This window comes from Odocoileus virginianus, chromosome 3 (assembly GCF_023699985.2).
Source record: "Odocoileus virginianus isolate 20LAN1187 ecotype Illinois chromosome 3, Ovbor_1.2, whole genome shotgun sequence".
Taxonomy (NCBI): Eukaryota; Metazoa; Chordata; class Mammalia; order Artiodactyla; family Cervidae; genus Odocoileus; species Odocoileus virginianus.
In genome coordinates this window covers 51150143-51438500 of record NC_069676.1, presented here as the reverse complement: position 1 = coordinate 51438500, position 288358 = coordinate 51150143, and the positions used below count along the sequence as shown (strand labels likewise).

The 288358-nt window shown below is 39.5% G+C and overlaps 1 long non-coding RNA gene across 1 annotated transcript; it reads left to right on the top strand.

Annotated features, from left to right (window-relative positions):
* The first annotated feature begins 69572 nt into the window (after positions 1–69572).
* Positions 69573–281366, top strand: LOC110149159 (uncharacterized). Its single transcript, XR_011484951.1, has 4 exons — positions 69573–69641; positions 135320–135471; positions 136234–136371; positions 281157–281366. It is a non-coding gene; the product is annotated as an uncharacterized lncRNA (long non-coding RNA).
* Positions 281367–288358: the final 6992 nt, after the last annotated feature.

The following is a 288358-nucleotide window of genomic DNA, read 5'->3' as shown; positions in this document are numbered from 1 at the left end:
GTATAGATTTGGGCCCTCTCCTTTTTTTTTTTCTTTATGAATCAGGTTAAAAATTTATCAATTTTGTTTATCTTTTCAAAGAACCAGCTTTTAGTTTTATTGATCTTTTCTGGTTCTTTCTTTTTTTTTTTGTCCCATTTATTTCTGCTTTGATCTTTATGATTTATTTCTTTCTACTAATTTGGGTTTTGTTTTTTCTTCTTTCTCCAGTTACTTTAGGTGTAAGGTTAGGTTGTTTATTTGAGAATTTTATTTGTTTTTATTTTTAGTTGGAAGATAATTGCTTTACAATGTATAATTTTCTGCTGCACAACATGAATCAGTTATAAGTATATCTAAATATATATATTTAAAATATTTAATATATATTATATATTTATACATACTTATAACTGAGGGGATACACACACACACACACACACACACACACACACATATATATATATATATATATATATATATATACCTTCCCTCTTGAGCCTCCCTTGTTCCTGACATAAGCTATTATCTCTGTAAACTTCCCTCTGAGAACTGATTTTGCCACATCCCATAGGTTTTGAATCATTATGTTTTCCTTTTCATTTGTTGGGAAAGGGGGAGGATGGGATTAACATATACATACTACTATATACAAAATAGGTAACCAACAAGGACTTACTGTATAGCACAGGGAACTATATTCAGTATTTTGTAATATCATATAAGGGAAAATAATCTGAAAAAGAATATATATATATATATATATATATGTACACACACACACACACACACACACATATATATACATAACTGAATCAGTTTACTATATACCTGAAACTAACATGACATTGTACATCAATTATACTTCAATTTAAAAAATTTTTTAAAGAATTTCTTGTGACTTCTCCTAAGATTTGCAGAGTTAGAAACCTAACCAATAACCAGCTACCTATTACCTTTCTCCAGAGTTCTGTACAGAGATCACACATCCTCAGTTAGAATGCCTCTAAGGACAAAGAGTCTCTGAGATGTCCATTTCCACTATTCTATGGCTATAGCAGTTAACTTGTTTCTTTCATACCGAAACAGACTCTGCCTCTTTCATACAGTCATCTGCCTCTTCATTGGGAAAGCAGTGGGCTCTTGCCCCAAAGGAAGCCTTGCAGACTTACTTCTCCGCTGTGGCCAATGAACAATTTAAAACAATGCAATATCCAAGAAGTAATAATATTTTAAAGGTAAATAACTTAAGCTATTCCATTACCAATCAACATCTGTGATGACACAGCAGGTAAAGTATAGACAGATTATTTCAGGTTTCGTCTAGCTCTGATTGTTTATTTAGCAAAGACTACTTCCTTGTTCATTATGTATTACTCAAGGATATGTTTAATAAGTAGGACACATCCTCACATTAAAGCTGAATTCCCAGACTTAAAAGGGAGTATGAATTTTAGAAGCTATTTCCTGTAAATTTGTCTTAGATTGTTTTCATTCTCTCCATTAGGATGATTTGGCAGTTATTAACATTGATTCTCGGCCTAGTGATTTTCCAGTGTGCCATGTTTCCTAGTTCTTATTGACCTCTGGGGCCCTAAAATAGGTCTATAAACAGAGAAAATAATTTATATATAATTTTAAGAAATCCTTCTTCTTGTATCACTTGGATTTGCTCTTGTAGTGACTCCTATGACAAAGCACTCCTGCATTAGTGTCTGCTTAGTGTCTGTTACATGGCAGCACCCTGCCCAGGACCTGGGATCTAGTGGTTAATAATCCCTGTTATCACAAGGGACAGACACCCGAATCAGTAGCCTCAGGGCCTGATTGACTCTCCTGGTCTTTATGTCCAGGTTGCAGGCACAGCTGCTTGCCCAGGGCTCACACCGTGTCCTCAGGTTTTGGTTTCACTCTTCATCTCTTGGCTGAACTTCCTCTGGGTTGGCTGTGTCCTCAGGTAGGTTTCCTTCATGGAAGCAAGGTGGTTACCAGAATCTCCAGCTCTACCTTATCCTCTCAGCAGTGCCAGAGGAGAGAAACCCTCCCCAAAAGTCCTGTAGTCAAATCCCATTGACCTAGTTGGGCCGTAGACCCATTTCAAATCCAGGTCCAGATTGTTCCAGGGAATAAAACAAGCTGATTGACCAATTCTGAGCCACAGGTCACCCTGGACCAGGAGTTGGGGGAGAAGTAGGGCAATCCTCTTGAGCCTACTAATCCCATGGAGAGAATGGGAGGAGGAATAGTTCTGGAAGAAAATTGGGCAGTTGAATGCTTGGCAGGCAAAAGCAGTAGATGTAAGGCAAAAACAGATATAGTAACTGAAAGGTTACTGTGGAGGGTTGCATAACTTTTGAGTCAGAAGAGAGGGTCTTTTAAGGAGGTAGATAAACGAACATTTAGATAGTTAGTGTCAGAACCTGGGAGAGAACCCAGGTCTTCTGGCTTCTATCCAGTTGATCTTTCATAAATGTTCATAAATGTTTTACCTCTGAAAGTCAGTTACACAATTTGTGGGGTCCAGTGAGAAGTGAAAATGTGAATCCTTTTGTTCAAAAATTTCAGATAGCCGCAATCAGGCATTAAACCAGGTGCATAGATCATACTCTCATGAAGTCAGTCTTGTTCAGCCAATACCACGTCTTATATACAGGCCACAGCATTTGTCACAACATAGGTGTGCAAGACTTAGAAGACATTACCTTCTATTCCAACCAGCTTTTAATGTAATTTGTAAATGGAAGAGTTATCCAGACTCCAACAAAGGTACTTTGTTGCTTCACTGACTACCTAAAGCCTTTGTCTGTGTGGATCACAACAAACTGTGGAAAATTCTTAAGGAGATGGGAATACCAGACCACCTTACCTGCCTCCTGCGAAACAAGTATTCAGGTCAAGAAACAACAGAACCAGAAATCGAACAGTGGACTGGTTCCAAATTGGGAAAGGAGTACATCAAGGCTGTATATTGTCACTCTGCTTGTTTAACTTGTATGCAGAGCACATCGTGCAAAATGTCAGGCTGGATGAAGCACAAGCTGGAATCAAGATTGTCAGGGAGAAATATCAACAACCTCAGATATGCAAATGACACCACCCTTTTGACAGAAAGTGAAGACCTAAAGAGCCTCTTGAAGGTGAAAAAGGAGAGTGACTTTATTGGGCTCAAAAATCACTGCAGATGGTGACTGTAGCCACAAAATTATAAGATGCTTACTCCCTGGAGAAAAAGCAATGACAAACCTAGACAGCATGTTCGAAAGCAGAAATATCACTTTGCCGACAAAGGTCTGTATAGTCAAAGCTATGGTTTTTTCAGTAGTCATGTATGGATGTGAGAGTTGGGCTATAAAGAAAGGTGAGTGCTGAAGAACTGATGCTTTTGAACTGTCGTGTTAGAGAAGACTCTTGAGAGTTCTCTTGGATTGCAAGGAGATCAAACCAGTCAATCTTAAAGGAAATCAGTCCTGAATATTCACTGGAATGATTGATGCTGCTTAAGCTGACTCTCCAATACTTTGGTCACCTGATGCAAAGAGTGGATTCATTGGAAAAAACCCTGATGGCTGGGAAAGATTGAAGGCGGGAGGAGAAGAGGACAACAGAGGATGAGATGGTTGGATGGTATCACTGACTCAATGGACAAGAGTTTGAGCATGCTCTGTGAGATGTTGAAGGACAGGGAAGCCTGATATGCTGCAGTCCATGGAATCTATTTATAGAGTCAGACACTACTGAGCCACTGAATAACAACAGCCAAGGTACAGTGATTGTAGAGAAATATGTGAAACTGGTGTTACTTTTTGTAAAAAAAAAAAAAAAATCCACAGATCACAAGAATGAATCTTATCTTGGGCCAAATAAATAGGAGCATAAATTCCAAAAAGAGAGAAGAGGTAGTCCCCCTCCATGTTATCAGGTTCTGTATCTACTATTGGATTATGTTCTAACTGCCATATCCCTTAAAGACATTTTAAAAGATTTGAAATCATGTCATCTGTCCATAGAACCAGAGATTTTTTTTCTGGTCTTTTGTGTAAGCATCTCCTATATATTGGATGGTGTTCCCTCCTAATTTAGATTTGAAGCCCTAACCCTCAATGTGACTGTATCTGATGATAAGGCCTTGAAGGAGGTAGCTAAGGTTAAATGAAGTCATAAAGACATGGCCTTAATCCAGTAGAATTGATGTCCTTGTAAGAAGAGGAAGAGACACAAGGAGCATGAACACACAAAGAAAGGCCATGTGAGAGCCTAGCAAGAAGGCAGCTATGTGTAAACCAGGAAGAGAAACCTCAGGAGAAACCAACCCTGCCAGCATCTTGAACTTGGACCTCCAGCCTCAGAATTGGGAAAAAATTAATTCTGTTGTTTGACAACAGAATTCTGTGATATTTGTTATGGTAGCCTTAGTAGACTAACGGAGAATCTGGTAGTGAATATTTAGTGAATAAGAGGATACTTAAAGAAACTAAGCATCCCAGAGAAGAGAAGATTTAGGAGAAATATTAGAATTAACTCTGGAAGAAGGAGTATGTTCTGTGTATCCATAGAAGGAAGATTTAACACTATGGATCAACATAAGGAAGACTATCAACAATCAGACTTTCTTATAATTCCTCCACGGAGGACATTATTACAGGCTCTGCTCCTAGAGTTTAATGGTACCTCAGAGGGAGTCCAGTTGCAGGAAAATATCTGTGAGGACAGACCAATTTGAGAAAAGCTCAAAGCATGAAACATTTTCAGAAAGGAAACTGGGTGGGGGGGGGGGGCAAGATTTGCTCATTTGAGGATGGTTTCTGCAACAAGTTCTAGAGAAAGGATACTTTATGAAATTCAGGGAGGAGAAATGAAGGTTGTATATTTCTTATTAGATTGGTGGGATTGCAGAGGAAATTATCAGAGATTAGACTGGGTTATTTAAAACTGTGGTTTAATGTAAACAAATCACAAGAGAAGTTTTTTAAAAAATATACCTCAAGTACTTGTCAAAATTTACTTTATACTTTGCACTGTATTTGGCACAGCTTCTTTCAGTTCAGTTCAGTTGTTCAGTCGTGTCCTACGCTTTGTGACCCCATGGACTGCAACATGCCAGGCTTCCCTGTCCATCACCAACTCCTGGGACTTGATCAAACTCATGTCCATTGAGTTGGTGATGCCATCCAACCATCTCATCCTCTGTCATCCCCTTCTCCTCCCGCCTTCAATCTTCCCCAGCATCAGGGTCTTTTATAATGAGTCAATTCTTCGCATCAGGTGGCCAAAGTATTCGAGTTTCAGCTTCAGCATCAGTCCTTCCAATGAATATTTGGGACTGATTTTCTTTTGGATGGACTGGTTGGATCTCCTTGCAGTCCAAGAGACTCTCAAGAGTCTTCTCCAACACCACAATTCAAAACCATCAATTCTTCAGTGCTCAGCTTTCTTTATGGTCCAGCTCTTGCATCCATACATCACTACTGGATTTAAAAACCATAGCTTTGACTAGACGGACATTTGTTGGCAAAGTAATGTCTCTGCTTTTTAATATGCTGTCTAGGTTGGTCATAGCTTTTCTTCCAAGGAGCAAGTGTCTTTTAATTTCATGGCTGCAGTCACCATCTGAACTGATTTTGGAGCCCCCAAAAATAAAGTCTCTCACTATTTCCATTGTTTCCCCATCTATTTGCCATGAAGTGAGGGGACAAGATGCCATGATCTTAGTTTTTTTAATGTTGAGTTTTAAGCCAATTTTTTCAATCTCCTCTTTCACGTTCATCAGGAGGATCTTTAGGTCTTCTTCACTTTCAACCATAAGGGTGGTGTCATCTGCATATCTGAGGTTATTAATATTTCTCCCCGCAATCTTGATTCCAACTTGAGCTACATCTGGCCCATCATTTAGCATGAAGAACTCTGCATATAAGTTAAATAAGCAGGGTTACAATCCATAGCCTTGACGTACTCCTTTCCCAATTTGGAACCAGTCTGTTGTTCCATGTCCAGTTCTAACTCTTGCTTCTTGACCAACGTACAAATTTCTCAGGAGGCAGGTAAAGTGGTCTGGTATTCCCATCTTTCAAGAATTTTCCAGTTTGTTGTGATACAATCAAAGGCTTTGACATAGTCAATAAAGCAGAAGTAGATGTTTTTTCTGGAACTCTCTTGCTTTGTTGATGATCCAACAGATGTTAATTTGATCTCTGGTTCCTCTGGCTTTTCTAAATCCAGCTTGAACCTCTGGAAGTTCATGGTTCATGTCCTGTTGAAGCCTGGCTTGGAGAATTTTGAGCATTACTTTGCTAGTGTGTGAGATGAGTGCAGTTGTACAGTAGTTTGAACACTCTTTGGCATTGTCTTTCTTTGGGATTGGAATGAAAACTGACCTTTTCCTGTCCTGTGGCCACTGCTGCGTTTTCCAAATTTGCTGGCACATTGAATCCAGCACTTTCACAGAATCATCTTTTAGGATTTGAAATAGCACAACTGGAATTCCATCGCCTCCACTAGCTTTGTTCGTAGTGATGCTTTTAAAGCCCACTTGACTTCACATTTCAGGATGTCTGGCTCTAGGCAAGTGATAACACCATTGTGGTTATCTGGGTCATCAAGATCTTTTTTGAATAGTTCTTTTTTGTATTCTTGCCACCTCTTCTTAATATCTTCTGCTTCTGTTAGGTCTATACCATTTCTGTTCTTTCTTGTGCCTATCTTTGCTTGAAATGTTCCCTTGGTATCTCCAATTTTCTTGAAGAGATCTCTAGTCTTTCCTATTCTATTGTTTTCTTCTATTTCTTTGCATTGATCACTGCGGAAGGCTTTCTTATCTCTCTCCTTGCTATTATTTGGAACTCTGCATTCAAATGGGGATATCTTTCTTTTTCTCTTTTGCCTTTTGCTTCTCTTCTTTTCTCAACTATTTGTAAGGCCTCCTCAGACAACCATTTTGCATTTTTGCATTTCTTTTTCTTGGGGATGGTCTTGATCACTGCCTCCTGTACAATGTCATGAACCTCCTTCCATAGTTCTTCAGGCACTCTATCAAATCTAAACCCTATCAGGCACTCTATCAGATCTGTTTGTCACTTCCACTGTATAATTGTAAGGGATTTGATTTAGGTCATACCTGAATGGTCTAGTGGTTTTCCCTACTTTCTTCAATTTAAGTCTGAATTTGGCAATAAGGAGTTCATGATCTGAGCCACAATCAGCTCCTGCTCTTGTTTTTGCTGACTGTATGGAGTGTCTCCATATTTGACTGCAGAGAATATAATCATTCTGATTTCGGTATTGACCATCTGGTCATGTCCGTGTGAGAGTCTTCTCTTGTTTTATTGGAAGAGGGTGTTTGCTATGACCAGTGCATTCTCTTGGCAGAACTCTGTTAGCCATTGACCCACTTCATTTTGTTTTCCAAAGCCAAATTTGCCTGTGACTCCAGGTATTTGTTGACTTCCTACTTTTGCATTCCAGTCCCCTATAATAAAAAGGACATCTTTTTTGGGTGTTATTTCTAGAAGGTCTTTTAGGTCTTCATAGAATCGTTTGACTTCAGCTTCTTCAGCATTACTTGTTGGGGCACAGACTTGGATTACTATGATATTGAATGGTTTGCCTTGGAAACAAACAGAGATCATTCTGTTGTTTCTGAGATTGCACCCAAGTTCTGCATTTTGGACTCTTTTGTTGACTATGATGGCATCTCCATTTCTTCTAAGGGATTCCTGCCCACAATAGTAGATATAATGGCCATTTGAGTTAAATTCACCCATTCCAGTCTATTTTAGCTCACTGATTACTAAAATGTCAATTTTCACCCTTGCCCTCTCTTGTTTTTCCACTTCTAGTTTGCCTTGATTCATGGACCTAACATTCCAGTTTCCTACACAATATTGCTCTTTACAACATTGGATTTTACTTCCATCGCCAGTGACATCCACAACTGGATGTTGTTTTTGTTTTGGCTCCATCTCTTCATTCTTTCCGGAGTTATTTCTCCACTGATCTCCAGTAGCATATTGGGCACCTACCAACCTGGGGAGTTCATCTTTCAGTGTCCTATCTTTTTGCCTTTTCATACTGTTTATGGGGTTCTCAAGGCAAGAATACTGAAGTGGTTTGCCATTCCCTTCTCCGGTGGACCACATTTTGTCAGAACTCTCCACCATGACCAATCCAACTTAGGTGACCCTACATGGTATAGCTCATAGTTTCATTGAGTTAGACAAGGCTGTGGTCCATGTGATCAGTTTGGTTAGTTTCCTGTGATTGTGGTTTTCATTCTGTCTTCCCTCTGATGGATAAGGATAAGAAGCTTATGGAAGCTTCCTGATGGGAGAAACTGTTTGAGGGGGAAACTGAATGGTGGGGCTATGCTCAGTAAATCTTTAATCCAACTTTCTGTTGATGGGCATGTCTGTTTTCCCTCCCTGTTGTGTGACCTGAGGCCAAACTATTTGTTAACAAAGTTATTTAACTATTATTAACTGTCATTAATAGTTAACAAAAGGACCTCACTATAGGCATTGATATGGGTACATTTCTATAAACACACACATGCAATTGGGATAAATAAATCCTTGACAGTACTTAGCTATGAATCCTAAAATCTAAGTCTAAACAGGTGTGTTATCAGAAGAAATACTGACAGTTCATCTCATGATGGCATACAGAGCACAGGGTACAGTCCAGAGGGGAAGTCAGTTCTTTCTTTAGACTCTTCTTCAATCATTAATCATATTAAAATATCACATTAACTACTACCGATAAGTGAAGGGGGAAAAAATAGCTGCAAGAGTATGAACCATAGCAAATTATTTTAGGTGAAGCCAGGATTTAACCTACAAAGTCACTTAGATTTATCTCATAGTTGCTTAGTGCAGAAAATACAGCTAACTGGTCTTCTGTTTTTTTCTAACACTCTGTCAAGAACTTAGGGTAGTGCTATCTGATAGATAATGTGAACTGCATGTGTAATTTTAATTTAAAAATAAAAAGAAATAGATGAAATTAATTTTGATAATACATTTTATTTTACCCAGTATATCCAAAATATTATCATTTTAATATCAATATAAAAAATCAAATAAGATTTTGTTTTTTGGCTGAACCTCAGAAATGTTGGACTAGCCTCATTTCAGGGGCTCAGTAGCAACATGGCTGGTGGCTATGCACAGCACAGAGAGCAGTGGCTTCCAACTTGTTCTCTATACATGCCTATAAGGAAAAAAGTGAACATGCATCTCAGCATAGGTATGTGTATTTCTTTAGAAGTTATAAACATGGGGTTATATTCTTAATACATAAAAGATGTCTTGTTTCATCTGTATCTCATTTGACTTATCTTTTTGTATATTTTAGAATGTATATAACATAACCCATGTGTGCAATTTCTAAAGAAAAAATTTGCATATGCTGGGATGTAATTTCTTTCCTCACAGGCATATCTTAAAATTTTTCACTTACTGGTAATTCTAAAATTTTACTCATTAATATGATTATTATTAGTAAATACAATATGGTAAAAATAAGCCTCATTATGTTGGAAAATCTTGATTTGACATTTGTAATACTTTTAATTCAGCAACTCGAAGATCTGTCACTATATTCAGTTTATTTTGATTCTTGGTTTTAATGGCTATCGAAGCTGAGAAAAATAATATCTTCCAAAGAGAAATAGATCTAATTTAAAGAAGTACATTAGTGGTTGTGCTTGAAATCATGATGCTAATATTTCATCCAATCCACTAATTATGCAGAAGTCTTTGCAGTAATTTAACATGCAAGTTTCCACTTCTTTGATGTCAGTCAGTGGTTTTTTAGTTGCTTTCTTGTATTTTTAAGAAATGGAGTCAAAGTGCACTGAAACTCTTTAATATGAAGATTTGCAAAGTGATTGGAAAATTCTGTGTGTCAGGCCCTAAGATGACCCTTCATGGTTTCTCCCTCCTGAAGTTCACACTTTGGTGGAATCACCCTCCCTTGAGTGTGGGCATGACATGTGACTGACTTGCAGCTGATAGAATATGACAACGGTGATTGGATATCACTCTCATGATTGTGTTTGGTTATATTAGACTCTATCTTAGCAGACTGAAATGAGAGACTCTTCTTGTGATCTGGAGAAAATCAGTGGACATGCTGGAGAAGCCCATATAGCCAAGAATGGTGGTGACCCTAAAGTCCTATGGGCAGCTTCTAGAACCTGTGAAGAGTCTCCAGCTAGCATCCAGCAAAAAAATTTGGGTCCTCAGTCATACAGAAATGAATTCTGCCAACAACCTGAATGAACTTGGAAGCAGTTTCTTCCCCAGTTGAGCCTCCAGATGAAAAAAGACAGTCCAACTGAGACCTTACCTGCAGCTTGTAAAAACCCTAGGCAGTAACCCCTAAACAGTGTCCAAACTCTGGACCCAGGACATAACGAACTGTGAGATAAAAGATGTGTGTATTGTTTTAAGCTGCCAAATTTCTGGTAATTTGTTGTACAGCAATAGAAAATATATGCTGATAATTTTTTAAGTATACAGATATAAAAGTTTTTTGTAGTTGGCACATAATCATATTTACAGAATCAGAGAATAATAAAAATATTTCCAAATATCTATTTTCTAAGTGCTCTATCCAAAATAAGAATTTCCTTTGTAAAAGTCCACTTTTACAAAAGTAGGCCTAGAGTCTACTGTAATTTAAAAGTTGATTTTTGAAGGTTTTTAAATTTAATTTTTAAAATTAATCACATCAATATAGCCATTTGTGCTTTTGACTTCTTGACTGTATTAGCTTACTTATGAACGAGGTGATGAATGAATTTCAACTTTAGTATTATCTATGTAACATTATCCCAGAAACTTAAAGAAATTTTCTAATCAGAGTATTGTGGGAAATGGGGCATGACAGGATGGTCATGTCCCAGTAAGTCCCTGGGATGCGCTGCTGAGTGAGGGTCTTTGACTTCAGGCAGGAAAGAAATTCAAAGTGAGCCATAGTAGAGTGAAAGCAGCTTTATTCTGAAAGATGCACACTGCAAAGACGGAACGCAGTCCATCTCAGAAGGCAACAGTGGGCTTCAAGATGTGGGGGTGGTTAGCTTTTTATAGGCTGGCTTATTTCATAGGCTAATGAGTAGGGAAAATATTCTAGCTGTCTTGGAGAAGGGTTAGATATTTCTAGGATTTGGGGCACCACTCACTTTTTGGCCTTTTATGGTTGGCCTCAGAACTGTCATGGCATCTGTGGGTGTGTCATCTCACATGCTCTTATATTATGATGAATATGTAATGAGGGTCAAGATCTACTGGAAGTTGAGCCATCTGCCATCTTGGACCTAGTAGATTCTAGGTATCCTGTTGTTCTTAATGACTGTGTGATTCTTTTAATGGCTGTGCCCTATCTCCTTCCTTCCTGTCTCAAGAGGAGCCACTCTATGAGTGAATACACTTAAATATTTTCTTCATAAAATGTTGTGTTAATTATAGAAGTCATCTACTCTCAAAAAAAATCTTCTTTAGTTATATTTAATTTAACAACATGCCAAAAAAAGCAATTCTTCATGTTGCTTATTATTGAAATCTTATCTAGCAGATAGCATGCTTCAAGACACCTAGAAACGTCTGTACTTTCATCTTGGCTGTAGGATAAAACTCCTTTCATATATCATCTGGTCTAGAAGTTATTTCCTCCAGTCTTTAGCAATATAGTGTATGCCTATTCTGAAAGTATTTTGCTACTGTGGTATAATAAAAACATAAGTACTTGGTAATTGTCCCTGGTCTCTGGCACAGAGCTCCTAAAACCCTTGGAATTTCCTAAGGGGAAGGAGTCTTTTGTTATTCATTACAACCTCCTTTCTGATCATACCTGAATTTGTGCTAATGAGGTGCTAAATGAGGTAACAAAATGGAAGTTACTGGAAACCTTAACAAGAGCAGTTTCAGTGGGTTAGCTGGGAAGAAGCCAGCTTGTTAATAAATAAGAGTGAGTTGAAGGTTAGAAAGTGGACTCGGTGTATGTAAACAACTCTTTCGGGAAGTTTAATATAGAAGGTAATGGAAAAATGGCGTTATGACTAGAAGATTATGTGGGGTTCAGGGAAAGTTTTGGTTCTGTGACGTGTTGGTTTTATGATGAGAGATCTTTGAGCACATTTGCTGAGGGAAATGAACCAGTACAAAGAAAAGAGAGAGAAATGGAAGGGAAGGGAATGAAATCTGGAGCACAGAGGAGGGGCTGGCTTTGTGAAGAAGGTATTGACCTTCATTGTGGTAGGAGAGAAGAGTAGGGGAGAATTTAAGATTGTAAATATAGATGAGTTCAGCCCTTTCGTTGCTGAAAGACAAGATTTCCCTGGTAACTTCAGATTTCTTGATGAGGAGGGGAGCTCATCATTAGTGGAGGAAAGGATGTAGGAAATATAAAGAGATAGAAGGTCTCCTAAGAAAAAGAGAAATCCAGCCTACTAGGGAAACAGTAGGTTTACTGGAATGCATTGAATACCTCAGGGAGATACAATAGGAATAAAAGTGAAAATAGCCCCCTTTGTGAATTTATCTGGTAACATTCATCTGCTCAACTGTGATCTTAAGGCAGATGATGTTCATCTGGTCTGATGTTTTTCCAGCAGAAGATGGAAAAGAGAATGATGGACAGTCAAGCTAAGTAGATTTGTAAGGGAGTTATTATAATGATGGATGATGGCATCAAGACTAAATAAGATGGTAAATGAAGCCAGACGGGACTTTGGGCAGGGGGTGGTGGCCAGCAACATGTTATGTCCTGTACATTTTCTCATATATGAAGGGACTGACCCTAATCAGTTGACAAGCCAAAAACTTAGACAACAAAATGGTAGGTTTGCCTTCTCCGTGCCATGCACCTGGTTTGGATTTTTCTTTTCTCTACAGTGACTGGCTTGAACACTTATTTATCTTCTTACTTAATCCTATCAGTACTTGTTTAACTAAGAATTTGGCATTGGTTTTCCCCAGTCACCTGGAGGTGAAGCCTTCATTTTTGCTATATTAGTAACGCCTCTGAAGTAAGACTCTTTTCTTTTTTCTTGCAAAAAGCATTTAACTCAAGATTATTTCAAAGTTAGTCATTTTCACCATTTCCTTTTATTGTTTAATATGCAGAATCAACAGAGCCAGGTGCAAGAAAGCAGACCAAGCACATTGAATCTTCACTGCCTCCTCTAGATATTGTGCTTCTTCAAGTTTTTACATGTCAACTAAGGCTCCAAGAGGTAAGTAATTCATCCAAATTTACCCAGCTAGTAAGTGGTGGAGCTAGAAGGAAACCCAGTTAAGTTTGGCTTTGAAGCCAGTGTTCTTTTTACCATAGTACTTTACTAAAGGTATGAAACTTTTATGTTAAGTCATGTTTCAGACAGCTTCATCTTCAACTTTTACAAAAGCTCATAAGTTCTTATAGTTGGGTCAAAGTCATGGTATTGATTTAGAAATTGCTGTACCAGCTAACAACTCTCTTTCCTTTCCCAAATATTGTAAATTCTAAGAAAAAGGAGGAACAGAGTTTTTCACACACAAGGGAAACCTTCTCCGGAGTGGAAATGGAGCCACTGTTTGACCCTACTCATTGATTTGTATGAACTTTTATTCACTCTTAATGTGAGTTATAGCTGGGAATTGAGATAGTTGAACCAAATTCTGAAACTTTAGGTATATTCCCAGTATCATTCTTTGTTTTTTTAAATTGAAGTATAGTTGATTTACAATCTTATGTTGGTTTCAGGCGTACAGCAAAATGATTCAGTTATTTTATATAAATAAAAAAGTATATATATTATTTTTCACGTTCTTTTCCTTTATAGTTTATTATAAAATACTGAGTATAGTTCCCTGTGCTATACAGTAGGTCCTCGTTGGTCACCTATTTTATATATGGTCATGTGTATATGTTAACCCTGAACTCCTAATTTATCCCTCCCCCTTTCCCCTTTGGTAACTGGAAGCTTGTTTTCTAGGTCTGTGGGTTTATTTCTATTTTGTACTATTTTGTAAATAAGTTTATCTGTATCATTTATAAGCGATATCACATAATATTTGTCTTTGTTTGACTTACTTCACTTAGTATGATAATCTCTAGGTCTATCCATGTTGCTGCAAATGGCATTATTTCATTCCTTTTCATGTATGAGTAATATTTCATTGTATATTATACCACATCTTCTTTATCCATTCATTTGCCAATGGACATGTAGGTTACTTCCTTGATGTCTTAGTTATTGTGAGTAATACTGCAGTGAACATTGGGGTGCATGCATCTTTTTGGATTATGGTTTTCTCCAAATATATGCCCAGTAGTAGAAGCTTTGTTATTAATTTAAAAAAATGCAATGCTGTTAATTGAAGTCTTAAGTATAAAGTCTTCCTCTGTGATGAGTGGGCTGCCTGACCCCTGTTTCAATGGATCAGGCTCCTCTGCTGAGGTTTCATGGCCACTAGAATTTTTCTCTTGCCAGTCTGTCCATTCTAGTCATACTTTTTGATGATCCGATAGTCCAGTTCCCACATCTGTATCTGCACTCATGTTGTTGCCTCTTTGTCTCTGCCCTGCTCACTTACTCAAATTTGCCTGCCAACTTGTCTAATGCCAACTGTGATTTCACCTCCTGCACAAACTCTAACCTGATTTGTGTGCTGACTAAGGGTACAAATTTTGGGGTTCAGAAGACCTGAGTTCAAATCTTTAGTCTCTACTTAGTGTTAGTCACTGAGTAAATTGTTTAACTTCTCTAATATTGTAACTGATCTGACCTACCTTAGAAGTTGTAAGAATAAGATTAAATCATACATATAGAACACTTACTTCAGGCTCTGCATGTAGCAAGTGATTATTAAATATTATCTACCTCTTATTGTTTCCAATAAGAGGCCTTTTTTCTAGGCTGTACTCTCAAAGCAAAGGGAAAGAGTCATAATATTTATTTGGGTGGGAGCTGATAACTTGGGGATGCTCTTAGGAGAGAGTCTATAACAACTTGCCTCCAAGAGAGACACAATCAGTATTTTGATTTTTTTATATAAAAATAAAAGAATTTTCTATATTCCTCTGTTCCATGCCATTCTATGGTCTAAAAGTGAAATTATTCTTCCCTCAACTCTTTGAATTTATTTGACCAGCAAAATGCAACAGAACTGACATTGTGGAACTAACAAGGTGAGGTTCAGTGAATTCTTGCAACTTCTTCGGGATCTCCTAGAACATTTGTTCTTGGAACAGTCTCTCTAGGAGAAGTTGATACAAGGTGATAAATCCATCTGTTCTAAAATTACTGTGTTGTGAGAGGACTAAGTGTCATATAGAGTTCCAGGACAATAAGAAAGCAAAATGAAACACGTGAAGAGAAGCAGAGACACCAAGGAGCATAGGAACTCCACCCATGTTAGTAAAGACCCATCTTGGAAGTGGCTCTTCCACACCTAACTACACTCAATGATACTCTGTAAAACCTGAAACCTTGAAATTCCTGGAAGAAAACAAAGAAAAGCCTTCTTGACAATAGATTTGGCAATAATTTTTTTCGATATGACACCAAAATCACAGACAACAAAAGCAAAAGTAAACAAATGCGACTACATCAAACTAAAAATTTTCTGTGCAGCAAAAGAAAGTCAACAGACTGAAATGGCACCCTATGGAGAAAATAATTGTAGATCATGTATCTGATAAGGGAACTCATACAACTCAATGGCAAAAAGTAACCCAATTTTAAAAATGGACAAAGAATCTGAATAGATTTTTTTTTCTAAAGAGGACATACAACTGGCCAATGGGTATGTGGAAAAGTGTTCAATATCATAATCAAGGAAATGCAAATCAAAGCCACAATTAGCTATTACCTCACACTGTTAGGATGGCTGTCATCAAAAAGACAAGAGATAACAACTGTTGATGAGGATGTAGAGAGAACAGAACACTTGTAGAATGTTGGTGGAAATACAAATTGGTGCGGTCACTATGGAAAACAATATGAAGGTTCTTTGAAAATATAACTAGTATATGATCCAGCAATACCATTTCTGAGTTATATCCAAAGCAAATGAAATCAGTGTTTTGAAGAGATATCTGCACCGCTGTATTCATTGCAGTATTATTCACAATAGCCAAGATATGGAAACAACTGTGTCTGACAATGAATAAATGGATAAAGAAAATAGGTGTGTGTGTGTGTCTTAAGTAACCATAGAAAAGATGTGCTAATATGTGTGACAACATGAAACAACTTGCAAGCATAATGCTTCCAAGTGAAATAAGGAAGACAAATACTATATAATATTACTGATATGTAGTATAAAAAAATTGAACTTACAGAGTAGATTAGTGGTTGCCTGGGGCTGGAGGAAATGAGGAGATGTTAGTCAAAGGGTACAAACTTTCAAGACCCATGTATAGTACATTGATTATAGTTAATAATACCATATTGTATATTTGCAACTTGCTAAGAGAATAAATTTTAAGTGGTCTCATTACACAAGAAAAATACTAATAATGTGAGATAATGGATGTGTTAGTTAGCTTGATTGTGGTAGTCATTTCACAGGTATACATATATGAAATTATCATGTTTTACTCTTTAAATATATATAATCATTTCCAATTATACCTCAATAAAGCTGGGAAAAATTTGAAAACATATTTAGAAAATAAAAAAACATTTTTCAACTTTATAAAAGAAGCCTCCCAACAAACTTCTCCCAAATTCCTGAGCCACAAAGGTATTAGCAAAATCAAATGGTTGTTTTAAGCATCTGTATTTGGGGAGTAGTTTATTATGCCATTACAGATGCCCATGGACGGAGGAGCCTAATGGGCTACAGTCCACAGGGTCACAAAGAGTTGGACACGACTGAGTGACTTCACTTTCGCTTTCACTTTCACAAATGATAGGGGGCTTCCCAGGTGGTGCTAGTGGTAAAGAACCTGTTTACCAATGCAGGAGACGTAAGGGATGCGAGTTTGATCCCTGGGTCAGGAAAATCCCCTGAAGGAAGAAATGGCAACCCACTCTAGTATTCTTGCCTGGGAAATCCCATGGACTGAGGAGCCTGGCTGGCTACAGTCCATGGGGTCGCAAAGAGTCTGAAACTACTGAAGTGACGTAGCATTCAGTTAATGACAGAGACTTCGCTGGTGATTCAGTGGTAAAGAATCCCCCTGCCAATGCAGGAGATACAGTTTGATCCCTGGGTCAGAAATATACCTTGGAGGAGGAAGGGGCAACCCACTCAAGTATTCTTGCCTGGGAAATCCCATGGACAAAGGAGCCCGACAGTGTATAGTCCATGGGGTCTCAAAAGAGTCGAACACAGCTTAGCAACTAAACAGCAACAATAACAGCAGGTGATAGAGCACGGTTTTAGATTCTTGAAGATAATAAAGTGGAAATGGATAGGGCAGTGTTGCAATGACATCTCCCTTGATGTCCAGTGTGGGAAACAAAACAAGATTAGGTACCCCCTTGAGACTGTCCCTTTCCTCCTGCTCTTAAGAGTGGCCTGGGAGTTATCTCTTTGTTATATAAAGAGATTTCAATATACTGCATGTTAGAATGTAAAATGATTAAGAGCAATAGGTCTACATAGGTTTACAATGGTTTATATAAACATAGGTTTATAATGTGGCTTTGCCACTTATTAGTTGTGTGACCTTGGACAAACTGCCTAACATTCCAAAACTCTGTTCCCTCATTTGTAAAGTGAGATAATTCTTACCTCTCAGGGTTTTGTACAACTTTAAGTGAGACAACAGAGGATAAGATGGTTGGATGGCATCACTGACTCAATGGACATGGGTTTGGGTGGACTCTGGGAGTTGGTGATGGACAGGGAGGCCTGGTGTGCTGCGGTTCATAGGGTCGCAAAGAGTCGGACACGACTGAGCAACTGAACTGAACTGAACTGAAGTGAGACAATGAACATAAAGCACTTAGCAGAGATCCAGGCACAGAGTGAATGTTTTATAGTAACCATGACTATTTAATATACATATACTGTATCACTTTAGTGATTCACCTTCTTTCCATTATTCCATAGCAGAAAATCTTGAACTTCATGTTTATCTTTAGAAAATCTAACTTATATCACAGCATTCAGGTAACATTTACATATATTGACAATATCTGTTCTCATGGACAATGATTTTTCCAAAGAAAGCAAGGGGAGCCAAGTCATTGGAAAATAATCCAATTGCTAATGCGTTGAAATCAGAGTATTCAATTTATCGAGGTCAGGCTGACATTTTAAGGGAAATATTGGGGTAAGAAATTTCTGCTTGTTATTCACACTTCATGCCAGATTTGGACTGCCTTTATTTGCACTCACATAGTAGATTCCTGTGATTATTACCTCATGGTATTAGCCAGTGATGACAAGAGTCAAAGAAGACACGATGCTGTATGAGAGTTCTTTGACTCTTATTGGCTCCTGGCACCCTGCAAGCACCAGTCTGCAGTACTTTCCAGATGTTTCCTGACTCCCTCAACCACAGCCACGGCCCAAGAGCCCCATAGACCTACTGGCCTCCCAGTTCACTCACATTATAAGGCCATTACAAGTTCATTTTAGCTCTTAGGCCCTACAAGGTTAAGGAGAAAGAAGCCTGCTTTTCAAAGACTGGAACAGTGTTATTTCTTAGCATATGGAGAATGTAGGTCCCAGAGCTGATATTTATTCATTCTAGAAACATTTGCTGAGGCTCAGCTAAATGCCAGGCATGATGCTAGGTGCTGAGGATACAGCAGTGAACAAACTCAAGTTTGCACAAACAACCACAAATAATTTTTAAGTGAGACAGAACCTTCAAAAAGCCACTCAAATAACTTTTAAATAAGTGCTATGAAAGAGAAGTATAGGGTGCTCACCATTAACCAGGGAATTAAGGGTGCAGTTCCAAAATGCCTCTCTGGGAAAAGAACATCTAAACAGTGGCTTAAAGACTGAGTAGGGATTAGCCAAGAGAGAGGAGTGACAAGCATGTGCGAAGGCCAGTGCAAGTGGAGGATTTGGGTCCGAATTTTACTCTCTCCATTTCTGCCTCCATCCTGTACCGTGAGGGGATTTAGGCTCCTGTGTGTGAACACCCACCCAAAACAGTCAAATTCTTAACCCATCACAAAGGAAGCAGCCACCCAGAGGTCTACACTTTGTGACATGGTGTACCTTAAATATGGCAAACTCTGAAAAGAGGCTCCTAACAGGCTCTAAAAGTTCGGTCCCCAGAGAGAGGCCTGGAAATGGATATACAACCTGGGCTTCAGGCAAACATCTTCTTGCTCTGTGAACTCCTCCTTATTTCAGTGTAGAAATAAAGAAGAAAAAGCCAGAATGGGTCTTTATAAAAGGCAGGCCTGGCAGGGCTCTCATTGCCAGACCTTTGGACAATACTAGCCCAAGCCCTGGGCAAGAGCTCTTTATGTGCAGACTCTGTAACTTAGAAGTCTGGACATGTATCAGTGAATTCTCCTGGAACCTGATTCAAAACTGTCTGAGCCTACACCTGTGTGCATGTTCCTCACAGCTTCCTTCAGCCTCATGAAGAAATTCCTAACACCCCAAGTGTAAACAATCACTGGAGCAGTTAGACATTGTCCAGCTGACTTTGAGATCTCTTCCAGTTCAGAGCTTCTGTGATTCCCAGACAACCTATACTCACCTGAGCCCAGCTGTAGAGAACCCTGGAGAAAGAAACTGGATAAGGAAATAATAGAACGTTAATTAACATTCCAACTGTATCTCCTTTATATTCATATATGGCTTCTAAGAAAGGCATATATGCCTTCCCAAAGAAAGGCAATGCCAAAGAATGCTCAAACTACCACACAATTGCACTCATCTCACACACTAGCAAAGTAATGCTCAAAGTTCTCCAAGCCTGGCTTCAACAGTAAGTGAACCATGAACTTCCAGATGTTCAAGCTGGATTTAGAAAAGGCAGAGGAACCAGAGATCAAATTGCCAACATCCGTTGGATCATTGAAAAAAACAATAGAGTTCCAGAAAAACATCTACTTCTGTTTTATTGACTATGCCAAAGCCTTTGACTGTGCGGATCACAACAAACTTGTGGAAAATTCTGAAAGAGATGGGACTATCAGACCATCTTACCTGCCTCTTGAGAAATTTTTATGCAGGTCAAGAAGCAAGAGTTAGAACTGGACATGGAACAACAGACTGGTTCCAAATCGGGAAAGGAGTATGTCAAGGCTGTATATTGTCACCCTGCTTATTTAACGTATATATAGGGTACATCATGAGGAATGTTGTATTGGTTGAAGCACAAACTGGAATCAAGATTGCTGGGAGAAATATCAATAACCTCAGATATGCAGATGACACCAACTTTATGGCAGAAAGCAAAGAACTAAAGAGCCTCTTGATGAAAGTGAAGGAGGAGAGTGGAAAAGATGGCTTAAAACTCAACATTCAGAAAACTAAGATCATGGCATCTAGTCCCATCACTTCATGGCAAATAGATGGAGAAACAGTGGAAACAGTGACAAACTTTGATTTCTTGGGCTCCAAAATCACTGCATATGGTGACTGCAGCCATGGAATTAAAAGACACTTGCTCCTTGGAAGAAAAGTTATGACCAACCTAGACAGCATATTAAAAAGCATAGACATTACTTGGCCAACAAAGGTCCGTCTAGTCAAGGCTATGGTTTTTCCAGTGGTCATGTATGGATATGAGAGTTGGACTATAAAGAAAGCTGAACGCTGAAGAATGGATGCTTTTGAACTGTGGTATTGGAGAAGACTTTTGAGAGTCCCTTTGACAGCAAGGAGATCCAACCAGTGCATCCTAAAGGAAATCAGTCCTGAATATTCATTGGAAGGACTGATGCTGAAACTGAAACTCCAATACTTTGGCCACCTGATGCAAAGAACTGACTCATTGGAAAAGACCCTGATGCTGTGAAAGATTGAAGGAGAGAGGAGAAAGGGACGACAGAGGATGAGATGGTTGAATGGCATCACTGACTCAATGGACATGAGTTTAAGTAAACTCCGGGAGTTGGTAATGGACAGGGAGGCCTGGTGAGCTTCAGTCCATGGGGTCGCAAAGAGTCGGATATGACTGAGCAACTGAACTGAACTGATGACTTCTAAATATTTTAAAACTGTCATATGTTCATCCATTGGAGAATGTGACTAGCCTTCTTCTAAAGCACTGAATACTCATCAGCTAGGAAACACTGTCACCAAAATTTTATTACTTCTCCCTCAGTCTAGAAAGAAACCATTTTAAGAGGGAAAAAAATGCCATTTTAAGGGCATTTTGGTAGGGACACATAAAAGGATTTGTGGAATCTAGTATCAGAGCATCTATTTCACTTAATTACTTTGCCAACAGAAAAAGTTTTGAAATATATTTTGAGTTTCTTTTGCTGGTGGTAAATAGTGTTTATCTCTATTCTTTCATTTTTTTTTTAACCTAGAGGAACCTCTTATAGTTGTTTTCCTCAGTTTTGGCTAAAAGTAAGAGTTAAAGTTATTTCACAAAGTTAAGAGATTATGAAATTGTTCCAAAGAACTCAAGTGGTTTTGGGATTTTAGATCTGGAGTATCTTACATGGATGCAATATCATGCAGTCATATATAAAGTTAGTGGGAGAGTGTTTCTCTGACAGTACCTTTTCCAGCTCAAAGAGGATCATTCTTATTACCATGTCTTTGCCCACCGTCGCTGTTTGTGAAGCAGGCTCTCAGGACAGAGCTAATGTTCACTGAGTGTTTATTATGTGTCAACCCTCTACTAAGCCCTTTACCTGTTAACTCTCTATTACCAATGAGAGAAGCAAAATTTAAAGTTAAAGACGTTAAGGGGTAGAGTGAGTGTTTGAACCCAGATCTGTTTGGCTCCAGTCATTGCTGTCTACCTCCATGGGGATATAAGGGATAAAGAGGGCCTCTTCTGAAAAGGCAGATTCATGTAAGGAATACCATGTGAGCATAAACATAGAGTACTCTCAGTGTTCACGAGCACTCCAGAGACGGGAAATGGGCTGATTAGTACCAGATGGGGCTCATAAGAAACAGTTTCAAGTGCAGTCCTTCATGAGATGGAAGGCAGAGTTTCTGCCTCAGTGCACACCCTTGCTTCTCACTGCTCTGCCCTGGAAACATTTGCCCAGAGAAGTCTTAAGGTAGGAATGAGGGTGGTGGGTTTTTTTCCTGCTCAGGCATAACAAGAAGCAATGACTTCTTGTGGTTTCACGAATATACTGTGATCTCCAGATGGGCCTAATGGATGATCTTTCTTAAGAAACATAAACTGGAAAATGATGGGTTGTAAGAATCCTACTCTGATAACATTCAACAACCTTTGACTTCATCAGTTTCAGAGAAAGGTGACTTTGGGGTAGTAGCCAATTATTACTGTAAGACATTTGTTGACCTTGGTGTCGAACTGTTTTAAGCACATTATGTGCATCCACTCAGGGAATCTGCAAAACAATCCCAGGAGGTGGCTTCTGGTATCCCTGTTTTACAGATTAGGGCAATGAAGCTAAAGAGATTAAGTGGCTGCTGTACACTTATATTGTACAGGAGGCAGTGACCAAGACCATCTCCAAGAAAAAGAAATGCAAAAAGGCAAAATGGTTGTCTGAGGAGGGCTTACAAATAGCTGAGAAAAGAAGAGAAGCTAAAAACAAAGGAGAAAAAGAAAGATATACCCAACTGAATGCAGAGTTCCAAACAATAGAAAGGAGAGATAAGAAAGCCTTCCTCGGTGATCAATGCAAAGAAATAGAGGAAAACAATAGAATGGGAAAGACTAGAAAGGCTTTTGAAACTCCCTCCCGTCTCCCTCCCATCCCACCCCTCTAGAAAAGATAAATACCATATTTTAACGCATATATACAGAATCTAGAAAAATGGTACTGAAGAATTTATTTACAGGGCAACAATGGAGAAACAGACATAGAAAAGAGATTTATGGACATGGGGAGAGGGGAGAAGAGGGTAAGATGTATGGAAAGAGTAACATGGAAACTTACATTACCATATGTAAAATAGATAGCCAGTGGGAATTTGCTGTATGGCTCAGGAAACTCAAACAGGGGCTCTGTATCACTATAGCCTTTTGAATTGCTATTGTGTGACCCTTTTTCAAGAGGAAGAAACTAAGGCTCAGAGAACTTAATTGATGAGTTTAGAGTGACAACATAGTAAGCAACATAACCTGAAAACAGAAACTCAGTTTGGGTAGCTTTAGCTGTCTGCATGCCTGCTAACTATACTTTGTGGCTTACTTTGTACCCTTCACACGTCTAAATGCATTTAGATATTGCTACTCCCTAAGATGTCACTCTAAGAGAGGTCAATGAACGATTGGACCTAACCCCAGATAGGTCTGACTTCAAAGCCTTTCTCACTCCTTATGGCTCCTAGCTGGGATGTTCATGGGTATCTCTGAGCTGCGCAATGGAAAGTGTGCCCTTTCCAACCAGTCTAGGTTTCTCCAGAAAATGTGGAGAGTCCTCAGTCTGCAGAGTGGCTCTTCACCTGAAGAGTATTTGAGCAGGGATGGTTCAAGTTTAATTTGACTTTAAAATCTGAGGATAAATGTGTTCATTCATCCTACTGCAAGTCTAATAACTACCAAGTTGGGTAGTAACTTCATCTCAGTTTTATACACGGCAAACATATCAACCATTTCAATACTCCAAGTAAACAACCAACCAAAGACAAACTTACTTGGATTTTTGCAACACAGAATCAAAAAAGCATTTGGAAAACTCCAGGGTTGACATTATACCATCAACTTTAAGCTCATTCAGGCAGAACTCATAACACTTTATTAGATGCTCCCAAACAGGAAGCTTGCCTGGCTTCAATCATGTTCAAAGTCAGACATAGTTTTTGTAACCAAATAGTATTTATTATCGTCCCTATTTTTTGTTTCTATTGACATCAATGTAATTATGTTTACACTGCAGACCTCCAACATCTTATAGAGCTGACTCCAAAGAAACAAAAGTTGTCACAAAGATACTCTTCAGTATATATCAGTGAAAACTGTATTTCTGAGACTTAATGAAAGGACCAAATGTTTCCCCTTACTTTTGACTATAGAACTGAATGATGTGCTTTAAGAGACATTGCAAAAGGGCTACTGTAAAGGGTTGGGCTGGATGTCCTCTAAAATTTCTTCCAAATCCTAGGGCCTTTACTTTATTTCTCATTTCACTTAAAATTTGTTTTCTGTTCATTGTGTCCCACATGACAATACTTTGTTGAAATGCCCCATGAACTAACCATAAAGTTGTTTGAGATCTCAACTTTTAAAATTAGATTTAAAAGTGCCATTTGTTTATAGGATATACTGTCATTTTTATATGATTGGAGCTAATTGGAGAAATGATGAGTTGGTGTGGCATTGTATTAGCCCAACAATGTATTCTGGTTCCTAGAAAATATATTATTAGAAAACTGACCCAATTTTCTTGAGTCCAGCAAAGCATTTGCCCTGCCCTAAGTAGATTCCAAATGTTTCTCATTAACATTTTCTAAATACCTACTCTTTAGCTTTTTAAAATTTATTTTTAATTGGAGGGTAATTGCTTTACAATATTGTGTTGGCCTCTGCCATATAACAATACAACAATATGAATCAGCCGTAAGTATACATACATCCCCTCCCTAGGGAACCTCCCTCCCTGCCTCACCCCTGAATCCCACCTCTCTAGGTTGTCAGTAGTACTGTGTTGAGCTCACTGTGTTATACAGCAACTTCCCATTATCTATCTGTTTTACATACGGTCATGTATATGTTCCAGTGCTTACTCTTTCGATTCATCCCACCCTTTCCTTCTCCACTGTGTACACAAGTCTGTTCTCTATGGCTGTGTCTCTATTCCTGCCCTGCAGATAGGTTCATCAGTACCATTGTTCTAGATTCCATATATATGCTTTAATATATGATATTTGTTTTTCTCTTTCTGACTTCACTCTGTATAACAGGCTGTAGGTTTATCCACCTCACCACAATTGACTCAAATGCATCTTTTTTACGGCCAAGTATGCAGGTCAGGAAGCAACAGTTAGACCTTGACATGGGATAACAGACTGGTTCCAAATCAGAAAAGGAGTACGTCAAGGCTGTATATTGTCACCCTGCTTATTTAACGTATATGCAGATTACATCATGAGAAACGCTGGGCTGGAAGAAGCACAAGCTGGAATCAAGATTGCCAGGAGAAATATCAATAACCTCAGATATGCAGATGACACCACCCTTATGGCAGAAAGTGAAGAACTAAACAGCTTCTTGATGAAAGTGAAGGAGGAGAGTGAAAAAGTTGGCTTAAAACTCAACATCCAGAAAACTAAGATCATGGCATCCAGTCCCATCACTTCATGGCAAATAGATGGAGAAACAGTGGAAACAGTGGCTGACTTTATTTTTTGGGGCTCCAAAATCACTGCAGATGGTGACTGCAGCCATGAAATTAAAAGATGCTTACTCCTTAGAAGGAAAGTGATGACCAACCTAGACAGCATATTAAAAAGCAGAGACATTACTTTGTCAACAAAGGTCTGTCTAGTCAAGGCTATGGTTTTTCCAGTGGTCATGTTGGATGTGAGAGTTGGACTGTGAAGAAAGCTGAGGGCTGAAGAATTGATGCTTTTGAACTGTGGTGTTGGAGAAGACTCTTGGGAGTCCCTTTGACAGCAAGGAGATCCAACCAGTCTGACCTAAAGGAGATCAGTCCTGGGTGTTCATTGGCAGGACTAATGGTGAAGCTGAGACTCCAATACTTTGGCCACCTGATGCGAAAAGCTGACTCATTGGAAAAGACCCTAACGCTGGGAAAGATTGAGGGCAGGAGGAGAAGGAGATGACAGAGGATGAGATGATTGGATAGTATCACCGACTCTATGGACATGGGTTTGGGTAAACTCCGGGAGTTGGTGATGGATAGGGAGGCCTGGCGTGCTGCGGTTCATGGGGTCACAAAGAGTCAAACACGACTGAGCAACTGAACTGAATTGCATATTCCTTTGTATATATTTTTGTACCACAACTTCTTTATCCATTCATCTGTCAGTGGACACCTAGGTTGCTTCCATGTTGTAAATGGTGCTACAGTGAACATTAGGGTTCATGTGTCTTTTTCAATTATGGTTTTCTCAGGGTATATCTACTCTTAAGTTAGGTAATATTTGCATCCTTTTTGTTATAGTTTCCATTTCTACTGTATGTTGAGCATTGGAGACCAATGAACATTATTTAAAGGGCAAAATGAAAAGAAATATTGATACTGCCCATTTGAAATAATCAAGTCTCATGGGTGAAACATTTGCTTGTAAGGCATGACATAATATGTGTATTCTTGCACCTATTATACTATTTTTGTAGTAACTTCCTAGAGAGTAGGTGTTCAGTTTCACTAATCCCAGATAGAATTTGTTATGTACACTATCGCACATTCATGGGCAATTAACCAGATTCTTACAGTGTCTGCCTATTCTCCAGGAAGAAGGAAAGAACCAAGCATAGTACTAGGCATGGAATAAACATTCCACAAATAGTCTCAATCTGGTTGCTTAATTGAACTGGAACCTGTTTCCATTCTTCCTGGAAATGAGAGTACCAACTAGCACAATGGGCCAGTGAATTACTAAACATTACTAATGCTGAAATTCACTTTATACAAGCTTCCAGGAAAGTGCACCTATCTGATAGAGATGAGCTTAGGCAAAGCACAATCTGCCTTAGTCAGAATTAAATTCCAAGTCTCAAGTCCTTCCGGTACAGGTTTGGGTGTATTCCTGTTTCTCTGTGTGTGTGTGTCATCATCACAAAGGCCCTAATTTTGTTATTTGAGGTCAGGACATCCAGAATGATTGTGAGGAGCCAAAAATGAGGAAGGGGAAAGGACCTTAGTTGGTTGAATTTGAGGCCGTTTGGCTTATTTCCCGTACTGTGCTTCTCTATGTGTTGCCTATCTGTCTTCACTATCTTGCCCTTTCTTTGCCAATCTTTACACACTGGAATTGCTAAGCTTCATCTGAAAACCTTTCACCTCAAGAAGATCTAACACCTACTAAGTGCTTCCTATGTACCAGGCCTTACATATTTTATTCTGTTTGATCTTCCAAATAGCCCTCAGTGGGTATGTACCAGCACCTGTATCACTGATGGGGACATGTGACATAAGAGGTGAAGATGACAAAGGTGAGTGATAGGGCAGTATTTGAACCCAAATAATTCCTAAACCTGTGCCCCTTGTTGTTGATTCTAAAGCTATGGAGCGTTTCAGAACCTGCCCTGTCCCACACGACCACATCATATACTGCATCCCTTTAGAACTAGTTTTAAACTACAAACCACAGTTCTGCACACATGACTCTGAAAATACTTTCTATTTGTCTTGTGCTAGTAAATGTTGGCTTCCCAGATCAGTGTTAAGGTCTTTTAGAACAGGAACTTGGTGTTCTGCCATTCCTGGAATATAGTTTGTGTGGTGGGCTGTAAAGTCATACAGCCCAAATTCAAACCTAGCTCCACTGCTCTCTAGTATTGTGACCTTAGGCCACTTACTTGCTATATTTCCTCATCTGCAAAATAGGTATCAAAAACATACCTATCTTTATAGGTGGGTATTTTACATGGGGATTAAATATAGTAATACATGGGAAGAATGAGATACAGTAAATACACATAATGAGTGTTAGCTACTATTTTCCTTTACCTATTACAGAAATACCGTGATACTGAATGGTTTGCCTTGGAAACGAACAGAGATCATTCTGTCGTTTTTGAGATTGTATCCTAGTACTGCATTTCAGACTCTTTTGTTGACTGTGATGGCTACTCCATTTCTTCTAAGGGATTCCTGCCCACAGTAGTAGATATAATGGTCATCTGAGTTAAATTCACCCATTCCAGTCCATTTTAGTTCGCAGATTCCTAGAATGTCGACATTCACTCTTGCCATCTCCTGTTTGACCCCTTCCAATTTGCCTTGATTCATGGACCTAAAATTCCAACTTCCTATGCAATATTGCTATTTACAGCATTGGACCTTGCTTCTATCACCAGTTACATCCACGACTGGGTATTGTTTTTGCTTTGGCTCCATCCCTTCGTTCTTTATGGAGTTATTTCTCCTCTGATCTCCGGCAGCATATTGGGCACCTACCAACCTGGGAGCTCCTCTTTCAGTATCCTATCATTTTGCCTTTTCATATGGTTCATTGGGGTTCTCAAGGCAAGAATACTGAAGTGGCTTGCCATTCCCTTCTCCAGTGGACCACATTCTGTCACCTAGAGCCAGACATCCTGGAATGTGAAGTCCAGTGGGGCCTTAGAAAGCATCACTACGAACAAAGCTAGTGGAAGTGATGGAATTCCAGTTGAGCTATTTCAAATCCTGAATGATGATGCTGTGAAAGTGCTGCACTCAATATGCCAGCAAATTTGGAAAATTCAGCAGTGGCCACAGGACTGGAAAAGGTCAGTTTTCATTCCAATCCCCAAAAAAGGCAATCCCAAAGAATGCTCAAACTACTGCACAATTGCACTCATCTCATACACTAGTAAAGTAATGCTCAAAATTCTCCAAGCCAGGCTTCAGTAATACATGAACCGTGAACTTCCAGTTGTTTAAGCAGGTTTTAGAAAAGGCAGAAGAACCAGAGAGCAAATTGCCAACATCTGCTGGATCATTGAAAAAGCAAGAGAATTCAGAAAAACATCTATTTCTGCTTTATTGACTATGCCAAAGCCTTTGACTGTGTGGATCACAGTAAGCTGTGGAAAATTCTGAAAGAGATGGGCATACCACAACTTGAGAAACCTGTATGCAGGTCAGGAAGCAACAGTTAGAACTGGACATGGAACAACAGACTGGTTCCAAATAGGGAAAGGAGTACGTCAAGGCCTTATATTGTCAGCCTGCTTATTTAACTCTTATGCAGAGTACATCATGAGAAATGCTGGGCTGGAAGAAGCACAAGCTGGAATCAAGATTGCCAGGAGAAATATCAATAACCTCAGATATGCAGATATGCAGACACCACCCTTATGGCAGAAAGTGAAGAGAAACTAAAAAGCCTCTTGATGAAAGTGAAAGAGGAGAGTGAAAAAATTGACTTAAAGCTCAACATTCAGAAAACTAAGATCATGGCATCCGGTCTCATCACTTCATGAGAAACAGATAGGGAGACAGTGGAAACAGTGTCAGACTTTATTTTTTGGGCTCCAAAATCACTGCAGATGGTGACTGCAGCCATGAAATTAAAAGACACTTACTCCTTGGAAGGACAGTGATGACCAACCTAGATAGCATATTAAAAAGCAGAGACATTACTTTGCCAACAAAGGTCTGTCTAGTCAAGGCTATGGTTTTTCCAGTGGTCATGTATGGATGTGAGAGTTGGACTGTGAAGAAAGCTGGGCACCAAAGAATGGATGCTTTTGAACTGTGGTGTTGGAGAAGACTTTTGAGAGTCCCTTGGACTGCTAGGAGATCCAACCAGTCCATCCTGAAGGAGATCAGTCCTGGGTGTTCATTGGAAGGACTGATGCTGAAGCTGAAAGTCCAATACTTTGGCCACCTCATGTGAAGAGTTGACTCATTGGAAAAGACCCTGATGCTGGGAGGGATTGTGGGCAGGAGAAGAAGCAGACAACAGAGGATGAGATGGCTGGATGGCATCACCGACTTGATGGACATGAGTTTGAGTAAACTCCAAGAGTTGGTGATGGACAGGAAGGCCTGGCATGCTGCAGTTCATGGGGTCGCAAAGAGTCGGACACGACTGAGCAACTGAACTGAACTGATAGCGAAATACAGTGCTGGGCACACAGCAGATGGTCAATTCTCTGCCAAATAATGGAGTTACCATAGAAGTGAGAGAGATTTTATCACAGGTATTTTGGGGTCACCCTTTCACTGCTTATCACATGCTAACATATGACTCAGTGCCTTGCATATTGTACTCAATAAGTAATTGTTAAATTAGTCATTTAATAAATTAACCAACCAACCAGCCAATTGGCTAGTTTTCTTACATACCAACCAATTATAGTGTTCATCGGTTTTGAAGGTAGCCTTCATCCTGAACAATATGGCTCTTCATGGTCTGCTAGTTAACTTATCTTTCAGCATTGTGACTATGCTCTGACTAATGTAAATTTCCTCACACCAAAGCAGATATTATCCATCATCTATGGCCAATGAAGAGTTCACCTGCTCTGATACAAATGAAAAAACCAATGCAATTTACATCCCAAACAATAGCCATTCAGAAGTATGGCTCAGTGTGAGGGAGGTTCAATTTATAATTTCTGTGTAAGTACTATTTAGCATTTAAAGTTAGGCTTTTCTCTGGGGTGATGTAAAGGAGATAAATGTTTACAAAACTGGTGGTATTATTCTGTAGATGTTCCTTGAATATTAGCACTGTGTTGCCAAGATTGCTGTGCTCCCAAAAAACTTCCCAAAACACATATAGTTTCTTGTCAGAATATCTAAATTATGTAAATTGTAACATCCATGATGATGACTAATTTTATTGAGTATGCTGATCCTAAAGATGATGAGACAGGCCAAATGTTTTGATTTGGTTTGATGTAGATCAGTCAGCTTGCTATGTTTATTGTAAGATTACAGCATCAGAGGGATATTCCACTGGAAAGATTTTATCACTGTAAAAAGAATTACATCTCAGAAGTGGATATTCAGGAAAAAAAGAAACCCAAAAACAGTTTATCTAAGCCTTTGCAGGAAATTGGTTTCAAAGACCATGGTTGCCTACGTGTAATGAGTTGGCTTTTCTGGAAAACTGTTTATTTTCAACAGACAACACAGTTTCTTAATTGTTTTGCTATTAATTAGCTAAGGATGTAGTTTAACTGGGATCAAAGTATTCAAGATACAAGGCGTATTCAAAAGAGGAAAATGCCTAATTAGCTTCCTCTAGTACATAACTCCATTGCTTCCAAGCCAGTGGGGACAACAGAAGGCAGAAATCAGATGTGCTCACTTGTTGCCTAATTCAGTCAGAAGGAGGGGACTGAAAAGCCTCTTTGGGTTATTAAATGACATTTACAAAAACTGAGGAATGTATACATGCAAATAAGGATGCAGACAGAGAAAAGTTTGTTTGATGCAGAATGAGAAAGGAGTTTTTTTTTTCATTTATTTTTATTAGTTGGAGGATAATTACTTTACAGTATTGTAGTGGGTTTTGTCATACATTGACATGAATCAGCCATGGATTTACATGTATTCCTCATCCCGATCCCCCCTCCCACCTCCCTTTCTACCCAGTCCCTCTGAGTTTTCCCAGTGCACCAGGTCCGAGCACTTGTCTCATTGATGCAGAATGAGAAAGGATTTTTAAATAAGGAGACTTCCTTATGTTACCCAAAGTTGGACTTAATAATTTTCCTTAGATGGTAAGAGAGTCACAGAATATTCTCTTTTTCTTCTCATTTTTGGTTGAGAGTAAAAGACAATAATAACAATCCTAATCATTAATTATGTTAAGGATGTATGATTGGTACTGATGTGTGTGTGAGAGAGAGAAAGAGAATTACTGAGTCACTTTGCATATTATACTGAAGTTGGGGAGAAAAACAGCAGTCACATACTGGCACTGAAAAAGCCCTGAAGGTTATTGTTTCTCCTTGGTCCCCTTAACAGGTCTTCCAGAATTAGCTCTTTTGTATTTCCCATATACTTGGAAATCACAAGCTAATTATTATAGCTATGAAAATTAGCACAGATCTACTGAACAACAGCCAAAAATCTTGTCAGAATCTTATAGGGTTTCTTTTTAAAAATAGATGAAGATGAGTTTTACTTTTGAAGCAAATGCATAACCCATGTGGAGTAAGGTGTTCACAGTGCATTAGGTTTCGACATGTGGAGTAATTGCTTTGAATGCCTATTCATATAATTTACTCTTGTGGGCATGCTCATGTCTGCTCTATTCTCTACTGTATCTTTGAAAGTGAAAGTGAAGTCGCTCAGTCGTGTCCAACTCTTTGCGACCCCATGGACTGCAGTCCATCAGGCTCCTCCATCCATGGGATTTTCCAGGCAAGAGTACTGGAGTGGGTTGCCATTTCCTTCTAGCTCCTAGCAAAATACAAAGGGTATACATCCTGTCAGATGGATAAGTATTTTATGAATGAATGAATAAAATAATTTGAGGTCAAATGAAATACTCAAATCTGTATTTTAATGATTAAAAATAGTAGTTAAAAAAAAATAGTTAAAGCTACCATTTGCTGTGCATGGGCCATATTTTGTATTCTGTGCTAAGAGCTTTACCTGTGTCATCTCCTTGGTGAGCATGTTAGGTTCTTGGCCTTATTTAATTTGGAATTCCTTGGTAGTCAGATCATAAGCTCCATAGAACATAAAGAAAAGATGACAAGGGGAAATCTTAGTCATTAAGGTTTATTTTTTTCTAATTCATTTGACAAAATAATTTATTCACTGCTTGTCATATGCCAGATACGGTATAGTGACTCAGTAGTAAATTAGAACTCAGATTCTGCATGCGTGCCTATCCTTGCTGAGCTTCTAGTCTGTAGGGGAGATTCACAAACCAAATAATGTTTGTAAATTGTTCAGTAATAGTGATGCCACCACAGTAGTCAAGATAGTGTGGTATTGGTGAAGGTACAGGCACATAGGTCAATGGAACAGAAAACACAGCCAACTGATTTTTTTAAATTAGTTTTTTTATTTGGAATAATTTTAGATTTATAGAAAATTATAAAGATACAACAGAATTCCCATATACCCCTCTTCCAGTTTCTTTTAATGTTAATATCTTACATTTCCATGGTATATTTTACAAGACTAAGAAATTTATGTTGGTATAATACTATTCACTATAGACTTTGACTTTACTAATTCTTTTCTATTAAGATCCTTTTGCTATCCCAGGATCTAACCCAGGATACAACATTGCAATTGGCCAGTTTATTTTTGCCCAAAAGTGCAAAAGCAGTTAAATGGAAAGAGAACAGTCTTTTCAACAAATGGTGCTGGAACAATTTTCATGTACATGTATAAAAGAATAAACCTTACACTCTTTATGAAATCTTAAAATATATCATAACTCCATTTACATAGATTTACATGTAAAATTTAGACCTACAACACTTTCAGAAGAAAACATTTGAGAGAATCCTCATGATCTGTGATTAGGCCAAGAGATTTTAGAAATAACACCAAAAAGTAGTATCCACAAAAGAAAACATTTAGAGTTCATCAAAGTTAGAAATTTTTATTTGCAAAAGATACTGTCAAATTTAAGACACAGACTGGGCAAAAATATTTGCAAATAGTATATTCAGAAAGAACTTATCCCAGAATACATAAAGAAATTTAAACATTTGACAGTAAGAAAACAACCTACCCAATTAAAGACTGAACAAAAAGATTTGATCAGCCACTTCAGCAAAGAGAATATTGGAATGGACAATTAGCACAAGAAAAGATACTGAACATTATTAGCCACTAGGGAAATTCAAATTACTGCCACTGTTAAATGCCACTGAGTACCTATCAGAATGACTAAAGTTGAAAACACTGACAATCCCAAGTGTTGAAAAGGATGTGAACAACTGGAACTATTATACATACTGATGGTAATGTGAAATAGTATGGCCACTCTGAGAAAAACAGCATGGCATCTTACCATGGTGTTAAAAATACACCTATAATATCACCTAGCATTCCCACTCCTGGGTATTTATAACAGAGCATGGATTGGCAAATTGTGACCAGTAGGTAAAGTCCAATACACTGCTTATTTCTGTAAATAAAGTTTTTCTGGAGCATAGCCGCCCTTATCCCTTTATATATTATCTATGGCTGCTTTACACTAATTTCAATAGAGACCACAAAGCTAAAATATTTGCTATCTGACTTTATACAGAAAGAGGTATACATCCCCTGCTCTAGAGAAATGAAAATCTATGTCCACCACAAAACTTGTACAAAATGTTTTTTTAGTGGATCTATTTATAATCACCAAACACTTGAACCAGCTCAATTGCTCTTCAGCAGATAAATAGCTAAACAAATTGTGTTATGGCCATATGATGGGAGTATTTGGAAGGAGCAGTATTTAAAAGAAACAAGCTATTAACATAAGCAATGACTTAGAGATTCTCAAAAGCATTATGCCAAGTGAAATTAACTAGTTTCAGAAGGCTACTAACTGTTTGATTCACTTATATAACATTTATGAAAAGACAAAATGTCCGGTAATGGAGAGCAGCTCTGTGTTCACCATGCATTATGGATGATAGAGGGGTATGGTTATAAAGGAAAAACGTGGAAATTTTATGGAGTGATAGAATTGTTCTACATCTTAATTGTAGTGGAGGCATCATAAATCTATGCATGAGTCAAAATTTGTAGAACTGTACCCCCTAAAATGTCCATTACACTGTATTTTTTTAAGTTTTAATCAAAAGTCAAAAGTGGAGCTACCTGTCCAAGGCCACACAACTAGCCAGAAGTAGACTTTTAACCCAGGGCACCCAGAAGGGTTAAGTCACTTGCTTGGTATCACATTCTGAACATTTTATTGTGACTGTGTTGAAACCTGGATGATGCTGTTCCCTTGGGCTTGGGTACCTACCAAGCATTAAACCTGGGGACAGAATCCCTTGCCTTTCTCCACTGCTTTGGGGTATATGGCTCCCTGAATACATTCCTTCGTGTGGTTTTGGACAGAGACCTAAGTATCCTGACCTCTAGATAGCCAAGCAGCTGCCAGGCCATAATCAGCAGCAGCATCACTGCACTCGTCAGAGCCTACAATTTTCAGTTCTTTATAGTTTCAAACGGCTTTCTTTTTTACTTGAACTTCACAATTACCAAGTAGAGAACTAGGTCATGCAAGAAAGTTATTTATCCATATCTTACAATAAAAAAAAAAAAAAAAACCTAGAGGCTTAGCCAGACTCAATTTCCTAAGTTACAAGGTAATACGAGATGGCAGAATGTTTAGACTCTTAAGAAATCTGACTCCCAGCACATGCTGCTTTTCTACTACTTAGCCTTTTATATAGATCATTCTTGACCTTTGCTGAAACTTCTTCTGGATCAGAATCTTAAACTGTGAGCTTAGGGCATTCACAAAGATATTGTGTGATTTGTAGCTTAGAATGAAACCAAGTTGTTGTTTTTTGAGTCTATTAACCCATCTGCCTATTTTCTGAGATCTGCTGAGGCCAGAGGTTCATGAGCTTTACCCATCAACTGAAGACATTCTAGAATTTTGTCATCTGAAACTGAATCTCCCCTTAGATCTTAGATTCTTCCCTTCAGCACACATAGAGCACAGCAAATAAACTTTCTGTGACCAGTCATGCTTGAGAAGGAAAGCTGGGTCATCTAGATAAACACCTATGGCCTACTTGATGTATCTTTTGATAAAAACCTTCTTTCACATTCTTAATTAGACTATGTTAGGTCATGGGATTATTTAACCTTGACTTTTCATTGTCTTTAGTCCCCTTCCTAAAGGTATCTTTGAAACAGGTTTTCCTAAAGCCCTCACATCTTTAATTAGAAAGCATTTATTTCTCCTTAGGAGTTTGGATTTAGCATATGCAAGCACATGTAATTACATATACATTAATATTTATAAAATAAATAACCAACAAGGACCTACCGTATAGCACAAGAAACACAGGGAACTATACCCAATATTTTGTAATAACCTATAAGGGAAAAGAACCTGAAAAAATATACAGTATGTATGTATTGATATAAACAAATCTCTGTGCAGTACACCTGAAACTAACATGATATTGTAAATCAACTATACTTCAATTTAAAAAATTTTTTTCAAGTAAAGCATGTATTTCTTACATATTGAATAGACATTTAAATGAAAAGGTAAAATTTATTTTGAGGCAAGAAAATTATTTGAAGATTAACCTTTGTAAATTAGATGAAGGCAGAAATGTGGTTTTATCATCACCTAAGCCAAGATAAATGCTTTTTACTCTAAATAGAAAGTAAGACCCAGGAAGTAAAACTCTAGTGTTATTGGTAGGCTAATAAGGTGAATTAAACAAATCTAGGAGACTGTCAACAGTTCCATTTTTTCCCCTCTCAACTTACCCTCTTTTCATGTTGCATATACCATAGAGAAGGATGTAAAGATACCAGGGAAGTGGAGAGTAAACTGTGGCCGACATGTGAGAAAGCATCTTCACTCTGAAGAGAAATGGCACAGCCAAGTGACCTGTGCTTAGTGAGCCAGACTGTAACCCTGTTATCTCACTGCTGTCCGTGAAAGTGCTCAATGTCTGCAGCTTCCCCCAGGCAGGTGATCCAGCACCTTCTACTTCAGGGGCCAGACCTGACTAAAATATCACTCTTGTGTAACCAGATTATTGTTACTGACTCAAAAGGAGACATAATGCTGTGTGTACATATCAATATGCTTCGCATACTCTCTATTGGAATGTCTATTTTTCACATGGGCATACTTTCCTACCCAGCCTATTTTCATACTGCCTCATTATTTCTGACTCTTATGACTTTAATTCATATTACTCTCCCTCAAGGACCTGTTTCCAGTCATTACTGTAGGTGAAACCAGAGAGGATAGCACACACAAACTGATTTCTGGTTTTACTTTTAAAGGCAACTACAGTCTGTTTCCCTAATCAGTTATTTTATTTTTCTTGGCTATAATACCTGAATGCCTAGTTTCAGAAAGAACTATCACCAAGCAAACATAATATCAAGTTTGTATTAATGTACTGGGATGGCATTTAGTGCTGCAAAATCTTGTTACTGTGACTTGCAGTGAAGAACGAGAAATACAAAGAACAAGGAATACAAATCCTCTAACTATTGTAAATTATATGGAGGCAGAAATGTGATTTGTGTAAATATGTAAAATTTAGTCTGTTCATGTATAAACACGCACACAAGGCATGCTATGGGGAAATGAAATCCCTTATACGTGCTCCTTCACTTAGCCTACATCAGAGCACAGTCTGATTAAGATGGCTCCAAGTGGCTGGACATGGCAGAGGAGCAGCTGCAAGTGGTGGAAAGTTAGCCAGTTTCACAAGATCTGAAGTGCTGTTTCTCCTCACAAGAAGCACCTTTTGAGCATCTGTTATGTACTAGACATTGAGAATACAGCAGTGTGAAAGCAAGAGCTCTACTCTTCTGGAAGTTATTTCTAACGGAGGATATTCACTAAGCAAAGAAACACAATAATTACAAATAGTGATTAGTGCCATGAAGGAAATTGAGAAACATGATCAAGAATAATGAGAGTGTAGAGGGAAGAGAGGCTACTTCCAATAGAGTGGTTATTGCAGACTTCTCTAAGAGATGAAGGACGAGGCAGAATTAGCTACAAGAGGAGGAAGAATATTCCAAGAAGAGAGAACAGTAAATACCAAAGCAAAGACTAGCCTTTTGGGAGGCAAGGAAGAGGGATCAGATTGGTTGGAATGTGGACAACTGAGAAGGAACAAGTGTGTTATGAGATTGAAGTCACATAGGGATGCGTAAAGCATGGTAGACAGTTGGTTTTTTTCAAATGCAATGAGAAAGGTTTTAACAGGACTGATCTGTGATCTGACAGCAGCTCATTCCAGTTCCTGAGAGGACAGAGAGTTATGAAAGAGATAGAAAAGGAAAGCAGAGGAAGTCATGAGGAGGACACTGTAGTCATCCAAACAAAAGAAATAGTGCATGGAGCTACTTGGAGCAGATGAGGTGGAGAATAGTGAACAGGTATATGATATGCGAAGCAAAGAGTCTGCCTATTTACTGGATGTGAAGCTTGAGGGAAAGGGAAGAAATGAAGATGGCTTCTGGTGTACAATGACCATTTAGATAAATTTCAGCTGAGACAATGCTAAAGCCTTCCTGTAGGAAATTTTATTTCATGCTGGGCACCTTGACTTTTCCTTACAAAAGGAAAATGGTCTGTCAGGTGGCTATTATATAGGACTGAAGAAGCCAATGTCATCATTTAGCTGTGTGATCTAAGGCTAGACACTGCCCCTCTCAGAGCCTCTGAACCACTTCCATGAGCTCCAAGATCTTATAACTCTTGAAGATACTGAGTTTTTCATTGGTGTAGACTACACATCCTGTTAGTAACCTGAGTAGTGTTGGTGTTAAGAGGGACTGAGGCAAATAGAACAGTTGGTGCAGTGCAGTCCCCCCAGCATTACCACCTTGTAGTCTTCAGGAGTCTCCTTATTGGTGTTCTTTCTGTAGTTTATCTTTGTACCTTTCTGTCAGCACAGCACTTAGAAAGTCTGATGCAGACAGGAGATGGCAAGAGTGAGCATCGACATTTTAGGAATCAGCGAACTAAAATGGACTAGAATGGGTGAATTTAACTCAGATGACCATTATATCTACTACTGTGGACAAGAATCCCTTAAAACAAAAGGAGTAGCCATCATAATCAACAAAAGAGCCCAAAATGCAGTCTTGGGTGAAATCTCAAAAACGACAGAATTATCTCTGTTCCTTTCCATGGCAAGCCATTCAGTATCACAGTAATCCAAGTCTAAGCCCCGACCAGTAATGCTGAGGAAGCTGAATGGTTCTATGAAGACCTACAAGACCTTCTAGAACTAACATCCAAAAAAGATGTCCTTTTCATTATAGGGGACTGGAATGCAAAAGTAGGAAGTCAAGAAATACCTTGATTAATGGGCAGATTTGGCCTTGGAGTACAGAATGAAGCAGGGCAAAAGTTCATAGAGATTTGCCAAGAGAATGCACTGGTCATAGCACACATCCTCTTCCAACAACACAAGAGAAGACTCTACACATGGACATCAACAGATGGTCAATACCAAAATCAGATTGATTATATTCTTTGCAGTCCAAGATGGAAAAAGCTCTATACAGTCAGCAAAAACAAGACCAGGCACTGACTGAGGCTCAGATCATGAACTCCTTATTGCCAAATTTAGACTGAAATTGAAGAAAGTAGGAAAAACCACTAGACCATTCAGGTATGACCTAAATCAAATCCCTTATGATTATACAGTGGAAGTGACGACTAGATTCAGGGGATTAGATCTGATAGACAGAATGCGTGAAGAACTATGGACAGAGGTTCATGACATTATATAGGAGGCAGGGATCAAGACCATCCCCAAGAAAAAGAAATGCAAAAGGCCAAATGTTTGTCTGAGGAGGCATTACAAATAGCTGTGAATAGAAGAGCAGTGAAAGGCAAAGGAGAAGAGGAAAGATATACCCATTTGAATGAAGAGTTCCAAAGAATAGCAAGGAGAGAGATAAGAAAGCCCCTCAGTGATCAATGCAAAGAAATAGAGGAAAACAATAGAATGAGAAAGACTAGAGTTCTCTTCAAGAATATTAGAGATACCAAGGGAACATTTTATGCAAAGATGGGCTCAATAAAGGACAGAAATGGTATGGACCTAACAGAAGCAGAAGATATTAAGAAGAGATGGCAAGAATACACAGAACTATACAAAAAAGATCTTCATGACCCAGATAACCACAATGATGTGATCACTCACCTAGAGCCAGGCATCCTGGAATGTGAAGTCAAGTGGGCCTTAGGAAGCATCACTATGAACAAAGCTAGTAGAGGTGATAGAATTTCAGTTGAGCTATTTCAAATCCTCAAAGATGATGCTGTGAAGGTGCTGCCCTCAATATGCCAGCAAATTTGGAAAACTCAGCAGTGGCCACAGGACTGGAAAAATTCAGTTTTCATTCCAATCCCAAAGAAAGGCAATGCCAAAGAGTGTTCAAACTACTGCACAATTGCACTCATCTCACACACTAACAAAGTAATGCTCAAAATTCTCCAACCCAGGTTCCCACTGGATATGAACCATGAACTTCCAGATGTTCAAGCTGGATTTAGAAAAGCCAGAGGGAACCAGAGATCAAATTGTTAACATCTGTTGGATCATTGACAAAGCAAGAGAGTTCCAGAAAAACATCTACTTTATTGACTATGCCAAAACCTTTGACTGTGTGGACCACAACAAACTGGAAAATTCTTGAAAGATGGGAATATCAGACCACCTGACCTGCCTCTTGAGAAATCTGTATGCAGGACAGGAAGCAACAGTTAGAACTGGAGTACGTCAAGGCTGTATATTGTCACCCTGCTTATTTAACTTATATTCAGAGTACATCATGAGAAATGCTGGGCTGGATGAAGCACAGGCTGGAATCAAGATTGCTGGGAGAAATATCAAGTGAAGTGAAGAAAGTGAAGAAAAACTAAAGAGCCTCTTGATGAAAGTGAAAGAGGAAAGTGAAAAAGTTGGTTAAAACTCAACATTCAGAAAACTAAGATCATGATATCTGGTCCCATCACTTCATGGCAAATAGATGGGGAACCAGTGGAAACAGTGACAAACTTTATTTTGGGGGGCTTCATTTTGTAGATGATGACTGCAGCCATGAAATTAAAAGACAATTGCTCCTTGGAAGAAAAGTTATGACCAACCTAGACAGCATATTAAAAAGCGGAGACATTACTTTGCCAACAAAGGTTCATCTAGTCAAAGCTATGGTTTTTCCAGTAGTCATGTATGGATGTGAGAGTTGGACTCTAAAGAAAGCTGAGTGCCAAAGAATTGATGCTTTTGAACTGTGGTGTTAGAGAAGACTCTTGAAAGTCCCTTGGACTGCAAGGAGATCCAACCAGTCCATCCTGGTTGGTCAGTCCTGAGTGTTCATTGGAAGGACTGATGCTGAAGCTGAAACTCCAATACTTTGGCCACCTGATGCAAAGAACTGACTCAATTGAAAAGACCCTGGTGCTGGGAATGATTGAAGGCAGGAGGAGAAGGGGACGACAGAGGATGAAATGGTTGGGTGGCATCACCGACTCAATGGACATGTTTGAGTAAACTCCAGGAGTTGGTGATGGACAGGGAGGCCTGGTGAGCTGCAGTCCATGGGGTCGAAAAGAGTCAGGTACGACTGAGACTGAGCTACTGAACTGAACTGAGACTAAACATCCTCATAGTAACCTGAGTAGAGATGGTGTTAAGAGGAACTGAGGCAAATAGAACAGCTTGTGCAGTGCACAGCAACCCCCACCCCGGCTCCCCCTCCCCCCATTACCACCCTGTAATCTTCAGGGAGTCTCCTTATTGGTGCTCTTTCTGTAGCTTATCTTTGTACCTTTCTGTCAGCACAGCCCTGAGAAAGTCCGATGCAGACTGGGGGCAGCCCAAAATGCCACCACCAGAGGGCAGCATGGAGCTGTGCACACCCAGATCAGCCCCTGAGGTCATGGGCACCACCCCCAGCCTCTGCCAGAGCAGGCAAACCAAACTGGTCCTGGGGAAGAGTGGTGCTGGGCTGGAATCACTGCTGCTAAGGCAAAGCAGGAAAGGAAATGTTCCTTTCAACCAAGGTACCAAGAGGAGCATGAGTGTATCATTGACGCAAACAATGACAAACCCTAAATGCATCCGCAGCTCCCACAGTCTAAACAACAGGTAAAAATTAATTTTATCTTTAGCTACCATGCATGGAATGCTATATACTTGGCACCAGTAAATGATTATATAGTTATCTCATTTAAGCGTTACATCAGCCCTGGGAGCCACAGCCTGGTTTTTATCCCTGTTTTGTTGACATAGAAACTGAGATGAAGACATAAAGATCACTGGTAGAAGCAGTTTTGTTTAAATACAGAAGTCTGTTTAACTGTAAAAACCTCCTCTCAAGGCTGCTGTGCATCTGCATACTATTTTCCTATCACTCTCTGGTTGCTCTGAGGATAGAAATGAAGTGCTATATAGAATTTGACTCTTGCCCTCAAGGACCGTGCATTTTCAGAGTAGAAAGAACGATTTAAATAACTAAATAATAATGCAAACAATTGTGTATAATCCAGAGTTTGATAAAATTAAATGGTATTAAAATTAAATGATAAAAATAAAATGGTATTAAAATTAAATGATAAAAATAAAATGGTAAAGTTATGTCTATACAATTCTCAAATATTTTCCACTCATGCCACATAACTTCTATAAATTTCAAATAGAAAAGGATGAATGAGAGTGAGGTACAGTCAGCAACCCTAACCCTTCAATTAATCGTTTACCCTCCAGATATCCAGTAAGTATCTCTGATTATGCTAGACACTAGATATCACACTTAAACATGCCTAGTCCTTGCCTTTGAGGGGACTATAAGCTAGTTGGGGTGGTAAAAAAGAAATAGACAACAGCAAATAAGTCAACAAATAAGTGTGGGATCGCAGTTATATGTACCATAAATAGAGTCTAGTGGTGAGCTGTTAGCCCTGGTGACAGGTCTCTGTCCAACAATTTCTTGACCTTGATTCTTTACAACCTTCTTCTCTACTGCAGCCACCTGGAGCAGGTCTTCTCTGCTGTGATCTTGACATTTCCTTCTCTGATTGCAGTCTTGTGAACATATCTCTCACACTCCCTTGGATCCTAGTCAGCCTGGGCTATGCTCTGAGGCTGTATCCACCTTTCTGACATCTGTCATCCAGAATGGACTCATGGAAGGTCAATTTAGCAATGGCCTTGTTCTTGCTCTAAACGCCTCCTGAGCTTCCCCAGAATCTTTCTCCACCTGTGCCCATTCGTCTTTTGCTCTCTAGGCAGAATTGGGAGTCTCTTGCCCAGTAGATGTAAGTGGTAAGGGTGAATGGTACTTGAGATGAATTTTGTTGACATCATTCATTCATTCGCTCACGCATGCATTCATACCTGCCTGCGTGTCCTACTTTATTCCATAGCTGTCTGTTAGCCACGTGGTATTTTCCCATCATCCCAACTGGCACAGAGACATTGCAGAGCAGTAAGGATCAGGAAGGAACAGCTCAGGGGCGTAGAAGCCTTATGAGCAAGAGAGGAACTGAGCATGCACACAGAAGGTCAGGGAGCTGGAACTTCTCCCCCGCAGGACCTCGAGCTTATGTTAACATTTGGAACTTAGAAACAAAGGAGAAATACGGAGCAGAAGTGTGGCATGACTTGATTTGCAGTCTCGAAACGACCACACTGATTGCTGTGTGGGGAATGGATTAGAGGGTACCAGAGTGGGAATGGAAAGAACAGTTAAATGCTAATACAGTAACCTGGATGAGAGGTGATGGCTTCGTGTGGATAAAAGCTTTATTAGATGAACACTAAGTTCCCGTCAGCCTCTGCGGCCCCTGGAATGTGCGATTCCTCACTAGTGCCTTGAGGTTCTGGCCCTGATCTCCCTCCCCTAATTTATCTCATGCAGGGAGCCTTGTCCCCTATCCTGCTTGCTATGCTCTAGATGAATTGAACTACTCTGTTCCCTGAACACTCTGGCACATTTTCCCCTCCAGGCCTTTGCTCAGTCTGTTCCCTCAGCCTGAATACCACCCACCCTCCACCCTGGGTCTGTTCCCACCATCTACTCTGATCTACGCATAGAGAATGATTATCCTCTTCACAATTTGGATTTATAACCCTGTTGTACCACTTGTACATTATGTCTTGCATTTCACTTACTTCACTTCCTGCTCTCTCTTCAGTTGTGAATCTGAGAAGAAGCATGTTTTATAGTGTTCTTATTCTCCTCTTCAAACCTATGCTACCTTGCTCAGTGCAACATTTTTATGGGTGTTAAATGTTTGTTGTATCAAATAAAAAAAATCCAATTCCACCCAATCTAGTCGAATTCAGTTCGATTCAGTTCAGTGCAATCCAATGCTTGTATACTTTATATTTCCTTTATAAAATATAAGCCTCTTAAGCTTAGACATTTGCGTTATGCTCCTTGGTATGTCCTATCTAACTCATACAGTAGGTGATGAATAAATGTTTACTGACTGGTTCACTTCACTTAAAGACACTCTTTGTCTTATAAGTGTACGTTGGCCTTGGACCCTCCTTTCTTTCTATCTTATAGATACTATGTAAGCTTGAAAGGTATAATTTCATACAATTAAATGGTCAGGACATTTAATATGGATTCTTAAGGAATTCCAATACAGATCTAATAAGATAAAATGAGGTTAGGCAACTGTGTACAAAGGTGTAACATATTACATTATTATTGGTAGGCTCATGTTTAAGAGAAAAAACAGTCATTACTAAAGTGGGGAAGGGGGTGGGGGTTGTGGTTATGATGATATACATAAGAAATATCTACTTTACCAAAGGGAACCCTCCTGTGATGCTGACAGTGGAAGGTGACTTTTATATTATCTTGGTTGCTCAAGGACATCATGTGTAACTCCAGGGACATATCTAATTCATTGGCATCAGCACACTTTACAAGTAGGTCCAAGCTAACTTACCTTAACTTACCTGAGAACCAGTGACTCATCTTTGAGGCCACCACTGCCTATTTCTTATATAAGTGCCCTTATAAAGGACACCATCTTTTTTCTTGTGGTAAAATATGCATAATATAAAATCTACTATTTTAACTATTTTTAAGTATCCATTTCAGTGGCATTCCCACATTCACATTGTTGTTGTACAACCATCAGTGCCTTTTATCTCCAGAACTCATGCATCATCCTAAACTGAAATTCTGTACCCTATCATATTTGTTTTCTAATTATAAAATAATGTCTTCTAATGGTAGGAAATTCAATAAGATCAAAGTGTACAGAGTAAAAAGTGTAAGTGCTTTTCCATTCATTATGGACCAAGTTTTTGCTGTTAGCAATTTGTTGTGTATCCTTTGGCTGTTTTGGTAGGTAAAAATTACATACATGAGTCCATAGTAATGTATTGTTTTATAAAAATTAAATCATAAATAGATGTGCTGTTTTGATTTTATCATTTAGCCAAATATTATGGACATTTTCCCATGTCCTTGTGTATGTCTGTACTATATTCCTTTTGCTGGCCACTTAGTATTCCATCATATGGATGTACCATAATTTATTTAACTGTTGCTCCAGTTATGGACACTTCACTTTGTTCTAGTGTTTTCTTCCTTTTAAAAACAGTGTCACAATAAAAACTCTGATATACTCAAGCAAACATTTCTTAGTACACATTTCTAAAGGTTTAATTCCTAAAAATAAAGGCTGACACAATAGAGAGAAAAAGGTGATGTATACTGACTGTCATATTATTCTGCACAAACAATTTAACTGCTCTTTTTCCCATTAGTTTGTTAGGAAGAGGCTCTGTGCTTACCTGCTGTTAGTATTTTAACTCCAACTTAGTGTGGTTTTGCTTAAAGTCACCGCCCTCTTTGATAAGACTCTAGATCTTCTCAGAACAAGGAGTCAACAGAAAGGACCGTAGAGCGTGGTTCAGTTCAGCTCAGTTCAGTCGTTCAGTTGTGTGTGACTCTTTACGACCCCATGACCTGCAGCACACCGGGCACCCTATCCATCACCAACTCCCAGAGTTTACTCAAACCCATGTCCATCGAGTTGGTGATGCCATCCAACCATCTCATTTTCTGTCGTCCCTTCTCCTCCTGCCCTCAATCTTTCCCAGCATCAGGGTCTTTTCAAATGAGTCGGCTCTTCTCATCAGGTGGCCAAAGTATTGGAGTTTCAGCTTCAACCTCAGTCCCTCCGATGAACACCCACGACTGATCTCCTTTAGGATGGACTGGTTGGGTCTCCTTGCAGTCCAAGGGACTCTCAAGAGTCTTCTCCAACACCACAGTTCAAAAGCATCAATTCTTCAGCATTCAGCCTTCTTTATAGTCCAACTCTCACATCCATACATGACCACTGGAAAAACCATGGCCTTGACTAGACAGACCTTTGTTGGCAAAGTAATGTCTCTGTTTTTTAAGATGCTATCTACGTTGGTCATAACTTTCCTTCCAAGGAGTAAGCGTCTTTTAATTTTCATGGCTGCAATCATTATCTGCAGTGATTTTGGAGCCCCCAAAAATAAAGTCAGTCACTGTGTCCACTGTTTCCCCATCTATTTGCCATGAAGTGATGGGACCAGATGTCATGATCTTAGTTTTCTGAATATTGAGTTTGAAGCCAACTTTTTCAGTCTCCTCTTCACTTTTATCAAGAGGCTCTTTAGTTCCTCTTCACTTTCTGCCATAAGGGTGGTGTCATCTGCATATCTGAGGTTATTGATATTTCTCCCGGCAATCTTGATTCCAGCTTATGCTTCTTCCAGCCCAGCGTTTCTCATGATGTACTCTGCGTAAAAGTTAAATAAGCAGGATGACAATCTACGGCCTTGATGTACTCCTTTTCCTTTTTGGAACCAGTCTGCTGTTCCACATACAGTTCTAACTGTTGCTTCCTGACCTGCATACAGGTTTCTCAAAAGGCAGGTCAGGTGGTCTGGTATTCCTGTCTCTTTCAGAATTTTCCACAGTTTATTGTGATCCACACAGTCAAAGGCTTTGGCATAGTCAGTAAAGCAGAAATAGATGTTTTTCTGGAACTCTCTTGCTTTTTCAATGATCCAGCAAATGTTGGAAATTTGATCTCTGGTTCTTCTTCCTTTTCTAAAATCAGCTTGAACATCTGGAAGTTCAGGGTTCATGTACTGCTGAAGCCTGGCTTGGAGAATTTTGAGCATTACTTTACTAGCATGTGAGATGAGTGCAATTGTGCAGTACTTTGAGCATTCTTTGGGATTGCCTTTTTTGGGATTGGAATGAAAACTGACTTTTTCCAGTCCTGTGGCCACTGCTGAGTTTTCCAAATTTGCTGGCATATTGAGTGCAGCACTTTCACCGCGTCATCTTTCAGGATTTGAAATAGCTCAACTGGAATTCCATCACCTCCACTAGCTTTGTTCATAGTGATGCTTTCTAAGGCCCACTTGACTTCACATTCCAGGATGTCTGGCTCTAGGTGAATGATCACACCATCATGATTATCTGGGTCATGAAGATCTTTTTTGTATAGTTCTTCAGTGTATTCTTGCCACCTCTTCTTAATATCTTCTGCTTCTGTTAGGTCCCTACCATTTCTGTCCTTTATTGAGCCCATCTTTGCATGAAACGTTCCCTTGGTATCTCTAATTTTCTTGAAGAGATCTCTAGTCTTTCCCATTCTATTGTTTTCCTCTATTTCTTTGCACTGATCACTGAGGAAGGCTTTCTTATCTCTCCTTGCTATTCTTTGGAACTCTGCTCTCAAATGGGTATATCTTTCCTTTTCTCCTTTACTTTTCGCTTCCCTTCTTTTCACAGCTGTTTGTAGGGCCTCCTCAGACAGCCATTTTGCTTTTTTGCATTTCTTTTTCTTGGGGATGGTCTTGATCCCTGCCTCCTGTACAATGTCATGAACCTCCACCCATAGTTCATCAGGCACTCTATCAGATCTAGTCCCTTAAATCTATCTCTCATTTCCATTGTATTGATTTAGGTCATACCTGAATGGTCTAGTGGTTTTCTCGACTTTCTTCAATTTCAGTCTGTATTTGGCAATAAGGAGTTCATGATCTGAGCCATAGTCAGCTCTAGGAATTCTCGGAATCAGTGAACTAAAATGGACTGGAATGGGTGAATTTAACTCAGATGACCATTATATCTACTACTGTGGGCAGGAATCCCTTAGAAGAAATAGAGCAGCCATCATAGTCAACAAAAGAGTCTGAAATGCAGTACTTGGATGCAGTCTCAAAAACGACAGAATGATCTCTGTTCGTTTCCAAGGCAAACCATTCAATATCACGGTAATCCAAGTCTATACCCCAACCAGTAACGCTGAAGAAGCTGAAGTTGAACAGTTCTATGAAGACCTACAAGACCTTCTAGAACTAACATCCAAAAAGATGTCCTTTTCATTATAGGGGACTGGAATGCAAAAGTAGGAAGTCAAGAAACACCTGGAGTAACAGGCAAATTTGGCCTTGGAGTACAGAATGAAGCAGGGCAAAGGCTAATAGAGTTCTGCCAAGAGAATGCACTGATCATAGCAAACACCCTCTCCCAACAACACAAGAGAAGACTCTACAGATGGACATCACCAGATGGTCGACACTGAAATCAGATTGATTATATTCTTTTCAGTCAAAGATAGAGAAGCTCTATATAGTCAGCAAAGCAAGACTGGGAGCTGACTATAGAGCATGGTGGGTTGATCCTATTTGGAAAAAAAGAGATACAGAAGCTCATACATGGACTTTTCACTCCACTCTACAGAGAAAAGGCAAGGGCATGTTTCCTGTTTCCTTGAATTAACTCCACTTCACAATCAGCTCATCATCCTCATGCATCCACATGAAAATTCTGGGCTTCCAGCTAGACTGCACTAATGTCAGCTTTCATAAGTGGGGGAATACCTGTGCCATGCATGCATTCTAAGTCATGTCTGACTCTGTGAACCTATGGACCATAGCCCGCCAGGCCCCTCTGTCCATGGGATTCTCCAGGCAAGAGTACTGGAGTGGGTTGCCATGCCCTACTCCAGGGGATCTTCCCAACCCAGGGATTGAACCTACATCTGTTTTGTCTCCTGCATTAGCAGGCACATTCTTTACCACTAGTGCCACCTGGGAAACCCTCATAATTTTCAATTTAAGCAATTTGGAACTAAACATGCAGAGACTATGGAAAGAATGGGCTGCTTCAGAATTGAGCGTGAAACTTCTGAGCAGTATTTTCTGCTTATTATTAGCAAAACTTCATATCAGAGCTGATGTTATCTGGGATAAAGAAGACTTGTGTTAAGGGTTTTCTTCTTGTTTGTTTGTCTTTTACTGGTGATAAACTGGGGCCATACTTGGAGCAATGCATGACTCTTGATATTTGCATAGGATAAGCTTACACCCATTAGAAAAGCAAGTTTTTCATTTAATTTTCCACTAAAATCAATGGTTTTAATAAGAAAATTATGAAACCTAAAACTTGAAGAGGCAATTGGTCTCGCCAATAACAGACCATGCCAGGTTTTACCAAAAAATTTTTTTTTCTATAGTTAGCTCACCTGTAATTCTTTCATTAGAAAGGCAGTTATGTATATAAACAGAAAACCAGACTGCTGAGCTGGAGAGTTTTAATAACTGGACTCTGGGAATAACTGATGAATAATGTTGAAAAACATTAAGCCAATATTTTTCCTGATACAGTATATTTCTTGGCAGCATTCCAAAGCAACTCCATGAAAGGGGCCTTTTGTTTTAGAGCCAAGCCTATCTAAAATAAGATGATTCTTTTAAGAACAGTTTTTCCATAGCCCAGGTTTTAAGAGTAGGAATATCCAGTCTCACCCTCCTCGTGATTGAGTTAAGGAAAGAGATTTGAGAAAATTTGTTCTGTGACCATGACTCTGGGTACTTAAAAAAATCAACAGGGAGCTTTGAAAATAGATAAAAATATAAACTGTCAACATACCCACACTGATAGACAAGGTATTACCATTATGGCAATACCTCTCTAAGCTATATGTTAAGCTGGAAACTTTCAAACGTGATGGGGACTCACCTCAGATTATCTACTAGCAAGTTGATAGCATATTATAGTAGATTTTTAAGTTGTCTCTACCTGGTTTGCAATGACTCCCTGTAACTGTTCATTTAAGCTTGAATGGCGGGTCCCTGGCAGGCAATTTATATTTTATGATTCTCCTAGCCCTCTCTGCCACTAGCCAGCCAGATTCTCTTTCCCAAAAGTTTAGGATTTAGACTAAAAAATATGGCTGAGTCTGGGCCAGTAAATGGAAGAAATCAGTCATTAATTCTGGAATTCCCATTTTCTATTATAATGTATTTCAAGAAGAAGAAAGAGCCTGACAGGAAAGCTAATGCAGAGAGAGAAGCAGAGAAGGGAGATGAAAGAGGGGTCTTTATGGTTTCTGGTTCTGGTGATTTCCTGAAGCCTGGCTGACTTCTTGACTTTGGGGTCTTTGTGATAATCCTCTCTATCCTTATAGCAGATATCCCATTTTTATTTACCTTAATCTTAATAGAATTCTGTTACTTGCAACAAAAGTTTTAACTAATGCCCATGTTAAGAGTATACATTTAAGGAGAGGTCAGCTTTGGGCTTCCCTGGTAGCTCAGTTGGTAAAGAATGTGCCTGCTTTGCAAGAGACCCCAGTTCAAATCCTGGGTCAGGAAGTTCCCCTGGAGAAGAGATTGGCTACCCACACCCACTCTAGTATTCATGGGATTCCCTGGTGACTCAGATGGTAAAGAATTCTTTACCACTGCAGGTAAAGAAACCTGCAATGTGGGAGACACAGATTCAGTCCCTGGGTTGGGAGGATCCCCTGGAGGAAGGTATGGCAACCCACTCCAATATTCTCCCCTGGAGAATCCTCATGGACAGAGGAGCCTCGTGGACTACGATCCATGGGGTTGCGAAGAGGCAGACACGACTGAGCGACTAAGTGCAACACAGCACACAACTAGGTGTAGAGGAGAGGGAGGAAAGAGGAAAGAAAAAAGTCATTGAGAACTCTTCGTGTCAAGCAATTTGCTAAACACTTTAAAAGTCATTATTACCCCTCAAAGTATCTCTAAAAAAGGGATGTTAGTTTCCCTCACTTTTTCAGGTAAGAGATCTGAATTTCAGACGTTCATTCTTGAGTCACATGGCTAGCTGGTGGCAGATCTGGGGATTTGTACTCAGATTTTGGTAGCTTGGGTTGGACTTTGGCCTAACTTTGATAAATAACGGTTATCTTGATATTTTTCAATCTTGAGCAAGCCACTTTACCCTATTTGAGCCTTTCTTTTCCTCTCTGAACATGAGCAGCTTGGGTAAATGTAATATTACCTAAGTTCCCTTCCAAGTCTAATAGCATAGTGTCATTTGATTGACTTATTTATAACAGTGCTTCTCAATATCATGGTGCTTAGCTGGGCGTGGGGAGGGGAGCAGGGAGAAGGCAGGGATGAGTTATATCCAGGCCTCCTTGGGTGTCTTCTTAAATTGTATGCATCCATCATCTCCTTTCCCTCCCCAGAAGCTATGCTGAGGGTGAGATAGTTGGAAGTAACAGAGCTGGGATTTGAATTCAGAGATATCTTATCATTTCATCATACCACTGCTCTCTCTTTACTATACTTATTGAAATGTAGAAGAAACTCATTTTTTTCAATTGAATTGCATTAATTTTGATCATAAATGACTAATGTGTCCTATTTTGAGTGTTTTGCACATTTTAAAATTAACTTGCCCATTGCTTTTAAAAGTCTCTCTGGTATTTTTATTGGAATTATACTGAATCTATAGATCAGTAGAAGGATATCGCTATCTTAATAATATTCAGTCTTCTAATCTATAAACATATGTACTTTTCAAAAATCTTTTTTTTTTTTCCCAAAAATCTTCTTGAATTTCTCTCAGCACTGTTTTTTAGTTTTCAGTGTAAAATTTTTGTATGTCATTTATTAATTTCAGTTCAGTCACTCAGTCATGTCTGACTCTTTGCAACCCCATGGACTGCAGCACAGCAGGCTTCCCTGTCCATTGTCAGTTCCCAGAGCTTGCTCAAACTCATGTCCATCGAGTTGGTGATGCCATCCAAATATCTCATCCTGTGTTGTCCCCTTCTCCTCCTGTCTTTAATCTTTCCCAGCATCAGGGTCTTTTCTAATGAGTCGACTCTTCACATCAGGTGGCAAAAGTATTGGAGCTTCAACCTCGGTTCTTCCAATGAATATCCTTTGCCTTTTCTAAATCCAGCTTTTATATCTGGAAGCTCTTGGTTCACATACTGTTGAAGCCTGGCTTGGAGAATTTTGAGCATTATTTTGCTAGCCTGTGAGATGAGTGCAGTTGTGCAGTAGTTTGAACATTCTTTGGCATTTACTTTCTTTGGCATTGGAATGAAAACTGACTTTTTCCATTCCTGTGGCCACTGCTGAGTTTTCCAAATTTGCTGGCACATGAGTGTAGCACTTTCACAGCATCATCTTTTAGGATTTGAAATAGCTCAGCTGGAATTCTATCACCTCCTCTAGCTTTGTCCCTAGTAATGCTTCCTAAGGCCCACTTGACTTCCCATTCCAGATGTCTGGCTTTAGGTGAATGATCACACCATTGTGGTTATCTGGGTCATGAAGATCTTTTTGTGTAGTTCTTCTTTGTATTCTTGCCACCTCTTCTTAATATCTTCTGCTTCTGTTAGGTCCCTACCATTTCTGTCCTTTATTGTGCCCATCTTTGCATAAAATGTTCTCTTGGTATCTCTAAATTTCTTGAAGAGATTTCTAGTCTTTCCCATTCTATTGTTTTCCTCTATTTCTCTGTGTTGATCACTGAGGAAGGCTTTCTTATCTCTCCTTGCTATTCTTTAGAACTCTGCATTCAAATGGGTATATCTTTCCTTTTCTCCTTTGCCTCTAGCTTCTCTTCTTTTCTCAGCTATTTCTTAGCCCTCCTCAGACAACCATTTGGTCTTTTTGCATTTCCTTTTCTTGGGGATGGTCTTAATCACCACCTCCTGTACAATGTCATGAACCTCCATCCATAGTTTTTCAGGCACTCTGTCACATCTAATCCCTTGAATTTATTTCTCATTTCACTGTATAATTGTAAGAGATTTGATTTAGGTCATATCTGAATGGTCTAGTGGTTTGGTTTTCCCTACTTTCTTCAATTTAAGTCTGAATTTTGCAATAAGGAGTTCATGATCTAAGTCACAGTCAGCTCTAGGTCTTATTTTTGCTGACTGCATAGAGCTTCTCCATCTTCAGCTGCAAAATATAATCACTCTGATTTTGGTGTTGACCATCTGGTGATGTCATGTGTAGAGTTGTCTCCTGTGTTTTTGGCAGAGGGTGTTTGCTATGACCAGTGCGTTCTCTTGGCAAAACTCTGTTATCTGTTTTTTTTTCTCTGTTATCCTTTGCCCTGCTTCATTCTGTACTCTAAGGCCTGAGTATTTTATGTTCCTAAAGGCTATTGCAAATAATATTATGCTAAGTTCATATTCTCCAATAGTGTCACTAATATATAGAGATATGATTGACTTTTATGTATTAAAATTTGTTTCCTTTGACCTTATCATACTAGAATTTTATTAATTAATGACACAAGAAAATTTGGATATGAAAAAAAACTCACTTTGGAGTCAAATTGACAAAGTATACTTGGTAGGCAAAATAATGCCTCCTCCCTCAAAGATATCCGTATCATAATCCTTAGGACCTATGTGACTATGTTAGGTTACATCTCGGAGGAGAATTGAGGTTGTAGATGTGATTAAGTTTATAAATCCAGTGATTTTGAGAGGGGGGTTATTTTGGACTGTTTGGGTGGACCTAATGTAATCAAGAGTTGTTAAAAGTGAATGAAGAGAGCTAGAAGGGAATGTAAGTACAGGAAAAAGATTAGCGAGATGAAATGTTGTTGTCTTTGAAGGTGGAGGATGGGGCTATGAACCAAGAAATGCCCAAAACATCTAGAATAGAAAAACTCCAAGAAAATGGAGTATTCTATAGACCTTCTAGGGAAAAAAATATATAATCCTGCCAACACTTGGATTTTGTCCCAGTGAGGCTCCTGTTGAACTTCTAACCTCCAGAACTGTAAGATGATAAATCATGTTGGTTTAAACCATTATGTTTGTGATAATTTACTCTATTAGTCATGGAAAACTAATACAGTATTGTTCCAAGTCACCCTCTGTTCATGAAACCTGCCCCATGCTGGCATCCTGCAAATACCCAGCTTTGGAATCAGGAGCAGACAGTTACAAGATTCATATTTTTGGCACCATCTATGTTGCAAAACTGAGGAATCTTCAGAAAAGTTTAAAAGCAGGTCATAAGCATCGATAAAATGGGTGCTAGATAAAGAGACTACTTGGTGGATGCCATATGTTAATGGCTAGCCAGAGGAATTTGTAGGAATAGAGGAAGCACCACTTGAGAGGATGTCTTTTAGTGAGGACAAATCCTATTTTGAGCAAGTCAGAGTCTGAAAGACATTGTAAGTTTTATATATATATATATATATATATATATATATATATATGATCCCATATATAGCCTCATGTAGGTGAGACCAAATGACTTGGGTTATACTAATAATAAAAGTTAAGTACACTAATATTTGTTAATATTTTAAGTGGTTTTAAGTGTAATTAGGAAAGATTAAAAGTTGGCCCTATAAGGAGATCATCCTTGAATATCTGTATTCCAATATCTTGAGCAGGGAAATGAGGTTAGACTCAGCCCTCAGCCTGTCCTCTCTCTGCTGCGTACATCATGGTGAGCTCCCACCATGGAGGATTCATTGAGAAGTATAGTGATTATAACTTATTGTCATGTGTCTAAGTTGTGATTTCAATATGCTTCCTGACATTTCCTTTTTGGCCCATGTCTATATTTTTAGTAAAAATTAAAGAAAGGATAGATGAAGAAAATATAGTGTATTTTAGTCTTCAGTATATGTCAGTGAGAATGATGCTATGAAGTTTCAATTAACAATAAAACAGAAGCTATAAAGGCCAAATCATAAATAAAGTGAATTTGCAATAATGTTACTCATAGTAACATGTAAAAATGTGTCAGTATCATGTGTCATATGATATTTGCCTCTAAAATGAGTTGTATCTATTGCTTATTCTTCAGTATTATGGTTGGTCATCTTATTTCTATTGCTTGTGAAATATAAGTCTGAAATAAAAGCTTAGAAGTTATGTGTGTGTGTGTGTGTGTGTGTGTGTGTATTCACATTTCCTCATGGCTCAGATGTTGACAGAATCTGCCTGCAATGTGGGAGACCAGGTTTCAATCCCTGGGTCAGGAAGATTCCCCTGAGAAGGGAATGGCAACCCACTCCAGTATTCTTGCTTGGGAAATCCTGTGGACAGAGGAGCCTGGCACAATACAATACATGGGGTCACAAAGAGTCGGACACAACAGAGCTAATAACACTGTACACATACACACACACAAACACACACTCATATATACTTGTTTTTTCCCTACGAATAACATTTGGAAATAACAAATGGTCAGTTTTACAACTCACATCTTTATAACATACTTTTATTAGTTATTCTCCCCAAAGAAATCCATATGCTATTTAACATTTTACCAATAGAGCAGATATGGATGACAATGTCTTCTTTCACATGAGTTTCTGAGTTAAGGAAGCAGAATTGGAAATGGCTGATTTATAATGGCACCAACAAATTCCATTTCCATTTTTTGCTTTCAGTCTACTCAAAATTTATTGACCGTTTCCACTATGCCAGGCACTGTGTGTGCAAGGTGCCAAGGATACAGAAATGATTAAAACACAGTTCTTTTCCTCAAGAAGTCCATGCTGTGATGAAGGAGGGAAACAAGTGCCTGAAACCAAAATGCAGGACTATGAGGGCACCAAGGAGGGAGTGATTTATTTTGCCTGGAGAGAAATGAAACCTTCACAGAAAGGGTGACATTTGAAAAAGCCTTAAAGGAAAAGGAGAAGGCTAGTAATTGTACATTTTAAACAATGATACAGCATAAAAACTCTAAAAGAGGGTTCAGTTTGTATCCTGTAAGTTGCCTATATAACTGGAACTGAACATTCATCCATGGCAGGGGCTATCTGGGGGGACCAGATGGGAGGTTGGAAGAGTGCAGGTTCATTTGGCCCCATCAGTCCTGTCTTCCCAGGCCAAGGGTCCTCCATCTGTGGAAAGGGAAAAAGTGCTGACACCTCTTGCAAAGTCTGTCCAACACTACATGTTAGATAGCAGGACCTTTCTGCCACTGCCTGGTTCTGAGATGGTGTCATGCAAGTTACTTAAGCCTAGTTTCTTTTATCTGCAAACCCAGAGAACTAATACCTGCCTCAAGTGTTTTTATGAGGATGAGAGACAACTGTACATAAAGTCTACACATATTGTCTGGCCCAGAGGAATGGTAGTACCATGACAGTGTTGAGTGATGGTAATGGTGAAGAATAGCCTGGTCTCTGGACTGCCTTGGGAAGACTCTGCATGCCCCGCGAGGTGGGTGAGAACAGTATGATCCTGGCGAGCCTGGCTCCGACCCAGGGCAACTTCCTGCCCATCTGTACTTCCTTTGCCGTTGTTCCTGGGGCACAGGTGGCTCAGGCAGCTGCTCCAGCTGCTGCCACTGGCGCCCTGACACCTGTGGTGAGCCAGGCAATGGTATATTAAGCCGAACCCTAACTGGAAACCATCAGCCCTGATAAATCCCAGCAACAAGGTCCTCTCCTCCTCCTCACTCCCTTCCCCTGCCTGCTCCTATTCTTTAATTCAGTGGTCCCCAATCTTTTTGGCACCAGGGACTGGCTTCATGGAAGACAGTTTTTCCACATACTAGGGTCAGAGAATCGTTCTGAGATGATTTGAGTACATTACATTTATTGTGTACTTTATTTCTATTATTGTTGCATCAGTTCCACCTCAGATCATCAAGCATTAGATCCTGGAGGCTGGGGACCCCTGCTTTAATTCACCCACTGTCATTTTCTTCTCTCCATCTTGATCATCTTCCATCTTGACCCTTTGCTGCCTCTTCCCCTCTCTTTTCTCCCTCATCATCACTCTCACTTTTCTTGCCCTTATCCTTCCCAATATGCTTGCTCCTCCATGCTCCTTCCATGCTAGTTTGGACAGCATGGTGTGTAGGAGTGCTGGGTTGGGGCCAGGAGGCTCAGAGACTGGTCATGCTTCTGAGATGATGATGTGATCACTTTACCCTCTTGGGATGTGATTTCCTCATCTGTAGAAAATAAGGGGTTGGACCAGAATGATCTCCATGTGATCATTCTACTGTAAATTCCCATTCTGTTACCTTTTGTTCTGTTCACCTTTATGCCTGATTTTCCTGTTTCAGCCAACTCATCTCTCCACCTGCCTCTCACCCACATCCCCACCACTTTGGTCCAAGCCACCATTACCTCCTCCCAAGGTCTACTGAGGTAGCCCCCTGATAGTAGAGTCTCCCTGCTTCTGTTCTTATCCCTTCCCAATACATTACCCAGACAAAAGCCAAAGCAACCTTCAAAAACGTGGATACATTTGTTCACTCCTCAACTTAAATTCCTCTGAAGTCCTTTACCATCACTGTCTATTTCATTACCCTCTGTATTCTCTTCAGAGCAATTAACACTGCTGAAATGATCTTTATGCCTCAATTCTTCCCTGCTGGGATGCAGGCTCCAAGAGAGAGGGAACTTGTTAGTGTGTTCACTCTGTATCCTCATTGCAAGTAGTATTCTTACAATAAATGCTGAACAAAGAACCTCCTTCTGCCATCAGACCCATCTTCCCTCTTCCTGAGATTATCTCCTAACTATACATTTTTTATGTAGAAATATCTCTACCAGCCAGAAATTCTACCTAATCAACCCCACATTTTTCATCCCACAGCAAAAATAAAGGGGGGACAGCAAAAATGCATCATTTAATATGGGCATTTTTTCATAGACATCTCCACATGCGGAACTTAGAATCACGGAACCCAACTATAAGTAGGCTGTAAAAGATTTACATTGCATAGAGGCAAGTATGCTGAGAATCACAATATTATGGACAATTCATCAACAGGATTGAAAGGAAAAATAGGACTCCATCAACTCTTTTCTAGCAGTCTAGGAAAAGTTCAATGTTATTCAAGACTAAAGGAGTGGTCACTGTGGACAGAAAGGATGCCCTGGGTTTGAGAGCTCTGTTTGGAAAAAGGGTGAAAGTACCACCCAAGCAAATTTGTTTTGTTTTTGTTTACTGTGGCTTTCAGAAACAGAGACTTGCTTGCATTAATAATAATCCTTGGTTTTTGGCATAACATCATCATAGATCCATGGGACCAGGCTCCTGCCTTGTTATATTGATTTATTCTCATTCACCTCCATTTTCCACTTCCATGCTGCTCTCCCCAGTCAGTCTAATTGAATGCGTTTGAAGTGTGTTGTTTTCTTTAGATGCAAAATGAATATAATTATATTTTGTGTGTGTGCTTTAGATTTATATAAATGATGCTGCATTTTAACTAATTCTATTTCTTCTTTCACAATCACTGTGATTTTTGGTCTCTCCATGTCACTGTATCTATGTCTAATTCTTTGCCTTTAACAGCCACATGGTCTCATCAATCACATGGTATATGCCTGCTTTCTCAACTGTGGCTAGCCAGATTGCTTCCAGCTTGTTGCCACCACAGATAAAATTACAATTCACATCCTCCTATGTAGCCCTCTAAGGATCTATGTGAAAATTTATTGTATATACACTTGGAACAGCATGGTTGGTCATAAAATTATACATAATTAGTTTGACAAAGGAGTGCCAAATTGCACCCCCAAAATGGTTCCCCAGTCAGCAACACCAGAACACCTAAGGATTTCTCAGTTCCACATGCTTGTTTCTGTTCAGTCCCTCAGTCATGTCTAACTCTCTGGGACCCTATGGCTTCCCTGTCCTTCACTATCTCCTGGAGCTTGCTCAAACTCATGTTCATTGAGTTGGTGGTGCCATCCAGCCATCTCATCCTCTGTCACCCCCTTCTCCCTGTGCCCTCAATTTTTCCCAGGGTCTTTTCCACTGAATCATCTTTTCGCATCAGGTGGCCAAAGTATTGGAGCTTCAGCTTCAGTATGGAGAAGGCAATGGTACCCCGCTCCAGTACTCTTGCCTGGAAAATCCCATGGACGGAAGAGCCTGGTAGGCTGCATGGGGTCGCTGAGTCAGCCACGACTGAGCAACTTCACTTTCACTTTTCACTTTCATGCATTGGAGATAGAAATGGCAACCCACTCCAATGTTCTCACTTGGAGAATCCCGGGGATGGGGGAGCCTGGTGGGCTGCCGTCTATGGGGTCACACAGAGTCGGACATGACTGAAGCAACTTAGCAGCAGCAGTAGCAGCTCCAGTATGTGTCCTTTCAATGAATATTCAGAGCTGATTTCCTTTAGGATTGACTGGTTTGAACCACTTGCAGCCCAGAGGAGTCTCAAGAGTCTTCTCCAGCACCACAGTTCAAAAGCATCAATTCTTTGGAGCTCAGCCTTCTTTATGGTCCAGCTCTCACATCCATACATGACTACTGGATAAACCATAGCTTTGACTGTACGAACCTTCGTCAGAAAGTGATATCTCTGCTTTTTAATATGCTCTCTAGGTTTGTCATAGGTTTTCTTCCAAGGAGCAAGCATCTTTTAACTTTATCCTTGCCAGATCCTAATATTGTCCCGCTGTCTAGTCTTTCCCAGTTAAATGATACGTTGTTATTATGTCAGCTTGCACTTACCTCTTTACAGACGATTTTGAGCACTTCCTGAGTGTTTGTGAGTCCCTGGCGAACTCTTCTACAGACGGTCTGTTATATTCACTGTTGACTCTTCTACTGGGTTTCTTTTGCTTTTAGGTGAATAATAGCTTCTTACATAATGTAAATAAAAATCACTTGTCAGTTTTAGATGTGACCAGTATCTTTCCCAATTTTGTCATCTTATCAACTTTGCCTTTCATTGAACAGAAATGATTACTTTTGAAGTAATCATAATATTTTTACTTTACACTTTTAGTGTTTTGTTCAATCAATCCTTTTCTATATTTTCTTCTGTTATATTTATCATTTTGTCTTTTACATTTAAACACGTCTGGAGTCCACATCTAAATATGGTGTTAGAAAGGAGTCCAGCTTTATTTTTCTCTAGAGATAATGAGAGCTTTGGACAATGTGCCTGAAAGAAGTAGAAGGTGCAGGGTAGGAGAGATGGAAGAGAGGAAGAAATAAGGGACACATAGAGCAAGGACAGAGAAGCAGGATCCAAAGATTCTTTCTAACCTGCCCTAGGAGGCATCCCTTCATCTGCTGTGTGTAGTGGAATACTGAAAATGCCAGCATTAAATGCTCTTGTCATACAAATAAAGCCACTTTTAGGAGGAATTCCCCAGCAACAGTGACATTCCGGTACAGAGCTTTAAAAATATACCCTGTACACAACAAGGACTTTCCCAACTGGGAGGGAGAGTTGGGTGCGTGGGGAGAGAGGAAACTGCAAGAGGGAGAAAAGCCAATATATTCAGAAGCAGAGTTGAGAACTGATTTTGCCGAAGATGGATGTTAGAAGAGTCTAACAATCATCTATTGCTGTCAGAAATGAAATTCATCTATTTAGGGAAGATAACTGGTTTCTGTCCTGTGTCTTGAATCTTGAGCATACTTTCATTTCCATTTTATGTATCAACTGTCTGTGGTTAATTCAAGTACCTATCAAACAAAGAAATTGGTTAGCTTGTGGAAAACCATCTAACCAAATTATAGGCAAATGGTTGATATTTTCAGGCTTATGATCTATATATATTGTTAAGAAACTCAATGCATACTTTTAAATTTTCTTTTAGGTCGGTGAACCCAGGGGTCAGGCTTTCATTCCTCTACAGGTTTACCACTACTGAGGCTTATCAACATAACCTGCTTGGAGATTGTAAAATTGTTCTAAGACCATAGTTTAAGAAGGAGAAGAAAAAGTTTTAAAATGGGAGAAGGAAAACCAGGCAGAAAAAAATGTCCATTTTCAAATCTATAAAAATGGCTCTAAGAGCTGGCATTTTGTTGTCCAGAAAAAAAGAAAAAAAATGATTACTCTGTGGGAGGAAAGAGCAGAATGGAAGTAAAGGTCACAGCGAGCTTTTTTTTTTTTTTCTTGTTTGTTATTCTTTTTGTTTTTGCTCTGAGTAATTTTTTTACTCAAGAGAAAATTCAAATCCCTGTCTTTAATCTGTCTGCTGGGCTGTCTCTTACCACCTTCCCAAAAGAAAAACTGTTTGTATAGAAGGCATCCTCAAGCTTCTTCTCAAAACTCACAATTATATGAAATATTCCCAACTTTGTAAAACATCAGCAAGTTGTAATAAAGGATCATAACTTGTGAACAAAAGCCACATGTGTAGACACACATCTGATTAAATACATTGCTTCTGACCCCAGTATGAAACGCTTTTAGAACTGTGGCATTAGACAGTCTGGGTTCAAATCTTATCTCTGATCCTCGTAAAATATGAGGCCTCCTATGATTTACTCAGTCTCTCTGAGCCTTGTTTTTTTAACCCATAAAACTGAGATAGTAACAGTACCTGGTGGTGGTGGTATAGTCGATAAATGGTGTCCAACTCTTGTGACTGCTTCCCGACCACCGCCCCTCCCAACCCCCGAATTGTAGCCCACCAGGCTCCTCTGTCCATGGGATTTCCCAGGCAAGAATACTGGAGTGGGTTGCCTTTTCTTTCTCCAGGGCATCTTTCCGAACCAGGGACTGAACTCACATCTCCTGCATTGCAGGCATATTCTTTATTTCTGAGTCATCAGGGAAGCCCAGTAGTACCTACTGTATGCCTATTAAATATCTAAAATTAAAAATACTGACAATGTCAAGGGCTGATGAGGGTGCGAAGCAACTAAAACTCTCATGGCCATGAATTTGAGTAAACTCCAGGATTTGGTGATGGACAGGGAGGCCTGGCGTGCTGCAGTCCACGGGGTCACAAAGAGTCGGACACGACTGAGTGACTGAACTGAACTGACTGAAAAGCATAACAATCTAAGACAGGGAATGAGAACCAAGAGAGAAAAAAGGATATGATAGAGGCTTCACAATCATGAATTAGGGAGAAAAGGTGCAAAGTAGCTAACAAACCCTTATCTTGACTCTCTTCGATATTGGATGTTATCTAGAGTCATGCATCATTTACAACTTTTCATATGAATCCACTCTACCAGTATCATTGATCCCTGATATGTTCTAAGCTCTGAATGAGCTGGGCATATGGAGCTGAACTTAAAAGTTTCCTGATTAAGGAGCTTTTAGTCTATTATGTAATTTATAATTTACTTTAAAAACACTTCATTGACAATACACTGTAGATAATACACATTCATCCACATCTTGATCAGAAATGTGCACTGCAGGATTGTCAGCCAGCATTTAACCATTAGGACCACCTGGAAGTGCTGCTGCAAGAGTTTCAGTTCACTTTAGTTTAGACAGTAGCTTTTGCTTATTAGCATAACGGATACTAGCTTCACAGACGGCTCTGTGGTAAAGAACCTGCCTGTCAATGCAGGAGAGGCAGGTTCAATCCCTGGGTTGAGAAGATCCCCTGGAGGAGAAAATGGCAATCTGCTCCAGTATTCTTGCCTGGGAAATCCCATGGACAGAAGAGCCTGGCAGGCTACAGTCCATGGGGTCATAAAAGAGTTGGACGCAACTTAGCGACTGAGTAATAGCAATAATGGATGCTAGAAAGGCATTAATTTGTGAAATTAAGGTGTTCAAGATGTTGACTGGCTAGAAATAGTCTAGGAACACATGAGAGAGTTTGAGCATCTTCTGACCTCAGTGGTCTTTGCATTTTGATTGAATGACAGAAGTTGGTTATAAAAACATATGGCAGTTCTAGATAATGTTATCTTCCACCAGAAAACCAAACCTTTCTTCTGCTGAGTGGGTAGCTTGGGGTGAAGGAAATACCTTCCCCAGGCCTGTGACTGGGCTGGGCTCTCTCTCAGGTTTGCTTTCTAATTTCCCCGGATATGACCTTTCTTTCAAATGAAAGCCTGAGCGACTTCACTTTCACTTTTCACTTTCATGCGTTGGAGAAGGAAATGGCAACCCACTCCAGTGTTCTTGCCTGGAGAATCCCAGGGATGGGGGAGCCTGGTGGGCTGCCGTCTATGGGGTTGCACAGGGTCGGACACGACTGAAGTGACTTAGCAGCAGCAGTCATGTTAACCAGGACTCCATTCCTGGTAGATCCTCAGTTCTCAGTACTAACAAAATGTTGAAAATTCTACTCTGTTTTCAGAGATTTTTGATTCCAATCTCCTGCTCCATGAAGCTTTAGAAGAAGCTTTAGAATTCTACACATTTCTTGAGGGGAAAAAGCTGTGTGGTTGAGGCGCCTCAGCTGTCCTTCCAGACTCCCATGGAAGCCAACATTTGAGGTTTCTTGTCCCTCGCAGTGGTCCTCGGCTAGACCAAGCTGGATTCTCAGCTCTGGCCACACCTGGAATTGCCCGGTGCTCCCAGACAGGCCAGCTCACCACTGCCTCCAGGGCTTTGTTAACCAGAGTTCCTCCTCTAGCAAGGCATGGTCTCCTCAGAACCATGAACTTCAGGAAATTCTTCTCTCCTTTTCAGAAATTTTTCAATCTATTTTCTAAGCCTTGTGCTGCTCAGCTTCAGAATTCAGCAAATGTTAGTGAATTCCCTGGTAGTCCAGTGGTTAGGACTCTGCACTTTCACTGCCAAGGGCCTGTGTTCAGTCCCTGGTCAGGGAACTGCTGAGTGGCATGACAAAAAAAAAAAAAATATATATATATATATATATATATATATATATATGAAAGAATTAAGCAAATTTCTTGCATTGGACAACAGCTCTGTGTGGAGGCCATTCGCATCACCAGTTCTGGTCATCTAAGGGCTGCGTAACTGCCACAGTCTGCTGTTTTCTCCCTTCCAGCAGGGGCCTTTGCTGGAGACCAGTTAGGCTGTATAGCCTCTTGGTCACACCCAGACCTGGCTAAACCTGCAATTTTAGTTTCATCTCGTCTTCATTATTTTTGCAGCTCTCTGATGCCTTGAAACAAGGTTTATTAAAGATAAGTTTTATCTAAATTTTTAATATTTCACTCAGGTGGGAGTGTTAAGCTGTCATAAACCACTCTATTCTAGGTGGAAATCCTTATCTATACCTTTTGAAATGGCAACCAGGGTCTCTTTAGGTCACTGAATTGGAGGACACTTTGTCCAATGCCAGCCAAGCATTAACTGTATCTTACTCCAGACATGAACTATATCATCAGTTTACATCCCGTGAGGCTTTAGTGTAAATTATGAAGCTAAAAGGATAGAACTGGGATTCAAGTGATGAATTCAAAACTATTCAGTGCCCACTTTCTAATACACTCTGTATGTGTGAAAGATTTTATTTTAAGACTTTTAAAAATTTAAGCCTCACAGCATGGTTGTAGATGAGAAGATCTTTAATTGTAAACTACCTCTGCATTTTTTAAGGCTACTAATTCTAAAAAGAACCTAATATTGTGAGTGACCAAGTTGATTTGGCTCCATTGTTCACATGGCTCATATATAGACTAATTTATCTTTTCCAACTTATATCACGTCTTGAAGAGCAAATGCTATAAATCAACAAAGCAGATTTAAAGCATTTAATGAAGAATATAAAGAATTATTTCCTGTTTCTTTTTGTTCTGAAGATAGCTTTCTGTCCAGTGAGCAGTTTAATTAACCTGGTGCTGGAGGTCCACACTGACTCCAAAACATGACTCAATGGACATGAGTCTGAACAAGCTCCGGTAGATGGGGAGGGACATGGAGAACTGGGAGGCTGCAGGCCATGGGGTCGCAGAGACTCAGACACAACTGAACGACTGAACAACAACAGAGAGATCCACAAGTTTGTAAATATATTTGTTTTTCACCTCTGGGCCCCTCAGTTGTTTTGAAAACATCAGTTCTAGATCTTCTCAGTCTTGCTCTTTCTTTACTGAGTGCTTATTTCTCACCTGTATATTTACCAAAATCCCTAATTATAGATCATATTAACTGAACTTTTCCAGTGACTTTTCTTCTCTAACTCTGTATTCCTTTATATATTCATTCAGAGATTTACTAAATATTACTTCATTACATCCACAGCTACAAACTTTATATAATACTGAATCTGGCCATTGGATACCAAATTAAATCTTGGAGACAAAATTTTAGGTGAAGTAGAAAAGAATATCTTCATTGCTTCGCCAGGCCAAGGGGGCCACAGTGGGTTAATGCCCTCAATACTGTGTGTCCCCATCTGGGGATTCCTGTGAGGAGTCTTACAGTCTAGTGGTAGAAGTTGTTGATAAGGATCAGGGTGCATAGGACCCATATTCCTTCTATCCAGAGATGATCTGGCATCAGGTGATGATAGGCAAACTGTGACCTCTGGAATAAAGAGTCCTTGGTGGAGGTTCATTTGGTGGAGGTTTTAGTTCTCCAGAAGACTCAAAGATAATGTTCTGTATATCCCTTGAAGGGGGAACCAGGACCCTTAGACTGTACTGTTAGGTCCTATTGTTTCTTGACTGCTCCTCTCTTCCCTCTGCATCCCCCCGCTTCCCTGAATTAGCTGCTGTTTGAACCTGTTGTTTGGAATTCAGAGAAGGGGACACAGAAAGGCTTTGGTGCCCAGGAGCCCCACAGGGTTCTGTTTGGTATCAATAGCCACATTGTGGTTTTGTAGCAGAGGAAAACAAAGATATCTGATTCCATGTATCTGAAGATAATCAGTATTTCATTGTACAGTCACTCTCTTCTGTTAAACAGAGAGTCTGATACAGTGTATACCTTTGTTCATCATTGTCACCAAACCTTAGCATACTGTCTTAAACAGAGTAGGCATTTAGTAAACATGTTACTTAAATAGATTAGTGGGTGAATAATGCATTAAATTCACCCAGGGAATAAGTACAATTTGTAATATTGTAATATGTACAATTTGTAATATGTTTTCCTGAATGGCCAGCACAGTTTCTAAATGTTGCCTTAAAAAAACCTGTTACAGAATTAGAGACCTGTTTGGTATTTCAGGACAAAGAAAGCAAGGAGTTATCAGGGGGGAAAAAAACATTTTATTAAAAAAAAAAATCAGCCTTTGATTTGAAAGAACAGAATAATGAGAATCCAAGGTTCATCAAAACAAGAGGCTTGCAAGCCACTCTTGAAAAGACAAACAAGTATAGGTGAAGGTTTACATTCAAACCAAGAATGATAAAGAACTGAAAAGGCAAGACTATGGAGGTTTTGAAAAGCTCATTTAGAGTCAGCAAGACAGGAAGTTGAATTGACTTTCTAGATAGAAACTGGAAGAAAAAATTATATTGAGGAAACCTGAAGCAAAATAGAAGCAAGCTCATTTTGTTGCAGAAAGGAAGACCCCTTCCAGGCCCTGAGAGTAAGGTCTTGTCTAACACTTGGGAATGAGTTGTCCAAGGAGACACATGTGCTGACAAAGCAAGAAACTTTATTGGGGAGGGGTGCCACAGTAGAGAGCAGCAGAGTAAGGGAACCCGGGAGAACTGCTATGCCACGTGGCTTGCAGTCCCTGGTTTTATGGTAACTGGGTTAGTTTCTGGCTTGTCCTCTGGTCAGTAATTCTGACTCAAGTTCCTTCCTGGTGGTGCGTGCATCACTCAGCAAAGGTTGATTCTGGTGAGAAGGATTCTGGGAGGTTGGTAAGACATATGGGCTGGCATCTCCTCTCTTCTTTTTGACCTTTCCTGAGTTGTTGTGGTTGGTGGTAGTTTATTTCTGTCAGTGTTTCCCCTAACAATTCTACTAATTTCTTCAGATTCTGGTGCTTCACCTATAGCATACCATCTGTATATTCTGAGTGTTCTAAACTCTGTGCTGGAAGGGGTAGTTGAGAAAGAGAGTGTGTGTATACATGTCAATATTTATGAAGATCTTTTGGAGGCCATCAGTACGCTGAAGAAATCATTTCTTTTGCCTGTGCATTTCTCTCTCACTTTATTCCTCTTAAATGGGAATAAAAGGAAGAAAGAAATGGTTTCTAGAAATCATTTCTCTTATCAAAGCATTCGTTTCTTAACTCATCTTCATTCAACTGCCCTGGGGAGAACTTCTGCCACATTGATATAATAAATGATCAGATATGTTGGGAACACATTTTACATATGGTAGAGTATGAAACACACCTGATGCAGGAAAATTAGTAACACTGGTGAGTTGAGGATAACTCCAAATTCATTTGGAAATAGATGCAGAGGATGAAGGCCAATGCCAAACACAAAGCATACATTTCATAAATGTAGTCAAATGAATGGATCAGTCAGTAAAAAAGAAAAATTAGTAAGTGGAATTGTGTGTATGTGGGAAACACCAAAAGGGTCCAAGCACTCTGCTAGGTCATCATTAACAGTTTATTGCATCAAGAAACAGAAAAATTGAATCCAGACTTGCATTGAATGTCTAAACAATTGCTTGCAGATAAATGTGTTTCCAATTCCAAGAAAAGGAGCCAGAACCTTTGAGTCTTATGTATATCAGTTTAGTTCAGTCACTCAGTCATGACAGACTCTTTGCAAGCCAATGGAGTGCAGCACGCCAGGCTTCCCTGCCCATCACCAACTCCTAGAGACTATTCAAACTCATGTCCATCGTGTCAGTAATGCCATCCAATCATCTTATCCTCTGTGGTCCCCTTCTCCTCCCACCTTCCATCTTTCCCAGCATCAGGGTCTTTTCCAGTGAGTCAGTTCTTCGCATCAGATGGCCAAGTATTGGAGTTTCAGCTTCAGCATCAGTCCTTCCAATGAATATTCAGGACTGATTTCCTTTAGAATTGATTAGTTTGATCTCCTTGCAGTCCAAGGGACTCTCAAGAGTCTCCCCCAATGCTGCAGTTCAAAAGCATCAATTCTTCGGCACTCAGCTTTCTTTTATTTTTTTTTCATTTATTTTTATTAGTTGGAGGCTAATTACTTTACAATATTGTAGTGGGTTTTGTCATACATTGACATGAATCAGCCATGGAGTTACATGTATTCCCCATCCCGATCCTCCCTCCCACCTCCCTCTCCACCCGATTCCTCTGGGTCTTCCCAGTGCACCAGGCCCAAGCACTTGTCTCATGCATCCAACCTGGGCTGGTGATCTGTTTCACTATAGATAATATACATGTTTCGATGCTGTTCTCTTGGAACATCCCACCCTCGCCTTCTCCCACAGAGTCCAAAAGTCTGTCCTGTACATCTGTGCCTCTTTTTCTGTTTTGCATATAGGGTTATCGTTACCATCTTTCTAAATTCCATATATATGTGTTAGTATACTGTAATGGTCTTTATCTTTCTGGCTTACTTCACTCTGTATAATGGGCTCCAGTTTCATCCATCTCATTAGAACTGATTCAAATGAATTCTTTTTAATGGCTGAGTAATATTCCATGGTGTATATGTACCACAGCTTCCTTATCCATTCATCTGCGGATGGGCATCTAGGTTCCTTCCATGTCCTGGCTATGATAAACAGTGCTGTGATGAACATTGGGGTAGGTGTCTCTTTCGGATCTACTCAGCTTTCTTTATGGGTCAACTTACACATCCATACATGACTACTGGAAAAACCATAGCTTTGACTAGAAGGACCTTTGTCAGCAAAGTAATGTCTCTGCTTTTTATATTCTATCTAGGTTAGTCATGGCTTTTCTTCCAAGGAGAAAGTGTCTTTTAATTTCATGGCTGCAGTCACCATCTGCAGTGATTTTGGAGCCCAAGAAAATAAAGTTTGTCACTGTTTCCATTGTTTCCCCACCTATTTGCCATGAAGTGATGGGACCAGATGCCATGATCTTAGTTTTTTGAATGTTGAGTTTTAAGCCAGATTTTTCACTCTCCTCTTTCACTTTCATCAAGAGGCTCTTTAGATCCTCTTCACTGTCTGCCATAACAGTGGGGTCATTTGCATATCTGAGGTTATTGATATTTCTCCTGGCAATCTTGATTCCAGCTTGTGCTTCATCCAGCCCTACATTTCGCATGATGTACTCTGCATTTAAGTTAAGTAAACAGGGTGACAATATATAGCCTTGATGTGCTCCTTTCCCAATTTGGAGTCAGTCCGTTGTTCCATGACCAGTTCTAGCTGTTGCTTCTTGACCTGCATATAGATTTCTCAGGAGGCAGGTAAGATGGTCTGGTATTCCCATCTCTTTAAGAATTTTCCACAGTTTGTTGTGATCCACACAGTCAAAGGCTTTGGTGTAGTCAATAAAGACGAAGTAGATGTTTTTCTGGAATGCTGTTGCTTTTTCTTTGATCCAATAGGTGTTGGCAATTTGATCTCTGGCTCCTCTGCCTTTTCTAAATCCAGCTTGGACATCTGGAAGTTCTCAGTTCATGTACTGTTGAGGCCTCACTTGGAGAATTTTGAGCAATACTTTGCTAGATGAGTGCAATTGTGTGGTAGTTTGAACATTCTTTGGCATTGCCTTTCTTTGGGATTGAAATGAAAACTGACCTTTTCCAGCCCTGTGGCCACTGCTGTGTTTTCCAAATTTGCTGGTGTATTGAGTGCAGCACTTTCACAGCATCATCTTTTAGGATTTGAAATAGTTCAACTGGAATTCCATTGCCTCCATTAGCTTTGTTCATAGTGATACTTCCTAAGGTCCACTTGGCTTCACACTCCAGGATGTATATAGATCTTGAATAAAAAACAAAAACACTATTCCATCCAATTGGCATATTGTGACAAATGAAAGATGTGTGATCTTAGTTTGGGCTATGGCTTCGTCTCTGCTAACTCTTTAACTGACTAGGGTGTTATTTCACTCTTTTGAACCTGTTTCTCTATCTGTGGAATGAGATCATTGCACTTACTCTTGCTAAAAGGGAACCCTGACTGTTTTATCTGGGCTTATCTTCTTCTAGCCTTATTTTAAGTCATATAAGGCTGTCTACCCCAAGAAAATAAAGAGGTGATAGACATGACTATATGGATCCATCAAGAGCATGGCAATTGCTGTATTTTAAATAGAACATAAAGGCTTCCTTGGTGACTCAGATGGTAAAGAATCCTCCTGCAATGCAGGAGACCAAGGTTCTATCCATAGGTCACAAAGATTCCCTGAAGAGTAGAATGGCAACCCACTCCAGTATTCTTGCCTGGAGAATTCCATGGACAGAGTAGTCTGGCAGGCTATAGTCCATGGGATCACGAAGAGTCAGACACCACTGAGCAAATATGTATGTATAAATATATAAATTTTATAAATATATATATAAACATATATTTTCTATATATTTATAAATGTATATTTTAGTTGAGGTATAGTTGCTTTACAATGTTGAGTTATTTTCTGCTGTATATCCTCATATATTTTTATTGTAGTTGTTTAATTCTCACTATTCTTTTAAATCACCTCCCCATTTTAGTCAATGATATTTAAAGGAAAAGTTTCATATTATTATTTTAATTATATAAAATTGCTGTAAAAAGAAGTGTTAAAAATTTAACAAGACAATGTCTGACTAAGGTTTTGAGCTTGTGACCTGCTCTTTTTAGTTAAGGATGAAAATTATGAAGTGTGAAAGATGTGTTAAAGATTTAACAACTCCAAACTTAGACTTTCTACTTGATGAGATCAGTGTTGGAAAAGAATTTAAAAAGTAATCACTTCCTCAATCTATGGGTCAGGGAGATTTAATGCTTTATCTTAGGACTATCAGTAACTAGGAAAAATATGTTACAAGTAGGGTGCTCAGTGCAACCCCATTTCTCTGGTTATAGGGACTGTCAACTCACTGGGGCCCAAGGAAAGTACGTGTGTTATGGCCAACATACAGAGTGAGAAGACACACCTTCTTGGTGAATAAGCTAACAAATAGTAGATGTTTAATAAATGCTGGTCCCTTGGAAGCCCTCCCACCTTCCCTTGCATCCTTCTGAGTTCTGTTTCATGTCTCACCTTAATAAAAGCAGTAACAAGTTCTTCCTGAGAGCTCTGTATATGCTAAGTTCCAGGTTTCATTTCAAAACACATTTATATATTTTTTTAACTTGAGGAAGCTTTTATAAAATATATATAAATATATCTACTTTTGAGAAAAATGTTATCATTGAGAATCAGAGAGGTGAAACAACTTGCCCTAAATCACCCAGGGCACAACTGTCTAATAGTTTGGGGTTCCACTCTTCCAGATATAATTAGAAATAAGGACATTAGACAGCTAATTAAGTCAAATAGACAAAACAAACCACAATTAGTCCAATTATCTGAATTTTGGCTTGACATTATGAAGTCTGGCTCAGAAATTACACTCTTCTTTTTTCTAGGAACAGTTTTGTTTTGATTTTGGCTTGGGTTAGCTGGCTTATTGCCTTGGTTCTCTCAGCAGTGACTACTATAATATTGTTCACATAAGCATTTCATAAATGTAGATTGAGGAAAGAAGGGAGAGAAAGGGAATAGGAGAATATAAGGAAACCCACTTGAAATACACACATGAGAGTTAAGGTCCAAGCCAAATAACTATAGATAAGTCTCACCACTTTCCATTACTTTCACCACTTTCCAAAGCTCCTCGAATTTTTTTATCCTCTAGCCCCAAAATGAAGCTCATGGCACTGGCCTCTGGGAATGTGTCCCCTTGGTCATTCCCAGATATAGTTATACACATAAACGCATTGCTGAACATGGGGTTTTGCTCTTCCTGGAGACCTAAGAGAAACTCGCCCTCCTGGCAAGCTGCCGCTCTGCAAGACTCTTTAGAACAGTGGTCACACCTGCCATGGCTTTAGGATCCAGGTAAATAAGGAAACCTCAGTCCTATGTAAATTCCCCATTTACACTTGTAGAAATTCAACAACACTATTTCCAGCTTCCATGTTGTATTAATAATATTCCTTCAGCCCCCAAACAATTCAGTCACTCTGAACAGATTTAAGATACCTTTGCTCAGTCACTCAAATTCAGACACAGCCTCCATGAAACTAAACTAAACAAGACACATTTCCAAAAATCAAAAGCAAATTTTACCTCAAGTATCTGATTTGACAGTTTGGAGGGTATTAAGTAGAAGAATGTCTCAATTGTCTACTTCATCTGGTATATGTGTAAGAGTACCCACACTGTAAGTATAAATCATGGAGATTTTTCTCCTTTATCTGATTTTTTTAAATCCTGAATTTCTGTAATACTTGCAAACAAGAATGTTTGGCCCTTAGCACTTTTCCATTGAGTTTAAAAATCTCAGGAGTAGCTTAATAAATATTAAGTCTATGTGGTTTTCATAAGTTTATGGGCAAGCTATCACAATAGAACTTTTACTTTCTATTTATGAAAAATCTCTTGAAATTGCCCTTTGAATCACCTCTCAGAGTTTATGGGATTGATGACAGTTTGTTTTTAATCTACCAACTGAAGCACTGAACCAAAAAAAGCCATGGGTTTACTGAATTTAGGTTTTCTTAGGTTTGGTTGTCAATGTCAAATCACATCCACCATTTTCCAAGGACCTTAGTGCTGCTGCCTGCTGGTTAATTATATGTAGAACCCTTGAAGGGCTTCCCTAGTGGCTCAGTGGTAAAGAATCCACCTGCCAATGCAGGAGACATTGGTTCAATCCCTGGGTAGGGAAGCTCCCTTAGAGAAGGAAATGGCCACCTACTCCAGTATTCTTGCCTGGAGAATCCTATGGACGGAGGAGCCTGGCAGGCTACAGCCCATGGGGTCACAAAAGACTTGGACTTGACTTAGCCACTCAACAAAAACTAGCCCTGAAACCCCTGGGGAATCTGATTATAAGAAATAGCATCTCTCAAGCTATCCCCACTAGGAGGACTGAAAACTAAAAGTGAAATTCGTAACACTTTGGATCTTAGAGACATAGGCTAAAGCAACTTTGAGTGAATATACATTTAAAGACTGTATTTTATCATATGAATCTATTGGAATTTTGCACATATAACTGGAATTGCATACAGAACTACTCATTTATACTTGAATCCATCCATTTGTCTCCATCTCCAGGGTTCCCACTCTGGTCCAAGCCCTCCTCTGGAGGACAGCAGTGGTCTCCCAATGGGTTTCTCACACCACTCTGCCCCCCTGCATTCGACAGTCCACACAGCAGCCAAACTGATCTTTGAACACTCAAATCTAATATGTCACTTTTCTAGATTAAGAAACAAACATTTGTTTCTCAAAACTTGTAGAAGTAAGGCCAAAGACCTCAGCATCGGCCTTCCCTGCCTCTGGGGTTTCATTACACAGCACTCTTCTGCTTTCTGTGCATCAGCCTCCAACTTCTGTGCAACTCTTACTTGCGCTCTCTGGAATGTTTCCCCCTCTTCTCTGACACAGAAAGCAGTAGTGTAGTGAGTAAGGATACAGGGTCTAGGAAATAATAGGTAGGGTTATATTGAGAAGTCAATGCATTATTACATGAAAAGTCTTAGAACAAAGCTCAGCACATAGTAAAGTCTCAGTAAGTGATAGCTCTTACTTTTTGGTTGTTACCCATCCCCCACCTCACAGAGCACTTCCCCAGTGGGGTCTTCTCAATTCCCTTAGACATGCCAGAACCACCCATTATTCACAACTTCCTGCCTTTCTTTATAGGACTCGTCTCAATTTGTAGTTACATGCATATGTGATTATTTGATTAATTTGTGTCTGTTGTCTCCTGCTAGACTGCAAGCTTGACAAGGGCAGGAACCATGTCTGTTTTGCTTATTACCTATTCTGAATACCTAATTCAGTGCCTAGAGGTTATGGGTGGTCAATATATATTTATCAAGGGATGTTGAAGGAGTTACAGGGTGCATGGATGGTTAAATTTATGTAGTAAAGTATGAAACCAATTAAGATAAAACTTCAGAAAGATTATTAGAGATCTAAATAGAAGACAGGTCCTATGGAAATAGAGGTGAATGTTGGATGAATTATTTAAAAGAAGGAGAGTTATCTGAGATTTGTTTGATAAATATTTCATTCCTGCAGAAGATAACACTCAGGTTGAACCTCATAGGGTGGGTAGGGCTGCAAGAAGAGGACAATTCTAGGGAAGCCTCAGGCAATAACTCTAAAGAACACAGACCTGGATTGAATTCCAGCCCCACCACTTCCTAATTGTTGACAGGGAGCTACTTTATATCCGTCAATTCCATTTTTGTTCTGTAAAGTGCAGTAATAATGTCTTGGGTGTTTTGAGGCTTATGTGATTTTTAAACATTGAATGTTCTGCTTGGTGCCTGTTTGTGGCCCTGCGGAAAATCTGCTTCTGCTCCTGCAAGATTGGACGCAGAGCGGTCATATCTTATAGGTACACGTGGCCCCATCTACCTAGTACTTAACTTCCAGTTCCCTGCATTCACCCCCTGATATAAACCCCAGGTCCTTTCAGTGTCAGCTGATATTTTCGCTGTTAACAAAACTGACTTCCTAATTACTTAAGTCATATGAATTACTGTAAGTTGATTTCTTTAAAATATGTATACTTCTACAGACACCACTAATTGTCTCTTTGTAAGACAAAATTCTAAAACAATCTCATTGTTCTCCCCCTAGGCCCTGCCAAAAAGAATGGGGAACATGTCCTTTTGAAATCACCTCATGTCTCCTTGATTTCCTCATTCACCAGACAGAATTTAATAATGAACCCAGCACCATTAACAGGGAGGGGAGAAAATTTCCCTTACCAGTCCTCAGGGGAAGATACAGAAGGCTGATTGCTGGGTGAAAATTTAATAGCTGCCTGACGTTCTAAGGAAAAGAGGGGCTGAACCGTTTGAGCAGTTGTGAGCTTAGGAAATGGGTGATTGTGTTAGCTCTGCTGAAACGGGACCTCTAGCCATCTTATTTTCAACATATTTGGGCTGCAAAGACCACACAGATGACAGATGACACAGAAGAGCCTGCTTCTCCATAAACAAAATAAATAAGATTTTGCTTGGTGATAATATGTGTTGGGTGATAACAACTGGTGGAAAGAATTAGGTTTAAGCTTGATAGCTGTGGGTAATGAGACTTCTGTAATATAGAGAGACTTTAAAATACACTTGAAATTATCTTAAATCCTATGAGAGTATCTTTACTTGTGAGTATTCCATTTCTTCCATAAAATTCAGATGATTTCAGATCCTTAGTAATTCTATGCATGAGAGACTAATGTTATTTGTGAAACTATTTTTCTCTGGCTAAGAACAGATAATCCCAATAACTGTGTAGCTTAACTCATTTATGTCTATTAATTTTGCAGTAATCCTTTTACTGATGAGTACCACCTCATTAGGAAGTAGTGAAGACAGGATTCAAACCCATGTCTTTTGGAGACCTGAACTTTTTCCTGCCACAGTATTGTCTTCCCAATATTCAGGGCATTTCAAAGAGTACAGTGGCCTTTGATATCCGAAAGTTTCTACCATTTTCCACAAGTCCATTTTAAAAATTAAAAAGACACACCTACGAATGTAATTTATACCTGGTATTTCCACAGTAAATTTTAGTTTAAAGAGTTACTCATTCATTATACTATTTAATCCTGAGAATAACCTGGGAGGTAAATATTATTTGTCTTATTTTACAGACAGAAAAACTGAGTCTGGGAGGGGCCAAAAACCCACCTTGGGTCCCATAATGAGTAAATGGTAATCAACCCCAGATTCAAACCCAGATTCTATATCTCCTCAGCCTTCTGTACCGTGGTCTTACCATTAGTTCTCAGACCTCGAAAGAAAGCTTCTTTATTTTCTTTGCCTTTCCTGTTTTGCCACCAGGCTTTGTGTTTCTCTGTTTCCTGATGAAAGATCCAAATACAAGTAGGCAAATACTTGATACTGCAAGCCTGAGATTCTGGACAATCTGATGCAATCTTCTTTCTGACTATATCCTAAAGGAATAAATCACAGGAGAGAGAGCTGCTGGGTTTTTTTGTTGTGTTTTAAACAATAATAGATGTTCAAGTTGCTATCAGTGTTTGAGATTTCTAATCAGCCAGAACTGTCTACTCTATAATATATGCTGACCTTCTAGGCTGATAAACCTGCATAATTATTGACTTCAGCAGAAGTTGGTATTGGCATATTATTTTGAAGACGTAGTTCTGACAACATCAGGAACAGCAAGTATGATAAATCATTACAGGGCAGGCTGGCTGTGAGAATGGTATTTGAATTGTACCAGACAAATGGCAAACAGATGAGTTTATATCAAGGCTAGAAGTAAATTTAGGTCTTCTCCACACACTCAGCCTCCCAATCAAACGAGAATGGCAATTTTTGTTTCCATCAATTAGAGGAACCAGTCTCTAAAGGGTCACAGCTGATTTATTTGCCAGGTCTGTGACAGCATTTGTGCCAACAAAAGCTGATGTATGTCACCCATTTAAATGAGTGTATAGTTCTGGTTTTATTTGATGAGACTTGTCATCATCCTACAAAGTTAAAAGTCAATCAACTGTTTCTTTTTGTGTATCTTGTTAAACCTGATAGCTCCCCACCTTTTTTAGAATTATTTAACCTATAAACTGACCATTACTTAGCATGGTACTTGATATTGCTTCACTTATTCCAGAATAGTCATTGAGCACATATTATATGGTAGGTCCTGTGCTAGCCCTGGGGTTACAGATAAGGATAGTAGAGGGGATGCCCCTGCCCTCATTGGGCTTACATTCTAGAGAGAAAAAGAGATAAATTAGCAAAACAGAACGAGTCCTCAAATGCACAGGGAAGGCCTCTCTGAAGAGGCAGTATTTGATAACACACTGAAGGATGGAGAGAAGCTGGCTATATGATGACCTGGGGAAGAGCCTGCCAGGCAGGGAGTAGAGCAAGTGGCCCAAAGCAGGAGGTGCTTGCCTGTTTGAGGAGGAGAGAGGAAGCTAAAATGGTTAGTAAGTGTATAAGGATGGCATGTGATAGGGGTGAGAGAGGATGGGAGAGGTGAGTTCAGAAAGGTAGACAGACACCAAACCATGTGGAGCCTTGCATGTTTCAACTCAGTCAGGTATGTGTACCTTTATTCACTTCTTCTACTTCCCCCCAAACTAAGGAGGCACTCCTGGCTCCTTCCTGTTTCCTCGGGTCTTCTCGGAAATGAATGCTGTTCTGTGGAGTAAAGCACAGGTAGTTCTGGTGTAGAAGGACTTTAGAGCATCAGGAGTGAACTCCACCTTAAATTTTGAAATGAATTTCAACTCTCATGGGGAAAATTACTCCAGAAATTTTCTTTTCCTATAAAATTTGACATAGAAAGGACCCTCTTTTTAAGAAATATATAAGCATAGAAATAACTCAGTTAAAGACACATATTATTTGGCTGGATACTACAGTAATGGTAGCCCTTCCAACATGAAAAAAATTTACAAGTAGAATATATTGGATTTGGCATTATTGAGTTTTATGGAATCTCTTTAGTTGCATAAGGGCTTCCCTGGTGGCTCAGATGCTAAAGAATCTGCCTGTAATGCAGGAGACCTGGCTTTGATCCCTGGGTTGGGAAGAGCCCCTAGAGAAGGGAAAGACTACCCACTCCATTATTCTTGCCTGGAGAATTCCATGGGCAGAAGAGCCTGAGAAGCTACAGAGCTACATGGGATCGCAAAAAGTCAGACATGCCTAAGTAACTAACACACACACACACACACACAATTGCATAAAATGGTAAAAATCCAAAAAACCCTGTGGAAGAGGTGAGCATTCACTCTGGGCCCCTTAACTCTTTTCCTGTTGTTATTGTTCAGTCGCCAAGTCATGTCCAACCCTTTGTGACCCCATGGGCTGCAGCATGCCCAGCTTCCCTGTCCCTCACCATCTCCCAGAGGTTGCCCAAGTTCATATCTGTTGAATCAGTGATGCCATCCAAACATCTCATCCTCTGTTGCCCTCTTCTCTTTCTGCCCTCAATCTTTCCCAGAATCAAGGTCTTTTCTAATGAGTCGGCTCTTTGTATCAGGTAGCCAAAGTATTGGAGCTTCAGCTTCAGCATCAGTCCTTCCAAAGAGTATTCAGGGTTGATTTCATTTTAGATTGATTGGTTTGATCTCCTTGCTGTCCAAGGGACTTTCCAGAGTCTTCTCCAGCACCACAGTTAGAAACCATCAATTCTTTGGCTCTCTGCCTTCTTTATTGTCAGTCTCTCACATCCATACTGGAAAGACAATAGCCTTGACAATATGGACCTTTGTCAGCAAAGTGATGTCTTTGCTTTTTAACACTCTTTCTAGGTTTGTCATAGCTTTCCTGCCAAGAAGCAGTTGTCTTCTAATTTCATGGCTATAATCACCATCCTCAGTGATTTTGGAGCCCAAGAGGAAATCTGTCACTGCTTCTACCTTTTCCCCTTCTGTTTGCCATAAAGTGATAGGACTGGACACCGTGATCTTAGTTTTTTAATATTGAGTCTTAAGCCGGCTTTTTCATTCTCCTCCTTCACCCTCATCAAGAGGCTCTTTAGTTCCTCTTCACTTTCTGCCATTAGAAGGGTATAATCCACGTATCAGAGGTTGTTGATATTTCTCCTGGCAATTGTGAATCTAGCTGGTAACTCATCCAGCCTGGCATTTCGCATGATGTGCTCTGCATATAAGTTAAATAAACAGGGTGACTATAAACAGCCTTGTCATACTCCTTTCTCAGTCCTGAATCAGTCATTTACTTGTTCCATATGGGGTTCTAACTGTTGCTTCTTGGCCCGCACATAGGTTTCTTAGGAGACAGGTAAGATGGTCTGATATTCCCATCTCTTTAAGTTTTCCACAATTTTTTATGATCCACACAGTCAGAGGCTTTAGCGTAGTCAGTGAAACAGAGGTAGATGTTTTTCTGGAATTCCCTAGCTTTCTCTATGATTGAGTGAATCAATTTGATTTGATCTCTGGTTCCTCTGCCTTTTATAAACCCAGCTTGAACATCTGTAAGTTCTTGGTTCATGTAATGGTGAAGTCTAACTTGGAGGATTTTGAACATAACCTTACTAGCATGGAAGAATTCTTCTCCTAGACAACTCCTATTCATCCTTCAGATCTTAGCTCGGATAGCAGCCTTTTCTCAGAGAGTGGAGAAGATGACCATGTTACCAGTGCAAAGATGAGCCATAGACAAAGGCAGGGTAGCAATAACTTAATAGATTTTTATTAACCTTATTAAGACAAAGAGCCACAACAGAGACAGGCTAGGCAATGTCTCCAACCTTCCTCCACTTTTTAACCAAAACGTAGAAAGGAAAAACAAAGAAACCTCCTTTCAGCCCAGTAGTATATAGCTCCTCCCAAATTCCACATTCTCTCTCAACACAATACCATAGCCTGCCCCACTACATGAGAGGGCAATGAGTTAACATCATTAAAAAAAGACAACATGTATCAGCTGGCCACTGAACATTTTCTCCTTTTATCCTGGAACGGCCCATGACATCCAGTCATCTTGTGAAATGAGGACATTTATGGTCCTTAGTACCACCCATAATCTCTAATGGATTTGAGTTTGATAGACTTCTGGGTTAAGATTTCTCAGCCAGGTCTTGATTAATAGGCTACAATGCCCAGTATTATTTATCTCTTACAGATAAGCTCAGGCCTTATTGTCCCAAATTTCCCTCATTTGTTTATCACCATCATATTTCTTGTCATATGTTTTTATCACTTTTGTTATTCACTAAATGTTTTTCTTCTTTTATAATAAATTTCTACAAACTTGTGAGAAAAAAAAGAAACTGCCTATTTAGTCCCTAGGGCAGCTATAACACATTATCACAAACTGGAGGCGGGAGGTAGGAGGGCAGTGCTTGAAACAGAAGTTCATTCTCTCACTCAGGCCAGAGGTCTGAAATCAAGGTGTCAACAAGGTTGGTTCCTTCTGAAGGCTCTGAAGGAGAATCTGTTCCATTCCAGTCTCCTGGTGGTTTCCAGCAATCCTTGCTATTCCTTGGATTAAAGCTTTATCACTCCAATTTCTACCTTCATTATCATGTGGGATTTTCTCCAGCATGGATCCTCTGTGTCTTCCTAAATATTTTTCTTAAAATTGACTCACTTTTTAACACTATAATCAACTTATTTTAAAAGGAAAATTAACTATAACAAACAAAAAATCATTATCAGTGATCATAAGTACAAGATAACCGTAGGAACCTAGACAGCATATTAAAAAGCAGAGACATTACTTTGCCAACAAAGGTCCATCTCATCAAAGCTATGGTTTTTCCAGTAGTCATGTAGGGATGTGAGCGTTTAACTGTAAAGAAGGCTGAGCACCAAAGAACTGATGCTTTTGAACTGTGGTGTTGGAGAAGACTCTTGAGAGTCCCTTGTACAGCAAGGAGATCCAACCAGTACATCAGAAAGGAGATCAGTCCTGAATATTCATTGGAAAGACAGATGCTGAAGCTGAAGCTCCAATACTTTGGCCTCCTGATGTGAAGAACTGACTAATTTGAAAAGCCCCTGATGCTGGGAAAGATTGAAGGCATGAGGAGAAGAGGGTGACAGAGGATGAGATGTTTGGATGGCATCACCAACTCAATGGACATGAATTTGAGCAAGATCCAGAAATTGGTGATGAACAGGGAAGCCTGGCACATTGTAGTCCATGCAGTTGCAAAGAGTTGGACATGACTGAGTGACTGAACTGAACTGAATCATAGGAAAAAATATAATACAACAAAATAATGTCATTAAACTTTTCAATGGAGATTCACCTGGTGGTCCAGTGGTTAAGAATCCATTTTGCAAAGCAGGGGATGTGAGTTCGATCCCTGGTCTGGGAACTAAGATCCCACATGCTGCAGGGCACCTAAGCCCACATGCTGCAACTAAGACCCAATGCAACCAAATTAAATTAAAAAGACATAACCCCTTAAAAGAAAACTTTTAGGTATATACTTCTACTTCTAGACAAAATGCAGTAATAGAGACTGTGTCTATCCTCAAACAACCAAAAAGTAGACAGTGAACATCAGACAACAAAAGACAGTGATCTCTGAGAGAAGGAAGCACGTGAAGTGAGTCCTACAATTCTTCCAGCTTACTGTCTATAGCTTCTAAGTGGTGGTACAGGAAGAAGAATCCAAATAAAACCCCTTAAAGTACTCATCACAAGACTGACCTGCACGTATATGGGGTCACTACCTGAGGATGGAGAAAGAATCACCCAAAAGGGTTAGAGGACTATCCTTTTGGACTCACACAAGGCCAAATATAGTACGTGTTCCTATCAGCTAGATTGGAAAACTCCTGATGCATCAGTTATTAGGTAGGACACTCAGAAGATCTTGCCTTAGAAATGGTGAATCTCTAGACTGATCTCATGTCATCTAACATATCCTGAAAGCAAAAAACTAAAAGGGTCAAACTGTTTCCACATTTGTGATTTAACAGTTTAGCCATATTTCAGTTCAGTTCAGTTCAGTCACTCAGTCATGTCCGACTCTTTGTGACCTCATGAACTGCAGCACACCAGGCCTCCCTGTTCATCACCAACTGCTGGAGTCTACCCAAATCCATGTCCGTTGAGTCAATGATGCCATCCAACCATCTCATCCTCTGTCATCCCCCTCTCCTTTTGCCCTCAATCTTTCCCAGCATCAAGGTCTTTTCAAATGAGTCAGTTCTTCATATTAGGTGGCCAAAGTATTGGAGTTTCAGCTTCAACATCAGTCCTTCCAATGAATATTCAGGACTGATCTCCTTTAGGATGTACTGGTTGGATCTCCTTGCTGTCCAAGAGACTCTCAAGAGTCTTCTCCAACACCACAGTTCAAAAGCATCAATTCTTTGGCACTCAGCTTTCTTTACAGTCCAACTCGCATATCCATATGCAATATGGAAAAACCATAGCTTTGATGAGATGGACCTTTGTTGGCAAAGTAATGTCTCTGCTTTTTAATATGCTGCCTAGGTTGGTCATAACTTTTTTCCCAAGAAGCAAGCATATTTTAATTTCATAGTTGTAGTCGCCACCTGCAGTGACTTTGGAGCCCCCCAAAATAAAATCTGTCACTGTTTCCACTGTTTCCCCATCTATTTGCCATGAAGTGATGGGACCAGATGTCATGATCTTAGTTTTCTGAATGTTGAATTTGAAGCCAACTTTTTCACTCTCCTCCTTCACTTTCATCAAGAGGCTCTTTAGTTCTTGGTTTCTGCTCTAAGGGTGGTATCATCTGCATATCTGAGGTTATTAATATTTCTCCTGGCAATCTTGATTCCAGATTGTGTGTCATCCAGTCCAACATTTCTCATGTTGTACTCTGCATATAAATTAAATAAGCAGGGTGACAATATACAGCCTTGCCATTATCCTTTCCCAATTTGGAACCAGTCTGTCGTTCCATGTCCAGTTCTAACTGTTGCTTCTTGACCTCCTTACAGATTTCTCAGGAGGCAGGTCAGGTGGTCTGATATTCCCATCTCTTTCAGAATTTTCCACAGTTTGTTGTGATCCACACAATCAAAGGCTTTGGTGTAGTCAATAAAGCAGAAGTAGATGTTTTTCTGGAACACTCTTGATTTCTCAATGATCCAACAGATGTTGGCAATCTGATCTCTGCTTCCTCTTCCTTTTCTAAATCCAGCTTGGACATCTGGAAGTTCTCAGTTCACATACTGTTGAAGCCTGGCTTGGAGAATTTTGTGTGTTACTTTGCTAGCATGTAAGATGAGTGCAATTTTGCAGTACTTTGAGCATTCTTTGGCATTGCCTTTCTTTGGGATTAGAATGAAAACTGACCTTTTCCAGTCCTGTGGCCACTACTGAGTTTTCCAAATTTGCTGCCATGTTGAGTGCAGCACTTTCACAGTATCATCTTTTAGGATTTGAAATAACTCAACTGGAATTCCATCACCTGTACTAGCTTTGTTCATAGTGATGCTTCCTAAGGCCCACTTGATTTCACATTCCAGGATGCCTGGCTCTAGGTGAGTGATCACACCATCATGGTTATCTGTGTCATGAAGATCTTTCTTGTATAGTTCTTCTGTGTTTTCTTGCCACCTCTTCTTAATATCTTCTGCTTCTCTTAGTTCCATACCATTTCTGTTCTTTATTGTGCCTAGAATTGATTCCACATAAAAGTGATATCGTATGATATTTGTCTTTCTCTGACTTACTTCACTTGGTTTGATAATCTCTAGGTCCAGCCATGTTGTTGCAAATGGCATTATTTCATTCTTTTTTATAGCAGAGTAATATTCCATTGTATGTATGTATACTACATCTTCTTTATCTGTTCATCTGTGGATAGACGTTTAGATTTCTTTCATGTCTTGGCTATTGTAAATAATGTTGCTATGAACATGGGGGTGTATGTATCTTTACAAATTAGTTTTCATCTTTTCTGGATATATGCCCAGGAGGGGGATTGCAGGATCATATGGCAGCTCTAGTTTTTGTTTTTTTTTAAGGAACCTCCATACTCTTCTCCATAGTGGCTGCACCAATTCACATTCCCACCAACAGTTAGGAGGGTTCACTTTTCTCCACTCCCTGTCCAGCATTTATTATTTATAGACTTTTGAGGATGGCCATTCTGACCTAGATCTGATAACTTATTAAGAGAACTGGACATCTAATTGTTTCATGTAAAAATCTCTTTATTTTAAAATTAAAATTTTAAACACCATTGAGAAACTAAATAAAGTGTATCTTTGAACCAGCTACAGTCTATGGGTCTGCCAGTAGGTAAACCCTTGCTTCCCTAGGCCTCTCTGGTAGGTACACTTCAGACCTATCAATTCCACATGGAAATGGTATAATTTAGGAATAGGGCCTTGAATTTTGGAGGAAAACATGAAGCTTCTGCCTGCCTAGTTCTAGACTGCTTCACCAGTCTAGGAGTAGTGAATAGAATCCATCCTTTGACCTAGCCTACCTGGGTTGATCAAGTTTAACATTAGGACTTGAGGCCAAAATCTCAGTATGGTTAAGAATATTTGTTTTCCAGACTAATTTTCTTGTTCTCTATTGGTGAATTTCCACCACAGTCCTCTGGGATAGTGGATCCAGAACCAGTAGTTTAAGATTCCATGCCCTGGCCATTTTTCTTTCCTTTAATTATCTGTAAGTAATCCTGTTAAACTTCCCCAAAGCCTCATTTGTGTGTGTGTGGATGAGGGAAGTAAGCAGAAGATGAGATACAACATATCCTGATAATCCCCATGAGTCAAATGAATAATATAGTCCACTTCAATGACTCTGTATAGACACATCAAAAATTTTGTAAGACCCCTCTGTTGCTTACTATTAATATTAAATGTGTAGTAATCTTATTTAACAAAAGAAAATTCTATTTATTTTCCACCTCTGGTATTTCAGGGATCAAGCATTCTTGTAACTAATTAGAATCCAATAGGACCAACTGTTCATTATAGAGAGGTCAAAATATTTTATATAGCGTTTGATTCCAAAGACTTCTTCATGTAATTAAAGAATGCTGTATTTTGGCATTTGGTCTATCTTACTATCTCAGTACTTGGTTAATAAGTTTTTAATTGAAAATCATCTTAATGAGTGAAACTACAATATGTTAGCTGAACCCACCAAATACTCCGATACCTATCATTAATAGTGGAAGAAATCAGAGACTCCATTGTATTATGTATTGAGTACATATGTGCAGTTCTATATACTAATATGGGTAAAAGACTAATTGATCCACTTCTTTGGAAAGTACTCAACAAACAGACCATCAAGAAAAATCTTTGAACAAGATCAGCTACATCAATGAAGTAAATGCAGTCATTCTTCCTATGTCTAGACCTTGTAATGGAAAGAGAGGGTTAGGCAGGTTCTTCTCCTAAAATAACTTTTCTCACTCTGTCAGACACTCAAGTAGTCTGGACTCTGGACTCCAGTGTCTGAGTGGGAGTCCTAGCTCTATGATTCACTGACTGAGTGCCATTGGATAAGCCCTTCTTTAGACATCAGTTTTCTTATCTGTTAAATGGAAATGATAATGTGACCAATCCCACTGTGAGTGTAAGAATTAAATAGGATAACATGTGCTTGGAACCATATTTGTTATGTAATAAGCAACCCCAAAATGTTAACTAATGATGTTCCAAAACTAAAGTAAACACAGATCCATATTAAGAGGCTACTGGCCCATTGAGAAGGAGCCCTATGTTTTCTTCCTAGCTCACAGCCAGCTAGCTCTGACCTTGAGTAAGTTGGTGAGGCCCCTGATTCTGCATCTGTAAGTAATGAGTGGGTTGGACTGGTATTGTTGATTCTCAACAACTACTAACTCATACCTTGCCAAAGGTAAGATTTGAGTGCTTCTGGCAATGCTGAAAAGTGTGAGTGAGTGAGTGAGTGAAGTTGCTCAGTTATGCCCAACTCTGCGGCTCCATGGACTGTAGCCTGCCAGGCTTCTCTGTCCATGGAATTCTCCAGGCAAGAATACTGGAGTGGGTTGCCATGCCCTTCTCCAGGGGATCCTCCCAACCCAGGGATCAAACCCAGGTCTCCTACATTTCAAGCAGATTCTTTACCATCTGAGCCACCAGGAAAGCTGAAGAGTGAAACTCTATTTAAATTAAACAAACTGTACCCCTAGGATGTGGATTAAAATGAGTGGATCCATCACATTGTCTAGGATGGAGAATCTAAAAGTCAAAAATTACAGATAATATAATACCTTTTGTGTTTCAATAGAGGGAAATATTTTGCTAGGTAGGAAAAGTGTGGGAGAAACACTTAGGCTATTCTCTCCCTTCTCCCCTTCTTCCTCCCCCTCCTCTTTCTCCCCACCTTCTTTCCCCCCCTCCCCCTGCCAGCAGTTAAGTTAGTGGGGGCCTGAGGCTCAGCATTTTCTCTATAGGGAGCAGCCTCACCTCCACATACATGTGCTGAGGGGTCTGCCTGACAAGAGGCTGGCAACTGTCCCCCTCCACCCTCACTGAGTGGAGGGCCTCTTTCATTCAGAGAAAAAAGTGTTAGTGGTTGCAGATCCATGCTCTGTTCCAGCTGAACTCCATCAGTAAAAACTGGCATTTTAACCTCGGACTATCTCATATCCAATGATATATTTCTCAGTGAGTTCCGAACTCCAAGAAGGAAGTGGACTATTAGTTATGTGGCCCCCAAAGTCCTAATAAATATCTTGGGATCTATTTGAATTACTTAAAAGAAAAATGTTCAAGCTCAATGTGCCTTATTTATACGACGATGCGATTCCCTAGCCAGGCCAGACCACAAGGATCCAAAATTTTCAAGGACCTATAAACAGGCTTTCCTGGTTAAAGGTACAAGCCTTCAGACTTCAGCTGCCCGGCCACTATCTTCAGAGCCAAACCTCCCTGGTTGAGGACTTTTTCCTTGGAATGTAACTGCCTCCACAGTTCCACCCTGCCTCTAAAAGGTTCTCTGTTCCAGCTCTGAAATCCTGAGGAACTATCCATCTTGTTCTTATTTAAACATTGTAGCCCAGAAATAATTTGCAGAATGAAAGGGAGTCTTATGTCAGCTCTGCTTAGGCAGTAGCACATGGCTACCAGCATACTCTCTGCTCTCTTTCCCATACTTCCTATACTTCACTAATCAGGAAAAAGTTCTCTCCTTGACTCCACATGCTAGAGTTTGTTTGAACATCCCAAAGTATTCCAGCAACTGAAGCAATTGCACACTTTATTGACAGAGTAACTGTATTTTGTATCCTTTCACTCTTTCTGTTTGTCCTTGCCAGTGAGTCATGATAGACTTGAAGTTTTCTGATAAGGAATCTATGAAGCTGTACAGATAACAAAAGTAAAACCAGCGTTTGTTTCCCTATTTAGACAAGTTAATGTCTAGCCTTCTATTGCATATACTAGCCATGCCTAATAAACCAGAGGGATGCATTTTACCTGGGATAATGCACTGGGCTGTGAAATTTAGGTTCCGTCTGGCTCAGGAATCTGGGAGCAATGAAGATATATATCTTTGAACCGCAGTTGATGGGCTCTGCCAGGCATCCATTGATTCCACAAATGGTTTCTTTCTGGATTGTAAAAAGACCCAATAAGCCATTTCCTCTAATTATCACAGCTCTTCAGGCAAAGCTGGGATTGCTCCTGTATTGATCCACTCTGCTCTCAGCCCTCACTCCAGCCCTAGGCAAGACAGTTTGCTTTAAAACATTTCAAAACATGCCAAATCATTCTGGTGAAATCCAGAGAAGTGCAGTTCTTTCCCCTGGATTTTTAGTTTTCATAACCCTCAGGCTTCTGCTTTAGCTATGCAAAAGGAGGATTGTTAGATGTGGAAAGTCAGAGAAATGGGTGTCTATCTCCCATGTCATTGAGTTTTAAAACAGGGAGATCACAATCTACTTTGGGAATTATGGACTCCTGAGAACACCAGATAAAGTGGCAGGTGAGACAAATAGGAATAATCTCTGAGTACATAAATATCTCACGTGTGTTGCTTTATATTTAAAGAGTATTCTGACACTTACCCTAAAATATACAAAATAATAAATTACTGAAGATGGATCCTAATTCTAAAATAGTTTCTCCTGCTAAAGCTGGATTGATATTGTCTTTTAAGGTATGTGCTGCTGAGCAGAATGTTGCCAAAACAGCCATGTGTAGACTGAATCAAGGTCTAATCAACAGTTTCCAAGGTACAGAGAGGAGAGGGAAGCCCCAGCCCATCTTCCAGGTGCTCTGGCACCCAAAGCCCCTCAAGGGATTTAGTGACAGAAGACCAGTGACCTGGAGGGTAAATTCCAGAATATTTTAAATCTTTTCTAAAAAATTAACATTTATAAAGGTTAAATACAACAAATACTGACACACCCACTACTCAAAATGAGCAATGTTTTTGCCATAGTTACTTCAAGACCATTTTTTTATTTAAGGAAATAAACACACACATGTTACAGAGAAAGTTGACACCTCCTCTGAAGATGCCAAACATATTTACCTTGTTCCAATCTCAGAAGCAACTCTCACCCTAAATATAGAGTCTGTCTAACCCATGCTTTTCAACTTTTACTGTGTATATGTCTTCGTATATCCAGAAATGATGTATAGCATTACCATGCTCACCATTTTTTTCATTTAAATGAATGGCATTGAAATGTAACTTGCTTCTTCTCATTCAGCAGTGTTTTTAAGATCTGTCCATGTTGACATATGAAGATATTCCTCATTTATTTTAGTTGTTGCACAACATTCCATCTTTATCGATATATCGAAATTTATTAATCCCCATCCTCTTACAGATGAACGTTTGAGTCAATTCCAACTTTTTGTTATTAAAAACATTACTGCAAAGAACATTCTTTGGCGTGTCTCCCTGTTGCACATGTGTAAAAGTTTCACTAGGATATAAACCCAGAAGTGGAATGGAGGGTAATAGGCTACAGGCATGTTAACTAAATATCACCAAATCACTCTCCAAAGTATTTATACCAGTTGGCACCCCTACCACTGATTATGAGTTCCCTTTTCCCCACTAACACTTGATGTTAGCAAATTTCTTATATTCTGCCAGTTTTATGATTATGAAATATCATCTGGTTATTTTCATTCCCTGAATACCAGTAAGTTTGGGCATCTCTTTATATGCCTGTTGGCCATTTGGATTTCTTCTGTGAAATTTCTGCTTATATCTTCTGCCTATTATTCTCTATGGTTGTTTGTCTTTATCCTAATGATTTGTAGCAGTTTCTTAACTAGGTTGCTGACTGATCCTTTTTGCATCCAGAAGCTCTGCCACACTTTGACAGTTAATTCAGAGTTGGAGATTCACATACTTGGGCCTTTTGTGGAGCATCAAAGGTTAATGTAAAGAATTTGTGTGATAGTTATCATAAGAAGTTTCTTGGTCTGGGCATGAGGTGCTCAGGTGAATCAATAAATGATGAGGCACAGAGTAGAATCTAGTTTGTTGAAAAGGCTTTGGGAGATAATTCTGTTATCATCTCAGGAGTATACAGTTATGACCTAACTAGAAGAAATTTCTCAGAAAATGATCAGAATTTTAATATCACCTCTCCAATCATTTCTAATGCTCTGAGAATTGTTCAAGCCTTGTAACCCAATATTCTATTTTTGACATTTATGTTGGTAGCTTTTCCTTTAAGGACACGGAGGCTATCTGTTGACCTGGCACAGTGACCACTGTACAAGGCGCTCTATTGAAATTTGCTGCTGCAGAATGACAATGCCAGATTTCTCTCAGCAATGTCTTCATTAAAGTTGTTTGATGCAGTATCAGAAATATCATTTTATAAAAGCTGTATTTTTAGGAATTCTCTATGATATTTTTTAACTGGCAGGAGGTATCTTTCTACTTAAAATTGTAGAAAACCACTCAACAGCAATTACACTTAACAGATACTTATTAAATAAATAGATAGGACCCACCCATACCCTTGAATATTGGAGGAAGGTTTTGAAGGTGAAAGTAGAAAGGAGAATGGGGAACTTCCGTTAGGAGCTGCTCCAGCACTATGGACAGAAAGCTTTCCAAGCAGGTTCGGGAGGAAGTTAAGGATAATTGCGACTCCACTGAAGGAAAAACCCAGATGACTGGCATCTACTGAAGGTGGTAGAGCCCTTTACAGTCACTGCACAGCAGTAAAGAGACCAGAAACAGACAGATAAAATAGAGGGAGTGACAACTGGGAAAAGTGGGAAAATAGAAAGATGACTGCTGGCTGCACTTTCTCACCCAAAACAGGGACGAAATGGTTCAAAATAAAGTGGGTTCCTTCAGATCTGCCTACAGCCCTAAATCTTTCCCAAGGATCTAGGGGAATCACTGTACTGCTCATGGAAACTTATACCAGCTGGGCCTCCAACTTAAATATTGCAGAGAATATACTTACATGGTTTAGGTAAATAACTAGGATACACACAGAACCTACTCACCTGGTTTGGATTTGATACTAGGCCTAAATCAATGTCTTCATATTCAGGAATGGATAAACAATATAGAATCTATTTTAAAAAAAGCATTCTGCAAATTCAATATCAGTGAACACTGAAATCAAGAAATAGAGAAAGAACACCCATCTGAAAAAAAAATACTACATCAAAGCAAAAATAAAGTCTACATAACATCTGCTTTGTACTCCACAATAAAATACAATAAAACATAGTCTCTGAGACAAAGAAGAAAAATTAGATGAAAGTCTCAAACTAAGGAACTAGGCAGGTAGTGAAAAAATATGAAGAAACTATTACCATAACTAAAATTTCTAGTTAAATCATAAGCAGTAAAGAATAGAATTACTTCTGTAGAAAACTGAATTAGTCATGTAAAAGAAAAGATTGAATCATTCTCCCAGATTTAAAAGACAAATGAAAAGGGGAGAGAAGTATATGAAAATTGAAATAAAAGTTAGACACAATAGAAAACTACTGAAGATCTGAATTTGCAGGTCAAAAGTGTTTGTCTTGTAGCAAGCAAAATTGTTAAAGTGAATTCAGCACTTAGAATTGTCCTCGTTAAATAACTGGATTTCAAAAGTAAAGATCATTTTTCCTACAAAGAATCAGAGAAGGCTGAGTTCTATGGAGGGAGAAGGATTACTTGTAAAGGAAAAAAAATCGGATTGCAATTGGAGACCTTCTATACAATATTAAAAAGGAAATAATAAGAAAAACCAAAATGAAGTAATATATGTAATAAATTAAAATAATAAACAAGTCCACAAGCTTCTGAAGAAAAAATTCCTAAGAACCAGAAAACATGAATCAAACTAAAGAGCTTAATAATGAGTAAGTTATGTTAATAAAGATTATTAATGAAAATTAATGCTGTTTCAGTACAGAACTGTTCATGAAATTATCTTAAATACTATTACAAAATAGCATGAGAATCTAATAATTCTTAAAGAGGAAAATACATACTAGGAAATTAATAATTAATAATAAATTTTGTGTCAAAAGTCCAGAATATACAAAGAATTTAAAGAAGGATGTTGAAATGGTTAGAGAAATGACTAGATTTCTGAATTTTTTTAAGAAATACAACACAATAAGATTTCATTCATAATGTTGATAACCACACTTTAAAACATTTTTAAAGAATAACAATACCATTTGCGCATCATGAATGGACCTAGAGATCATCATACTAAGTGAAGTAAGTCAGAGGAAGACAAACACCATATGATATCACTTGTACATGGAATCAAAAATATAACACAAATGAACCTATCTACAAAACAGACTCACAGACATAGAGAACAACCACGGGGGAAGGAAAGTGGGGAAGGGATAAACTAGGAGTTTGGGATTAGCATATTCATACTACTATATATAAAATGAATACCCAACAGGGACCTACTGTATAGCACAGGGAACTGTACTGAATATTTTTTAATAACCAAGTAAAGAATCTTAAAATAAATATATGTATGTGTATATGTGTGTGTATACATACATAGACACATAACTGAATCACTCTCCTATATACCTGAAACTTAACACAATATTGTAAATCAACTATACTTCAATTGGAAAAAAAAAAAAGAATAACAACCAGGAAAATTTAAATCAAGATGCATGCCGTTCAAGTTATAGAAAGGAAAAATAAGATACATCATACTTACTCTCCATCCTTATCATGGGCCAGTCCCAAAGCTTATTGTAGCTGAGTGTTAAGCCACACTTAATAGTAGTAGTTTGGGTTAATAACATTTTCATAAGATTTACAACAAATTAATGTCATGCTAGATACATGCCATACGAAGTCACTAGCAAGCTATAGTTTGGATTAAGAAAAACATTATGGTCTTGACAAGTGAACAAGTGAACACAATATAAGTAGTAAACTATTCCTAGTGTTCTTTTCTGAATTGAGATGAATTTTTAAGGCTTACAAATTTCCTTGGCTTTCACTAATGTTTCAATGAGTTTATATTCTGTCTTCTGTTAACCTGTCAAACTCCTGGCTTTGAATTTTATTTATCCAGAATTCTGTATTAATAAAACTACCTCATCAGTTTCATAGGCTTAAATTTCATTTAGGTATTAAGTCATAATAATTCCAGAAGGGATAATATATGAACACTCAATTTGAATGAAATTTAACATCCTAGATTAATGAAGACTCATATAAGGGGAAAATAATTTCATAAATAGAGAAAACATAAAACCTAAAGGCATGAGTAGATGGAAAGCTAGTTTTGGTATCACTGATAAATTTATAATCTATGTTGTCATTTCCATATAAGATCCTACAAAGATGGAGTCTACAGAGGCAGAGCTAAAGTTGAGACAGATCTAAACAGTATACACTTCTTGTATTGGAGAGTGTGAGGACCTCAAATTTCACCTCTTTACCAAAAACCTACATTGTCAGGCCAGTGTAGAGCAACAGTTTCCTTTTGCCACATAACAACACTATCTTTCTCTCCCCATATAGAACACAAAACATTTTTTTTTTGACATTTAGAGAATTAAGAAACTTACAAGGTAAACTCATGTTTTAAAGTCTATTTTTTGTTAACTTGTTCTAGGCATAAAAGAAGACATGCTTGATAAATAGTGTAGCTGAAAATGGTAATAATTTATTGATAATTATATAAAAGGAATGGATTTTAATTTTTGAATTAAGTTTAATGTAATGTTTTGCTCTTTCAACAATGATCGTATCTTTGACCTAAGACCTCATTGACTGTAGTAGTGATTTTAGCCTGATGAAATATGTCAGGCACTTGTAACCATTACTGGCCTTTTCTTTCTTACAGTTTATAATTTTCTGTAATTGCTACCATTAGTAAACATTACTCAAGTTAATGACTGTCTTTTACATTATAACTATAAATCTGCTAATCATTAATTTATTGGCTAATCATTATTTCTTGGACATTAACCCAGTTAGTCAAGAATCTTAAGTGTCAAGTCCGGGCGATGTTGCTTCTATTCTTTACATGTTAATGAAAGTGAAGAGGAGGGAATAATGAGTTGAAATCAGTTCCTGAGACATAGTAGAAGATAAACACTAGTTGAATGTCTGGGATTAGTGTTTATTGAGCATCTACTATGTGCCAAGCAGTGCTAATTACTTTACATCATTGTCACATTCAGTCTCCCCAGGCTTTGTGTGTGTATTCCTATCCTCAGTTTTCTAATAAAGAAGTGAAGTTTTGGAGAAATTAACACACTTGCCAACATCTTGGCTGCATTGCTAAAATATGATTCTGATTTGTTGAACTCTAAATCACAGCTCTTTCTACCATGTTCCTCACACCAAAATATATGTATTTAGGTAATACATACCTAAATATGTATCACTGAAAATTACAAACTATGTGATATACAGGTTTGAAAAAATTCTCATAATCTCAGTTCAGTCATGAGCAATAATGGAATATTCTACAGTTCACTCATTTCTTTAAAGTAAAATTATTTCTAGTGAAAAATAATGCAAGTTTATATTACAGTGGATGCAAGTCTGTATTACATCAACAGAATCATACAAACTGAGGGTCTGAAGGGACTTAAATTGTATCAGGTCTAATCAGTTCAGTTTAGTCACTCAGTTGTGCCCGACTCTCTGCAACCCCATGAATCACAGCACGCCAGGCCTCCCTGTCTATCATCAACTCCTGGAGTTTACTCAAACTCATGTCCATCGAGTCGGTGATGCCATCCAACCATCTCATCCTCTGTTGTCCCCTTCTCCTCCTGCCCCCAATCCCTCCCAGCATCAGGGTCTTTTCCAATGAGTCAACACTTCACACAAGGTGGCCAAAGTACTGGAGTTTCAGCTTCAGCATCAGTCCATCCAATGAATACACAGGACTAATCTCCTTTAGGATGGACTGGTTGGATCTCCTTGCAGTCCAAGGACTCTTGAGAAAGAGTCTTCCCCAACAGCACAGTTCAAAACATCAGTTCTTCGGCACTCAGCCCTCTTCACAGTCCAACTCTCACATCCATACATGACCACTGGAAAAACCATAGCCTTGACTAGATGGACCTTTATTGGCCAAGTAATGTCTCTGTTTTTTAATATGCTGTCTAGGTTGGTCATAACTTTCCTTCCAAGGAGTAAGCATCTTTTAATTTCATGGCTACAATCATCATCTGCAGTGATTTTTGAGCCCAAAAAAATAAAAGTCTGACACTGTTTCCACTGTTTCCCCATCTATTTTCCATGAAGTGATGGTACTAGATGCCATGATCTTAGTTTTCTGAATGTTGAGCTTCAAGCCAACTTTTTCACTCTCCTCTTTTACTTTCATCAAGAGGCTTTTTAGTTCCTCTTCACTTTGCCATAAGGGTGGTGTCATCTGCATATCTGAGGTTATTGTTATTTCTCCCGGAAATCTTGATTCCAGCCTGTGCTTCATTCAGCCCAGCATTTCTCATGGTGTACACTGCCTATAAGTTAAATAAGCAGGGTGACAATATACAGCCTTGACGTACTCCTTTTCCTTTTTGGAACCAGTCTGTTGTTCCATGTCCAGTTCTAACTGTTGCTTCCTGACCTGCATATAGGTTTCTCAAGAAGCAGGTCAGGTGGTCTGGTATTCCCATCTCTTTCAGAATTTTCCACAGTTTATTGTGATCCCCACAGTCAAAGGCTTTGAAATAGTCAATAAAGCAGAAATAGATGTTTTTCTGGAACTCTCTTGCTTTTTCGATGATACAGCGGATGTTGGCAATTTGACTCTGGTTCCTCTTCCTTTTCTAAAACCAGCTTGAACATCTGGAAGTTTGCAGTTCATGTATTGTTGAAGCCTGGCTTGAAGAATTTTGAGCATTACTTTACTAGCGTATGAAATGAGTGCAATTGTGCAGTAGTTTGAGCATTCTTTGGGATTGCCTTTCTTTGGACTGGAATGAAAACTGACCTTTTCCAGTCCTGTGGCCACTGCTGAGTTTTCCAAATTTGCTGGCATATTGAGTGCAGCACTTTCACAGCATCATCTTTCAGGATTTGAAATAGCTCAACTGGAATTCCATCACCTCTACTAGCTTTGTTCATAGTGATGCTTCCTAAGGCCCACTTGACTTCACATTCCAGGATGCCTGGCTCTAGGTGAGTGATCACACCATCGTGTTTATCTGGTTGTGAAGATCTTTTTTGTACATTTCTTCTGTGTATTCTTGCCACCTCTTCTTAATATCGTCTGCTTCTCTTAGGTCCATACCATTTCTGTCCTTTATCGAGCCCATCTTTGCATGAAATGTTCCCTTGGTATCTCTAATTTTCTTGAAGAGATCTCTAGTTTTTACCATTCTGTTGTTTGCCTCTATTTCTTTGCATTGACATAAATCATAGTTGGAGATTTATGTCTCTTTCTCTGATTAGGATGTTGAACACTTTTAACACATCAAGTTATAAATTCTCTAGGATTTCTCTTTGCTGAAGAAAGAGAAACTGTGGGTAGAGTAAGTTGCCAGGGAATCAGTGGCAAGGAAGGAAGACAAATTGAGTGAGAAATGGAGAAGTAAATTTGAGTACTTCAATTTTCATCTCCAGATCTGAAGACCGGTAGTAATAAATATACAGCTGATGCTGCACTGGATGAAATTTGATGTCCCTTTGGACCATGAATTTCTATGTTGATACTGAAGGCTTTTTCAGAATGTTGGTGATGATCTGTTGATGAAAAACAGACAACATAAAACCTCATGAAGCTGAGAGGGTAGGGGAAGTTACATTTAAAGTCTCACATTGATGGTGTATATTCAGCTGGGAGGGCAGTGGATTTGTACCCAATTGGATTTGGGGAGCCATGGTAGGCTGAGTAGTGGCCTCCCAAATATTTCCATGTCCTATTTGCAGAACCTGTGAATGTTACCTTATACAGCAAAAGGAACAATGCTTGTGTGAGTAAGTTTAGGATTTTGAGATAGGGAGCTATCCTGAATTAGCCTGGTGGGTCCAGCGTAAACTCAATGTCTGTGTAAGAGGGACACAATAGGAGTTGGTGTCAAAGAAGAAGATGGTGTGAGGAGGGATGCAAAGATTGAAGTGATATGTTTTGAAGACAGAGGTGGTGGTGGTTTAGTCACTAAATTGTGTCCAACTCTTGCAACCCCATGGATTGTAGCCTGCCAGGCTCCTCTGTCCATGGGATTCTCCAGGCAAGAATACTGGAGTGGGTTGCCATTTCCTTCTCCAGGGGATCTTCCCAACCCAGGAATTGAACCCAGGTCTCCTGCATTGAAGCCAGATTCCTTACTGACTGAGCTATAAGGGAGTACAAATAAGGAATCTAGGTAGCTCCTACAAGCTGAAGAAGGCAAGGAAACAGATTCTTCTCTTGAAGCCTCCAGAAGGAGCCAGCCCTGAAGCCACTTTGACTTGAGCCCAGAGAAACAGATTTTGAACTTCTAACCTCCAGAACTATAAGAAAACAAAGTGACATTGTTTTTAGACATTAGTTTTGTGGTACTTTGTTAGAGCAGCAATAGAAATATGACACAGTGACTCACTAGACAGGACTGAAATCTCCACCTGAGCACTTTTCTTCAAAAGGACACTTCAAAGAAAAACGATTTTAAAAGACAAGTCATACCATTAACATGAAACACTTGTACCTGCAGGATTCGTATTGTCAGCAAGTCACAGAAATGTTTTTCCTGACAATTTCCAGTAAGATGGTTGGCTCCAGTCTGTCTATGGCCTGTTGGTCCACTCATGTGGACCATAGGGCTGTTCTTTACACTTCACCTCTCCCCTGACACCTCAACTCATATTTGATTACCTGCTCAGCATCTTCCCTTGTCTGTCCTTCCATGACCCAGTGTCAACAAACCAATCATATCTCATCATCTTCCTGGGAAAGTATACAGTCAGTGTCCTAAGATTATTTCTGATTCTATGGAGTTTGCTTATAAAATCCATACCTCTGTCCTCTGGTGCTCTTTATTTCCCTTTTGATTAATAGCATACCATCACTCAGACCCAAAACAGAGTTTCACCTTTGGCAACTCCTTCTGGGTTCCTCTCTCATTTACTTAATTACCAAGAACTGTGGTATCTGTCCCCAGCCTTCCACTCCCACTGTTCCATTCAAGTCATTGTCTCTGCAACCTTACTGCAAACAGAATGGTTTCCTAATGATTTCAGATTTCAGTCTCTAGTGCTTAACTCCATATTTCCAGGTAAACATTTCTGAACTCTGCCATTCCAGACAAGTGTTTCTAATCCTGTCATTCCACTGTTTTTCTTTGCCCACCATTGCAAGTGAAAAAGCTCTTCAAGGTCTCCTCCCTCTTTTCATTTTGTTTTTCTTCTCTTCTTCTATCCTTACTCTCCATTGTAATGTAGGATACCTGCTGTTCTCCAAAAAATGTTTCCCTACCTGTGTGTCATACTCTGTTCTTTGCCTAAAATGTTCTCCTTTCTGGAGTCCCATGCCTGTGTGCTGAAATATTGCCCATGTAAGATAAGGTTGAAAGGTATGGTAGTTGTAAAATATGCCCACAGATTCTTTAATAGTTCTCTCTACAAGAGGGGGAGTCTAATACCCTTCCTCTTGAATGTGGGTTAAAACAAGTGACTTTCTTCTCATGAATAGAGTATGGTGGAAGTGACACTGTGTGACTTTTTATATGTAATAAAAAGCATTGCAGGCTCTTCTCTCTCTCTCTTACCCTCCCCCGCCCACACACTTTCAGTGGGGAAGCTAGCTGCCGTTTTGTGAGGACGCCCTATGAAGTACTTCTATATGAAGGCCAGGAACTGGGGCTTGCTACTCTCTGAGTAAGCCATCATCCTAGAAATGGATCATCCAGCCCCAGCAGATACCTTGACTGCAAATTTATGAAAGACGCTGAGCCAGAAGCATCCAGCTAAGCCTTAATTCTTTTTGTCGCATTCACTCTCTCAATCGTGTCCGACTCTTTGCATCCCCATGAACTGCAGTACTCCAGACTTCCCTGTCCTTCCCTATCTCCTGGATCTTGTTCAAACTCATGTCCACTGAGTCCGTGATACCATCCAATCATCTTGTCCTCTGTAGTCCCCTTCTCCTCCTGCCTTAAATCTTTCCCAGCATCAGGGTCTTTTCTAATGAGTTGGCTCTTCGCATCAGGTGGCCAAAGTATTGGAGCTTTAGCATCAGATCTTCTAATGAATATTTAGGATTTATTTCCTTTAGGATTGACTGGTTTGATTTCCTTGCAGTCCAAGGGACTCTCAAGAGTCTTCTCCAACATCACAGCTCAAAAGCATCAGTTCTTCAGCGTTCAGCCTTCTTTATGGTCCAACTCTCACATCCATACATGACTACTGGAAAAACCATAACTTTGACTAGACAGACCTTTGTCGGCAAAGTTAAGTTTCTGCTTTTCAATACATTGTCTAGGTTTGTCATAGCTTTTCTTCCAAGAAGCAAGCATCTTTTAATTTTGTGGCTGCCATCACCATCTACAATGCTTTTGGAGTCCAAGAAAATAAAGTTTGTCACTGTTTCCATTGTTTTCCCATCTATTTGCCATGAAGTGATGGGACTGGATGCCATGGTCTTAGTTTTTTGAATGTTCAGTTTTAAGCCAGCTTTTTCCCTCTTCTCTTTCACCTTCATCATCACCTTCATTATTTCCTCTCCACTTTCTGCCATAAGGGTGGTGTCATCTGCATATCTGAGGTTACTGATATTTCTACCAGCAATCTGGTTTCCAGCTTGTGCTTCATCCAGCTTTGCATTTCGCATGATGTACTCTGCGTTTGAGTTAAATAAGCAGGGTGACAATATATAGCTTTGACATACTCCTATCCCAATTTTGAACCAGTCTGTTGTTCCATTAATTACTATAGTCCTAACCCAAATAAACTGTGAAAGAAAAAGTATTTGTTATTTAAAGTCACTAAGGTTTAGGATAACTTGTTATGCAGCAAGATAAGTAATAAAATAGTCGATCATTCTTTATTTTTATTTCAACAAAAATTTCTTGAATGCCTTCAATGGTTGAATTTGGACCTAGAGACTGGGGATGCAGGGGTAAGCCTACAAATCTGGTCTCTGCTCTTATGCTCTTTATACTCTGTCAGGGGAAACACATTAAACAAGTAAGTCCTCTAGTATTTATCTAATTACCATTATGATAAGGTATATAAGTTTGAAGACAACTGGGCTATGATACAATTAACAGATCTGATCTGGCAGAATGAAGACGATTTCTAAGCACTAAGGAATTAAGAGTCTGCATTGATAGTCCCTCCTTCATGGATCACAGCCTTATCATGGGGAAGGGGCTTGCTTAACTCAATGAAACTGTGAGCCATGCCATGTAGTGCCACCCAAGACAGACGTGCCATAGTGAAGAGTTCTGACAAAACATGGTCCACTGGAAAAGGAAATGGCAACCCACTTTAGTATTTCGCCTGGAGAACCCCATGATCTATATGAAAGGGAAAAATAATATGACACTGGAAGACAAGCCTCCTAGGTCAGAAGGTATCCAGCTAATTGGGAGGAGCAGAGGGCAATTACTAACAACTCTAATAAGAATGAGGCAGCTGGATCAAAACAGGAATGATGCTCAGCTCTGGATGTGTCTGGTGGTGAAAGTAAAGCCCAATGCTGTAAAGAACAGTACTGCCTAGGAACCTGGAATGTTAGGTCCAAATTGGATGTAGTCAAATAGGAGATGGCAAGAGTGAACATCAAAATTTTCGGAATCAGTGAACTAAAATGGACTGGAATGGGTGAATTTAATTCTGGTGGCCATAATATCTACTATGGGGCAAGAATCCCTTAGAAGAAGTCAACAAAAGAGTCTGAAATGCAGTACTTGGGTGCCACCTTGAAAAAGACAGAATGATCTTCGTTCATTTTCAAGGCAAACCATTCAGCATCACAGTAATCAAAGTCTATGCCCTGACCTCTGATTCCACAGAAGTTGTCCTGTTCTATGAAAACCTACGGTACCTTCTAGAACTAACATCAAAAAAGATGTCCTTTAAATTATAAGAGATTGGAATTCAAAAATAGGAAATCAAGAGATACCCTGAATAACAGGCAAGTATGGCCTTGAGGTACGAAATGAAGCAAGGCAAAGGTTAACAGTTTTGTCAAGAGAACATGCTGATCATAGCAATACCCTTTTCCAACAACCCAAGAGACAATTCTACACATGGCCATCATCAGATGGTCAACACTGAAATCAGATTGATTATGTTCTTTGTGGCCAAAGATAGAGAAGCTCTATATAGTCAGTAAAAGCAAGACCTGGAGCTGACTGTGGCTCAGGTCGTGAGCTCATTATTGAAAAATTCAGGCTTAAATTGAAGAAAGGCCACTAGGCCATTCAGGTATGAGCTAAATCAAATCATTTATGATTATATACTAGAGGTAACAAATAGATACAAGGGATTAATCTTATAAACAGAGTGCCTGAAGAACTGGATGGAGGTTTATAACATTGTACAGTAGGCAGTGACCAAAATCATGCCAAAGAAAAAGAAATATAAGAAGGCAAAGCAGTTGCCTGAGGAGGCTTAACAAATACCTGAGGAAGGAAGAGAAGTGAAAGACAAGGGAGAAAGAGAACGGTATACCCAACTGAATGCAGAGTTCCAGAGAATAACAAGGAGAAATAAGAAGGCCTTCTTAAATAAACAATTCAAAGAAATAGAAGAAAACAATAGGATAGGAAAGACTAGAGATCCCTTCAATAAAATTGGAGATATCATGGGACTATTTCATGCAAGGATGGGTACGATAAAGGACAGAAATGATAAGGACCTAACAGAAGCAGAAGAAATGAAGAAGAGGTGGCAAGAATACACGGAAGAACTATACAAAAAAGTCTTAATGACCCAGATAACCATGATGATGTGGTCACTCATCTAGAGCGGGACATCCTGGAGTGTGAAGTCAAGTGAGCCTTAAGAAGCATTACTATGAACAAAGCTAGTAGAAGTAATGGAATTCCAGCTGCGATATTTAGAATCCTAAAAGATAATGTTTTTAAGTTCTGTACTCAATGTGTCAGCAAATTTGGAAAACTCAGCAGTGGCCACAGGACTGGAAAAGGTAAGTTTTCATTTCAATCCCAAAGAAGGGCCGTGCCAAAGAATGTTCAAACTATGGTACAATTGTGTTCATTTCACATGTTAACAAGGTTATGCTCAAAATCCTTCAAGCTATGCTTCAGCAGTACATGAACTGAGAACTTCTAGATATACAAGTTGGATTTAGAAAAGGCAGAGGAACCAGAGATCAAATTGCCAACATTTGTTGGATTATGGAGAAAACAAGAGAGTTCCAGAAAAGCATCTGCTTCTGCTTCATTGACTATGCTAAAGCCTTTAACTGTGTGAGTCACAACAGACTGTGGGAAAATTCTTAAAGAAATGGGAGTACCAGACTACCTCTCTTGTCTCCTGAGAAACCTGTATGTGGGTCAAAAAGCAACAGTTAGAACTGGACATGGAACAATAGGCTGCTTCAAAATTGGGGAAGGACTATGACAAGGCTGAATATTGTCACCCTGTTTAACGTACATGCCTGAAGAACTATGGACAGAGGTTCCTAACATTGTATAGGAAGCGGTGATCAAACATTCCCAAGAAAAAGAAATGCAAAAAGGCAAAATGGTTGTCTGAGGAGGCCTTACAAATAGCTGAGAAAAGAAGAGAAGTGAAAGGCAAAGGAGGAAAGGAAAGAAATACCCATCTGAATGCTGAGTTCCAAAGAATAGCAAGAAGAGATAAGACAGCCTTCCTAAGTCAAAAATATGCAGAGGTCGATCATGGGAAATGACAGGCTGCATGAAACACAAGCTGGAATCAAGATTGCAGGCAGAAATATCAATAATCTCAGATATGCAGATGATGCTACTCTAATGGCCAAAAGTGAAGAGGAACTGAAGAGCCTCTTGATGAGGGTCAAAGAGGAGAGTAAAAAAGCTGGCTTAAAACTCAACATTCAGCAAACTAAAATCACAGCATCTAGTCCCATCACTTCATGGCAAATAGAAGGATAAAAAGTGGAAGCAATGACAGATTTTCTTTTCTTGGGCTCCAAAATCACTGCTGATAGTGACTGCAGTCATTAGATTAAAAGTTGCTTGCCCCTTGGAAGGAAAGCTATGACAAACCTAGCCAGCATATTAAAAAGCAGAGCCACTGCAAAAAAAAAAAAAAAAGCAGAGACAGCACTTTGTCAACAAAGGGCCATATAATCAAAGCTATGATTTTTCTAATAGTCATGTGTGGATGTGAGAGTTGGACCATAAGTCTGAACACTAAAGAATTGATGCTTTTGAACTAAGGTGCCGGAGAAGACTCTTAAGAGTCCCTTGGACTGAAAGGATATCAAACCAGTCAGTCCTATAGGAAATCAACCCTAAATATTCATTGGAAGGACTGATGCTGAAACTGAAGCTCCAGTGCTTTGGCCACCTAATATGAAACGCCGACTCATTGGAAAAGATCCTAATGCTGGGAAAGATTGAAGGCAAAAGAAGGGACACCAGAAGATGAGATGATTCAATAGTGTCACACACTCAATGGACATGAATTTGAAAAAACTCCGGAGATAGTGGAGGACAGAGGAGGCTAGGGTGCCACAGTCCATGGGGTTGCAAAGAGTCCAGACACTACATAGTGACTGAACAGCAACAACAACAACAAATTGATAATCCAGAGCTTTGAAGAGGCCTTTGGGCAGCAGTTCCCTTGTGGCTCAGCTAGTAAAGAATCTCTCTGCAGTGCAGGAGACCTGGGTTTGATCCCTGGGTTGGGAAGATCCCCTGGAGAAGGGAAAGGCTACCCACTCCAGTATTCTGGCCTGGAGAATTCCATGGACTGTGTAGTCCATGGAATTGCAAAGAGTCGGACACAACTAAGTGACTTTCCCTTTCACTTCACTTGGGCAGCAGTAGAGTCCAAGGTTAGGACTTGATTTGAATACCCTGGTTCTTATTAATTACATAACTTTCTTACCTCTCTGACTTTCTTACTTTTCAGTGTCCTCATCTAAAGGTAGTCTAGTAATGGTACCCCTCATACTCTTTGAATGGAATAAATGAGCAAAGGCAGATGAAATAGCTATGGTAGTGCCTGGCATATTGTATATGATTAACAGAAATTAGCTGTTGATTTCTATTTTGAGTGTCTCTGTCTGGTCCATTATTTTTTTCTAAATTAATGGAATCAGCCCATAACTCTTAAGTCTTAGCTTTATCTCTCTATGAAGTAGAATTAAGAATCCTGCTTTATTAACCTTGAGCTCTAAGCAACCAACCTCTCAGGGCCTAAATGTAAACTTACAAACCAAATTGACACCTGAGTTTGAGGCTTTTAGGGTGGTAAAAACAGAAGGGGACCTATGAAGTCCTCAGGGAAACTCTGGTGTCACACAGGCTCAGGTTCAAACCTACATAATCAAACAACACAAATTATTTACATCTGGACTTTTACTATTTGCTCAATTTCTAGTCTTACGCAACTTAAACGTCTAACATGGCAGAAGCTTTCCATTAATATCCAACTAAAGGCTTTTTACTGTCATCATTACATTTTCCTCTAAGTACTTTTTTTTTTTCCTAAGTACTTTTTAAAATGCTTGTCATGCAGCCAAATGTAATAGGGCACAGAAAGATAAGGAACTGGTTGCAAACACTTTGGCTTATACAAACAAAGTAAGACTCTCCAGGATGTATCTTCAGGTAAGATTAAATCTCAGAACTGCCCAGATTTAAGGTTTGAGTCAGGACCATACACATAATATGGTGGTGAACTGTCTCCTAACATATGATCAAAATGTGCCTGTAAAATATTCTGAACTGATGGTAGGTCAATGTGACTGAGGCACAAAAGTGAAACATTCACACACAGAGCAATAAATGATGGTGAAAATATTGGTCATCATATCCTTGTGTCGATCAAGTGTTTGATTTCAGTTGAGCTTAAACCTCCTTTCCCACGTCTTCCCTCATCCCTCAACAATGCCTATGTTACAATTTAGACAAGTATATGGCATCACCAACTCAAAGGACATGAGTTTGAGTAAGCTCTGGGAGTTGGTAATGGACAGTGAGGTCTGGCGTGCTGCAGTCCATGGGGTCGCAAAGAGTTGGACATGACTGAGCTACTAAACTTATCAGAAAAGTATTAAGTGAAGGAGAATAGAATTCTAGCTAATACTCCTTTCTGCTAATGTGCTGATTTTTTTTAAACTCACTAATAGTGCTGGTTTCTCTTTCCATTATCTCTTTTATTGCCAAACAGATTTTGTGTTGAATAGTAAATGCTGCCTAATACATGATCCGAAATAATTATTCCAGATTAAATAGGGAAACACCAATATTTTTCTGTCAAAACAACTCCCAGATGAGCTTTCATGACTTATACTGCTACAGCATATACAACAGGCTTTTCTAGGCATTTTTGGCACCACAGAAGAGTTGATAATAATGATGCTGAGACTGTTAGATGCACCAAAGTGTTAGCTGAAATGAACCACATCATGAAACTTGACATGCAAAATGAACATATTTTGTTAGCTCACTCACTTTAAAGAGAGCTGACATTCTCTTTAAGAAATTAGTTATTTCCTTTATCAGAAGGAATTAGAGGTTGTGTGAGGCAGAACCTGAATGAGACAGAATTAGAGGTTGTCAATTAAAGGAGACCAGTTCACTGCAATCATACTGCATAGCTTTATATGCATGCGTACACTCAAAGAAGCAGTGAAAATGGTTCCAGAATTTTGGATTGTTGTACAGTCACTAAATCATGTCCAACTCTTTGTGACCCCATGGACTGCAGCACTTCACACTCTTCTGTCCTCACAGTCTCTCCAAGTTTGCTCAAATGCATAGCCATTGAGTCAGTGACACTATCCAACCATCTCATCCTCTGTCATGGCTCAATCTTCTCCTGCCTTCAGTCTTTCCCAGAATCAGGGTCTTTTCCAGTGAGTCAGCTCTTTGCATCAGGTGGCCAAATTATTGGAACTTCAGTTTCAGCATAAGTCCTTCCAATGAATATATCAAGTTGATTTCCTATAGGATTGACTGGTTTGATCTCCTTTCAGTCCAAGGGACTCTCAAGAGTCTTCTCTAATACCACAATAAAGCCTCAATTCTTTGGCACTCAGCCTTCTTTATGGTCCAACTCTCATATCCATTAATGACTATTGGAAAAACCATGGATTTGACTATGTGGCCCTTTGTCAGCAAAGTGCTGTCTCTGCTTTTTAATATGCTGTCTGGATTTACCATAGCTTTACTTCTAAGGAGCAAGCGTTTTTTAATTTAATGGCAGCAGTCACGATCAGCAGTGATTTGGGAGCCCAAGAAAAGAAAATCTGTCATTGCTTCCAGTTTTTACCCTTCTATTTGCCATGAAGTGATGAAACCAGATGCCATTATATTAGTTTTCTGAATGTTGAGTATTAAGCCAGCTATCTTACTCTCCTCTTTGACCCTCATCAAGAGGTTCTTTAGTTCCTCTTCTCTTGGCCATTAGAGCAGCAGCATCTGCATATCTGAGGTTGTTAATATTTCTTCCAGCAGTATTGATTCCAGCTTGTGATTCATCCAGCCTGGCATTTTGCATGATGTACTCTGCCTCTAAGTTAAATAAACAGAGTGGCAACATACAGCTTTGTTGTACTACTTTCCCTATTGGCTTTACAAATAGCTGAAGAAAGAAGAGAAAGGAAAAGCAATGGAGAAAGGGAAAGAATGCAGACTTCCAGAGAATAGCAAGGAGAAAATAAGAAGGCCTTCTTAAATAAACAATGCAAAGAAATAGAGGAAAACAGTATAATAGGAAAGACTAGAGAATTATGGATATGTATCAATAAATCCCAGTGAAATGTACAGACAGTATCTAGGGTCATGTCAGAATTTATACAAGCAAAGCTTTCTATGTAACCCTGTTCCCTGAGCTTAGTGCAACATTTAATGTAGATTTTTAAGATGCATGGTCATGTGGAGGTTGACGGTAGGACAAAAAGTACACTATATTCAAACAAAATGTTACTTTTTGTTTCTGATTCACTATGTTTTAGTTAAGACTTCTCCACCCCCCACCTCCCCACAAGTAATAGAGATTCTATTAAAGTCTTAAATAAGAATGGAGGATTTATGTTAAAGATATGGATAGGGTTGACTTGAAACTCAGGTCAAGATGCAGCCAATTCTTAAAAGAACCAGAATGAGGAATCTAGCCAGCATTCTCTTTCCTACCTCAGAAGTTGTGGTGCCTTCCAGTAGCAGCAGCTGAATCCAACGTGAGGCTCTTTGAACTTAACGTAGAATCAACTTCCTAGCACTCCATCAGTACATCAACCCCAGCCCCAGCCAGCCAATACCTCCTCCTCAGAATCTAACAGGAGCCCCATGGGTTTCTCTTCTGAGCTCAGAGAGGACTGAGAGCTGTTGTCTCCTCAGAGGTCTGAGTTTCAGCTCTAGGGACCCTCCTTCAAGCTTCTCAGTTGTAATAATCGCATTCTCTTCCTTTTGTTCCTCTAGCCTTGGGGTGATAGATGCTTCCTGCAATTGCCACCTTTAAGTTTATCTTATTGGTTACAGAGTTGACAGCCTTCTACCAGGTTAACAGTTCTTTGCGCTAAATTATTTTTGTTTAAATAACTGGTGGGATTTTTGTCTCTTCATTGGACCCTGACTCATATAGGTGTCTGTTTTTGAACTATGTGATTTCTGCAGTTCTACCAGCTTTAAAATTTCCTAACACACACATGCACCTTGATAAATCACAAGTATGACACAAATCTAAGTAGTTGACCATTAATGACAAATGCCAACACACTAAGCACCATGTAAGAGATTTCTTTGGTTATCTCACTTTGTCCTCATAGTAATCTTATAAGGCATGTGATAGGGTTATCCTGATTTTACAAAGGAGATAACTGAGTTCAGGAAAATTTCATAAACTGTGTAAGGCAGAAAGCTAGTAAGAGACAGAGCCCAAGATGCGAGTCTAGTTCTTCACTTTGCTTCTTTCAATCATCTATCACAGAACCAATGCATGTCCCCTTGGACTGCAAGTACAGAGTACAGGGTTCTCTTTAGCTTTATATGTCTAATGCAGTCACTGTCGCAGAATATACATGATAAATGACAACTGAAGTTTGAAACAAAGAAAATGATTCAGATCACTTGAAAAGACAGGAAATTTACGAAGAGAAGCTAAGTCTTAGAGTTTATTTGGGGCAGCCAGTTGAAATGGCTTTCATAGCAGATGTGGGACTTGGCATCTAAACAGTATGCTTGTATGCCTAGAAAAGGAGAATTCAGTGCAAGATATTCTGTATACAGAATCCAAGTGAGTGCTCAGAAATTGGTGTCACCTCAAGAAGCACAGACCTAAATTCAGAGAGAAAAGTCATTCCTCTGTGGCCATAAAGCTAAAAGGGATCTCTGATTTGAACTAAAACGCAGAGTATTTAATTGGTATTTAACTAATATTAAATTGAGGATACATAACATGCCTAATTCGAATATAAATTTTGTCCTAAGATATTCTCATGCTTTAAAACTGTTGGTCCACTTTTACGTTGCCATAAAAGGAATCCCAGTGGCTCTGACTTTATGGGGAAATAAACCCTAGTTTCTGGAAAGTAATAGCAGACTGTTATCTCATCTCTAATGACATTGGCAGAAACCCTTCTATTTAAAAGTACCCAGAGACTTAACCCACTTATGATGCATCATTTCCTCCTGAGAAAAATATAACAATCTTTCTATAATTTGGAAGACTTTACTTTTACCACGCTGGTGTGTTGGTATAGTAGCCAGAAATTTAAATATTTCAAATTCAAAACACCAAAATGACCTATAGAATCAATTAATTAGTCTTGCTTTTTGGTAAAAAGTGTCGTATAATTTTAGGCACACCAAAAATGCTTATTATTGACAAACAGAAAGAAAAGGAACCTCTTCAGAAAATTTTAGAGCCTTCCATAATGAAGCACTTGGGAAATTATTTTCCTTTTGCTAATGTACCCATTTGTTTGTTATTAACAAATGCTCAGGCACTCAGCTGCTCACATATTTTTTGCAGCTGTTTCCTAAGAGCTCTTGAGAATATTTCAAGGTTCAACTTAGTGTCAAGCTGTTGGAAGTCTCCAAATTCAATTTCTAGGCATAAAAGGTCACAGTCTCTCAAGCCTGGTGTTGTGGATTTTTTTGGTGATGTTTTAATGTAAGAAATTCACTTTTTATTTTGTTTCATGCTACAAGTATATTTTATTATCCATTAAACTGAGTAAGACGGGTTGGATGGCTGTGAAAATACAAATTCTTCAATTTGATTTACAATGAAAACTTTTCCCTATGGAAATAGAAGATTCAATAGCTTATAGTTTTGACTGCAAGTTAAATAATAGTTTATTCAATAATAAACATAAAAATTTAGACTACAGTAAGATATTAATATCCAGTTTTGCTCCAAATCCAGGTAAATTAAGACTCTTAATTAGTCTTTCTCAATAATCTGGGCCTTAGTTTACCCATGGATAGAAAGCACAAAACATGAAATTATAAAGCAAATTACTGTTTTGACGGCTGTCTCTCCAAATGCCAAGTGGTACAGTAATAGTCTTCTGAAGACTGAAAATCTGCACATGAGAATTTATAAACTGAGGTCCCACCAGCTGGCACAATTGATTTTAGCCTACATGACACTTTTTTCTTAATAATTTAAGACTTTAGTTAAATATTGTGATATTATAGTAAAAAATTTCAAGTACTTTATTTAATATTTAGAGCCTGCTAGCTATTTAAAAACACTTTGAGTTTTAGTTGGTTCCAAACAACATCTGTGATCCATATTCCTAAAGTGCACACAAACATTAAATATACACATTATTTGGTTTCATAACTGAATATTTTGATACTGGGCTATATTAATGAGCCCAGTTATTAAAATCATCTTACATTACTTTCCCAGGGAAGAAAATGCAATGTGTTAGCCAGATCTTCCTTTTTCTGCCAACTATCTTGAACACTAGCCTGCTATAAATTAGTATAGTTTGATTGTAGCATGGAGTTATCTGTAAACTTCCTTAATATAGCTACTTTATAAAAGCTGTCAATATACTCATTGACAAAAAGCATACACTTTGAGAGATTTCTGTTGCCAATTTCAGTTAATTAAAGGTGAAAGCTATGAAATTGCTGAAGGCAAATAAGATACTTTAAAATGCCTGTTCCCTCTTTTGTTCTTACTCATGCAATTAATAGCAAGGGGATATTTTAAGATATCAAAAATTCGATCCCTAGAGTCATCCAAATTATTAAAATAATAATTATATTATTATAATTAATTATAATTAATTATTATAATATTATAATTATAATAATTATTATAATTATTATAATTATTAATTATTATAATAATATTATACTTTACATAAAGTATAATATAAAGTAAAGTATAATAAAGCACATTAGGATATTTTGTGTGAGTATATGTATTTACCAAATAAGAAAAACAATATTAAGAGCTGGGGAAAAAATGACCTCTTGGGACTCTTCCAATTCTATTATTATATGATTATTCAATATCTTGCTATTATTGACCAAATTTCCAATATGTTCTGAAATTGTCAGCTAGAACCATCACAGTTAGGGAAGGAAATTATTTTCCAACAAGATGCTGGCTTACTAAACCACTTATTATTAAAAAAAAAATTCCCAAATTGCAGTTTCATAATATGATGATCACTGAGTTTCCCTTTCACAAGAAACAATTTGACTCTTCCATTAGATCAAACTGCCACATGAATGTTTCTCTTCCCCACCCCCAAGCACTCACTACACAGATCTACACACACACACACACACACATACACACAGACACATTGTGAATACTTCCTCCTCACTAGAGGATAGCCTCTTATTGGATGATGATAAGACAAATTTCAACCTGCTTAACAGACATGATTTTGGTTTGGTTCTTATTAGTGGCTGACTTAAAATAGAATTATTATTTGTTGTCGTTGTTGTTCACTTGCTAAGTTGTGTCTAAATCTTTGCAACCCCTGGAAAAGGAAATGGCAACCCACTCCAGTATTCTTGCCTGGGAAATCCCATGGAGAGAGGATCCTGGCAGGCTACAGTCTATGGGGTCACAAAAGAGTTGGACACAATTTAGCTACTACAACAACAAAATATAATTAATACAGAACAATATAAAAGAGAGGGAGTTTTCAGAAACAGTGCCAAAAAAAAGTTAGTGCACCTAATTCTCTCAATTAAACATACAGACTTCATTTATGTGGATTATGCTTATTAACCTTTTCTCTGTCTTCAAGTTTGATGTTCACAATAATCCACTCAAAAGTGTAATGTGCACCTGAAATGGTAGAAGAAAGAGAACTTAACATTTACTTAACGTAAACTTAACATTTACTAGGTACCCACTATGAGCAAGGCATTGAGGATGCTTTCATATACATTTTCAATTAATAAGCCCTCCAATAGTCCTTTGAGATTGGAATTTTTATAACATCTCCATTTTGCTGATAAGCAAACTGACATTCAGAGAAAGTAAATGCCTGCTTGATATTGAACATAGTGGCCTGGATCCAAGTTCTGTTTTGTTTTTTAAAAGAAAAATAAAATCAGATTCCTGGGTCAGTAATCTGTTGGGAAAATACAAAATGGTACTGAATGGGTAAAGTAGGCAGTGGGCACTTCATAGTAGCTAGTAGTTGATACATAATTGGTAATTATTTGGGTAAGTATTTCTTTAATATTTGCTTTTCTGTTTCCTTATAAGTTCTGTGAGAAAGATATTGTTTGTTTTGTCCACCACTGTATTTCCAGTGTTTAGCACTTAGTAGGTGTTCAGGAAATATTGTTGACTATCTAATATGCTCTGTCTCTCCTGCTAGCTTTCTCAGAGATATCTTCTAAGGAGATTTACACCAGGACAGAATAATCACTGATATGACCACCAGTACACTTCTCCATCAGTTTAATCCTAGGCTAACCAATGGTCATTTTCCTTTAAAAGCAGACTATACCCAGCTTTTAGCTAATTGATTTTGAATCAATTAGAAGGGTTTTCCAAGTAGGATAATAATATATTTAATGATTATTGAGCCTTTATTATGTGCCAAGTTCTGTAAGTGCTTTATATGCATCATCTTACTTAATTCCCATAGTAGATGTTGTTCTCCCTATTTTAAAGATTTTTTAAAATGTGATTTAGAGAGGTTAGGTTACCTTTTCTAGCGGGAAGAATTATGAAAAGTGGGGAGGTAAAAAGCAACAGAAAGGCAAACAGCTGCTCTGGGGATGAACAGCCGAGGAACAGGGAGACTCTCTTCTCTAAGACTCATAATCACAGCATCCTGACCTCCTTCCCTGCCTCCTACCACTGCCTCAGGGAGTCCACACTAAGGGAAACCCACTCGTGATCCTTCACTCTGGCCTGCTTTCCATTTCAACTTCACTGAGCATGATGCCTCAACTCTTCCTCCCTGAAGTGGCTCCTCCTCCCACTTCAGAGGAACATTCTGAAGCACAGAAAGTCATACAACCTTCAAGACATGTCAAGTATGGCCATATTCGTTCTGGTCCCCATTGCTCCACAGGTCTACACTAGGTCCCACCCAGATGTGAGGACTCAGACCTCTGCTGTAAGGCCTTAGAAAAAAGCACCGGGTTTCCTTCCCTTGATCCCTGAACTTACCAACATCCAAGCACATACACTTAATACTTGTTCTCTCTAGCTTTCTTTCTACCCATGAAACATATGTCTGGAAGGCACATACATTGATACCCTGAGACTCCTGTTTAAGTTTCAACATCCAGCTCCATGATCAACAAAGATCAAGATCACTCTTACTTGTGGAATGGAAGCCATTGTGCTTTGTTTATTTATTGCTACATGATGAATGCCCCCAAATTTAATGGGCTTACGACAATAAACACCTCAGTACTCATGATTCTGCAGGCTGACTTGGCTTTACCACTTTCCTATCATTCTTGTTTTGCTTCTCTTATGCAGCTGTAGGCAGCTGAGGGCTGGGCTAGAGCATCCAGGATGGTGTCACTCACTCCCTTCCTTCTTCCTTTCTCCTTTCATACCAACTTTCTATGTAACCTCCAAGTCTCAGCAGAGATGCTACTTTCTTCAAGCAGGTATCCTTGACTCTAGGAATAGGTCTCTTCCATTATAGCTGAACTTCTCCTTCACAACCCTCATCACACTTGTACTGTCCTGTTTGCTGTCTGTCCTCTCCATAGGTTGTGAGCATCATGGGGGTAGGATTGTACCCATTTTATTTATCAGTGTTTTCAATGTCACATATAGTATCTGCCTATAGTAAGTGTCCAATAAATATTTAACTGAATGACTAAATGAATGACCACTTGGAAGCCATTTTTTAGTTTTGAGAAGTTATCATTTCTCCTGAATCCTGAGCATATTTGACTGTTTTCTAGGTTCCGTAAAGTAGGTATACACATACTAAATGAAAAAGAAAGATGTACTACCCGAATTATGCCAACAATATAAAGCACTGCATTCTCAATTATTTATAAGTTGAAATTTATTTGTGAATATTATAAGATTATCTGAATAATTCCTTCAGTTTCTGTTCATTTGATTATATATAAATAGGAAAACAAAAATTCTTACAAAGTTTTTTAACATTTATTTCTCCTTTTTAGCAGACAAAGTTTTAGGGGAGTAAGAAAAGTCATGGTCAAATCTATGTTTTTATAAGCTGGAGGAGACATTTCTCAATTCTTAAAAAATAAGGTTTCCTAGTACATTGGCTTTGGCAGTTTCAGGCTGTGCCTCCAGAAATACACAGGAACTGTTTAATTTGATGTTTGTTGATACACATGCTATAATCAGCCTTGGGAAAACCAGCTGATAGAGAAACTTGACTTGTAAAACAGTTTTGCTTTGATGATCTCAGCCAATCTATCGATATTTTTTCCAAGAGTTTTATTCAGAAAAAAACCCAAATATAAAAGATAAAATCAAGTTGACCAAGAGTTACTCAAGACACATTAAAACCCAGGTTTGTCAAGTTTCTTTGCTTGAGCTATTCTGATAAGCAGGCACCATCTTTAATCTTTGTTTATGTCAGTAATAGCTTGTTTTCTGTCCTATTGTCTCTTAAAATTAAACTGTGATTATTACTTGGACATTTTTACTGATTTATGTATTCCAACAAAGATTTTGTTTAAACTCTGCCCAGGAAATACAGTTACTAATGCAGCTGCAGTGAACTACAGGTGCAACTTCACAAAAGTAGCCCTTTCTTTTTACCAGTTTTTAATGTATGAAATACAGAACTGAGAACCAGAGATACATAAATGAAGTCCCAAGAATCTCTTTACTACCTGGTCCTGAGAGTTGCCTGTGCTCACCTGCTTTCATATGTATCTTCCAATTTCATTATCTTCACTATTATCCTTTTTTCATTGTTCTTTCTTTCCTTCTCTGTGCTCATTTCCTCCTGTTCCCAGGATGGCTACAACTATTTCTTCTATCCTTTGAGAAGAGAGTAGTCTGTGATTTTAGGTTTGGTTTTGGGTAATACATATTTTATACTTCTGCTTGGAATATAGGCATTAGACGTGGCATCAACTTATTACTGCATATTTGATTTGTACTTACAGGAATGTAGGGGCCTTGTATGTTTCAACCTCTGCTGTATCCCCAGTATGTAGAATAGCCCCTACTACATTATAGGCATGCAGGTATATTTTTGCAAAAAGAAAGAAACAGAACACAAGCAAGTGTTCAAATGTGAAAACTGCCTTTTTTTAACAACTTTGTAAACATGTTGCCAAACAGTTTTGCTCTCAAGGAAATGAGTGAAACCATTCCATCATTAAGTGTTAGTCATTTGGTAACTGAACAGATTGATTTCACAGGTTCTGTTGGCCCAATGAAGCATGCAGTGTTGAAGATTCAGCACCTTATATACACTCCCAGAAGTGTAGATAAGGCAATGGGAAGAGGATGATTTTTAGTTGAGGATTCACTTTGAAAGGAGGAGTTTTATAGGTCCCTAAAATTGGCCCTTGAGTATTTGTTTCAATTTGTTCCAATCCAGTTTAATTTCTAACACAACTAGCCAGAAACATTAATAAAAGCAGGAAGAGATTTCTGGTTTCCAGAACTGAATTCTTGGACTGCAGCCAAAGCTATCACTTCGGATGAAAATAAAATGATTTACCACAAGAGAAGAGTTTCTGTCTCCTTTCATCCATGGTTAGGAATAGGGGGCCATGTGTGACAAGTTTGTTCAGGATGCTAATGACTGCCATCAGATGCTAAGTCACAGGATGCAAAGTGATGGTCCGAGGACCAAATCTGGCCCACATATGTATTTTATTTCATCTATGCTATTTTTTAAATTGAATTATCTGCCAATATGGAAAGGCAGGAGAATTTACATTAAACTCTGGTTTCTTCTTTTCCCCCTTGGGAAAAAAATAAAAACAAAAGCTGTAGCAGCACTGGGCCTACAATCCCAAACATGGCAACATTTAACTGGTGTGGATGTTCAAATTCCCATGGCTGCCTGTTTCCCCAGTATAGTCCCAGCCCTGCCTGTTTCCACTCTGAGACTGAAAACAGTTTGTTTACCATTCCCCATCTACCTGCATTGTTTTCTTTCTTACAGCTTGCTGTCTCATATGTTTATTTTATCTAATGGGGTACCTGTACACAACTAATGTTCTAAACTGTCCCACAAATGTTATTGTTAGATTTCCATCCTCTGGCTGAGAGTGAATGCACAAATGTTCCAATTTGTGGCCCTACCTTTGTTGTTCCAAACCAACTGACTGATTGTAATCATTTCTCCAAAAACCTCTGTGTACATGTGGTCACTGGAGAGTTGGGAATGGGATCTGCAAAGGACTAGTTGAGTGAAACAATCAGTCATTTCTGTGACTGTAGATACAGACAGGGTTTCTTAGCTGAGCGCCTCATAGTAACCCACTAGTGTCTATTTAACTTAGGTGGACTCAATATGCCTTTGGCAAAAGAGGAAAATAAGTAAAGTTGTCAAGAAAAGAGGAAGACCAATCTGAATATGTACAATGACCATCTTTATTACAGGATACACTATTTATTTACATATACATATATATGAATATAATCATACACACATTTATACTGTCCCTCAGGACTATATAAGGGCTATATAGTATATACATAGCTATATATAGTATATATATATATATATATAGTATAGCTTAGCTATAAAACTTTCCATTGATTTTATTAATTTTTTATTGGCTTGGATTACTTTTATTATAAAAAATAATCTCAAATATATACCTAGACATTATAAACATAAAATTAGACATTAATAGTAATTTAAACCCAAAGTATGTTGACAAATCGAACAAAAAAACACAAGCAAGTCAAGTGACTAACACCAGCTTAACATGATTGATGTTGCTTTGCTGAAACAAGCACTAACAATACTTACTACATGATACAGGTTCTTTTGATGAAATCATACTGTACAAGCTCATGAAATCTTATCTGAAATCCCTGAGGCAAGAGGTATTATACAATTTGGGAATTTCATGTGAAGTAGTACACAATAATCAAATGCACAAATATTTTTATTATGTAATATATGAATATTCATAGTAAATGGGATGATTAAAAACTATAAATTGATGCTTTTGAACTATGATGTTGGAGAAGACTCTTTAGAGTCCCTTGGACTGTGAGGAGATCCAACCAATCCATCCTAAAAGTCAGTCCTAGGTGTTCATTGGAAGGACTGATGTTGAAGCTGAAACTCCAATACTTTGGCCACCTGATGTGAAGAGCTGACTCATTTGAAAAGACCCTGATGGTGGGAAAGATTGGGGGCAGGAGGAGAAGAGGACAACAGAGGATGAGATGGTTGAATGTCATCACCGACTCAATGGACATGGATTTGGGTGAACTCCAGGAGTTGGTGATGGAACGGGAGGCCTGGCGTGCTGCGGTTCATGGGGTCACAAAGAGTCAGACATGACTGAGCAACTGAACTGAACTGAACTGAACTAAATGTCAGCACAGGTCAGTTGTTATCATTAAATGAGTTTGTCATGAACTTACTAATAAAATGGTTGGGCCATTTAACAAGTCCTACTACCTTGGAAAAATTATCTAAATGACCTTATCCATGACAGAATTTAATTACATGAGACTAACTAAGCCATAACCTGCATCCAGAAAGAAAACTAGAATATTTACTCATGGCCAGCAAAAGTTGAAGAATAATTACTGTACTTATGATGTGTGCTCCTTTATTAATTAGATACATACCAAACCATTACAGTGAGCCAAACTCTAGGTTAAAACAAAGACCCAGAGTTAAGTGAAGCCAGCATCTGGACTCAAGTGTCTCCTGTCAAGTAAAAAAGACAGACTTTCAAATGAACAAGGACAATTCAACATGATAAGCGTAAAATACCTGCAAGCAGAAAATGTAAACTAATTTTGTAAGCTGGGGGAGATTAGGGAATGCTTTCTTGGTTAGCAATATAGGTATCTAAGTGGGTTTTGCAGGATGAGTATGAATTCATAAGATAGCAGAAACACTGTTGAAACAGCTCTAACCTTTTGGAGACAAATTAATACTGTAGAGGGCACTTGAGGGGAAAGCAATTCTCCTTTGATGTTTACCAGCTTAATCATTTATCATCTCTTCTGAGATACTGACCAAGCCCATCTCAGTGCTTTCCTGCACCAGTCATGAAGTCTGAGCATGCATCACTTCGTAGAATCTTTCTTCTCCTATTAGGGAAGAACATACAGTTCTCGGACCCTGCTTTGGTCCTGTTTGCATTCTAATACTGAAAATGCTAAATGAACAAGATTCTTATCTATTTATTAAGACATTCACAGTGTTCTCTAAGAATGTGGCTTCTCCTCCCTCTTCCCTCCTTCCTCTCAAACCCTCAACCAGTTCCTGTTGGCAGGAACTTGAAAGTTATAAACCTAATTCTTTGAGGCTGTTCTAACTCAAACTTTTCATTGATTAGCCTCCCTCCAGAAGGATGAACTAATGATAGTAATCCTTTGTGGCATGAGAACCACTGCTTATAGCTGGCTAGCACACTGTAGGGCACCCCATATCATGAGCCAGATCCATGATGGCATCCAGACGTGTAGGCTCCACAGAAGAATTGATCACAGCGTACACTTAAATAGTCTCCAAGAGCAAGATGGCAGATGAGTAGGTGGGCGTGGAGTACATCTCTGTCCACAGACACATCAGGAATACATCTTCAGACATGGAAGTTCATGCAGAAAACCAGCTGAGAGTGGACAGGAGTACCTGACCAGAGGAAATGAATATATAGCCCAGGCAAAACTCAGTAGGATGAAGGAACTAGGGGAAAAAACAGGAGTGATAGTAGGACTGGACCTGCCTTCAGTGGGTGGGGGAACTGAAGCAGGGGTCTGATTCCCACATCAGGGCACTTGTCAGAGTCAGAGGAGAAACATTTGATGCTGAGTGAAATAGCTGGTCTGTGGCAGCCTAAATGAAATGAGAATCAGACAGTCCTTGCCCCAGTCATACATACCCCAAACAGGGATGCAGGTCCCCTGGAAGGCGCAGCAGCTGGGAGTTGGAGTTTGGGGACAAGGACTGCTGTTGACTGTGGAGAGATGGATCGAGAGGAGGTGAGAGAGGAGATTGTAGTGGGAAATGCCTGTGGATGAAAGCCAGGCAGCCATGGAAGAAAGGCGATACTGCTGAGTCATGCCTAGGGGGTGGAACCATCGCCATAGCCCCTCTCTCCCCACATGCCCTCATTGGCAGCTGAACAATAGATAGCCTGGCCCATTAAAGCATGATACACTAAACTACAGAGCAGAACCCCACCCGGGGTGCTCCTTTAAGTGACTGATGTGCCAATCTACAGAGTAGGACCCCAGCCAGGGGGGCCCCCTCTATGTGCCTGAACAGGCAGAGCTACGAAGAAAGACTGACCAAAGAAGCCTTCTGATCACCAGCTACAAGAGGTTCAAAAACAGACTCTAAGAGGGCCATAACTCCTGCGGCAGAGCCAGTCTGTGTCCCTAACCTTCGGTGCCTCCAGAGTCCCCGCAAGTGAAACAGCTGTGCCACCTTCTCTTTTTTAATTTTAATTTTTTAAACCTATTATTATTTTTGTAGAAAGGAAAATCCATGCCACATTGAGAGATGCAAAAACTCTGATATACTATCATCATTAGAACGCCTCACTATAAGTAAATGATATTAAGTGTCAATGTTCATTTTTGAATGCAAAAAAGAAAAGAATGCTTTTCTGTCACACAACTGCTGAGCTACATATTCATAGTTTGACACAGAACACTAGTTCATAACTCCCATGGTTACTTAATTCTTTGAACTAACCCTAAAGAAATGAGAAGAAAGTTTAGGAACTACCTGAAATAAGACATTAAATTTCTCGTTTGCTTTTCTTACTATTCTTTTCCCCTTGCAGTTAATATTTAATGTATATAAATCTTCTTTATCTACCTCTATTTGACTTTGTATATCTATTCTTTCTTTCTTTCCTTTCTTTGCTTTCCTCTCAACATTTTGTTAATTTTATTTTCATTGCTTTATTCCCAGTTGGCGCCTTGCTTTAGTTTTGTTTTTCAATTAGTGCTTTAGTTACTTTTGTCCCGGTAGGTATAATTTTTTATTTCCTTTGTTTGCTGGTTCAATCTATTGTACACTTTTTTGTTGTTGTTGGACTATTTTGATTTTGTTTATGGGTGTATATGGGTGTATATGTATATGTGTATATTCAGTCAAACTTTTTATTATTATTGTTATAAACCTCTGCCTCTCTATTGGGTTTTTGCAATTCTGTGGAGTTTTCCTTTTTTTCTCCTTTTTCCTTCTTCTTCCATTTTTTTCTTTTCCCTTTTTTAAAATTTTTATTTTTTAATACCTATTATATGTTTTCTACATTTATTCCTTTGTTTCCCTTTCCTATTGTTCTTTTCCCCTTGCAGTTAATCTTTAATGTATATAAAGCTTCTTCATCTACCTCTATTTAACTTTCCATATCAATTATTTCTTTCTTTTCCTTTCAACATATTTGTTAGTTTTGTTTTATTGCTTTATTCCCCACTTGGCACCTTGCTTTAGTTTTGTTTTCCAGTTTGTGCTTTAGTTAGTTAGTGCTTTAGTTAGTTTTGTTCTTAACTGGTAAATATAATTTTTTATTTACTTTGTTCGCCAGGTCAATCTACAGTACTTTATTTTGGCTGAATGTTTTCACTTTGCTCATGAGCGTATATGTATATGTGTATATTCCATTATTTTAATTAGTATTTGTCTGATTTTGTAACTGCCATTTGTCTGGGTTTCATCTTTGGTTTCTCATTTTTGGATATTTGTTTTAGTCTCACTTAATGCCATAACAAATCATGTGGAATCTTTGTTCCTGACCAGAGATCAAGCCCTGAGCCTTTGGAGTGGGAGCACTGACCTAGACACCAGAGAGCTGACCCTAGGGAGTATCAAATAGTGAGAACACACGAAGGAAACCACTTAAATACTAGACCCAGCACCACCCAACCACAAGTAGCACCCTGTGCAGGATGCCTCATTTAAACAACAAACAAAACAAAAATACAAACCCAATCATCAGCAGACTGGATTACCATCTCACTCAGCCTTGCCCATCAGAGGAAAAACAAACAAATAAACAAAAACTCAGCACAAATCTCGCCCTATATGAATCTTACACAAACTACTGGACCAACCTTAGAAGGGCAGAAACCAAAAGGAAGAAAGAATTCGACCTTAAAGGCTGGGAAAAGGAGACCTCAAACACAATAAGTTTTAAAAAAAAAATGAAAAGGCATAGAAATACTACTCAAATGAAGGAACAAACTAGAAACACAGAAGTCCAAATAAATGAAGAGGAAATAGGCAAACTACCTGAAAAATAATTCAGAATAATCATAGTAAAGATGATTAAAAACCTTGAAAACAAAATGGAGAAAATGCAAGATTCAATTAACAAAGACCTGCAAATATTAAGAATAAACATACAGAGACAAACAATACAACTACTGAAATTAAAAATACTCTGGAAGGAATCAATAGCAGAATATCTGAAGCAGAAGAACGAATCAGTGAGCTGGAAGATAAAATGGTGGCAGTAACTTCTGAAGATGAGAGTAAAGTAAAAAGAATGACTAGAACTGAAGTTAGTCTCAGAGACCTCTGTGACAATATCAAATGCACCAACATTCAAATTATAGAGGTCCCAGAAGAAAAAGAGAAAAAGAAAAAGTATGAGAAAATTTTTGAAGAGATTATAGTTGAAAATTTCCCCAACATGGAAAAGGAAATAGTCAATCAAGTCCAAGATGTTCAAAGAGTTCCGTACAGGATAAACCCAAGGAGAAACATGCCAAGACACACACTAATCTAACTAACAAAGACTAAACACAAAGAAAGACTATTAAAAACAGCAAGGGAAAAGCAACAAGTAACATATAAGGGAAACCCCATACACTTAACAGCTGATCTTTCAGCAGAAACTCTGCAGGCCAGAGGAAATGGCAGGATATATTTAAAGTATTGAAAGGGAAAAATTTACAATGAAGATTACAGTACCCAGCCAGGATCTCATTCAATATTGATGGAGAAATCAAAAGCTTTTCAGACAAGCAAAAGTTAAGAGAATTCAGTACCACCAAACCAGCTTTACAACAACTGTTAAAGTGACTTATATAGTTAAGAAATACAAGAGAAGAAAAAAGATCTACAAAATCAACCCCAAACAATTAAGAAAATGGCAATAGGGCCATATATATCTATAATTACTTTAAATGTAAATGGATTAAATGCTCCAACCAAAAGACACAGACTGGCTGAATGGATACAAAAACAAGACCCGTATATATGCTATCTACAAGAGACCCACTTCAGACCTAAAGACACATATAGACTGAAAGTGAGAGGATGGAAAAATATATTCCATGCAAATGGGAAGCAAAAGAAAGTTGGGGTAGCAATCCTCATATCAGACAAACTAGACCTTAAAAGAAAGATTACAAGAGATAAGGAAGGACACTACATAATGATCAAGGGATCAATCCAAGAGGAAGACATAACAATTGTAAATATCTATGCAGCCAACATAGGACTACCTCAATACCTAAGACAAACACTAACAGACATAAAAGGAGAAATTGACAGTAACACAATATTAGTAGGAGACTTTAACACTCCAATCACACCAATGGACAGATCATCAAAACAGAAAACTAATAAGGAAACACAAGTCTTAAATTATGCATTAGGAGAGATGAGCCTCACTGATATCTTCAGGACATTCCATCCAAACGCAGAAGAATACACCTTCTTCTCAAGTGCACACCGAACATTCTCCAGGATAGACCACATATTGGGCCACAAATCAAACCTCAGTAAATTTGAGAAAAATGAAATTGTATCAAGCATCTTCTCCGACCACAATGCTGTTTGTTAAGACTAGATATCAATTACAGAAAAAAAAAACTGTAGAAACACAAACACATGGAGATTAAACAACACATTTCTAAATAACCAATAGGTTACTAAAGAAATCAAAAGGGAAATCAAAAAATTTATAGAAACAAATGGCAAGAAAACATAACAACTCAAAACCTATGAGATGCAATGAAAACAGTTCTAAGAGGGAAGTTTATAACAATACAATCCTACCTCAAGAAACAAGAAAAGCATCAAATAGACAACCTAACTTTACACCTGAAACAACTGGAAAAAGAACCAAAAAAAAAAAAAAGTTAGTGGAAGGAAAGAAATCATAAAGATCTGAGCAGAAATAAATGAAAAAGAAATGAAAGAAACAAGAGTAAAGATTAATACAAATAAAAGCTGTTTCTTTGAGAAGATAAACAAAATTGACAAGACTTTTGCCAGACTCATCAAGGAAAAAAGAAAGAAGAATCAAATCAACAAAATTAGAAATGAAAGAGGAGAGGTTACAACAGACAATGCAGAAATACAAAGGATTATGAGACTATTATGAACAACTATCTGTCAATAAAACGGTTAGCCTGGAAGAAGTGGACAGATCCTTATAAAAGTTCAATCTTCCAAGACTGAACCAAGGAGAAATATAAATTATGAACAACCCAACTACAAGCACTGAAATTGAAGCTGTGATCAAACATTTCCCAAAAAACAAAAGCCCAGGACCAGATGGCTTCACAGGAGAATTCTATCAAACATTGAGAGAAAAGCTAATGCCTATGCTTCTAAAACTCTTTCAAAAAATGGCAAAGGAACACTTCCAAACTCATTCTATGATGCCACCATCACCCTGATATCAAAAGACAACCAAAAAAAGAAAACTACAGAACAATATCGCTGATGAACATAGATGCAAAAATCCTCAACAAAATTTTAGCAAACAGAATTGAGCAATACATCAAAAAGCTTATACACCATGATCAAGTTGGGTTTATTCCAGGAATGCAAGGATTCTTCAATATACACAAATCAATCAATGTGATACACTATATTAACAAATTGAAAGATAAAAATCATATGATGACAATTTGACATGACAAATTTGACAATTCATATCAAAACACAAAAGACCCCGAATAGCCAAAACAGTCTTGAGAAAGAAGAATGGAGCTGGAGGAATCAAACTTCCTGACTTCAGATTATACAACAAAGCTGTAGTCATCTGCACAAAAGCAGAACTATAGACCAATGGAACAAGATAGAAAGCCCAGAAATAAACCCATGCACCTATGGGTACCTCATTTCTGACAAAGGAGGCAAGAATATACAATGGGGCAAAGTCAGCCTGTTCAATAAATGGTGCTGGGAAAACTGGACAGCTACATGCAAAAGAATGAAATTAGAACACTTCCTAACACCATATACAAAGATAAACTCAAAATGGATTAAAGACCTAAATGTAAGATGAGAAACTATAAAACTCTTAGAGGAAAACATAGGCAGAACACTGGATGGCATAAATCAAAGCAAGATCCTCTATGACCCACCTCCTAGGGTAAGGGAAATATAAACAAAAGTAAACAAGTGGGACCTGATTAAACTTAAAAGCTTTTGCACAGCAAAGGAAACTGTTAGCAAGGTGAAAAGACAACCCTCAGAATGGAAGAAAATAATAGCAAATGAAACAACTGACAAAGGATTAATTTCCAAAATATACAAGCAGCTAGCTCATGCAACTCAATATGAGAAAAACAAGCAACCCAATAAAAGGTGGGAAGAAAAAACCTTAAACAAACATTTCTCCAAAGAAGACACACAGATGGCTAAAAAACACATGAAAAGATGCTCAAGATTGCTCATTATTAGAGAAATGCAAATCAAAACTACAATGAGATATCAGCTCACACCAGTCAGAATGGCCATCATCAAAAAGTCTACAAACAATAAATGCTGGAGAGGGTGTGGAGAAAAGGGAGTGCTCTTACACTATTGGTGGGAATGTAAATTGATACAGCCACTATGGAAGACAGTATGGAGATTCCTTTAAAAACTAGGAATAAAACCACAATATGACCCAGCAATCCCACTCCTAGGCATATACCCTGAGGAAACCAAAATTGAAAAAGACACATGTACCCCATTATTCTTTGCAGCACCATTTACAATAGCTAGAACATGGAGCAACCTAGATGTCCATTGACAGATGAATGGATATAAAGAAATTGTGGTATATATACACAATGGAATATTACTCAGCCATAAAAGGAACACATCTGAGTCAGTTCTGATGGGTCAGTGGATGAACCCAGAACCTATTATACAGAGTGAAGTGAGTCAGAAAGAGAAAAATAAATATCGTATTCTAATGCATATATAAGGAATCTAGAAAAATGGTACTGATGAATTTATTTACAGGGCAGCAATGGAAAAACAGACATAGAGAATAGACTTATGGACGTTGGGAGAGAGGAGATAAGGGTGAGATGTATGGAAAGAGTAACATGGAAACTCACATTACCATATGTAAAATAGATAGCCAAGGGGAATTTGCTGTATGGCTCAGGAAACTCAAACAGGGGCTCTGTATCAACCTAGAGGGGTGGGATGGGGAGGGAGATGGGAGGGAAGTTCAAAAGGGAGGGGATATACATGTTTCGATGCTGTTCTCTTGAAACATCCCACCCTCGCCTTCTCCCAGAGTCCACAAGTCTGTTCTATACATCTGAGTCTCTTTTTCTGTTTTGCATATAGGGTTATTGTTACCATCTTTCTAAATTCCATATATATGTGTTAGTATACTGTAATGGTCTTTATCTTTCTGGCTTACTTCGCTCTGTATAATGGGCTCCAGTTTCATTCATCTCATTAGAACTGATTCATGAAACAGATCACCAGCCCAGGTTGGGTGCGTGAGACAAGTGCTCGGGCCTGGCGCACTGGGAAGACCCAGAGGGATCGGGTGGAGAGGGAGGTGGGAGGGGAGACTGGGTTGGGGAATGCATGTAAATCCATGGCTAATTCATTTCAATGTATGACAAAAACCACTGCAATGATGTAAAGTAATTAGCCTCCAACAAATAAAAATAAATGGGAAAAAAAAAAAAGGGAGGGAATATATGTATACCTATGGCTGAATCATGTTGAGGTTTGACAGAAAACAACAAAATTCTATAAAGAAATTATCCTTCAATTAAAAAAAAAAATAAATTAAAAAAAAAAGAGTCTCCAAATAGTTGTTCCAGCCTTCCCTGGTGGGTCAGATGGTAAAGAATCCATCTGCAGTGAAGGAGATCTGGATCTGATTCCTTGGTCTGGAAGGGAGAAGGAAATGGCAACCCACTCCAGTATTCTTGCCTGGGAAGTCCCACGGACTGTGGAACTTGGTGGTCTACAGTCCATGGGGTTGCAAAGAGTTGGACAAGACTAAGTGACTAACACTTTAACTTTTTTTTTTCAAATAGCTCTTCCACATGTTTTCATCAGAGAGGCACGGAGACTGGGCAGGGAAAAACACCTTGGTGTCTACTAACATTATGAGCTGTTTAACTCTGGCCCCTCCACTTGCCCTCTTCCGGCCGAAAAAGTGAGGTCCTGCAGAGAAACAGGACTAACTTTTTGGAAGGCCTTTGGGTGATTATTTCATGTGACTGCCCATGTCCCTTGAAAGTCCTACCCACTTCTTCAAGTGGCTCATTAGAATATCCACTCAAATATATGCAGTGGACTAATAACTCTCAGTGAAGAATCCAGGAAAGTTTAATTGTCTTCCTATTGTTACACTGCATTGCCATTTAGGTAATCCAATTAGCTGGCATCATACTGACATTCCATGTGTAAAAATCAACCCTAATCTCTCCTAGAATCCTATGAAGAGGGCATCAGAATAAGTAAAGAACTCCACATTAACATTTCTATTCTGAAACAAAGTAGGCTCCTTTCCACAGCCCAGCAAATTCCTTCTGAAAAGGAATTGAGTTGGTGATCTGCTGATTGATTAACCTCTTTTAGGTTGAATACTTTGCTCAGTGCTAGTGACAGAAAGATGAAAACATCAGCATCTCTGACTCACATTCCAGATTTATCACTGGGTGTTGCAGTTTGACTGAATTCTCAATGTTAAAAATGACAGTAGTATAACTGTTTTTTTCCCCAAGATCACTTTAAGAAGTTCAACAGTGTGATGTGTCAAGTGTCAACCCTGCTCATGCAGCATGGTTTAGGGGCTCAAGCATTTATAAAAGGCAAGGGGAGGGTATTTGGTGATGTTTTCATGTTATAGCTCACAGGCGGTCTGGAGAGTTGGTGTGGCATCTGGGGCTTAGAGGGAGTCTGTATGTTAGCATCTCCATTAGTAATCTCCTCACTGCTCTCTTTACCGTTTGTAGTATGGCTTCCTTCACCACATTCATACTTGTCTGTGCAAAAAGCTTTCACAATGCAGAGTGTGGATTAAAATGTGTGCAGACTTCCTAATCCTCTGAGCGTGTCCATTTGTCTTTTATTTCGAAGTCAGTCAAGGAGAAAACCCATGTCTATTTCTAATTCTAGCTGGATATAAACTGTAGGCAGATCTATCATTATAGAATAAAGCTCAAGAAAAGAAGATATATCTTCTTCCAAGTACTTATTCTCAAACTTTTCCAATTTAAGGATGTTTTAGATCAAGAGTGGTGTAAAGAAAGGCAAACACAGGGTAAAATAATAAAAAAGTCTGAAGACTATTATTTATACCATTTGAGAAAATACATATAATTTGACTCTTCTGTGCCATGTTATTCCACATTTACCCTGAAATAATGTTAATGGGGAGGCAGATTTCTTTCTCAGAATTATGGAATTTTGCAGTGTGCCTGATGTGGGGAGGGCTGGTGGAAGAAAAATGGAAGGAGATGATATTGGAGATGTAGGTGGCAATGACAGGTAACAGTGAGCTTCATGAGCTTCATCTTGAAGGAGTTCAGTTTTATTCAGAAGATTGTGGGAAAATATTAAAGAGTTTTCATTAGAAAAGTGATACTTTCAAAGTACAGCTGTTTTCATATATATACAGTGATTATCTTTCCTTTCTTTCAAGTTTTCAAGTTTACATTTACAAATGTAATTTTTATTCTGTGAAGTGAAGTGAAGTGAAAGTCACTCAGTTATGTCTGACACTTTGCGACCCCATGGACTATATAGTCCATGGAATTCTCTAGACCAGAATACTGGAATGAGTGGCAGTTGCCTTCTCCAGAGGATCTTCCCAACCCAGGGATTGAACCCAGGTCTCCCTCATTGCAAGTGGATTCTTTACCAGGAATCCGGATTTACCTTGCCACAAGGAAAATCCAAGAGTACTGGAGTGGGCTGCCTCTCCCTTCTCCAGCAGATCTTCCTACCCAGGAATTGAACCAGGTTCTCCCACATTGCAGGCAGATTCTTTGCCAACTGAGCTATCATGCTAGTCCACTAAGGAAACTTTCCTTCACTGGCCAACGGCTAGAAGTTCATATTACATCATGTTTTTTACGTTGCTTGTTTGCTTTTTTGCTACACTGGGTCTTAGTTGCAGCATGTGGGATCTAGTTCCCTGATCAGGGATTGAACCCAAGCTCCCTGCATTGGGAGCACAGAGTCTTAACCATTGGACCACCAGGGAGGTCCCTTATCATGGATTTTTAATTATCCATATACCTCTCTGAATATCCCTCCAGACTCTGGAGTCAAGGACTGAATCTTCTTTCCACTTAACTCTTGTCATCTGTATAGAGCTTGATGTAAACAGAAACTAAACCAGGAATCTTCCCACCAATATCTTCCAAAGGTTTTGAGGATCCTCTTTCATATTTCAACCTTGGGAGGCAGTATTTCCTCTTTATTTCTCTAAAGAAGTGAGCTGCTGTGATATCCTCAGCCCTATAGATATTCAAGCAACCGTTAACCAGTTCAAATGAGCTCCAGGAATAGTTCTCACTTCCAATCAGGTGGTATGCATTGGTCCAAGTACTCAATACACAGAAATGAAAAGTTAGTCTCTCTTCTGCTCACACAGCACAAAAACTGAGTGCAGATATAAATCTTGTATATGTGTTGAAATTACAGGCTTGCCATCTGGTCACTCAATTCAGTTTTACCTGTCTGAATATATCAATCCAGCTTCACAAGGGAAAGACCTGACTTTCATTTTCCTCTGCCACCTGGGGCTGATGTAGCTAGCGAGTATAATTGTGTGAGGCTGAGATTAGGCTCTGTCCTCCTAAAAAACAGGAAGTTACCCTGGCTCCTCTAGCCTCGCCTTCCTTTTCCTCTGTTTAATTCCCAGCCCTTCCTCAATCTGGGCCGTTCCCAGTATGTCATGGGGCAACCCTGTCTGTAAGGATCAACCCTAATCTCTCCCAGAATCCTACCAGGAGGCTTCCAAAAGAAATAACGAACACCACATTTCTGTTTCTTTTCTTAATATTTTTATTGATGGATAGTTGATTTACAATGTTGTGTTAATTTCTTTTGTACAGCAAAGTGATTATATACATTCTTTTTTGAAATATCATTTTCCATTATAGTTTATCACAGGGTAATGAATATGGTTCCCTGTACTATATGACAGGACCTTGTTGTTTACCTATTCTCTATATAATAGTTTGTATCTGCTAACCCCAACCTCCTACTCCATCCTTCCTCCAACCCTACTCTTCGCAACCATAAGTCTAGAAAACAACACTTTTTAAATGTCCCTAAATTGTACAAAAATAATTTCAAAAATATTAATAAAATCTGTAGTATTTGTCTGTATTAGCTATTATATATTAAGTAACAAATATTGATTATTGTTGAATTGGAGTAGACTCACTCACGGGTACATTCATTCTGAAAAGAGAAAAGCTACACCAGGAGTATTACAATGTGCAGGAACTGAGGGGATAACTATTCAAAAAAATAAATAAATAAAACCTGTTGGAAGGACAAATGATGCCCATAAATTAACTTTACCTTGGCCGAGGAAAGGTGAAGCTAACAGAGGGAAGAGAATCTCAGAAAGGGAAATTAAAGTCAACATGCTTCTGGCTTCTTGAAGATGCCCCCTGAGTCGACTAATTACCTGCAAGGAGATTAGGAAGTGATTGTGAACTTCTCCTGCTTTATGGGGGGAAAATGGAGGAACCACCTCACTACTCTATTGGAAGGTTTAGAAACTGGCTTAGGAAAAAAATTGCTGAGATATTGGGAATGAAAAACAGGGCAAAACTCACCTGAGCAGCAATAAGCAGGGGGACAACTATCTTAGATCATAGCTTCTCAGCTGCCGAAAAAATCATGATCTGAATCCAGAACAAGTCTGGGGACTTCTTTCCTCTTCCACTTTTTCCTTTCTTCCTACCTCCCTCCCTCTGTTCTTCCCTCTCTCTCCCCTTTTTCATCCAACAGGTAAACATCTGTTATGCGATGGGTACTTCCCAGGCACTGGAAACATAGAATAAGACATCCCAGTGACAAATGACATTAACTCATACAGAGTAAGAGGGAGAAAACTTTTTCACCAAATTTCTCTTAGGAAAGAAGTTGTGTTACTTTGTAAAAGCCATTCTTAATGAGTGCATGTTATGGAAAGTGACAACCTGGCAGGTCTCTGTATGACTGAGGGCTACATATGAATGAAGCAAGGGGAGAAATGCTTTTGATGTGCCTCAGAAGAAGAGGGGGTGGTGGTGGAGGGACTGATCAAGACAGTGAGAAGTTGTGTTCAGCAAGGTGAGCCTTCACCAGAGACTCAAAGTGTTCAGTGTAGATTTCTTGTGAAAACCAGTAGAGGGGTTCAGTTTTATGTATGGGATGTCACAGAGCACAAGAGAAACAGTATGCAAAGGGGCCAGCAGCGACCAGAGAGAAATCAGAGAGAAAGATGAGAATGACACCATAGGCATTCATGGGAAAAGTCCTATCCCATCACAGGTCACATAACTGAAGTCCAGACTGCTTTTGCCAGATCGGCAAAATTCAGGGGGCTTCTGGGCTACACTGGGGTTTCATATTCAGTTGGTTGTAGGAGTACATTTGAAATCATCTGAGAATAGAGGGAAAATACATACTGTAAAGTCCAACCCATTGGATGGTGAATCAATAACACCATATACTTTATATCATATATAACTGTATAGCCCCAAGTATTCATATATTCATAAATAGGTTTCAAAAAAATACATGAACTCCCTGGTATTACATGCAAATTATAATTATATATACATGAAGTAGATATATGAAATATAAATATATGTGAAAATGTGTGTGTGTGTATGGGTGTTAGTCACTCAGTGGTGTCTGACTCTTTGTCACCCCAGGGAATGTAGCCCACCAGGCTCCTCTGTCCATGGAATTCTCCAGGCAAGAATACTAGAATGGGTAGCCATTCTCTTCTCAAGGGGGTTTTCCCAACCCAAGGATTGAACCCTGGTCTCTTGTACTGCAAGCAGATCCTTTATGATCTGAGCCACCAGGGAAAATAGTTAACAGTAAAAAATAACTAGCATCTATTCAGTGTTTACTATGTATTATTTTACTAAAAGCTTAATACACAATTGTTTCATATTTATAACTCTGTAGTTAAAAAAAAAAAAAACTTGGAAATTGAAGACTGTGAGTCACCCTACTACTGAGTAGCAGGCAAGGACTTGGACTCATGCCACAATTATTAGCCTGCCTTCTTAATGGCTTCCAACCATTTGCCCTCTGAACTTCAGTGAATCTCAAGTCAGACTTTGTGACTATTTCAAATGTTTTCCCCCAGAGAGAAAGATTAGAGAAATGGACTTAGGTGCCTAGTGGGGCTCAGATTCTGCTTATATTTTCTGAGGGTCTAAACCTTCCAAGCACTTGGAAAAAGATCCCATTCCATCCTCTTATCCTATTTCATTGAGGGCAATAGGTATAAATATCTCTGACATTTGTAATGCTGACTCAGAGTGGTCACATCACACTGCTTTAGGTAAGTGACACAGGAGGTCTGGCACCTAGGTCTTCAGCTCCACCAGCTGTTTCCCCAGCTGAAGTCAGGCTGGTAGATTCTTGACTTGGAGGGGAGTCATCCAGAAGGCCTGCTGAACTGCTGTTATGAGATCCATCAAATAAAACTGCAGTTTGAATCCTGCAAAAGAAGGGACCTCAGAGACATGGCTTTACTGCTGTACAATGTGCACAGAGCACCAAGAGAGAAGAGTCACTGGAGGCGCTTGACTCTGAGCTTGCCGGCTTAGGTGTCCTGAGAGAGTCACCATCACACCCTTTAGAGACTCCACAGGGTCATCTTACTTGCTTGACCCTGGCTGATATTCCCTCAGCTTGCTGTAGGGATAGTTTAGCGAGCCATACATGCAGTTCCTGGGGAAGAACAAAAGGGAATGCGGATGAAATGTACCCTCCTTACAAAGAAGTCTGTGCTCCTGCTTAGGATGAAGGCCCCAAATGTGAGTAAACCCCAGAAATTCCAAGGGAGAAGAAAACCACAGGGCCATCATAATAAAGGGAAGACCAAAGAGGAGAGTGAAAAAGTTGGCTTAAAACTCAGCATTCAGAAAACTAAGATCATGGCATCCAGTCCCATCACTTCATGGCAAATAGATGGAGAAACAGTGAGAGACTTTATTTTTCTGGCTCCAAAATCACTGCAGATGGTGACTGCAGCCATGAAATTAAAAGATGCTTACTCCTTGGAAGGAAAGTTATGACCAACCTAGATAGCATATTAAAAAGCAGAGACCTTATTTTGCCAACAAACGTCTGTCTAGTCAAGGCTATGGTTTTTCCAGTGGTCCTGTATGGATGCGAGAGTTGGACTATAAAGAAAGCCGAGCGCTGAAGAATTGATGCTTTTGAACCATGGTGTTGGAGAAGATTCTTGAGAGTCCCTTGGACTGCAAGGAGATCCAACCAGTCCATCCTAAAGGAGATCAGTCCTGAATATTCACTGGAAGGACTGATGCTGAAGCTGAAACTCCAATACTTTGGTCACCTGATGCGAAGAACTGACTCATTTGAAAAGATCCTGATGCTGGGAAAGATTGAAGGTGTGAGGAGAAGGGGGAAACAGGATGAGATGGTTGGATGGCATCACTGACTCAATGGACATGAGTTTGCGCAAGCTCCAGGAGTTGGTGATGGACAGGGAAGCCTGGCATGCTGCAGTCCCTGGCTGTGACCATGGGGTCACAAAGAGTCGGACAAAACTGAGCGACTGAACTGAACTGAACTGATCCAGATCCCAGTTGGAATTCCATCACCAAACTGAGGGAGGAAGAAGACATAGGAGTTGGATAATTTCTTTAGCACCTGGTTGGACAGAAGTGATTAGGATGGCATTTCACTGACCATTCCTGATGGCTCAGTGGGTAAAGAATCTACCTGCAATGCAGGAGACAGAGGAGACATGAGTTTGATCCCTGGGTCAGGAAGATTCCCTTGAGGAGGAAATGGCAACCCATTTCAGTATTCTTGCCTGGAAAATTCCATTGGCAAAGGAGCCTAGCAGCCTACAGTCCATGGGGTCGCAAAGAGTTGGCCACAACTGAGTGACTAAGCATACATGCATCACTCACCATTGCTTAGTTAGAATAGAAACACAGTTCAGCATTCTTTAAGCAAGAAATAAAAAAGCAGAAGACCTCTTGGGAAAGAGCCACCACCAAAGGACCATTGTTTTCTCTGCTTTAGGGGAGAGGGTGACATATTACAACAGAAGTAACACCTGAAGGCACTTAAGAACTGGCTTAACAGTGACTTTATTGGCCGTTTGTCATGTACTTATTGACTAAGCAACAGTGGAAGGAAAAAGAAAGCTTTCTGAATTGTCCTGGGTGAGTAGATAGGACTGCTAAAGAGACACAGCATCAGACTTATAGAGAAAGACCCCACAGCGAACTCTAGTGCTGTGGTTCTCAAAGTCCAACAGCAGCAGCTGGGAGCTTGTTAGAAATTCAGATTCTCAGGTCCCACACCAGACATACCGAATCATAAATTCTGAGCGCCCAGCAATCTGTTTTAATGGGCCCTCCAGGGGATTCTAACATAAGCTAAAGTGTGAGAAGCTCAGCAAAATATTTTTTTTTTGTAGTGCTCAATCACTCAGTCATGTCCAATTCTTTGTGACCCTTTGGACTATAACCTGCCAGGCTCCTCTGCCATGGCATTTTTTAGGCAATGATACTAGAATGGTCTGCCATTTCCTCCTCCAGTGGATCTTCCCAGACCCAGGGATCGATCCAGTGTCTCCTGTGTCTCCCCCTGCATTGCAAGTGGATTCTTCACCTGCTGAGCCAATAGGGAAGTCTTTTTTATAGTATTTTTATTTTTGGTCGTGCTGTGTCTTCGTTGCTGCTGGGGCTTTTCTCTAGTTGCAGCAAAGTGGGGGCTACTCTCTAGTTACAGTGCATGGACTTCTCATTGCAGTGGCTTCTCTTGTTGTGGAGCACAGCTCTAGGGTGCTCAGGCTTCAGGAGTTGTGGTTCCCAGGCTCTAGAGCACAGGCTTAATAGTTGCGGTGCCTGGGCTTAGTTGTTCTGCAGCATGTGGGATCTTCCTGGATCAGGGATCAAACCCATGTCTCCTGTATTGGTAGGAGGATGCTTTACCACTGAAGCTTAGCATCATAGAAAAGACTCTTAATTCAGGGTTGACAGACAAGAGTTGGGGGTCCACCTTGGACCCTAATTCATGGTAAAATTTTGGGTGAGGTTCTTAAGTGCTGAGCTATGACTTTATTCTACTCTGTGAGACAAAAAGTGGTAGTAACAGAGTGGTATAAAGGAAAATAAATAGGAATAGTCACTTGATCCCTGATCAGTCAGCAGATGGTAGCTTCTATTCACGAAAGTGAGAGTCACTCAGTCGTGTCCAACTCTTTGTGACCATGGACTGTCCATGGAATTCTCTAGGCCAGAATACTGGAGTGGGTATCCTTTCCCTTCTCCAGGGGATCTTCCAAACCCAGGTATCAAACCTAGGTCTCCCGCATTGCAGGCAGATTCTTTACCAGCTGAGCCACAAAGGGAGCCCAAGAATACTAGAGTGGGTAGCCTATCCCTTCTCCAGGGGATCTTCCTGACCCAAAAATCGAACTGGGGTCTCCTGCATTGCAGGCAGACTCTTTACCAACTGAACTATCAGGGAAGCCATATGGGGTCATTCAAAAGACCACAGTTGGATCACTGCATACTGAACAAGGTTTAGACAAGCTGTTCCTGTTAAACCAGCACATATCTAAGCATCATTACTCTTAATAAAGCTTTGTTTATCAGAGAATGGACCACCTGCTTCAGAATTACCTGGTGTGTCAGTTTGAAAACACAGCTATCCAGTATTCATTTCAGTCCTACTTAATCTGCATCTTGCGAAGTGTGGTCTGGGTAGCTAAAAGCTTCAAGATTGTTCCCTGAAGATGCTTCAGCATACTGAGGTGTAAGAATCATCAATTAAAATGAAGAGATAAGATAAGGCTAGGCTTAGCTGTTGTTTAACTATCATAGTCACTCTCCTACAGAAAGAGGCTGAAGGAGGCAGACATGTGGTCTCAATGTTACACTGGGAAGTAGAACCAAGAAGTGAATTTGACTCCCCTGTTTACCACCCTTACTTGTGGTGGGTGATGGGTGGCTTCCTGGATTTCTCTCAGCTGGTCAACCTGAAATTGAGGCAGTTTTACTGATTTCTGAGGGAAAATGCTCCTGGTGTAGCAGAAGAGAACTGGGTTTGTGGGAGCCTGTGATTGCAAAAGATACATTAAGTGGAAGTCTTAAGTTTGGTTTTCCAGAAAGATGTGGTACCTTTTTTAAGGAGTCTGTAATCTCTTAGCCTGGGCATAGCTCAAAAACTTTATGCTGTTTCTTTATCTCCTACTCCAAGACTGCCAGTTAATGAGCTATTCTTCAGAGACCTCTGGTTTTAGAGGAAGGAATGGCCATTTGGGCATGTTCAGGATGTGCTCAATGTAGAGAAGGGAAGAAGAAGGGCCTGGGGGAAAGAGGCTTGAAACTCAAGTGACCCAGACAAGCCCAAACCACCAAGACACCAGTATGCAACTCTATAAGTCCCCTTACTGAGGAATACATATAGCAAACAAAACTCAAAGCAGAATATCCCAAAATGTCAATACTTACTAACATTTGTTAAGCCTCCTTATATGCTAGGAGCTTTATATTTATTATCTCACTGATACATTACTACAGTCATAGGACTAAGTATTAATGGTGTGTTCTGAGTTTTGAACCCAGGCAATACAACTGACATGTCCAAGCCCTAAACTCTTGCTACTCAAAGAGTAGTTCTTGGACCACCATCCCCCAAGAGATTGTGAGAACACTCTCAGACACACCCCAGATCTACTTAAGCAGGTTCTGCATTTTAACAGAAATTTGTGGGTAAAGCTTGAGAAGGACTGCTGTAAAGCAGAAAGGTTTTCTGCAAGTGTTCTCTAGTACCCACAACATCAAAAACCCCCGTGGATGCTGGAGAGCTATGCAGATTCCAGACTTAACAGCAATCTCTGCAGCTAGGGTCAAAGATGCTGTAGCCTCAACAAGTTCCCCAGGTGATTGCTATATATACTTAATTTTGAGAATCACTGCCTTTGGTTCTCCTGCTTCTGTCCCTCTCTTGCCAATTAAAAGAATAAGAAGGTCAAACTGGAACAGGTGAATTCTCTCTCTGCAACGATGACAAAAAGAATCGGGAGAATAGCTCAGGCAGCCAAAGTAGGAAGGGCCAAGGAGAAACCTTCTCTCTCTTGATTTTCATGTTTTCCAATTCAGACTGTGCCGTGGACATTTGAAGCTCAATTTCTTTTTTGTTTTGTTTTTAAAGAATGCTTTTATGAAAACCTATACTTTTTCTAGTCACTGACTCCAAGGCCAGTGCTCAAGTTATTTCTTTACCTTGCACTAGTTTACATAATATTTTCCTCCTCCACAAACCTAAAAATGGAAAGTGGAGTCTCAGCCTGTTTCAAAACACTCCAGAAGAAGGTACCAAGTTGAGGAAGGTACCATGTTGATCAGGCTGACATGGCATACCTGAGAGATGGATATGATGACCGTGATATTTGTGTCCTTAAGCACAACTCATCAGGATCAGTAAACAACGCTGATTACGTTCTTGTCTAAGTTCTATGTTATCACTACAGAAACCCCAGAAGTGGCGGATGCAACAAAGCGCAAGAAAGGAACGTTGAGCCGTGAGTGTCATTCTGAGCACATGGCACAAGTTACTATGGTGCCTCTAGGAAAGTTGCTTAATTTATATTCAAGCCATGGTTTTCCCATTTGTTCAGGTGCTACAATTTCAGCCATTTCGTGAGACCGGGCAGGTCATGTAAATAAGCAGTCAGAAGCAATCAGCCAGAAGTGTGCTGTACAGGGCAGGCTTCTCCTGACGGTTCACCAGTGCAGGTCTCCCCAAGCACCATACCAGCCAAATGGAATGCAGCTATGACTGAATTTGACCCCAGATACGCTGTCTTTCAGAGGCTTTACAGCACATGGTAACGTTTAGGGTTTGTTGGCCACTGGGGGTCAACATGTTCACTGCCTGCAGGGAACTGGCCAGAATCAGAAGATGGAAACCCAATAGCCGTTGATAACCTCAGTCCTGTTACTTCAACTGAGAATGAGTGCTAAGCCGCTGAGCTTCCCAAGAACAAGCTGAGGACAGCAGGCCAAAGAGGAGCTGTTTTTTTTTTCCTGAAGGTAATAAGGCTGAAAAAAGATTGCAGTATTATTTTGGTAAAATGTGGAAGAAATTTTGATGCTAGTAAATGGGGATGGGTGGTCACTTTTTGTTTATTTTTTTGTTGGGAGAAAAGGTAAGGATTTTAAGTAATGTATCCCTAGATTTATTTTATTTTCCCCCCAAAAGGAGGGGGGAATTCATATTTATATAATTTAATGTTCATATTTATATAATTTACTTGATTTTTACTATCAGAAATATGTGTATTTAAAAGGTATTAAATAATCAGTTTCCCTTGATTTTAAATGTTATGTTGTGAACTCTTACAATTTACTGTTAATACCAGCATTTTATTCAAATTTTTGTTTTATACAATATATTTTTTTTTAAAGATTTTAATTGTAGATATGACAAACACTAATATGAAACTGTAATGGTTTGGGTGACACCTCTGGCTCTTTAAGGGCAAAAATCTAGTCTCCATTTCCAGGCATATGAGGGTCTTCAAATAGATGTTTATTGACTTAATATTGGTTCTCAAGGTGTGGCCCCTGGCCGATAGCATTAGCATCAGCTGGGAACTTGTTAGAAATGCAAATTCCCAGACTCTACCCCAGATCTACTAAATCAGGGTTTTAATAAACCATCCAGGTGATTCTGATGACCCCTACAGCTTGAGAGTCTCTGATTTAAACTTTCCTCTTAATTGGCGCCACTGCTTAGGGTCTGAGCAGTAATTCGGTCCTGATGTTCTTACATTATATTCCTCATATTTATAGGTATTAAACTAGTGCACTTCCAAGTACAGCAAGCTCTGCAACCAACAATGAGGAATACGGTGATACAGATGCTACAATCAGGGTGAAGATACAGTTGACTAAAGCTGTCACTGAATAAAATCCAGGTGCACTCCGCGGGTAAGTGGAGGACCATTCTGATTTTTTTATTTATTCATTCTGTGTTTTGGTGTCTGTTGATTGTATGTTTCATTCTGTACTAATAGTTTAAATGGTTCTGAAAAATCCTGTTTGAACAATGATTTGTTGCAGTATGACTTACCTATATAACCTTCATATAGTATCTGCAGTTAATATTATAATATCAAGGGAAAAAGCAGTACACTCCTAAATAAAAGGAATCTGCCACTTAGTTTTTCTTAGCATATGCATGTGTGATATCTTTATCTTGGAGCATAAAAAGGGGAATGATTTTATGAGTTTCTTTGGTGTACAGGAGCAATCCATCTCCACAGAATCCTGGTTTGATAGTGCCTATTACTTTAGCATAATTAATATTATTTGCTTGTTAACCTACAGTTCTCTTATGATCTTAAAAATGTAGCTTATTAGTCATCATCATGATCATATTGTGCCTGAAAGAATTAACCACATCTCCAGAACTTCTGCATCAGTGTTCCTTTCTCATAAGGAAGCAATGCTTAGAACAAAATGTGGACCACTGCTTAATGGTTGATTTGTGAGAGCTTATAAATTGTTGCTAGGTTTCCTGGGTGACATGCAATAATAAAGTGCTTCATGGAAAGCTCAAAATAGAATATTTTTCCCATTTATTTCAAAGTTCTGTGTACTAAGATACTGAATTAGGCTCTGTTAACTCATAGTAAGTGTTACATGTTCTCTCTTTGGTCTCGGAAGAGCCATATGAAACCAAAATTTTCTGTACATTTACACATGCAAGTAGCTTATATAACCATAAGTGTGTGTGTGTATCTGTCTGTGCATAATCTGATAATTTAGAAGGTTAACAAAAACTAAACAATTTTCTTTTTTTTTTTTTTTTTTTTTTTTTCTTTTCCCATTTATTTTTATTAGTTGGAGGCTAATTACTTTACATCATTACAGTAGTTTTTGTTATACATTGAAATGAATTAGCCATGGATTTACATGTATTCCCCATCACAGTCCCCCCTCCCACCTCCCTCTCCACCCGATCCCTCTGGGTCTTCCCAGTGCACCAGGCCCGAGCACTTATCTCATGTACCCAACCTGGGCTGGTTATCTGTTTCACCCTAGATAATATACATGTTTCAATGCTGTTCTCTTGAAACATCCCACCCTCGCCTTCTCCCAGAGTCCACAAGTCTGTTCTATACATCTGAGTCTCTTTTTCTGTTTTGCATATAGAGTTATCGTTACCCTCTTTCTAAAGTCCATATATATGTGTTAGTATACTGTAATGGTCTTTATCTTTCTGGCTTACTTCACTCTGTATAATGGGCTCCAGTTTCATCCATCTCATTAGAACTGATTCAAATGAATTCTTTTTAATGGCTGAGTAATATTCCATGGTGTATATGTACCACAGCTTCCTCATCCATTCGTCTGCTGATGGGCATCTGGGTTGCTTCCATGTCCTGGCTATTATAAACAGTGCTGCGATGAACATTGGGGTGCACGTGTCTCTTTCAGATCATGGCTGCTATCCAAAAGTCTACAAGCAATAAATGCTGGAGAGGGTGTGGAGAAAAGGGAACCCTCTTACACTGTTGGTGGGAATGCAAATTAGTACAGCCACTATGGAAAACAGTGTGGAGATTTCTTAAAAAGCTGGAAATAGAACTGCCATATGGCCCAGCAGTCCCACTTCTGGGCATACACACCAAGGAAACAATTTTCAAGTGAATTGCTATAAACTGTCCTTGATTTTTAAAATTCACAACCAAATGTTAGAAATTCATCAGCATTCATGGGATCTACTGAGTCTCCTCTTCTGTTTTAGTAGATTAAGTCTTACCTCTGAGGTTAAAGTCTTTGAATTTTTTGTAGGCCTAATTCTTTCTTTATTGTTCGTAAGATGCTTGCTTCCCATCCAGTGGGCTAGAGTTGACAAAACTCAATCATGTATGATGTACTATATTAAGCACAGATTTTTGCATGACAGGATTTAGCATGCCCTGCCTTCCTGGCTCTAACCATTTGATGGGATAATACAAACACTAACTGGTCACCAACATCCATTTCCTCTTCTTCCTGGCCAGGCATTTAGCAGCTTCCATTTGCTGCTACATGTGACTCATGGCTGAGTTCTACCAATGAGTGGTACAGGGAATGAGCAAAAATGAAGTGTGTCATTGCAGGCCTAGCCCCAAAACCCTCCCACGTACCTACCTCTGCATATAGTTTCATGTTCTTTACACTTCCTAATTGATATACTATTAACAAAAGTTACTGAAAGTGTTTTCAGTGAGAAGAAGTTAAACTATTGGACATGACCCTGTATGTGGGGAGCCTCAGGTCTCAGGAAAGTCCCCAGAGAAAGATGAGAAAAATATATATTTGTACTTGGTTTGGTCTTTTCTTAAGAGTTAGTAGTTTTACCTAAATTAGGGAAAACTCCAGAACTTCAGCTGGGTATAGCAGAGACAAAACTATCAAAAATTAAAGGAAAGTGTGAGATTTTAAAGACTCTAAGTGATGTATTTTATTTGTATTAACACAGAAGGAATAAACTACGCATTAAAGACCACACAAGTGTCTTTTGCAATTTTTGATCTACATAAGAATAACAGTAATTGCTTGTTGTACACAGTGCTTGGCTCCTTTTGGTATAGCCTTTGAAATCCTTGGTTTTTGGTTAAAAGCCAAAGGGTGTTCTTAAAGAGTTGCTTTGTTTTTGAATAGAAGTTGGTCATTTTGGACTTTCTTTGAACAGTTGTGTACATGGATGGGGTGGGAACACTCTGACAAAAGTGACACAGGATAAGGAAGTTCCTTGTCTAAATCTAGAGAATTTTAAAATAATATTAAAACTAATTAAAAATTGGTCTGCTTTTCACTATGGCCATATGCCATTAATTCTAAACAATGACAATAAAAAAAATACTTTCTCTACCAGAGCAGACTGCTCACATAACTGGCTCTCTTTATCCCTCAAACAAGTTTGTTAAACTACTAGGCACCTTAAGTATTTTTAAGGACAATTTTCAAGAGCTTTCAGTATCATAGGAGATGGGTCCTACTAGGAAATATAATCACAGAATGTTTGAGTGAAATATAGGCTATTATTTCTGTCCTGAAAAGTAGAACCAGTGATTCCAGGAAAGCTTTATGCAAGAGCTTGTTCTTAAGATTTGTAAAAGGTCCTGAGCAATACAATACAATTAAGAAGAAAACTATTTTATGCATTGTATAAAGAAGATGGCAAACCTCAAAACTAATTAGTGAACCAAGAATGGGAGATGACATTAGGTAGAATCTAGTAAACAGCATGTCAATTATATTGAGGTAGCTGGCATGAAACTCATTTGACAAGTGTCAGTTTTTCTCTTGTGTTTGGAAGGAAGTTATCAGGTCTCTATGAGGAGTATTCATACCACATGGTCAAAGCAGCACTTCTAGAAATACCACCACTCAGCTATGAGTAAGGAAGTGCTATGGTTTTGGATAGGGGAAAAATTGGAGGTACCTCATCATAATTCATGCACAAAATAACAGTTCACTGAGGACTCATGAAAAAATGTTCAGGGATGAGAAGTAGACTTCTGTTCTTGTTGAGATCTGATGACCATGGTTTATGCCATGGCAAATGAGGGTTCATTAGACATCAAAGTAGTTCCCATTATGTAAAGTGGTACTGACAGTGGGGAGCCTGTCTTTTAATGTTCAAATATTTATTTGTTTTTAATGGCAGATCGGGCTTCCCTGGTAGCTCAAATGGTAAAGCGTCTGCCTACAATGCGGGAGAACTGGCTTCGATCCCTGGGTCGGGAAGATCCCCTGGAGAAGGAAATGGCAACCCACTCCAGTATTCTTGCCTGGAAAATCCCATGGACTGAGGATTCTGGTAGGCTACAGTCCATGGGGTCACAAAGAGTCGGACACGACTGAGCGACTTCACTTCACTTCATCATAATTCATATGGAACAAGTGATTTGTGTTAAGGTTATGGGTTTTGTAGAGCCCTGCTACTTTGCACAGTGGTTGTTGCATACAACTGAAAGGTGGAAAACCAGCCTTATAGTCTTGACTGTGTTGACCTGCCAATAGCAATTCTGAGTCCAGAAATGCTTTCAGGCCTCACTGTAGGTCTCCAAATGCCAGATACTAAGTCTCAGTCAGTTTGACTTCTACATTTTACCAGAGATCCATGAACTTTAGATTTTCATCATCTCTCTTCCCGTTACTGAACCTCATTCAAATAAGGTATCACTTAAGACTGTCACTTCTCTTCTGTGCCAACCCAGGTCAAAGCATTAACCAAGAAGCACATGGGTATTTGAGAGGGAGTATGATTTTTTGGTTAAGACACACATAAAAAAGTTTAGGAGATAACCTTTGGGATTGAGAAAAATGAGCATTCAGTACCACTTTAAATAATGGGAACTACTTTAATATCTAATGAACCCTCATTTGCCATGGCATAAACCATGGTCATCAGATCTCAACAAGAACAGAAGTCTACTTCTCATCCCTGAACATTTGTTCATGAGTCCTAAGTGAGCTGTTATTTTGTGCATGATACTATCATGAATTAGCCACTTCATCATTATATTGGCCAGTTTCAAAATGGGATATGTCAATAATGAAAGTGACCTTGCTTCTGACGTGGTCCTTGCCCTGCTGCAAATAGATGGTGCAGTTCCTTAGAGACAATTTAGGATGGAAGGAATAGTCATCTAATCCATTGTTACCTTCCCCGATTTGAGACACAGAATTAGAACTTCCTTGGCAGGGAGCTAAGGAAAGCTTGCCCAACAAAGGCTTTGTGCAAATTCCCATCTCTCTGTGCCAACCAAACAGACCAATGTTTGTTGAAACCTTTTCTTTTTTCCCCTAAGTGTGGCTTCCAAAACCAAAAAGGGAGAGGAGAAACCACCCAGGAGAGACCCTTGGGGGAGTAATGAGGGACCCTATTTGTTAATAAGGGAAAGCTGGGTGGCAGATGGGCCCTACATTTGAGCCAGAATTGCAGTTCTGTCAAGATCCCAACTGGTAGGTCCAGGGCTCCCAGAATTCAAGTTCAAAGCTTTTTACGCTAAGAAATGACAAAGCCTTTCCCATTCAAGCTCTCTAGACAGACAAACTTGTAAGTGGAATTTTAAACAAGTTCTGGCAAGTTTCTAAAACTCTTAATTTTTAAAAAATCCATTAAATAAAATCCTTTCAGAAGATCAGCATTTCTTTTATTTTTTTATTTTATTTTATTTTTTTTTTAGCATTTCTTTTAGCATGGCTGAAATTTTTTAACGTGCCTCTCAGAGGCATAAACAATCAATGCAACCATTAATTTGGAGGCCTTCCTCTCTGGCAGTGATGCAAATTGAAAACTAATAGTTCGAAAGACGTTCTGACTAATCAGGTCAGGGGGAAAATGAATAGTGTTCCTCAGAGTCCAGTCAGCGGCTTTGTTTTGCTGTGATTTTTAATTTAAGGGGAAAAAACAGAAGGAGAAAGAACAGAAAATGTTAGCATTGCTTTTTCCAATGACACTTTGGTAAACTTTGCCAATAATGATATTTTTATTGGATTTAAATATCAGGGGCCCCATTCCATTTATTATAGCCCTATTTCCTTTTGTTTTCTTTTGTGTTACTCTCAATATATTCAATATATATTACATATGGGGGGGTAGAAAGTTGTCTAAATCTCCAATGCTTGAAATGTATTTATATAGGCGCTTTTCTCAATTTCTGAAGCTGTGTCATTGAGTTGTAGAGCTGGTGACCTTTCAGTTGCTGATTATCATTCAGGTTTTCTGCCTCTCAGTGAATCAAGTTATGGTCAAGGAATCCCTTTGTCCAGGGATTGACAAAGTTTCTATATTTTCAGCCAGTCTAAGACCTATCTTCCATCCCAGGTCAGAGTTTCTCTTTCTGGGTGGTGACCAATAGCCAACAGACAGAGGAAAGGGAGCCTCAATAACGTCTTAGAGGGGGCTAATAGATGAAACAAATCCCATAAGCATATATAGCATTTGAAACCTTAGGCTGCTTTCTTAAACATCAATTGGGCCGTAATATCACCTAGTCTTTGATTTTAAGGAAAGGTCTGGTGGAGTCATAACTAGTATTTTTTTCCCAATGAAAAAGTAAGGGTAGAGAGGAGGTCAAGAACTGCTGCAGTTTATAGATCAATGACTCATTGAAAGCTCAGATCAACAATTAAGAAGCATGGAAATTTATGTTGAGATTTCAAGACATTATTGAGATGTGAGGCCTTAAATTATCACTGATAAAATCGCTCTCTCTTTTTTTTTTGTCTTTTTAAATTAATTTATTTTAATTAGAGGACAATTATACAATATTGTGATCATTTTTGCCATACTAAGTTTGAAAATCTCTTCAAAGCCTTGAATCTGTAGATGTGTTAAAGAGAGATTTTGGTGATGGATCTCCATTCTTGCTCACAATCATTAAAATAATTTATTTATCATTTCACAGTGGCTAACTCTGAACTCTTTAACATAGCATGAGGTCAAGTCTTTAGTCTTGGTAGCTTCTGTGATGCACCATTACAGGCTGAGATGCCTTCATGGTCTCCTAGTACAGGTTCCTAGCCATGGAAGGCAAGTCCTTACAAAATGTAGGATGACCCATTTCATGTTCCTGCTGCCTTAGAGTGGTAATTTTGTCACTTAAACTCCTTAATGATGCCAAAGAGATTAAGTCAAATAATCCTCAATGATGGAAGTAGCCTGCAAGAGTGCCAGGGACCAGGGAGGGGGAACTTCTCAGCCCTACTGTCACTCGCAGTGACATCCAGCTCTGTAATATTTCGCTGACTGCCGTGACAGAGGCACCACCTTGTGTGACCCACTCTTTCTTTGTTCAAATAGTGCTTGTGTTCTTAAAAGCTAGAGTCTACTGGTACAGGCACCATTCAGCACTAGGCACTCACACTGGGCAGAGTTAATACCAGACAATTGTGGGGGCACCTACTTTCCCTAAGCACCTAGTGTGTGATCATGGAAAATTCACCATAAAGGGGGGAGAAACCCAGATTCTGACCTTAAGATCTCCCTTATCCAACCAGTTATCAAGTCTTGCTGATTCTATCTCCTGAAGAGCCCTCTCGTCCATCCCCATTTCTCCATCCCCATTACCCTCACTTTGGTTTGCTAGATTATGGCATTCTTCCCACTCCAGCCTTGCCCTCTTCCAATCAGTTCTCTGTATAAGACAGAGCAATTTTCCTGAAACCAAAATCAGGTATCATGCTAGGCACAGGGGATCTAGAAGTAAATGAGCAAATCAAGGCCATGCTTCCAATGGCTAACATTCAAGACAGATGATGAACAAGTAAATTGCTGTCTGCTAAGTCATTTCAGTCATGTCCAATTCTTTGTGACTCTATGGATTGTAGCCTGCCAGGCTCCTCTGTCCATGGTATTCTCGAGGCAAGAATACTGGAGTGAGTTACCATGTCTTCCTCCAGGGGATCTTCCCAACCCAGGGTTCGAACCTGCATCTCACATCTCCTGCATTGGCAGGCAAGTTCTTTATCACTAACACCACTTAAGTAAACTAAGAAATAATAATTTCAGACTTTGATAAGAGCCACAGAGGTGTGCAACAGAATGAGGTGATTGGGAGTAAGGGTGGCTGGGAGGAGGCTACTTAAATTAAGTTCGTCAGGGAAGCCCCTCTGGTGAGGTGATGCTGGGTTAGATTTGAAGGATGAGATGAGACAACCGTGTTGAGTGCCAGAGAAAGGGCATTCCAGGCAACAGAAAGAGGGACATTAGAAACCTGACAGTGAAATATGCTCAGTTGTTCTCAAGAAGCAGAACAGGAGACCTGTGTAACTGACACGCAGTGACAAGGGACAGAGTAATTTGCAAACAGGTCAAGAGGGTAGATGGGGCCAGGTCACTTACTGCTTTGTCAGCCAAGATAAAACAAGTTTACGTTGCTCTTAGAATAAAAACCCAAAGCCATTAAATTAAGCAGAGAAGGTAATGAAATGAATTACCTTTTTAGAATTTAAGTGGACTCATTTTTTAAATTTATTTTTAATTGAAGGCTAATTTCTTTACAATATTTTATTGGTTTCTTCCATACATCATATGAATTATCCATTGGTATACATATGTCCCCTCCCTCTTGAACCTCTGTCCCACCTCCCACCCCATCCTATCCCTCTAGGTTGTCACAGAGCACCCATTTGAGTTCCCTGAGTCATACATCAGATTTCCACTGGCTATCTATTTTACATATGGTAGTATATATGTTTCCATGCTCCTCTCTCCATTCATCCCATCTTCTCCTTCTCCCGCCTATGCTCACAAGTCTGTTCTCTATGTCTGCATCTCCACTGCTGCCCTGCAAATAGGTTCATCAGTACCGTCTTTCTAGATTACATATATATGTGTATATGGTATTTGTCTTTCTCTTTCTGACTTACTTCACTTTGGATAATAGGCTCTATGTTCATCCACCTCATTGAAACTGACTCAATGTGTTCCTTTTATGGCTGAGTAATATTCCATTGTATGTATGTACCACAGTTTCTTTATCCATTCATCTGTCAATGGACATTTAGGTTTCTTCCATGTCCTAGCTATTAATTTTGCTGTAATGAACCTTGGGGTACAAGTATCTTTTTCAATTATGGTTTCCTCAGGGTATGTACCTAGTAGTGGGATTGCTTGGTCATAGTGTTATTCCTAGTTTTTAAGGAATCTCCATACTGTCTTCCATAGTGGCTGTATCAATTTACTTTGCAACCAACAGCGCTAAAGGGTTCCCTTTTCTCCACATCCTCTCCAGTGTTTATTGTTTGTAGACTTTTTGATGATGGCCATTCTGACTGGTGTGAGGTGGTATCTCATCATAGTTTTGATTTGCATTTCTCTAATAGTGATGTTTAGCATCTTTTCATGTGTTTGTTAGCCATCTCTATGTCTTCTTTGGAGAAATAGTTGTTTGGATCTTCTGTCCACTTTTTGATTGGATTGTTTGTTTTTCTGGTATTGAGCTACATGAGCTGCTTATATATTTTGGAAATTAATCCTTTATCAGTTGTTTCATTTGCTCTTTTCTGCCATTCTGAGGGTTTTTCAACCTTGTTTATAGTTTTCTTTGCTGTGCAAAAAAAGTTTAATTAGATCTCACTTGTTTATTTTTGCTTTTATTTCCATTTATCTAGGAGGTGGGTCATAGAGGACCTTCCTGTGATAAGTGTCATAGAGTGTTCTGCCTATGTTTTCCTCCAAGAGTTTTATAGTTTCTAGTCTTAACATTTAGGTCTTTAATCCATTTTGAGTTTATCTTTGTGTATGGTGTTAGGAAGTATTCTAATTTCATTCTTTTCCATGTAGCTGTCCAGTTTTCCCAGCACCACTTATTGAAGAGACTTCTCTCCATTATATATTCTTGCCTCCTTTGTCAAAGATAAGGTGCCCAAAGGTGCGTGGGCTTATCTCTGGGCTCTCCTTCTTTCTTGTTCCACTGGTCTATATTTCTGTTTTTGTGCGAGTACCATACTGTTTTGATGACTGTATAAGTTGACTCATTTCTATGTGAAGAATACATTGTTGGTTAAAGGGACTCAGATTAAAAGCCTGTATCCCTATTCAGATGAAAGAGGATAGTGGCTGTTGGAAAGGAATGAAGCTTTTTGGCATGTTACCAAATTGGTGGCATTTGTGGCTACTCAGATAAACATTTAAAATGAAACATGTATCTTTCAAATGTGTCCCAGTCTCCTTTTATTATTCTCTTAAATTTATAATTCTCACCTTACTTTTATTTCATTTAGCATTTGTTAAAACTTTATTCTTTGAAAACTGAACGTTTGATTTCTGGTTTTGTTCATGTAACTTTGTATTTTTTTTTTTTCATTTTTTTTGCCACTATATTTTTAAAGAATATTTGCTTTACAGAAATTTGTGGTTTTCTGTCATACATAAACAAGAATCAGCCATAAGTACACCAATGTCCCCTCCCTCCCAAATCTACCTTCCATCTTCCTCCCCATCTGACCCTTCTAGATTGACACAGAGCCCCTGTTTGAGTTCCCTGAGTAATACAGCAAATTCCCATTAGCTATCTATTTTACATACGGTAATGTAAGTTTCCATGTTACTCTCTTCATACATCTCACCCTCTCCCTCCCCCCTCCCCGTGTCCATAGGTCTGTTCTCTATCTCTTTTTCTCCATTGCTCCCCTGGAAATAAATTCATCAGTACCATCTTTCTAGATTCTATATATGTGCATCAGTATACGATATTTATATTTCTCTTTCTGACTTACTTCACTCTGTAAGATAGGCACTAGGTTCATCCACCTCTGACTCAAGTGTGTCCTTTTATATGGCTGAGTAGTATTCCATTGCATATATGTACCACAGCTTCTTTATCCATTCTTCTGTTGATGAACATCTAGGTTGCTTCCATGTCCTAGCTATTATAAATAATGCTTCAATGAACATTGGGGTACGGGTCTTTTTCAGTTTTGATTTTCTCAGGGTAATACCTAGTAGTAGGATTACTGGGTCATATGGTGGTTTTATTCCTAGTTATTTAAGGAATCTCCATATCATCTTCCATAGTGGCTGTGTCAGTTTACATTCCCAGCAGCAATGCAAGAGGGTTCCTTCCCTTTTCTCCATACCCTCTCCAGCATTTATTGTTTATAGACTCTTTGATGATGGCCATTCTGACTGGTATGAGGTGGTATCTCATTGTAGTTTTGATTTGCATTTCTCTGATGATGAGTGATGTTGAGCTTCGTTTCATGTGTTTATTAGCCATCTATATGTCTTCTTTGGAGAAATGTCTGTTTAGGTCTTTTCCCCACTTTTTGATTGATTGTTTTTCTGATATTGAGTTGTATGAGCTGCTTGCGTATTTTGGAAATTAATTCTTTGTCAGTTGTTTCTTTTGCTATTATTTTCTCCCATTCTGAGCATTGTCTTTTCACCTTGTTTGTAGTTTCCTTTTCTGTGCTAAAACTTTTAAGTTTAATCAGGTCCCACTTGTTTACTTTTGTTTATATTTCTGTTACTCTAGGAGGTGGGTCATAGAAGATCTTGCTTTGATTTATGTCATCAAGTGTTCTGCCTATATTTTCCTCTAAGAGTTTTATAGTTTCTGGCCTTACATTTAGGTCTTTAATCCATTTTGAGTTTATCTTTCCCTGGTGGCTCAGACAGTAAAGCGTCTACCTACATTGCCAGAGACCCGGATTCAGTCCCTGGGTTGGGAAGATCTCCTGGAGAAGGAAATGGCAACCTACTCCAGTATTCTTGCCTGAAAAATCCCGTGGGCGGAGGAGCCTGGTAGGCTACAGTTCGTGGGGTCACAAAGAGTCGGACACGACTAGGTGACTTCACTTTCACTTTCATGGTGTTAGGAAGTGTTCTAATTCCGTTCTTTTGCAGGGAGCTGTCCAGTTTTCCCAGAACCATTTATTGAAGAGGCTATTTTTGCCCCATTGTATATTCTTGCCTCCTTTATCAATGTGTATATTTTTATACTAGGAAACCATAAGGTGGTTAATTTTAGAGAATAAAAATTGAAATTCTAGAAATACCCACAGAATCTTAGGAAATGGCTAGAAAAATCTATCCCAGTGAGTCTAAAACTTGGCTCCTGACACTGATTTTTTAATTTGGAAAATCCTAATTATTTAAACCCACTGCTTTCTAATGTTTACCTCCAATTGCAGTTGTTGTGGCTTTTTGATCATCAACATTTGTTGATTTGGGGGTAAATAATCTAATGCTGCAAAGTGAAGGTACTGTACTCTTCAACATCTGGTAAAGTGAGTTTTAATCATGTCTGGTGGATGGATGTAGATGGGGTTAAAGATGCAGATATCCGTATATCCATCAATTCATGTGTGTCCTCAAAGATACAAATCCACACCATGGAGAACAGTCTCTTGCTTTTATAGGCTGCCAGAGTGTCATGTTACCTGCCATTCTTTAAAAAGTTAGGATCTATATTCTTTGTATGTTTTTGTTCTCTCTAAGGAGCAAAGGCAGTTAATAATTGGCTGATTGAATCCTAGTTTGATCTTGTTCAGGAATTAGGCATTAACTTGTTTGCAGAGCAATAGCAATGCTTTTCTTAGTATCTTGATATGTCCTGTGCATGGAAGACACGTGCAGTACAGATGTGTCTGGGCCATTTTCAGCATGCTGGCTGTCGGAAGTCTGCAGGAGGAAATACCTTCTTGATTAAATTCTTGGATGCTGACATTTTTTGTTATTCAACCTGCTGAATGATTTCACATGTGCTTTTTGCAGAGTCAGAATACTTTAGTGATGTACAAGATAGTATTTCCTTAGCAGCATGAAGTTCTTTTGGACAGTAGGGTGGGGAAATCATCTTAACTGTATGAATAACAGGCAATTTCTGTTAGGCAGAAAGATGTGTTACCTCTTGGTCATATAATATTTATTTTTAGGTCAAATAATTATGACATGAGGAAAAGATTACACCATCATTTAATGAATTTAAGATTTTTACAAGATTTCTAACCCCCCACACATACCCCAAACTCCACTTTTCTCCCTAAAGAATAGCTCTAAGCAACCATCTTACCCAGTAACCCCTACCCTGAGATTCTGCCTTTTGTGGGCACATTACACTGACCTTACCTATAGATCATCTCCTTAGATTATGTTTTCTCTAGACATGCCCCTGGGGAAAAATACTGTCCAAAAAAGGTCCTGTCCTAGACCCACCCAGAATGACATAATAGTAAGTGTTTTCCGTATTCAACAATGATACTGTTTTGAAAACTCACAGCCTGTTTGAATTTGGTTAAGTCCAGTGTTTTCTATTGCTTTTTGGTTCTTTATTTCCCATGGGTCTGCAACCTTTGTGCTTAGCTTGAAATGTAGTATTCTCCAGCAGAGAATGCTCTCTGGTATATTTAAAGCAACTAGGGCCCTGAATGAGAAGTTCAGTTATAGATAAAGATAAAAGATTAAATTGTAATCAGCTTCAGAAATCTTGATTTTGTTAAAAGTAGTTATAAAGCAGGTTATTATAGGGTTATTTTATAAATTGAAAACAAGAAAAATAAAAACCTTTCATTGTATAGACTCCATCTGTATTTTGCTTTTACATCACCATTACCCTTAATTCTCTCAAACACTGAGTTGTACACTTCTATTTCTGTTAAGGTGTTTGCATAAGTTCTACAAAAGAGCTGAGGGGTTTCTTGGGATGTGGGACTGGGAGCTAAAAATGGGCAAGTCCCAGCTGAACTGGGACAAATTGGTCTCCCTGGAAACTACCCATCTGTTTAGTGGCCTAAAACAGAATGATCATTTCTCACAGTTCTGTGGGCTGAATGGATGGTAGTTCTGCTGTTTTTGCTGGAGCTCTGCTTGGCTGAGGCTGAATGGGGGTAAGATGCCTGGGTCCTCAGCAGAGATAGCTGAACCTCTTCCTCCGTGGGATCTTCCGTCTCAGCATGGGGGCCTCAGGGTTCCACAAGGCAAGAATGGAAGCTTCAGGGTCTCTTGAACTCATGCTCCGAAGTTAAATATTACCATTTACACCACATAGAGTAATGAAGAAAGACACAGGGCCAGCCCAATTCAAGGCATGGGAAAATAGACTTCTCTTAAAAATTTTTCTTATTAAAAGACAGTTGACATATAATGTTATGTTAGTATCAGGTATGCTACATAGAGATTTGATATATACATTATGAAATTATCACCGTGATAAATCTAGTAATCATCTGTCCACATACAAAGTTATTACAATATTATTGACCATGTTGTGCTATATATTCCATCCCTGGGGTTATTTATTTTATAACTGGAGGTTTCTACCCCTTAATCCTCTTCAACTATTTCACTCACCCTCCCCGCTGGCAACCATCTGTTTAGTCTTTGTATCTATGAGTCTGTTTTCTTTTGCTTTTTAGATTCTGCATATAAGTGAGATCATATATGGTATTTGTCTTTGTCTTTGACTTATTTAGTACAATGCCCTCTAGAGTCATCCATGTTGTTGCAAATGGCAAGATTTCTTTTTTTATGGCTGAGTAATACTCCATTGTATTATGTACTTTTGATGGGAGGAGTTGCAGTAAATATGTTCATTTTTAACCCATCACAGTCCCCATAATTAACATGAGATCCAGGAAATTTAAGAAATTTCCAAGACCATATAGCTTCTAAGTGGCAAATCCAGCATTTGCACCTAGGTCTCTGTGTTTAAAAAACCCAGTTTTTAATGGATTTAAGTTGCCATGCCTTGATGGGGTATAACTACTTCATTTGATAATCTGGGGAGCAACTGGGAATTTTCCTGCTGTTCTGGGTGGAGTAGAGGAGATACAGGTGGAGAGGGAAGAAAGACACAGAAGCAGTGATCTATGATGGCTGGATAATCAGCATCACAGAAATCTGTTCACTCTGCTTGTAGAATATAATGCATACTTTCCTGATTCTAAATATGTTCAGGCTCCTACTGTTCTCCTGCCTCCTACTTAAGTACAACCTTACTTCTGAAACTAGATTCTTCAGTGGACCTCAGATATACTATATTCTTTGTCTAGATGTTTCTCTTTCTCTTAGGCAGTGGTCTCATTCTTTTGCTATATAAACCTTTGTATCATCTTCTGCAATTGAGAAAGTTTTGAAAGACAGTTGCCTTAAACTCATTGTTTTCAAAGTGTGGGGATCCCTGAGACACTTTGATGGAATCCATGAGGTCAAAACTATTTTTATAATACCAAGATATTATGTGTTTTTTTCCTACTTTCATTCCCTCTTGGGTATAAAGTGAAGTTTTCCAGAAGTTATGTGATGTGTGATACTGCAACAGATTTTAGTTGAAGCATATATAATTCCATTACTTCCTATTAAGACATTAAAGAGACTTGAAAAATATATACAATAATGAAGTCTTATGTTTTTTCCCCATAGTTACAAGAACTTTTCATTAAAATTGGTTTTTGGCATATAAAGAGTGTGCTGTGATATTTAAATTAATAAACAAATAGTTTTAAGGTTTTTCATTTCATTTCTTATATTGATTTTAATTTATTTTTTTTCTTTTAAAATATTTGATTTATTGTACGTAATCTTCAAAGGTTAATAATGTTGTAATATATATCAGCAATTCATTTCTATAGATGAATAATATAATATTTTGATAAACCACAAAATATTTTTATTCATTTTTCAGCTTATTTATTGTTTATCAATTTATTCATTTACCAGCTGATGGACATTTGGGATAATTCCATTTTTGGCTATTACAAACAATGCTGTTATAAATATTCAAGTACACATTTTTAAATGGACATATATTTTCAATATGCCTGGCTGTGTAGCTAGGAGTGTGATTACTAGATAGTATGGTAATTCTATCTTTAATATTCTGAAGAACTGCCAAATGTATTTTTAAAGTGGTTGCACCATTTTATAATCCCATTAGTTATGCATAATTTTAAAAAATCCTCTCCAAACTTATTACTGTCTATATTTTTCTTTTTTTTAATTTATTTTTTTCCCATTTATTTTTATTAGTTGGAGGCTAATTACTTTACAATATTGTAGTGGTTTTTGCTATACATTGACATGAATCAGCCATGGATTTACATGTATTCCCCATCCCGATTCCCCCTCCCACCTCCCTCTCCACCCGATGGAACAGAATAGAAAGCCCAGAGATAAATCCACGAAACTATAGACACCTTATCTTCGACAAAGGAGACAAGGATATACAATGGAAAAAAGACAATCTCTTTAACAAGTGGTGCTGGGAAAACTTGTCAACCACTTGGAAAAGAATGAAACTAGAACACTTTCTAACACCATACACAAAAATAAACTCAACATGAATTAAAGATCTAAATGTAAGACCAGAAACTATAAAACTCCTAGAGGAGAACATAGGCAAAGCACTCTCCGACATAAATCACAGCAGGATCCTCTATGACCCACATCCCAGAATATTGGGAATAAAAGCAAAAATAAACAAATGAGACCTAATGAAACTTAAAAGCTTTTGCACAACAAAGGAAACTATAAGCAAGGTGAAAAGACAGCCCTCAGATTGGGAGAAAATAATAGCAAACGAAGCAACAGACAAAGGATTAATCTCAAAAATATACAAGCAACTCCTCCAGCTCAACTCCAGAAAAATAAATGACCCAATCAAAAAATGGGCCAAAGAACTAAAGACATTTCTCCAAAGAAGACATACAGATGGCTAACAAACACATGAAAAGATGCTCAACATCACTCATTATCAGAGAAATGCAAATCAAAACCACAATGAGGTACCATTACATGCCAGTCAAGATGGCTGCTATCCAAAAGTCTACAAGCAATAAATGCTGGAGAGGGTGTGGAGAAAAGGGAACCCTCTTACACTGTTGGTGGGAATGCAAACTAGTACAGCCACTATGGAGAACAGTGTGGAGATTTCTTAAAAAACTGGAAATAGAACTGCCATGTGACCCAGCAATCCCACTCCTGGCCATACACACTGAGGAAACCAGATCTGAAAGGGACACGTGCACCCCAATGTTCATCGCAGCACTGTTTATAATAGGGCATGGAAGCAACCTAGATGTCCATCAGCAGACGAATGGATAAGGAAGTTGTGATACATATACGCCATGGAATATTACTCAGCCATGAAAAAGAATTCATTTGAATCAGTTCTAATGAGATGGGTGAAACTGGAGCCCATTATACAGAGTGAAGTAAGCCAGAAAGATAAAGACCATTACAGTATACTAACACATATATATGGAATTTAGAAAGATGGTAATGATAACCCTATATGCAAAACAGAAAAAGAGACACAGATGTGCAGAACAGACTTGGACTCTGTGGGAGAAGGCGAGGGTGGGATGTTTAGAGAGAACAGCATCGAATCATGTATATTATCAAGGGTGAAACAGATCACCAGCACAGTTTGGATGCATGAGACAAGTGCTCGGGGCTGGTGCACTGAAATTTATTTTTAATTAAAGATTAATAATTGCAAACACTAGCTCTTTGGGGTCCTCAATTTAAAATAGAGTTCTGAGAGCAAAAAGTTCAAGATGGTGAACGTCTTATTAGTTGCCATTTGCAAAGCCTCCACCATTTTCTACACGTTTTCTTTTAATCCTCCCAATAAACCTATCAGGAAGGTGCACCATTAATCTTCAGCCCCCAAAGGCATAAACTAGGGCCCCAAATATTAGTTATACAGCTTGTATGCTGTGCAGCTAGAATTTTAAGCTAGTTCTGACTCCAAAATCAAACTTGGAAGGAATCAATAACCTCCTTGCATGCAACAACCTGTTGCTTTTCTGGACAGAGATTGAAGCAGAGGTCAAGAAGATTGGATAAATTACTTGACATCTCAGGCAACCAAAAGCCAAGACTTTCTGCTGTCTGTTCTATTCCTCATAGGGACTTGTCCTTTCTTATGGCAATTCCCACTCAACAAGGAGAAACATTTGTCTCATTGATTATTCTGTTCTAAACTGCAGAAAATACATGTGCGTTGTGTTGCATTTTCCAATTATGTTACAGGTCAGCTTGTGCATTTTATTTATTTCAATCTCTTTGTAAAACAGTTAACAATGGTAAAAAATTTACTGAGTACTTACTATGTGTCCATTACTGAGAGGAGGACTTGATACCAAGATCTCTCTGAATCCTCACAAGAATACTCCCAGGTGAGCAGTGGGATCTCCCACCAGCTTTACAGGTGAGAAAATGGACTTGCTGAGGGGAAGCTACTTGCCTGAGGTCACTCAGCTAGAAAGTGGGTGGTGAGTCAGGTCTGGATGGTTCCCAGGCTAAGATTATTAACCAGTGTGCATCGAAAAATCCTAAAAGGCAGTGTCTGTGTATGGAAAGGAGTTCCCCAAGGTAAGCTTGAAATTAGGGAAAGGTAGCAATTTTACCTTCAGAGATTTTAAGAAAAAACCAAGTGATACAACCTCTTCATTTATAAGAAAACAGATACAATTCTTTTAATTTTGCCCTTAGCTTAACCCTTCACTAACACCCAGCAGCTCAGAGTATACAGAGAAAGGCAGTAAATTCCTCATCTGTATCTGGTCCCACTCAGCATGCCAACTGTATTTTTTTTTTTCATTTATTAGTTGGAGGCTAATTACTTTACAATATTGTAGTGGTTTTTGCCATACATTGACATGAATCAGCCATGGATCTACATGTGTTCCTCATCCCGATCCCCTCTCCGGCCTCACTCCCTATCCAGTTTTAATCCTGTTTGGTGTGTTTTCCTTCTGCCTGGAGGTCCTGCCTTCAGTTTTAAAATATCATGGTCATACCAGGAGTGTGAGAAGTGATAAGAAAGCTGAGGTTTCTCATGTGTCAACAACAGATGTGCTCATCCCCTGGAGCACTAGAAAACAGTGATAGGATTTCCTATAGAGTTGTGATCCAGGTGCCCTGGGAGGGGATGAGGATGAAAGACTCATGATTTACATTGATGCTTTTAGCAAGCATCAGTTCCAGTTGCAAATTTGGGTTTTAACAACCTTGCCAACAATCTCTGATTCCTGCTAAAGGTTCAGGTTGGTGCTACTGTCATAAAAAGCTGAGAATGTTGTCCTAGTAAAGGATCATCTCTAGGCCAGCCTCTTACATAATTTGAATAGCATTTGTGAATTGTCTTTGAGCAATAATGCAGAGGAATTCAATATATTGTGAAGACCTATCTGACTAGACAGCTTGTTGTTGCTTAGAAACCTAATATTAGAAACACAAAGACAACTTTTATCATTCTAAATCCATGCACTTAATTATCTCCACCCTAAATTAACTCAAGAAATACAGCAAGTGCTTGTGTACCAACCTGGATTACATAGGAAGATAACCAGAAGGTAGAGAAAGAGTTGTGCACATAAACTTCTCCTTTCTGCCACCACCTGCCCTCTTGTTGATCCCCTGACCCAGGAATGCAGTGAATCCATCTGAGCATTCTATGTCCAGGATTGCTGCCTGGCCTTAAAACAACAATGCATGTGCATATCTCTTTGGCACTGTTCCTTTGAGCAACTTTATTGAATCCTGTAATTCTTGATAACTTAAGGTACTCAAAACTGCAATCAAAGACAGGATGAGAGCACTTCTCTTAACTCTTTCACTCAATTAAAAGATGAGAGCTGCATTCTCGTCTCTGTCACCTTAATGTCCTCCCCCCAGTGCCTTGCAAATGGCGAACAAGTAAATAATATTACAAATAATACCAGTAACAGCTAGGGGGCTCTATGTTTCAGATAGTACACCAAGGGCTTTCTCCAACTCCCCTAAGAAGTAAATACTAGTCATATCCCCATGTTATCCATCTTTTACAGACTGAGGAGGACAGGGCAAAGCCCAGACTCCCAGTCAGCAGGCAGTGGAGCCCAGGCATTCAACTGTTGGTATTCTACTGCTTCCAAATACTTGTTGACTGAATGAGCATCTTTGTAATTCATGTTTTCTTTCTGCCTCTCCTCCATCCTTTCCCCTGGCTGTCTCTGTCTCCTTCACAAGTCTCAGCTGTTTGTCTTCCTTTTTCCTCTGAATTCACTGGCTGGCTTGGAAGACTACAGGGAAATCATCTTTTTGTTTGCCTCAGAGTTTTTACTTACTTTCAAATTTTTCAGTCAATGTAGAATCATCATTTCATGCCCAGCAATTCATCTGTGTCCTAAAGTATGCCCATCATTTCTGTACCAACAGCATGTCCAAGTCCATTTACACAGGGGACACCTCAGTGCTCTGTTCCTTTTTGTTGGTTTTTCCCTCTGTGCCCGAAGTCCAGACAAAGTGGCTTTGTTTGTTCATCTTCCTGTACCCCTTCCCAGATGAAATGAGCCTGGAGAAAACCAGGATTTTTTTAAGTTTAGTTTTGTTTTTGCTTTGGAGCCACAGGTAACATTTTTCAAATTCTGTTTGCTGAATTCAGGACTAGTTAAATTCTTAAGCACTGACCAGATAAACATTTTTTGGGTCCAAATGATGACTTTGGGAAGGGGCTTGGGGACCGTCAGGACAGGAAGGTGAAGAAGCTGAGGCCTGGAATACTGGAAAGCAGGTAGTGTGGTGGACACACAAAACTATAAACTGTTACATTTCAAGGGGGGCTGTAGGGCCGAGCTTGTTATTCTCCAGAAACTAAAAGGAAACTTCCATCTGGACCCATGTACCCTGTTTGGTTGCCCCATGGTACACAGGTGTGTGGATACCAGGAGCATAACTCAAGGGCATCCCTCACCCTGGAAACCTCATTTGGGAAGAGTGTAGGAATCCCTCCTGATAGTGACAGCCACATGACTTGACCTGTCATACCTCAGTTGTTTCACCTATAGAAAGTAGTGAGAGTTCTACCGCAAAGATTTATTGTGGGGATTAAATTAGAACAGACGTGCAAAACACTTACTCTGTTACCTGGTCCACAGTACGCAAAGGAAGATGGGAACTCTTTCTCCTACAGGCCTGCCCTACCATTTGACATTCCAGCATTAGAGGACCACTTCTCTGCGGTAGAACTTCCCTGGTGGCTCAGCTGGCAAAGAATCCACCTGCAATGTGGAAGACCTGGGTTCGATATCTGGGTTAGGAAGATACCTTGGAGAAGGGAACCCAATCCAGTATTCTGGCCTAGAGAATTCCATGGACTGTATAGTCCATGGGGTTGCAAAGAGTCGGACATGACTGAGCTGCTTTTGCTCACTTTCTATGGTTTTAAGCATTTAAAAATGCTCCTCCTAAGGGTGTTGATAAAATATTCCTTTAACATGTTATTGCATATGATTTGTCAGCATTAGCTAATGAACAGCTATAGCCCTCCAGGAGCAGAAAATATTATTAATGACTATCATTGATTGAGGGCACACTGTCTCCTAGGCAACAAGCTCAACAGGCTTTAAACAACCTTATGCTCTTAAAAAGGTGGGACAATTTACCCAAGGTCATTGGACTTGAAGTGGTAGAAATGAACTGTTAAGCCAAGACTGATGCCAGGCCCCATACCCTTGTTACTATGCTTTGTGACCCCCAATACGTTTCAATGCAATAGAATTGGTTCAGATATTGACAGGCCAGGACAGGCCTTTTTGGAGTGCCAAGGCAAAGGGCATGGGGTCACTTGGCAAAAGCAAAATATGAAGTTTCCAGCAATACAGTAGCAGTGAGAAGTACAAAACAGTAAGTCAGGGGAGCTGTTTACAAATTTTACTTCTTCAGACATCCTTGCCTTGACTTCCAAGCTCTGCCTGTTCTCTCCTCCCCTGCCTCTCTCAGAGCCTAGTCCTAGTCCTACAGCTCACCATATTGCTTGGGGTCTTTGCATATGCTGTTCTTAAACCTTTTCAAGCAGGGACCATGTCTGTCTTGTATACCATTGATCCCCAACACGAAGTCTCATTCCTGGCAAGTAATAGTTGACCTACATAATGGACAAATGATTAATGTACAAATGAGTGGGACTTTTTGAAGCTTTATCTGGTGCTAGATCAAACCATCTTCTGGAGCCAAGACCTACAACTTGCAATTGCTCTTTTTCTTGTGTCTTATAACCTCATTTAAACACCCACACTTGTATGTTTCTGCCATTTAAGCATCTGTTCCTGCCTAGTCAACTAGACAAAGGGAAGACACCCAAACAGGCTCTATTGTCATCCGCCTCCCACCAGTGCAAGTTGAAGAGACAGTAAGAACTGGGCCACCTTATCATGAGGCCTCCTACTCCTCGATCAGCTGCTGCCCCCATTTCCCAAGGTAGAATTTGCCACCTAATGAGATAGGTCAGGGGTCTTCAGGGGTCATGAGATTAGATGCAGTAAAACTTGGTGCAGAAAGTACTCTGTAAACAGAAAGTCCAACCACTTCTGGGTTCCGTGCCCTACTTTCAGAAGATGACTCTATCAGCCCAAGTGCATATTAGATAGCACTAGATAAAGCATTTAGATATTTTATTCTAACATAATTTGATATAAGGAAATAAAAAGAAAATTGTAAGGGCACTCACACTGCTATGATGATTCTCCCATTTTAAAACATAAAATTGATATATGTCAGGTTAATAACTTATTCTGTTTTTTTGACTGAAAGAAAGAAAGTGACAGTGAAAGTTGCTCAGTCATGTCCGACTCTGCAACCCCATGGACTGTAAAGTCCATGGAATTCTTTAGGCCAGAATACTGGAGTGGGTAGCCTTTCCCGTCTCCAGGGGATCTTCCCAACCCAGGGATCAAACCCAGGTCTCCCGCATTGCAGGCATATTCTTTACCAGCTGAGCCACAAGGGAAGCCAAGGAATACTGGAATGGGTAACCTATCCCTTCTCCAGGGGATCTTCCCAACCCAGGAGTAGAACCAGGGTCTCCTGCATTGCATGCAGATTCTTTACCAACTGAGCTATGAGGTAAGCCCTAAAACTTACATTTTCAGAACTATGTGGTATCATACAAGAATATAGTTTTGTCTGGAGAAATTGCAGTTAATTTGACTGATTATTGTTATTAATCAAAGGGCAGAGTAGGGCTTTCCGGGATGGAGAGGCAGATCACTTGCATCTGTATAACACTGGTGAATATCATATGGAACAGTCTGGTTTCTCGTAAACATAGATTATAGATTTGCTGCTAAATGTTGTACTGGTTTATTTTTTTCCCCAGAGCTATGAGTGATTTACTATCTAGAATTAGTTAAGAGTATTAGTTATCTATTGTTTAGCAATACTTCCACCAGTTTTGCAGTGTAAAACAATCCATATTTACTATTTCATGGTTTCTGTGAATAAGGGATAAGACAGAAACAGGAAGAAAGACCAATGCAAAGAAGCTTTGTCAAGTTGGCACCTGCTATGAACTTTGGGTGCTCAAGTCCATTAGACCTCTTGAGATGCATTTCCTAAGGAAGAAGGGCAGAAGTATGTAGCCATATCCTCCATTGACCAGTGTTCAACAGTGGTTCCACAGGCATTAACTCCCCTACAATTTGGGCTTGTTGCATTTGTGAGTGCGGAGTGGTTTCCCATGGACACCCCATGCCACAACATTAGAAAAGACTTGAGGCTGAAGTGAGGTTCAGCTGGGGAAGGATCAAACTGTCACCATAAGGACCTCAATTTTCTGCTGGCTGTCAGCTGGAGGCTTTCCTCAGTTTCTTACATGGCCCTCTCCATAGGCAGCTCACAACATAGAGCAACTTGCTTCTTCAAAGCCAGCAACAGGGAGAGCTCTTTGCAAGACAGACATTAGACTCTAAGTAATATAATCACTTATATACTGAAACTTTGTGATATTTTATTGTTTAGAAGTAAGTCAAAGTTTCTGTGCATGCTAAGTGGGAAAGGATTACAGTGTGACATGAGCACTAGGAGTCAAGTGTCTTGGGACCCACCTTAGTGTCTGTCTGACATGGTGGTAAAGGGGATGCAAAGGTATAAGGTCATCACCAGTGCACAGTTAGTTGCTTTATGAAAAGCATTAGTGGCTAACATAAACCAGCATAAATTCAGTTTTACGCAAGCATCTACATCTCTAAGAAAGCATTTGTTTAAAAAAAAAAAAAAAAAAACCAAACTGCTATACTGTTATCTTATCAGATACCCATATCCTCCTCTTAACAAAATTTGTGGGTTTTTTTTTTTCATCTGAAAACATTCTTTCCATATCTCATTACTTCTAGCATTTAGGCTCCCTAAGGATGAAAATTAAGTCACTTTTAATTAAGCTACTCTTCTCCATATAAAATTGTTCTGTGGCATTTTCCTTGACACTTCAGTGTTTGGCTATTTAGCATAACTTTAATTAGAGTATTAACAAAATTATACAAATATACTAATCTGGTCAAATCACTGAAACCTAAAAATGCATTTTCCTGTCCTTGTTTTTCCCCTTTAATTAGAACTAGGCAAGCTGCTGTCATGTACTTATTTTTAATAATGTAGTTTGCAGGAATATGCTTATTTTCCTTTGTTATGCTTAATGTGGCACATCTTGCAGATGTTGAGAATAGTTCAGGCTGTCTTGAAGGGACAATGAAAGACTGTGGTTTGACAACAAAGCCTCTCATAGCACTGAGGCCCGTTGGTCACATTTGGCTTATTGAAGTGTAAGATCCTCATTTAGTCTTCAGAAGGAATGTGTTCCTGGCGGGGCAGAGTCACATATGTTTGTATGCACTCTGGTGTCCTTTATGGTTAGTTTCCCCAAAGGCTTATTGTACTTATTGCATCATTTGTTTTTATTTGTAAGAGTATTTTGGAAGCTTCAAAGCAGTTGTAGAGTCATTACCATTTCTAGCTGTCATTGGTTATGACTGCCTGTGGAAATTGTGTTGAAGGCAAACAAAAGTAAATGAAAGTCCCTCTTCTGTACCTTCTTTATCTGCATTTCCAACTACTCAGCACTGGGGACCCAACTCTGTGGGATGACAAAGAGCCAAGCTCCTTGTGATTTATGACATTTGTCTCCTGAGGAGGGCTACATGGAATTTTGGATGTAGGTGAATCATTTGCATGAAAAATTAAAGCTGGCATATTTATTTGGAAAGGCAGAGTGAAGTTAATGACCCTACAAAATTCCTGACAAATGAATTTATTTTTCCTATCCTTCAAGTGAGGTAACAAAGCAACTCTGTATCCAGTCCTGGGTAGCTTGATACTTCTGAGTAAAGGTCTATGAAATGGGTAACCTGCCAGGGCACTGGAAAAGCAATCCATCTTAGGAAAATGGAATTAGCTTTAACTACACTATTAAGTACTATAAATTACTCTCCTGGGTCCAACCAGTTAAGCACCCAAATTATTTTTCAACATGCTGATGTTTCCTTTTCCAATATCAAATAGAACTTGAAAGAGAGGAGTCTTATTATTCAAAATGTATTTTTCATAATATATAAAAATATGAATGGTATCTCCTCTATGTATGTATATGTAGTTTTGTATGTGTAGCATGGTAAAGCTGTTACTAGTGTACGTCTGTTTATATTTTGTGTAGTTTGTCATTTATTGTTGATTAAACATCTATTTAGTATGTGTTAGAGCAGGCACTGAGAGAAAAGAGAGGAAATACTTTCCCTCTAAAAGGTTTCAATCTGGACAAACTCATGACCTTCTTAACTCCTCCAGTGAATTCCATTGCCTGGGAGTGAGATTGACCTCCTAGCCAGATCTCAGATTCTAGATGATCTGATCACCAGCAGCTTCTACATTAAGATCCTTCAACAATTCAACCAGACAGGTACTATTATTCCTACCTCATGGATGCACAAACTGAGGCTCAAGGAACATAAGTAAACGTGAATTTTTCCCAAGTAGCAAAGGGAAAGCAAGGCCAGAGATATTATCCGCTAAATCCCTGACCTGCTTTCATTCTCCTAATCTGCAATTATATAATAATACAGCAAGTCCATTTAGTGAGATGAGGAGAAATCACTCTAATACATATGTTATTTAACTAGGATTACATAGCAGTCTCAATTGAAAAATACTGGATTCAAAATGAAAATGCTAAGTCCTGCTTCTGGTTATGCCAATAATTAGCTTTGTTATCTTGGATAAATCACTTTACCTCATTTTCTTCATTTATAAAGTGATGGAAGTTGCCTGATAATTTCTAGGGAATATTTCCCAAATCTGGTCCAAATAGTCAGGGAAACCTGCACGTTATGGATCCACACTTGGAGATTCTCCATGTATACTAACATGTTAAAGGCACCGTGACACTTTTTAAACTTATTTGACCCCAGAACACTTAGTCATATCTTAAAGAGCTTTGCTCCTTAGAAAATAATTTGGAAAATGGTTTTCCACATTCTCTTTAAGCTATAAAATTTGATAGCTGACATTTTCGCTTGTGAAATGTTCCCTGTCTACAACCCATGTGTTCTCTCTTATTTGTGACTTTCCACTATCCACCCCCGCCCCCCTTAGGACTGAACACAGTGGGCAACAAATAAATGCTGTTGACTGGTTCATTTAACTCTTAAGGTTAATGTATTCTAAACAGTGCTTATTTTACATTTGGCAAAATTTAGTCTAACAGAGATTTCTGGGATGGGAAGTACTATGCTCTGAGAGCTGGGTGAAAACCACCAACTCTCCCTAGAGCCATCCAGAGAGATGCCAGATGGCACTTCATTATCATTGGGCTATGACAGTTTCATTCAAATGCAAAAACTAAAGACAAATTCTGTCTCTGGTTAGCAGACTTGTAATCTAACTGTTCTGCCTGAATTTAGTCTGTAGAAAGTCAAAGCATTTGGTGTTGGGTGTCACTGAGCAATCACTCTGATGTGACAGCCATTTTTTATTTCATCTTCCCTCCAGTAGTTTGTAAGATGTGCTGTCTCAGCCAGATTCTCCCAGTAAGAGAACCCTCCTTTTCACCCCTTTTCACCCCTAGAATGCCACTTGGTATCTACTTCAACAATAAATTACCAAACAACCCTCCTGTTTTGAAAAAGCTTATTCACTGTAAAAATGCTAAGAGTTTCCCAGGAATTAACTTGACTATGTGACATTTCTTAATTTGTGGGTGCCAATAAAACAAAGTAATTTTAATAGTCAATATAATAAATACACAGAAACAACAGACTTTTAAAAAGGGTAATTGTTTTTAATAAACTTTTAAAATAGCATTCTTTTTCATCTTTGGAAAGCATGTGTGTCCAAGTGATTTAACACAGTAATAAAATGTTTTACAGCCTACCAAAAAACATAAAGATGCATAATACTTTAAGAGTTATATAGCTCCACCTGCACCTATTAATATAATAAAAACTTCTTTTGTGTTTAAAAACCAAACAAAAATAAAGATCCTATGTGATGAGAAAATAATTTTAATATTGTAGGCTCATAAGTAAGAACACTGAGAAAAATGTTTTGGTTTCTTGCATCTTTTATAAGCACAAATTATCAAAAAAGGGATTCACCTTTTGAGCACTTTATGTAGTATCACATATAATGCCATTGTACAGATTTGAAAGCTGCAATATAGAATAGTGACTAAGAGTAGAAAATCAACTTTGGAGTAGAACCAGAGTGTGGATCATAGGTCTGCTGCTTACAGGCTGTAAGCTTATTTTTAAAAAATCCTTTTGCCTCATTTTCCTTAGATGTAAGTGGAAGTATACCTTCTTCACAGGTTGTTTTAAAGATGAGATAAAGTCTATAAAATAATTACCCAGTGACTGCCACATAAGCAAGTAATAAATAGTTATTCTTTTATGAAGACCTGTTAGTTCATTTGGCAGGAGGTTGCCTCATCCAGGGAGCACCATTTTCCTGTGATCTTCTTAGCTTCAATCCCCTCTTGTTGGCTTCATCCACAGTGATTCAGGGCCTCTCATTCATGCACAATGATTCCATCTGAAAGCTCTTGCTCAGAAGCCTGTTAAAAAACTTCCCCATATATCACTTGCCCAAGTTGGTCACTGGGCACATTGGGGCACACAGATCATGGCATTGAACTGTAGTCAGTAACTGTGAATTCTGCATTTGTGTGCTCAGTCGCTAAGTCGTATCTGACTTCTTTGCAACCCCATGGACTAGTAGCCCACCAGGCTTCTCTGTCCATGGAATTTTCCAAGCAAGAATACTGGAGTAGGTTCCCATTTCCTACTCTAGAGGATCTTCCCTATCCAGGGGTCAAACCTGCATCTCTTGCATCTCCCACATTGGCAGGTGGATTCTATACCACTGAGCCACCAGGGAAGTCTGACTATGAATTCTGGATAATTAAACTCAACAAATATTTATTTCAACCTAATGCTCATGTCAGATGTTGTTTTAAGTTTTGAACTTAAAATATTTTAAACCAGTGGTACAATAAACTTTTTCTTCAAGGGTCAAAAAGTAAATTTTTAGGCTTTGCAGGCCAAGAAGTAAAATCATGGATATTACAAAGAACTTATATATCCATTTAAAATTGAAGCCATCCTTAGCATGCAGGCAGGTCATACAAAAATAGATGACTGTTCCCATGGGCCCAGTTTGCCAGTCCTCAATATGCACAGCTTTGGTCTGGGTTTTGTCATTTATCAAAACTGTGATGTGATGTATTGTGGTTTTTTCCAAGCCTTCTCTCCCAATTCCCTTTGTCATTTGAGTGAAGTTGAGAATATCATTAAAATTATTTGTGCAGAGCTACTTACTCATCTACCCAACTCTCAGAATCATTGGTCAGGGGGTCAGCCCCAAAGATGATGATGATCTTCAGTTGTTTAGGTTAAGGTGATGGTATGAAAACACAGTAGCCCCAGATCAGAGATTCTTAAAACCTCAGTATTATGAGAGAGAATATGAACTAGAGAATTGTCCTCTTCAAAGACTTACCTTTAAAAGATTATTGTGTTGGCAGAAATACAAAGGATCATAAGAGACTACTTTCAGCAACTATATGCCAATAAATTGGACACCTTGGAAGAAATGGACAAATTCTTAGAAAAGTATCACTTTCCAAAACTGAACCAGGAAGAAATAGAAAATCTTAACAGACCCATCACAAGCACAGAAATCGAAACTGTAGTCAGAAATCTTCCAACAAACAAATGCCCAGGAGCAGATGGCTTCACAGCTGAATTCTACCAAAAATTTAGAGAAGAGCTAACACCTATCCTACTCAAACTCTTCCAGAAAATAGCAGAGGAAGGTAAACTTCCAAACTCATTCTGTGAGGTCACCATCACCCTAATACCAAAACCAGACAAAGATGCCACAAAAAAAGAGAACTACAGGCCAATATCACTGATGAACATAGATGCAAAAATCCTTAACAAACTTTTATCAAACAGAATCCAACAATATATTTAAAAGATCATACATCATGACCAAGTGGGCTTTATCCCAGGGATGCAAGAATTCTTCAATATTTGCAAATCAATCAGTGTGATATACCACATTAACAAATTGAAAGATAAAAACCATATGATTATCTCAATAGATGCAGAGAAAGCCTTTGACAAAATTCATCATCCATTTATGATGAAAACCCTCCAGAAAGTAGGCATAGAAGGAGTATATCTCAGCATAATAAAAGCCACATATGATAAACCCACTGCAAACATTATCCTCAATGGTGAAAAACTGAAAGCATTCCCCCTAAAGTCAGGAACAAGACAAGGGTGCCCACTCTCACCACTACTATTCAACATAGTTTTGGAAGTTTTAGCCACAGCAATCAGAGCAGAAAAATAAATAAAAGGAATCCAGATTGGAAAAGAAGAAGTAAAACTCTCACTGTTTGCAGATGGCATGATCCTCTACATAGAAAACCCTAAAGACTCCACCAGAAAATTACTAGAGCTAATCAATGAATATAATAAAGTTGCAGGATATAAAATTAACACACAGAAATCCCTTGCATTCCTATATACTAACAATGAGAAAACAAAGAGAAATTAAGGAAACAATTCCATTCACTATTGCAATGAAAAGAATAAAATACTTAGGAATAAATCTACCTAAAGAAACAAAAGACCTATATATAGAAAACTATAAAACACTGATGAAAGAAATCAAAGATGACAAAAATAGATGAAGAAATATACCATGTTCATGGATTGAAAGAATCAATATAGTGAAAATGAGTATACTACCCAAAGCAATCTATAGATTCAATGCAATCCCTATCAAACTATCAATGGTATTTTTCAGAGAACTGGAAAAAATAATTTCACAATTTATAGGGAAATACAAAAAATCTTGAATAGTCAAAGCAATCTTGAGAAAGAAGAATGGAACTGGAGGAATCAACCTGCCTGACTTCAGACTATACTACAAAGCCACAGTCATCAAGACTGTGGTACTAGCACAAAGACAGAAATATATATCAATGAAACAAAATAGAAAGCCCAGAGATAAATCCACGCACCTATGGACACCTTATCTTTGACAAAGAAGGCAAGAATATACAATGGAGAAAAGACAATGTCTTTAACAAGTGGTGCTGGGAAAACTGGTCAACTACTTGTAAAAGAATGAAACACTTTCTAACACCATACACAAAAACAAACTCAAAATGGATTGAAGATCTACATGTAAGACCAGAAACTATAAAACTCCTAGAGGAAAACAGGCAAAACACTCTCTAACATAAATCACAGCAGGATCCTCTATGACCCACCTCCCAGAGTAATGGAAATAAAAGGAAAAATAAATGAGACCTAATTAAACTTAAAAGCTTTTGCACAATGAAGGAAACTATAAGCAAGGTGAAAAGACAGCCTTCAGAATGGGAGAAAATAATAGCAAACAAAGCAATTGACAAAGAATTAATCTCAGAAATATACAAGTAGCTCCTGCAGCTCAATTCTGGAAAAATAAACAACCCAATCAAAAAATGGGCCAAAGAACTAAACAGACATTTCTTCAGAGAAGACATATAGATGGCTTACAAACCCATGAAAAGATGCTCAACATCACTCATTATCAGAGAAATGGAAATCAAAACCACAATGAGGTACCATCTTACGCCAGTCAGAATGGCTGCTATCAAAAAGTCTACAAACCATAAATGCTGGAGATGGTGTGGAGAAAAGGGAACCCTCTTACACTGTTGGTGGGAATGCAAACTAATACAGCCACTATGGGGAACAGTGCCGAGATTCCTTAAAAAACTGGAAATAGAATTGCCATATGACCCAGCAATTCCACTGCTGGGCATACACACTGAGGGAACCAGAATCGAAAGAGACACATGTACCCCAATGTTCATTGTGGCACTGTTTACAATAGCCAGGACATGGAAGCAACCTAGATGTCCATCAGCAGATGAATGGATAAGAAAGCAGTGGTACATACACACAATAGAATATTACTCAGCTATTAAAAAGAATGCATTTGAATCAGTTCTAATGAGGTGGATGAAACTGGAGCCTATTATACAGAGTGAAGTATGTCAGAAAGAAAAACACCAATACAGTATGTTAATGCATATATATGGAATTTAGAAAGATGGCAATGATGACCCTATATGTGAAGACAGCAAAAGAGACACAGATGTAAAGAACAGACTTTTGGACTCTGTGGGAGAAGGCAAGGGTGGGATGATTTGAAAGCCTAGCATTGAAACATGTATATTACCATATGTGAGATAGATCACCAGTCCAGGTTCGATGCATGAGACAGGGTGCTCAGGGCTGGTGCACTGGGATGACCCTGAGGGATGGGATGGGGAGGGAGGTGGGAGGGGGGTTCAGGATGGGGAACACATGTACACCCATGGCTGATTCATGTTAATGTATGGCAAAAATCACTACAGTATTGTAAAGTAATTAGCCTCCAATTAAAATAAATTAATTAATTAAAGATTATCGTGTTGGGTGCATGATACATCTATAATCAAGTCATTACACCTACGCAAAGACGAATTCCTACACACAAAAAGCAAACATTGCTCAGCCCCAGATGCTTTCCCAAGAGGTCATGCCACTTAAACCACATTCCACAACTTGGACCACAATGTAAACTTCTCCCATACTCTAAATTTTGGTTGAAAGTAAAGCTGCTCCTCAACAGGTAGATGGACCAGAACACATAGGGCAGTCCACTAGCACTTCTCATGTCTCATTTAAAAGATGTGCACACTGAGTCACGGAGGAAGTGGGAGCTTGTCCCCAGCACAGGGCTTAGCCATCCACTTCCCAGAAATGCTGTGACTTCCCCTCAGAGAAGGAGGTGAAGCCATGGACTAACTGTACCCACTCCATGTTGTTTGCTTTTGCAGCTTTACTTCACTGCCTTCAATTTTTTGGTGCCTGATGGCCTTTTCTGTGTTAACACTGTCATTTGGGGACTGTAATCTGAAAAAGACACATTTACTACCATGTGTAAAGTCAAAGGGGGGATGATAGTGACAGGGCCAGTACTGCTAATCAGATTTAGCAAGTTGTATCCCCTTTTCAGAGCTTCCCAGGTGGCTCAGTGGTACAGAATCCATCTGATAGTCCAGGAGATGCAGATTTGATTCCTGGGTTGGGAAGATCCCCTGAAAAAGGAAACGGCAACCCATTCCAGTATTCTTGCCTGGAAAATTCCATGGGGAGAGGAGCCTGGTGGGCTATAGTCCATAGGGTCACAAAGAGTCAGACATGACTGAGCACACACAAACACATCCCCTTTTTGAAGTAACACATGATCATTAAACCAAATTGTTTTTCTGCTAATATTTTCTGTCCTAAAACCAGTATTCAAAATGCATGAGCTGCTCTTATTAATTCTCAGCTGACTGATTAAAGTGTATCCCAGGGATCTTCGTGCTTAGAGACATGGCGAAAAAGAACTCAGAATCTTGAACTCAATATCTGCTTGGTCTTGTAACTGTCTCTCTTTCAGATAGTCAGCCACCTTTCAGATCCATTACTTCATAGTTGCATGTTATTGTCTCAGTGAAGCCAAATGGTATTTGTTTGTGTATATTAGGCTGTACAAGCTCCTAACAAGGCCTGCAGAAAGCAAAATAAGTAGTTATGTCTTTTTTTAGTTAGCTTTCAAGGACTGGAGAAATTTCAAAAATCCAGAGTGGTCTAAGCATCCAAAACCCCCAATATCTTCCACAGCATATCCAGAGCTGCCCCATCAGCAAAGCTCTCTTTTCTAATATTCTACAGCTTTTCAGAATGTAGGTTAAAAAAAAAAAATGTAGATTGTTTTGTCATTTTTCTAGTTGAGTCTTGAATCTTAAGCATCCCCCTAGAATGTACATTTTAATCCGGGTAGGGAATTGAGGTTTATATAAGTCTTGTGTTTGCTAGTATTATGCTAACAAAATCATGGTCATCTTCATTTGTCTTCTATAAGGGCTTCCCTGGTGGCTGCCAATGCTGGAGATGCAGGTTTGATCCCTGGGTTAGGAAGATCCCCTGGAGACCCCAGATTCTTGCCTGAGAAATCCAATGGACAGAGGAGCCTGGAGAACTACAGTCAATAAGACTGTAGCAAAAGAGTTGGACACAACATAGCAACTAAACAACAACAAGGGTACATATCAAGAAGTTAGGATCACCTTTAAGAGCTTTGAATCAAAGCTGTGACTCTCAAAAGATAATAGCTGTTATCTGGTCATCAGATAACAGATAATAATCATCCCTGGGCTCAGTTTCACATGTATACAGTGGGGTTGATAATCACACCTCCCCCAGTTCTAAGGACTTTGCAGGTTAATACATATACCTGATGTGATATACTTGACAGAAGCCAAGCGCTAAGTGAACTGCTTTGTTCATAGCTGCTACTGGTCTTATTGTTGCTGTTCCTTCCTCACCCTCAAACAAAATACCGTTAAAAATTGAGTAACAGCCTGAGGTTAAGACAACTTGGAATAAATAGCACAATAAAACCTGATACCAATCCTAGAAACAAACCTACAGCCAGCCAGTGTTTTCTCATTTTCAGAAAACCCGATAGAAAATAATAGCCCAGTGTGGCCTCAAGAATAAAAATTAAGGATAATTGTTTATTTTTCAAAGAAAGTCAAAATATGGTTCTTGAAAACAATTTGCTTTCTGGGTAAAAAGTCTTATTCACAGATTATTTTCCAGGGACAGGCTCTTACCCAAGTCAACCCCTGGATTGCCTTTTTCTCTGAATCGTCCCTCGAAGGGCTGCTGTGAGTATACTCCAACTGATGATGGTAGAAATAGGGACACAAAAACTAGCTGTTGCCTACCTCAGGTCCAGGCTTTTAATTGATAGCAGAGTATTTGCTAATGCTGCTTTTATATTCTCCCCTTGAGCTGCCAAAGTGGTTTTGGACTTTTTTTGCTATATTCTACAAGGTTTAGCCAGGTAAGAAGTATAATCTATGGTACCTCGACTGCGTGCATCTCACCAGTTTCCTTGTGCAAGACTTAAACGCTGGTCTTGAGGACGTTAGAATTCTTCTGGTTGCAGGAGACAGAAAACAAAACATAATACCAGCTTAAATAGAAAAGTGAACTTATAGGTGCATGTAAATGACAAGTCCAGGGTTTGGGAGGTTTTTGGAGCTTAAATAATGTCCCTATGCTTTGCTTCTCTTCTCTCTCCTCTGCTTGCATGGCATCTGTTGCATTCTTAGGTAAGCTGTGGTTCTTCCTGAAAGATGCAGGTCTGTGTTCTTCTGGGATAAAGTATGACCTAGAAGAAAGGACCAGAATCCTCAGTTTGAATACTGTTGGCCTGAATTGAGTCTGTGTCCCTTTCTAAACCAAGGCTGGCTGAAGGGAATTATCCAGTGGGCTTAGGCCTGGGCCAGACAGGTCCCACTAGGGAGCCACTTACAGTGGGGCTAACTCTACTGAAATACTAGAACTGTGAGTAGAGAAAGAGTTATCCCCTAAAAGGAAAAGATGATGATACTATTTCCAAAAGAACACTTAATACCCAAACACTGTGGTAAGGAAACCAGTAGGGGAGAGTGGCGTATGTCGCCATCTTGGTAATGTCACTTCCGGTAAGAAACACTGGCTGCCTGTCAGGCAGTGAGGGTCTGGAGAGCACAGAGCGCTTGTAAGCTTCTCGTGTCATCCCGCTCACCAGTTATTTGCTTCCTTCACACCCATTTCCTAGGATTTCTGCCAAAGCACAGAGCTGTTCACAGACTAAATTAGAGTCCTGTGCACTGGCACAGCTTTGGAGGCTGGAAGGGAGTACATTACAAGTCAGTGTTAGCATAGTATAGTAACCTTGATGCTTTGAAGGTGTTTTCGGTAACTTGAGAAGAAAATTCCTAGGAGAGTTTGGCCATTTAGGAGAGAGGGGGACCAGGGTCTAGACTTGTCACACCCTGTACTAGCCTATGAAAATACAGAGGCAGCAATTCTCAAATTTTCCATAATTTAATGTTCTGTTCAAACTGCACAAACAAGATGCCAGTGATCCATGATCCATAAAACAGGTATAGAGTTGTTTTCACAGCCATGAAGGCTGATGACTTTGACCCTTGCCACCAACAGCATGTTTTGAGTGTTGTCTTCTCCAAGAAATGTGTCCTGGCCCTGTGGGTGGTTACCTTTGTTGTTTCAGTGCCCACAGCATCTACGGATATGGTTGCCATTTATCTGAGTTTATATGGGCCAGTCATCAGGCTTACAGCTCTCCACGTATTTCCTCTTTCTTCCTACAAACAATTATTTTAATTAGGTATTACCTCCATCTTGCAGAGCAGAAACCTGAGTGATAGGGAGGGTGATAACTTGCCCAAAGTCACTGAACATTAAGAAACAATGTTTGATTTTCAAGCCACTTCTGTGCTTGACCAGCAGTCTTCTGACAGTGCTGCCCCTCTGGTAGCACATATCAATAGCTGACAGTTACCAAACTCTGGACCACTCACCATGTGTCTGCTGCTAAGTCACGTCAGTCATGTCCGACTCCGTGCGACCCCATAGACGGCAGCCCAACAGGCTCCTCTGTCCCTGGGATTCTCCAGGCAAGAATGCTGGAGTGGGTTGCCATTTCCTTCTCCAATGCATGAAAGTGAAAAGTGAAAGTGAAGTCACTCAGTCATGTCCGACTCTTAGCGACCTCATGGACTATAGCCTACCAGGCTCCTCTGTCCATGGGATCCTCCAGGCAAGAGTACTGGAGTGGGATGCCATTGCCTTCTCCCACCATGTGTCTAGTGTTATGCTAATAACTTTAGAACTGTCATCTCTTTAGCATCCACAGTAACTGTGTGATGCACACCCTAGTAGTACCTCCGCTTTCTGAGTGTGTGCGTGCTCAGTTGCTTCAGTCCTCGAATGTGCAAACAGAGGCTTGCAAACTCTCAGTAACTCACTCAAAGTCACACTCTAAATGAGTCCAGAATCTGGTGCTCAAGTTCATACTCTCAATTATGAGGCTATTCTATGGATGTTCTTTATACTTCATTCCAGTGTGCTAGAGTTACTTGTCTGGATGCCAGATAACTAGACTGGCAGATCCGTAAGAGCAAGGACACTGCATTAACCTCCATCTGGCTCAAAACAGGTACTTAATAAATATCTTATTCATTTGTTTTCTCAGTGCTGGATATAGCTTAACACACAATAGATGTTCTTATAATAAAATAAGCAAATGAAGGAAAGAAAGAGGGTGTGAATGATGGCTACTGAGGCCAAAAATAGTACTATTTCTTCATAGAGTAGTAATAAGGTAATTAGGCTCTTCAGAGGTTGAAACTACTATAGCCTGTATTTTGCAAAAGTCAGTTCAATCCAAGTGAATTAGTTTCAAAACAAAAATGAGTTGGTTTGGCCAGCTCTCCAAAAACATCACAGAACTTCAGTCACTTCCCTGTTGCTATAATTTCCTCTATTAAAAAGAAAGTCAAACAAAACCAGATATTTTATATAAAGTCATCTAATACAGCTCAACTCAAGACAGTTCTTTCTGGTCTCATCTTTGCTGGGTTTCAGCTCTCCTAACCTTTAATGTTTCTCTCTACAATAACTCCTCAGCTGTCACAGAATGTGCTATTAACACAGCAACTAGTTCAGCTTCCTTAGAGGCAGACTTTAAGCTCTCTGAGGGCCAGGTAGTAGGCACTCTAAGTACATGGTGAATAAATGTGAGACTGAAAGAGAAAATGTACCTTTTCCCCAGAGGGGAATTTTTCCAAAACAAAAAAATAAATCCTGAAACAGACTGTGGTTTCTAGTCAACTAGAGAGTGAAAAATGCAAATAACTAGAGATGTGTTTGAGAAGAACCTGTCTGGGAATTGGAGGGAAGCCCAATGTAGTTTCAAGCCCCTACTTGAAAAACTCCGTTGAAACAAGTCCACATTCAAATAATTGTGGTTTCTTCGAGCTCAGGAGAAAGCTGTCCCAGGAGAATGATGACTCACCAGAGAGGCTGAATGTATATGTTGCCTTGAGAGCAAGTTTTCCACATGTTGGAATGAATTACTCAACCTGTTGTGGATACAATAGATGATATTTACATTGTCAAAGAACTAAGCAATCAACTGTATTCTACCACTGCCCACCCACCTCCCAGTGAGGGGATCTGCTCAGCTTCTGTTTCCACCTTTCCCATTCATTCTCTGAATAGACAGGAACAGGCACAGGATTTTTTACAAAGATCCCACCCTGTGGCAGGTACTCTTAGTGGCCTCACTCTCAGCCTTTCTTGCCTGTCTTCCTTGCTGGTAGAAGCCTGATCTTGTTCAGGCATCCATTCTCCACGTATATGTGCAGGCTCCCAGGTGATGAGGGTTAGGTAGCCTACACCAATCATGATAAGTCCTTTCTCCTTACCAGACATTGGTATGCACACAGGCTGATCTAGCCAATGAGATATAAGTAGATGACTTATAAGTAGATGAGATATAAGTAGATATAAGAGATATATAGATATAGTAGGTATAAGAAATATAAGTAGATGACCCACTTGCCATGAGCAGTGGGTCAGAGGATTTTTCTTTCCTAAAAAAAGGCATGTGGGAGGAAATACCCAACCTATTTTGCTGATAGTTCACCTCTTGTTTGCAGGAACTCCTGAGGTTAAACCATCTTCAGCTCATGGTAGCCATCTTGCCACCAGGAGGTTGAGCTTTCCCACATTCTGAAGGCAGCAGAAGGATGGCAAGTGCCTGGATCCTGGATGATAGTGTCTTTCCATGGAAATAATCAAACTCACTTACAGCCTTCTTGCTATGTGAGATAGCAACTTGCCATGATAAAACAGTCTTGGCTAGATAATCTCATATGACTGAGACTGATTCCTGTTTCAAGACGAGTTTTTATTTTCTGAAATATTCCTGTGTTAGCAGTTTTATCTAGTGTCTTTTGAGAAAGGCTAACATGGTAGTCAGTTTTACGTAAACCAAATGCAACATCCATTAAAAACTATTAAGAACGCATAGTTGAAAGTAAGACTTGATAAATGTTTTCTGTAAAGGGCCAGATAGCTTGTTACAATTTTTATCTTTATGGGCCACTTGAGTCTCTGTTGCAACTAAGCAACACTACCATTTCAGTGCAAAAGCAACCATAGGCCTTACATAAATAACCAAGCAAACTATGTTTCAATAAAACTTTACTTTCAAAACATGTGGAGGGCCATATTTGGCTTGCAGGGTGTAGCTTGCCAGCCCTGGTCTGGAACTCCCAAAAGATGCATTGCTATACCATGAAAACCCTTCTGATGGCTTCCTTTTATGACTGGAGATTGCCTACCTTTCTGACTTTGGTACCACTCTTTATCTGGACACAGCCATTCTGGTCTTTCTGTTAATCTGCCAAGCTTTTTCCCTCCCAGTTTCAGGGCCTCTGCATTTAATATTTTCTCTTCCCAGAATCCTTTTTCCTGGCTTGTGTCATGGCTAGCATTTTTCTCACCATTCAGAGGTAAACACTCATACTACTTTCTCAAAGAGGCTTTTCCTCAGCACTTCATCTCAGCATCGCACTTTCCCCTAGTCACTTCCATGCTTTACTTTCTTCTTTGTATTGGTGTCCATCTCCATCACCCCTACCATCAACCTCTGCACCCATTAGAAGTTAAGTTTCTTAAGGGCAAGGAAATTGATCATCTTGACCACCACTCAGTTTCCCAAATCCAAAAATGAAATAGAAAATGAATGTTCTTTGATTATCACATGAGTGAAACTCTTGTGGGCTATTGTTGAGCTAAGGAAATGTTTTAAAGAATTTTCACATATTTGAAACAGAAATAGTTCTTTCCTAATCTTGTAGTATTGTTGCATGTGTGCTCAGTCATGTCTGACTTTGTAACCGTATGGATGGTAACCCAGTAGGCGCCTCTGTCCATGGGATTCTCCAGGTAAGAATACTGAGTATATTGCCATTTCCTCCTCGGGTATCTTCCTGACCCAGGGATTGAACCTGACTCTCCTGCATCTCCTTCTATTGTCAGGTGGATTCCTTACCACTGAGCCACCTGAGAAGCCCTAATCTTACAGTATACTGCTTTCTCTAAGATGGTTCATGCACGACTCCCCTTCGAGTTAAGGTTTATCTATTGGTAGCAAAGTGGTATCTCTAAATATGTAGCTAGATGACTAAGAGAAATGTTCCTAATTACCAACCACTTCTCGCTCTGGGGCAAGAAGTTAAAAAAGTTGGGAGGAAGATACTTTCTTATTTTACCTACCAAATAATTCTCCTGGAAACACTAAAATGGCCTGTTTATCATATTGTTAGCTCATTCGGGCTTTGTTTCCATGAAGAATCAAAGCAGGTAGCTCTGACATAGATCTCAGTCAAGGCCTGAGCCCACATTGTGTTCAAAGCTCAAGCTGTGTTTTAGGAACCAAGAAAAAAAAAAAAATTAAGGGAGAGGAGATTTTAAGCCTGTGTGAAGAATCCTTTTGCTCTATAAAAATCTCACACAATGATTTTTAAGCAGCAGTCTAGCCATATAAAAGGAATTTACCCTGCTGACCCATAAAGGACTTAGAAAGCCCCCAGTACACTTAGAATTTTAACACAATTGGAGGAGGTAGGAGGAAGTCGGGGGTTGGGGAGTATATTTGTTTGGGGCTGTTTCCTAATGAGAGTTAAAACTAGATTTTCCAAAGTTTTGGGTCATCTTCTCCACACCCCACAGAGTGAGTCATCCCCACCCTTAACGATCTCCTGCCTGGCCGTGGGCCACTTGTCGGCCCTTCTCAGACCAGGAAATCAATTTAAAATACAACTTCTGGCACCTCACAAAAATTTTCTAAGCCCTTTTATTAAAATCTGTGACTCTCCCATGAAATTCCCTCCCAAATACTTCTTTTAAAATCCCCCAAGGGATACGATAGAGAAGAAAAATGTCCTCGAGAAAGGGAAAAAAATGAACAGAGCTCTCATTAATGCTTTACTTGCTTGTTATTGATTTAAAACCTATTCACCCCCTAGAGAACTCCTTCCCAGTGTTCCAAAAGTCCATGATGTCAGTTTCCAGTGGAAGCAAGAACCTTCTCTGTAGCTCAGGGAGTAGAGATGGAGTCAGCCTATACATGAGCTTTGGCCATTTCCACTGGCCATAGCCTGGTGTCCCGTGTTTTTTGTGGCAGACATCCTGAGTCACAGTGGAAAAGGCTGACTGTTTTGGTCCAGCCTGAGCAGCACCAGAGAGAACAAACAGAAGTGTGTACAAAGTAACATAAATACGAGATGGGTACTGCATACAATTGGGGCAGCCACTGCTACTTCTAGCCAAGTATGACCGCAAAAGAATGTAGGCCCAAAGTTGCCAGATCTTCTGATTTTTTTTTTCCCTCAGAATCCATAAACTTGGATTATGCTTTCAATTTCTAAATGTTGGAACAATAAAATAAAAAGTGACCTGAGCCAAGTGTGTCTACAAGGCCAGATTGGGCCTGTGGGTTTTCTGTCTCTGACCAGTGTAAAGCAGTCACATAAGCCCTTATAGAAACCAATGAGCTGCAATGTCCTCAGAGAGCATCATCCACAACCTCACTGTTGGAATGGGGGTTTGTAGCATGTTAAGGTAGGAGTCCAAAACTGAAGATGCCAAAGCTTCTGAGTTGCTACTATCATCTTGACCGAGACCAAGAAACAACTATCTTTTTAAATTTAAAGCAATTTAAAGCATAATTTTAAAATTGAAGCATAATTGATATATAATATTTTATTAGTTTCAGGGGTATAGCATAGTGGTTTGGCATTTTATACATTACAAACTGATCACCGTAGTAAGTCTGATGGCCATCTGTTACCATACAAAGTTATTTAAATATTATTATCTTCTCTGTGCTATGCATTATATCCCTATAACTTATAACTGAAAGTCTGTACCTCTTAATCCCCTACACACACCTGTTTAACCCAAACCCCCCCCCCCCCCCGACCGCAATCCTCCCCCCCCAACCGCTTCCCCTTGTCTCTGGCGATCACCAGTTTGTTCTCTACATCTATGAATCTCTTTCTGTTTTATTTGTTTTGTTGTTTAGATTCCACATAAGTGGAATCATATGGTGTTTGTTTTTTTCTGTCTAATGTATTTTGCTTCGGATAATACCCTCTAGGTCCATCCACATTGTTGCAAGTGACAAGATTTCATTCTTTTTTTGTGGCTGAGTAGTATGCTATTATATATATGTGCTGCTGCTGCTGCTAAGTCATGCTAGTCGTGTCCAACTCTACGACCCCATAGGTGGCAGCCCACCAGGCTCCTCCATCCATGGGATTTTCCAGGCAACAATACACGTGCACATCGTCTTTATTCGTTCATCTCTTGTTAAACACTTCAGTTCTATATCTTGGTTACTGTAAATAATGCTGCAATGAACATAGAGATATGTATATCTTTTTGAGTTAGTGTTTTCATTTTCTTTGGTTAAATACCCAGAAGTGGAACTGGTATGGTAGTTCTATTTTTAATTTTTTGAGGAACCTCCATACTTTTTTTCATGATGGCACCAATTTATATTCCCACCAACAAAGCATGAGGGGCACCCTTTCTTGACATCCTCACCAATACTTTCGTCATTGTTGTCTTGTTGATGATAGCCTTTCTGACACATGTGAGGTGATATTTCATTGTGGTTTGATTTTAATATCCCTGATTAGTGATGTTAAGCATCTTTTCATGTGTCTGACTGTACATCTTCTTTGGGGGAAAAAAAAAAGTCTGTGGTCCTCTGCCCATTTTAAATTGGACTGTTTGTTTGATACTGAGTTGTGTGAGTTATAAGAAGGTTCTCTGCTTTTCTCATTTCCCAAGCTTTGATGCACACAAGAACAGTGTTTAAAAATGGGGTTAACCTTGAGATTTTCAGCTTCTTGTCTGTCATGGTTGATACCCTGGGAGTGGGAGGGATAAAAACCTGATTTCTTTGAGCTAAGAATCTTTTGCCTCTTTATAAAATAGTGGGACTTCTTGGTCTAAATTTGGACTTCAGCTCAAATCCCTTGTATTTTTTTTCTTAGTCTCTAGCTAAACAGCCTCAAACTGATGAATATTTTGTTTCCAATTTTGCCGGTGGTTCCCAGAAAATAAAAATTAAAACACAAGAGTATCTCGTGTTGGCACAGAATATGCTTTCAGATTCATTAATTAAATTTCCTTTAAAAACTTGTGATATAAGTTAAAGACAAATAAATGTTGTTAAACTCATAACTTATAGTTAACATATTCCTGTATCTGTCACAGAGTGCCGCCAGATTCTTTGTCAGTAAGCCTCATCCTCATTTCCCGCTGACAGTGCCTTGTGTCTGGTTTCCTCTTTTGTTGAGAAGGAAACTCCCTCCAGAAGGCAGCACTGGCCTCTGAAGGGCTCCCTGCAGAGGTGGTCCTTGTGACCCCTGCAGGCGAGAACGGGGCCTGGGTGTAGGAGACCAGCTGCTCTCCCTCGACTCTCGCTCCCCCGCTGCCGCCCTTACCTCCAGCCCCTAGAGAACTCTGTCATACCTTGTGTTTGGGGATCATACTTTGTGTTTGGGGACTCCCTCAGACCCACATGGCAAGCTCTCTCCAATGCACAAATTTTAAGCTGGTTAAATGTTGCTCATAGTGATCCAAGTTTGCTTTGGGGCTCTGTCTCTCCTTTTAAATGTATTTTGAGTTCTTCTTTTAAATATTTTTCTTGTTATTAAAAAATATGGAAAACTATGCAGTGGCGAATGGATTCCCAGATTCTAATCTACATCCAGACATAACCAGCATAGATATTTTGATTTATTTCCTTAAGATGTCAGTAATAGATAATAGTTTTTTCTTACTTTAATGATATCATCTATTGTAAAACACACCATGGATTTAGTGGCTTCCAGGTTGCGCTAGTGGTAAAGAACCTGCTTGCCAATTCAAGAGACAAGAGATGTGGGTTCTTCTGGGGTGAGAAGATCTCCTGGAAAAGGAAATGGCAACCCACTCCAGTACTCTTGCCTAGAGAATCCCACTGACAGAGGAGCCTGGTGGGCTACGGTCCATGGGGTCATAAAGAGTCTGACACAACTGACGCATGGCCCTTGGCCACAGATTTAATTTGTGCTCCTGGAACTCAATGAGGCTGATTCCTTCTTGTCATAACTCTTCTTAAATCAAATGTTACCACCTCAGATAAACCTCCTTGATGGCCTTTTCTAAAGTAATCATCCCCTCATTTGTTGCACTGTGTCACATTCCCCTATTTTGCATTCTTAAGGACTTAATGAGGCTTCCCAGGTGGTGCTAGTCTAGTGGTAAAGAACCCACCTGCCAATGCAGGAGACTTAAGAGACATGGGTTCCATCCCTGGGTGGAGAAGATCCCCTGGAGGAGGGCATGGCAATATGTGAAATCATCTGTGTCTCCACTTGTCTAGATTTATATATTAACAGTCCTCACTGGAACATAAACTCAGGAGAATAGGAAACATCTCTGTCTTGTTCACTACTCTGTCTTCAGAGCCTAGAACAATGTCTCTTTTCTCAAACACTGCTAAAATGACAGTACAACTGTTTTTAAAAAGCTTTCAGTTGGCAAAGACAGGAAGCAAGAGAGAGAAGAAAGTATAGTGGAGGTGAGGGTTGGTGCTAGAATAAGTAAATTTAGTGCTGTTGGGTTCCTGTACCAGTGTACTCCAGGGTCCTGGTAAAGCCATCTTACCACAGTATACACTCTAACTCTGATTTCGTATCCTTTCATCTGAATGGTGCTAATCATGGCTTTGATCTAGGATCATGAGCTTAAGTATGTTTTTCTGCCAGTAAAAAGATGAAACCATCAATTCCTTTAGCCCCATCTTTACAGAGATAACAGTTGTTAACATTCAAAAGCAAACTTCTTATTTCTATACTTTCTGTTTTTACATCATTAACATTGCAATCCTCTAAATAGATATTGATGTTGCTGGTAAGCTAATAAGATAGACTTCATGCTTTTGCCTCTTAAACACCAAACAGTGTACTTAATAGGAAAGTCAAGTCAATAATATTAGAAGAAATACAGAGGCCAAATGGGAAAGCAGTAAAGTTCTTATTGATTTATGTTTTTAATATTTCTTCTTGTGTCTTATTACAATTGATGTTTGTATGATTAAAAACAGGTTATTTCCTAGTAGCACTTCTCCTTCTATTATAAATTTTTCAGCTAAATGTATTACTTCTGAGCTTGTGACACAAAAGTTGGTGACTGTGGAAATGATTATAATGCCATGAAAGATTGTGATTTTAGAGGGAAAATAACCAGCAAGGACAGAAACTATGTCACAAAGTTCCAGGGTTGCTGCGGGTCTGATTAGAAGAAATCAAATAGGGCACTGACCCCAAAATGTGAACTGAGCCCATAAGCTTGAAGTGGTTTATGCCCTCTTTTCATGTACTTCTCTGAAACTATAGGTTGGACATCTGTGGTGAATGAGAAAAATGGGAGGCTCAAACTATTCCAGTCTTTGGAGTAAGTGAGGGATAATTCAAGGAAATGGGTCTATAGTCAGTGAATTTCTGAAAACCAAATCCTGTCAAATTAAAATATATCTTTTATAACTTTGAATCTGATAACTAAAGATGGAATAAGTCACTTTTAAATGGTTATGATATTTCTAAGTAAAGAGAAAAAAGATGTTGGTTGATATTTAAGAGAATGGCTCAGGTTTTAAGCAATTCTCATGTTTATACTCAGTATCTTTTCAGTCATGGGGCTTCCCAGGGGCTTTCCACATTCATAATGAATGGTGATATGTCTTCTTCTGGTAATGATGGGATGAGGCCTTTTTGGATGACTCCCCTGCAGAAAACTACTTTGAACCTTGGCATAATGTCAAAAGGTGGAAACACTAGAGAGTGAACAAGAGATGCCTGAGAGGGAAGAACACACTTAAGGGAGGGTAGAAGGGGAGTTGTATAAATTAAGTTCCAAGTTCACATAACCTTAGGCTAAGGACAGTTGACACAGTTTACTCAAGGCAGCAGCGGTGCTTCTGGAGAAAAAAAGTCTTTCTGGCCAGGAGAACTAAGACACACTGAGAGGAATCGCCAGAAGGAAAGATCTAGAGGAATATGTCGGGAGTACTCAGATTCTGTCTACCCATATCTATAACTGCCTCTTAAGCTATGCATGCGTGACATTGACTCGAAGCAACTAAGCTGAAGACAGAGGAAATGAACAGAGACTGCAGCTGTCACCCAAGAAACAGTTTGGAGTTGAGATTCCTAAGGTAATTTCCAGGATTCCCAGGTGGCGTTAGTGGTAAAGAACCTGCCTGCCAATGCAGGAGACCTCAGAGACGTGGGTTCAATCCCTGTGTCGGGAAGATCCCCTGAAGGAGGGTACAGCAGCCCACCCCAGTATTCTTGCCTAGATAATTCCATAGACAGAGGAGCCCGGTGGGCTATGGCCCATCAGGTCACAAATAGGACACAACGGAAGCAGCTTAACCCAGGACACAAGATAATTGCCACCCAAAACAAAAGAAATGACACTTGATGGAAGAAAATAACAGCATCCAGAATCTCCACTAGTTAATATTCACAGTGTTTCAGATACAGCCCAAAATTATCCAGCATATGAAGAGTCAAGAAAATAGGACATGTTCTCAGGCAAAAAGATCAGTTGCGTTTGACCCCAGAATGATCTAGATATTGCGACTAAATCACAAGGATTTGAACATAGTTATTATAACCTAAATGATGCACAGGATGAATGAAAAGATAAGAAACCTCCTCAGAGAAACAGAACCAATAAAAAATAACCAAACAGGAAAAAAGCACTAAATGAAAATCTAGAACTGAAAAATACAATGTCTGAAATTAAATTACTGGACAGACTTCAGAGTTGAATGGAGATATAAATGAGCAGGTGGACTTGAAGACAACAGTAAAAAGTATCCAATGTGAAGAATAGAGAAAAAAATTGGAAAAAAAACAAGCTTCAGAGACCTCTTAGACAATATCAAGTAGTTCTATATATGTATAAGTAGAATCTTAGAAAGAGGAAAGAGTGAAAATATTTGAAGAATTAGTAACTAATTAATTTGATGAAACAACATAAAGACACATGATCAGTGAAAACCAAGTAGAATAACTGTAAAGGAGCCCTCACCAAGGTTCATTATAGTCAAACTGTAGAAATCCCAAGATAAAAAGCAAACCTTTAAAGCAGCAAGAGAAAAATGACACATTAAGTATATAGGAAGAGTGATCTGATTACTGGTTGGTTTCTCAGCAGAAACTATGGAGGCCAATAGAAGGCAAAGCAACATCTCTAAAGTAATAAGAGAATAAAAATTGTCAAACCAAAATTCATTACCCAGCAATCATACATTACAAAATAAAGAGTAAATAATGAAATTTTCACATAAAGCAAAACTAAATTGTTACCAGTAGGCCTGAACTTCAAGATGTACTATATATAAGAAGTTCTCCAGGATGAAAGGAAATGATGTAAGATAGAAACTTCCCGAAAAGATAGAAATCACCAGCAAAGAATGAAAAGCACTGAAAATGGTAAATATCTGAGTAAACATAAAAGATTTTTAAAGTGTTTACCTTTTTCCTCAATTTATTTATGTTGTATAACAGTTTAAAGTAAAAATTGTAACACTGGTGGAGTTTATAATGTATGTAGGTGTAATACAAAAAAAATCTTGCATAAAGAAAAATGGGATAGATATAGACCTATATGGATACAACACTTCTGCAGTTTATTGTAAGTGGTAAAATATTAACTGCATGTAGATAGGAATTAGTTGAGGATGTATATTAGAATCCCTAGGGTGGCCACAATAATAATGATACAAACAAATACAGATAAAAAGCCAATAGATCCAAGATACATAGGTTAGGAAAATATGAGAACTCTATGCATTCTTGATGACACCCTCTAGTCACTCCTTGAATTAGACATTAATATTATTATTATTAATGATAATAATGAGTGAAGTCTAACTCAAGGAATGACCAGAGGATGGCACTCTCCTTCTATCATCTTTTACCCTTTTACAGTATAGATGCCACAAGCAGAAGCAACAAAAGCAAAAATAAACAAGTGGAACTACATAACATTAAAAAGCTTCTGCACAGCAAAGGAAGCCATCAACAAAATGAAAAGGCAACCTACAGAGCAAGAAAAAATATTTGTAAATCGAATCCAATAAGGGACTACTACTCAAAATATATAAAGAACTCATACAATTCAATAGAGGAAAACGGTTCAATTAAAAACTGGGCAGAGGATCTGAATAGGCATGTCTCCAGAAAAGACCTTCAGATGGCTAAATACCTTAAAGGTCCTGAACATCACTAATCATCAGGGATATGGAAACCAAAACCACAGTTATCACCGTACACCTGTCAGAATGCCTATTATCAAAAAGGAAAAAAGTAACAAATGTTGGTGACAGTGTAGAATAAGGGGAGCCCTTGTACACTGTTGGTAGGAATGCAAACTGATGAAGCCATCATGAGAAACAGTGTGAAAGTTCCTCAAAACATTAAAAATAGAACCCCCATATGATCCAGCAATTTCACTTCTAGGTATCTACCCAAAAGAAATGAAGCCATTATCTTGAAAAGATACATGCATCCCCATGTTTATCAGTGCATTATTTACAATAGCCTAGACATGGAAAACCTTAAGTGACCATGGATGGATGAAAAGATAAAGAAATATGGCATATATCGAGAGATATAGATATATGCACACAATTGTTTGTGTGTGTTTGTATACATACGTATACATAAAATTACACACAAAAGAGGTGTATTATTCAGCCATAAAATGGGGAAATGCTGCCATTTGTGACAACATAGTTGGATCTTGAGGGAATTTTGCTAAGGGAAATAAGTCAGAGAAAGGCAAGGTCTCACATGTGGAATCTTAAAAAATAAGTAAAAAGAAAAGAAAAAATGGAATTTACAGAGAACAGATTGGTGGTTGCCAGAGGCAGGGAATGTGTGAAATGAATGAAGATGCTCAAAAGATACAAACTTCCAGTGATCAAAATAAGTAAGTCCTATAGGTGTGATTTACAGCATGGTGACTATAATTAGCAAGACTGTATTTGATAGTTGCTAAGAGGGAACTTGTGGAGAAAGCAATGGCACCCCACTCCAGTACTCTTGCCTGGAAAATCCCATGGACGGAGGAGCCTGGTAGACTGCGGTCCATTGGGTTGCTAAGAGTCGGACAGGACTGAGCGACTTCGCTTTCACTTTTCACTTTCATGCATTGGAGAAGGAAATGGCAGCCCACTCCAGTGTTCTTGCCTGGAGAATCCCAGGGACGGGGGAGCCTGGTGGGCTGCTGTCTATGGGGTTGCACAGAGTCGGACACGACTGAAGCGACTTAGCAGCAGCAAGAAGGATCTTGAAAGTTTTCATCACAAGAGAAAATTTTTAACTATGTGTGGTGATGGATGTTAACTAGATTTATTATGATCATTTGCAGTATATGCACGTTGTATGCATGTATATACTTTGTGCATGTCTAAAGTCTTTATGTTGTATACATAAAATGAGAAGAATATTATATGTCAATTCTTAATTTTCAAAATGTTACAATATAAACATTGTGTGGTATACTGTGGCCTTTCACATACATATAGGAAAAGCAAGATAAGAACCACCCGTCCCCCACGCCACTTTCAGAAAGGAGAAAACTAACTATGCAGAGAGTAGTGAATTGATGATGCCCTAAGAAATGTTTGGTCAAAGAATCTTGCCCCAAACCCAGTCTGTGGATGTCTGCTGCCTATCTAGACCAGACTAAAAGAATCTCTTCCATTGGTGACTACTCAGGAAGGCCTAGTTTCAAGGAGAGAATAGATAGACTGTAGGTGGAATGACTCAGAAACAGAGAACATAACCTATGGGTCATGTGTTTTTTTGTGGAAGAACACTACAGACCTGTGATGCTAGCTGATAATGCTGAATTTTTATTTTCACAGGGCAAAATTCACAACTTTTAGTAAAGAAATAGGAAGTAATCTGTTAACAGGGCCTCTTTCATGAAGAAGGTAACAATTATCTCTATCAAGAGCCTAATTCTGAAAACCTCTTCTGCCCACATATTCAAGACTACGAAATACCCATCTCTTTGGGATTAACTTTCAGCAATCATGCAGAATTTTACCATAAATGGTCTTGTATTCATGGCAAAGAGTGAATTTATTTCTTTGTTATTTTGAGCTCAAGTACAGAGAGAATTTAGGGATGTTCTGTATAGCAATTTGGCCCTTAATATGCTGAGTACTAAAATTTTTTAAAAGTAATTTTTAAAAATAGATATCATATCTAAGCTTACCATTCATTTTGTTTTTATGACTCACAGTGATTTGGTTGGGCAGGGGGAGGAAGATGGTTTTAGAGGGAAGGAATTGATTATAAGCTTCAAGAAACTAAACTTCGTATGTTTTCAGATTTTGTTTCGACTCTTAAGATGTACAGGTGACCAAAATAGAATTAGTTACCACTGATCAAGACCATAGAACATATGGGAACAATATGGGCTTGAAATTTTTCGTTCACTACCTACAGAAGATGTTTATGTTAGATAGTCTAATGGAACATTTGACTTGCCGACTAGGATGCTTTCAATTCTTAGGTCCTAGGACTCATTGAAGAGCTCCCAAAGAAAATGGGATGATGATGATTTGGTCCCAGCGTATGCTGGGCATTCTAATATGCTAGGAGGGATCTCATTTAATCCTCAAATCAGCTTAGTGAAGCAGTTGGTATTATGCCCATTATACAGAGGAGGAAATTGAGCTTCTCCAAGTTGGACAGCTAGTAAGCAGTAGAACCAAGATGTGAATCCAAATCTACCTAACTCTCAAGCCCATCATCCTCCCACTCCTCTAAACCAATTTCTTCTTCTTCCCTTTTATAATACATACTCCTTATGGGCTACCTGACACCTAAATTGATTTGAGAACCTCAGCATTGCATTATAACCACCTCAGTGATGTTATAATAGAGGATCAAGGGCATTTCAGAGTTTCATTTCAAAGAAACATCATTTGATGCCCTGAGTGTCAAAGTTATAAACACCAGATTTGTTCAATGCTATCATCTTAATGCAGATTGCCCTCCAAGAGAGGGCAGTCTACACTTCTAGATGGTCAGGTTCTTGAATTTCTTAATCCCCATGTTATCTAGCAAAGTGATGTAATCAGGAAGCATCTCAAACACTGGAATAAAAATGAACTAGACATTAAAGGGATTTGTTGACAGGCAGCTGGACAGATTAAAATGCAATTAAATAGGACACATTTTTCAGATTTTCTACCACATCACTTAATGTGGAAAATCTTTGCATCACTATTCTCATCTAGTACAGCAGGAAATCTCATGTGTGCAAATGGAAAATGTTTTTGTCTGAATTGCAGACAGATGTTGCTTTATGCCAGTGGTTCTTGTCTCCATCAAACCCAAAGTTCACTTTTATAAAAAATAGCATTCTCTTGACCATCCTATATAGAAATTCATAGGTTTGATAACTTCTATAAAATTTTAGAAAAGAATATAATGTCCTACATATAATGTAAAAGGGAAATAAAAGTCATAACATTTCATCAGTAAAAACCTCAGGCATGACAACCATAGAAGGTATTTTTTTAAAGACACAGTATATTACCATTGTTGTTCAGTACTCAGTCGTGTCCAACTCTATGCAATCACGTGGACTGTACCACACCAGACTTCCCTGTCCTTCACCATCTCATAGGGCTTGCTCTAAATCACATCCACTGAATTGGTGATGCCATCCAACCATCTCATCCTCTGTCATCCCCTTCTCCTCCTGCCTTCAATCTTTGCCAGCATCAGGGTCTTTTCCAATGAGTTGGTTCTTCCCTTCAGGTGGCTGAAGTATTGGAGTTTCAGCTTCAGCGTCAGTCGTTCCAATGAATATTCGGGATTAATTTCCTTTAGGATTGACTGGTTTAATCTCCTTGCAGTCCAAAGGACTCTCAAGAGTCTTCTCCAACACCACAGTTGAAAAGCATTAATTCTTTGGTACTCAGTCCTCTTTATTGTCCAACTCTCACATCCATACATTACTACTGAAAAACCATAACTTTACTGTGGATATTGATATTACTAATACTGATGGTGTGTATTGCCGTGAATGCAACAACTACCATGCAGCCTGATATGGTGTGTATACTGCTGACTCAAAAACTACTTGTTGCATTGCTCTCTGTGGTATGATTTTTTTTTCTTTTGCTTCCCCTACCCCACCTTCCCAATGATGACAATCTCTTGGTAAAGTTCCAAAGAAACCAAAATACAATCTCCTTCTTTGATTTTTACAGTAATGCATTCCTGGAAAATTCAGACTCCATTAAAACTATATAAAAACATTTCATGATTATGTCTAAAAGAGTTGGTTTTAGGCTCCAGGATGCCTGTTAGGACAATTCTTTGTTGTATAAGACTGTCTAATCTAGCCTCCCTGGGCCCCACTCAGTAAGTGCCAACCATAGTACCTCAATCATTGGGACTAGCAAAAATGCCCCCACAAACTGCCAAAACATTTGTGGAGAGATCCCTCCCCTTGAAAACCACTGCATTGTGCAGACCCGAAAATGTTCCTGAAAAGCTGTGTGTAAATTCAATTTCCATACCTGGATCTGAATTTTCACATATTAAGCTTTCATAGAATAAGGTACATTTTAAAAAATACAAACTGGTTTCTGTAGCATAAGCAAAAGTGTCCCTGGCTCACCATAAGTAGTGTTCTTGGTTCACTCTAAGTGGTGAGATTGGACATTACTCAATGATGTCTGCCAAGGGAGAACATGGAGTTAACTTATGTGTGTACAGAAGCTGGTAAACAAAGAGCAGGTGGACCACAAGTATGATAAAGATGCATTGGCACAGGTACAGGCATCTGTATATTCAGCTGACTCAAGGATAGGCAAAGGCCCTTGGCTGTCTCACAGGTCCATGGGGTCAACTCAGGAAAAAGGTGAGCCCAGGGAGAGATGAATGTCAACAGTTGCTAGGAAACAAAAAGTCTGTGAAGGAAACAAAGGATGTGAGTCAGGGTAGAGTGTGAATGTATAAATATAAACATAGGGTTAGGGACTGCTGTGATGTCATAGGCGGCCCAGGTTAAGGCAACCAAGGCTCTTTGAACTACCTGGTAAACATTGCTTCTTGAGTTACATTCCCTTGCATCTGGATCTTGAACTGGAGGAAACTACTGATGGATGGCACAGAAGGATGTTTGAATCCCCATCCTTGGAATGGTAGCAGTACATGGTTTGTGAACTCCCTTTCCCCACTGTCCCCAAGATATCTTCTTCTACCTCTACATTTCAGGAAAGCCAACCCATTTAAGTTGTGTGAGGCAGACATCTGTTCACCATATTGCATGGGCCAGAGGAGTGTCTGGTTTTTTTGGTCCCTTTGGGAGAAGGAATGGTGGGCGTGAGCCGACACAGAAATTCTGGCAAGCTAATAAAGACCACCATCCAAGCTCCCTCAAGCTAACCAGACATGGCCCGATCTTACTGTAGTTTGCATGCCTGCCTTAGATTTCCCTCTTTAAGAAGGCTCTGAAAATCAGGCCCAGACAGACTCCAATGCCTATTCATCTGAAGTTCACTAGGCAATGTGCCTGGTGTCATTTGAGCGAGCTGTTTGGCAGCCAGTTCTTTTTGTTTTAATGACATGATTGCCCAGGCTTTCAAATCCCATTATGAAACTTTTCATCCTTTACTCAAGGCTTTTTTTTTTTTTTTAACCTGCCATTTTAGTTTGATGGAAAGAGATGTTGAAGAGAAATATTTGCAAAATTGCTCTTTGGAGCCAGATGATGCAGTGAGGCATGATTGCTGAACTCATTTAGGGGATCTGTAGTTGGCCCATTCTTCCCTGTCCTAAAACTTGTTTTAAAGCTAAGTGTTTATTATAATCAGTTATGTATTGAATAATGACTAGTACAAACTCACTTGGATTATTATTTTTGTTTTCAGCAGTCAATCAACTTTTTTTAAAAATTGGAGTTTAGGGACTTTATAATGTTGTGTTATTAATGGTTTCTGCTGTGCAGTAAAGTGAATTAGCTACACATTTACATATATCCCCTCTTCCTTGGATTTCCTTCCGATATAGGTCACTCCAGAGCATTGAGTAGAGTTCTGTGCTATACAGTAGCTTCTCATTAGTTATCTTTTTTTATATATAGTAGTGTATTTATGCCAGTACCAATCTCCCGATGCATTCCACCCCCGCCCCTTCCCATCTGTCCTGAAACTCTGAATGATTGACAGTGATTGACTGTCAGGGAAGCCAACCTTGCATGAAAAGAAAGAGGGTAGGACTACTCCAGGGCAGTTTGGAGATTCATTAGAAGAGCCCTAGGGATCTGCCTTGGGGCCAGCCTCACCTTTAGTCACAGAAAGTAAGGAGACCCCTAGCTGTGTCCTGCTATGCATCCAGAATCCTGAATGGAGGCAGTCCATCTGTTATTAGAAACAGTTACCAGCCAACAGCAGTGTTATGCCTGCTGCTTCACTATGGTAACTCATAACTTCAGGACTGTAATACGATCCACTTCACATCAAGGGGAATATATGGTATATCATACATACCCTAGTCAAAACGCAGACTTCAAAATTAGTTTTAAGAAAAACAGTTATATCTTAAGAACTTTCTCTGAGGTATCTTCAGGTATCAGGCAGTTCTTCTCACATATTAGCTTTAGAGAAAGCTATTGGTGATGTTAAAGCATGGTACCCACATCTTCTCAAGTGTTCATGTACATTTGGTTTGCTGAAAGAAGTAGATGCTGGATTCCTGGGACAGTCACCCTCATAAGAGCCAGAAGGTTATTTTTCTTCACTATGGCTGAGCATCTGGCTATGTATGAATAAATCTGGAAGGCAAACAGTAGCTGAGTGAACAAGTCATTCTTCCCTTCCTCCACCTTCTCCTCTCCCTGTCTCCCCCATCTCACTCCACCCCACTCCCATTTCTCCAAAAAGCTGGGTCAGAGTCAGTATAAAATCTACTCATGAAATAGATATAGTCAGTGTTGGTGGTGGTTTGCTCACTAAGTCGTGTCCAACCCTTGTGACCCCATGGACTGTAGCCCGCTAGGTTCCTCTGTCCATGGGACTTTCCAGGCAAGAATAATAGAGTAGGTTGCCATTTCCTTCTCCAGGGGATCTTCTTGAAACCTGGATCTCCTGCACTGCAGGCAGATTCTTTACCGACTGAGCTCCCAGGGAAGCCCCATGGTCAGTGTTAAATGACTTAAAGAAGCAGTGTGTGTATTGTTATGAGTTTGGAATGGGAGTCAGGAACTACTTGTTATTTAGGTGTCCATTAACAAATTATTTAATATCTCTTAGCCTATTTATGCATCTACAAAGTGGAGATAATAATAGTATTACCCTATTTATTTGTTATAAAGATGAGAGATAATTCATGTAAAGTGCTTGGCACTATGCTTGGGACTTGAGTATTCAATAAATGTTAGCTGCTTTTATTATTCTTCCATAGGCTGCTCATAACCATTATGTGGGTATCGGTCAAGCTAGGTGACCACAGCTAGGCTTGTGCCTCTCCCAGGAAAATTGTTATTTCATCCATCTCTGGAGCAACTGGAATGATTATTTGTACTGATTTGACCATTGATTAGCTTGGTTGCTATGGTTACATTACTTAACCTTTGGGGATTCAGCTTCTTTGTTGTCAGCAGAGATGGCTGCTGTATAATCAGAGATAATCAGAAATAATCACATGTAAAAGTGGTTGGGAAGTATCCTAAAGAATAAGTATGAGGTTTGGGTTTATGCTATTGTTTAGATGCCTAACATTTTAGAATTCAGTAACAGAGTGGGAAGGGATATAAAAGTCTGGAGGTTCCTTGGAATGTACATTAAAGGCATCTATCCCAACTTTACTGACTCATGCATCAATTGAAGGATTCGTGATTCATAGCAATTAGGCCAACTGCTCTAGCTGTGTGTAGATCAGTAAACATGTCCTTTTGAGAAAGCTAAGTATGTCACATGACTTCAGTGTTTATTTCCATGATGCTGCATGATGTTAAAAAGAAAATTGTTTTAGCTTTAGACAGATTAAAAACAAAAAATTCAAGCTTTATTTTTCAACAGCATAGTTTTTTCACTCAGACACAGTAAAACAAAATCACAGGAGTGGAAATGACATAGCAAAGAAAGTAAAAGAAAGTAGTGCATCCAATCATCTTCACAATTGTGTGAATGTCACTTGAGCATACCATGCTAAGCTCTTTGCATGTATTATCGTACTTAATTCCAGAGTGTAGATACAATTATCTCTATTTGTATAGGAAGAAGAAGTTAAGGCTTATAGAGATTAAGTAGCTTGACCAAATTACAAGCTGTGAATCACAGAGCATTGCCCTTTTTTAAAATGTCTGCTTTCCTGGTTTGTTTCTTCAATGATGGTTGAGGTCATCCCCTCTTGGTGACATATCATGAAGTAGAATAACATTTAGAGCAATAGATGACTCAGGGTGCTACAAATCTCCTCTTGAACTGGCAAAAAGTCAAGAATGATCTTATGCCATTGGCACTTCATCTATGGAATCCCATACACTTGCCTCCATAGCTGCAGTTTCAGATCAGTCTGCAGCAGCAGAGATTCCACCCCTCTTTACATACCATCAGCGCCTTAATCCCTGCAATGATAAGTTGGGTGGCCTTTTGTCAAATAGCCTACTGTTCACTTTCCTTCATCATCATCATGGAGCATGTCTTGTGAGTAAAGCCCATCCATGCTGGGCACGTGGAATCAGAAAAATGAGAAGATTGCCCCTATCCCCCCAGAGCAACTGCTTTAGTGAAATTGACATAAATGACTGACTAGGTATGTAGGTAGAGAGATGCAAAGATATCTGAGACAGTGATAGATAAAAGAATAAAGGCCAGAATAACATACTGTTTGAGCAGGGATGGAAAGGTGACCCATTCCAGTTTAAGGCTGCTGCTGCTAAGTCGCTTCAGTCATGCCAGACTCTGTGCAACCCCATAGACAGCAGCCCACCAGGCTCCACCATTCCTGGGATTCTCCAGCCAAGAACACTGGAGTGGGTTGCCATTTCCTTATCCAATGCATGAAAGTGAAAAGTGAAAGTGAAGTCGGTCAGTCGTGTGTGTCCGACTCTTCGAGACCCCATGGACTGCAGCCTACCAGGTTCCTCCGCCCGTGGGATTTTCCAGGCAGGAGTACTGGAGTGGGTTGCCATTGCCTTCTCCGAGTTTAAGGCTGGGATCTGCAACTTTCTCTTAGACATGATCTGGGCTTTGAAAGAAGAATGAGGGCTGACTCTGAGAGAAGGGTCATGCTACCAGACAGAGAAGGTTGTCCTATCAAGTCCAGAGATGACCATCATGTCCCTTTTCTCCACTGAGCCCAGGTACAGTCTGAGTTCTTTCCTTATACACCAGCCCAAGAGATCACCTCCAGTTCAATAGAACTGATTGATTTATGGGATGAATCCTCTTGGCTGTTCCTGATTTAGCCCTTTAGTGACTTCAAAGACAGGACTATTAAATTAAGTAATAGGGGAATGATTGCACCCAGTATACCCACGTAAGTGGCCATTTTGAGTTCAGATAAGGGCTTCTGATAAAAATAAAGCACACAATACATATAAGTGCCTACTTAGACATACGTCCTTAGAACCTCTTATCTCCTACCTTTCTCTAGTCTATAATTTCTCTTGATGCTTTATTTAACAGACATTACTTATATACCTATTTTGTGCAGAGCACTTTGCTAGTTACCATATATAGGTGTATAAGATATAGCTTCTGTTTTCGAAGAGCCATCAACTAATGGGATTAACAAGACCCAATGTTCAGAAAACTCTAAACAAGTCCATTATGATCACAATATCATCTGCACAAGCATTTTGAAGTTCTTCACTATCCCAGCTACCACAAAGTGACCTGGTATGAGAAAATTCTGTCTCTAAAATGTAGAGTCTGGCCCCAAAAGAAAGAGACCCATGCAATAAGAAAATGACTTTTTCTCAGGATTTCTCAGCTTTAGTCCATCTATGTGATTTCACATTCAAGTGTGAATTTTGAGATATATCCACAATTTCTCTTTGAATTGGGCAACATTATAGGCTATGAATCCCAGTTGATTATCTTACCTGAATAATGAGCTTGTGAAAAAAAAATAATAAAGTAGGGAGAAAAATTGACAAGACAAAATCCCTTTCAGATATTCAGCCAAATGGAATAAATTACTTTTATATCTGACCCTGAACATGTGGAAGAAGAATAGAGAGACTGTATTTTCAACTAATTTAAATAAAAGATGAAATTGAAACAGAAAGCCAATAACCAAATTAGTCATCCTGTTACAGAGAAAATATACCTTACTTCATTGTTGTAACAGGAAACATCAATGGAGTAGAAAATTGACCAGTCTTCTTATATTGGGAAAGAAATTGATGCTTGGTTGCCAGAGAAGCTCTGTTTGTGTTAGCCTTGACTACATCTTCTGTAACAAATTAGAGTCTTTAAGGTCTCACTAGCACATCACTAACAAAAGTTTTTAAATGACATTAATGACATGGCTGATGTGAAATATTGCAATATTGTTAATGTTGTGAGAATGAGTGGTAAGGGATCCAGTTTACTATAACATATTTTTCTACAATTTTTTTTGCAAAATACTTTATATTTTTATTATTTTTATGCTTTTATCTTGCTTCACATTTTACCATTTAGATCCTTCATGATCTCTAACTCATTTTTTGTAAATGTTTTTATACAGGGGTATTTTCATTATCCTGACCAAAACATTTACATAAATAAATGTGAAACTGTATGACCAATCTGTATATGGCTCATTTTGTCCAGTACAAATGTGATGATAGAATACAAATAAAATTTGCATTTCTTTCCATATTAAAAATTATTTACAGATCTCCTGTCTCTCTTTCACATAGAGAGTTCATGGCACTTAGGACAGGTATATTCCTCTTTAAAAAATCTATTTAAATATAGCTGATTTACAATATTGGGTTAGTTTCAGGTGTACAGCAAATTGATTCAGTTGTAAATATGTACATACATACTGTTTAAGATTCTTTTCCATTATTGATTATTACAAGATATTGAGTGTAGTTCTCTGTGCTATACAGTAGGTCCTTGTTGATTATCTACTTTTTATTTAGTGGATTTCTATAATATTTAAAATGAACCTATTTTGTTTTGAAAATTTTTGACAAAGAATGTGGAATAGCAGAGAACAATATCCAAAAACAAATATCAAATTGGAAAGTAAAGGATATAAGGAAAGAGAAAAATACTTATCTTTTGTATCCAAAGCAAGCCTTCCCAGATAAGTCACCCAACTGGTCCAGATCAAGAAACTTGATCCTAGCTTCATCAGATTGAATTACAATTATGACTAACACACAAAATACATGTTTTAAAATTTCTTCATTAACTATCTTCCTTTCCATACACAGTGTGCTATCAGTGTGTTCTCTCATTGTGATTTTTAAGATTTCTTAGAGTGGTGTAAATTAAATGCAATAGCAAACACACCTAGGGCTTCCCAGGTTGCACTAGTGGTAAAGAACCTGCCTGCCAATGCAGCAGATGTAAGAGTTCAGCCCCTGGGTTGGAAAGATACCCCGGAGAAGGTCATGGCAGCCCACTCCAGCATTCTTGCCTGGAGAATCCCGTGGACAAAGGAGCCTGGCAGGTTACAGTCCATAGGGTTGCAAAGAGTCGGACACAACTGAAGCGACTTATCATGCACACAAGCACAAAGAAAATAAAGAAAATCACAACATGGAGGAAGGGAGCAGTCAACAGTAAGGACACGCATGAGGGTAAACACTGAGCACATGCGCTCCTTTCTACTAAAATGGAATGTGCCTCCACAGCATTCCAGTACCCTCTTTCCTAACCTATAATTAATGTGTGTCTCCTTTGTGGCAGGAACTAAAACTGTTCTCAGAGGTGAGCTACAGGCATTTCAGAGCGTGGCACAGGGCTGGGAGGAGAACAGTGGGCATAGACGACCACACACCGTCATTTCCTTTTCTGTTCTCACCAAAATGTCCTCAGCAGAGCCACTGCCCAACAGGTAGATAAGGAGATGCATTTTAGATAGAAAAAGGCACCATATTCATATACATGTATGGTAGATGTTGAGTCCCATGTGTTACTGTCTTTTCTCCTAATTAGTTTCAGTCCTTGAATGTTTTATTATAATTAATGTGTTCATTTTCTGTACTTATGCCCAGGAGCGTGTTGCAGTGAACAGTATTTTAAAAAATTCAAGAATTTCATTAAACAAATAATGAGTTTATGTTGATAAAATAGATTCATTCAAATGATTAAAGATACCTAGTACCAACTCTGAATAAAACAATTCTTTAAGGGGAAAAAAAAGCCACACTTACAAAACTCCAGCCCCAGATTGCCTCTTGATTATTCTAAAAATATAAGGTTGGCATCTAGCCCAGAAGGTTGGCAAGTGGAACTTTGATCCACCAAGACAGGGGATACCAGAGCCGAGGGCCCCCTGTTAAATAGGGTCTGGCTGTAGTTGCCCAGAGTCTAAATTGGGGATCCATTAACAGAGACCCATGGAGGACTTCAGCTGTCATGATTTGTGTATACAGAGAGAAATTCTTTTTAGTCAGGATAGTGATTTCGTACCTGAGGCTTTCAACAGTTTGGAATTTTAGTTAGAGTTCATGTTGAAGGGAGAGATTTAAAAATCTGGATGTGATTGGTGGTGGGTAGAATGTGTGTGTGTGTGTGTGTGTGTGTGTGTGTGTAATATAGACAGACAGTATATAACTATAGTTACTGGTCACTATCTTTCATCCTAAATGTTTGAGGAATTGATTTCTCATAGATCTCTAGGTCATATGTAGAATGTAGAAAGGTACATGTCTTTTATCTACCTATAACTAAGTGAGCCTGACTTGTACCAGCTGGCCAAGTATGGATGACTGTAATACCATTGGGCACTTTGTCTTCATTGCTAAGTATGGCTCCTGTACATGTTGCCTGTACCCTTAACCTGGCAGTAAGAGTCCATTGTGATCTGGGCCCCTCCTGAGCCTGTGGTTTTTGTTTCTTTGTTTCTTTTGCCTGCCACAAATACTCTTTTCATGACAGCTGATTTGTCAGCCACAAAAAATATTGGATTATGTATGATAGTTTGCAGAGGTATGTGTGCAATATAAATGTTTATTATTTATGCAGGTCAAAATTGGTATATTAGCTTAGAAGTACAAAAAGTATGTTTCACTGCTTGTCTTATAAATTTAGAAGTGTATAGTATTGACTAATTTCAGATTTTGCATATTCAGATTCTGATGACTACAGTTTAATTTGCTTCAAAGGAAAAAGAAATATCTTTTTTTCTTCTTCCATTGACTTGCTTTACCCTCATTTTTCTGGACTGAATTGAAAATAGACTAGTTTAAAAAAATAACAACCCTATAGAATCTGTTTTTTCCATAACCCCAGTTGCTACAGAGAGCATCTTTTTGATTTATCATATGATCTCAGATTTTGAAACTATTTCCTTATCCATAAATTGGGATAAAAATACCCTCTCTCCTTTATTTTCACTTGTAACGCGAGATTGCCCTTTATTGGCACTGAAAAGAAAATTTTAAATATAGTGTTACATAAATGTAGAGTTATCATTCATTGCTAATCATTTTTAATGTCTTCAATGTGTTTAGGACTTTTACTAAATGTTATCATGTTGTGTTTTCTTAATGATTTTGTTTCAGTAAAAAAAATAAAAGAGCACTGGATTTAAATGTAATTGAACCCTTTAAAATTTGGTTTTTGCTTGGTTAGTAAGATTTATCTGAATTATGTCCATCTATGCTTACTCTCCCTGGAGAAGGAAATGGCAACCCACTCCAGTACTCTTGCCTAGAAAATCCCATGGATGGAGGAGCCTGGTGTCCATAGGGTTGCAAAGACTCAGACACAACTGAGCTACTTCACTTATGCTTACTCTCGGGAGAAGACAATGGCACCCCACTCCAGTACTCTTGCCTGGAGAATCCCATGGACAGAGGAGCCTGGTAGGCTGCAGTCCATGAGGTCGCCAAAAGTCGAACATGACTGAGCGACTTTACTTTCACTTTTCACTTTCATGCATTGGAGAAGGAAATGGCAACCCACTCCAGTATTCTTGCCTGGAGAATCCCAGGGACAGGGGAGCCTGGTGGGCTGCCATCTATGGGGTCGAACAGAGTCGGACACGACTGAAGTGACTTAGCAGCATCAGCAGCATGCTTACTCTCTGTGCCTGTTCTCTCTTTTTCCTTATGTCCTTTGTACTTAATGAATGAAAGGATGGAGATGTTAAATAGAGGCCATAGTTCAGTTGTCTGCTTTGGGGGCTGGAGGGTGGGTCAGGAGGACACAAATCTCCCAGATCTCAAGTCCTGTGTCTCAGTTTTGCCTGTTAACAGTTGGAAAAATGTGCAACCCTATTCTCTAAGAACCAAAAATTGATTGCCTGAGCTTCTGGCCTCTCCACACCTGGAGGAGACCACACACAGGAGGTGAAACAGGAGTATCATCAGGTCTGGCTGCCTTGTCTTAGTCAGTGGGGCTTGTTTCTATGTTGTCAAATACAGGAGTTATAAAACAACTAACTTGACCTAACACTTGAAGAGCAATTGGGTCTGAATACAGAAGGAGGTCTAACACTGAAAGAGGAATTGGAATTTAAACTCTGCAGAGCCATTTCTAAGAATACCCCCTTCCTGACGATGCCTCTCTTCTTAGAGCTTCTTGGAGTTCATAGAGTCACCTTCAAAAGGGCGAGGGATAAATGGGTGACCACTGTTACAAAACCAGCTGAGAATCTGAGATGTCAAAGTGAAATGGCTTTATAAAAGATCCTTGTTTTTGCTTAGGTTGTAAGTCATCTACAGGAGGAAGGAAAAGTTACAATATAAAGCCAGAGACTTGACTGCCCTCTTTTTGCATGTGAAGGAAATGGCAGAATCTCCCTCAGAAGAGGGAGATTTTTTCAATAATTTTATTTACGTTTTTATTTTTGGTTGCACTGGGTTTTTATTGATGCACAGAGGCTTTTTCTAGTTGCGGTGAGTGGGGGCTACTTTCTAGTTGTGGTGTGCAGGCTTCTCATTGCTGTGGCTTCTCTTGCTGTTGAGTACAGGCTCTAGGACACAGGGGCTTCAGTAGTTGTGGCTCCCAAGTTCTTGAGCACAGGCTCAAGAGTTGTGATGCATGGGCCTAGTTGCTTCACAGCATATGGGATCTTCCTGGATCAGGGATGGAACCCATGTCTCCTGCATTGGTAAGTAGATCCTCTGAGTCATCAGGGAAGCCCTGAGACAGTTTTTTTATTCTGGAAAATACCTTGCTAGGATTCCTTGAGTATGATATGGGAATTCCTGCCCCCTTTATCAAGAGCTTCCCTATAGCTCAGTCTGTAAAGAATCTGCCTGAAATGCAGGAAACCTGGGTTCAATCCCTGGGTCAGAAAGATCCTCTGGAGAAGGAAATGGCAACCCACTCCAGTATTTTTCCTGGGAAGAAACTTTAAAAGGAGCTAAATCATCACACCTTATATAGAGTGGGGACCCTGGAAAAGCCAGAGGGAGATGAGAAAAAAGTCTGGGAAAGTAACAGGAGACAGAGATCTGAAAGTGGTGGGAGGACTCCTGGCTGTTTGCTCCCTCTGTTCTTCCATTATTCACAGCAGCGTTAGGGGCAGTAGAGGGAATTCAGGGACACATTTGGGGAAAGAAAGCATGCCGTTTCCATGTCACCCCTCCTGTTCCCATAGGGAAATAGAAAAAGTGCTATGGGGACAACAAGAACCAGCCAACCAGCCCTCACTTTGGGAGTCTGGACCTCACTGACAAGGGGAAGGATGAGTGGTTGCTTACCACTTGGACATTGCTTAGAGGACACAGGGTATGCAAAGACTTCGCGGTCTGAAAGGACCTGAGTAGCTTAGAGAAAAACTCTTTAAATTGTGATGGCTCTTCTCAGACATGCTAAGACATTGTTTCTTCACCGTCAAAAACAGGGAAACTCAAAGAATTTAGTCAGGAAAGACCTGATCAGATCTGTGTCTTCTAAAGAGAGCTCTGGTACATGGCTTCCAAACATTTGTTTATTCAATCAAATGTTACAAATATTCCTTGTGCTCCAATGTGCCAGAATCATATTAGGCACTGGGAATACAGTGATGAATGAATTAGCCCTTGCTATTATGGCACTCACAGCTTGGTTAGGAGATAGATCTTTTAAAATTAGTCACAGAAATTAAAGTTTGATTACAAGTAGTAGAAAATGCTATGGAAGAGGGTCAAGAAATGCTTTGAGAATTATAAGGGAAAACTAATTTTATTTGGAGGTCAAGTGAGAGTTGGGTCAAGTGTGAGGCCACCCATCTGAAACCTCACAGATATGCAACCACTGGTCAAGCTAAGAGAGATATAATAGCTGTGTTTGGGGGAGCTGGATGCTTAAAAATCAGGAAGCTATTCTAATGGTTTAGGCAGATTCCTGATTCATCATCTACAAAAATTCAGAGGTTTGTCTGTGTTGGTCTCCAAAGCCACCTACAGCTCTGCAGTTCTACAGAATTAAGTATCTGCTATGTGTTTGACATTGTGCTTGATGTTGATTGGAAAGGAAAAAAAAGATATGTAAATATGAATCCCCAACAGAGTGAACATCCAATAAATTGTTCACTTTGAACAGTTTGGTTCAGTTGCAGACAGGGTAGCTCTAGGTTTGTTTTTTGGAGTCTTAACAGAATTCTTAAAGCACTTTTAATAACTTCATGTTGAGATGACAGAACCATCTACCATTCCCCAGGGCCAAACTTCTGTTTCTCAAGTTCTTTCTCATGGATTCCGTCCCATCATGGATGGATGGATGGATAAATAGATAGATAGATAGATAGATATTTGAAATTTAGAATGTCATTAGCCAGTTCTCAACATCTATAGGACTCTACTGCTCATCTTTACAGTGGAGATAAAGGTATTATTGACCATCTGAAGAACTGCCACAAAATTGGAGACTACCATTAAGTTACAGAGGCACTGCCTTGCACATAAAAGGCATTCAAAAGTATTTGGATGAATGAATGAATGTATAAATGAACTCTGCCTCAAAATATTTGATTGAGAAACAGAATCAAATGTCTGCCACAGACTTCCCAGGGTTTCAGTCACATCCATGTGGTTATGGTGCTATTCTTAAGTGCTGCGTGTGATGGACAAAAGGTAGGATGTGTTCCCACTCTTTCTTTGCCCACTTCTAAAGCAGTCTTGGTCTGCCCACTCTTTTTCTCTCCATCCTTAAAAAACTCCAGAGAGCTTCTCTCCCTGATTTTAAGGGCTTTTACATTCAGAACTAGAAGAGAGGTGAGCAGAAAAATTGAAAAGATGCTCAGATTGGGCTTGAGGAATGAGTGGTTTTATTTTTTATTATTCATAGGCCATCCTTTCAGTAATTCGTACACTTGTGCATGGAGAGGATCACATCATAAATTCTATTTTTATTATGGACACCATTTAAAATAAACTTTTACTTTTCTTGTTTGCTGATTTACTCACTTTTGCATCCCCAAGAAGAGTTCATTTGTCTGTTGTTGTGTCTTCTTTTTGGAGAGCAAGGTACCAAGCAGGAGCAGTGGGCAAGGGAAGAGGATGTGGAAAGGAGGATTTTAAGCAGCATTTCTTTAGTATATGAATCTTTAGTGCAAGGAAATTCTGTCTTGGCTGCTGGACTGTTTGAGTAATCAGATCACAGCTTCGGAAGGTGTTCAAGTAGGGACTGCTCCACTCCTGAAGGTACTGGTTCCTCATGACTGCCCTTCCCTTTAGTATGGACAGATTTGAATTTCACAAATGTAAACAATGGAGCTGAGACAGATACAGGGCTCAACTAGTAGGTACAAGTTATAGAGATGCATACTTAAACTTAATACATTTTTCTATCAAGTAGAAATAATCCATGAAAGAGTGGGTACCCTATCAAAGTGTTGACAGCATTAATGAAAGAGATCTCATCCTGGGTAGATGGTTAGGCTAATTAACATGGAAGGTCCTCTCCTTCACTAAAAGGCCTCTAAAGTAGACAAGAAATCCAGATTGAATGGAGAAATGCACACCCTTTATGTAAACCCAAGATAGAGTCCTTTCCCTTGCCTTACATCTCTAAACCCAGAGTAAATTGACTGCTTTTTCAAGTTAGTTTAACAGTAATTCTGATGGGGATAATGTAGTCTTCAAGGTTCTATTTTTCCCCACATATCAAAAAGGCTCTTCAAACTTGTTAGCCCACAACTACCAGCAAGCTCAGTGTCAAGTTTCACTTTAAATTTTAAAAAAGACAAAGATTTGTTCAAGTACAGTGTAAGTGAACTTGGTTATGGAGTAGTTTAAAGTATTTGGGAGCACCTTCCTTCGTATCCCAGAGAGGCAGGAGGTCTGGCAGTGACTACAAGTTGGGCACCTACTAATCTCCAATATTTGGGGCGTGGCAGCAAAAGGCTAAAATGCAAGATTAGATTGAGAACAATGCAGTCTGAAGCGAATAGCCAAGGTTAATTAAACTCTTACTGTGCGTTGTACTATAACATGCACTGCCTCACCTAGCTCTCATGGTGACCCTCCCCTTACAAATGAGTGAGCAGGAGGGGGGTGAGGAAGGGGAGAGAGAGAGAGAGAAGCTCATCAAACATTTCTCAGTATATAGTAGTACAATAATCAAACCTAAGTTTTCAGCTGCTATGCTTAAGGAAAGAGACACTAAAAAAACGATACTTTACGGTGCAAAGGATAGACCCAGAAGTAAGAAAATCTACCAGAACTGGCTGGAATAAACCTTGGAAGGGTTCTTGGGTAAGGTACAACTTCACCCATTTCAAAGTGTACATGGTTTCCAAATTGGCAAGAATGGCTATTATGGGATAAAGAATGAGAGTGACTCTTTCTACTCACCAATAGGACTGGCCTCAGAGGCTTGATTTGGCCAGGAGGCAGTGGAAAGGTCTAAACTCTCTGTGCCCATCCAGTCTGGAAGAAAGCTGAGTCTCTGGCACCCTGGAAACATGACCCAGTGGGTGTGCATTGTATGATGTTCTGAGTGCTTAAGTTGTAGCTTGGCTCTCCTGACTGGTGTCAGTAGCACCAGTAGCATGTACAGTAGCATTTATACCAGTAGCATGTACAGTAGATCCAGTTTCCACTTAAACTGTAATCATCATGCATTTAAAGCAGAAAATATTCTGAACATTCTAAGAATGCATGTACTCATTTATTGGATGCCATTATTAAAAATAAACTTTTTATTCCTCTCTTCTAAGGCCCTTTAAAACAACTTAGCTAATGGCAATCTTCAGACAGTGTTTCTTAAAGTGGCATCTACATGCCATCTATATTAGAAACATCTCGGACACTTCTTAAAAAGGACCCTATCCCAAACCTACCACACTGATCAGGATAAGGTAGGTTAACCTCCAGGTCTCAGTGACTTGACAAAACCAAGGTTTGTTTCTTCCTCACTTAAAGTTTGCTGCAGGTTTTACCCACTATTGTTTTCCAAGTAGTGACCCAGGATCCAGGCTGCTGGTATTTTCTGGTTCTGTTATCTCAACAAAGGGGCATGAAGAGTCTGTAGCACTCTACCATGCTTTGGTTTGTAACTAGTACAAAGACCCTCCCTCCTGCAATTTACTGAGAAGTGCCAGGAAACACAAGGACATAGAGTGAGCAATAAATATATGTTACTTTCCATCCTATCCCCCCTTTTCCTATACAGAGAACATATTGAGTCTCTCCCTGAGAAATACAACTCAAAAGTCACTTTGAATAGATGCATGGAGCTCAAAGTTTAGAATTTCTGGGCAGTGGCCAGTAGTCATTACCTGGTACAGATGTGGCTCCTTTTGGGCTAGAGAACTATGAATTAAAAAGGCGAGTAATCTGCCACTATCCCACATACAATCCCAGTGTAGGATGATGGAACAGAGAGCTGGTAGCTGCGGTCAGTACTCCCGTTTGGAGTACTGACTTTAAACACTTTAAAATACATTAAAGGGAGACACATTACAGGTTTGTGGCAGTTCTGAGGGGTCCGTGGACAGTGGCTATGGTGGTTACCTACCCAAATGTGGGGGAGGTTCCTCAGTGAGACCTTGGTTGTGTTCTCTAGGACTAGAGGGGAAGTCCCTGTCTGTTACTTCTTGTAGCACCCAGTTCCACCCTCTGGGAAGTTCTTAATATCCCCTGATTTTCCTTTGCTCTATCTAAAGTGCATATTGTGGCATATGCCCTCCTTAAGTGCTTTCTAATCAAGGGAGTTTGAGAGCTAAGGATCATTTTAAGTCTCTTGATTTTTAGACAAATACAACTTTCTCAAAAACTCGGAAGACATTCAGTGCATTTGCTTGCATGCAGTCTCATGTGCCAGGAACCCCATCCACATATCTTGTTTGAGACATGGCTTTCAAAACTGCCTCATTTCTTTGTTGATTCCTTCAAACTAAATGGCCACACATGAAATCTGATCTTTGCCCTGAGTCATTTGGATCATGTATGTTTCTGGACATTTGTTATTCACAGCCTTTTTGTATCCCATTTCTCCCAGTTGGCAGTCCAGTCACAGTGGATTTTGCAATCTTTAAAGGCATCACATTTCTGGGCTCTGTTGCCTTTCATTTCTGCCAGTTCTTTCTAGAGCATGTCTCTCTTTTTTTCTTCCTTCCTTTTATGGCACTGTGCTGATTGATGTGATTGGTGTCCAATAAGTACTATTGATATTCTGTTTTCTAAAACTCTTTCATTGGAGCTGGCAGCTTAGCACACATGTAATCTCCCTCCCAAGTTATCCCAGGTGACAGTTTGAACAAAATTTCTTTGTCTGAATTAACAATATCCACATTTCTATTCTTCAGTATGTTCACTGCCTGTTATCTGACTGCTGAGGGAATGCTATATCTTATAAGACTTTGCTAAAGCAGCCCTCTACCTTGGATGTCTGATTCTGCATTTCTCATAAATTAGTTTATGCTGCAGAAACAAGCCAACCTCCAAGTACCTGTTGCTTAACATTTAAAAGTTCATCTTTTACTTAAAGTCTACCATGAGTCTAATGACTCTTCCCAAGCAATGATTCCATCCTTTTTCCATCTTGGAGGTTTATCACTGGAACATATGGCTTCCAGGGTCACCTGACAAAGGGAAAAGGGCATTTAGATATTCATGCACCAGCTGTGAAACACTTTAGCAAAGTAGTCATGCATGCCACTTCTACTCTTGGCTTTGCCAAACAACCCTAGTTTCTTTCAGTGAACAGGAAGGGTCTCTGACACAACTACTTGATCAAATTCTGAAGGTAGAGCCTGGAATCTAACACAAATCTGGTGTTCAAGAACATTTGTTTAAGGATAAGAGGTGATAGTCCTATGTTATTCATAAAAAACTGAACCTTGGAGGTGGTGCAGTTTACCCAAGGTCACACAAATTTAGTGACAAAGCTGCTTGTGCCTCTTGTTTCAGGTCACTTCAAACCTGATGTATAAAAGCCCCATCATAATGTAGGTCATGTTCTTTATGCAAGATCATAGACTTGAGAAGCCATGTTTTCTCCTCCTCTTCTTTTACTGGCGCCCTAAGAGTTGAAAGAACTGTGTAGGAAAACAGATTAAAGCAGCATGTTAGCAAATTTGAACAAAAGCCAAAAGTACAGAAACAGTGTAGGGAAAAGTTTTCCCAGAAAAGAGGAAACTGCTTTGATCATGCATAAATTTGCTAATGGTTCAAACCCATAAAGTAAAAACTAGTGAAAACCCCTAAATTAATCCTTTCAGCCTTTAGCTGCACTGAACCGACAGGGTAGAAAGATGTGCATGTACCCAGGTATCCACATGGTAATAGCTATGATTTGGGATGACCTTGGCACTTCTGTGGAGCAGACCTCACCTGTGAGCTCATTCTCAAACAAAATCTGCTTCCATACATCTGTTATAAATGTTCACACTTGCTGGGAGTAAAAATATTATTCTGTCAAGGTGAAAGGGATCAGCTTCAGAGTTGAGGGAATTTGCTTTGAAACTTGCAGATCTTATCCTTGGATCACACCACAAAGACAAAAAAAAAATGTGGGGTGAAAAAAAGGGAAATTCTTCCTTGCTAAGAGGACAGAAATAACTTGAGCTAATTATATTAACCTAAAAAAGTAAGTGAAAATTAATGAGAAATAAGAATTTTAACTGTGGAAATAGCCTCTTCTCTACACGATTGAAATCCTATACCCTTTGGTGGAATAAGCTTAGGTCAGGAGCTAACCCACCAAAATGAAATTCTAGAAATAGAGAATGCTTCAGGTGTCCTGAATCCAGCTGAGTATCTTGCAGTGTTTTCCCAAATTCTTGGGTTCAGTAAAATATGATTTAAATTTTGCCTCAAGCCTTTACTTTTGGAATACCATATGTATTTTTTAACAAATTCAATTTGGATGTTTCTTATTTTCTTGCCCTTTAGCTTATTAAAATGTTTTTTTTTAGGAGTCGTTTGTTTGAGAAGCAATCTGATTCTTTTAGAAAAACTTTGGAAGCCTTTGTTGTTGGGATAAGAAGCAAAATTTTGTGTGACCTTGAGTATATACATTCGGAGTGAACTGGAACATTATAGAAGTTTTGGAACCAGAGGTTCTTAAACTATGAACCCCAGACCAGCATCGTCATTATCACCTGGGCAGGGCCCTCTTGCTAAGAAAGGCCTCATACTTGGTTTGATGCTGTTGCCATCTTGAAATTCTTTTTTTTTAATTAAATTCCAGTGGAAAAAGAGGACAGCAGAATGTTGGTGGGAGTAGATTCCCCATTCAAAGATGGTATCCACAGTATCCCATGAGCACAGAATTCCAGGAAACTCCACATGTGTGAGAGTTCAGTAAGATTCGAAGCAAGTATAAGATAAGCATGGTAGGTCTGCAACTAAATCAAATGTGGGAAGTTATGGAGGTAAAGGGCTGTGACAGCCCAGAGAGGTCACACTTTGTATTTGGACTAGAACTTTCTTGGAGCCCAGAAAAAAAGCAATGGCATTCCAAGAACAACGGTCCACCAGGAAACCTCGTCATATCTTCTCCAAGTTGTGAATTAGCCAACCGCTTACACTTGAAGGAAAGAGAGAAGGCAACCTGTTGTTCCTTATCTTTTCAGAGCTTCCTTACCCATCAGTAACTCAAAAGCAGAGAACGTTGGTAGAATGCAAATATATTAAGAAGTGAAATTTAAAATAATGGACTCAGTTTTGTGAGGCAGTTCCACTTTTCTGGTTAGAATGGAATATATGTATATGTATGTGTTTGTGTGTATATATATATATATGTAGAGAGAGAAACCATGAAAGATTAAGTCATACAATTTCGATGATTCCACAGATGAGTTATGCACTCTTTAAAATTGGCATTGTGCAGCTTACAGGTGAACAGTTAACTTCATGCTCGTAGCTTTACTTTTTCTTTAGAACATTAATGGCAAATAAAAATGACTATGACTAGTTGAGAGGGACCGTGGTAGAAAGGAAACAGTTTTATCTTTTAGTGCCTTAATTAATGGCACTTTTCCCCTGCTTTTTGAATGAGGAGCCCAGTGTCTTCACTTTGCTCTGGGTCTTGCAAATTAAATAGCCCTTCCTGAGAACTTACTAGAAATACAAATTCTCAGGCCTCCCGCCAGACCAACAAAAGCAGAAACTCACCAGGAGGGGCAAGGGAGGAGGACAGCAACATGTGTGTTAACAAGCCTTCAGGTAATTCTGACCCAGGGGCAATTTTGAACACCACTGTCTGAATCATTGTCTTAAAAAGCTAAAGAACCCCATGGTTATATTTATCCAGAAGTTTCAGATCTCTCTAATTGCCTTATTTTATCTAGTCTAAGAGGTAGTAGAACGCACCACCACCTGCATAAATGGCCTCTGAGTGTCCATAACAAGGTGATTGTGAACCTCTGCTGTGGAGTCAGACACATCTGGGTTCACTTTAACATAGCCATGCAGCTTTGGGAAGTGCTCTCCACCTTGCTGATCCTCAGTTTTCTCAGCTACAAAATGGGGATTTTTATGCTGGCCTCAGTGTGACTAAAGGATTTAAATGAGGTAATACATATAAAGTGTTTAGCATGGTACCTGATACATGGTAAGCACTTAAGGAAAAAGCATTGCATATTATTATTAATAATAATTCATATTGTCTGTGTTGCTGTTAGCCTTATCTGGGACAAGTCTCTGAGACATCAGTTCAGTTCAGTCGCTCAGTCGTGTCCGACTCTTTGCGACCCCATGAACCACAGCACGCCAGACCTCCCTGTCCATCACCAACTCCTGAGGTTTACCCAAACTCACGTCCATTGAGTAGGTAATTCCATCCAACCATCTCATCCTCTGTCGTCCCCTTCTCCTCCTGCCCTCAATCTTTTCCAGCATCAGGGTCTTTTCAAATGAGTCAGCTCTTTGCATCAGGTGGCCAAAGTATTGAAGTTTCAGCTTCAACATCAGTCCTTCCAGTGAACACCCAGGACTGATCCCCTTTAGGATGGACTGGTTGGATCTCCTTGCAAGCCAAGGGACTCTCAAGAATCTTCTCCAACACCACAGTTCAAAAGCATCAATTCTTCGGTGCTCAGCTTTCTTTATAGTCCAACTCTCACATCCATACACCACCTTTGGTTAATTCTTTCTGGGTTGTCCCCTCTGCCTCGGGTTTGAGACTAAATCACAAAAGAAACAGAGGAAAAGGCAGAAATTTTCTGTTAACTGGTAGAGGGGTGGAAATGGGGAGCAGAGAAGTCTGCTTCTTATTCTTGATTAGGCATTTGCTTGTCTAAAAATTCTGCCTTCTCATATCATTTTGCCTTACAATTCTAAAGCAGATGAGGAAGTACCTCGTCCCTTGCCTGAATGTTGTAGAGAGAAAACAATTTCACAGCTAAGACCCTGAGCTTTGGAGTTGGACCCACCTGCACCCAGATTCTGCCAATGGGACTGGGAGATCACAGGTGACTCGCAGATGGGCTAAAGGTCTGCTTCTTCAAATGCAAAACAGTACAAAGGTGTAGTACAGGCATACCTCCAAGATATTGTCAGTTCTGTCCCAGGTCACCATAGCAAAGAAAGTATCACAGTAAACAGAGTCACAAAATTTTGGTTGCCCACTTCATGTATAATTTACCTTTTATAGTCGTTAAAGAGCTACTACTATACTGTCATCTGTTAAGCATGTGGTAGCATTATGTCTTAAAAGAGCATGTACCTTAATACAATTCTCTGCTAAAAAAAAAAAACAACAGCAACATGCTAACCATCGCCTGAAACTTCAGTGACTCATACTAGGAACATCAAAGATCATCATAAGAAATGTAATAATAATGAATAAGTTTGCAATATTGCAAGAATTACCAAAATGATACAGAGACATGCAGTGAGCAATGGCTGTTGGGGAAATGGTGCCAATAGACTCGATTGAAGCAGTATCACCCCAAATCTTCAATTTGGAAAAAAAATATGTAGTATCTGTGAAGGCACTAAAGTAAAGGGCAATCGAATGAAGTCTGCCTGTCCTGTGGCGGTGATGCAGACAAAGCTCGTATGTACTCCCATTGCTCAGTGTCAGGCTCCAGGTGGTCCATGCTATGTGGTTGTGGAACGGATTCACACAAACTCAAGCTCAGCATCTTCCCATCAATGTGTAGGCAGATAACTACCCTGAACCCCTTACTTACAACTGGCATCATAATAACATTCCCTCCTGACCACCTCTAAATCTGAGCTCAAAGAATTATCCATAAGTACTTCATAAATAATTGAAGCTCCAAAAAAATAAATAAATAAAAATAAAAAAAAAAGAAGCTCCAAAGAACATGAGGAAGTTTTTGTTACTGATGTTGCTGTCTTCAGAATGTAGGTGGCAAGAGCCTGCCAAAGATATGTTGTTAACTCATTTTGGCTTTCATGGGAATTCAAAGATGTTGGGGGAATCGAGTCCTATTTATTTCTCTGTGTTTATTGCAACTAGAGAAAGTGTGTTTGAGCACTAAGCTAAAAAGTGATCTATAAAAAGGCTGATGTTGAGTGTTAAATGTTCTCCTGCTTTTGCTGAGATCTTTAGAAGGAGGAAGTACTCAGAGATGATGCACAGTGAGCATTATTAGAACTCAAATTTGAATCCAGGACTACCTGGGGTTTCCTCAACCCCAAGTGTAGCACCTGATTTGCAATGAGTGAGGCTTTCAGATGGGTGATGCGAGGAATCACTTGCCTTCTGCTATGCTCACATCTTAATCCTACCATAGATCCTCTTTCCTGAGAGTAGATCTTACCTTCTTAAGTGAGTTTTGCTTTGCAACAGTCCTTCTCCATTCATGAATGTACATGTAAATCACCCAGGAATCATCTTAAAATGTAGATTCTGATTCAGTAGTTCTGTTTAGGCCTGGAGATTGTGCATTTTTATTGATTTAAGTCCTTTCCTTTTTTTCCCTTGATGAGTCTGGCTAAAGGTTTATCAGTTTAGTTTATCAATTTTGTTTATCTTTTCAATCAACCAGATTTTGTTTCATTAATCTTTTATTGTCTTCTTTGTATCTCTTTTATTTCTGCTCTGATCTTTATAATTTCTTTTCTTCTTCCAACTTTTGAGTTTTGTTTGTTCCTATCTCTCTAGTTGCTATAAGGTTAGGTTGTTTATTTGGAATTTTTCTTGTTTCCTAAAGTAAGACTGTATTGCTATAAACTTCCCTCTTAGAACTGCTTTTTCTGTGTCCCATAGGTTTGGATGACCTTTCATTTTCCTTTGTCTGTAGGCATTTTTTATTTCCACTTTGGTTTCTTCAGTGATCCATTGGTTGTTTAGTAGCATATTTTTTAGCCTCCATGTGTTTGTGTTTGTAAGTTTTTTCTTGTAGTTGATTTCTAATCTCATAGCGTGTTCAGAAAAGATACTTGATATGGTTTCTACTTTCTTAACTTTACTATGGCCCATCATGTGATCAATACTGGAGAATGTTCCATGTGCACTTGAGAAGAATGTATATTCTGTTGCTTTTGGATGGAATACTCTATAAATATCAATTAAGTCTATCTGGTCTAATATGTCATTTAAGGCCTGTGTTTCCTTATTGATTTTCTATCTGCATGATCTGTCCATTGATGTTAGTGCAATGTTAATGTCCCCCACTATTATTGTATCACTGTCAGTTTCTTCCTTTATGGCCATATATAACATTTGCCTTATATATTGATGAGATCAGGTGCAATCAGGATGGTGTTTGCCTTCTACATTGCCTTATACAGGGTGGTATTTGTTCCTCTGTTGGCTTCATATATATTTACAAAGTAGACTTTAAAATAAAGACTGTTACAAGAGATAAAAAAGGACACTATTTAATGATCAAGGGATCAATTCAAGAGGAAGATATAATAATTAGAGATACTGCATTTTTAGCAAGCTTTTCAGTCAGGTCAGTTCAGCTGCTCAGTCCTGTCCAACTCTTTGTGATACCATGGACTGCAGCATGCCAGGCCTCCCTCTCCATCACCAACTTCCAGAGCTTTCTTAAACTCATGTCCATTGAGTCGGTGATGCCACCCAACCACGTCATCCTCTGCCATCCCTTTCTTTTCCTGCCTTCAATCTTTCCCAGCATCAGGGTCTTTTCCAGTGAGTCAGTTCTTCTCATCAGGTGGCCAAAGTATTGGAGTTTCAGCTTCAGTCCTTCCAAACAAACTTTTAGGTAACACCAATGCAGCTGGCCCACAAATGCTCTGTGCGGTAAGGCTTACAATTGACGCCCCATTGGGAACTTATAGAATCCACAGGTGAGGGCTCTGTGTTGAAGGAAGAGCCCTGAGCAAGATGAGACCTGTAGGTGGATCCACATTTGGGCAGTGCCTTTGTCCAGCTGGGGTTGAGAGCTTTGCTGAGGTGTTGAGGGACTATATGGAAAGTAGCATTAGAGGTGCCAGTTGGGCCCATGGGTTTAAAGAATGAAGACCTGGTTTCCAGTTCATCCCTTTAAACTGGACACCAAAGGGGCTTCAGGAAGGGGTCTCAAGATAATACTGTGCCTGGAAAAATATTCCAGCAAAATCACACTATGAAACTGCTATAATGATGCCATTACTGCTTAGCACACTTGCCAGCACTCAGCATATGTCCAAAGCCTGACTCTGTCTCCTCTTTTTAAGGCTAGATTTCTGGAATTTAGTAATATTATATTAGCAGTAGTTAGAACATTGGTAGGAGTAATGGTCATGGCAGCAGTTAATATTTGAGAATTTACAGTGCAAAAGATCCTGTCTTTGTCTCATTTAATCCTCATAGCAACCTTACAAGTTAATAACTGTTATTAGCCTCATTTTCCAAGTAAAGAGAATAAAACATAGGAAGTGTTTTAAGTGACCAGGTCACACAACTAATTAATAGATACTCCACCCATTCCCTCCTCCCCCTTCCCTTGGGGCCTCAGGCAATTTGTGGTCATTAAAGAAATCACTTTATTCCAAAGAAGAAGAAGAGAAGTCACTCAGTAGTGTCTGACTCTTTGCCACCCCGTGGACTGTAGCCTGCCAGGCTTCTCCATCCATGGGATTTTCCAGGCAAGAATACTGGAGTGGGTTGCCATTTCCTTCTCCAGGGGATCTTCCCGACCCAGGAATCAAACCCGGGTCTCCCACACTGTAGGCAGACTCCTTACTGTCTGAACCACCAGGGAAAGGATCCCAGTAAATGCCCAAGTAGCATTGAGGACATGGAAAGGGCAGCCCTTTCCTTCCTAGGCATGGCAAGATGAAGTTGTGGGCAAAGTAGAAAACCCTTACTATTGTGGTAGCAAGCACAGTGTTATATGAACTGACCACCACATCTTCCCCATGAGGGGAAAACACTTAATAAAATCAATGAGGACTTCCCTATGAAACAAGAGAACATTTACCATGAAGCTTCCATGAAATCTCATATCTGCTACTCAACTATTCTGCTGGACAGGATCCAGAAAGAGTTTTCTGCCTCCTTATTCCAGGATTCAACTCTAGATGGCAAGCTCCTTCATTTCTGTATCTCAACCCTGGCACAGAGCCTGGCTCAAGGGATATGTCAACACATGCCATTAACAGATTAATAAACTCATCTACTAGTAATGCCCTCACTCTGCTCAGGAAGACTCATGGAAGTTGTGTTGGAGTGCCTTGCTCTGAATGGAGGAGTATAGCTGAGGGCAACAGGGAGGAATGTAACTGATTTATTCCAGTTCCAGGTACTGCCCTCAGGTCTTGAGTGATGATGATTAGGATGACCTTGTGGGTTCCCTCTGGAGACAGACAGACCTAGATTTGAATCACATATCTACAAACTGCTACTCATATAACTCAGAGAACTTCTCAACATCCCTGAGCCTTGGTTGCTTCACCTATACAATGGAAATCATGCAGCAGCTCTGTCTTGTTGAAGATTACGGAAGATAAAGCATATGAAGTGTGGAGAATCCTGCTCTGCCTATGGTAACAGGCAGATGGTTACATGATGGTTACATGATGGTAACATAATGGTTACATGACTGTGACAGATGAGCCCTCCCCATAGAGCAGTTGGTGGCAAGCTTCTCTGCAAAGGGCTGGATAGTAATCTTATGTTTTGTGGGCTATATATGGTCTCTGTCACAACAACTCAGTTCTGCCATTGAAGTGTGGAAGTAACCTCAGATAATACAAACTGACTCTCATCTTGTTTTTAACACGTCATCGAATATTCTCCTTCTGGTTTTTTTCCATTTCTTGGCAATGTAAAATACATTCTTAATTTATAGACTAAACAGAAATGGGCAGTGGGTCAGGTTTGACCCATGCTCCATAGGTTGCTGACCCCTGGTCTCATGAGGAAAAAGACAAAGTTGCTGCAAATGCAACATTTCAAAGCGCTGAGGAGGCAGGTTTCTCTTCTGCATGGCAGTGAGAAGAGGAAGATTAAGAACAGCTCTGGAGAGGAGGAAACATGGGAGCTGGGGTTTTCAGAGTAAATAGCACTTCTCCAGATGGGACAGATAAGAGAAGGAAACAGCAATTCATAAAAGAAAAAGGATACAAGAAAAACATGTCTTTCTAAAGAATTGCTACAAAGGGAGAGGACTCTTGCAGTTTAGCCGACTGTTTTTCTCACTGATTTGATTATATTCTGTGGCCATTCCTTGCTTTGGGTTGATGGCCACCCCCCTGCCCCGAGTGTACCTTGCATTGTGTTCATGCTTTTACCGCTCGCCCCCACCCACCCCCCAGCCACCATCACTGCCTCAACCTCCTGAAAGTTCTTCGTGAAAATCTCAGGAAGCATCTGTTGACAGATAACATAGCCTTTCCTTTTGGACAGTTTTATCATTCAAGTCTAAGAATATGTGAGCATCTTGAAGTATTAATAATATCACTCTACTACGCTTTGCTGCTGCTGCTTTAGTAAGTTGATTAGTTGCTTCTCTGTTAAATGTTAACTGAAAATATATTTTAAAAGACATACTTGACATATAATGCATTGGTTTCAATATTACAACGTAACGATCCCATACTTGTATGTATTGTGAAATGATTACCACAGTAAATCCAAATAGCATCCATCCCCACACATATTTACAAAATGTTTTTTCTTGTGATCAAATTTTTTAAGATCTATTCTCTTAGCAACTTTCAAATGTATAATACGGTATTATTAAAGAAAAAAGAAAGTGAAGTCGCTCAATCATGTCCAACTCTTTGCGACCCTATGAACTGTTGCCCACCAGGCTCCTCTGTCCATGGGGATTCTCCAGGCAAGAATACTGGAGTGGGTTGCCATTTCCTTCTCCAGGGGATCTTCCCTACCCAGGGATCAAACCTGGGTCTCCCACATTGCAGGCAGACTCTTTACCTTCTGAGGCACAGTATTATTAACTATAGTTTAAATACATTTAAGTAGACTTTTTAAAATACTATTTTTATGTCTATGGGAATCTCACTATGAAAAATTAGCAAAATCTTTTGTCTATGAAATTATGCTTCTGAATTTTTAAGTCAGATCAAGAATGGATTGGCTTAAAGATTTTTGACCCATAGCTCAGTCACGTCTGACTCTTTGGAACCCTGTGGACTGTAGCCCACTGCCAGGCTCCTCTGCCCATGGAATTGTCCAGGCAAGAAGACTAGAGTTAAGTTGCCATTTCCTTCTACAGGGGATCTTTTCAACCTAAGGATAGAACTCTGGTCTCCTGCATTGCAGGTGGATTCTTTACCATTTGAGCCATCAAGGAAGCCCTTTGGCTTAAAGAAAATGGAGATTATTTGGAATTGTTTGTAAATCTAGGTGCCTGAAAACCATAAAAATTTAATTTTTTTAATTTTTAAAAATTTATTTTTTAATTGAAGGATAATAGCTTTACAGAATTTTGCTGTTTTCTGTCAGACCTCAACATGAATCAGCCACTTAGTATTCATTCAATGATACCGTATTGAACAGGTTTCCCAGGTGGCTCAGTGGTAAAGAATCCGCCTGCCGATGTACAAGGCACAGGAGACTCGGATTCAATTCCTGGGTCGGGAAGATCCCCTGGAGCAGGAAATGGCAACCCACTCCAGTATTCTTGCCTGGAGAATCCCATGGACAGAGGAGCCTAAGGGCCACAATCCACGGGGTTGCAAAGTAGGACACAACTGAGCATACATGCATCATATTGAACAGCTTTAAAAGTTGATGAGCATTTTTTTTAAGCTCCATTTTAAAACATCTCTGATTTTTCAAACCTTTCAGCATCTGAGGCTCAGGAGATTATAGAAAAATAGGGCTTCCTAGATGGCACTAGTGGTAAAGAACCCACCTGAAGAATTGATTCTTTTACTCAACAAACATGTATTGAGCCCCTACTATGTACCAGACACTTTGAAGGACACTGAGGATACACAAAGACTGAGGCACACTCTGTGCCCCAACAGTGAGATAAAGGAACACTTAGCAGTCCAAGGCAGGAATTATACACAAGAGACGTTTTTACCAAAGTCATTAGTAGATTCTTGTGGGAAACTCATTTTCAGCCAGAAGTACTTCTTCTATACTCCTTATTCCATCCAGATGAGTTGTGGCAGTTTGTAGTGGTAATAAAAATGGTTATTGAATGCCTGCTCTGTGCCAGATTCTGAGCTACTTCACTGCACTATGATATTGAATCCTCACAAGATGCCTTTACTTTGTGTTCTGTTATGACCCATTATTGTGCCTGAGATCACCCAGTTACTATGTACTAACCTGACCCAACCTGGTTCAGCCTGATTCCAAAGCCCATGCTGTTCCCACCACACTATACTGATGATGTTTTTTCTGGTATGTGCATCAGAGGTTGAATCATTTTTAAAAAAAAAGGAATTGATCCAGTTAATTTTAGCAAGTAGCTGACTGCTTAATGTGTGCATCTCTTGATATAGCCATCAGATGCAGAAATGAACAAGGCCATGCTAAGGTGCGCAGAAATGCAGTTATATGTATAGCCACACACACACACACAAATAAAGGAGGGAAGGAAATAAGGAGGGTGGGGGTGAGCTATTCCAGACCATTTCAGTGATTACGCTCCAGTATTGCTTCTGAGTCTATTCCAAGGCAATTAGGATTGTTAAATAGAAAGCAATCCTTACCTGATCATACCTGCAAGTATAAAGATGTTGCTCACACATCACTGATAACTGGTTTCCTTAGATTAAATAACCATCTAAGACAAGTTGAGGTTAGCATGGTGTTGGAGATCCACACTCCAAGCAAGAGAAAGGCAGCTGGGGAAAATGGTCTCCAATCAGGAGGTGCAAAGGTAGAAGGTGTGTAGCCTGTCTGTGCTTTTAAGTACATGGATACCCAAAAGACTTCCTATAGAGAGAACATATTTCTGGGCCTGCTGTCTTAGAAAATGGACTGAGGGTTGGGTCTTCATTGCCTGTTCTCCAAATTAAGACAGCATTAGGACTGAAAGAGAGGATGTGAACTGAGACCTGTTTTTTATGTGTAACACGTCCTGTCACAGGCCTTTCACCTATGGTTTTTGTCACTATGCCAGCAAGCCACCAAGACTTGTCCTGACATGTGGCAGAGGGACCACAACACACCACCAGTTAATTTCTGTGATTAAATTTGTTTGCTAGTGAGTCAACTGAGTGACTATCCATAAAGGAAAAAGAGAACATTCAGTCTTTTTTGATATATATTATCTCTGAAAAGTTTTATTACCAAGAATAATTTGGTAGTATTGCCTGGATAAGCAATACTAAATGAAAATAATAATCAAACCTAAAGCAGACCCATTTGTCATAGTAGTGTATCTAATCTCAAAGGTCTGTTCCAGAAGAAAAATAACCCATAGAAAGGAAGGCTGTGAGGCTCTGAGATCTTAAGAATCTGCATCAGACTTAAGCATTTTTACTTTCTTCCTTTGAATTTATACTTAGTGGAAATTATTCAATGATGTAATTTTGGTTTTGGAGAAATTTTAGGAGAAGAGAATGAATATTACAATATTCAGAGCCATCTTTACTGCTCCTGCCCTCATCCAAGTCACCACCCAGACTACAGTTAATGGCCTCTGTTTTCCCACTGCCCTCCCTTCCCCTCAAATACCACTAGATTCCTCATGGGAGCTATGCTAACAACTGTCCCCGTCACTTACTGTCTGTCTCACTTGATTTATTTCATCATCATCTTAATCTAGCTTATCTGCTGGAGGACCATGGCTGCCTCGTTCACTGTGTCTCCACCTCGCACAGGGTCTGGCATATATCTGATGAATAAGCAAATGGATGATAGAGTGGGCCAAGCGCTAGGCTTAATAATTTACAAATATTTTCTTTTTTAATCTTATGAAAATCCTCTGGAGGAGTTACTATCCTCACTTGGTGAACAAGAAAATGAGGGCAGAGATACAGTCTTGCAGCTTGTATGTAGAAAGTGGAAATTTCCACTTTAAGTCTTGCTGACTCCAAAGTCACTTTTATTTCTACCAAATTGTTTTTCCTTCCAGTAGGAAATTTTTTCACAAAAGAGAGGATTTTTGATTTTTTAAATATCCAAAGACATTTGACTCCAGCCTTCAGAGCCTTGTGATTTTAGACCAAAGTTCTTAGAATGATATCTTATCCCTTGAATTAAAAAAAATAAATAAAGAATGAGCTTTCCATTGCTTATTAAATGAACTTGACATTTTTAAGCCCTCTGTCCACACACATGCCAACCCAAAACTATAAGGAGGAATCTACATGCTCGTTAAAAAGTGTGCAGTGTTTAGCCAGATAATGGCTATGGTTGATATTCTGCTTATTTGTTCATAAATTGGCTTCTTGTGCATAAATTAGGACTGTAGCCTATACATAAGCATCATTTATAGGACCATTTTAGTTTGGGCATACAAAATTTGGGGAGGCACATTCCCGGTATAAATGGAATGATACATATACTGATATACATGTGTAGTATATTTATATGTATGTGTGTATACACTTATGCATACCCATAAATACACATACACATATTTTATGCATAGGTCCAGATAGTGTCTCACTATAAAACTGAACATGGTCAAAATTTGTTGCCAAAGAAATACAATTTCCTATTTATACATTAAATTTATATTTTCATCTCCGTTTTCTAATCTAGTTATTTGAACCGAGCCTTTCTTTCAGGCTTTCATGCCTAATGTCAGTAGTGTGTTTGCCAAAGCATAAGTAAGGTTTCACCCTATTTCGATTTTATAAAAGACTCATGATCCATAATAGCTACACCTATTTGTAGCCTCATTGGATGACATTAAACAAAGCTTTGCCTAGAATATGACATCCCTGACTCAATGGACATGAGACTGAGCAAGTTCCGGGAGTTGGTGATGGACAGAGAAGCCTGTCATGCATCCATGGGGTCGCAAAGAGTCAGACATGAGTGAGCGACTGAACTGAGAATATGGTACCCACACTACAAACAGTACAGAAGATGATTTAGGCTATTTGTTCTGGAGGGTAATCAGAGACAAAGGCGGGGATATCAATCTGCTCCATCAGGATGGGGCCAGTCTCAAACTGCAGAGGCCAAAATTCCATTGTATTTATTTGTATGGTTACCTTCTACTCATGGCAAATGATATTAGTTTTCTGTTTATGATAGTGATATTTGTTTCCTTTTGGGGTAAATATACCTAAGGAAAAATATGTTGATTTAAAATATTATGTACATAATTGTACAAGTGGTGTGCGAAGTGGCAAAAATTATTTAAGTCTTAAGCAAATGACTGATAGAAAAAACAAGTGGAGGCAACAGAGTTTTGGGAGTCAGAGTTCACCACTTAATAATTGAGTAAACTTGAGTAAGGTACTTAACCTCACTTAAAAATAGCTGCAATAACCTCAGAGCTTTTGTCTGTTCAAATGGAAAGTATATCAAGTGGAGCATAGCAGATGGGAAATAAACGATTTGTAATGATCATATCTGCTTTTATTACTACTATCGTTAATGAAATGGTGTATGCGGAGCACTTAACACAGAGCCTACTGTAGAGTACATGCACAGCAAGAATGAACTAACATTCCCTCATCAACAGCTTCCTTTATAATAGGCCTGCAAATAAACGTATGATTCATGACTCAGTTTTAGCTGATACCAATCTAGTGTGTGAATGTTATGTGACTTTTTTTGAGATGTTTGCTTGAAGGCTATGTTGTCTTGAAGCATACACAATTCTGAAAAAGTAACGAACATCTTCTTTTGGTAGTAAGGCCTACAAGGAGTAAAGAAGTTCTGTGAACAGAAAGTAGCTTTCTATAATGTAGAATACATTCTCCTTCTCTTTTTCTTGGGATGAAATGAGTTAAATATTAATCATCTGTTTACCTGAGGTTCTAAATGTAAAGGTTGAAACCGTGTCTCAAATTTCTGAAATTCTTTCCTAGAAAGAAGTACATATCAGGAAATTCAACCACAAATCCAATACAAATTTAAAAAGCTTCTCAGGAAGAAAAATAAATTAAAGGCAACCTGAGAAGATTGAGAAAATAGACACGGGGTTTAATGTTATCTAAGAGCATGGGAAACTAGTTATATTTACAGGATCCCATCTCCTGACCCCTTTGCAGACAGCAAGCAGAGGTAAATGGGATTAGAAATGTGCTGACTTCAAGGAAAACTAGGGAATCAAGAAAATGAGAATTTAACAAGACAGTGACCAGCCTTAGAGAAAACAAAGTAAGAAACTACTAGGAATGGATGAAGCCTGGCTGAATATAGCAAATCTTTCTCTGAAATTGTGTACTTTATAAATATTTTATTGTGGAAATTGTCCAGCATACACAAAGAAGTGAGAGTGAGTTAACAGTCTTTATAGACCCACTACCCAACTTCAGTAATAATTAACAGTATACCAATCTTGTTTCATGTAGCCTCATAGGATATGGGCTCGGAATGGGACTGGAGTATTTAAGGCTGATATTAGACATGATGTCCATCATAATGACACAAATATTGCAGTATGCATTTTTTTAAAGTCTTTAATAAGTTTGTTACAATATACTTCTGCTTTGATTTTTTAGCCTTGGGACATGTGGGATTTTAACTCTCCCATCAGGGATTGCACCACCTGCCCTGGAAGATGAAGTCTCAACCACTGGACTGCCAGGGAAGTCCCCTGAAGTATGCATTTTTAAATGTAAAGGAATGTTTTGTAGAGTTACTATGTGATTATCACTCCTACAAAATTGACAAATTCCTTTATACCATCTAATACCTTATTTCTCAAGTTGTTTCAAAGATGTCTCTGTAAAAGGTTGGTCTAAATCAGCATTGAAACATGACCACAAGATGCATTTGAATTTTGTCTCCTCAGTCTTTTCTATTACAGCCCCCTCCTTTAATATCATTGATTTGTTGGAGAAATTCAGTCATCTGTCCTATGTCCCATTACATATTCTAGATTTGCCTGATTGCTTCATTGTGGTATCACTTAACTTATTCTTTTGTTATCCACATTTCTTATAATTGGTGACTACATTTAGAGGCTTGGTTCTAGTTCATTTTTAGGCAAGAATGTTTCATAGGTGGCATTGTCTACTTTCTATTGTATTATATTTTGAGGCATATAATATCTATTTGCCCCACTTTTAGGGATTGAGGAATGGGTTTATGATGCTTTCAGCTTCATCTCTCCTTGATAAACTTTCCCCAGCAGTGTTTCATATAATTTTATCATTGCTTGCATCCATTATTTTATTAAGATTGCAGAATTGTGATTATCTCAGTGTTATCCCGAATTAACTGGAATTTTTCTATAAAGAACTTTGCCTCATCAATCATTTGGTTGCCCTGTAAAGCAAGAAAAATTCTTCATAGATTTCTTTTATCAGTTTTCAGAGCAAAAAGGTAGTGTCCTGGAGACAGTGTTGTTTTCTTTTTAATATTATTATTTGTTAGATGAGTTTCAATCTGTTGTGATTATTCTTTTTGGTATTCATGTTGCCCTTGATTAGTACAGTAGAAACACCTTCTGGTTGACCCCTGTGTCTTTTGGCATTTTCCCTATTATTCTTTGATGTGTTCCTTGGTAACTACCCCAGGCATAAGCCAATTTCCTAGGCTTATCTCATTCATTTCCTGTTCGAAACCTAGACTCAGCCTTTTCTAAGAACTCTGGTTCCTTTTAGAGAGGCAGAGAATTAAGAGACCACAATTTGAGTGCTAGGATTGCTCATCATTCTGTACGATCATTGCTTTTAAGTGTTTTCAATAGACAAAGCTAGGGCATAAAAATGAGGAAATAAATCATGATTTCCTACTGATATTTTCAAATAATATTTAAAGGAAGGTTTTTTTTTGCTTGATTTCATACTTGCATGTATTTCCTTTTATGTTATAGGTTGTTACATATTTGTTTTATTTTATAATAACCTTTAATAACTAGAAAGTAAGATTACAGTATTACCACTGATGACTCCAGAATATGAAAGTTGGTTTGTTTGCTTGTTTAAGAAGAAAAGGCAACATTAGTAACATACATGAATTAATTTGAAAAGCTATTCATATATATGAGATTCTGAATTTGCTATGTCACATTAATAAGAATTGTATCAGTCTCAAAATTTGGTTACTTGGTTTACTGGTTTTTAGAAGACTATACCAAGATATGGAAGCTATAAAAATGACCAACCTAATTTATTCTAACTGCTTGGCTCTCACTCCACTGCTCTGTTCCCCCATCTGATAACACTACTGCATACACATCACAAGGGTAGGATGCTGTCTTTTATTACCCAGTATATTATGTAGCACCTGGCACAGTGCTCATACTATTCATGTACAAATCAATCATCCTATACCTGTTTTAGGGAAAGTCACTGAACCAAGTACTGAAATAATAACCAAGTGTACTGAAATAATCATCGATGACAACAAAGTAGATACCTGCTTCTTCATATTCTCTACCATTGTTTCCAGGCAAAAATCACAAGTGTTACTTAAAGACCAAGAACTAAAAGAGCCCTTGGAAGCCTAATTCAATCCCTTCCTTTCTCAAATGAGAAATTGAGCCATAGCTGCAGTCATTTCCCCCAAATCACCCAGCTTATTCCTGGCAGAACTAAAACTGGGATCCAGAGCCCCTGTTTCTTGGTCTGAAATGCTTTCTACTCATTTACACAGTGGCCTGCTTTCTCACCCTTCCCTACATCCTCTCTGGACTAGCACTTTGATAAAGCAGGTAGTGTTAAGCATTTTAGTTTACTTCCTTTCAGAAGGTATGAATACTTTCACTCTCATTAGGCTCAGATTACTGGCGAATTCAATTTAACTTGCTATTGTTTCTTGTTCTAATAGAAGACATTCAGTTCAATTCAGTACAGTCCCTCAGTCGTGTCCAACTCTTTGTGACCCATGAATCGCAGCACACCAGGCCTCCCTGTCCATCACCAACTCCCAGAGTTTACTCAAACTCATGTCCATCAAGTCGGTGATGCCATCCAGCCATCTCATCCTCTATCGTCCCCTACTCCTTCCCCCATCCCTCCCAGCATTAGGGTCTTTTCCAGTGAGTCAACTCTTCACATGAGGTGGCCAAAATATTGGAGTTTCAGCTTCAGCATCAGTACTTCCAATGAACACCCAGGACTGATCTTCTTTAGGATGGACTGGTTGGATCTCCTTGCAGTCCAACGGACTCTCAAGAGTCTTCCCCAACACCACAGTTCAAAAGCATCAATTTTTCAGCACTCAGCTTTCTTCACAGTCCAAATCTCACATCCATATATGACCACTGGAAAACCCATAGCCTTGACCAGATGGACCTTTGTTGGCAAAGTAATGTCTCTGCTTTTTAATATGCTATCTAGGTTGGTCATAACTTTCCTTCCAAGGAGTAAGCGTCTTTTAATTTCATGGCTGCAATCACCACATGCAGTGATTTGGAGCCCAAAAAAATAAAGTCTGACACCGTTTCCACTGTTTCCCCATCTATTTCCTATGAAGTGATGGGACCAGATGCCATGATCTTAGTTTTCTGAATGTTGAGCTTTAAGCCAACTTTTTCACTCTCCTCTTTCACTTTCATCAAGAGTCTTTTTAGTTCCTCTTCACTCTCTGCCATAAGGGTGGTGTCATCTGCATGTGTGAGGTTATTGATATTTCTCCCAACAATCTTGATTCCAGCCTGTGCTTCTTCCAGCCCAGCATTTCTCATGATGTGCTCTGCATATAAGTTAAATAAGCAGGGTGACAATATACAGCCTTGACCTACTCCTCTCCCTATTTGGAACCAGTCTGTTGTTCCATGTCCGGTTCTAACTGTTGCTTCCTGAGCTGCATGCAGATTTCTCAAGAGGCAGGTCAGGTGGTCTGGTATGCCCATCTCTTTCAGAATTTTCCACAGCTTATTGTGATCCACACAGTCAAAGGCTTTGGCATAGTCAGTAAAGGAGAAATAGACGTTTTTCTGGAACTCTCTTGCTTTTTTGATGATCCAGCAGGTGTTGGCAATTTGATCTCTGGTTCCTCTGCCTTTTCGAAAACCAGCTTGAACATCTGGAAGTTCACAGTTCATGAATTGCTGAAGCCTGGCTTGGAGAATTTTGAGCATTACTTTACTAGTGTGTGAGATGAGTGCAACTGTGTGGTAGTTTGAGCATTCTTTGGCATTGCCTTTCTTTGGGATTGAAATGAAAACTGATCTTTTCCAGTCCTGTGGCCACTACTGATCCAAGTTTGCTGGCATATTGAGTGCAGCACTTTCACAGCGTCATCTTTCAGGATTTGAAATAGCTCAACTGGAATTCCATCACCTCCACTAGCTTTGTTCGTAGTGATGCTTCCTAAGGCCCACTTGACTTCACATTCCAGGATGTCTGGCTCTAGGTGAGTGATCACACCATCGTGTTTATCTGGGTTGTGACGATCTTTTTTGTACATTTCTTCTGTGTATTCTTGCCACCTCTTCTTAATAGCTTCTGCTTCTCTTAGGTCCATACCATTTCTGTCCTTTATCAAGCCCATCTTTGCATGAAATGTTCCTTTGATATCTCTAATTTTCTTGAAGAGATCTCTAGTCTTTCCCATTCTGTTGTTTTCCTCTATTTCTTTGCACTGATCGCTGAGGAAGGCTTTTTTATCTCTCCTGGCTATTCTTTGGAACTCTGCATTCAAATAGGAATATCTTTCCTTTTCTCCTTTGCTTTTAACTTCTTTTCATAGCTATTTATAAGGCCTCCTCAGATAGCCGTTTTGCTTTTTTGCATTTCTTTTCCATGGGGATGGTCTTGATCCCTGTCTCCTGTACAATGTCATGAACCTCCATCCATAGTTCATCAGGCACTCTATCAGATCTAGCCCCTTATATCTATTTCCCTCTTCCACTGTATAATCATAAGGGATTTGATTTAGGCCATTCCTGAATGGTCTAGTTGTTTTCCCTACTTTCTTCAATTTAAGTCTGAATTTGGCAATAAGGAGTTCATGATCTGATCCACAGTCAGCTTCCAGTCTTGTTTTTGCTGATTATATAGAGTTTCTCCATCTTTGGCTGCAAAGAATCTAATCAATCTGATTTCAGTGTTGACCATCTGGTGATGTCCATGTGTAGAGTCTTCTCTTGTGTTGTTGGAAGAGGGTGTTTGCTATGACCAGTGTGTTCTCTTGGCAAAAACTCTATTAGCTTTTGCCCTGCTTCATTCCGTACTCCAAGGCCAAATTTGCCTGTTACTCCAGGTGTTTATTGACTTCCTACTTTTGCATTCCAGTACCTTATAAAGAAATGGACATCTTTTTTGGGAGTCAGTTCTAAAAGGTCTTGTAGGTCTTCATAGAACCCTTCAACTTCAGCTTCTTCAGCATTACTGGTTGGGGCATAAGCTTGGATTACTGTGATATTGAATGGTTTGCCTTGGAAATGAACAGAGATCATTCTGTCATTTTTGAGATTGCATCTAAATACTGCATTTCGGACTCTTTTGTTGACCATGATGGCTACTCCATTTGTTCTAAGGGATTCCTGCCCATAGTAGTAGAAATCTGAGTTAAATTCACCCATTCCAGTCCATTTTAGTTCACTGATTCCTAGAATGTTGACGTTTACTCTTGCCATGTCCTGTTTGATCACTTCCAATTTGCCTTGATTCATGGACCTAACATTCCAGGTTCCTATGCAGTATTGCTCTTGACAGCATCGGACCTTGCTTCTATCACCAGTCACATCCACAACTGGGTATTGTTTTTCCTTTGGCTCCATCCCTTCATTCTTTCTGGAGTTATTTTTACACTGATCTCCAGTAGCATATTCGGCACCTACTAACCTGGGGAGTTCCTCTTTCAGTATCCTATGATTTTGCCTTTTTATACTGTTCATGAGGTTCTCAAGGCTAGAATACTGAAGTGGTTTGCCATTCCCTTCTCCAGTGGACCACATTCTGTCAGACTTCTCCACCATGACCCTACCGTCTTGGATGGCCCCACACGGCATGACTTAGTTTCATTGAGTTAGACAAGGCTGTGGTCCATGTGATCAGATTGGCTAGTTTTCTGTGATTATGGTTTCAGTGTGTCTGCCCTCTGATGCCCTCTCACAACACCTACCGTCTTACTTGGGTTTCTCTAACCTTTGATGTGGGGTATCTCTTCACGGCTGCTCCAGCAAGGCGCAGTCACTGCTTCTTACCTTGGATGAGGTCACCCCTCCTGACCTTGAATGTGAAGTAGCTCCTCTTGGCCCTCCTGTGCCCATGGAGCCGCCACTCCTCAACGTGGGGGTAGCTCCTCTCGGCCACCACCCCTGACCTTAGACATGGGGTAGCTCCTCTCAGCCGCCGCCCCTGATAGAAGACATTAAGAGTGATCAAACCAGTTGTCACAAACAGTTTTTTGTTCATCTCTAATTCCAGTTTCTATTAGAATGCAAAGTATAATACTGCTAGAAACAGTAATAAATTATTACTCTAACCCTGGAAAAAAAATATTCAGTGAATTAAAAAACCATTTGATGAACATCTACAGACTTCATACTTGACTTCCTAATTTTATACTTCAGATAAAAAATTCTGAAGTTTGCTTATTAATCTTTGTTCTTGATTACCAATTGTCATTTGACTTTACAGCATAATAGAGGACTGGCTGTTCTCCCTCTTCATTAAGTCCAAGTTGTAACATCTGATCACTGTTAGGAGGCCTTATAGGCATAATGGCTCCATTGCAGTTCCATGCCCAGAAAAAGCTCAAAAACTCTCTTAAATCATGAGATGTTGAGCAATGTGGTGACTGCATTTTCGTATTGTACTTATTTTGCATTTGAATTTTTAATTGCTTTGCTAGTACTTTAAGTACAGATAAGATACTAAAATTTCAAGCCATTTTAAAACAAAGGTTACAGAGAGTGTGTGTGTGTGGTTTAGTCACTAAATCATGTCCAACTTGTGTGACCGCAGGGACTGTAGCCCACCAGGCTCCTCTGTCCATGGGATTCTCCAGGCAAGAATACTGGAGTGGGTTGCCATTTCCTTCTCTAGGGGATCTTCCTGACCCAGAAATTGAACCCGGGTCTCTTGCATTGCAGGTAGATTCTTTACCTACTGAGCTATGAGGGAAGCCAGGTTAAAGAGTATTTCTGTGCTAATTAGGTAATGCTACCACTTGAATGGTGATGAAAATGACTGTGGTATATTAAAAAAAATATGGACTATCCTTTGAATTCCATCTATGATAGGTCATATTCAGGTTCTTGTTTTTACTTCAGTTTCCTATAAAGTCTCAACATCTTAATGCCGTCCAGGTAATATCAGTTCAGTTCAGTTCAGTTCAGTCACTCAGTTGTGTCCAACTCTTTGTAACCCCATGGACTGCAGCACGCCAGGCTTCCCTGTCCCAACTCCCGGGGCTTGCCCAAACTCATGTCCATAGAGTCGGTGATACAATCCAACCATCTCATCCTGTCGCCCCCTTCTCTTGCCTTCAATCTTCCCCAGCATCAGGGTCTTTTCAAATGAGTCAGTTCTTTGCATCAGGTGGCCAAAGTATTGGAGTTTCAGCTTCAACATCAGTCCTTCCAATGAATACTCAGGACTGATCTCCTTTAGGATTGACTGGTTGGATCTCCTTGCAGTCCAAGGGACTCTCAAGAGTTCTCCAACACCACAGTTCAAAAGCATCAATTCTTCGGCGCTCAGTTTTCTTTATAGTCCAACTCTCACATCCATACATGACCACTGGAGAAACCATAGCCTTGACTAGATGGACCTTTGTTGGCAAAGTAATGTCTCTGCTTTTTAATATGCTGTCTAGGTTGGTCATTGCTTTTCTTCCAAGCAGCAAGTGTCTTTTAGTTTCATGGCTTTTAGTTTCTTTTTTCTTCTAATACTTTACCAGTTTCATTCTTTAAATATGTATATTTAAATCTTTGAGCTGTCCAATGGAAGGAGTAAAAAAGCCTTAATATTTTTCCAAAATGGTTAGTCAGTTTTTCAAAATCGTTTACTTGGATAATCTGTTTTCCTCTCTAGTTTGAAAAGCCTTTCTTTATTATATACAAACTGAAACTACATGGAGCTTATTTCTAGGTTCTGCAACATTTGCTGTTTTGTCTGCCTGTCCTAGAGCAAAACTATTTAATTGCTATGGTTTTTATGTTTAATTTTAGTCACTGAATCTCCTGTTTATCAGATTTTCAGTTTACCCTTTTAAATTTAATTTTTATTTGATTTGGTTTTGTTTATTTTTCAAACCGGCTGATCAAATTGTGGGAAAAAAAAACAAAAGGTGCTCAAGCAAGCAAAAAAGAGACAGAGAAAGGAACGTTACTATTGTGATTAAGATCACTTTTTAAAAAAGTCACTTTTAATTGATTAATTTAGGGTGAATTAATATCTCTACAATATTAAATATTTCTACCCAAAATGGTAGTATAGTTTCTATTTATTCAGTTTTTCTTTTTGAGAGTAGAATTTTAAAATTTTCTTTGTATATCTTATACATGTTTTGCTAAGTTTATTTTAGATGTTTTATTTTTCTATTTTTATAAATGGAATGTGTCTGATCCTTTTATATTTATTAGAATATAAGTGACTTTTCTTGAGGCAGGTTATACCTACTATCTATTAACATCTTTTATTGGATATTGAAGTCTATCAAATGAATTTTTGGCCCCTGTACGAAGATGATCAAATGATCATCTTTGGATCTATTGGATCTATTATTATTATGGATCTATTATTATTATGGTTAATGATATTTTTAGATAGGCTGTTGTTGGACCATCCTTGCATTACTTGAATATATCCCACTCTATTAGGATGTATTGTGCTAAAAATATTCTGCTTGGTTCTATTTGCTAATGTTTTCATTGAGAGCAATTTCGAGTTTTCCGAACTATCAAGAGCCATATCTATATATTTACTGTTTATACTGAGCACATAATACCTAGCCCTGTGTCTGAAGCAGAGAAAATTCTCAGTAAATATTTGTGAAAAGCAGGGTGGTTCCACAAGTCATGTGATTTGATTCTCTTAACTCTTCTGGTCTGTTCTAGAAAGAGATTCCACCACTAAGAGCAGACTAAAGATCAGTGAGTTGGTCTTGTGAGGATCTCTCCAGGTCCTTTGAAAACTTCTTTGTGTGTTCACCTGATCTAATTACTCAACCTTTTTAGGTCCTTTCACCCCTGTTATGACTAGACATGTTTTTTCCCTTGAGCAAGCTTCCAGACATCAGCAAAGACATCTCTGACATGAGCAAGCCTAAATTTTCAGAACAAACTGTTTTGTATTATCATGAGGCACTGCTCGGGTGTCTGATGTGGACCAAATCCATGTGAGCTAAGAGAAGAGCTTGAGCTTGACCTGGCAGATACTGGTGTTGGCTCAGTGATCACAATGTAATCAGCATAGCTATTACCTGGCCAGGGTTCCAGGCAGCCAACCAGAAGCCCACCAATATAATTCCTGTAGGTGCCTTTCCCCCCACCCCCCACTTTCTTCTCGTTAACTTTCAGCAACAACAAATTAAATCTTGTCTTTTGGTGGTTCCACGAGTGTTTCCATTCATCTCCAAAGAGTTCGGTGGCCTGGGTGTGTGGGAAGTTCTCTAAGAAAAGTCACATGTGGAAACCAGAAGGGCAGAAGAAATACATGGCCAAAGGTTATTTTGTGACAAAACAGCTGTGATGATAGATGCTACAAATGAGCAGTTACTAATTATGACCAACCTGCTCACCTGCAGTTACTCTGGTACTCTGTTCCCTGTATTCTGTTGCATTTCCCCCCAACCTTTCCCCATAGCGTCTTTCTTAGGTCACAAAATTGACTCAAAATCTCAAAAATTTCCACATATCTACTTTTTTTCTTTTTCAGTGTTCCATATTTCTATCTAGTTAGCCTCTTTTGGTGTTTCCTGTAGCCAGTTTTATCTACTATTTGATTTATGGCAACACTCACAGGAGTCTTGTACCCAAACATATAATACTTCAATTGCACTGACTATTCAATTTAAAATTCTCTTTCCAACTAAATGTGACCTATTGTTGGTTATTACTGATTTAATAGGTAGGAGCATATTTAACAAAATTAGATCAAAATACTAGGTTATTGACTTTCACATCATCAACTCAGAGCTAGCATAGGGGCAATTCATACTGCTGAATAAATAGATAGGTTATTTGATAGCCTAGTGCAATGCTTATTTCCTTCCTAGGTTGAAAACCACATAAATTCTAGGGCAAGTACTTTTATAATCTAGAATATTCTGAAATGTAACTGTATTGGCATATGTTTGCAGACTTCAAGAGGCTAAGCATTTCTTTTCTCTATAAGGTCAAAATAAAATGCATTATTGAGTTGATTATTGGGATAACTAAAGCTGCAAATGACTCTTACAAGGAATATCCTGATAAACTGGTGATTTTAGAGCCAAACAGTTATTCTTTAAAACTATACTTTTGAGTGAAAATTACCTGCTTTTTGATGTGGATCACATTCGCTGAAAGCTTCCCAAATTTTTGCTTCACTTTGTGGGGCAGACTTGGCACAGGAATACATAGTATATTTCTTCTAAGAAAATACATAGTATATTTCTCCTAAATATGCATAGTATATTTCTTCTAAGTTCTTCAATTTAAGCAAGAACCACATCCAGCAGATGATCTCTATTGAATCATTTCTTCTTCAAATATGATACTTTGCTATACAGTGCCAACTCTCACTTTTTCCACATTACATAATCCTCTCTGTTCCCTAGTATTTCCACGTAGCCATCCTATAAGTGGAACCAGGAGTGTGGTTTGGTTAACACTTCATGTTGATATTGGTGGATTACATGATAGCGGGTACCTTGTTGTCTAACAGCTTTATCCTTCTGACCTCAGTATGGGTACCACTTGCACAAATGCATCTTCATCACTGAAAGGATTGTTGTTGCCTTGTTCCTGATGATCCCTAGTCATGTTTAGTTCCCTGATGAGGCTTCTGATTGAATGTAATGATTTAGTCTGAAGTTGAATCATAAACATTCCAGAAGTTAATCCAAATGTCCTTATTTTCTAACTCTTGTCACTGGATCTTGAACCAGACAGCTTGATGTAGCGTCATTGATGGAGAATGAGACACTATTTTCTCGTCAACCTAAATATAGGCATTAAAATTTACTTGGGTATTTTTGCTGTCAATTTTCTTTTATAATTTTCATCAAAGTTAAGTTTCCACAACAATAAGAACAAATAACTTGCTTACTTTATGTCAAGCTTTTAATACACTTTATCTTTTTTAACTGTTACAGTAATACTATGAGGAAGATATTAATATTATCCTCATTTTGGGGGCTTCCCTGGTGGCTTAGATGGTAAAGAATCCTGCAATGCAGGAGATCTGGGTTCAAGCCCTGGGTTGGGAAAATTCTCTGGGTTGGGAGGAGGGCATGGAAACCAACTCCAGTATTCTTGCCTGGAGAAGCCCCATGGACAGAGGAGCCTGGCAGGCTATAGGCTACAGGGTCACAAAGAGTCAGACATGACTGAGTGACTAAGCACAGCACATGAGGATGATATTAATATTTTCCTCATTTTTTAAGATAGGAAAGCTGAAATTTAGTGAGATTCTTCTCTTGTGACAACTCAAACATAGCTAAGTAACACAGCTGTGACTCAAACACAGGTTTGATTCTAAATTATAGGCACACTGTACTGACTCAGTAGGTTAAGAGCCAGTGGTAAAAATGACACATCTGTATCTAAAAACTCATCCTGTTTCCCAAATTACAGTTAGCATTACCAGTTTTCAAAATTCTCAACTACCAGTGACAAGTCCCAGTGACAAAACATTGAAACCATATCAGGTCTCTGAGTTAACTTGAATCAGATGAAGGACCTCTTGCTAGTATATTGTTCATCTTAAGAGTAAGTCAAAAAACTACCTCATGGGAATTCAAGTTTATTTAACAATAGTTATCAGTGTGAAAGACCCTGATGCTGGGAAAGATTGAGGGCAGGAGAAGGGGCTGACAGAGGATGAGATGGTTGGATGGCATAATAAACACAATGGACACGAATTTGAGGCAAACTCTGAGAGTTAGTGAAGGACAGGGAAGACTGGCATGCTGCAGTCTATGGGGTTGCAAAGAGTTGGACACAATTTAGTGACTGAACAACAACAACAATCAGTGATATTAGTGAGTGTTTACCTAATCACTGAAACCAGCCTCCCCTGATGTAGGTACTTTGTTATCCACATGTAAGGTGAATTAACTGGGATTTTACTTGGAGGAAGCTGAAACTCAGAGTAATTTCTAAGTTACATTGTCAATAAGCAATCAAATGGATTTCGTCCAGAAATGTCAAACTCCAAAGATAGTCTTTGGGGTTTTTGCCTTTGTACATCAGAAAAGAAACTATAGGTAAAACAATTTGACATTGTTCAAAGAAGGAACATTCTTGACACTCTTGAGTTACCTATAAAGCTACTAATAATCATAACAACTCTAATGGTAATAACCACGGGGATTAGCATTTCTGGGATAACTGGAAATTCTGAGGGTTGACTCACTGCAAAGCACTTTGCACATATTATCTTACTAGAGACTCACAGTCACCCTGGGCTGTAGGTACTGGTAATACCCCCATGTTTTTAGCTGAGGAAAGCTAAATGGCCCCAGGCCACAGGGTAGTACAGGGGAGTTGGAATTAACATCCAGATTAGTCAAGTGCAAACCCCCGCTTTCAACCTTGACACTCACTGCTGCTGGGTAACAGAAAATGTACAGGATCTCCCTAAGTCTCCCTAAGGAAGTATGAGAGATTTCTTGGCTCTTTCTGCTGTTGAAAAACTACTTCTCGCTTAAGAATTTTTCTGTTCACGTGAATTCACCTTGACATCGGGCATAATATTGGAAGAGAGAGCATCTATATGGATAGGAAATAGCCAGAGAGAGACAGCCCACTCTTTTAAAAAAAAAAATAATTCTATTCAAATATAGTTGATTTATTATGTGTCAATTTCTGCTGTACAGCAAAGTGATTCAGTTATACATATATGTATACATTCATTTTTATTGTTTTATTATGACTTATCATAGGATATTTAATATGGTTCTCTGTGCTATATAGTAGGACCGCATTGATTATTCATCCTATATATATACTAGTTTGCATCTGCTAATTCCATACTTCCAGTCCATCCCTTTCCCCTTGGAAGCCACAAGTCTGTTCCCTATGTCTATGAGTCTATTTCATAGATAAGTTTGTTTGTGGAAAGACAGCCCACTCTTGTTTGCATTAACCTAGGAGGGGGTAAATTCACATTGGGCCATACCCTGAAGCAGAAATGAGTGAAACTGGGATCAACAACAAAGGGAGATGGGAGGCAGGTGTTACACACGGTGTTCTCCACCCAACTTGTCTACAGATCACAAGTTGGCAGACACTCTTGATCCAGTTTAGTGGTGCCAAGCATAGTATCTATACTCTGCAACCACCCTGACTGCGTGGACTTACTGCTCTTGCAAACCATTACAGTTTAAAGTGGAATGAAAATTATTCTGGGAACACTGGCTCTGTTAACTGTGAAATCATTTGTGTTTGACTCACTGGAGGAGAGCTTAAAGGTCCCTGAGCCCCATGACTAAGATTTATGTTCCAGTCTTTCTGCCCCTGCTGGCTGGATGTGAGAAAATAGGGTAACAAAAGATGACATATCTCCCAGGGGCCAGGGAATGCCCTGTTTTGTTATTTTGTTGGCTTGGGATGGGGGAGCCAGATAGCCAAGCTTATTAAAATTACTTGATACAAAACCAGAAATGGTTTCTGAGTGAGATGGAAGGAACTCCTATTAGTCACGTATACAAAGTTCTCTGCCTGGACTTGGTGACCACTGTTCTGTTGCTTAAAGGATTTTTATGCTTCTTTCTGGATTCTCCTTACTGGTTTAGACCAGTGGATTCATATGTACTCTTCAGTTCATAGAAGCTTCCAAGAGATGCTTAAAGGACATTTGAGGGGTCAAGGATATAGGATGGAGCTTCAGTCAGGCCCCTGCTACAACTAAAGCATCAAGCAGATTTTCTTCTGTTTCATGGAATGGATTTCTGCTGGGGAATGCTTTTATTGCCCCACTTTTTAAAAGAATAACCCGATTTTCTTCTAGAAATCTGACTCCCTGTCCTCTGCCAAATGAAGGAATGAGTGTGTATGAGACTCAGGCCTAGTCAACCAGGGTCTCTGATCCATCTCATCAGAGGTGATCCCAAAAAGGGCACCCAGCCTGCTTGGACCAGTGAGCACTGGGCTGCCCAGACCCCAGTCTAGGGGTATCCCTTTCTATCTCTCTTGATACGATATATCTGGAGCCTCAATTTCTTCATCCATAAGTTAGGGCTGATGTTATTTATACTTATAATATCACCTGTCAGGTCATATACGTCTTATAAAACATGAACTATAAAGAAAGCTGACCACTGAAGAATTGATGCTTTTGAACTGTGGTGTTAGAGAAGACTCTTGAGAGTCCCTTGGACTGCAAGGAGATCAGTCCTAAATATACATTGGAAGGACTGATGCTGAAGCTGAAACTCCAATACTTTGGCCACCTGATGCAGAGAACTGACTCATTTGAAAAGACCCTGATGCTGGGAAAGATTGAAGGCAGGAGAAGAAGGGGACGACAGGATGAGATGTTTGGATGGCATGACTGACGCGATGGACATGAGTTTGAGTAGGCTCCAAGAGTTGGTGATGGACAGGGGAGCCTGGCATGCTGCAGTCCATGGGGTCACAAAGAGTTGAACACGACTGAGCAACTGAACTGATTATTTATGAACCTGTCAGGGTAATTTATTGCTGAGTTTTACAAGATTATTTCTATTTTTTCCATTTATCAATTACCCTGTTCCCAAATTAAAATACTGCATTTCCTCATTTTTCAAGCCTTTTCTCTCTCCACCAATTAAATCCCTATCTAGTTTGCTTTTGTTTCTCTTCTAATCCCTCTCATGACTGTTCCTGATGCTATCCACATGCAGGAGGGACCTGAAGAGGGTTCTACTGATTTTGCATGCTTACAGTGTCACAATGCCCACTTGATGATTTCTCCATCTTTTCATGCACCTTCACCCTCAGGATGAGGGCGCACCTTCACTTGCAGGTGTAACCATGGTTAGGTACACTACTTGCTTCCCTGACTGAAGTGCTTTTGTTTTATTGAAGTAGAGTTGATTTACAATATTATATTAGTTTCAGGTGTACAACATAGTGATTCAGTTTTTTCTATAGATTATACTCCATTTATAGTTATTATAAAAGATTGGCTATATTTTCTGGGCTGTTCAATATGTCTTTGTAGCTTATTTATGTTATATATAGTAGTTTGTACCTCTTGATCCCCTACCGCTATATTTCCCCTCCTTCCTTTCCTCTCTTCACTGGTAACCACTAGTTTGTTCTCTATGCCAGTGAGTCTGTTTCTTTTTAGTTATATTCATTTGTTCATGTAACTCTTTTAGATTACACATACAAGAGATAACATACAATATTTGTCTTTCTCTCTTACTTCACTTAAGCGTAATACCCTCCAGGTCCACCCATGTTGTTGCAAATGGCAAAATTTCATTCCTATTTATGGCTGAGTAGTATTCCATTGTGTGTGTGTGTGTGTGTGTGTGTGTGTGTGTGTGTGTATGACCACATCTTTTAAAATACATCCAGCACTACTTTGAATTTAATTCCGTTTACTTCCATTTTGTCTTCACATTTTTCAAAGCCTCTCCGTCAACCTTTTTATTCCAGTTGATGGGCTTTTTACCATTTCTTTGCCTAAGAGATTTTCAGGGCAGAAAAAGAAAAAAAGAAGCCCTTTGAAGACAAGGCTCCTCCTTTCTTGTAAAAGTTGAAGCTATCTGAGGAGATGATGCTAAATATCCTCAGGAAGGAAGAGGGAGAGGGTAGACAGAGGAATAACCTTGAGGATAAGTTGAGAGAAAGGAGACATGTCTCTGTACCCAGGAAAGGGAAAGTCAGATGGCCATTGAAGGCCCCACCCTAAGGATAGGGCAGAACTCAGACAGGGACTTCTGCCAGATACACCAGAGGGAGCTGACCCTCTGGGCAAGGGTTCTCCAGCCTTGATAGAGTTTCTGTTCATGAGTGACACACAAAAATAGACTGCAGGGCTTGAAGAGAATTCAGATGTACAACATAGTGATTCAGTTTTAGTGAGGATGTCAGCAGTAACTATGATAAACTGGTCTGAGGCTGTGCTAAGTCGCTTCAGTCATGTCCGACTCTTTACAACCCCATGGACTATAGCCCACCAGACTCCTCTATCCATGGGATTCTCTAGGCAAGAATACTGGAGTGGGTTACCGTGCCCTCCTCCAGGGCATCTTCCCGACTCAGGTATTAAACGTATTAAACCCATGTCCCTTGCATCTCTTATGTCTCCTGCTTTGGCATGCAGGTTCTTTAACACTAGTGCCACCTGGGAAGCCCTATGACAAAGTGATGAACAGGTATAATTTTAGCCTCCCGTGCTACCCAAGGAGCAGATGGCTCCCAGCCATGACTGAGGTTAGGCTTCCTGCCATGCTGGCTGGTAGGATGGGCACTGAAGATCAGACTTTTGTTGAAATAAAGTACAGTAAAGAGATGAGCTCCTTAACACTGCTGTGCACTGAGATTGTTACCCATACACCAGAATCCATGGCTAGTCCCCATACGTGTGAACCTTTCAGTGAGAGACTGTATCAGAGAAGGCCCCAACCAGGAAGGGGAACACACAATACCCCTCAAAGTAAAACATCTTCATCTGAGGTCCTTGGATTTGCCTTCAATGTGGGCAAGAGTGCCAAGAGCCAAATTACATCCTTAAAAAAAGTCACTTCCTTACCCTCAGGAAATTCATCCAGCATCATCCATCTGGAATTTTCTGAAGCCAAACCCACTAGTCAATGTCAAAACCAGAATGAGAGGAAACTTTTTGAAGAAACACCCTCCCATCCTCTCCTGTCATAGGTGAAAAATGGGCGGCTTTGTTTTCCCTGCTTGTGAAGGGAAGAAAAAAGTCACAACGCTTAGTCTCAAGTATCCTCATTTCCAGATGCCTTTATAGTTCCCAAGTTGTCCCATCAAACTGAGTTACAACCCCATTAAAATGCCACACTCAATATTTTTGTCTAATCCCGTAATACTCCAAGCCCTGGCTGTCAGCAGACATGTCAGGAAACTCCCCTATCCGGAGGATTTGGTTTGGGTTTATTTTGGCCTGAGAAAGAGGAGAAGCAAGGAAAAGAGGAGAGACTCAGAAAGAATCCGAGTGGCTGGTAGTGGGGAATGACAGGCCTTATTAATTCAGGCAGTCAGGCCCTTTGGGTCTCAGCAGTGAGGGTAGGCAGACACTTCATGGTAGGGTCCCATGAGTACCATTTGAAAGGAGAGCTGTGACCAGGCTGAAGGAGCACCCATCAGCCACCAAGTGGAGGAAATGAAACTGCTTCACTGGTCAGTAGCTCCTCACTGGAGAGAGGGGAAAGTGTCCCCAGGGTGACTCAGCCCAGCAGATTCTGCCCAAGGACAGTTATGGAATGCAAATATTTAGAAATCCTGTGGTTGTTTAGCACTCTTCAGGGCACTGAACACACACGATGCATCCCCAAAGCAAGACAAATGAGCCCTGCTTCGGAAGATCCCTGACCTGCAAGGATAAAAGGAAAGAAACAGTCAGACAAGGGTCCTTTCCTCCTATCCCCTGCAATTTTGTGCTTGTTAGTCTTTGTCAGACACTCATTGTTTTCTGGCCCTAAGTGTCCTCTTCATGGAGGCAGGTGGCTTTCTATATGGAGAGTTCATCTTCTGATGACTCTTCCTGTGGCTTTCCATGGGAAGAGGTTGAAAGAGGAACAAAAGGAGGAAGGGAAAGGGATTAGAAATGTCGTCTTGATGTTCTTCTTTGCTGCATATCTGTCTAAGAGTGGCAGATGATATGCTTCAGTCCCTTTGCAGCTTGACAATAGGGTCTTGCCCTCTGCCTGATAAATGTGAGTTGGGAGGGGACAGAACCTGGTAGGGCTGGAAGGGAGGCCAGATGACTGTGCTCTGTGGGAAAAGGCAGCTGGCCTCCTGGAGGTCACTGGTTTTCCTCCAAGTGCCTCCATAGTTTTTTTAAAACAGAATAATAAAAGTCTGAATAATTAAGAGTTTGCTGAAGGGACAAGTGAGATCCTAATTCATGGCCAAAAACTAGGGATTGATAACACAGCTAGTTGATACCTTGTAAATAGTAGGAGATTTCTTTTCAGGACAAAGATAAGTAAGGGAAGGAATTGAAAACTCACCCGAGAGTCTTGAATAGAAATCTTGAACGTGCACCAAGCACTCAGCTGCTGTGTACCTGAGCGGAGAGGAGACAACATGAAAGTGGGGAAAATACCTAGTCAGAACACCTGACCACACAAACTGGGAGAACGTGACAAACTTGTGACTAGAGGAACAGCAGCTTTTTCCACAAGCTAGAAACACTAAAATGTTACATGCTGAAAGCAAGTGAAATCCTTTCGTGAACTCACTGACAGGGTTCAGAATGGGCGATTTGCCCATCCTAAGCAGTAATTGTCATAATTGCTTATGGCGATTACGCCTCCACATCCTTCCCACTCTATCTCCCCTGAGGTCTCCAGCAGCAAGGCTTTCTCTCTAGCCCAATCTCTCACTTGGTGTGCCTGCTGATGTACTGTTTGAGATCTAGCATTATGGACCATGTAATCATAAAATATGAGAGGTTAGGATAATTGAGAATTGGAGTACAGTTAAAGCTATATGATTGAGGCGCACTGCTTTAGAAGAAAACAATCTTGAGATTGACAATCAAGCCATTAGATGACTCAATGGGATGCAAGTATAAGGTTTGACTAAAGCAATGGCCCTCCAGATGTGGTCCTGAACCAGCAGCATCAGCATCACATGGGCATTTATTAGAAATGCGAATTATCGAGTCCCACCACCCAGTCCCGCTGAATTAGAAACGCTGGGGCCGGTTTGAGCTTTACAAAACCCCTCAGGTAAGTCTAACGCAGACTGAACTTTGAGAACCAATGAACTGAGAATTGAAGCTGATTGTCTAAGGAAAATAGCACAACGTCCCATCTCAGGAGCATGGCTTTCTGGCTCCCCATGAGTACTTGCTCCAGTCTTTATTCTTTAGGCAGATTCATCTTTGAAAAGAGACTTCAGAGACCAGGATAAGAGTGGACCTTGTTTATTTGTTTCCTTATTTGGATGGTTCTTTACACAAAGTCGCATCACACAGCTTGATTCCCAGGCCCAGGCTCTAAATTCTTTTGTCAAATTTTCAAACTCAAATTCAGCCTGAGATGACAAAGATTTCCTCATTGAGGGTATTCAAACAGAATGTGCTCCAGGCAATGACCTCAGACCTGTTTACCATGACTTTGAGCTGCTGTGCCCCTGTCCTTTCTAGGTATTTGTACATAGAGCACCCATGGGACAGTCTGAGAATGTGGCTCTTCTAGGTACAATGGGGCTTGGCTCCAGGATGACAAAGAATAACCTCATAGACTCTGGGAGACACCAGACTGTGAGTTAGAGGCCAGGTATAGCAAGAAATAGACACATAACGTTTCTAGAGATGCTCAACTTGCATGATTTGGATTCTGAGGGTAGTTTGGACAGTGATGGGCCATGCAGTAGCTGCCAGATTCTGTTGGAGATAGAGCAATGCATTGGAGGCACAATACCATCAAGAGTTTATAGGGTAGTTTGGGGAGCAATATATCACACAGGCTAATGCCACAAAATCCCACTCTATTTATTATGACTGTTAACACTGTGTTTTCTATTTGGCCATCACAGTGTTTCCCAGTGAAATGTAGCCTGTGTTTAATTGACATGAGAAATATTAAGAGGCAGTAGTCACCCAAAGCATCCTTCTGCCATGGGAGTCAGGGAATATGGCTGAATTTAAACATAATACAGAGACAGATGTTTTCACAAAACTCCCGTGAAAGCAATCATAATTGCTAAATTTTTTAAACTCCCTCCTATGGCTGCCCCTCCCCATTTTTATGACAGCCAAGATATCAAGAAGAAGGAAAGAGGTTTCTCTTCTAATATTGACTAAAGACCTTAACTAACTTCTTTGGTAATCCAAGATTTACATGTTCACCAAAATTTCAGGTTACATAGATTTCATATGCCCCATGTCCCTGTTTCCCACTGGGGGGATACTGGGCATCAGTGTTACTCTAAATCAATTACTAGGGAAAGAGATGATTTTTTTTAAAGGGAACAGCAGGAAGCCATTGTTCTAGCACCTTTTTCTATTTCACCTTGAGGAAGCTCAGCAAGGACCAATAAAGAGATTTAATTCAACTTTGCCTCTCAGAATGACTAGACAGTGTACTAGTCAGAAATGCGTTCAGCTCGATTAATAGCCAACTGACTGAAGTTATTCAAACACATAAAGGTGTGTTTGTCTTTCACATAAGGAGCCTACAGAGAGGTAGTTTGGGGTCAGAAGGATGCCCTCAAGAATCCAGAGTTTTCTGTCTTCTTGGTCCACCATCCTTGACTGTGCTGTTTGGTCTCATGGCAGCAGCAGAGCTATACCTCAATTTTGTGTCTATGTTTCAGGCCAAAGAAGAAGAGCAAATTCCTACTTACATCTCATTAGCAGCACTGTCATATGGCCATATCTGGCTGTAAAGGAAGCTTAGAAAATCAAGTTTTTAACTTTTTAAACCTCTAAAGGAGAGAAGAAATTGGGTCAACTAATCTAGAGTGTATTATTACAGATGTCATAATAAATAGCAGACCTCTGCATTAATATGTCATGACATGTTTTGGGAAACATCATCAAGGGCCTTCTCTTGTTATAGGTTCATACATGCAATCAGTCATGATTCAGTGTGACAAAGACTAAATGTCTAGTGTGTAAGTAAAAGAGTTTTGTTTTGCTGGAGGGATGCAGGGAAGCCTAGGCCATTGTTCTCAAGCTTTACTGAGACTTTGTTAAATTACAAATACTGACTCATTGAATCTGGGCTGAGGTCTGAAATTTCTGCACTTGTAACCAGCTTCAAAGAGGTGCCAGTGCTGCTGTTCCATGCATAGCAAAGGTCTAGGTAACAATTAAACAAGGCCTGAAACATGAGTAGGAAATTCATCAAGTGGAGAGAAGAGAGGAGAGCCCCTAGGGCTGGGGGAAGGTCATGTACAAATGCACGTGCGTATCCTCTTTTATGCAGTCCATTGCAACTCTTTCTAGATAATTTTCTTTAAAATATATATATACACATACATGGATAGATAGACAAACAGGTACATAGACACAATAAGCAGATACTATATTTTTAGTCAACTGTACTATATATTTGTGGTCAGAGTAATTCTCAGCCATTGAGGGTCTTACCACACTCTTCTAATTCAGTGTGTTAGATTTTCTCATCAAGTGACCTTTCCTTCTACCACTGATGTTGTATTCTAGGAAACAGGTTTGGCCTGTAAGCTTTGCTGAAAGACTTGCCACTATTAGTCCTGGAGTTGTCCACAAAAAGGGAGTACCATGTTCAGTGTTAAAAAAGTAATCTTTGCTTCTTGAGTCTCTTCATGAAATGGTCAAGGGCACAAACAATAAAGATCATCCCTTGAATGTCATGAGACCAGTCATAGTATAGCTGCAGCTTGATACGACTGACTGACAATTGTGTGACCCGCGACCTGGAAGAAACTATGGCCAGAGGGTTGTAATGACTTCAGAGGATTTGAGAAAATCTGAAGAGCCATTGCCAGTGTACACTGCCAGACATATCTCCCTGGGGAGACTGTGCTGAAATCTGCATGCTGAAACATACAGCTGGTTCAGGCATTTTCATTTCCAGGAGTTCATCCTCCACATAAATGAGAGATGCTAGTATGGCGCCCCTTTGGAGACTAGCACATGATTTGATGTTTTGGCGTAGAGGGTGAGAGAGGAGGAGTGGTAGCAGATGAGGCTGCTTTCATCTCAAAAATTAGAGTGGTTCAGCCATGCTGAGGTTCACTTTACCCCATGGGCTATCCAAGTTCGTGTGCAGTGCAATAGCTCAGTCATTTGGACTTTAGAGGGAGACTTTGTTGACAACGTAGCAGAGGGACACAGGGAGATTACAGCAGCTCAGGTGGAGTCAGGGGGTTCAGGTAGGAGGAGAGAGAAGAGGCCCTGAACCAGAGCAGTGACCTCCATGAAGAGAAAAGTAGCAAAGTGTAACGGTCATGTCAAAGGTAGGCTTGTTTGGGTAGAGTAAACTTTAAGATGTATAGCTGAGGGAAAAGAAGTTGAGGATGACTCTAAGACCTGGGTAAGCAGTTCAGACTAGCATGTTTTTTTTTTTTAACTTTTATTTGATGGCCTGCAGTTTTTCAAAGACTCTATACCCATTTGCCTTACTTTATCCACTTCATATATCTTTGACACCTGCCTGAGCCTGAAAGCTTTTGAGACTGAGCACAAGGGTGTTTACCTTGGCCAAGAGGATGAATGATAGTGCCTTTAACTAAGGGAGGTAACCCAGGAGAGGAGCAAGTCTTCCAGAGGAAGATAACTCAGGATTGCACTTTAGCAATAAAGAGAGAACAGTGGTTTGGCGCTCCTGGGTCTAGGACTAACCTGAACCTTGATTTACTTTCCCTGTGACCTTGAGTCAGTTCCCTTGGCCTTCCAGTAGCTATAAAGCAGGAGAAAACATTCACCGCCCTTGCAAATAGCTCCCCAGAGCCGCCAGACTCATAACAGTGTTTCTGGCCAGTACACATTAATCAGTGTCATCCCTTCCTCCTTATAGGCATCTTTACGAGCCCTCATTTCCCTGCACACTCAGCTCTGTAGACTAAGAAAATGTGTGTTGATGACCTGGCCTCCCAGTGTTTTCTCCAAGCAGTGCTGCCCTGTGCTATCAAAACCGGGAGAGGAGAAAAGACAAGTCTGGGTATATCAAGTTTCTCTGGGACTCACCATCCAATTCTCAGTATGCAAGAATTTGTAGAAAAAATTAAGTGTTTATTTTCATGGTCACACTAAAGACCTCTGGAAATACCACAGATAACCACAGCACCAATAACTATCTAATTTATTACATTTGCACATGCAGATGGAAGGAAGCCAGTCTTGGCATAAAGACAACTATAAACAAATGTAAATTACAAATCAGACAGTCAGACTGGAAACTGAAGTAAAAAAACTTGCAAAATCCACCTAAAGTTTCCTATTCCCATGTAGCATTAAGGTATTAAATCCTTTTACTCCCCCTGCCCCCCCCCCCCCCCCCCCCACTAATCTGAATTCCCTCTGCAGTTAATGAGGTTTTCTTTCTTATCTTAATGGATTCAATTTAAAAAAGCAGGCACTAGGGATGTAAAGATCAGATAAGACCCTGCCTCTGGTCAAGACAGAGTTTGAGTGTGAAAAATCTTATTTAATGAACAAGAAAGTGTTTAAATTTACTTACTAATTAATTTAATCTATTGTCTTAAAAACCCTTTTGGGGGAGTGTGTGGGTGGGTTTCAGGGGGGAGTATTACTCTTTTCAATGAAGAATTGTAAATAAACTATAACATGCAGTTTGCTCCCTGATTATCTCAGATATCCATTCATTTCCTCAAGCTAAATGATCTTGACTAAGTCAAATACATATATTTAAATATCTAAACTAGGAGCAAATGGGTGATATTTTTCTTTCAAGTGACTCAGCTATTGTTTCCCTCCACCTGCTAACAAGTAGCCTCAGTAGATTTAACTAAACTCATAGGCTACTGTTTGAAGTCAGAGCAGTATAACTAGTTTTCTAAACCTGGTCTCACTTAGCCCAATGTAATAGCCATGTAATCCATGTCTTTACAATTCTGTCTTGCTCCTTCTATCCATTATCCACACTGTAAGCAAAGTGGCCTATTGAAAGCACAAATTAATATTAGCTCAGTGCTTTTAAGTTCTCCCATTGCTCTTGGGATAAATACCAGAATCCTTAGTATGGTCTTAATCCCAATAAGACAGTCCTGTCCCCATGTCTCCACACTGGACTTGGACCATGCCTCTTGTTTCCCTGCTGTTTGCTCTCATTGCCTGTACATCTCTCTTCATAGCAGTAATCAAAAGCACAATTTTTGACCTTTTTATATTGTTTGATGACTGTCTCCCTCTCTTGAAAATAAGCAGAAAAGCAGTGACCATGTCTATTTGGGCTCATTGCTAGATCTTTAGTGGCTAGTTTAAATCCTCAACACAAAAGGCATTTAATATATGTCCATTGCATAAATAACACAATACACCAATAAATGACCAGTTGTTCACTCAGTCACCAGATCCTGTTTTTACTAGTAAAAAAAATTATTTCAGGGATGTAAACTATGCCCATTTTTCTTAATTCTCCAGTAAATATTATGTTCAAAATATTTCAAGGCTTTGGTGGTAAGTTGTAAAGATGGACTGTGAAAGGATTTGTGTTTCTGCTATTCCAGGAGAATGAAGGAAGAGGGGAAGCATAGTTATGAACTATCTCTGAAATTCTGTTATTGCCTACATTTATCTGGGGTTGGATGAATTCTTTTCTCTCTAGAAAAGCACTGTGTATTTTGTCTATAGAAATCAAGAAGCTTGATATATAGTCAACCATTTCACAAATAGTTTTGTAGAAAATGTTCCTGCTTGCTTCAATTTCATTTGTGAATTGGCTCACCTTTTGTAATTCAGTCATTGTGATTCTAAACATTAGAACACAAAGATGAATAAGATACATGTATTTTTCTTACAAGTAAATACAGTACTAAAAATAGACATATGTTAAAAGTTCTTCCAGAATACTTAATGAAAGAGTAATCTAACTTGCCTGAGACCCAAGGAAGTACACAGGTCCAGAAGTAAGTCCCTTTGAAACAAATGAACCAATTTGCCTGAAATCTGATTTATGAAGACACTATAAGTGTAGGACTATGGCATATAAGGTAACTGGGTCAAACCTGACCCTCAGTGTATGCCTCATGTTAGCGTTTAGGATTGGCATCCTTCTGTATACGTCACAGGTCCTGCCAGTGTTCTCGTGCAGAGCACAAGCATTTCATAGCCCTTGTTTTCTTTTTATAATTTCTTTGAAGGTCTAATATTTATCTAAAAATATCATGTTCATTTGTTTACTTATTCATTGTCTGTATCTTCTCTCTGGATTGTCACTCTATAAAGGAGAAAGGGACTTTTCTGTGCCATATCCAGGCACAGAAATCATGTTGAGTGCTCATTGAATCAATTTTGAGTGCTTGTTGAATCAATTTTTCAAGCCCAAATCCCAATAAGACCAAATTAGTAACTCTTTTTTTTGCTTCTGTTTCTCCTAAAAATATTAATGATGGCTAAAACTTATGAGTACTTGCTACCTGGTTAGTACCATGCTAGCATGCTATTACAGATCTATGTATTCTCCACGGCTACTGTCCGCAATCTATACTTGTATTTTATTGGCTTTGCAAATGAGGCTGTCAGAGCTCAGAGAGGTTGACTCACTAACTCAAGGTCACAGAGCAGGGAAGCTGAGACTTTAGGACTTGAATTCAAAGCTGCTTTACACAGCTCCTTAGTTCACACCGCTTCTCCTTCCCATCAAGTACAGTGCATCCACTTGAAGTGATCAGTTGAACTCCTTTTGTGTTAATTCTGAATTGAGACAGAAGAAAGGTGTTGTCAGTTTCAGTGGCTTCCCCTTTTCTCAGGTTTTAGAGCTGTAGGGTGAGTACCCATCCTCCTGCTCTCACCCTTCTGGCTCCTTCAGTCTTCTACATCCTTTGGGAAGAGCAGAATAAAACTGATCCCTTTCCAAAGCTCATCAATCTCTCCCAGTTACACTTCTAAGCAGACCTGGAGGGACCCAAGCCTCAGAGTGAAGTCCTACCATTATACAAATCCAGCAGCTTGATCCTCTTGTACTTTATGATTTACCCGAAGTGTCTGACCAATTGCATCATAGTGGCAAATTCTCCATACAAAAGCAAAGCAAAGCAAAGTATGCCCTCCCCCTGCCAATTGGCATTTTTTTCTTCAGGATTCCATTCCAAGTTTTGCCTGAGACTTTTAAAAAGCTTTGGGTCTATTCCCTCTCTCCTTGTCAGGGCCATCATCTATCCATGTTAGGTAGACTCCTCATTTTATTTGTTTGTTTATTTATTTGCTTTTTTAGAAAAAGGTCCCCTGGGTTCCTGTACATATTTTAAATGTGACGTATCCCATTAGGTCACTCTTGTGTTTGTCTTGTCTTTATGAAAAGGAGTAAATTCCAAAGAATTTGGGGGACTTCAAAATTCGTGGATTTTTCCCTGCATTGATATTTTCCTCTCCTGACATTTGAATGAGTTGTACTGATATATGTGAAGTATGTGCAAAAAAGAAAGTGAAAGTGTTAGCTGCTCAGTCGTGTCTGACTCTTTGCGACCCTATGAACTGTAGCCCGCCAAGCTCCTCTGTCCATGGGATTCTCCAGGCAAGAATACTGAAGTGAGTAGCCATTTCCTTCTCTAAGGGATCTTCCTGACCCAGGGATCAAACCCAGGTCTCCTGCATTGCAGACAGGTTCTTTACCATCTAAGTTTGTGCTGCTGCTGCTAAGTCACATCAGTCGTGTCTGACTCTGTGCAACCCCATAGAAGGCAGCCCACCAGGCTCCCATCCCTGGGATTCTCCAGGCGAGACACTGGAGTGGGTTGCCATTTCCTTCTCCAGTGCATGAAAGTGAAAAGTGAAAGTGAAGCCGCTCAGTCATGTCCGACTCTTCACGACCCCATGGACTGCAGCCTACCAGGCTCCTCCGTCCATGGGATTTCCCATGCAAGAGCACTGGAGTGGGTTGCCATTGCCTTCTCTTAAGTTTGTGCAGGTCACTACAAATATATGCAGGTTATTGTATTTCAACATTTCCTCAAAGTTGTTAGGGAAAAAGGCCAGATCATATAGGCACAAAGTTTAAATTATAAACTTTGGCACCCTGAATGGAAGGCACCCTGGATAGGAGGGGAGTTTCAGGAAGAATGGATACACATATCTATATGGCTGAGTCCCTTTGCTGTTCATCTGAAACTATCACAGCATTGTTAATCAGCTGTGAGTGTGTGCTCAGTCACTCAGTTGTGTCCGACTCTTTGCAGCTCTGTGGGCTATAGCCCATCAAGGCTCATCTGGCCATGGAAATTTCCAGGCAAGAATACTAGAGTGGGTTGCCACTTCCTCCTACAGAGGATCTTCTCAACTGACCTAGGGATTAAACCTGTGTCTCCTGCATTTACAGATGGATTTTTTTTTACCACTGAGCCACCTGAGAAGTCCATCAATCAGCTATACTAAGGAAAAGCATGATTAGATTAAATATTTAGTGTGACAGAAGCACCTAAAGTGTGCATTTAAAAAAAGAAGTCTTACATGATATATCCTCACACATCACAAAATCTCATCAAATATGGCAGTCATATCACACTCAGCTAATGAAGTTCACAATAGAACTCCTGTTCTAACAGCTCTTTGAAAAGAGTTGAGGAACCCAGGAGACTTGAGGAAGGAAATATATGTTCCACTCCTTCCTTAGAGGATGAGAAAGGAGCCATGAAAGAATAGACTAGGAAGCTGGACTTTGATAGCAAGTGAGGATCCCAAGAGATGAATGAGAAATGAGACCACAGCTCATGTGGTCCAGGCTTGCTGGACACAGTCTATCTGGGAGCCTCAATGGCCGTTTTCTTAGGAAATGAAGCATGAAAAGAAGGACCTGAACATTGAAGATAATCTGAAACTGAGATTTTAAAACTCATAAAATCTGAAATCACTATATGAAAGATTATGGTGTGTTTAGGTCTTGAGTTTAACTGTTTAAGAGCTAAGGATTAAGAAAGGAAAGACCGACTCTTAATTGATGGCAGCTTGTTTCTAAGGCACATTAATGCCCTTGAAGAAGCCCTTGTGAACCATCTTAAACATCAACTTGTCACTGACAGAGTCTGTTTCCAACTCCTGACAGCTGGGATCCTGCTCTGGTTGAGGTTGAGGTAGAAATGTTACACATTCTGTTATCACTCCCTTCATCAGAGCACTGTATAAATAGGCTGACCAAACCAAATTTGTTGTCAATGCTAGGAAATACCTCTCACCTCCTGCTCTTACAGGAAGTTACCATGGTTGGTTTTGCTAATACAATTTCTTAAAATTTCCTTTGACACGCAGCATTGAAAGAAAAGTCATGCTATGCTCTCTTCTTCTTTTAAAGAGACTCACTTTTTAAATGGTCATGTTCAGGCACACTTAGGAAGTGCCTGCCATGTGCTAGATGAGCGATATGCAGGAGGGCATGCTCTGTCTGGAGGACTAAGAATGTACATGGTACTTGGAGTGTCTGCTTGTGGGTAACAATTGATTAACTGCAGAATTGGTGGGATTGCATTCCCATCCATGCCTGAACAAGGGCAAGAGAGATACACAAAGTGGAACCTAGCTTTAAGTCAAATAAAAAAATTGATTAAAGAGTGAACTTTTCCAGGATCTACTTCAAGCAAGATAAATAAAAATCAAAACATAGTTGTTTCTGATATGTTCAGACCTAAGAGTTGCAACTTTATGGTAGAGCTGTCTCTCTGAGGCTATAAAGATGAAGGGAGGTATCCAAGTTGTTCTTTGTTCAATGCCCAGAAGACATTTTATTCCTGGGAAAACAAAGGCATAGACCCAGCAGCAGAAAAAAAATGAAACATTGCCCTTTAGTCGGTTACATAAAGTCTTCCTAGCTCCTCTCTTCCTCATTGAAAGAAGTTTCAGGTACAAGAACAGTTAATTAAAATAGAGTTTCTCTGGCTTCTGTATAAATATAGTTGCAAAATGAGAAGCTAACTTGTGTTCTGGATAATTCTGTAGTTTTGACATCATGAGTTCCTTAATGGCAGGGATATATGTCTGCATTGTTTCAGACAAAGGTTCTGGTACCTAGTAGATGCTCAATAAATACTTTTGAATGAATTCAAGAAAATTGATGTTCCTGCTTCCATCAGAACAAGGCAAAACAAAAATCTTCATGAATTTCTGGAAAGCATGTATAAGAAACAGTACTGACCTCTTAGAAGAAGTGACAGGAGGGACAGATTTTATTTTGTATAAATTTTCGTTTTTAAATGTTTTGTGTGTTTGAGTCACCTTTATAATCAGGGTGAAAGATCAGTTAAAATTACATTGCTCTTTGGTTCCCTTTGAGAAATGACATTATTAAAAGCAAAAAAAAAAAAAAAAAAAGCCTTCCCTTTGAGCTTGCATCATGTCCTTGCTTGCAGAGAGCCCTCCAGGGGCTGAGTTCAGAACTACCTAGGCCCACAGGGTGTTAGTGTCAAGGTTCATGGTTCTCAATCACAGACGAGATGCCGAGGAAAGCTACTCTGAAGGATATTTCAGGGTGGCACAGAACTAGCAGTTAAAGAGACAAAAGACCTAAGACACAGTGGGGCATTGGAGGCAGATGACCTTAGATAAAGCCTTGCTGTGCAGTTAATCTGTTGATCTTGCTGGGCCTCAGTCTTCTCCCCTGTAAAAGAGGTGATAATAGTACACAGTTCCTAAGGTTAATGTGAAATGAAGGAGTCAGTACTTCAAGGCATCTAGAAGGATGCCTCATGATAATGTATGTTCAATGTGTGTCAGCATTTATGAACGTAGAAGAGCACAGAAACAATGAAGTGAAAAAAATAGTGTATATGCATGTAGATTCGTATGCATCAGCCTTTCTGGGCTCTTTTATACAAGTACAGAAGTCTAATAAGACCTTTTTTCTTTCTTTTTGTGCATTTTAAATTGTTCTCAACTTGACATAGGTACAATTTTGTTTTTTCCACCAGTATATAGAAGGACAGCACAAAAGTGAAAAAGAAAACATCTGATGGTGAAATGAGTGCCTTTGCATATAAACGATCCTTGAAGTGTTTTCTCATTTTCCCTCCAAGCAGATACATTTAAAGAGAAAGCAGAGCAGAAATCAAGACATGAAAAAAGTGGCTACACTTGCATTGCAAGAATGACTTTGGCTATGTTTTGTGAACATGCCTATGTTGGTTAACTGAAAGACAGATAATAGTAAATATTTCAAAAGAAACTACAGGGCTTACTCTGACTGTGAGTGGCTGAGTTGATTTCAGAGCATAAAGCTTCAGTTTCTATGATCTGCCTACTTAGAGTAATTTGAAGTCCTTGCTTAGTTTCCGTGATGATCTCCTAACGGAGCAACCAGAAACCAGACAGGTTTGTCTAGCCCTCATGCTGAAGCAAACCAGGAATTCCCCAGAATGTTTCCTCTATCCATTAGATATGCTTTCTCCATCTGTTGTTCTCCCCAACAGGCAACACACCCCTGACAGGTTTTTGATTCATCCTTTGCCTCACTTTCCAGTAAAAAGCAGCTTCTAGAGTCAAAGTAAAATAAAGATTACAGGTCAGATCAATACAAGAGACTTGGAAATCAAACTCCTCCCCCACATCTTCATTGGGTATCAGTTTTGTTTTTCTGCTTTGGCTCTTTTCATTGGGGGCTAATCAGAAACACATTGCTATTGTTACTTAGTCTTAGAGGGATATTTTCTAATCCTGGTTTGTTTTTTTTATCTACACCTCTCAACACTGATTTTTTTTTTTACACAGGAAGATTTGGCTTTTCTTTTACCCTTTCCAAGCAGAGACTTGTTTGTGCTATCCTATAAAATATATAGAATAATTATAATTATCTGGTCTGTTTCCCTGTCTTTTCTCCTTTCCTATCACCTGTCACCTACTCCCTATACTATCTCCTGTCTCCAGTCTGCCCAGCACTGAGGTCTGGTCACAGGTCCCCCAAGTAACCACATAAGTTGAACATACCCTTTGACACACAGCTCCTACAGCCCCACTGTGACGAACAACCACGGAGTCCACCTCACAGCTGCCCCAGAGATAAGGAGAAGGGAAGGCCGTCAGTGTGCAGAGCGAGGGCTGCACAGGTCAGCCACCGCAGGGCACCGTCTGCCCCCAGGTTGAAAGGTGGCTTGTCCCAAAGTTAGTCTTTGTTTCTCATTAAAAATGTTAGATGGCCCCATGAAATCAGAAATTGCCTTGGACTTTCAACCTGAAAAGGAAGTAAGAGGTTACATCACTTACCGCTCAAGTATTTTTTGTCAGCTATATACTTTCTGAATACTCTATGTGGATCAATCCATTCAATCCTTACAACAGCCCTATGAGGCAGGCATTGTTATTCCCTGTGTTTCACAGATGAGGAAACTGAGGCTCAGAAACATCGAGTAGCCCCCCTGAGATCACAGAATAGTTAGCTGAGGCTCTGGGAGACTAAGTAACTAGCCCAGGGTGGAAAATACTCCCTCTATGGAGTCTCTTCTGGTGTCACCCACCCGTGTTCCTCACGCAAACCCCTTACTGTAATCAAGCTGGCCACTTTGTGCTTCTGCTATTCCCTGTGTACGTGCCTTTCCAACATCGGCACCACTTTACTGCTCTTACCTGTTTGTACTCCATCTCTTCCTGGTGGTCCTTAGGGGTGGGAGTCCTGTCATCCTGGTCTCTACCTTCCCAGCGCCTATCCCACTACAAATATTCTTCTTCTCTTGTATTAATTCTGATCAGTTGGCAGCAATTAGGAATGCTGTGTTGAGAATGCTTCTGAGGAAGTCTCTGCAGTGGTTGGGGAAGGAGTGATAGGGTTGATAAGCCGTGGCTGTCGAGGGAGGGAGAATGGCAGTACACCCGCCACCCCCCCTCTGTCCTTGATGCCAGGGGCCCTCCTGGGGCCCAGAACAGTGCACACTCAGGACAAACGGCTATGCTGTGACTGAGCATTATGAGTTTTTTCCAATTCCCTATAGTCCTAAGGATGTTTCACCCATTAACTTCAGTTCTTTCAGAAGTACTGCAGGACTGTGTGATTCTGAGAAAAAAAAAAAAAACACCATTCTTGCAAATCCTTTTGATTATAATACCTGGAAATATCCGTCTCTGGAAATCCTAGCCAACTATAGCAAATCAGAAAAGAACAAGGATATGGATAGAGCTTTGAGAAGCTCTGCTTGTGGGGTGGGGGGAGGTGTTAGATGCCAGGGTAAGAGATGAGTGCAGAGAAAGAGGCAGACCCCTGGGGAGAGAGTCAGGCAGATAGGTAGGAGAAAGTCTGGGAGGGTCATGGCAGGAAAGTCAAGGCAATGAGAGAGCTTTAAGACAAGCTTTGTTATATAGCCATGGGAGTTTAATTGCCAAGGCTACACTACCCATAAAATGGTGAGATTTGAAAGGCAGTATGTCCCTGTGGCTGTGACACTTATTAGCTGTGAGCCTTGGACAAGTTATGTAATATCCCTGGGATTCATACATAAAATGAAAAAATAAAGGTATTCTGCTGCTGTGATAACTAAAGGAGACGAGGACTTACAATATGGCCCAGGTACAAAGGACATGCTTAAATAACAGTTGTGAAGAACCTTTGTAGTTGCTTCAGTGCTTTCAGTATGTTAAAGTAAAGGAATGAGTGGACACCAGGGATTCAGGCCCCACTGGCTCCAGGTGCACTTACTGGACATTTGGCCCTGAACAAATAGGGATGCTACAGAAGATGGAGATGGAGGGAAGGAAACAGACATAGTGGATCCCATCACACTTCTGCCCCAAGCTCCAGGCTGTTCTAGGGTGGTCTCCTCCATAACCCCTTCAATCTCTATCAATCCCATCACTCTTTTTTATTTTTATATAGTGCTTGACATTATCAAACATTGTCTTGTCCATTTATGTGTTTATTGTCTTCTCCACCATCACTCCCCTGTAAATTTGCTGAAAACAGTATTTTGGCTTTCTTGTCCAATACAGTCTGTGTCTGCAATGTCTAGAATTGTTCCTGACTGTTGTTCAATAAATATTTGTTAAATTAGTTAATTGTTGAATTGATGCCTTACATCCTCAATCCTGGAGCTTCCCTGGTGGCTTAGTGGTAAAGACTCTGCCTGCCAATGCCATGGACAGAGGAGCCTGGCAAGCTACTATCCATGGAGTCACAAAAGAATTGGACACAACTTAGCAACTGAACAACAACCATATCCTCAATCCCACCTAGGGGTGATCTGAGCTTATTTATCAGCAGAGAGAAAGAGTCCAGGAGTGGGGAAATCTTGATAAAGAGAAGAGCAAGAATGATTAGGAACCCAGGATCAAAAACACAGGTGGAGGGATGAGAGTGAAAAGGGTAAAGACTATTTCTTGCCCTGGCTATCAGGTTTCATCCAGGGCTGACTAACAGCCTTCTCACTTTCGCTCCCAGACAGCTGGGCTCTGAAACTCGTGTAACTAGACACATGTTGTAATTAATCATCTTTATAAAATAGCTCAGAGGATTATATCCAGCAAATAACCATTCAACCTTCTTATTGTCCTCACAGCCTTTTCTTTATGTGTTGGTCTGCTTCCTAAAATAAGCAGACCCTGTCTTATTAAGAGCAACTCTACAAGATGCTAGAGTGGTTTATGTGAACCCTATTTAGAAAGCTGCATGCTCACATGGAAAGAAGTCTTTGGCTGAGATAAAATAGCTCATTTAAATGTAGTCAGCAAGTGAGTACTCAAATCTCCAGAAAGTACTTAATAGAAAGGAAAATCTCCACCTTATGGATAAGGTACATCTAGGAAGATTCTGGAAAGGAGAGAATTTCTCTGACTTTTAAGCTTTAACACCAATAAATATATACCATGAAGTACAGCTTTGTTCCTAAAATGAAAGCTACACAGTTTCCTCTGTGTTTTAATGTACACACATGGGGATAATACCTTTCTTATGACATCTGTCCTTAATATAGTCATTTATATTTGGAAAGAAATCTCATTGAAACAATTGGCAAAGATAAATTTTAGTTCTATGACCATTGGTGCAGAAAGGCATAGAATTCTGGGGTCCACAGCAAACTGCATGATAAACAGTAAAACAGTAAAACTAAAACTACAAAAATGATCAAAAGATATTTCTCCAGACTTTGGCAATTGTAAAGAATGTAAGTTGAGCTTAGTTTTTATTGTCATTAGCATAATTTTCATTATCATTAATAGTAAAATCAGATAATTTGACAATAAAAGATATCTCAAGTGTTTGCTTTAAAATTAGAAGAAAAGGACATCTGATTGAGATTTAAAAAAAGAAAAAGATCCTCTAAAGACAACCCATCTCTGTTAGAAGTGTTATTGAGTCGTATTTAATGCAGAGAATCCCTTTTGCCTTTTTCGGGCTGTAATGTATTTTCTACATTTTTAAAACCAGCAATACCATATATATGAAACACAACAGGTTATTTTCCCTGTCTTCATTTCCAATAAACATGTGTTCAATTATTTTTTAAATTAATGTTGTGTTTCTTCAATCCCATTTTAATTAGCTCATTTGTCAGTAAGGAGACTCCAAGAGTCTAAGGGTGAAAGGGGGTGAACACTGAACAATACTGGAAAGCAAGAATCCTAAGGAACCCTCATTCCCAATGTTGACACTTGTTCATTCAACCAGCAATTGTCAAACTCCTGTCCTGTGTTAGACATTTTATAGATATTGGGGATAGAAGAGTGAACATGATGAAGACCCTGCCTTCTTGGAGAAGCTCATCTAGAGAGAAGGCAGGTAAAGAAGAGAAGAAAGCTGAGACCAGTGCTCTGGAGCACATTTAGAATCTGACAGTAGTGAAACAAGGCAAAAAGTCTCAGGAGTCCCTTGTATTATATGATTAAAGGGAAGCAAGAGGAACTTGGCATTATGAAAGCTTTAAGGGTTTCATCTTCCAGAAGGAAGGCATGATCAACCTGGACCATGGCTATAACAAGAGACCAAGTATAATGAAGACAAAGATTTGGTCACTGTATCTGGTAAGATTTCAGTCAGAGAAGACATTGAAAGAGCCAAGTCAGTGGAGTACATGGGGACAAAAACCATCTAAATGATGAAGAGGGAACTGGGAGGTGACAAAACAGAAACACTATGCTTAAACAATTATTTTAAGGATTTTGGCTACAAAGCGAAATTTAAAAATAAAGCTAGGCTAGAAACTGAAGGAGTCTACTTCAGAAGACAAGAAGTCACAAAGACACTGATAGTACTGGAGACCCAACACACTGTCAGTTTTTCAAGAAAGTCTCCAAAGCTGCATTTCTTTAATATCCCAGTTGTTCTTGTTGACTCAGTTTATTTAAAAAATGTGTTGTGACAATCAAACAAATTGCATCTGTAGGCCAGATGATTCAATAGGTGAAAAGCCCTGATCTTAGTGATTAGCCCAGGACAGGGAGAGAGACCACCTACCTGTCTTGCTTCAGTCCTTCCTCTGTTCTCTTTCTGAGTGATATGCACTTCATGTACTTGCTCATCCATGTAGCAAAGTGGAAAAAAATTTAAACACTTCGTTTTGTCTGAGTGATACCAAATAGCTAGTTTTATCTTTTCTTAATTGAGTTGTTTTGATTTTTTATTTATTTTTAATTTTATTTCTATTATTTTTTAAACCATCAGTAGTAAACAGAACAGAAAACTTCAAAAGCAATAATGTTTACCGTTTTTATTCTTTTTTTGTGGTGAGAACAACGAAGAAATACCCTTTAGCAAATTTTAAGAACATAATACAGCATTGTCAACTGTAGTCACTTTGCTGCACACCAGTTCTCCAGAACTTACTCATCTTGTATAGCTGGAACTTTGTACACCTTGACCAATGTCTCCCCAGTTCTCCTTTTCTCTAGGTCCTGGCAGTCACCTTTTACTCTCCATTGCTATGAGTCTGACTATTTTAGATTCCTCACATAAGTGAGATCTTATAGTATTTGTCCTTCTGTGACCAGCATATTTCACTTAGCATGATGTCCTCCAGGTTCATTCATTCATGTTGTCACAAATGGCAGGATTTCCTTTTCTAAGGCTTAATAATACTCCATTGTGTGTGTGTCTTACATTTTCTTTATGCATTCTTCTGTAGATAAGCACTTAGATTATTTCCATATCTTGCTTTATAAATGTATTGTGAATATGTCACAAACAGGTACATATATCAGATCATCAGGTCTTCCGTCTTAAATATATACAAATTTTATTGTCAATTATATCCCAATAAAGCTGGGAAAAAATAATAGTGAGCAATCATCTGTAGCATACCTATGGTATGCTCTGTGTGGATGAAAGGAATAAAGAAGCTGCTGGGCATTCCAATAAATTACAGGTGCTCTAAGTCTGTGAGTCTCTTTCTGTTTTGTTAGACTTAGAAAATGAACTTACGGTTGCCAGGGGGAAGGGATGTTTAGGGACTTTGGGAAGGTCATGTACACACTGCTGTATTCAAAATGGATAAAAAACAATGATTGTTGTATAACATATGAAACTCAATGTTATATACTAGCCTGGATGGCACAAAGATGGCCTTTTTTGTGGTTCTGGAACAACTAGATATTGAATTTTGACCCCACCATACACAAAAATCATTCCGATTATGTTCCTGCTATTTAGTGCTCAGTCATGTCGGACTCTTTGTGACCCCATGGTCTGTCCATGGAATTCTCTAGGCAAGAAAACTGAAGTGGTTTGCCATTCTCTTTTCCAGGGGATCTTCCCAACTCAGGGATTGAACCCTGGTCTCCCTCACTGCAGGCAGACTCTTGACTGTCAGCTTATTCCAATTAATTATATTTTAGATATAAGACTGAAAGGCAAAACAATAAAATACATAAAAGAAAACATAGAAGAAAAAAATAAAATGTAGAAGTATGTGTCTTCATGACCTTGAAATAATAAAAGACTTTTAAACAAGACACAAACAAGCATTAAAGTGCCACAAAAGAAAAAACTGATTAATTGGATCACATTAAAGTAAGAAGTTCTATTTATCAAAAAATACCATTAAGAGAGTGAAAAGGTAAGCTACAGTGGGAGAATATATTTGTGATACCTCTGTCTGGGCAGAGATTATATAAACTATATCCAGAATATACATGGAACTCCTTCAGAGAGAAAAAGAATTGGTAACTCAATTGAAAGAAAAAAAGTGGGCAAAAAGATTTAAAGGGCATTTTACAAGAGGATATTCATGTTACCACGAATATGTGAATAGGGGATCAACATTATTAGTTATCAGAGAAATGCAGATGAAAGCCACAATGAGATGCCATTACAGGTTCACCAGAATGGCTACAATTTAAAAAGACTGATCATTCCAAGTGATGGCAAGCATAAGAAGCAACTGAAGCTCGTAAACATGTGAGAGGAATGTAAACTGGTAAACTGATAAATATCTATTTCTGCTTTACTGACATGCCAAAGACTTTGACTTTGTGGATCACAATAAACTGTGGAAAATTCTGAAAGAGGAGTACGTCAAAGCTGTATATTGTCACCCTGCTTATTTAACTTATATGCAGAGTACATCTTGAGAAATGCGGGGTTGGATGAAGCACAAGATGGAATCAAGATGGCTGGGAGGAATATCAATAACCTCAAATATGCAGATGACACCACCCTTATGGCAGAAAGTGAAGAGGAACTAAAAAGCCTCTTGATGAAAGTGAAAGAGGAAAGTGAAAAAGTTGGCTTAAAACTCAACATTCAAAAAACTTAAGATCATGGCATCTGGTCCCATCACTTCATGGGAAATAGACAGGGAAGCAGTGTCAGACTTTATTTTGGGGGGGCTCCAAAATCACTGCAGATGGTGACTGCAGCCATGAAATTAAAAGACGCTTACTCCTTGGAAGGAAAGTTATGACCAATCTAGATAGTGTATTAAAAAGCAGAGACATTACTTTGCCAACAAAGTTTCGTCTAGTCAAGGCTCTGGTTTTTCCAGTGGTCATGTGTGGATTTGAGATTTGGACTGTGAAGAAAGCGGAGTGCCTAGAAATTGATGCTTTTGAACTGTGGTGTTGGAGAAGACTCTTGAGAGTCCCTTGGACTGCAGGGAGATCCAACCAGTCCATCCTAAAGGAGATCAGCCCTGTGTGTTCATTGGAAGGACTGATGCTGAAGCTGTAATTCCAGTACTTTGGCTACCTTATGCGAAGAGTTGATTCATTGGAAAAGACCCTGATGCTGGGAGGGATTGGGGGCAGGAGAAGGGGACAATAGAGGATGGGATGGCTGGATGGCATCACCAACTCTATAGACATGAGTTTGAGTAGACTCCAGGAGTTGGTGATGGACAGGGAGGCCTGGAATGCTGCAATTCATGGGATCTCAAAAGAGTCAGACATAACTGAGTGACTGAACTGAACTGAATGTTTACTAACGTGTGCACTGGGGATTTACTAACAACCCAACAATTCCATTTCTAGGAATATTCCCAACAGAAATTTTTACACCCAAAGATGTAATCAAGAACATTAATAACAACATTATTCTTAAGAGCTCCAAACCCAAATCAACAGAAAAATGAGTAAATTGTGGTATATCCATATAATATATTGTTACTTAGCAAGAGAATGAACAGATTTAATACATACAAGGATACAGATGAACCTCTCAAGTGTAATATTGAGCAAAAGAGGCCAAAGGCAAATGAATGCATACTATGTAATTCTATTACATGAAGTCCAAAATCTGGCAAAACTCATCTATGGTAATTAAAGTCAGGGTGGTGTTTACACTTTTAGGGGTCATGACTGGTAAGGGGCTTGAGGATCTTCTGAGTGTCATTAATATTCCCTGATTTTGGTGGTTATATTCACATCATGAAAATTCATCATGCTATGTGAATACTTATGATCTGTGTGCTTTCCTGTATGTACATTTCCATTCAATAGACAGTTTTCCTTTTAGACATACTTGCTGAGCACCTGTGATGTATCAGACATCATGAAGGTATAGGGGACATGTTGGTAAATAAGAGGAACATAGGCTCTGATCTAAGAGGACTTAGTCCAATGAAGGATTATTTTGTTTTTGAGGGGTTTTTTTTGCCCTTTGTGTAGAAAGAACAAGTCATCCTGAAGCTCAGACATGGATGTACAGAAAACCAAAGATTTTAAACCTTCACTTTCCCTGAAACAGAATTCACCATTTCCTCCTCACCCGTCCTCAAAGGTAGAGGCATTAATACCATGTACATGGTGCATCCCTGCACCTCTCCTCTGAGCTCTCACTTCCTGCCCAAATCTTTATCTTTTAATGTAGTACATTATCTGCATGAATGTTTCCTCCAGTAGACTAAAATTCTTGAGAGCAGATGTTTGCTATTACCACCCTTTACTCCTCATGCCTAGCAAGTGCTTGACCTTTAGTAGCTAGGTATGTCATAAATACTAGTTGGATGGATAGATGGATTGAATATACAACATCTGTGCAGGTCAGGCTTCCCTGGTGGCTCAGATGGTAAAGAATCTGCCTGCAATGTGGGAGACCCAGGTTCTTATGTTCTTTTAATTCTGGTGTATCTTAAAAATATATTTGAACAACAATCCTTCAGTCAGTTCTTGGTATGTCAGTTGATTAAAGACTGAGAAGAAAAAATATCTTCTGGTGATATAAAGTGTTCTATTCTTGTAATTTTAACACTGCCCAATATGATAATCGAGTTGTCTCAGACGCCAAGTGATTCCAGCCTGTGTGAATTGGTTAGCTACTAGCAAGCTACTAAATATATCTAAAGTGAGCACTCAAAGTATTCTTTTTTAAACCAGTATTTCTGTACCACAGGTTCTTCAGTGTGAATTTTCCTAGCAAAATAAATCAGCGGCACAACAAAAAGAGTGAATTAGTGTCTTGGCAATTAAAAATAGCCTCATCTGTAACCTAGCAACCCAGACTTTCAAGCTTGCCAAAAACATCTATAAATAGTCTTGGAGGTTACTTTTGGAGTGTCTTCCCATAATGGCTTTCCTTACCTTCAACCTGAGTGGGCCCTCAGCAGTCATTTGTTACTACACAATCCCATTCCAGAGTCCTAAAATATATATCGGTCATCTTATTAACAAAGGTTGTATGGAAATTCTGTAATTTATTTAATAAATCCCCTAGGATTTAGGTTGTTTTTAGTTCTCTAGTATTATAATTAGTGCATTTTACCTATGTATCTTTGAGTAATTTTGTAAGTCTATTTGCAGTATAAATTCTTAAATTATAATTGCTGGGGTCCATGATTTACGCATTTTACAGGTCAATAAATATTATTTAATCACCTCCCCCTCCATGAGTCTAACTTTGAAGAAAGAGGCCTTAAAGCCTGCTGAATGTGGGGCCAGAGAGGGCATGAAATAGTGAGTCAGAAGAAACATGAAACACTCAAATGTGAAAGGGAATGTGATTTTGTGTGATAAAGGTAAAAAAATGCTCGATTCTTCCTCATCTGATATAACCAAGGTCACTGAGTTCTTAATGGACCATACTGAGTCACCACTATATAGATTCACATTCACACATAGCTGGCTTGGTAGACTGAGACAGGACCACTAAGGCCCAGGCCCTCTGTGGTTGAGAATTCATGAACTCAGCAGATTCTTGGAGATGGGAATTCCTCTAAGCCTCCACTCCCTTCCAAAAGTCCTTCTGAACAAATGGAGAAATAGTAAGGATTTTTCTCACTATCTCAGGTTTATATGGCAGTTACTAGTTTAGAAAGTACATTTCCGTCCTTATGGAACTCTGGAGTAGCTATAATACATATTTTATAGACAATGAAACAAAAGACCAAAAATATATGGTGACTTCCCCACACTAATAGAACCAGTAAGTTTTAGAGTGTGAATCCAAACCAGTGGGGTATGGTTACAAAACAGGCTACCTTTAAGCTGAGCCACTTAACTGGAATAGCTGATTTTTACCTCCACCCACCCCAAACCATTTATCTGTAGCTGGTTCAAGCCATTGTCAAGCAATAATTAGCTTTTCAATTGAGTATTCAGAAACCAGGAAAACACAGCTCCAGGCAAACAGCAGGAACCTGTTGGAGTTTGAATTTTAAGAAATCCCTCTCAGGTTATTGGGTCAAGACCTACCACAATTTAGAAAATAATGAACTTCATTTAGCTGAGAGTTTGAGTATGAGCTCTTAGGCAAGAGCTGAGTAAATACTTCTGATCATTAGTCAGAAAGTCCTATATTAGCAAAGTTTTCTGAAAAATTTTGACATGTTAGGAACCCTTAGACCTATAGAACTGGTGTTCTGCAACCATCCCCTCTCTCCCTACACACACACACACACACACACACACACACAAGCGTGCGCGTGCGCACACACACACACACACACAAGCCAAGTGTCATTCTTAAATTTCCCTGTGGTTTGAGTTCTGTTGCCAAATCAGCAGCAGTAAATGTTGGCACACAAGGGTGTACCACTCTCTGTGTCCGGTTGCTGTGGGTCCCTGTTGGGAAACACAGTTCCCTCAAGTGCCTGGGACTCGGCCTTGCAGTCAGGAGTGTTAAAAATAGATGTGTGCAAGCAAGAGGAACAACCATGGGAAGTGGGTTTTTGGCATTTCCTTTGGTCATATGTGCATCTGTTACCCGCCAACTGATTTCTTGAATGTGATTACAGATCACTTACAGTAATAATTTCTATACCAAATACCTAACTAATAAAAACACATGACTCTTCACAAGCAAAGTATGGTGACAAACTAAAGAAGTGCTCAGGCTGATTAAGACCTTAAAATACATCAGCATAGATTGATAGGCTTACATATTTAAGGTGTTGACCTCCCTTCCCTCCTTATTTGTAATCTAGTACTTCACACCAGTGGTCTCATTCAAAGCCATGGAGTTGAGCCCCTTCACATACAGATGACTCTGTGGCTCTCCAGGCCTAGACCTGGAGACCTGTACACCTCTACACCGAGCTCGGCATTTCCAAATGATCATCTCATTAGGGCATCAGACTTAAAACAGAATTTTGTGGAAGTTTCCCCCCAAGGATCGACTTCTTTTCTGTTTTTCCCCAAATAAGTAAATGGTACCACCCGGTTGCCCAAATCCACCCTTAAATATCATCATTGATTCCACTTTTTCCCTCATATCCTGTTCATCAGCAGGTGAACTATTGATACATCGTCCCCCGTCCTCCAGTGCGCTTCTAAGGCCACACCTTAGAAGGTCCAGTTTCTCACCTGGACTGCTAAAACATGACTGCTTTTGCTGCCAATTCCTGACAAGCCATTTTCCCCTGCTAAACTCCCGTAAGGTCTTCCTGGCACACTTAGGATAAAGTATGCATGCCTTATCATGCAGGATCCAGGTCCTCCTTACCTGTCTGACTGATCTCATTTTACTCCATGGAGACTGAATGTGCTCCCATGTTATTCTTTCTGTTCCTCAAACATACCAAGCTTATCCACTAGGGCCTTTGCCTCTTCCTGGATTACCCTCTACTCAGATCTTCATAAGGTTGGTTCCCTTTGTCATTTTTGTCTCAGTTCAGCCACCACTACTTCAGGCCTTCCCTGAACACCCAAATCTGTGTGACTCCTTCCATCCCTCAGCTGCTTTCACTTGTATCATCCCACCATCTTCTATTTTCAACATGTTTCCCATCACTACCCATAGTTATCTTTTCTACTTTTTAATTTTTGGTCTCCTTCATTAGAAGGCAAATTCTTTGAGGATCAGGGAATTTGTCTAAGTTCTCCTTGACTTCCCAAGGTCTGGCCAAGCTGAATGACTCCGTATCTGACATGGTTGATATGGTCAAAGCCCATGTGTATGTGTTAACCCAGGTGGAGCAAGGCTCTGTTACTCCCAGTGAGAAGTGTCACTGTATGTTCAGTCTCCACCTCATATAGGAATTTCTTCTGGAAGAGAAATGAAGATTCCAGCAAGGGCTATCTGATCAGTTTGGGCAGTTTTGTCTCAGACTTAATCCTGACTCATGTTCTCAGATGCAGAAAGAACCAGCAAGCTCGTGGAAGATTCGTGTTTTCATTTACTCTGCAAATATTTATTGAGAGCATACTATATGCAAAGAGACGGGTGATGAGAGTTCAGGGGTGAATGAGACAGAAATAGTCTCTGATTTCTTAGAACTCATAGTTTGGTGGGGTAGACAGGGTTAACAATTAACTATACAAGTAAACATTTAATTTTGTGATGGGAGCTAGGAAGAAAGCACAGGAATTTATGACAGGGAGGTGTATGCACCCTACATATTTGGGAAAGGACTCTAAGAAACCATTATGCTAGGGTGACACTGAAGCAAATTGACAGAAAAACCACCACCATCAGGCCAATCCTGCTTCATTTCCCTTCTCTTTCCCTCCATGATCATTCCATTTACTGTAAAAGAAGGCTTTTTCTCTGTATAAGCAGAGCACAAGGCTGGGTGACCCTACTACCTCTAACAATTGACCTTAGAGGACTTGCCTAGGGTAGTAAGGGGAAGGGCAGAGGACCACTTGAGCCAGCTTATCTGTAATGTATACACTCTTGGTCCTTCCATACACTCCCTAAAAATCAGTATGTAGCCAAGGTCTCACCCAGTTAGGAACAGAACCTTTACTGCTAGCACTAAGACTTCATCAGCAAGTTCACCGGCTAGCATTTACTGAGAGCTGCATGTGTGCCAGCTAGCATCCTAAGCATTTCCTCTCCTGATCACCTTCCATCTTCACTACTATTGTGGTAGCTACAATCATTCATTCCATTTATAGATGAGAACTGAGATATACAGAGAGTTGCAGTCACTTGCCCAGGTCAAAGGAGAAAGTGACAAACCCAGAATTAGAATCTGGGTGCATCAGCCCACTCTTAGCAACCACATTATGCCACTTCTCAGTGGTAGAAATCAACAACTAGAAACTTCTCCAGAGCGATCTGACTTGGTCAAGAATTAGTATGACTAGGGTCCTCCAGCCCCTGAGATAATTTGGGATGGAAGAAAAAGCCTTCTCTTCAAGACTTTGTGTTACTTAATTGTACCGGATGTGAACCCTCCATGGCAATCTGTTTACTAGTCACTTCTGTACTTCTAAGGCACAGTGTACTTTGATAAGACCTCATTTGTTCTCAGAAAATTTATTTGAGTCAGAAACCATTGTGATCACTTTGCAGATAAGGCAACTGAGGCAGAGGACTGACAAACCAATAATGCTCAAATCTCCGAAGTTGTATCAGAAGCAGATAACAAACTGCAGGTCCCATTTCTTCTGCTGCACGCTGGTCACCCATCATCTCCAAGCTTCCACTTCCTCTCCCAAAGCATGAGAGAACTAGGCAAGGACTTCTCTGGGAAATACTCTTTCCCCTAAATTGACATTACCCAGGGTTGCATATGGTGGTCATCCATTAGCTCTGCCTGTCCAGCCTCTTTGTGTGTGTGTGTGTGTGTGTGAGCTTGTCATTGTGCCTTGTCATGCTGCTCCCAGGCTCTTTGGGAGCCCAATTGCAGGTCCCCAGGAAGAGGAGGGAAAGGCATGTGGATAGATACAACCCCTGTATCACAGTAGGGAGGAGAGTTTTCCCACAAGAAAATGAAGTTGTCATTACATGAAACCCACCCATGTCCACCACACAGGACTGGAGAACTTAAAGTTCTTCCAAACCTGGATGCAAGGTTCTCCAGCCCTTGGTTCAGCCAGAAGAGAGATCCTTTGAAAGAGGAAGGCAGGAAGGGCATTTCCAGGGAACAAAAGATCAACATGGGTTTTAGGTAAGGTTCTAAAAAGGGAAAGGAGATCATCCAGCTCTTACTCCAAGCTTTATTCTAATCTTCTGTTCCTTGGCTTCAAATTCTGCTCCAGGCAGCTGTTGATCCTTCATAAGAGAAAGATCTGTGGATGATTTTAATTTTTAAATTCCAAGGAATGAATATATATATATATACATATATATATGTATATATTAAGATTTCTGTTGTTTTCTCCTCTTTGAGGAATGAAGAAAAAAAATCTGGACTAATTTAAGGCTATTTACATGTCAGGAAGGAAAGATACAAAACAAACATGACACCAAGCCAAGAAGGAACTAGAGAGATTGTGGAAGAAAATAGCTCTAACCAGAAGTTGCAAAGGTGGCTCCAGGGTTGATTCAGGCCCTCAGCTATTGTTTCTTCAGCTGGGACAGTAGGATCTTTAAAATTGAATTGTCAACATTTAAAAATCAGTATTTCATATAAAAATATTTTCATGAGAGCTTTAGGCTAGAATTGAAGGGCAGCTGTTCCCTCCGGACACTGCCTAAATTCTCTTTCTTTCACATCTCTGGAAGCCTACTCGTCATTGATGTTAACTCCTAGCCCCCAGAGCCATCGGTATTTTGCAAGTTCTGCTTTAGTCCAGCAGCCGTGGCCACCAGGAACCAATGCAGACACTTCTCTGAGCTTCCCTGCTCATCCCAGAAACTGAGCTGCTCCTAGGAATGTGAACCTGTGCTTTTTATCTTGTCATGCTTCGGCAGTCATCACTTGGAAAGAGAGAGCCTAAATCAATACCCAGACTAGTTGGAGAAAATAGATCCATTTGAGGTGGGATTTCCATTTCACTTTGGCTTCTGCTGCCAGAACCAGGAGTTTACTGTAAATGGCCCCAAGGAGGGAGATCCAGTGAGGATGGGAGGGAATTAAATTAAGAACTACTTGCAGATGAGGATCTGCAAGCAGGGTAGCCAGCCAGCTTCCGGAAACTGTCAAAGCCGGGAGGCAGCAAAGTGGCGGAAAGGGTGCAGGTTGAAACAGTGAGTTCCATAAAGAAACTAGGGAGTCATATACAAAAAAACAAGATAAATGTCTGAAATGTTTGTATACAATCAAGTGAAAGTGTAGCAGTTCTATTTATTAGTGCATTTAAGCAATTTAAGATCATTCTGGTGGCTCAGATAGCAAAGGATCCACTTGCAATGCAGGAGACCTGGATTCGATCCCTGGGTTGAGAAGATCCCTTGGAGGAGGCCATGGCAACCCTCTCCAGGATTCTTGCCTGGGAAACCCATGGACAAAGGAGCCTGGTGGGCTACGGTCCATGGGGTCACAGTCAGACATGACTGATGCAACTAAGCACAGTGCAGCACATAGGTACACTTCAGGGCACAGAATTAATTTTTACTTTTTTTTTTTTTTAATTGTTCCTCCTTTATCCATGTATTCATTCAGCAAACATCAGACACCTACTGTGTATCAGGCACTGTCCTAGACTTTGGAAAGGCTGAGCTTAAGAGATGAGCAGAACTTCAGTTTTAATTTGTTGATTTTATTTGTTTCATTTATTGGTGTAAACGTTGACCTAAGTGTTCCCTAAATCTCAATAAAAATTCTAGAATAATAATTCATGGACTGAGCCAGACTAACCTTTAACAGAGATAACAGATTTGCAGCATGGGAAGAAAGGCCACCCAATCAGTTAAAACCTTTTTAGTAACATCCCATATTTGTATATGTTGGTTTATAAATTACATATATATGTGTGTGTATATATTTATACACATATGTATAAATGTTTATGTATTTACATTTTGTGCATTACAAAATATACAAAGAAATGGATAATTTGAAAAAGCGATTTTTAACTTTTGTATTTATTTGCTATTTTTAAAATTAGAACTGCTAGTATTTCCCTGCCACCCGGCAGTGAACCGTTTCCTGCACTTTTCATGCTGTGTCACCCCATTATGGAGGTCACTAGGCTAGCCTGCATCTTCCAAAGTTGTTACTGGGCTCAGTGGTGAGAGTATCAGACTTTGGCATCAGCAGGACTTTGGATGATTTTCACTGACCCAGTCAAGCGATGATGAGTCTCCATCTTGGCACCTCCTCAGAGCTGCTAAGGTCCCAAGGGATCCCAGAGCACAGGATGATCTTTCTCAAAAGTAAACCTATATGTGCAACTCCACTGCTTACAACCCTTCAAAGCCAGTACTTGCACCTGACCATGAAGCACACAACCCTGAGCCAGCCTGCCTTGCCGACGGAACCCCTCACCTGTCCCATTGTGTCTCTTCTCTAGCAGGGTGTCCCTTCAGGCCCTGCAGCAACTGTGTGGGTTCTTCTGCCCCAGGCTCCTCACACAGTCCAGTCCCTTCCCTCTGCCCTAAAAGCCCTTCATCCATTCTTTTTTTTAATTTTTTTACTTTTATATCTGCATATAATTGATTAAAGACGTGTTAGTTTCAGGTGTGCAGCAAACTGATTGACTTATACATACATATGAAAGTGAAAGTGTTAGTCGCTCAGTCATGTCCAGCTCTTTGTGACCCTGTGGACTGTAGCCCATCAGGCTCCTCTGTCGGTGGGATTCTTCAGGCAAGAATACTGGAGTAGGTTGCCATCCCCTTCTCCAGGGGATCTTCCCAGCCCAGGGATCGATCCTGGGTCTCCTGCATTGCAGGCGGATTCTTTACGCCTGAGCCACCAGGGAAGCCCTATATGTGCGTGTGTGTGTGTGTGTGTATGTGTGTGTGTGTGTTATTTTTCAGATTATTTTCCCATTTAGGTAATTACAGAATATTGAGCAGAGTTGCTTGTGCTATACAGTAGGTCCTGATTGGACCTACCATAACCATATTTTAAATATTGTAATGTGTAGGTGTCAATCCCAAACTCCCAATCTATCCCTCCCTCCCACCAACCCTTCCCCACTGGTAACAACAAGTTTGTTTTCTATGTCTGTGAGTCGTTCCTGTTTTGTTACAAGTTCATTTGTATCCTGGAGATTATCATACTATGTGAAGTAAGTCAGACAGAGAAAGACAAATATCATGTGATAGCACTTATAATCAGAATCTTAAAAAAAAAAGATACAAATGAACTTATTTATAAAACATCCTTTCTTCATCTTGAATGTCACTTCCTCAGGGACCTGTCACTGAGCCTCTCATTCTAAATCCAATCACCCATTATTATTCTCTCATGACATTTAAAATTTTGTATTTACAACACAATAATATGGAATCACGGATATATTTGTGAGCTTTCTGTTGGACAGCTTCCTTCCCAGTGTCCTCCACAAAGAGAGGAGACTTGGCACAGCTGGAGCTGCCAAGTGACCCGGCCAAGTGGATGGAAGCTAGCATATACTCAATAAAAATATTGTAGAGGAAAGAGAAAGAAATGAAAGAAGGACAAAATTGATTCCTTTTTTAATGTATAGGCACCTACATATAAATTTTCTGAGTACTAAGAAAAAAAGAAAAATTTTGTAGGAAATAGTTTCTGGCAGAAATGTTGGTGAGGTTCTCTGCCAGTGAGACAGACCACTAAATATGTCTGTAATTACAGGGGAAAAGGGAAAAAAATTTCAACTAAGGTAGGCCAATGATTTTTTTTAATGTGCTCAAAAGAAGTAATTCAAATGTTCTTATGTTCCTGGCTCATGATAAATACTAAAAAAAAAAAATGTTAAAAGACTGAATGTATGAAAAAATCATTGAACAAAGTGTAAGAGTCCAGAAAATATGAAATACTAAAGTAATAAAAATAATGTTCAGTGATGATTAACTAGCTTAATAAAGATGGTAGGAAAATAGATGTAATACCATAAAATAGTAACACATTAGGAATAGCAGTTAATGTTTACATAACAACTAATATGTGCCAGGCATCACTTATGCATACATTAACTCATTCATTTCTCAAACCATCCTTATTAAGATAGGTTCTTTTATTGTTCCTATTTTATAGGCAGGGAAATGGAGGCACAGGGCATTCATAACATGCCTGCTGTCTTGCAGATGGTTAAGTAAGACCAGGGGCATCTGGCTCAGATCTCTGAAATCTTGACTACTTCATTGACCTGGCCACTTTTAATTAAATGAAAATACTATACATACTGTGACATTGGTTGTTGCAAAGAGCAAATTCATCCCTACCTGTGATCCATGAAGAGTTTTATTCCAAATTTTAGTTTTAAAAATAAAATATTAAAGGGCTATTCATTTTGAGGTTGGAAGTATGTCTTGGAAAGGCATGAAAGTCCTGACTTTTCAGGGGTGTGTGGACAAATACTTCCCAAACATCATACATCTCCATAGAAGAGAATTCATTGACTCAGCACAATTTTATTTTATTTCTACTAAGTTTGAGTCACTGCAGGACCTGAGGATTCAGCAAGACCTGCAGTCCCTGCTCTCAAGAAGCTTATAACTGGGGAAAGGAGAGAGAAACTAAACAAATAACTCCTTATTAATTACTGTTGTGAGAGCTGATAGGTGAAAAACACCAGGATGCTACAGGCAGGGAGAGGCCATCTATGGCCAGCAGTTCAGAGATGGGAAGCTCTGGAGCCCTTGTCTCAGCTCTGTGTGTGTATGTGTCCCACACCAGAGAAAGTGCTTCTCTGATCAAATCCTGCCCCTCCCCTGGTCCCACCAGATGCATAACCTTAGATAGGTTCGGTGTCTCTCAGTGCCTCCATTTTCACACTTGTCAAGTGCGGATAATATGCACATTCATCTCATGAATGTATTGTGAGGACTGAATGAGATAATACTTGCATATCACTTAGAACTGTGTTTAGAACTACAAGGGGATAGTCAGCACTAAACCAGTATTAGCAGCTGTCAGTATTAGGAGGAGTAGTACTGTAGTAGTCTCTCAAAACCAGAAATCTGAATCTAGTAAAATTGGAAAGATATTGAAGGCAGTATCAACATGAAGGAATACTTGAGGCTCATAACCAAGATGAATTTTCATGCCATATATCACTAAGCAGTTTGCTTATAAGATCTGCTAAAATGACTGTCCTCAATGTGTTTCTATATCTCTCCATTCTCCTCCTGAATCAGAATTCCCAGAGTCAGAGAAAGAAGAGTCTATTTTGGCTTTCCCCTGCAACTTAATTGAGTGTAGCCAGTGTCTAGACACTACATCCTGATACTTCAGCATTTAGTAAAGTTATTTGGGGTTTTGTAGGAAGAGTCTTGAATTTCCCTCTGCCTTATGCCAATTTTTGATACATTATTATGAAGTGATGGTGCCCATAGTTATAATTCTTTATCCTCTTAACTAAACTTAACATTTTTTAACTTTAGTATTAATCACTCCTTTAAAACACAACACAAGCATTTCCATTTCATTGTGACTAGATAACACGTTGCCTTGAATTTTATTTTGCATTTGCCAAGTTTCTAGGTCTCCAATATCAGAAAATTAATTAGAGGTTTGCATTTTCTATATTAAACAGAAAAAGTCATAATGGAGAGAAACTTCCTAGGAGTGATTGCATCCTTGCCAGTGTGGTATGCCAGAAAACTGTCAGGCACATCACAGATGGGAAAGATGGGGGAAATACCCACCTCAGGGACTCACAGAAGGCAATGGGAGAGCAGAGGGAGTTGATGGTCAGGCCTGAACAAAGGAAGAGAAATATTTCCGCCTCTCGTGAGTCATCAAGTCAAGTCTCTCCAGCGGGCTCAGGGGGCCTCCTGAACTTTGCAACTTGGCCTTGCTCCAGATATGAAATATGGAAAGGCACTTCTGATGTAACACTTTCATCACCACTGCTGCTTTGCCTTTTTCATCTCTGTCAAGAGATACAACACAGGTTCCTGTAACTTCTCCCTGTGATTGCCATGCTGACACAATTGTTTACATGGAAATTCAGAAGATTTTGGAATCAAAGGACACGTGGACTTTATAATCAAGAAACTGTATTTATGTCCCCAAAGACCATGCCCGTATGGGAACAATCTGATCTAGCTCCTACTCCTCATTCAGTCCTTTCATGGTATGTTTTATAGTGCTCGGTGTCATTGTATGTTTAATGACTGATAGAATTATACCTCCATTCTGAGAATTCCCTGGTGGTCCAATGGTTAGGACTCGTGCTTTCACTGCCAAGGGCCTGACCAGTTATCCTGGTCAGGTAACTAAGATCCCTCAAGCTGCACGACCTGCCAAAAAAAATAAACAAATAGAATTAGCCCTCTGTTTATATGAGGCCATATTATTAGTCATATGAGTGACCAGGATGATCATTCATAAGGATTACAGCAGACACATGTGGGTGAACATGCATGCACACACACATTCACATGCTTACCAGAAAAGTCTTCAAAAATCACTCAAGTTCCTGATGAAGAGACAGCCAGTTTGAAACCCAATAATCCCAAATTGCCCATATGGATAGATGTCCCCTTAGCAGCTGAGCTTTTGCTATCTCTGTCCCAGAGAAAAGGGCTAGAATTCCACAGAAAGAAGAAGATTTTGCCCTGGGAACTACAGTCTGTCCTCCCGTGGTTCTTTCCCCTTTAAGCAAATCCTCCCCACACAAGAAGTATGTTTATTTGTATTTTCAGTTAGGTTGACTATTTATCCACATTTCCTGCTGATGAGTCATTTATGCAGTTTACTGAAAAAAACAATAAATTGAGAACGAAAGCACTGCAAAATTAAGGATAAAGACGCAAAACTGACGCAAGCCCCAAATAGGTATGGGTTAAGAATTTAATCAGCAAACATGTCAGTCAGCACATCAGGACAGTACTGCCAGGGAAGCTGGGTTTTCAGGTTTTTTTCCTGGGGTCAACACAGCCTGCCTCCATGGAGCACATTTCCTGGTTTTGCTGACAAGACACTTGTTAAAAAAGCACCCACCAGTATTTAGTCAAGGAACCGAATCACATTTACTTGGAATCCACATGAGGAAAGATCCAAGGCTTGCTCACATGGTGCCTATGTAAAAGGTATATGTGTTTGTCTCTGTAAATAAGAGGCCTGAGTAAAGGGAAGACCACAAGAAAATGGCCCTGGGTTTACTACAATGGAGGTTGATGTGCTACAGTCCATGGGGTTGCAAAGAGTCAGACTCGACTTAGTGACTGCACAATGACAACAAGACAGAGAGAGGCACCAGTCCTCTGCATGAGATTGCTGGATGAGCAGACACAAGATCCCTGTCCACACCCTAAGTGGCTGGGTGTGCATTCCACACACAGACTCCTTTGTCCATTTCTATTCCAGGACTCATTTGGCTGCAAAGCTGGAGGATGAGTGTTAATTTCATCTCTTCCTCTGGGCACATGTTATCTAATATTTTAAAAAGATCAACCGGGAAGGTGGAGAAAGCATGTATACATAATAGCTTCACTAAAGTATTGACAGTGATGAAAAACATGACCAGGAGTTTAGAAATGAATACAAATAGCGTGTGTTCAGCAAGCATATACTATGCACTATGTGTATTACCTATGTTAATTCATTCTCACAACAGTTGTATGGAAAACGGACTTATGGACACAGCAGAGGAAGGAAAGGGGTGTACAAATTCAAAGAGTAGCATTGACATATATACACTGCCATGTATAAAATAGAAGCTAGTGGAAAGCTGCAGTAAAGCATAGGAAGCTCTGCGAAGTGCTCTGTGATGACCTAGAGGGGTGGGATAAGGGGTCAGTGGGTGAGAGGCTCAAGAGGGAGGGCATATATGCATGCTCATAGCTGGTTCACATTGTTGTATAGCAGAAACCAACTCAAAATTGTAAAGAAATTATCCTACAATTAAAAAGTTTAAAAAACAGAGAAACAACCCTAAAAAAGTGTTAGTCACTTCAGTCATGTCCAACTCTCTGCAACCCCATGGACTATAGCCCGCCAGGCTCCTCTGTCCATGGGATTTCCCAGGCAAGAATACTAGAGTGGGTTGCCATTTTCTTTTCCAGGGGATCTTCCCAACCCAAGGATTGAACCCAGGTCTCCTGCATTGCCATTGGGGAAGGAAATGGCAACCCACTCCAGTGTTCTTGCCTAGAGAATCCCAGGGACCGGGGAGCCTGGTGGGCTGCCGTCTATGGGGTCGAACAGAGTCGGACATGACTGAAGCAACTTAGCAGCAGCTCCTGCATTGCAAGCAAATTCTTTACCATCTGAGCCACCAAGAAGCCCTCTGAGAATGGAAACAGATGAAGCAGCTTAAGCCAATGTCTCCAGAAACTAAAGGGTGGCCCATCTTGACTCCAAGTTCAAGTTCTTATCAATGCCTGTGCTGTCTTCCTTTGACAATAAATCAAGTCTGTCTGCATCTGATTATATTATCATATCAAATCTTTTCCATTTTGCGGAGAACCAGTTCTCCAAATTAAGAGCCTCTTGCTACCACCCTAAACCATAGTCTATAAAGCATGCCTTTGAATTGTCATTTACATTTTCCTTACAATGAACAAAGAGAAAACTTTGAACATTTTATCCAGCCAATTGAAACACTGACCTTCACATGTTGCCTAACACAACAGGTGAAGCTGCACAATCATTTTATAGCCCAGTCTATCTCTGATGTTATTACCTCTAGCCTCTAAAGGACTGACGTGATCTAAAGCCCACAAGGTTCTCTGGAGCTCACACAGTTTTGCATTCACTTATTAGCTACATTCTCACCAGTCTCAGGTGTCCTAAGTGTCTTAGCTTCCCTGAAGGGAAAAGACATTCCTGCTCCAGATCTCTCTCTCCTTTTACAAAAACTGCTTTCAACTACTCCCCTGTCCACCTGCTTCAATAACCTTCTCCTTCTCAGTTTTGCATGCTTCAACAAGTGTAATATGGTTGAACTGTGGTGAAAACACAACTGTTTTCCAGGTTCAGATAACACCTATGACTTCACCCAGGGCTGAAGAAAAGGATCAACTTTAAAAGTCAGTCCCTGTGTTCTCTTGCCTTCTCTTTTGTCTGCTTGGGCATCCCCCTTTCTCCCACTGTGTGTAGATGATGACTAGTCCTGAAAGTGAGACAGTAGAATGACCCACATTAGCCTTTATCTTGTAGAGCTCAGCTTAGAATATCTGGAATGGAATCAGTTACATGTGAAGTTCTGTTTTATAATCCAACCTGCTCTTCTTAAATGTATATTCATTCAAAACAATCCCTTCTCGGCAGAGCACTTTTTGATTTACTCATGAGATCACTCTTCTGCTCACTGGGACCCAGTTTTCTCATCTGCAAAAGTAAAGTGTACTAAGTCATTTCTAAAGTCACTTCCAGTTCTAAGGCTCTTTGATTGTAACTTAGGTTTCCATTTTCCTACACTAGTAATTTCCTTCCATCCAGCCCTTTATTCATTCATTCATTGGGGGAAAATCTGTACATGCATTGCCTCCTATGCTCTAGATAGTGTTTAGGCAGAGGAGTTAAGAAGTAATAACTAGGATGGATAGCATCTCTCCCCCATAGGATACATAACCTTCTGTCTTTCCTCTCCCCCAAACAATTTGAAAGTATAAATCAAATTTGCTCTAACAATGTGGCATAATGGAGTGAAATTTGAGTTCAGAACACCTTACTACATGTGTAACCTTGTATAGGTCACTTGGGCTGAGTCTTTCCTCATATAGAAAAGTAGCCCAAATCCTATGTCATGAACTGTTATACCAAATAGGGATGTGTGCAGATGCCTAGTGCATAGTAAGTGCTTAGTCATAGTCAAGGATGTTGCTATTATTGTGAATATCAAGAGCTATGAATGCACCAACATGTTGGCATTAGGTCACTCTCCTTGCTTTTTGCTTCACTGATGGGATTTTTGTCTCAAAGATCATCTCCTCTAATTTAGTTAGGACTTCTTGCCTACCTCCCTCATTGAAGTGCTGCTACCATTGAAGTGCGTGGGTTTGCAATATGATGACCTAGTGGGCTGCACCTGGTCTTAGTTCTCTGTTGCTGTTATAACAAATTATTGCAAAATAAGTGGCTTAAAACAACATAAATTTGTTGTCTTATAGTCCTGAAGATCAGAAATTTGAAATGGGTCTCACTGGGCTACAGTCCAGGTATCAGCAGAGCTGCTTTCCTTCTAGAGGCTCTAGGGAAGAATTTGTTACCTTGACCTTTTCAGCCTCTAAAGGCTCCCTCAGCTGTAGCATCTTTAACTCTCTCTGATTCCTCTTCTGCTTCCTTCCTTCATTCTAAAGGACCCTTGCGGTTACATTTGGCCTAGTAGATAATTCAAGATTTTTATCTCCCTATTGTAATGCTAGCTGATTAGCAACTTTCATTCCATCTGCAACTTTAATTTTCCTTGCCATGTAACCTAACACATTCACCAACACCAGAAATGAGGTCATGGACAGCTTTGAGAAGTCACTATCTCGCCTATCACCCCTCTCCTTAAGTTTCCTCTCATCCATATCCATCTTTGCATTCCTGCTATTATCTCCCTAACTTTGCCTCTAGTCAGCAACCTGTGAAAGCAGCACCCGTATGGAGGGCCCTATAGATGTTATCCAAGGGACAAATCTGGATCCCAGACCATAAGCTGAGGGGCTTGAACCCCAGGGACATCCTAGGGTATAAGGCCCAATCTGTCCTGCTCCCACCCTCCACTGTCCTTCACCTCTCTAAACTACTCCTTGTCTCCCAGTGCTTCCTGACTAAAGTATAAGCACCTCGTCATGGCCTGAAAGAGGCTACCCCAATGATTGGCCCTCGGGGATACCTAGTGTGAGGCAGTTGTCACTGCAATTGTGAGTTTAAGTAGCTGGTATCCTGCAAATCCATTGTCAAAATCTAAAAGATCCAGGTCCCTAACATCAGACAACTTGGATTCAAATCCCAGTTCTACAAGTCATTGTGATCTTGGAAATGTTATTTAACCTCCTGAATTTTTATGTTCTAGCTATAAAACGAGGGTAATATCTTTCTCAAAGGACTAGCATGAGGATCAAACAACTTAATGCATATAAAGTCCTAGTCCAGTAACTGGTGCTTCATAAATATCTAATTAATGAAAGCTGTATAGCAAGGGTCAGCAAACTTTTTCTGTAAAAAGCCATTTAGTGAATGTTTTAGGCTTTGTGGGCCAGACAATCTCTGTCACAAACATTCAAGTCTTCAACTACTCATTGCAGTGTAAAAGCAGCCACAGTCAAAAAATAAACAAATGAGCATAGCTGTGTTCAAGTAAAACTTTATTTATAAAAACAAGCAGAGGGTTATATTTGGTTTGCTGACTCCTGCTATATAAGCGTATGTCAGAGGTGTCCAATTTATGTTCATTGCTTTGCTGTTGCCAGAGTGAATTTTAAAAAATATAAACATTAAGTCCCAAATTCTAGTAATCTGCACCTGGCTTTGAACTCAGAGTCGGAGACTCTACCCACACTTGTGACCTTAGAGACCTTCAAAATAGAATATATTGATTCCTCTCCATATGGTAGGCTAACAATGACCTAAATCCTTCATTCCTCCTCTTATGGAGAGATGTAGTCTACTTCCCCTGATCTTGAATCTAGGTTGGCCTTAGTGATTTACTTGACAAATAGACAGGGACAGAAGTGATATTTGAGACATCTGAGGCTAGATCATAAGATGTAATCAGTATCTTTTTTTTTTTTTAAAGAGAACAAAGGAAAAGAAGCCTTGAAGCTTCTTCCCAGATATCTTGGAATACTCATGATGTGTAAAGCCCATGCCATAGGTGCAGGCTAGTAGGCAGCTCCAGTAGAGTTCCCAGCCATCAGCCAGCATCACCTATCCTCCACCCAAGACAAAATCTAATCATGTCAGTGATGAAGCCCCAGGGATGCCATCTGGAGACGAACCAGCCTACAAAGCCTTTCCCAGTTTCCTGTCACAGACAATTGTGAGTCAGATAAAATGGTTGTCTTAACCCATTAAGTTTTTAGGTGGTTAGTTACATCACCATAGATAATCAGAACAATTGAGAATTTAACTCTATAAGCGTAGCTATTTGGGTCTGATTTGCTCAATAGCATTTCCTGATATTCTAGAACAGTGACCTGGCAAGAGGAGATATTCAATAAATAATTATTGAATAAGTAAATGGACAATTAATCTGTTCTACCCTGATTTATCTGACCAACTTCTCTGCAAACGTCAAGCTTCAGCTTAAATATAATTTTCTCTGACTGTCCACCATCCCCCTACATTATGTCAGATTCCTTCATTCTTTGCCTTTTCCTTCATTATGCTAATGCCTGTGTTGTGCTGTGTTTAGTTGCTCAGTCGTGTCCAACTCTTTGCGACCCCATGGACTGTAGCCCACCAGGTTCTTCTGTTCATGGGGATTCTCCAGGCAAGAATACTGGAGTGGGTTGTCATGTCCTCCTCCAGGGGATCTTCCCAACCCAGGGATCGAATCCAGGTCTCCTTTGCAGGCAGATTCTTTACTCTCTGAGTCACCAGGGAAGCCCAGGAATACTGAAGTGGGTAGCCTATCCCATCTCCAGGGGATCTTCCTGACCCAGGAATCAAATCGGGGTCTTCTGCATTGCAGGCGGATTCTTTACCAGCTGAGCTACCAGGAAAGCCCCCATGCTAATCCCTACTATAGTGCATATAATGATGCTTTTAAACACATATTTAATGCTCATCTCCCTTCTAGAACACGAGCTTCCTGACAACAAACATGGTGTCTATCATGTTCCCTGCTCTACCTGGCAACCAGCAAGCACTCGGCATCATTAGGCACATAGTAAATATTGCTGAATAACTAATAGAGGTTGCTATATGAAAAAGATTTTACCTAGAAAGTTCTGTTTGTCTCAGTCCAGTGCAGAGAGTAGCACAGGTCATCACTGTGCAGAAAACACCAGAAAGTCCTAAAATCTACTGGGACTGCAGCATGCCAGGCTCCTCTATCTTCCACTGTCTCCCAGAGTTTGCTCAAATTCATGTTCATTGAGTGTTCAGTGATGTTATCTAACCATCTCATCCCCTGCTGCCCTCTTCTCCTTTTGCCTTCAATTTTTCCCAGCATCAGGGTCTTTTCCAATGAGTCCAAGGTCTCTTCCCATCAGGTGGCCAGTGTACTGGAACTTCAGTTTCAGCATCAGTCCTTCCATGAATATTCAGGGTTGATTTCCTTTAGGATTGACTGGTTTGCTCTCCTTACTGTCCTTGGGACTGTCCTTGAGACTCTCAAGAGTCTTCTCCAGCACCACACTTCTAAAGCATCAATTCTTCAGTGTTCAGCTTACTTTATGGTCTAACTCTCACATCCATCATGACTACTGGAAAAACCATAACTTTGACTATATGGACCTTTGTCAGTAAAATTATGTCTCTGCTTTATAATACACTGTCTAGGTTTGTCATAGCTTTCCTTCCAAGGAGCAAGTGTCTTTTAATTTCATGGCTGCAGTCACCATCTGCAGTTATTTTGGAATCCAAGAAAATAAAATGTCATTCTTTCCACTCCCCCTTGCCCTTTCTATTTGCCATGAAGTTATGGGACCAGATGCCATGATCTTAGTTTTACAGTGCTGAGTTTCAAGCCAACTTTTTCACTCTCCTCTTTAACCCTCATCAAGAGGCTCTTAGTTCCTCTTCAGTTTCTGCCATTTTAGAGTGGTATTATCTGCATGTCTGAAGTTGTTGACATTTCTCCTTGAAATCTTGATTCCAGCTTGTGATTCATCTAGCTGAATATTTCACATGATGTATTCTGCATATAAATTAAATAAGCGAGGGGACCATATACAGCCCTGTCATACTCCTTTCCCAGTTTTGAACCAGTCACTTGTTCCCATGTCCAATTCTAACTGTTGCTTCTTGACTAAAATACAAGTTTCTCAGGAGAGAGGTAATGTGGTCTGTTACTTCCATCTCTTTTGTGGAATTTTCCACAGTTTTTTGTGACCCACACAGTTAAAGGCTTTAGTGTAGTCAGTGAAGTAGAAGATGTTTTTCTGCGATTCTCTTGCTTTTTCTATGATCCAACAGGTGTTGGCAATTTGGTCTCTGATTCCTCTGCCTCTAAACCCAGCTTGTACATCTGGAAGTTCTCTAGTCACATACTCCTGAAGGCCAACTTGAGGTATTTGGAACATTACTTTGCTAGCATGTGAGATGAGTGCAATTGGGTGGTAGTTTGAACATTCTTTGGATTGCCTTTCTTTGGGATTGGGATAATAGTTGACCTTTCCCAGTCCTGTGGCCACTGATGAGTTTTCCAAATATCCTGACATTTTGAGTGCAACATTTTGACAGCATAATTTTTTAGGATTTTAAATACCTCAGCTGGAATTCCATAACCTCCACTAGCTTTGTTCAAGTAATGTTTCATAAGGCCCACTTGACTTCACATTTCAGAATATCTGGCTCTAGGTGAGTGAACAAACCATCTTGGTTATCCTGATCATTAAGACCTTTTTTGTATAGTTTTTCTATATTCTGTATATTGTGTATTCCTGCCACCTCTTCTTAATATCTTCTGCTTCTGTTAGGTCCTTACTATTTCCGTCCTTTATCATGCCCATCACTGCATGAAATGTTTCCTTGATATCTCCAGTTTTCTTGAAGAGATCTCTAGTCCTTCCCATTCTATTATTTTCTTCTGTTTCTTTGCATTGTTCATTTAAGAAGGCCTTATCTCTCCTTGCTATTCTCTGAAACTATGTTCAGTTGAGTGTATCTTTCCCTTTCTCCATTAACTTTCATTTCTCTCCCTTCCTCAGTTATTCGTAAAGCCTCCTCAGACAACCACTTTGCCTTCTTTCATTTCCCTTTCTTTGGGATTGTTTTAGTCACTGCCTCCTGTACAATGTTATGAACCTCTGTCCATAGTTCTTTAGGCATCCTATCTACCAGACTAAATCCTTTGAATTTATATATTACCTCCACTGTATAATCATACGGGATTTGATTTAGGTCATACCTGAATGGCCTCGTGTTTTTCCCTACTTTTTTCAATTTAAGCCTGAATTTTGAAATAAGGAGGTCATGATCTGAGTCACAGTCAGCTCCAGGTCTTGTTTTTGCTGACTGAATAGAGCTTCTCCATCTTCAACTGCAAAGAACATAATCAGTCTAATTTTGATATTGACCATCTGATGATGTCTACATGTAGAGTCATCTCTTATGTTGTTGGAAGAGGGTGTTTGCTGTCACCAGTGTGTTCTCTTGAGTAAACTCTGTTAGCCTTTGCCTTGCTTCATTTGTATTCCAAGACCAAACGTGCCTATTATTCCAGGTATCTCTTGACTTTCTAATCTTGCATTCCAATTCCCTATGATGAAAAGAATGTCTTTTTCTGGCGCTAGTTCTAGAAGGTGGTGTAGGTCTTCATAGAACTCATCAGATTCAGCTTCTTTGGAATCAGTGGTTGGAGCATAGATTTGGATTACTGTGATGTTGAATGGTTTCCCTTGGAAATGAACTAAGATCATTCTGTCATTTTAGAGGTTGCACCCAATTATTGCATTTTGGACTCTTTGTTGACTATGAGGACTACTTCATTTCTTCTAAGGTATTCTTTCCCACAGTAATAAATACACTGGTCATATCAATTAAATTCACCCATTCCTGTCCATTTTAGTTCACTGATTCCTAAAATGTCAGTGTTCAATCTTGCCATCTCCTACTTGTCTGTGTCCAGTTTACCTTGATTCGTGGGCCTATCACTCCTGGTTCCCATGTCATATTATTCTTTATAGCATCAGACTTTATTTTCACCACCAGACATATCCACAGCTGAGCATTGTTCCCACTTTGGCCCAGCCACTTCATTCTTACTGGAGCTGTTAGTAACTGCCCTCCACTTCTCCCCAGTAGCATATTTAACACATTTCAACCTGTAAGGGCTCATCTTTCAGTGTCACACCTTTTTTGCCTTTTCATACTGTTTATGGGGTTCCCCAGGTGGGGCTCTGATGGCAAGAACACTGGAGTGGGTTGCCATTTCCTCCTCCAGTGGACCCCATTTGTCAGAACTCTTCACTATGACCCAGCCATCTTGGGTGGCCCTGCACAGCATGGCTCATAGCTTCATTGAGTTAGGCAAGTCCCTTCACCATGGCAAGGCTGTGATCCGTGAAGGGGAATAATCATCACACCCATAAATAACAACATGTGAGCACTTACCGTATATAGCATTGTTGATCATCTCTTGGTATATTAAATCACTGAATCCATACACCTGGTTTCTGAGGGAGAGCTTCCTCTGATTCACATTCTTACTGATGGGGAAACTGAGGCTACACAGAGGTTTAACTGCTTACTCAAAGTCACCAGCTGATTGGTCCACTGTGACAGGGCCCCTCGGACTTTCCATGATCCCAAAGGTTCAGAGCTCAGACTTGAGGGCCAAACAGCACAGATGAAAATCCAAGTTCTGCTGTGGACCTGAGGGGTGACTTTCCTCTGTCCCCTCATCCATCCCTCAGGTGGGTGAGATGACTTTCCTGCCCATCTGGATGGTTGCCCGAGCCATGTGACCAGGTACTAACTGATGGGGAGATCAGTTCAGCAAGTGTACAGCCATTCATAAATTGTTCCTTTCTCTGTCTGTATAAAGATGGTGTTCTCAGCTGGTCTTTTAATACCCTCTGCTGTTCCCCATACTTCGGGTTGGTCTGCTTCCAGACACAGAAAACTGAATATACTTTTTATACTGCTCCTGTTACTCCAGCGTTCTAGAGAGAACCAAGAAATGTGTGGGGCTTGCAAAGCCCACAGAACTGCCAGAGCTCCAACCCCAAAAGGATTCTTGCTTCTGCAGCAGGAGAATTGAGAGAACTCAAAAGGAAACTTGTCCCCAGTGGTAAAAATCAGACCAAATAGTTTAGTGCCTACCTGGGAGTCTTCTTGGTAAACAGTCTGAAATTCTGTTTCCCCTGGAATTACCAGCTCGGTGAAATTTGCTTTTGGTATTTACCAGATATTTTGAAGACATGGGCAAGCTGCAGGAAACAGACTCCAACTAGGATGCCCCAAACTATACTGAGCCCACCCCACCCCAAAACCAAACTGCCTTGAACCTGAAATCCAAGACATTCCTCTAGCCAGAAAAGAGGCCTTTGCTGAACTGAGAAAGGCAAATAAGAATGAAAGCTGTAGACCAGATGATAATTTCAAGGATATTATGCTTTAATAACAAACACAAATATTTTTCTTCAGTATACTATAATAACACAGGGATGACGTGGCAGGCATATTGCTAAGGTGTATTTAGTTCTTAGAGCAAGCAACTGAATGGCAAAATATGCTCCTCTTCTGCAGATGAGGACAGAAAGGCCCACAGAGGTGGAGGAACTTGCCCGCAGTCACAGAGCCTGCAAGAGCAAACAGGGTGCAGATCTAGATTAGGCTGACTCTCTTCCTCCGTGCCTCCCTGCCTGCCTGCAAGCTGGATTGCTTTCATCTCATGCTGAGAAGAGCTGGGCCCCCTCCACACTACTGCCAAGAAGCAGCTTCAAAATTTTTTTGAACAAAGGGTAAGCCAACAACTTAAGTTGATAACCAGAGAGTGCCATGCATGCTTTTGGTTCTTTCTGTGCAAGAAGGGGTGGCTATTGGTGGGAAAGGGAACGTTTCTGTCTAATAACTGGGCTTGTTGTCTGCATGCCAATAAGTATAACTGGTTTGACTGATGCTGTCAGTGAGTCATATGGGGGAGGGATGGGACCAGTTTTGTAGTTGAAGTAGCCAGTTCAATTGACTGAACTTCCCACTTTTCTGATTGTCCCTATGGCACCCATGGACAGAACCAGAAGCTCAGCTCAGAGGTTTCACACATTCACATAAGCTTTGCTGACTCCCTAGAGTCCTAGGTTTGACTGTGAAAGAGCAAGTCTGAGGCCTTCTCCCTTTCGGGAATGTGCAGAATGTCAGAGGCCACTTCTGTGCAGCTGAAATTTGCCAACCATTCACCACTTCACTAGAGGTTCTGTTCCTGCCTCATGCCCAAAGTGGCATTTTTTAAGCCATTGGAATTTGAAATGTCATTTTTATGTTATAATAAGAGTAATACACAGATTACAGACACATGCTCAGTATAAAAAATAATTCAAATGACATAGCAATAGGTAATGGAAAAATGAATATCCATTCCACCCATCCTCTTCCCTACTTTCAGCCTATTCCCTTCCCTAGAAATAGCTGCTATTAACTTGTGAACATCTTTCTATGCTTCTTTCTAGACAGATACACAGAAAAATAGAATACATTTGTATGTGTGGAGAGTTTTTAAAAATCATTATTGGTATTAGACTCTATATAGTATTCTGCATCATGCTTTTCATACTAAACAAGTTCTTTCCACTTAGATCTCTGTATTATTCTTTTTAAGTGCTGCATAGTATTTAATAATTTACTTAACCATTCCTCTATGATTAGTTAGGTCTTTTATGAGCTTCACTATTACAAACAATGTTTTAGTGAGCTTACTTATACATTTATTCTCATACATTCTTCAGAATGTATCCGAGAGCATATTTCTTAGAAATAGAATTGCAGGGTCAAAGATGTGTATTTTTATGCCCATTCTTATTTTGATAGAAAAACTGCCAGATTACTTCTCAAAAAAAAAAAAAGGCAAATAAAAAACAGTGCCTCTTTCCTTTCCAATCAACAGTCTATAAGAGGAAATTTGGCAATTTTGTAACACCAACTTCTCAAACCTCTACCTGAGGGTATTTCTCTGCCAGCTAAAATATTATTCTTGGTATCAGAACTTCCTGGTAGCTGATGATCTCTTGGATGCCTGGTTCTGTGGAGGTATTTGATGAGCCGCCCCCTACCCTACTTTAGCTAGAAATGCACCCCACAGCAGGCTTGGACTCCCACTGTTCCAAGTTCTGCATAACAATCATCTTTCTATATTATAACTGATCTAGTCATATTTTGGCTCTTCAACTAGGGAATGCTGTCCTCTGGGACAGAAACCATGCCTAGTCATCCTTTTATTCCCAGCACTTACCATAGTGTATGATAGTGATCCATGGTCCCTGAGCTATTTGAATGAATGGCAGAAAAGAGGGTGGGAGGAAGGAGAGAGGGAGGGGAAAAAGAAAGTAGTTGATCCCATGAGGGTCCTCAAACCCACGGAGACACGGAGACTTAGTAAAGCTCTGTGTGAAGTGGAGGGACAAGATTTCTAGATTTCTCCTGTACCCAAGATATCTGAGCACCTGGAACCAGAAAATGTCTTTTATTTCTAAAACACTACTCAGCCACTTATCTGAACTGAGTAACACTGTCCATCTCCAGTCTTAAAACTGCAAGGCAGAATATGGGATTTGTGAGACAGCAAAGCTCAAACGTTTTGTTCTTTTGAGTTTTCCAAGCACACTGTGCTTATATGCTTTTCTCATAGCTTATATGCTAACAAAGATGTGCTTGGAAAAATGAAAATTAGAGGACTTTCTGGTCTGACGGTAGACTTACCTCTTTCCTGGGATCTGTCCTCTCAGCCCTCAGGGGCCTTCCCACAACCACATGGTCTTCTCTCCTACTTCATTTTCCAGGCATCATGCAAGCATCCTGCCCACTCCATCCTGCCTTAACTTTCTATCCTACACAAGGGAACTCGCTGAAGGGACTCCTCTGCTCATGATTTTAACAGCTGGAAAATTGCTTTATCTTTACTCTGCCCACATGTTGTACACAGGCTTACAGGATATGTCTTATCATTGATTTCTGAGCTGACTCAAGCAATTTCCAGAAAATATTAAAAATTTCATGAATGCAGTCAAGTTCAAGAAACTGCCTAGAGCCACGCAGGCTGAGCTTGCACAATCCTGAGGCCCCAGAGTAACATGACCTCAAGTATCAAGGAGAAGCTGTACTTATAAAGGCAAGCATCCACACACAAGGAAGAGGAATGGAAAAATAAAAGGAGAACTGAGATGGAGGGAGAGAAAAAGATTTTTCTTAAAGGAAGTAAACATTGTAGTTAAAGGATGCAACTAAATAAAGGTGGCATGTCTTATTGAATCAACTAAGTTGATGGATCCTCAGGTACTGTGTTCTCTGGAGGACTCTCAAACATACTAGTTTAAACACACTATAGTCATGCACACTAGCTGCTTGTGTATTTGAGCCACTTGTTTTTCTGTTAGTGACCAAATGTTTACACACTAGTGGCATTAATACCCCCAGGGCCTCCGAGACAGTTGTAGTATGTCAGCCATACTGAGCATCAGCTTTGCTGGTTAGTCCAGAGATGTTTGGCCTCTCAGGTGGCACTAGTGGTAAAGAACCCACTTGCCAGTGCATGAGATATAAGAGACTTGAGTTCGATCCCTGGGTTGGGAAGATGCCCTGGAAGAGGAAATGGCAACCCTCTCCATTAGTCTTGCCTGGAGAATTCCATGGACAGAGGAGCCTGGCAGGCTACAGCCCTTAGGGTTTCAAAGAGTTGGACATGACTGAAGTGACTTAGCACCAGAGATGTTTTAGTATTTCCTGTCTGGACCTACAATCTCTTATCTCTGGGGACTTTTTCTTTTCTAGCAACACCTCTCCCGTTACTATTTATAGCTCTATGATGGGAAAGACCTCTCTGGTAACTCTATATATTTTAGAGCCGACGAGCAATTATTAAGTATTACCTTGTCTGGAGTTTTCATGTTCATTCTCTGTCTTGTGTCACCACTGCTATTACCACCTCGATCCCAAGACATCTTTCTAAATGCTGTTGTTTGCTTTTGGATTTTACATATCTGTTTATAATACATTAAGTCCCTACATATGAACAAGTTCCATTCCAAGAGTGAGTTTGTAAATCCAATTTGTTTGTAAGTCCAACAAAGTTAGCCTAGGCGCCCAACTAACACCATCATCTATAAAATACTGTACTGTGACAGTGACAGTGTTAGTCTTAGTTGTGTCTGACTCCTGGCCACCCCATGGACCATAGCCCACCAGGCTCCTCTGTCCATGGGATTCTCCAGGCAAGAATACTGCAGCGGGTAGCCATTCCCTTCTCCAAGGGTTCTTACCAACCCAGGAGTGAAACCTGGGTTTTCTGCACCACGGGCAAATTCTTTACTGTCTGAGCCACCAGGGAAGGCCCTTGTACTGTAGTTGGTTTATAATACTTTTCACACAAATAATACATAAAAAAAAACAAACACAAAAAATAAATAAAGCATCCTTAGCCTTACAGTACAATTATCTTACAAACACCTGAGCTTACATGATTGGACCTGCAAACATGTTTGCATTTTTTTATAATACTGTTTTTTTAATACTATTTATTTATTTGTTATTCTTTTTTTTTTTCATTTATTTTTATTAGTTGGAGGCTAATTACTTTACATCATTGCAGTGGTTTTTGTCATACACTGAAATGAATTAGCCATGGATTTACATGTATTCCCCATCCCTGTCCCCCCTCCCACCTCCCTCTTCACCCGATCCCTCTGGGTCTTCCCAGTGCACCAGGCCTGAGCACTTGTCTCATGCACCCAACCTGGGCTGGTGATCTGTTTCACCCTAGATAATATACATGTTTCGATGCTGTATTTATTTGTTATTCTTAATTTTGGTTGCCCTAGGTCTTTGTTGCTGTACGTAGGCTTCTCTCATTGCAGGGAGCAGGAGCTATTCTTCATTGTGATGCATGGGCTTATCATTGCAGTGGCTTCTCTTGTTGCAGAGCACAGGCTCTAGGTGTGCAGGCTTCAGTAGCTGCACCACATGAACTGCAGGCTTAGTGGTTGTGGCGTGCCACTCTAGGGCATTGGAGCTTCAGTGTTTGCAGCACACAGGCTCAGTAGCTGTGGCTCCCAGGCTCTAGAGCTTGGGCCCAGTAGTTGTAGTGCATAGGCTCAGCTGGTCCGTGGAACGCGAAATCCTCCCAGACCAGGGACTGAAACTGTGTCCCCTGCATTGGGAGGCAGATTCTTATCCACTGTGCCACCAGGAAGTCTCACATTTGCATCTTTGAAAGTCTGCAATTAGAAGGTTCGTATGTAGGGGGCTTCAGTTCAGTTCAGCTGCTCAGTCATATCTGACTCTTTGCAACCCTGTGGACTGCATTCCCTGTTCATTAGCAACTCCTGGAGCTTGCTCAAATTCATGTCCATTGAGTCGGTGATGACATCCAACCATCTCGTTCTCTGTTGTCCCTTTTTCCTCCTGCCTTCTATCTTTCCCAGCATCAGGGTCCTTTCCAATGAGTCATCTGTTTGCATCAGGTGGCCAAAGGATTGGAGTTTCAGCTTCAGCATCAATCCTTCTAATGAATACTCAGGACTGATTTCCTTTAGGATTCACTGGTTGGATCTCCTTGCAGTCCAAGGGACTCTCAAGAGTCTTCTCCAACACCACAGTTCAAAAGCATCAATTCTTCGGTATTTAGTGTATGCTTATATATGACATGATATAACCTATATAATATTATAATAATAGCTGCTATTATGAGCACATAATTGTTTTCTTTGTCAAACTAGTACTGTATTTGAACTTACTCTACACTAGAGACTCTTGGCCACAGTGTTGAGAGACTTGTTATGTGTATCAGTGCTTTTGGTGGCAAGTTCCCAGCACCCAGTTGACACTGGGTTAAACGACGATAAAAGGAATGTATTAGCTTCTGTAACTAATATATATAAATATGTACGTGTACACACACGCATATATGTATATTATATGAACTTTTGGCATATTTGTGTCTGACCCTAGCTCCTTTGGGCTGCACTGCTCTTGCTCTACAGGCTTCATCTCAAGCTTATGTCACTCATGGTAGCAAAATGACATTAGCAGTTCTGGGTCCCACATCCACACTGTGTACCACATGTCAAGGAAGAACTTGTCTTCCTCCTCCAATACTTCCACCCCAACCATTATGCTACAGTCCTGGTCTTCTCTCCAGGAAAAGAGAGGTCACACTCCTTTTCCCATACCAAACAGAATGATAACAGATTTGCTTAAGTCCTAGAGCTGAGGATGGGTCAATATCAACCTAACTCCATGAGTGTATTATGCTCTGGGGGAAGTGAGAGGTGAGGATGGGAGGGCTGGCAGCAGTGTCCTCACAGAAGGTAGTGAAGAAAAGGGGAAATGTGTAAATTCTGAGCTCAGAACTATTCATCTTTTGCAAAGTATCTTATTATAGTCCAGAAGTACCCTTACTGATAACCTGAGTGGGTAGGGCATGTGAAATACAGGCTTGGCCGAAACGACCTTCAGGTTTCTCCATAACTCAGTTGGACTTTTCTGCCAATACTATACTATCTAATAGATATTACTCAAGATGTTGAGCAAGCTCTGTGAGTTGGTGATGGACAGGGAAACGTGGAGTGCTGCAGTCCATGGGGTCTCAAAGAATCGGACATGACTGAACGACTGAACTGACTGACTGAAGATGTTGAGACCCTGTTCTAACCCATCAGATACTCAGGGCAGGAACTGTGGGTTATTTCTCTTTGTAGCACATGACAAGTGGGAACTGAATTTACTCCTGTTCTCTCTTACTGCCCAACTGCCCCTCTCTGTTTTCTTTCCTGTTAATATCCTGATGTTTGCCCTCTTCCATAAACTTTCCTCCTATCGCCTAAAGGTCTACCATTAGGAGAAGGCAAGTCCACTGTCCACCCTTGCCACTTCTTCTCTGGAGAATGTAATTTGGAAAGAAAGAACATAAATGCTTGACTATTTGATCAAGAGAAGGAACCTCATTGAGAGGGTCAACTAGAGAATGATGTGTTTTCTCTGTGCACTATAAGCAAAGACACCCATCCATGTCTTCAGTACCTGTTGGCTGTGGAGCAGTGTGGGACAGATCTGGAGCTGCCTATGGCTTTGATGTAATTGGGTTTCATAAAAGAAAATCTTTATTTATATGGACAGTGTGTCATTTGTCACATGTAGACATGATACTCTGGCCTGCTGTTTGAGGATGCACACTTCCTACGATTATTCAGAGGTGATGAGTTAAAGCCGAGGTGCAAATGCTTCTTCTCAGTCCTGTTTGGATCAGGCACTTGTAAAAGATCTGTCTGTGTAGTCTGGAGTATGATCTCTGACCATGGGTAAGGATTTCTTCTACTCAAAGGGGCATGGATTGAACAGGGCTGGATTGTGATACTTAGACACCATAATCATAAAGCAGTGCTTAACTGTAAAACAGAAAATTTATATGCAGTCAGAAATCAAAATAACATCATTTTGGCTTTATAGATGGAAAATTCTGAATAAATGTGATTAGCCTGAATTCTTCTCTGCCCTTTTGCTTCTCTCTCTTTTAGTGCCCCTCCTTTGCTGGTAGGGCATTAAGTACATGTATATTCTGTCTTTTAAATAATCTAGTTCTGGGTCTAGAAGGGAATCAGATAGCTACTTTTGCCCAGTAAGTTTTGACATTCTATCCTGCTAGGTGAACTTTCCCTGGAAAAATAAAAACAAAAAACTGAACGGGTAGAAAGACTTAAGGCAGCTTGGTTCTAACAAAAGGAATATTGAGGTCACTAAAAGAC